This window comes from Polistes fuscatus, unplaced genomic scaffold (assembly GCF_010416935.1).
Source record: "Polistes fuscatus isolate 324 unplaced genomic scaffold, CU_Pfus_HIC Scaffold14, whole genome shotgun sequence".
Taxonomy (NCBI): domain Eukaryota; kingdom Metazoa; phylum Arthropoda; class Insecta; order Hymenoptera; family Vespidae; genus Polistes; species Polistes fuscatus.
The window spans coordinates 1641733-1930090 of NW_025113042.1; the positions used below are offsets into that span (position 1 = coordinate 1641733).

The 288358-nt window shown below is 31.0% G+C and overlaps 19 protein-coding genes and 6 long non-coding RNA genes across 82 annotated transcripts in view; 11 read left to right on the forward strand and 14 right to left on the reverse strand.

The window, feature by feature from the left end:
• Positions 1-95809: 95809 nt before the first annotated feature.
• On the reverse strand, positions 95810-101323 carry LOC122514342. The gene is made up of 2 exons (XR_006303028.1): positions 101268-101323; positions 95810-96191 (listed from the first exon to the last, which is right to left on the reverse strand). It is a non-coding gene; the product is annotated as an uncharacterized LOC122514342 (long non-coding RNA).
• LOC122514338 (signal recognition particle receptor subunit beta) lies at positions 98641-100509 on the forward strand. The gene is made up of 4 exons (XM_043631074.1): positions 98641-98975; positions 99505-99671; positions 99784-99923; positions 100010-100509. The coding sequence occupies exons 1-4, from the start codon at positions 98885-98887 to the stop codon at positions 100344-100346; spliced, it is 735 nt and encodes a 244-aa protein (XP_043487009.1). The 5' UTR covers positions 98641-98884; the 3' UTR covers positions 100347-100509.
• On the forward strand, positions 101079-103489 carry LOC122514339 (pyridoxine/pyridoxamine 5'-phosphate oxidase-like). 3 transcript variants are annotated; one of them, XM_043631078.1, is made up of 6 exons: positions 101079-101369; positions 101992-102106; positions 102285-102384; positions 102465-102518; positions 102603-102802; positions 102888-103489. In XM_043631078.1, the coding sequence occupies exons 1-6, from the start codon at positions 101324-101326 to the stop codon at positions 103051-103053; spliced, it is 681 nt and encodes a 226-aa protein (XP_043487013.1). In that variant the 5' UTR covers positions 101079-101323; the 3' UTR covers positions 103054-103489. The 3 variants fall into 3 exon arrangements, with proteins under 3 accessions (XP_043487013.1, XP_043487010.1, XP_043487012.1); XM_043631075.1 differs by lacking the exon at positions 101079-101369 and adding an exon at positions 101422-101771 and having other exon boundaries at positions 101950-102106; XM_043631077.1 differs by lacking the exon at positions 101079-101369 and adding an exon at positions 101422-101771.
• Positions 103150-104488, reverse strand: LOC122514337 (histidine protein methyltransferase 1 homolog). Its single transcript, XM_043631073.1, has 6 exons — positions 104454-104488; positions 104062-104307; positions 103813-103973; positions 103483-103724; positions 103310-103425; positions 103150-103198 (listed from the first exon to the last, which is right to left on the reverse strand). Exons 1-6 carry the CDS (start codon positions 104485-104487, stop codon positions 103152-103154), a joined length of 846 nt encoding a protein of 281 aa, XP_043487008.1. The 5' UTR covers position 104488; the 3' UTR covers positions 103150-103151.
• A 340-nt stretch (positions 104489-104828) lies between these two features.
• Positions 104829-105463, forward strand: LOC122514341. The gene is made up of 2 exons (XM_043631080.1): positions 104829-105125; positions 105265-105463. Exons 1-2 carry the CDS (start codon positions 104960-104962, stop codon positions 105336-105338), a joined length of 240 nt encoding a protein of 79 aa, XP_043487015.1. The 5' UTR covers positions 104829-104959; the 3' UTR covers positions 105339-105463.
• Positions 105464-106972: 1509 nt separating this feature from the next.
• LOC122514340 (probable ATP-dependent RNA helicase DDX5) lies at positions 106973-108646 on the reverse strand. The gene is made up of 3 exons (XM_043631079.1): positions 108292-108646; positions 107265-107504; positions 106973-107150 (listed from the first exon to the last, which is right to left on the reverse strand). Exons 1-3 carry the CDS (start codon positions 108311-108313, stop codon positions 107059-107061), a joined length of 354 nt encoding a protein of 117 aa, XP_043487014.1. The 5' UTR covers positions 108314-108646; the 3' UTR covers positions 106973-107058.
• Positions 108647-110402: 1756 nt separating this feature from the next.
• Positions 110403-113374, reverse strand: LOC122514335 (ATP-dependent RNA helicase p62-like). Its single transcript, XM_043631072.1, has 6 exons — positions 113267-113374; positions 113041-113139; positions 112627-112668; positions 111086-112141; positions 110664-110842; positions 110403-110580 (listed from the first exon to the last, which is right to left on the reverse strand). Coding segments are annotated over exons 2-6 (1347 nt in total). The 5' UTR covers positions 113043-113139; positions 113267-113374; the 3' UTR covers positions 110403-110512.
• Positions 113375-114135: 761 nt separating this feature from the next.
• On the reverse strand, positions 114136-115512 carry LOC122514306 (mitochondrial thiamine pyrophosphate carrier). The gene is made up of 4 exons (XM_043631038.1): positions 115408-115512; positions 115162-115314; positions 114874-115076; positions 114136-114609 (listed from the first exon to the last, which is right to left on the reverse strand). Exons 1-4 carry the CDS (start codon positions 115510-115512, stop codon positions 114162-114164), a joined length of 909 nt encoding a protein of 302 aa, XP_043486973.1. The 3' UTR covers positions 114136-114161.
• A 19-nt stretch (positions 115513-115531) lies between these two features.
• On the reverse strand, positions 115532-116018 carry LOC122514346. Its single transcript, XR_006303029.1, has 2 exons — positions 115929-116018; positions 115532-115575 (listed from the first exon to the last, which is right to left on the reverse strand). It is a non-coding gene; the product is annotated as an uncharacterized LOC122514346 (long non-coding RNA).
• A 62-nt stretch (positions 116019-116080) lies between these two features.
• Positions 116081-136038, forward strand: LOC122514343 (inositol hexakisphosphate and diphosphoinositol-pentakisphosphate kinase 2). Of its 25 annotated transcripts, none has more exons than XM_043631081.1 (29): positions 116081-116302; positions 116415-116522; positions 121117-121311; positions 121409-121549; positions 121687-121777; positions 121955-122121; positions 122220-122512; positions 122599-122793; positions 122873-122959; positions 123025-123213; positions 123285-123382; positions 123639-123776; positions 124211-124240; positions 124860-125094; positions 125231-125439; positions 125505-125731; positions 125806-125942; positions 126030-126144; positions 126303-126542; positions 126635-126751; positions 126996-127168; positions 127278-127426; positions 128081-128128; positions 130539-132122; positions 132375-132606; positions 133540-133631; positions 133799-133910; positions 133989-134351; positions 134559-136038. In XM_043631081.1, exons 1-29 carry the CDS (start codon positions 116270-116272, stop codon positions 135007-135009), a joined length of 6249 nt encoding a protein of 2082 aa, XP_043487016.1. In that variant the 5' UTR covers positions 116081-116269; the 3' UTR covers positions 135010-136038. The 25 variants fall into 25 exon arrangements, with proteins under 25 accessions (XP_043487016.1, XP_043487021.1, XP_043487029.1 ...); XM_043631086.1 differs by having other exon boundaries at positions 123639-123761; XM_043631082.1 differs by having other exon boundaries at positions 116082-116302; positions 130542-132122.
• Positions 136039-139155: 3117 nt separating this feature from the next.
• On the forward strand, positions 139156-140941 carry LOC122514347 (protein Fer3). The gene is made up of 4 exons (XM_043631109.1): positions 139156-139392; positions 139716-139870; positions 139997-140156; positions 140268-140941. Exons 1-4 carry the CDS (start codon positions 139345-139347, stop codon positions 140418-140420), a joined length of 516 nt encoding a protein of 171 aa, XP_043487044.1. The 5' UTR covers positions 139156-139344; the 3' UTR covers positions 140421-140941.
• A 1135-nt stretch (positions 140942-142076) lies between these two features.
• LOC122514348 (32 kDa beta-galactoside-binding lectin lec-3-like) lies at positions 142077-144926 on the reverse strand. The gene is made up of 7 exons (XM_043631110.1): positions 144725-144926; positions 143961-144046; positions 143529-143739; positions 143254-143451; positions 143085-143173; positions 142778-142972; positions 142077-142579 (listed from the first exon to the last, which is right to left on the reverse strand). The coding sequence occupies exons 1-7, from the start codon at positions 144806-144808 to the stop codon at positions 142423-142425; spliced, it is 1020 nt and encodes a 339-aa protein (XP_043487045.1). The 5' UTR covers positions 144809-144926; the 3' UTR covers positions 142077-142422.
• Positions 144927-146249: 1323 nt separating this feature from the next.
• On the reverse strand, positions 146250-152587 carry LOC122514349 (glycogen phosphorylase). Its single transcript, XM_043631111.1, has 11 exons — positions 152269-152587; positions 149926-150027; positions 149366-149680; positions 149172-149283; positions 148741-149060; positions 148345-148655; positions 148145-148259; positions 147878-148060; positions 147450-147797; positions 147037-147366; positions 146250-146935 (listed from the first exon to the last, which is right to left on the reverse strand). Exons 1-11 carry the CDS (start codon positions 152509-152511, stop codon positions 146780-146782), a joined length of 2535 nt encoding a protein of 844 aa, XP_043487046.1. The 5' UTR covers positions 152512-152587; the 3' UTR covers positions 146250-146779.
• A 2256-nt stretch (positions 152588-154843) lies between these two features.
• Positions 154844-173028, reverse strand: LOC122514350 (reticulon-1-A). 6 transcript variants are annotated; one of them, XM_043631114.1, is made up of 7 exons: positions 166824-167034; positions 165698-166104; positions 160775-160810; positions 155603-155810; positions 155269-155477; positions 155073-155178; positions 154844-154982 (listed from the first exon to the last, which is right to left on the reverse strand). In XM_043631114.1, the coding sequence occupies exons 2-7, from the start codon at positions 165846-165848 to the stop codon at positions 154928-154930; spliced, it is 765 nt and encodes a 254-aa protein (XP_043487049.1). In that variant the 5' UTR covers positions 165849-166104; positions 166824-167034; the 3' UTR covers positions 154844-154927. The 6 variants fall into 6 exon arrangements, with proteins under 6 accessions (XP_043487049.1, XP_043487051.1, XP_043487047.1 ...); XM_043631116.1 differs by having other exon boundaries at positions 166610-167034; XM_043631112.1 differs by lacking the exons at positions 165698-166104; positions 166824-167034 and adding an exon at positions 170606-173027.
• A 2003-nt stretch (positions 173029-175031) lies between these two features.
• On the forward strand, positions 175032-179346 carry LOC122514351 (serine palmitoyltransferase 2). The gene is made up of 11 exons (XM_043631119.1): positions 175032-175224; positions 175410-175617; positions 176599-176775; positions 176865-177019; positions 177089-177234; positions 177334-177552; positions 177620-177783; positions 178183-178344; positions 178431-178693; positions 178794-178923; positions 179000-179346. The coding sequence occupies exons 2-11, from the start codon at positions 175426-175428 to the stop codon at positions 179105-179107; spliced, it is 1716 nt and encodes a 571-aa protein (XP_043487054.1). The 5' UTR covers positions 175032-175224; positions 175410-175425; the 3' UTR covers positions 179108-179346.
• Positions 179347-181314: 1968 nt separating this feature from the next.
• Positions 181315-182341, reverse strand: LOC122514353 (gem-associated protein 6-like). Its single transcript, XM_043631123.1, has 2 exons — positions 181864-182341; positions 181315-181676 (listed from the first exon to the last, which is right to left on the reverse strand). The coding sequence occupies exons 1-2, from the start codon at positions 182028-182030 to the stop codon at positions 181334-181336; spliced, it is 510 nt and encodes a 169-aa protein (XP_043487058.1). The 5' UTR covers positions 182031-182341; the 3' UTR covers positions 181315-181333.
• A 1301-nt stretch (positions 182342-183642) lies between these two features.
• Positions 183643-191180, reverse strand: LOC122514352 (stromal interaction molecule homolog). 3 transcript variants are annotated; one of them, XM_043631121.1, is made up of 12 exons: positions 191116-191180; positions 190474-190751; positions 189575-189714; positions 189349-189468; positions 189139-189251; positions 186146-186261; positions 185881-186062; positions 185673-185816; positions 185424-185591; positions 185082-185346; positions 184917-184991; positions 183643-184379 (listed from the first exon to the last, which is right to left on the reverse strand). In XM_043631121.1, exons 2-12 carry the CDS (start codon positions 190679-190681, stop codon positions 183928-183930), a joined length of 1983 nt encoding a protein of 660 aa, XP_043487056.1. In that variant the 5' UTR covers positions 190682-190751; positions 191116-191180; the 3' UTR covers positions 183643-183927. The 3 variants fall into 3 exon arrangements, with proteins under 3 accessions (XP_043487056.1, XP_043487055.1, XP_043487057.1); XM_043631120.1 differs by having other exon boundaries at positions 191072-191140; XM_043631122.1 differs by lacking the exon at positions 191116-191180 and having other exon boundaries at positions 185893-186062; positions 190474-190844.
• Positions 191181-193086: 1906 nt separating this feature from the next.
• On the reverse strand, positions 193087-198940 carry LOC122514356 (ras-related protein Ral-a). 7 transcript variants are annotated; one of them, XM_043631129.1, is made up of 7 exons: positions 198881-198923; positions 198682-198777; positions 198054-198201; positions 197681-197889; positions 197297-197471; positions 195363-195479; positions 193952-194061 (listed from the first exon to the last, which is right to left on the reverse strand). In XM_043631129.1, the coding sequence occupies exons 3-6, from the start codon at positions 198156-198158 to the stop codon at positions 195363-195365; spliced, it is 606 nt and encodes a 201-aa protein (XP_043487064.1). In that variant the 5' UTR covers positions 198159-198201; positions 198682-198777; positions 198881-198923; the 3' UTR covers positions 193952-194061. The 7 variants fall into 7 exon arrangements, 6 of the variants coding, with proteins under 6 accessions (XP_043487068.1, XP_043487064.1, XP_043487065.1 ...); XM_043631130.1 differs by having other exon boundaries at positions 198869-198883; XM_043631127.1 differs by having other exon boundaries at positions 198682-198938.
• A 609-nt stretch (positions 198941-199549) lies between these two features.
• LOC122514355 (protein O-mannosyl-transferase Tmtc3-like) lies at positions 199550-205112 on the forward strand. 3 transcript variants are annotated; one of them, XM_043631124.1, is made up of 13 exons: positions 199550-200010; positions 200189-200554; positions 201370-201506; positions 201609-201690; positions 201763-202056; positions 202124-202296; positions 202393-202648; positions 202751-202899; positions 202974-203286; positions 203365-203655; positions 203746-203928; positions 204020-204304; positions 204395-205112. In XM_043631124.1, exons 2-13 carry the CDS (start codon positions 200363-200365, stop codon positions 205070-205072), a joined length of 3033 nt encoding a protein of 1010 aa, XP_043487059.1. In that variant the 5' UTR covers positions 199550-200010; positions 200189-200362; the 3' UTR covers positions 205073-205112. The 3 variants fall into 3 exon arrangements, with proteins under 3 accessions (XP_043487059.1, XP_043487060.1, XP_043487061.1); XM_043631125.1 differs by having other exon boundaries at positions 199550-199995; XM_043631126.1 differs by having other exon boundaries at positions 199552-200554; positions 201763-201862; positions 201941-202056.
• Positions 205113-206361: 1249 nt separating this feature from the next.
• LOC122514357 lies at positions 206362-207227 on the forward strand. The gene is made up of 2 exons (XR_006303031.1): positions 206362-206670; positions 206752-207227. It is a non-coding gene; the product is annotated as an uncharacterized LOC122514357 (long non-coding RNA).
• A 267-nt stretch (positions 207228-207494) lies between these two features.
• On the forward strand, positions 207495-208575 carry LOC122514358. The gene is made up of 2 exons (XR_006303032.1): positions 207495-207614; positions 207995-208575. It is a non-coding gene; the product is annotated as an uncharacterized LOC122514358 (long non-coding RNA).
• A 7367-nt stretch (positions 208576-215942) lies between these two features.
• Positions 215943-217841, reverse strand: LOC122514360. The gene is made up of 2 exons (XR_006303034.1): positions 217467-217841; positions 215943-215993 (listed from the first exon to the last, which is right to left on the reverse strand). It is a non-coding gene; the product is annotated as an uncharacterized LOC122514360 (long non-coding RNA).
• Positions 217842-226021: 8180 nt separating this feature from the next.
• On the reverse strand, positions 226022-227496 carry LOC122514359. The gene is made up of 2 exons (XR_006303033.1): positions 226578-227496; positions 226022-226481 (listed from the first exon to the last, which is right to left on the reverse strand). It is a non-coding gene; the product is annotated as an uncharacterized LOC122514359 (long non-coding RNA).
• A 29418-nt stretch (positions 227497-256914) lies between these two features.
• Positions 256915-262961, forward strand: LOC122514086 (U1 small nuclear ribonucleoprotein 70 kDa). Of its 2 annotated transcripts, XM_043630742.1 has the most exons (8): positions 256915-257259; positions 257633-257815; positions 257929-257991; positions 258203-258284; positions 261146-261389; positions 261672-262018; positions 262501-262669; positions 262760-262961. In XM_043630742.1, the coding sequence occupies exons 1-7, from the start codon at positions 257116-257118 to the stop codon at positions 262662-262664; spliced, it is 1227 nt and encodes a 408-aa protein (XP_043486677.1). In that variant the 5' UTR covers positions 256915-257115; the 3' UTR covers positions 262665-262669; positions 262760-262961. The 2 variants fall into 2 exon arrangements, with proteins under 2 accessions (XP_043486677.1, XP_043486676.1); XM_043630741.1 differs by having other exon boundaries at positions 262501-262863.
• Positions 262962-267151: 4190 nt separating this feature from the next.
• The window catches only part of LOC122514084 (potassium voltage-gated channel protein Shaker), a 172705-nt gene continuing 151498 nt past the window's right edge, over positions 267152-288358 (forward strand). For 4 of the 16 annotated variants that reach the window (XR_006302935.1, XM_043630726.1, XM_043630740.1 and 1 more), the window contains exons 1-3: positions 270835-271166; positions 277634-278170; positions 278289-278806. Coding sequence is in view for 15 of the 16 variants with exons in the window: in XM_043630726.1 (XP_043486661.1) it covers positions 278637-278806 (170 nt within the window). In the remaining variant the exon portion in view is untranslated. The other 12 variants (XM_043630723.1, XM_043630720.1, XM_043630724.1 and 9 more) reach the window with 12 other exon arrangements.

Here is a 288358-nt window from a genome sequence, read left to right on the forward strand (position 1 = left end):
AAGCCTTTCGAATTTTCTCATGAACTCGGAAGAAGATCGTAGATCCTCAGGGTATGCATGCAGATATACTTTTACGTTAACGACGAAAACGTCATGATTAACGTACTCTCAATGATTAACTTCAGCCTCGAGCATAGAATCCATAAATGCGTTCACCGAGAATCAGACAGAAAGAGAGAAAGAGAGAGAATAAGAGAGGAAGAGAGGGAAAGAAAAATGAACGGAAAGTACTTAAATTCCTGTATTTTTTTTCCATCTTTATCACCACTCGTCATTTCTAATGTAAGTTAATATCAGGCTCGAAATTATATACCATTAATAATCCATTAAAAAGAAATCTTATCACGAACATCATTGAGATGTGATATTCAAATTTCTCTTGATGGATTAGTTATAACAAAATCAAAAGTCGGAATTAATAAGAAATAAAAAAAAAAGAATTCTAATCCTCTAAAAGAAGAAGAAGAAGAAATATTGACAAAATTATTGGAATCGTTGATATTTCCATCGTGAAACAAAGAATCTTCAAACTTTATCGAGTGGTCAGCCAGAATTCCGAAGTGAAGATCGGGTTGCAGGATTTCAGGCGCTATGCTGTTACAAATCCAATATAATGCAAGTACAAAGAACTCTTAAATGAAAATTCAAGAAGATGAGATACTACGATTCGAATGATATATGGTCCATGGGTATAAAATATTAGTGATATAGGTAAATAAGATTAGAAAATTATGATGGACGATAAATCGTAGAAGAAACTTATGTTAAAAAATTGACAAAGTGATCCATAAAGATTTATGACAACTCTCATTCCGAAGTCGTAGGCGTGAGCAATTTTCCAGTTCATCCAACAATTCCCTCGGACTCCTACACGATTCTCGACGAGTGACTCGTTGCCTCGACGTTTGCCTCGCCTTTGTATTTAACCATAACGGCGTGACCGAGAAATGCACACGTCAACTTTATCTCTCCCCCATTGAACTCTGCAATTAAATTGACCGCTAAAAATAGTCGTTTAGATGTCTCCGCGCTTTCATCTTTATATATAATCAATATTATTAAATATTTTCAACTTACGTATCTCTAAGCACGAATCGCGAAGATTCTCTCAAATTTACGATCATGAATTCCTCTAACTGGAATAAATTAAATGATTTTCTATCAAAATGAATATTATCGTAATAATATATGCGACAACTACGTACGTTTCGATCATATAAAGTTTTCAAGTGAACGTACAAATGAAGAAAATGAAAAATTCCTTCGACACGAGTTATCGAGTAATCGTAATCGATAAAAGTAAGAGGACGCCGGCATGTATTTTATATCATTAACGTGTCTCCAAACAAGTTTTCAAAGTTGGTCGAAGGGTAAATCGAATAGTTGGAAATTAACTAAATGTAAGATCAGAAGGTAGGTAGATAGGTACGTAGATATAGGTAGTTCGAATTCGAACGCTGGTCACGTATCGTGTGGATAAGCGTGCGGCGAACACCTTTTACCTAGCTGCTACTTCTACTTCTACTTCTATATATATAAAATACACCTATATATATTTACTAGTACAAGATCAGAGCCGACAAACGTGGTATAGTGCACACGTCTTATTGCCAAGACCACCACCATGAACTCCGTAGACCTGGTAATTGCATAACTCCGGAGGTCGCGTCAGTAACGAGCGGCTTGTCTCTCGGATCTTCAAGATCGTAAGGCCAAACGAGAATTCTTCGAGTTTTGCACGCTAGTCTCTTTCTACCTTCTTTCGCGTGCCGCTGAATTCGCGTTAAAACTTAAGTCAGTCTGTTTGAGAAGAAGGAATAAGAATTTAAATGAGAAAACTTGGACGAGCAAACAAAAAATATCTACTATTTCTTCCTTACGTGAAAATTCGAATTAATCGAAGAATAAATAACGTGAAAATAAAATAATGTCTTTATTTTTTTATATGCCCTGTAGTAAATATAAATCTTTCAAAGTATCTCTGATTATTTTGTTTTAAATGTTCTCTTACGTTAGTTTTTTAATTCAAACTCTATTCGATAGATATATCGACGGAACGATTTCTATTACGAGGAATTTCTCTCTACGTAGATCGTATCGATCTGGAATATAAATCATTAGATTCTCAATAAATAACACTCGAGATTTCCCTACTGAAGGAAGGTTAACGATAATTATAGAGAACACTCGTTCACTATAGAGAGGACTCGTTTATGCGCGATGCTAAACATGCGAAAGTATAAAAATGAATATAACAATTTTTTCAAACAATTTCCAAAGAATTCTCAATAGCATGCAAATACGATTCTTTAACACTTTTCTGTAAATGTTCTTTCATGAATCCAATTTGCTCTATACACACATAACTTAGAAATATATGTTCAAAAATATATATAATGTACGCGTAAAATAAAAGTAGGGAAAAATAAACAGATAGAAAAAAAAAAAAAAAGAAAAAGAAATAATACATACGATCAGTTACAGTTTAAATGTATGTATGCATATATGTATGTATTGGGTTGGCAAATAAGTGCGGATTTTTTGGTTATAAAAATTATAAATTTTTAATTTATTTTAATAATTTTTGTCTTCTTTATAATTTCTATATTATTATTTATACAAAGAGATAGAGATATATATAGATAGATAGATAAAAAGAAAGAGAGAGAAAGAAAGGACCCCCGGGGTCCTGTAGGTTTTTATTAAAGTAACCACACTTACTTAGTTGCCAACCAACAAATCCGCACTCCCTTAGTTTCCAACCCAATACGTAAGTTAGGTATGCTGATTGTAAGCCTGGGAAAAGGCAAGTAGGATCGTAGGAAGCACTAGAACGATTTGTCACAGTAGGTAGGTACACCTAATCGTCGCACGTCCCGACTACCAATTATCCAACGTTCCCGACTAATTTAAACCGATCGGAGGAGCCATGTAATCGGCGACGAGAATTCGTTCATGTTTCCTTCTTCTTCTTCTTACCATTTCGCTTGTGTTTGTATGCGTCATCATCGTGGTTAACTGTTAATTATTCTATTGCTATGAGATTTATGCGTGTCTTGCTCACGCATACGCTTTTCTCTCACGCTAAATTTTTACATACTTTTACTATTACTACTACTATTACTACTACTACTACTACTACTGTTACCACTGCTACTGCTGCTACTACTACTACTATTATTACTGTTACGATTAAACTACAACTATATACGAGCGTGGGAAACTCCCTCGACTGCGACGTTCACGGTTAGCAATTATCTCTCATGTATTTATCAAGATAGGCTTATGGTGGACCGACCAAGAGAATTTTCGAAAGATTGCAACAAGCTACGAGAGAGGCTGAGAAGATACGAACAACCTGCGAAGAAACGACCATCTCATTTGTATTCCAACCGAGTTTAGAGAGAGAAAGAGGAGAGAAGGGATGTTCTATTTTACGAGCACCCGTATATGATCCAGACAAATTGGACTTTGGCGAATATTATAACGAAAAAGAAAAAAAGAAAACAACTAAAAAACCAAAACCAAGAATCTTATTTGTTTCAAAAAGTTAATAGGCACAAGTTAACTTGACTACAATTAATATGATTATTTATCAAATTTATTCCTAACTTTATAAAATATATATATATATATATACATGTGTATACATATATACTTATTACAATGGAACTCATCTTTCAAGTAGCATAACACACAACTATACCAATATCACATCAACGCGTTCATTTATCAGCCTAACGGTGTAGTAATCATCACAGTGGGAAGTAATTTTAGGGCTTACAAACGAGCCGACTCTTTTCAAAAGAGTCGTCAAACTCAACCTTTAGCCCTTTTACAAGATATTCTTGTGCTATACTCTGAAAAGTAATTAGAATTGCTTCGTTATTAGAGAACCTTCTTACTCGTTCGTACGTTTGTATCGAACATTCTTCGAAGATCGTAACGAGCGAAACTACAAAGGGAAAAGGGCGGTTCACCGGACAAACGAGCCTCAATACATACAACTGAAGATGTGAGGATGAGAAAGAAGAAAAAAAAAGAAGGAGAAGAAGAAGAAAAAAAAAGGAGAAGAAGAGAAATAAGAAAGAAAAATAGCGTCGATAAGCAGGAGCACTTCTGCCAATGAAGTGGCTCTAGCCTAATTGGCCCTTCGTTGGGCTTTCTCATATGGAGCCAACCTTTCTTCATAAATTAACTTTACGCGATGCTTTTAATTAAACTACCGATCGTGATAGCAACATAATTTTTACTTAAAATAGATATACGTGACTCCGAACCTTTAAACTACCTACAATCCCTTTTTAAAAGTATTGATTTATTATACGTACGTGATGTTCAAAGTCTTCTTCGATCTTCGAACAATAAATCCTATGGAAACACCTTAGCAAGAAAGAGAATGATTATCAGAAACTTTTGTATAATATGATCTATAGTTGAAAATCTTTTTACATCCTACGCTAATAGTCGATCGTAAAGATTCGTTTTATGGATCTATCGATTACACGTGTACGCTTACAAGTTTTACAAGTTGGGGATGGTCTTTGTTATATCTGATATTTGCTAATTATCATATAAATAAAAATTTAAAAAATAAATAAATAAATCTCATTAGCTTCTTCTTGATCTTCGATTTATTTTTTCTTGGTAATCGACATTTATCAAAAGATAAAAAAACATAAAGCAAAAAAAGGGAAAATTGTCGAACGCCGGAATGAATCAACATTCGATGTTTGATAACTCCATCGAACGTTGTTGGAGCACGTAAGGTGAGCTTTTACAACGCCGACCAAAAGATATTTCGTACCCGATTACGAACGTGTCAGCTGGCGCTCGCAAAGAACTCAGAGAACTCTTTCTATACCCTATACAGGACGAACTAGCCTATACAATGTCTGTATAAAGTTCCTTTCCTTACCCGTTTGCCAAATTAACTTGCTGGACCACGAAGCTACTTTCGACCACCTAGCAGTATCGAATTCCACGCTACCGGTATACACTTCGGTCATTCGATCTCTCCCGACTCTTTTAACAATCCGACCACCTGTCATCAGCACACGTCTAATCCACTAAAGAAAAAACATTATGTGACGTCTTCTAATTTGCATGCTCCACAAAATCCCATTCCCCTTTATTTCCTTTTATTTTCTTTTAATATTTGTTTCGTTTTTATTAAATTCATTGCATTGTAGCCGCTCTTCCAAGAATTCTATAATGTTTTTTTTCACTTCATCTTCTGTGTCGAGTTTTGGTCTCTTTCCTACTAAAGCTCGTCCCTTCCAATTGATTTTTCAGCATTAATTATTTATTAGAAACGCTAATATTTACAACATACCTTAATTTGGAAATAAGATATAAAAATGAAACTGAATAAATATAATATAAGTATAATAAATAATAGCTTTTTAAACTTATATTTTAAACAACAAAATATTCATTTTTAAATGACTACGTTTATTTTTCACAGAAAGCAAAGCTTTCATATAAAAATTTAAAATTCCATTCCATATATTCCATATGAATATTTTAATGATTTCAGAAGCAAACGATTAATCGGATTCCTGTTTAGAGTATGAACCTACCAAAACATTTTAAAATTCTCAACCCATCCATATAAGACAAGACAACAAGGGTTACAACGAATTCACCGGTAGTTCTTACACGTTCCATGCAACCCTTTTTTCGTGACCATCCATCGCGTTTATTTTCCTTATCGTTTAGAAAATCTCCATAACGCACCAACCTACACCATGATTTGGCAAAAGAGATAAGAATTTTGTAGAGACGAGGATCGAGCTAAGACAAAGAGAAAAGATAAATAAAGAAAAGAAATATCCGACAACCACCGAGACCCTAGCTACTGCAATGCGATAGCAGACAGAGACCAACACGAGGCCCAATTAAGGCCCCCGTTTCTTTTTTTTTTTTCTTCCTCCTCATTCTATCTCTAATTCTTTTTCTTCAAACTTCTATCTATCTGACAAAAAGATATAACAAAGTATTTCGACTGGATCCGGGGCCCAAATTGTCAGAAGATGGACGTGTCGTTTAATCGTTAAAAATATCGTCTCGCAGTGACATAGTTTCAGAAGCATAGAACGTTTTTCTAAGCTACCACTTATCCTGATCTCACATCAAGCATCTTAAAATTCTTCTTGGAATGTAAACGATAAGAGAGCAAAATAGAAAAAAAAGTTTAATTAATCTCCAATCACATTTTTTCTTCTTCGTAAATTAATCGTACATTAAAAACTTTATAATGAAACTAACTTTTTGTACAAATGTAAATTAAATCCGATATCAATTATTTTCTACGCAATTCAAATTATCAATTATTTCTAGAATAAGATGAAATGAGAAGTATAAAAGATAGATAATATTGTTCTAGAATTGATGAAAGTAGTTTTCTCAAAACTATTAGTTGATATTCGAAAGCGTAGGTAGTACTACGTAGAAAGCCCCCATGGCTCCTTTAAATTGAATTTTTGGATAACCCTTACGCGGAACCTTTACGGTTACGGGGAACTATTAGAGAGTAATGAGTTTCACCGGAGGTATCCTATCTCTAACATAGTAGCACGGTAGTGGCTTTTCTTATCTCGTTCGAGATCCGGCGTATAGCCACTCCTTTCTCTAGTATCCTCCAGGCGTCGTTTAATCCCTCATGAGAGAAAAAAAAGAGAACGAAACAGAAAGAGAGAGGGAGAAAAAAAGAGAGAGAAAGATATATATATCTATATAAGATAGAAAGAGAATTCTCTTTCTTTTCTCACAGAAAGAGAAACGATTTAAAAGGATCGTCGTGTCTTGTCTCGTCGTGTTTGATACTCAACTAGCTAAGTTTCTAAGCTTGCTTGCTAAGGGGCCAAACAGATCACGCATTTGAATTTCGATAGAACTCATAGCATACGTTCTTTTGTCGGCAACTTAGTTTAACTCGAAATTTTTCGACTCTCGTATCATCGAGCTTCGATTATCTCGCCTTTGAAAATTATCCTCTAACCAATAATTGGAATAGCTTTTTCGTGTATTTTTTCTTCAAAGGTGGCACTGATTACTAATTTCTATACATTCCTAGCCTCTCTCTTTGCCACGATATTTTCTTCTATCTATTTACACTAAATAGTTCGAAAGAGAGAAAAAATAAAAAAGGAAACAAAATTGTATCGAGATATCGATGGTTTTTGTAATGAGAGATAATTAACACGTTAACCGTCCACGCCGAATTCACATGTTTTATTCAAAACACGCTATACGAAGGTATATTTTTATTTTATTTTAAGAATATAATGATATAAAATATAATAATAAATAATATGATAATACGACTGGGCGTGCCGTGGTCGCACTTAAAAGGCTTCCCCCGGCTGAGTATTAACTGAACTAAAATGTATAAATCTAAATGGAATGGTATTAATGAAATATGAAAGTAAAAATTCGACGAGGAGAGCACATTTGGCAAAGTAGCGATGATCAATGATAAATCGCTGGTAGGCGTACAGGTGGGCAGAAGGCGGTGAAAATTCCCAACTCGAAGGCGGGTGCATCCTACCGGATTAATATTTCGTGCACGCACACGCAAATACAATGACTAGTGCAAAAGGCTCAGGTGAGATGGCGGCGGCGGCGGCCTTCGTGTAAAACGACGTTCCGAATCGTCGATGAAGGGATCCGCGCTAAAAGTAAGATAAAGAGAAAGAGAGAAAGGGAGAAGGAAGTTGAGCAAGCAAAAATAAGCAAAAGGAAAATAAAGAAAGAGATAGCGATATCCAAGGAAGGGAGCAGCACAAGATTGTACCAGTTTTTCGATCGGCTATTGATACCACCGAAGGAAGAGAGCTGCTGCTCCCCGTTTATAGCTATGCATGAGTCTGCGAATTTCTTTCGTGGTCGCACGCCCGCCGTGCCCATAAAATGAATCCGTCCGACATATCCGTCCGACTGTCCTGCGCGATCTGCCATCAGCAAAAAAATCCACCATCGATTATACAAGATCGATCTCTTTCTTCTCCCAACGATATTTAAACTCTCTTCTCTTCAAACTCTTTCGCGTGTTCATTTGCGAAATCCTATACGTTTGTCCATACAGTTATTACTTATATTCTTTCTATGCTAATGGGTTGCGGTTAAATATATTTTTGTGACAATTATTATTATTCTTTTTTTTTTTTTTACAAGAAGTCCTTAGATTATTTCAAATAAATCTTTTTTTATCTAGATAAATTTATAAACCATTGCTTACAAAATAACAAATAAATAAGAAAAACAATCTAAAGAAGATACGATAAAAACCGATAGATTCCTTTTCGTATTAATTAAAAGTAATAGCATAAATTTCATGATAATCTTAATGAACGTAGAGTACGTTTGAGATATTTCCACTGTTGCAAATCAGAAAAAGGTAGGAAGCGAGGAAGGAAGAAAAGTGTCGAGGGCCGATTTCACAAAGGAGAAATTAATGTTTACGCCAGACGAATTCTCCGCGAATGTGTGGTAGAATCGAAGGAGCCAATTATTGGCTGTACGGTGCGAATATAAAAGGCGTCGGGGAGAGAGCGATCAACTTCGTGAATCTTTCTCTCTTTCTCTCTCTCTCTCTCTTTTTCTTTCTTTTCTCTTCGTTCGACGAGAAACGAGAAGAAGAACCTGAAACGAGCACGTTCGACACCTTCGCGGCCTCATTAACGCTGCGAGCGTTAATTATGTTCCGGAGAAACGGCCTAATTGCCGACAATACTATAGTGAGAAGGCTACAGAGAAACAGAGAAGAAGGATTCGAACCAAGGAACCAACATCTCTTCTTCACGATCGATGCACGTTGCTCTTTTCTTCTCTTTTCTTCTCCTCTCCTCTACTTTCCTCTCCTCTCCTCTCCTCTCCTCTTTCCTACTCTGCTTGCTTGGCCTTCCAAAGTGTATAGTAGTAGTAGCCTCTAAACGAGATCATCCAAAGTGTTTACGTGCTAAGCACCCTAATGGACGGGATCCGAAAAACAGGTTGAGTTTATCCTAACGATTCGAAGAAAGCCGAAAAACGTGACCACTTCTAATTCCCTCCTCTTCTCTTATCTTTCTAGGAATTTAATGATTTTCTTAGAAAAATATTCTATACTATTTTGAAATATTTTGTAACATTTCTGATACGAAAAGAAACGATTCGTGTCTTTTATTTCTTTTTTTTTTCTTCTAACTATTTGTTAATAATTTTTATTACTGTATTTAAATAAATTCTTAATTCATGTGTATTCTAACTTATGTGGATTTTTATTTCATATGCATATCAAGATGAATGTGGAAAAAATGTTTATATATAACACGAGATTCTTCGAAAATTTTTAAAAATCATACCGAAGAAAATATTCAACGAGTGGAAAGGAAACTGTGGTAATTTGAGTTAGTCGTAAAGTCCTGAAATCGTTTAAAGTCATTTACAACAGCTTTATGACTCTCCTTTTCTTTCTCTTTCTCTCTTATTCTGGTATTTCAAGAAAAGGGTTTGTAATCTTCGAGTGAACGCGAAAATCCTACCAAGTACAAAACGATTTTTACTACTTCAGGATACCTATACCGAAATTAAACTCTTGCCGTTGAGGAATCATTATGTCTTTCATCTAAAAAACAAAAAAAAGCAGAAAATAAAAGGACAAAAACTAAACGTCAATTCAATCTCTAATAATTATCACCCGAGATTCTTTGATACGAATTTTACGATTCTAAAATGAATCAAAACAAAATGAAACAGGCGTTCGTTCGTATCCGAAAAATAAAAAAGGAAAATTGAAAAATTACTTCATACGCGAGGTATTTTTGCAAACAAAAAAAAAAAAAGTCGTATTTCGAATCACCCCGAAAGAGTATTTCCACCGTGTCGATTGGTATCGTTGACAGATTTAAGTAAAAGCAGCTAACTGTTGTGGTGCCTCTTTAATTGGGGATCGGAGGAGGCTCTGGCTTGAACGATCGATGAAAGTAAAGTGGCTTTCGTCTTAGCTCGCGAATTCTCCAAGCCGAAAGAAACTACGTTCTCCGATGTCTCCTAATGAATTCCTTCGGATTTAAGTTTTAACAGAGACCAAATTTAGCGGTAAATTTTCTTATACGAAATCACGCGGCGCCAGACTTCTCACCTGAAACGATTCGCAAAAACGAAAATACGTGGACGTTTTTATTGCGTAAGAAGATATTCCTCGACAAAAAAAGAAAAAGAAAAAGAAAAGAATCAACCTTTTCATTATTCGACCAATCACGATTATCTTCTATAAAGATTTTTAAAGAAACAAGATTGAATTTATGATTTTTGATAAATATTCAAGATCCATTATTTAATATTTTTATTATTACAATCATCAAATTATATTTTTCTGTTTGAAATAAGAATATTTAAAGTTAAGAATAAGTAATAGATCTTCTTTAAAAGTAATCTCCTACAAAATGTACATAATCGTTAAGAGATAGTACGTATTATAGTATTCAAATAAATTACACACATCCTTTGCATCATAATAAAACTAAGCCTATTACCTCAACAACGTTCTCTAATCTTTCCGAACGAAAAACGTCAAGATGATTGCTCTCTTTCTTTCATAAAGAAAAACGATTTCTATATTCATCGAATAACTTTCAAACACAATGGCATCTAACACTGATAGACATATTAAATTATTTCTTATTAACATAATAATGAACGTTTAACAGAAACCTATCCAAAGATTTCTATAGAAAGCTAACTCATTTCTATTCTTTCTATCTTTTTCTTTCTCTTTTTCTTTCTAAACGGCTCTTAGAGATTTCAAGGCGCGAAATTTTTAAAGCTCGACCGTTCTCGTAAACGTTTTCAAGTCGTCGCAGCTGTTACGTCGATTTAGAAAATTGCACTCGATCGCTACGTGCTGGTAACACGTAACATGGCGTGACTATCGCACGCGACCGGATCCGACACCACAATAGCCTCTTCTTGTAATCATTTTCAAAGAGAGAGAGAGAAAAAAACAAGAAGGGAAAAGGTATAAAACGAGGAAGTAATTTCTACCTGGCAATTCTCTTTTTTTTCTTTTTTTTAACATTTTTTATTACGAACTCTCTTATATCTGACACGTGCCACGCGACTTTCATAACTTACGAACTAATCCGTTTCTTAAGTTTTCTATTTCAAAATTTAATCGCGCGATTAGAAAAATTCCAAAATAATTTATTTATATATAGAATTTGTAAGATCGTTAATGAACATAATTGTAATAAATTATTTCTTATTGTTTATTTGAATGTATCGGTTGATAAATGATTGATCTTGATTTTTGAACAAACTATTTATTGATAAATTTATGTAGTTTTGTTTAATTCTCAAGGCTTAACTATAATAAATTTCTCTGATCGTCGAAGTCCACGCACGTTATTCAGGTTGAATGATCTCGAAATGTCCGTAAGGTACAACTGGGATTCTTTACACCTCGTTGTTTCGCTCAAACTCAACCGTTGCGTAGCCCTAAATCAGCCATGCCGACACTCTCGAAGCCGTAACGGTCGAGTTCTTCCACACTCGGGGGCTCTTATGCGAATTCTCAGTGTACCAAGCTGCCAGCATCATGAAGCACGATCTGGAAACTGCAACGAGCGCGCCAACATTGAACGAGTTCAAAGAGAACAAGAAAATAAATCAAAGAAACTCGAAACTTTCAGGATTTATTTAATTTTTGAAAACTGATCTAGCTATCCTTAAAAAGAAGACCAAACAAAAAAATATGTTGAAAAATGTTTTAAATTAAACAAAAAAAGAAAAGAAAAATTAAGTATATGCTAAATGTAAAAATAAAAATATTTCACGATCACTTCTTCACCCTCTCCTATCATCTCCTCCAACGAAACTGAACTATCATTGGCACATTTACAAACCCAACTAAGGAATGGTGTGAAAATTACAGACATGCCGACCCGTTTCGAAAGAGCTTATCCGCTGGGCACAACTGTGGTTGAAAATGAAAGAAGATTGCAGCTACTAAAATACTTTCGGCTTATGCATATGCTAGTCTTTCCGACGTATATCTCTGGATATACATTTTCTCATACCAGTTGATATATACAGGGTGTCTCATGAAATAATCATTTCTAGATCAAGATAAATCCACGACAAAGACTTCTAATCAAAGTAAAATAATTGACTTCATAAGATAATAATTCTACAGTGATCGTTTATTAAAATTAATAAAGAACAATTTTTTCTTTCTTTCCCAAAATACAGTAATAAAATGAAGATTTTTTATTAACAAATATCTACTGATCTAAAAATTGTATCAAGTACCTTTCATTATTTTTACGTTCATTTTGCAATAGTAGAAAAAGAAAAGGACTAGTTTGAAAAGCATTTTAGTATTGATTGTTCACGCGGATCCTAGAAAAATATATCAGGAATAATGGATTTCGATCAGTGACTTCTCGCAACTCTCTACACACAGACTAATGATCCCCATTCAATCGACTATATTCCAAGAAGAGAAGGGACTCTTTTTTCAGGTCAAAAGAAAAATAGCAGGTTCTCTCTCTCTCTCTCTCTCTATCTCTCTTTCTCTGTTTTGCCTATCTATATCTTTTTCTTTCTTTCTCTTTTGAGTATCATACTTCTCCCTTCTAGGGACTTTCGGACTTTTGATGTCGATCAGCCGTCGATCGTGGCAGGTACCATTGTCCTTGGACGTTAGTAGTACTTCACCTTTCAGACCAGAAGAACCCATACTATTCTTTGTGAGCCAAACAATATGGAAAAATGAGAGGGACTCTCCTGCATCCTCTCGTTATAACCTCCTCCAACTCTAACACACCATCGATTCTTCGTTTCTCTCCTGACTTCGATTCTCAACATTTCTAACGAGCCTGACACGTCCTTTCCAAATCGAAAGTAAAAATATTCATGATAAATAAATTGTGATATCGTCAAAATTAGAAATTTCTAATCATAGAGCATCGATTTTACAGCTGATATTAAAATCTGATAATAAAAAACACACTTGCATCGAAAAATAAGAAATTATTATTCATTTTATAATTACAAACTTAGAAATTATTCTAATCACATCATCTACTTCCTCAAATTTTTGTTCCTTTTTACTTTCAATAAATTTCTAATTATTGATAACTTGGATCTATTTTAAATCAAATTATAATCGAGTTTTCAAAACTTTTACACGTCTAATCGAATACTCTTTCTCGACTAAATTATTATTTTCAATTTTTATTTTTAATATATTTAACGTACCCTATTTATTTATTATTTCCATTTATTATTTTTAACGTTTCGAAAGATCAAACAAACGATACAGATTGATCATCGTTAAAGAAACAAAAAAAAATGAATCTACAGTATAATTGCCCGTTTGGTGTAAGTAAATACATATGTAAAATTTTTTATATGTACGTGTATGCATTCATTGAGCAAGACTCTCGGTCGCACGTTCGAGATCTTTCACGCGTAATTACCGATTGCACGCTATAAACATGCGGCGAGATCTTTCATGAAAGTTTTAATTGGAATCAAAAGTGAAAAAAAGAAATAACTATGCATATCACGAACTTACATGATTGCCTTCGACTTCATTATTGCAAAAAAATAATAAATCTTGTTATTTGAGTAAAAATTTGTATTTAAAGAGAAAGAAGTAGAAAAAAATTAAAAATTTTGTAATCAAAAAGAAAAGTAGAAACAGAAAGATAAAGCAATAATAAATATTATTCTAACAATTAAAAAAAATGATGCATTTGAATAACTTTAATTGGTTAAGTACCGAAAGGAACTTTAAATATTTTTAGTCAATCGTTACCAACTGTGATATCACCTATAAATGGCATTTTAAAAATAAAATAAAATATATATAAAACATGAACAGTTAGCATTAGAAATACTGCGATGGGTCCAGAAAAACTATAAATGAGTTTCTTATCGCGAAACCGAAATTTTATTATACGGCAAACAAGAGTGATTCTGATTCGCGTTTGATTTTAATTTGTTTTACACCTGATTACTGACACTGCAATTAATTCAAAGACTGCTTTGCACGCAGTCAATTGAAACGAAGAAATTTCACACTTAAAAAAGTAGCAGACGCAATACATTTTTTAAATAAATAATTAATACTTGCATTTATATGCTATAATTTTATCCTAATTCTTAACGGAACCCCTAATATTCTACTTTTATCTTTGGTACATACCTACATAAAAAATATTCGAAAATGTATATATTTATTATAGAATTTAAAAAAAATTGTATTTAATTTTAAGTATATAAACATGTGTGTGCCTTCAGAAATGCAATTAAACATATATTGTTAAAAATAGTCATTTAAAGCAATTAAATAGAAGAAATTCTCCAAGGTGTGTTGTGTTAAATCCAACGATGATCACCTGCAACAAGAAGAAAATTAAATTAATCATACAATCAAGTGATACAATGGCCTGACATATAAATCGTCCAATTCTCAGATGCACTAATCAATTGAATTCTCTATTTACTTCTATCAAATCTCTATTAACCGTTCCAATAAAATTAAATTTAAACGCGTGATTTTACATTTACAAAAAAAATATATATATATAAAAAAAAAGGAAAGTACACAAATAATAGGTTACTAAAAAACGGTAATACCTATTAATTATTATGAAATAATTTAAAACTGCTTTATATAGAAAAAAAGAAATTGCAAATTTAATAAAATACGATGATAGTGAAAAATCTTAAATACAAAAGAAGAAAAGAGAAATTACTGTAATATTTACCGAACGTTATTTAAACTTTAAAATTTAATAATAGGAAAATTTTCAAATTTTTGACTCGAATTAACTAAACACATGTGCATCTTTTTGACGATACAGACACGAATTTGGTGTCCCAAGGAGATGGAATGGTCCATCATCTCCAATTACAACTACAAATTACTGACGAGCAAGAAAGTAATATAATAAAATATAAAATATGACTAGAGAGCTATTCTCGAAAAGTTCGAACTTGCTGTTGAACTTTTGAAAATAACTCTATAGTTATTATATAGTTGCCCTCTTCAGCCACAGTTAAGTGGGGGCCTCTTCGGCAATTAGCCTCTTCGGCATTTAGCCTCTTCTTTCTTCATCCCTGAAAACTGCCTTGGACATTTTCTACGCGCAAGCAAGACAAGATCTTTCATACTTTTTTTTGCAAATTAACTCGTATTTTGTTTGATGATTCTAATTCTCAACTATTCAAAAATTAATTTACATTTTCCGTTGGCTATTCAAACTCGTGGACTATCAATGAACTTAGAGTTCATTAACATATACACGAGCATAATTAATCGAAAGTCCAAGCAGATCATTTTAATCGATGACCTAAAAACACGTCGCACTTTTAATTTCAAGTAAGAAAATAGAATTGAAATAAATAATGCAATAAATGTTATGCATTTTGTTGCAATATTTTCATTTCATTCATTGGTTATATTTCTAATTGAGAAAATCGCGACTGTGCGAAGTGTTAGTTATAATGCTTAAAATTAAGTATCAAATTCATCAAAGTATTTGCGAATTTGTTCGACACTATCTCGTTCGAGATAGAATCGAAATAGAAATGAATCTTTCAAATCGTTGCAAATTCCTTTGAATCTCATGATACAGAATAAAAATTACAGAAGAGTTACAAAATAAATTTACAAAGGAAGCATAATGGAATGAATAAAAAAAAAAAATTTTTGTAACAATTCTGTATAAACCAGGAGGCGGAATTTCCACTCCGGAGTGGAAGCAAGCCTAGTGCCCATCCTGGATCCTACCTACTTAAAATTAAAGTTTTCACACTCGCTCAGAGAAATATGCTACCTGCCTGCCAATTACCCGTATTTAAAAAGTGCAAACATACATGCATACCCACCCACTCACTCCACGATTCTCTCACATACCACCAGGGTGCAAAAGCCTAAACTAGAGAGCATGCCCCGGGGCACCTCCGACACCCTAGTTCAAACGCGTGTTTTCTAAACTTATGGGAGTACGTACCAATGCTGTAATCGACTGCCAAGGCTAATGATTATTGCAATGATGACTAAAGCAAAAATACTGGTACATACTAGTATATATCAGCATACTAATATAATACAAGTATCGTCATATTTCCACAAATAAATGTGGGGACTCTACTATTCAAAACGATTTTATTAAGAGAAAAAAAATAAGAAAAATTTAATATATTTAAATAGAAAAATACAACCATGTGTATTTTTCATATCACACCTAAACTCTAGGTGTGCTATACTAAGTAGTATTCTAAGTGATAAATAATGCATTAATTAAAAATTATCACGAAACGATGTACAGTACACACTACCTAACACGCACATACAGGTGTAAAGTACATCGTGCAACCACTAGCACAATGACAGCCGCCAATAGGGGAAAAACTTAAAACTAAACCTATACTAACCGTTTCTCACCCATACGAGTAGCACCTGGGCACACGTATAGATGAGAACGCAGAAAGTATAGGGGGGAGAAACGGGAGATTAGTATATTAGAAGCTGAAAATCCTAATCTAAAAAATATGATTAAAAACACATAAATATATAAGATATAAATACATTTTTATAGAAATTTATCTAAGCGGCTAAGGACTCTACAATTTATTTAATAAATAATGACTTTGAATATCTTTTAATATCTTTCAAAACCTCGGACGACTCCTTTCATTAAGTTGGCTGTTCTAATAAAAGAACTGGGCTTTGAGCCACCACTTAACTGCTAGAATCTATCCGTCGCGAATGGGTTTGTCTTCTTGCTCATTTATTTATAATATCGAAACATCGATATATCAAAATTAATCGCGATTAGATAAACTAAGTACGAAGCAATGCATGTAAGACATTTATTACATGCTTTTCTGGACGAAAACGAGTAAATAAATGCTCGATTTCACCACTACTAACCACGAACAAAACACGTAATATCAAATAAAGTGTATTAATTAATTACGTTATTAATTAAACGAATTTAACCGATGAGACAAGAAAACCTATCCTGAACTAATAAAATATACAATACAACATACATTAAAACATACAATTTTCATGAGTAACTCCTAAAAAGAAATTACTCATGTGCTCGTCAATAATTTTTTTAAATAATTACAACCAGTAACTCGTGCCGATTAGGACCTTTCATCCTCGGCATGATTGAGCACCGGAGGGACTTTAAATTTTTTGACTCACTGCGTAAGAAGTTCTACGATGGCTCCAAAACACTCCTACTTCGCAGAAAGTGTTGTAGTCTGACGAGGGAAGAGTTCCTCGATTTGGTATTGAAGGAGATCCACCGAAGATCCACCAAGGGTCCACCGAAGATCCATCGAAGATCCATCGAAGATCCATCGAAGATCCATCGATGATCCGTCGATGATCCGTCGAAGAATTCATCCCAGATCTTTGATAAGGTAGAAAGTCCGTCGTCATATCTGTAAAATAAAATAGAACAAAATGATAAGTTATATGTAATATGATCAAAAATCGTATCAAACAAAAACGAATAAAATGTTAATAAAAATGAATACTTACAATGCATTCCAATGGGATGAAGCTCAATTGCACCATGGCGATGCACCTCGCGTGAATCTAATAACACGTTAATAACGAAAATAAGAAACTATAGATGAGTTTCTTATCGCGAAACCGAAATTTTATTATACGGCGAACAACACTGATTCTAATTCGCGTATGATTTTAATTTATTATGCGCCCGATCACTGATTCTACAACTGCTTCCAAAGACTGCTTTGCACACAGTCAATGCAAGTAAAAAAATCTTCATTGATGCACTGATTCTAATACGCGAACAGTCTGTGCGACTGTTTAAAGATAAAAATACAACTTTACTCGAACAAAGTCTAATGCAACTACTGCTTTGGTCGCAGTCAATTTAATATAAAAAAATTCTAATACAATCGCGTAACACGAGCGAATTGAAATGAACGAACGAACGTGCTTCTAATCCGTGATTTTAATTATCTATTTAAACGATAAAACACTCCCGAATATTGCTTCGCGCACGATTGCAATCTGAAACAGAAATAAAAAAAATACTATTAATATCATTACTATTACTGAAAACCATTAAAATGTTTGTGGAATTATGAGATACAAAAAAAACTTACTTCGAATCTTCAACGATGAATGCACGATGGGTCTCCTACCCTTAGGATGACGATGACAATGCACTAACACTGATTCTACAACTGCATTACATGCAGTTAATTCAATTAACACTAGATTAATGGACTAACAATAAACCAATTTGATTCATATGAAATTTCTTTGCTACATATGCTACATATATATAAAATTTTAATATTATTTTTTAAAAATATACGTTGATTTTTAATACCATAATGAAATATATGTAAATATTAATTCTCTCTTCTACCCATTTCTTCATGCAAACAATTTTTGTAAGTTTTTAAAAATAGTAAATGAAACAATAATGAAAAAATCTAGTGTTAAACGAATTTCCAAATGAATTTAATTAATAAATTGTAACACTATTCCAACGATGATCTGAAACAAAAATAAAAACAAGATTATATAGACCATTGATATAAAAATATTATTATAATTATTGAGAAAATGTTTTATATAAAAATTGACTTACATTTATTCTTCAGTGATGAATGCACGATGGGTATCCTACCCTTAGGATGACGATGAGCACACGTTTAAACCGAATAAAAGAAACTTACGGAGTTTCTTAACCGAGCAAACGAAACTTTTACATACGGCGTACAACACTGACTTTACTTTCCGATTCTTTTATATTTTATTTTATCGATGCAACACACGAGTACTTCATTGCCTACGCGCTCGATTGCAATGATGTTCTGAAACAGAAAAAGAAAAAGAGCAATTTATATCATCTTCTCAATAAAAACCATTGAAATTATCATAGAAATGTTTGATAGAAAAATATACTTACTTTTAGTCTTCATTGATGACTGCAGGATGGGTATCCTACCCTTAGGATGACGATGAATAAAATAAAATTAAATAAAACTCTGAAAAGCTGAAACATACTAAAAATTATATTACATACAATTAAATATTACAATATTTCCTGAAATCATTCCTGAAGGCATTGCACACTTTCAAAGATATTTTATCATGAAGAATCAATATAAATTCAAGCAATATTAATTGCCTTAATCTCACTACTTGTATAATGTTACATACAAAGTATGTAATATTATTTAAAATATTAATTGAAAAGTTTTTAAGTTATATTATACAACTTAATAAAGAGTAACCTAAAAAATAAAACGTTTTTATACTATTCTATCTAATAAAAAACTTATTAAAGTATTTAATGTTAAAACGTAGAAGTTTTGAACGTTAGATAACGTTAGAAATAAAATCAATAAATAGTTTAATACGCCACGTTCGTTAGATCTTTACTCGTTGAAGGACGGAAGGGGAATGGAGATCTCTGCGTATATCTCGTAGAGGTATCGAATGCTCGGTGCTCGACTGTTTACGTTTCGTTTTCGGCGGTTATTCTTCTGTTTTCACCTCGAGAAATTCCTACAAATATACATACACATTCATAGTTGCTTGTAGATTAATGTTTTGTTTTCTTTCTCTCTCTCTCTCTCTGCCCTCTCATTCATATTCTTTCTATACATTTCTATATGGGTTAAAAAAAGAATAACGCTTACCTCGATGAATATGAAGATAAGAAAGAGTAAACACAATTGTTAGACTGAGTATATGTATTCATGCTGGGCTCTGCTTATGCTCTGTAACCTAAAAAAAGAAAGAAAAGATTACATTAGTACAATATAAAGAAAATCAAATACATGAGTGTATGTGACGAGTGGTTAACCTAACTTATGTATATATGCCTGTATGTGTGTGTGTGTATTTATTTAATATGAAATATTATCTTTGAAGACATAATTATAAAAGATAATTAATTAGAGCATCATTAGAGAAGGTAGTAAGTATCGATACCATGAAAAAAGCTGGAAATTAGAAGAGATATTGTTAAGTAACATTGGTAAGATTTTGCGGCACGTCGAGATATATCGATGTTATATTCTCACAGATATCTATCGAACTTTTTAATATTTCCTTTTGAAAACACTCACGTATGAAAATCTTGTGTGTAACTTTCGTTTGGTATATAATAGAAAGGTGTAAAATACTTTTCAATTACCTGAATTAAAAGGGATGATGCAATACGCTGGAACATATACAGCTGACAGATTTCAAATATGGCGATGCCTACGTCACAGTGACCGCCGCTGTGACGTACAGTCCATGCACGTAGTTGTATACGGGGTAGTCACCCCCAAAAAGATATAGCGTCATCTGATGACGTCACGGCTGCTTGATATTTTTTCCATCTATTATAGAAAAATATCGAATAGTTAAAAATAGGATATAGGAACATAACAATTGTCGAAATATATACTTTATTAATCCAAACAATCGAAATTGATTATTATAAGTCGATACCTATAGAAATGATGCTGTAAAACAAGACATATATATATGCATAATTGCGTAGAAAAATGCATACCAATGTACATGGAATTTTTTTCTACGCAAATATTCTTTATCCTCGACATTATCGTAATCTTTCGATTATATCATTTGGAAGTCATTTATAAGAATAATCGATTAGTATAAAGATAAATTATTTACGTTAGAAAATATTTTTTAATTACCTGAGATTAACGGGACGACGTAGCATCCGTCCGATCTCCAGCACCGACGCCGCGAAAAGAAAGAAGAAAGATCAGCAAAGAGCCCTGATTGGCTGATAATTATTGCAGAGATAAGTGACCAATCAAAAATTCCCAATTACCATATAGAAATATATATCACGCACACAAGCTTGCCTCGTCACACGTACGTAACTCGGCTTTCTTCATGACCACGCTAGTCAAGCTAGATATGATAATTTATTTATTAAATAAATAAAAAATTTATTCTATTTTTCTATTTAAGGTACAAGTATCTTGTTAATATTTAAAAAATAACGAAAAGAATAAAGACAATATACACTATAAACCTTATTACACCGCACAGAAGAACATACATAATTTATTTATTACATAAATTAAATATCAATTTTATTAATTATTATAATTATCTAATTATTATACCAATTAATAATTATTCTTATCTAATTTATTTTTCTATTAGGTGTATACGTTCCTTGTTAATATTTGAAAAAAAACGAATAAAATAAAGACAATATAGACTAAAAACTTTATCACATCGCAACGTTCTGATTTAAACATTCTTTCAATTTTTATGTAATTGTTTAAACTAATATACATTTGTTTTAACGTCCCTGTGCAATGATGACTTTGGATAATAAAATTTGTATCCAGAAGAATATCACATTAAAATTATTTTATATTCCAAGTATGTTAATAAGTATGTAATGTTTAAACCAGTACATATGTGTTTAAACAATCTGAAATATAAGTAGAGTGTATTAGAATATTAAAATAATCGTTAATTAATCGATAGAAATGTCTATTGTTGTCTAAAAGATCGGAATGTATGATCAATGTACCTTCTCCTTCGAAATCGATCGTTGAAATGAGACGTTGTCCTCTATGAAAGTACTTTTATTAAATGTTGTTTATATGATTTTCCGAACGTTACGCATGTGTATAAAGTGAATAATCCATCTAATCGATAAAATTTAAGATTATAACGTTATGATTTTCGTATTTTTATCTATTTCATGTAATTATTTTAATGCTCCTGCGCACTGAGGACTTCGAGGGTAAAATTTAGCTGCAATATAAGAAAAGTGCATTAGTGCATTGAAATAATTGGTAATGTATACGTAATGTGCATATATATGTAAATGAAAAAAGAAAGTACATTTCTCTAAACAATTATACAACAAATATATTTAAAAAATTAATAAACAATATACTAATGGAAAATGTGAATTATTTAAGTTTACCATTATGATAGAAGAAAGCTGAGATATTTGCTCGTTTAAGTACCATAAAAAAATTGCCTGGATTCATTTTAAAATCTTGTAAACTCTTCTTTTATATATGTACTTGATACAAAAAACAGTAAGAAAGCTTAATAGATGCTGTGCTTTTCCAAATCTTCAAATACTTGCAAATCTGAAAATCATAAGATTGTATTAGCAAAGTATGAAAGTATCCTTGTTAATATTTAAAAAATAATGTGTAGAATAAAGATAGTATACACTAAAAACTTTATCACACTGCACAGAAATACACACAAAATTTATTTATTTAATAAATCAAAAATAATTTTATTTTCCTATTAGGTGTAAACGTTCCTTTATAATATTTAAAAAATAAGAAATAAAATAAGGAGGTTATACACTAAAAACCACACAGAAAAACAGAATCGTATAGAAAAGAAACCTCGTTGCAGATATTTTAAAAACAATTGACATACAGCATTATAGCCATCCTTCAAGAATTAAAATAACAAGAGTTTTTCCATATCAATACAGAGTATGGGAATTTATACTTTCATGGTTGGCATGAGAGATGTCAATTGTTTTGTTTCAATTTATTTTAATTCTTTAAGGATGGCTATATTGCTTTATGTCATTTGTTTTAAAGATTTCTATAACGTGGTTTCTTATCTATACGATTATGTTTCTCTGTGCAATGTGATATCAATTGTTTTAAGAAATATCTACAACGTGGTTTCTTTTCTATACAATTGTGTTTTTCTGTGTAGTGTGACAAAGTTTTTAGTGTACATTGTCTTTATTCTATACATTATTCTTTAAATATTGACAAGGAACGTGATAAACGTATGAACAACATTCATAAATTTAATTTTCCTTATATTATACCAATGCTATGTTAATTAATACTTTTTTTTAAGTTTCCAAACATTTGGTAGAATACAGCCTGAATACATATACTCATTGTCAGTCTAATTGTAATTACTTTTCTATCTACCTAATAATTGTGTTTACTTTTTATATTGATATCAGTTGTGGTAAGTTTATCTCTTTTCTTTTATAAAATAAAGAAGAGTAATATAAAAAGTATAAGAAAGGAGAAGAGAGAGAGAGAGAGAGTGAAATCTTATAAACATATCATACATATACATATATAGACTCGTTCAGTTTCTTGATACTTTACTAATACAATCTTATGATTTTCAGATTTGCAAGATGTGAAGATTTGGAAAAGCACAGCATCTATTAAGCTTTCTTACTGTTTTTTGTATCAAGTACATACATAAAAGAAGAGTTTACAAGATTTTAAAATGAATCCAGGCAATTTTTGTATAGTACTTAAACGAGCAAAAACCTCAGCTTTCTTCTATCATAATGGTAAACTTTAATAATTAACATTTTCCATTAGTATATTGTTTATTAATTTTTTAAATATATTTGTTGTATAATTGTTTAGAGAAATGTACTTTCTTTTTTCATTTACATATACGTTATTAAATGTGAGAAAAAGGAAATCAATTCTTACATGTTACTCTATTAGTTAGCATTAATTCAATATGTACAATAAAATATAACTGTAATTTATATATAATAATTACATCTTTATAATGTAGTTTTATATAAACAATTGCATAAAAATTGCATAGACACTAGAATCGATTAATTAATAATTAATATAATGCACTAATGCACTTTTCTTATATTGCAGCTAAATTTTATCCTCGAAGCCATCACTGCGCAGGAGCAATAAAAAAAATACATAAAAATGATAAAAATACGCAAATCATAACGTTATAATCTTAAATTTTATTGATTAGATGGATTATTCCTTTTATACACATACGTAACGTTCGGAAAGTCATATAAACAACATTTAATAAAAGTACTTTCATAGAGGACAACGTCTCATTTCAACGATCGATTTCGAAGGAGAAGATACATTGATCATACATTCCGATCTTTTAGACAACAATAGACATTTCTATCGATTAATTAACAATTATTTTAATATTCTAATACACTCTACTTATATTTCAGATTGTTTAAACATATATGTACTGGTTTAAACATTACATACTTATTAACATACTTGGAATATAAAATAATTTTAATGTGATATTTTTGTGGATACAAATTTTATTATCCAAAGTCATCATTGCATAGGGACGTTAAAACAAATGCATATTAGTTTAAACAATTACATAAAAATTGAAGGAATGTTTAAATCAGAACGTTGCAATGTGATTTAGTTTTTAGTGTATATTGTCTTTATTTTACTCGTTATTTTTTTAATATTAGCAAGGAACGTATACACCTAATAGAAAAATAAATTAGATAACAATAATTATTAATTGGATTAATAATTAGATAATTATAATAATTCATAAAAAATTGATATTTAATTTATGTAATAAATAAATTATGTATGTTTTTCTGTGCGGTGTGATAAGGTTTATAGTGCATATTGATTTTATTCTTTTCGTTATTTTTTAAATATTAACGAGATACGTGTACATTAAATAGAATAATAGCATAAATTTTTATTTATTTAATAAATAAATTATCATATCAAGCTTGACTAGAGTGGTCATGAAGAAAGGCGAGTTATGTATGTGTGTGTGTGAAATACATTTCTATATGGTAATTGGGAATTTCTGATTGGTCACTTTACGTCCAAAATGGAAGACCAAAGATAATTAGCGAATCAGCGCTCTTTTCGTTTTGGGCCGTCGTGGAGATCGCACGGATACTTCGTCGTCCCGTTAATCTCAGGTAATTAAAAAATATTTTCTAACGTAAATAATTTTCCTATGTACTAAAAGATTCTTCTAGCAAATGACTTCCAAATGATATAATCGAAAGATTACGATAATGTCGAGGATAAAAAGTATTTGCGTAGAAAAAAATTCCATGTACATTGGTATGCATTTTTCTACGTAATTATATATATCTTGTTTTACGGCATCATTTCTATAGATATCGATTTATAATGATCAATTTTGATTGTTAGGATTAATAAAGTATATATTTCGACAATTTTTATGTTCCTATATACTATTTTTAACTATTCGATATTTTTCTATAATAGATGGAAAAAATATCAAGCAGCCGTGACGTCATCAGATGACGCTATGTCTTTTTGGGGGTGACTACCCCGTATACAACTACGTGCATGGACTGTACGTCACAGCGGCGGTCACTGTGACGTAGGCATCGCCATATTTGAAATCTGTCAGCTGTATATGTTCCAGCGTATTGCATCATCCCTTTTAATTCAGGTAATTGAAAAGTATTTTACACCTTTCTATTATATACCAAACGAAAGTTACACACAAGATTTTCATACGTGAGTGTTTTCAAAAGGAAATATTAAAAAGTTCGATAGATATCTGTGAGAATATAACATCGATATATCTCGACGTGCCGCAAAATCTTACCAATGTTACTTAACAATATCTCTTCTAATTTCCAGCTTTTTTCATGGTATCGATACTTACTACCTTCTCTAATGATGCTCTAATTAATTATCTTTTATAATTATGTCTTCAAAGATAATATTTCATATTAAATAACACACACACACATACAGGCATATATACATAAGTTAGGTTAACCACTCGTCACATACACTCATGTATTTGATTTTCTTTATATTGTACTAATGTAATCTTTTCTTTCTTTTTTTAGGTTACAGAGCATAAGCAGAGCCCAGCATGAATACATATACTCAGTCTAACAATTGTGTTTACTCTTTTTTATCTTCATATTCATCGAGGTAAGCGTTATTCTTTTTTTAACCCATATAGAAATGTATAGAAAGAATATGAATGAGAGGGCAGAGAGAGAGAGAGAGAAAGAAAACAAAACATTAATCTACAAGCAACTATGAATGTGTATGTATATTTGTAGGAAATACTCGAGGTGAAAACAAAGAAAGACAACCGAAAAGAAAATGTAAACAGTCGAGCACCAAGCATTCGATACCTCTACAAGATATACGCAGAGAGATCTTCATTCCCCTTCCGTCCTTCAGCGAGTAAAGATCTAACGAACGTGACGTATTAAACTATTTATTGATTTTATTTCTAACGTTATCTAACGTTCAAAACTTCTACGTTTTAACATTAAATACTTTAATAAGTTTTTTATTAGATAGAATAGTATAAAAACGTTTTGTTTTTTAGGTTACTCTTTATTAAGTTATATATTATAACTTAACAAATTTTCAGTTAATATTTTCAACAACATTACATACTTTGTATGTAATATTATACAAGTAGTGAGATTAAGGCAATTAATATTGCTTGAATTTATATTGATTCTTTATGATAAAATATCTTTGAAAGTGTGCAATGCCTTCAGGAATGATTTCAGGAAATATTGTAATATTTAATTGTATGTAATATAATTTTTAGTATGTTTCAGCTTTTCAGAGTTTTATTTAATTTTATTTTATTCATCGTCATCCTAAGGGTAGGATACCCATCCTGCAGTCATCAATGAAGACTAAAAGTAAGTATATTTTTCTATCAAACACTTCTATGATAACTTTAATGGATTTTTATTATAACGATGATATTAATTGTTCTTTTTCTTTTTCATTTTCAGAACATCATTGCAATCGAGCGCGTAGGCAATGAGGTACTCGTGTGTTGCATCGATAAAATAAAATATAAAAGAATCGGAAAGTAAAGTCAGTGTTGTACGCCGTATGTAAAAGTTTCGTTTGCTCGGTTAAGAAACTCCGTAAGTTTCTTTTATTCGGTTTAAACGTGTGCTCATCGTCATCCTAAGGGTAGGATACCCATCGTGCATTCATCACTGAAGAATAAATGTAAGTCAATTTTTATATAAAACATTTTCTCAATAATTATAATAATGTTTTTATATCAATGGTCTATATAATCTTGTTTTTATTTTTGTTTCAGATCATCGTTGGAATAGTGTTACAATTTATTAATTAAATTCATTTGGAAATTCGTTTAACACTAGATTTTTTCATTATTGTTTCATTTACTATTTTTTAAAAACTTACAAAAATTGTTTGCATGAAGAAATGGGTAGAAGAGAGAAAATAATATTTACATATATTTCATTATGGTATTAAAAATCAACGTATATTTTTAAAAAATAATATTAAAATTTTATATATATGTAGCATATGTAGCAAAGAAATTTCATATGAATCAAATTGGTTTATTGTTAGTCCATTAATCTAGTGTTAATTGAATTAACTGCATGTAATGCAGTTGTAGAATCAGTGTTAGTGCATTGTCATCGTCATCCTAAGGGTAGGAGACCCATCGTGCATTCATCGTTGAAGATTCGAAGTAAGTTTTTTTTGTATCTCATAATTCCACAAACATTTTAATGGTTTTCAGTAATAGTAATGATATTAATAGTATTTTTTTTTATTTCTGTTTCAGATTGCAATCGTGCGCGAAGCAATATTCGGGAGTGTTTTATCGTTTAAATACATAGATAATTAAAATCACGGATTAGAAGCACGTTCGTTCGTTCATTTCAATTCGCTCGTGTTACGCGATTGTATTAGAATTTTTTTATGTTAAATTGACTGCGACCAAAGCAGTAGTTGCATTAGACTTTGTTCGAGTAAAGTTGTATTTTTATCTTTAAACAGTCGCACAGACTGTTCGCGTATTAGAATCAGTGCATCAATGAAGATTTTTTTACTTGCATTGACTGTGTGCAAAGCAGTCTTTGGAAGCAGTTGTAGAATCAGTGATCGGGCGCATAATAAATTAAAATCATACGCGAATTAGAATCAGTGTTGTTCGCCGTATAATAAAATTTCGGTTTCGCGATAAGAAACTCATCTATAGTTTCTTATTTTCGTTATTAACGTGTTATTAGATTCACGCGAGGTGCATCGCCATGGTGCAATCGAGCTTCATCCCATTGGAATGCATTGTAAGTATTCATTTTTATTAACATTTTATTCGTTTTTGTTTGATATGATTTTGGATCATGTTACATATAACTTATCATTTTGTTCTATTTTATTTTACAGATATGACGACGGACTTTCTACCTTATCAAAGATGTGGGATGAATTCTTCGATGGATCATCGATGGATCTTCGGTGGATCTTCGGTGGATCTTCGATGGATCTTCGATGGATCTTCGATGCATCTTCTCCTATACCATATTGAGGCATTCTTCGATGATGAGACTACAACACTTGCTGTGAAGTAGGAGTGTTTTGGAGCCATCGTAGAACTTCTTACGCAGTGAGTCAAAAAATTTAAAGTCCCTCCGGTGCTCAATCATGCCGAGGATGAAAGGTCCTAATCGGCACGAGTTACTGGTTGTAATTATTTAAAAAAATTATTGACGAGCACATGAGTAATTTCTTTTTAGGAGTTACTCATGAAAATTGTATGTTTTAATGTATGTTGTATTGTATATTTTATTAGTTCAGGATAGGTTTTCTTGTCTCATCGGTTAAATTCGTTTAATTAATAACGTAATTAATTAATACACTTTATTTGATATTACGTGTTTTGTTCGTGGTTAGTAGTGGTGAAATCGAGCATTAATTTACTCGATTTTGTCCAGAAAAGCATGTAATAAATGTCTTACATGCATTGCTTCGTACTTAGTTTATCTAATCGCGATTAATTTTGATATATCGATGTTTCGATATTATAAATAAATGAGCAAGAAGACAAACCCATTCGCGACGGATAGATTCTAGCAATTAAGTGGTGGCTCAAAGCCCAGTTCTTTTATTAGAACAGCCAACTTAATGAAAGGAGTCGTCCGAGGTTTTGAAAGATATTAAAAAATATTCAAAGTCATTATTTATTAAATAAATTAATTGTAGAGTCCTTAGCCGCTTAGATAAATTTCTATAAAAATGTATTTATATCTTATATATTTATGTGTTTTTAATCATATTTTTTAGATTAGGATTTTCAGCTTCTAATCTACTAATCTCCCGTTTCTCCCCCCTATACTTTCTGCGTTCTCATCTATACGTGTGCCCAGGTGCTACTCGTATGGGTGAGAAACGGTTAGTATAGGTTTAGTTTTAAGTTTTTCCCCTATTGGCGGCTGTCATTGTGCTAGTGGTTGCACGATGTACTTTACACCTGTATGTGCGTGTTAGGTAGTGTGTACTGTACATCGTTTCGTGATAATTTTTAATTAATGCATTATTTATCACTTAGAATACTACTTAGTATAGCACACCTAGAGTTTAGGTGTGATATGAAAAATACACATGGTTGTATTTTTCTATTTAAATATATTAAATTTTTCTTATTTTTTTTCCCTTAATAAAATCGTTTTGAATAGTAGAGTCCCCACATTTATTTGTGGAAATATGACAATACTTGTATTATATTAGTATGCTGATATATACTAGTATGTACCAGTATTTTTGCTTTAGTCATCATTGCAATAATCATTAGCCTTGGCAGTCGATTACAGCATTGGTACGTACTCCCATAAGTTTAGAAAACACGCGTTTGAACTAGGGTGTCGGAGGTGCCCCGGGGCATGCTCTCTAGTTTAGGCTTTTGCACCCTGGTGGTATGTGAGAGAATCGTGGAGTGAGTGGGTGGGTATGTATGTATATTTGCTCTTTTTAAATATGGGTAACTGGCAGGCAGGTAGCATATTTCTCTGAGCGAATGTGAAAACTTTAATTTTAAGTAGGTAGGATCCAGGATGGGCACTAGGCTTGCTTCCACTCCGGAGTGGAAATTCCGCCTCCTGGTTTATACAGAATTGTTACAAAAATTTTTTTTTTTATTCATTCCATTATGCTTCCTTTGTAAATTTATTTTGTAACTCTTCTGTAATTTTTATTCTGTATCATGAGATTCAAAGGAATTTGCAACGATTTGAAAGATTCATTTCTATTTCGATTCTATCTCGAACGAGATAGTGTCGAACAAATTCGCAAATACTTTGATGAATTTGATACTTAATTTTAAGCATTATAACTAACACTTCGCACAGTCGCGATTTTCTCAATTAGAAATATAACCAATGAATGAAATGAAAATATTGCAACAAATGCATAACATTTATTGCATTATTTATTTCAATTCTATTTTCTTACTTGAAATTAAAAGTGCGACGTGTTTTTAGGTCATCGATTAAAATGATCTGCTTGGACTTTCGATTAATTATGCTCGTGTATATGTTAATGAACTCTAAGTTCATTGATAGTCCACGAGTTTGAATAGCCAACGGAAAATGTAAATTAATTTTTGAATAGTTGAGAATTAGAATCATCAAACAAAATACGAGTTAATTTGCAAAAAAAGTATGAAAGATCTTGTCTTGCTTGCGCGTAGAAAATGTCCAAGGCAGTTTTCAGGGATGAAGAAAGAAGAGGCTAAATGCCGAAGAGGCTAATTGCCGAAGAGGCCCCCACTTAACTGTGGCTGAAGAGGGCAACTATATAATAACTATAGAGTTATTTTCAAAAGTTCAACAGCAAGTTCGAACTTTTCGAGAACAGCTCTCTAGTCATATTTTATATTTTATTATATTACTTTCTTGCTCGTCAGTAATTTGTAGTTGTAATTGGAGATGATGGACCATTCCATCTCCTTGGGACACCAAATTCGTGTCTGTATCGTCAAAAAGATGCACATGTGTTTAGTTAATTCGAGTCAAAAATTTGAAAATTTTCCTATTATTAAATTTTAAAGTTTAAATAACGTTCGGTAAATATTACGGTAATTTCTCTTTTCTTCTTTTGTATTTAAGATTTTTCACTATCATCGTATTTTATTAAATTTGCAATTTCTTTTTTTCTATATAAAGCAGTTTTAAATTATTTCATATTAATTAATAGATATTACTTTTTTTTAGTAACCTAATATTTGTGTACTTTCCTTTTTTTATATATATATATTTTTTTTGTAAATGTAAAATCACGCGTTTAAATTTAATTTTATTGGAACGGTTAATAGAGATTTGATAGAAGTAAATAGAGAATTCAATTGATTAGTGCATCTGAGAATTGGACGATTTATATGTCAGGCCATTGTATCACTTGATTGTATGATTAATTTAATTTTCTTCTTGTTGCAGGTGATCATCGTTGGATTTAACATAACACACCTTGGAGAATTTCTTCTATTTAATTGCTTTAAATGACTATTTTTAACAATATATGTTTAATTGCATTTCTGAAGGCACACACATGTTTATATACTTAAAATTAAATACAATTTTTTTTAAATTCTATAATAAATATATACATTTTCGAATATTTTTTATGTAGTTATGTACCAAAGATAAAAATAGAATATTAAGGATTCCGTCAAGAATTAGGATACAAATTATAGGATATAAATGCAAGTATTAATTATTTATTTAAAAAATGTATTGCGTCTGCTACTTTTTTAAGTGTGAAATTTCTTCGTTTCAATTGAATGCGTGCAAAGCAGTCTTTGAATTAATTGCAGAGTTAGTAATCAGGCGTAAAACAAATTAAAATCAAACGCGAATCAGAATCACTCTTGTTTGCCGTATAATAAAATTTCTGTTTCGCGATAAGAAAATCATTTATAGTTTCTTTTTACCCATCGCAGTATTTCTAATGCTAACTGTTCATGTTTCATATATGTGTTATTTTATTTTTAAAATGCCATTTATATGTGATATCACAGTTGGTAACGATTGAGTCGATAAATTTACGATTCTTTTTTGTACTCGATCATTCTGGGGATGAAAGGTCCTAATCGGCACGAGCTCTTGTTGCCCCTGTAAGTTACCTTCGTTGAAATTAATGCGTGCGATAATCTGCCTGAAGGAGACTACGCGAAATTCGAGAACTGGTTCCATTCCAGGTGTTTTTAGAATCTATCGCCCTTCGACCGATTTTCTTTTCCATCCTTACATTAACACCATGTTTTCAACAGAAAAAATGTACATGCCATGTACTATCTCTTTCACACTTTATTCTTTAGTTCTATAAAATTCTTTATTAATATTTATCTAATAATTTAAAATGTTTTATTGAAAATTTAAAATTGATTTCGCATACAAATTTTAAAATTATTATCAAAACTTAAACTGAAATAATAATGATGATAAAAAAGCTGAAAATCTTTCAAAATTATCTATTATAAAAATCATTGTAATAAATCAAGCCTTCGTTTAAGACTAAATCATTCTCATCACTTTTAAGAGATAGTACCCTTGGAATGTAACTTTTAGATAACTTTAGAAGATAACTTTAAAAGATAGATGACCTTTCTCATCGAGTAGTAAAGTACTTACAGGATAAAACGTTTCGGTATGTGGTAATAACGATCTCCGAGATAGTACATATCGACACGTATAGAAAATACGATAGCCATATACATGAGAATAATAATAATAAAAAGTAATAAAAAGATAGCCACCGCAACGACGTTTGATACTCTACAAGCGTGGCAGGATTGTTGAGGGGGGCCCAGCCAGAGTAGAGAAGAGGCCCAACGTAATAAGTCGATAATAACAGTAATGGCGGCGATAAGCGGGGGCCTAAACGCCCCTAAACGAGGGCTAATTGTACACCTTTTGGCCCTTCCCATTGGATCAAGAACGCGGCAGCCAAAAATCGAACCCGACTGGTCGTCCCTTCGTCCTCGATCCCCTTTCTCGATCCTTTTTCGATCCTTTTCGATCTACCGATATTCAGTGTCATTAATTTACTCGCCTTCCGCCAAATCGCACCTACCTCCTCGTCTTTCCCAAAGCAACATCAACGTTTGGCTACTCACAAACCTGTTGATAAACCTCAACACCACTGTCCTAAATGGTAGGTTTCCTTCTATATGATAGAAAGAGATAGAATATGTTAGAAAGCAGATGGTTCTCTTCAAAAAGTATTGGCACCTCCCGAACAAAGTGGTAACGTTGCTTAAGAACTTTTAAGTATGAAAAAGACTCGATTAAACCTTCTATCCTTCTCAAAACCTTATTCTCATCGATTTTATGCGACAGGAGGCGGGACTATAGGTCTTTTTACCAAGAATCTTTCTCCTCCTTTGCTATGCATCCTCGAGTAAGTAAGATGAAACCACGTGGTTAAGTAGTATGATTGAATCTTTATTATCCAAGTACATACGTGTATATTACACACAAGCAGGGAAGACAAAATTTCAATATACGGTAAACGCTTTTTATCTAAATAATCAATCAATATAATCATGATTAGGTACCTAAGAAACTGTTGATGAAATCGTTTGAAGATTGAAGAGATCCATCGAGTCAGGTGTCTGAAAAAGGATAATTAAAAAAGTTCCTGGCATTCGAATGTTGTCGATTAGATTAGTATTAGATAAATAGCCAAAAAATACAAAAATGCCTAACATGTTAGAATTAAAAAGAAAAAGAAATTCTGATTCATGTATAATAATATCTAGAAAGAAGAAAGTAATTATATGTAGGGTGATACAATAAGAACTGCAATTTGATGAATTCATTGTTGAAAATTATCCTCAGAGTCGTCATCTGTAACTAGAACCGAGGTAGCCATTTGACCGATATTATTTTCCATGCATAATTCTTGTGTGCGCTAATTACTTTGATACCAAAATGAACATGAAAATTTATATTTAAAAAACTGAATTATTTTCGTTCATTTAAAATTGAAGTATATTAAATTGTTCGTAAAGTAATTTCGTTTTTTGTACAGAGATTTCCTTAGTCATGTTTACCGGTATCCACATCTTTCTCCGAATCTCAAAATCATTTTACATTCTAGCAACAAACATTTCAGACGTGATTTAGAACTTTTTTGTGTTTCGATCCATCAAGTAGTTTTTTGTTTGGTATCGTATTGCAACTAGAAAATCAAAGTCAGTATAATCGCGTCACATTTTGTCTTTTTATTACAGTAAAAGGATATGTTAAATAAACGTCAGTGTTAAACAATGCGAAAAATAAATGAGCAATTGAATTTAACGAATTCGACGATTCACGATCATTTGAAACACTTTGAATTTTAAATATGAAAAAATTGTATTTTATTTACCATCGAAAGAAAAAAACGAAATTACTTTTCGAACAACTTAATATATGCGAGGAATCTTCCCATTCCTCTTTTTAACACCCCTCGTCCTTGTCCTTCGAAAAGCATGCGAAAATATAGACCGGCTAAACGGGTGCCTCGTTATACACCATTACCTGATATTACTCGATGTATTTGGAACTAAACGGCACGTATCGCAAGCGCTTTGGCGTGCTCTGCATACAAGAAACGAGATAACCCGTCTGAAACTTTCCTGTGCCCTTTAATATCGTCTTAGAACCGAGTATTACCTCGATCGCGTGTTCCAAAATCGATTTCATTGAATTTCACAAAAGGTTCTACCTTCCCTCCCTATTGGCCACCTTAAAATGATCCTCTTCGTCGTACCAATCTACCGTTCAAATTACGTTATCAAAGTTTATTTTCTTTTTTTCATTTTCATTTGTTCGACGTCTTAAATACCGTCACTAAATCGATCGTTTATTAATACGTCAATGATGATGGGATCAAAATTAGGATGATTTATGTTTTAGAAATTTTGTAACATTTCTAATTTATATACTAAAGAATTTAATTAGATTATGCAAGTATTTGAAAATTCTTAGTATTGATATGAATAATTTCTAGTATTCCAATTCGCATATTAAATAAGTTAACAAGAATAGATAAATATTTACGGAATATTATTCATTATTAAAATGCATGCAAGGCATAAATAATATTGTTTGATCATCACGAAAAAAAAGAAGTGTAATAATAGTTTAAATTATCGAGAAAGATGAAGAATTTGTGTGTTAAATTGACCATAAAGTAACAATAGGAAGCGTGACTTCGCGATTTATGGTGATTTTCAATGGTTCCTATGTAAACTGAATTTTCTAATACCTTCGAAAAACGGACAATGAAACTTTGACAAGATATAATGAATACGAAAAAGGTTTCTATGGTCTTTGCAGATGGTGAAAACTGAACTAGGCTTTCCTCGAGAATTTTTCTTTGTTGACCGGAACAATATGGGTCAGAACTAAAAGTGCAAAAGGTGTGTGATGCAAGGTATTCTACCCAAATTGGTCCATTGTCTCACACCTGTCTAGGTGACCGTTCATTCGCATAAGGCCTCTCAAAAATGGCAAAAGGAAAAGTTCTTTTTCATAATACAAAATTTAAAAAAAATTATTAAATAAATATCATTTATCCGTAATATTTTGAAATTTATTTTATTCTTCTATACAATTTAATTTTTAATTAATCACACAAAGTAAACTCTTTTTTATTAAATATTACTTTTATCCCGAGACCAGAATTATTTGTTGTAAAACGCAAAAGTAGTTTTGCATTTAAATACTTTACGTAAAAGATTAATTTATTATTATCCTAAATAACCATAATCGTTGAAAAGATTAATTTAAAAATTAAATGACATTATAAAAGGATTAATCTAGAAAAAAAAGAAAAGAAAAAATTGTGAAGGACGAGTGAACGGGATAAAAATAAGAAAAACACTTCTTCGAAGAAAGTCGACCGATCGATGGATCGTTCGATAAATCGATATTGCCTTAAGTGAACGGAGAGAGACTTGGACTTCTACGAGACATATAAAGTAACTTTGATAATGGATTTGTTATAGGCCGTCTCGCACGTATAGAACCGTAAAAATGTTCCAACATAATCGTAGGTATCCGCAAGCCTGATGCGTACTTACAAGAAAACCGGATTAGCTCGATATATAATTTTCGAAGATCGTCAGACGATAAATTGTGACACACCTGATCGATATCGAAATTACTCCTTCTTATCACTTGTTACGCGTCAACTTCACCGTGATCAATGATTCGTTACGCTTTTGTAAACGTACAACTTATTAAATTGTTCTTGTTCGCATAAAATACACATTTACGTTCTCAAACAAATAAATACCATTATAAACATCGCGAAATTTATTTTAGAAAATATACAAAATCCATTCATTTTATAGTATAACTATTGTATGTATATTCTTCTTTATTTTTTATACTAACACGAATAGACAAGGATTTGAACTATTATTTTTTTCATTTATTCATCTATTAAGTTGTCCAATAAGTCCATGCCATTTATTTACTTAAAAAATAACTCTACGAATTTATTTTGAACAACTTGATGTTATTTGAAATATTAATTATTATTATATTGAAGATTATATAAATTACGATTGGTGTAAAAAACAAAAGAAAATATACAGAAAGAAATAAATGTGATATTTAAGGGATAAGATATCAAACGAAATCGAGATAGGACGAAGGACGTGCATGACCGATCGAGCAAACGCACCTGATGGATGACGTTGGAATCAAAGATCATCTCTCCTGTGCTCGCAGAAAGCAAGTCCGTTCTTTGCAAGTCACGGAACGAGCTGCTCTTGACCGTGACGATCTTCTTTCAAAGAAGAGCCACGCGAAACGGACGCAATGTTGAATCGTGACTCAACTTTAGTTTAGATCTATTCTATCGAACTCAACTTACGAATGAACTTCAACTTATTATAAATGTATTCCTTATCTTTTTTCTTTTTTTCTTTTTTTCTTACAACAAATCTAAACAATTATTCTAAAAACCTAAACAAAATTCTTCAACTTATACGAATATATATTGCAATTAAATTATTACCAATTTGTATACATCTAAATAATTATTCCAAACATCTAAACAACCGAGACTAAACATATATTTTTCAATCCGTTCATTTTTATACGAAAAAAAAAAAACTACAAATTCGCGCGAGCAAATCGTTTTAACGATACGAAAGTTAAATAAATATCCGCGAATGTAAGAATAACGCGGTGTCGTTAAGGGGGTTGCGCAAGTCGATTAAATACACGACTTGATACGTTGTAATTACAAGACCGGTGGATTTAAAGGGTCTACTTCGAAAACGGCTGCTAAATTAAACTATAAAGACATTTTTCGTTAATTACACTGATACCTCTGGCGGCAAAGCGCGAAACCCTTTTCGGTAGGACTTTAGGGATCGGTTCAGAAGCATAATTAACAGCCGGGGGAGAGAAAGAGAAGGATAGAGAGTGAACGGGTGAGTCATAAAGAGAGAGGGGAAAAAAATAAAAGCAAAAAAAAACGAGAAAAAGAGAGAGAGAGAGAGGGAAAGCAAGTTGGAAGGACTCATGGTACGCGAACATAATTTTGTAAATAATGATCGGTGATTCGGGGGTATGGGCGCAGCGATAATAATTCAAAAGAGCGGGTATTTACGTTCCCCTTATTCTCGCTACCTCGACCATCCAGGGCGTTAAGTCATCCTTATTCCTCGTTAAGAGCGGCCTCTTTCGTATATCCCTTCTCTCTCTCTCTCTCTTTCTCTCTCTTTTTCTCTCTCTGTCTCTTTCTCTTTATTTTTCCCTTTCTCTTTCTCTATCTCTTTCTATCCTTTTGAAAAGAGTGCTCGGAACGGGTGAAAATTAATATTTTCGGCGAGATGAAACGAACGTGGCCGTTGCTAGGCCACGGGACGATGTCAAAGGACTAATGCGACCGACCGATGAATCCGATCTCTGTAATTAAGCGTTAGGGCCACTAATGACGAAAGACGAAAAGAGAGGGGGGAGGATTTCTTTCCACCTGTGCCTACAAACCTAACTATGCATACTCTCATTGCATCCGTCTTTCTTTCTCTATCTCTTTCTTTCTTTTGTAGACTCGTATTAATTCCAATGACTCGTCTCTCTCTCTTTCCTCTTTCTTTCTTTCTTTCTTTCAACTGCATGAGAATCCGGTAGTTCTACAATTAATATCTAATTATATCTACGATCAAATTGGCACGTTCCTACGAAAGTGAAACGATTATTTCATTTTGCACTTATTTTATTATTGATTGTTACATTTTGAAAAGTTTCGATCATTTATTTTAATGGATTTTTGTCTGATCTTTTAAGAAACGTTTAACTGTCGATTCGAACAACATAAAGAATTAAGAAAAATATTTTTCACGCGATGGTTCAATCTAAATAAAAGAAAAAATCGAACGAACGGTTAAAAGAATCGATTGAAATTAATAACAACGTTACCTTAGATCCCAATCTAAATGGTTTGTTATTTTTAGAAATGTTAAGGAAGTTAAAAAGGAAAAAAGTTGAGATAAATGGTGGAAAAAATAGAAGAAAGTAAGTGTGAGCCTCGATAGGAATTCTCATCGAAATACACGTCGATCATTTGTAGATCGCACAGCTATCGATCAGCCTCTTACGTTGCAGATTCCATCGAAGGTGCCCTCGAGGATCCAGACATTCCTATAGCGCAGGTGTCCGCTAACTATCCTGCAAAATGATAACCTGCACGGAGAGACACGATCGTTCAGGTATTTATGGACTTCAGTTACGTCGAGAGATACTTTACTCGAAGGCCAACACATATTGACACAATGCAAAGCTTCGAGTTATTTTGAAATTCTTCTTTGACGATAGCTACAACCTTTCACGGTTAACTCGTTCAATTTATATTTACAATCATTATCATAAACGTTTCTAAAGAACTAACTTCAGATGATACTCCTAGATATAATACAACTGTTCAATTATTTTATATGATTGTACATACATATATCGTATGTGTATATTCGATTATTTTTAATATCAACGATCAACGAAAGAAACTTTCTCAAATGTTTAAATCCCAAATGACAAAAAGAAAACTGAGCAAAACTTGGTAAACGAAAAAAAAAGAAAAGCTTTTCGAGAAGATCTTAAAATATTTCTAAATTCACAAATGTGCATTTCACGTTTCAATATTTTCAAAGTTCTTAAGAAGAAAAGGAGGACAAGAGAATGAAAAAAAAAAAAGAAATCTAAGGAGACTAGAAATCCCACGTTGTCATGATGACGAAGACGTCAGGATCTATCTTTCAAATGGACGAATTTGTTGCAAGCGGCGTATATATCTTATTGTAAAGTATACATAGTACTATATGGATATAGTGCCTTTAGGTTCATGGCAGCTGTTTTTAATCCCTCCCCCACCAAGTTGTCTCTGTCCGGGCACGCGGTGAAAAGGTGAATGTAGTGGGGGTTAACGTTATCTCAGTCCTATCTGCGATCGGTCGGTGCGATATTTCTAACAGGGCCTCTGGACCTTATAGTACCTTACCCCATAGATCTTCACGATAAGGTTTGTGGCGTCCGCGGGACCCACCAGGGGGCCTCACGGAACCCTCCATTGTGTTTCTTCGTCTTCTTCTTCTTCTTCTTCCTCTTCTGCTTCTGGCCCGCGACCTCTTCCACTCCTACACTTTTTTTTTGTTCTTTTTTTTCTCCTCCTACGAGTCTCAACCACTAACTTTTTTCTACCCCTCTCTTTTTCACTCTTCCGAATTATTACCTACTCCATATATTTTGTTCAGATTTAAATAAGTTATCAACGTAGAGACACTTGGTTAGAAAAAAAAAAAGAGAGAGAAAAAAAGAAAATTATTCTGAAAATAAAACTGAAAGGACGAACTAAATTGGAATGGAGTGTCTGGAAGAAGAAAGGCCTTTGTTACATACTGCAACTTTTCACATAGACAACTAACCAAATTTAACATAAACCTTTCTTCCAAACATTCCATTTACTGTTTGAAATAACGAACTGATAAATTAAAAGATAACACGGGGACAAGTAAAATCGAAAGTTTAAATGGAAGATTGTTCGGATAATATTGAGACACTCTTAAAAACTTAAAAGAACAGCATACAAATAAAGAGGATTGTCCACTTGGAGAGTCTGCGGATCATTCATGGTGTAGACATAACAGTATCCATCGAGATAAAGGAAACATATCTAGAGTGTAGTGCGCTCCAAACGATATCTTGCAATTCTATAGCCGGATATCTCGAGATAGTTATCTGAAGGAAGGAAGCGTGGGTGTCTCAATGACGTGACCGGTCACGTTGACGACCGATCAGATAACATGCTTGGCCAGAGCTTGACAATTTTCGTCGCGACACCTTATTGGCGAAAGTCCTACCACTCTTCGAGATATATGGAATAGATAGATTCTATCTTTTATTTCAATTTTCTTCAATCTTAACGGTAAACATTTATTTGCTTTCTTTTTCAGTTTATATCAATCTACAAACTTTATAGATGTTTTATATTTTTATTTTTTTTATTATTATATCATATTCATTTTAATTTATTAAATATATTTGTTCGTTATTTCGCTCAAATTAATTCGTAAATATTTTACAAACACCCAAAAATATATTTGCAATACGGAAACAGACACAAAATAAATAAATTTTACAGATATATTCAATGTTATAACGTGTATCATTTTAGATACACATAGCACTGTAATAAAATTTACATTTAATCGAATGCAAATTGGCAGGGAACGTGTCAAATAATGCAGTTATAGACTTAAGAAACTAATAAAATAATGATAATATTTGTGGAATTAATATTATTCTATATTTGTTCCTACAAATTTCAATCGACGAGTCAAATTAATTACGTACAAAATTGACACACATTCAATTAATCGTTTAGATAAATGTCTAATCATATTAAACGAAGATTTATCAAGATGATCTAGAATTAACTGGTAAACAAAAAAAAAACTTTCTCTCTTTCTCCTTTAACTATCACGAACAAAAGATTTCCGTGTTATTGGATAAAAATCTAAAAAGATCTTGATTGGTCGATGAAAAACGTTTGGGATCGACTCCGATGATCCTTAAAAGTATTGAATTTCGAAAGAAGCGCGGCCACTTTGAACGATGCCAAACAATTTCTGAAGTTACTCGAGTGTAGCCGCCCTTTCACGGATAACTTGATCTCATTGATGATAAAACTCACCGGCAAAACATTTTCTATCTTTTCCTAGGATCAGATATATTATCTTATGACTTAACGAGCGAATTCTACGCTAAAGGTTAATTGCAATCTCAATCGATTCTCGAATTTACACGACTGGTAGCAATCTCGTGGATCAACTCAAAATTATCAACTATTTTCATGCGGAAGTTTAACTTTTCTGCTAATGTTTTTCTTCTACGTTCGAAACAATTTACGAACTCCTATGATTCCCATCGATTTCCTGTTGAACGAAAGTGAAAGTTAAATTAGTTTTTTTACAATAAAATATCTGACCAACGCGAATTGAAAATAAATTATCTAATTATCTGTAAATTCAATTCTTAAATATAACAGAGACATATAAGAAACCTTTTTATATACGTATATTTTTGTACATTTAAATGTAACCGAGATAACAAAATTTACAATCTTAATAAATAATCAAATTATTTAGATAATTATTTAACCATCCCAAGGAATTTTATAGACATTTTTAATAACAGAATATAATGAATAAATAAAACCCTATCAAGAAGAAAGATCTCTCTAAACTCTAAAGCAATAGAATCCTTTAAATTTATGACTGAAATTTCCCATATTTTTTCTTCGCAGTTAAAACGATCTCGACTCTCTTTCTTTCTTTCTTTCTTTCTCTCTTCCTTTAACATAAGACATTCGAAACGAAAATGAACGTGAAGGAACGATCCGTACTTCCTTCGTCGAGTAATTAAAGTTCGAGATGCCTTTCCTAACGGCACGTACGAATAGCTCGTAAAAAGGGAAGAATCCGCCTTGTGATATACTCGAAAATCCGGGAGCCTGTTCTCGCGTTAAAATAAAACCACAATTCGCCCTGAGTTTTCTACGTTTGGTCAGGAAATTTAAAGCTCGTGTTAAGAGCCTCGAATATGTGTGTCCTCTTTTATAGTCGGTCATAAAGCTCCAAGGGCGGAAGTAATTCTTTTCTAAAAGGGAGACTTTATAGAGCTCAAATTTTTATGTTTGAATATTCCACGAATACGAATACGAATACGAATATCAAAGATGGAAACTCAAACTCAACTACGAAAAATCTGTTTTTGTACAAAAATAAAATCCCTTTTTTAATGGATCTACGTGACAGAAAGATCTAATTTCTGTTTTAAAATAAACTGTGTAACGAAATGAAATTATATTTAATTCTTTAATACTTCTACGATCATATTTTTACTCTACACACGCGTACTATAAAATGGCCTACTATTTTCCATTGCACGTAGTTCGCAAAAGAAAAGCAAAAAAAGGAAACAATAAAGATAGAAGAAGATGAAAATAAGGTGAATGATAAAGGAATAGAAGAATGTTAGATATCAAAGTTTAGGGGTGTGGGGGGGGATAGTCGTGAAAAATAAAGACTAAATATTTTTCCCTTAACGTGGCCGACGACAAGGTATACAATAAGGGCGACAATGGAAGACTTTTAACAGCACCGTACGACAACATCGTACAAGCATAATCCACGGGGTTTCCAACGTTATCTCCTCTCGATCTCGATCCTACTCTTGGATCCTGAAGAGCTCTAGATCCTCTTGCGATACATCCATCCAATGAATCTGCACCAGCTGCATTACTGAGAATTTCAAACGCGACAAGGATTCGTATTCCCTTGGCTAGCACCGAAAGAAATAAATACGATTGAATTTCAAATCAATAATATCATCCTCGATAACATTACTTTTGCGAAATAATTGATCGTTATTAGAAGTTGTCAATGGAAATTAAAGTAATGCGAATCGTTTTTCACAAATTAATTCATTCGTCTGTTCATTCCGAACAAGAAGGAGACCACCAAGTCGGATCTACTCCATCTTATCTTCTTGTTTTTTTCGTTTTATTTTTATTGTTTTTTCATTCCATTAAAAGGAAAAGAAGACCAGGATCAGTAGGTACACGTATACCAATTTATGTCTGTGTGTATGTATGTCTGTGTATACATGAGACACATTACGCGAGATTTAAGATCGCATTTAAACCATCGACACGGTGTTCGAGGACCAAACAATGCGTACCCATTTTAGGGTGGAAGACATAAAGAAAGAGAGAGAGAGAAATGGAGAGAGTAAGGCAGAAAGAATCTCTTGGAAGAACATTTTATCCCAGGGACGTAACGAGCACGACGTATTCGAAGGGGTCCACGAATCGGCAAATTTTTCAAACATTTCGAATTCCGACTCCTCTTCGATACGAGATAAAATTAATGCGAAGGATTTCGAATACGAACCACCTCCAACTCTTTCTTCCTTTCTTTATTTATTCTATTTTTCTTTTCTTCTTTTTTTTTTTTTTCTTGAAACCAAAAAAAATGTCGATTAAATTATCGTGAGAATAATCGAAACAATGGGATCGCGATATATGCAAATTAACGTTTCAATTATTCAACTTCAACTTCTTCGAATATTTCTCGTATTTTCTAAAGAAAAAAGATCTCCTATCTTTTTATTGTTTGGTAGACAAAAGGAAAGAAAATTTGCGAGGAAAAAATTCAATGATATTCTTGTCAACGAGATAAATTTTGAAAAGGCAGGTGGAAAAATCCTGGGCCTGCAACGTTAGAAAATTCTAACGGGAGTCAACCCATAATCTGATTAGTATTCCATCGCTGATAAGTACATTTATTATCGCTCACCATCTCTGTGAATTATTACATTTTTGTTGACAGCTTTATTTGAAGAAAGACTTACGGTTGCCAAAAGTGCGGGTTCTTGAAAAAAAAGAGAAAAAAAGAATAAACAAGAGAAAGGGAAGAAACAGAAATAAAAGAAGGGAAACATCCCTTTTCCTTCTTTAGTTTTGTATTCTTTTTTTAAAAAGCACGAAATAAAAATATTAAAATTAACAACAAAATATTAGTAATTGGAACGAGCATGATTGATTAACAAAATGGACAGATTATTAAAATGAAAGATTTTAAAGATTGGGCAAGGTGCAAAGTTGAAATTTGGATCTCTGATACTCTTGAACCATTTTTTCTTTTTTTTTTTAAGCTTGAAAAGATCGAAAGATCTAATTATTACAATTGACAGTCTACAAGGTAACGCTTTAGCTTCTTCACGATCTTTAACACAAAATGTACGACATTAAAGACACGGATTACGCGGATGAAATGAAGGGTTCTACAATTTGTAAGTGTATGTGTATGTCTGTTAGTGTGTGTGTGTGTGTTTGCCGGTCACCTTTCTCAAATATAATGTATGCTAATCGTCGACAAAAAAAAAAGCCTTAACCTTCGGTATCGGCGTGCAAATTCGCAGGAACGGTGATTTTTCGATGCTCCACTCGCGATGATGATTGTTAGGACTTGATTTCACCCAAGCTGAGGATAATGGGATCGTGATCGAGAAATCGGCCAATGAATTAAGAAATAAAATGAATCCATTCGGTCGAGCATAATCGTTCGACTATAATAACGATTTCTATCGAAATTTTATTATCTTATTTATCGTTGCATATTTTTCCGAACCACCCACCCCCCCACTTCCCGAAAAATTCGAAAGATCTCAAATACTCGAGTAACGAAAAATTTACATTTCAAAATAACCATCGATATATATCATTACAATAAAATATTAAATTTAATTAGACCCCCTTGAAAATGACAAATAATAATTATATCATTTCGAAGCAGAAAAATAATTATTAATTAAAATTTTATTACGTTTTTATAAACGTAAAAAATTCAGATGAGAACGGTTTTGGAGCACAACTAATATCTCAAAGCTACGAAAAGATAAGTGAATGGAGTATAAGAGAATACACGCACGCACGCATACACATACACAGACACATGCATATGATTTTGTAAGATAAAACTGAATGGATCGAGTGAAGGAAATTTACGATGGCGAATGCGGCACCGTTCAAAGTCGACTTTCGTGCATAGCAAAGCCGGTACACACACGTGTAAAGAAGAGGAAAGAGGGTTTAACTCTCGAAATATGAAAATGGATTCTATTAGGTACCTATGCTAAGCTCGAAGCGTTCATTCGTTTCTTCCTTCCTTCCTTCCTTCCTTCCTTCGTCGAGGCTATTAAGCAAATTCAAAATTACGCTTGCAAATTTCCAAATGCAAATCTTTTACACGGCGCAGCCCTGAGCGTCTACGCGCTTTTTCTGCGACTATAAATTTTGCCTTTAATTGGATCGGATTATTGTAATTCTGCTCGCTTATTTATGTGCAGAGAGAGAGAGAGAGAAAGAGAGAGAGAATGAGAGAACAAAAAGATAAAAGAACAAGAAAAAGAGAAACTGTTTCGGGTTTTAGACTCGTCGAACTCGCGTTCTTAACTTTGCTTCTTCTCTCTCTCTCTCTCTCTTTCTTTCTTTCTTTTTAGTAGAAAAAAAGAAAAAGAAAAGTTAGAGAAAGAGAGAGAGAGAGAGAGAGAGAAGCCGCACGAAACTAAAGGCAAGAGAGAATCGGTTATTAAATTATGGTTAAAGTTTCGCTCTCGTTTCTCGGCAAACGGGCAGGTGAAGTTGTTCCCCTTTTGCTTTTCTTTCACGTTTACGCATACACGAATGTGTTCGAGAGTAGGAGCTTTGTTAGTAAAGGCAATTTATGAAAGACGACATAGATTACGTCATTTCGATACTCGCTCTTTAAAAACGGGAGAAGAAGAAAGAAAAAAAAAAGCAAATAAAACCTGTTGAAATTTATAAGATCGGCACGGCTTAATTCTCACCTTCGACAACTTTACGGTGTGCAAAACGGGATCGGAATAAATGCGAATTTCCATGAGACAAGGGACTTGATTAATGACGACTAAAATCGACGATAGTTATCGACACCGAAGAGCGTAATCGATATTCTCATGAATTAGTACGTGTTTTATATTTTAATTTATATCTTACCTCCAAAATTTGTGCATATGTATGTGTGTATATGTATGCGTTACGTGTTCGCGTAAGTGGTAATAAATTAATGATTTCTTGAATCTTTAAACCATTCGATTGAAATATACTCACACCTTGGACAACTTTTAAAAGGATGAACAGAATAAAAAAAAAAAGAAGAAAAAGAAAATGAAAGAAAAATATAATCGATAAATTCACTCCGTCTGTTCCATCTCTTTCTACAAAAATTTATTAAAAATAAATCGTATACTCGAAATCGGCGTGGTTCTCAAACAAGATCAAACAAATAAAATAAATATCTTTTACAAATGATATATTAAATAATAAATCTTTCGAGTCATTCTCTACTTTAAAGAATAGAAAGAAAAAGAATTTATAACGCGAAAAGAAAAAAAAAAAGGATCTTTTAACGACGAGCAACAAATCTCAACGCGTTTATAATACGAGATATTTAACAATGTAGAAACGCGTAAAATACAAAGTATCGTCATCATCGTCATCATTATCATCATCACCCGTGAACACATTCTGCATGACTAAACATCGAAGAAAATATGAAGAACCCTTTATTATTTTTTTTTTGTTCCTTTTTTCTTTTTTACAAGCAATCGATCATTGACGTTAAAGGAAAGGTTTAGTAACGAAACTCTTGCCTACCATTAAAATTATCTCTGTCACTTTTCTCAGGATGACTTGGCGCTAATAAAGTTCGATATAACCGTCATAAAAAAGAAAAAAAAAAAAAGAAAAGAAAAGTAAAAGAAAACTTTAAAACGACATCTAGCCGCGTTTCGACCGTTTATATACAATAAAATTTCGATGCTACCCTTTTCTTTTTTCTTTTTTGTATCTCACTCCTATTTCTATCTCTTTCTCTCTCTCTTTCTCTTACATACTTCCATAACATTCGTTTATTTCCTTCTTTTTGGCGAGTCATTTCGATTCGCAAAGCAGGAAGCATCTGCATGGAGACATAAAGGCGCCACGTAAGTGTGTAAACGTGTGTGTTTATGCGTTTGTTCATACCTGTGTGGCAAGGCTTGTAAAAGAAGGGAACCCTTCTTTTATTCCAGCAGACATTAAAATGCGCGAACGAACGACGACGACAACGACGACGACGATGATCAAGTTGGGACCAAGGATGTTCGATGTTACGTTTGAATCGACCTAATAGCGGGTCCTGAACAGATCCGAAAAGGGTTACTTAGGGAGGATATTAAAATTCATGAAGATGGCCTAAATATTGCTGCGTCATTCCTTATACTCGTCCTCGATTTTTCACGATACCCTACATATTATAATGTATTCTTTCTTCTATTCAATATAAAAGAAAATAAAAAAAAAAAAAAGAAAAATAGAAAATAAAGTAGAGGGATAGGAAAGAATAAAAAATAATTTTATATATGCGTTCATGTGTGTGTGTGTACGTGTATATATATATATACGTAGATCAGATTTCGTAGCATCGGACAAAATTAAAATTCATGACACGAACGTGTCGACGATCAATGCGATTTATCGACATCGAATCTGCTTCGTAAGCGAACTTCGACAGATGGTAAATTCTTGTAAAAGAAAGGAGATCTCTTTCTCTTTCGGACACAAATAATATATATTTTCTATGTTGCAAAAGTTACTCTTTATCGTAAATTGAAAGTGTCACTGTGATACTTTCGCGATTCGACTCAAAAGTATTTTCAAATTCTTCAAACTTTTACAATTAAAATTGAGAGAAATTATTAATAAAAATAAATAAAATCTAATGAAACAAATTCAGTACTGAATACTAACAGGAAAAATAGAAACGTGTTAATAAGAAAAGAAATACACGTTTGTTTGATCAATATTAAACAATAATTATAGAATAAATGATTGAAAAGAAAAATTAAAAAGATGAAAAGATAAAAATAGAATATACTTTGCTTAAAAGATAAGTCGGAAACGGAAAGCAAAAGAGAAGAAACGAGAAGAAGCAAAGCAGTTACATAAGAATGCGTCCGCCGCCGAATGCATTTCCTTCGTCCCTGGTGCATTGAATGTGAACAGGCGTGCGCGCGCGTGCAAGCGTTCGGCCTATCCCGCCGGGCGTTTTACACGGGTCGGTGCATCGATTAACCTGCATTACGAAGAGGGGGGGACTCGTTGCTAGTCATGCAAGCTGCATCGATAAGTCACGAGCACAATGTGTAAGTCAGCAATGCAAAGAAGATCGTAAAGAGAGTTCTCCTCTCTTAAATCTTTCTACCGGGTGTGTGTCTTTCTTCCTACTTAAAATCTCACTCTCTACATTTTTCTCTTTTTCTCTTAAAATTGATCTTTAACGATATTTCATTTATTCGCACGATCTTAATCGAGATTAAATGTTCAATCTTTTTATAATTTTCTATACGGAGTAATTGAAAATTATATTTTTGAATTCATACCAAAGTTGAGATCCTTTTTTTAGAAATGAAATAAATAATAGAAAAATTTCTTATTCTTTTCTCGTGTATTCTTGTTTTATTTTAGTTTTCGTTCTGATTTTTATTTTTCTTATTTACCGATAAGATTCTAAGAAAGGAGATCACGTAATACTCCGAAAGTATTGAAAAAGTTTAGCTTCGAAGGGATAAAGCATTTCCCCCTAGGGACAAGTCGCGAATCCGACAAAGGCACAACCCGAAAAGGTTTCGAGCCTTAATTTATATGCCATTTTGTGGTCGTCCACATTCTCGCAAGAGAGCCCCGAAGGATCTTTCTATGTGGTCTATATATACATATACATATATATATATATATGCATGTATATAGGGAACTGATTTCGATGCAGCTATTTCGTGACTCTGTTTTCTAGGACCTCCGATCCCTTGCCCTTTTTTCGTTGGACCTTCGAAAGTACGCCTCCGATGCTAATAGACCACGATTTCTAGACTATTTTGCTATGTTAAAAGGTTAAAGAAAAAAAGAAGGAGTTAAGGGGGTGGGGGGAGAAGAAAGGGATGACGACACGGAGAGATATGGTCCGTGCCACCCGGGTCGAGGATGAAATACCAGGAAGACTAAGTCAAAAGGGATTTAGAAATATATTCGATCGAGTTTCTTTCTAACTCAATATACATACCCTTTCTATTTTCTAATATATGGATTTTAATAAACGGTTATATATCTTTCGAAATATCGACGATCCAAATGCTAGAGTTTTTGTATCTTCTATAAGAGAACAAATAAATATTGAAATTGCTTTTAAAAGAAATGTTTTAGAAAATAAATTAGAAATGAATCGTGGCACGCAACTATCGGTTCAATTTTAATCTCGTTTTTTATAATTGTTTAGATATATATTGGGATTTAAATTTATTTTACATTTTTCATTGGTAAGATTTGTTTGAAATAAAAACGAATCGAGACAAACTTTCCGTTTAATTTTAATTAATCTCATATTTTTTTTTGTTCTATACAAATTATCTAGAAACTATATTCTAAATTTAAATATATTTCAAATGTCTCATTAATACCGATTGTTTATAATATTGAATTGGAGAAAAATTGATTGCAATTTGTTTTTCAATTATAAATGTATCTTTTAAATTTATTTCGTAAGTTAGATTTATGTAAAACAATTTTTACTTGTCTCATTAGATAACGATTGATTAGAATATTTTTTTTTTAAACGGATTAGATCTTTCTAGGATGTTAAATGATCTCGGTTAAACGAATCGTGAAATCTTCTTCAATATTATGACTTGTCAAAGGTAAAAAATAGAAAGGTGATCGAATTTGCATGAAAGTTCGTTAGGTATAGGTGCTAAAGGTTTAGGGATCCGTCTAATGCATACGATATTGTTATTCAAATGACTTATGTGAATAAGCCACCGAAATGATAGCATGATGGCAGGATGATGGCAATAACCGATTAGAGAATCAGGTCGATGATATATCGTATATTAAATGATGGATCGATATGTTATATGCAGATCGTATTATAGATTAGTAACAGCCTGCTAAATACCTGCCTATTCGTTCAAATTAATGAATATGCTGCTTCGATGCAAGAAAAAAATGAATCTAAAAGGATTATCGATCATGATGATCATCCTCGTGAAATGAAAATTAAAAAAAAAAAACGTGAAATAAATAATAATTAAATATTACAAAGTATTATCTCTAATTGTGTGTACGAAAAAATATAAAACATTTATTCGTATTTCTCTTAATTTTCACTTACATTATTTATGATAATAAATTCATTCCAACGCTACTAGCTTATGCTACAAACTTTCTCGCTCGTTAAGTATAAGAGGATTTAGATTTCATTTTTTTTTTTTTTCTAAGAAGATACCACTAAAATCTTGTGACGCAAACCTATTTTTAAATCTAATATCGTGCTTAACCAAATCCTCTTCCTAAGATTTTCTTATTAAAATATAGACTATCGGATATTATACAAATTTAAAGTAGAAGCATTTTTTTCGTACCATTAAAAGAAAAATAAAAGCACGTTCGAAAACGCGAAGGAGAAAAATGTTTTATTATAAGGGCATACTTGCCTATATGTAAATTACACCGTCGTCTTTTTTTTTTCTTTTTTTTTTTTTTACGGTATCGCAAAAGCGCCGAGCTGACGCATCCGCCATTTATTTTTTTTTTTTTTTTTTTTATTATTATTAAATTTCTCTCTTTCTTTTTTTCTTTTCGTTAAACGTTACCTCGGAGAGTCACCGTAAAAATTCACACGTCATGGCACACGTGTCGCGATAAACCCCTTCTTCCGTCACCTATTTTTCTGCAATCTCATACCAGTTACTTCACCTGCCGTTGCTCCTTTTTACTTTTTTTTTTTTTTCATTTTTCATTTTTTCTTTTAATTTTGTTTTATTTTTTTATTTTGTTTATTTCTGCAATTTTATTCGTTTACTCGTCTTTTTTTTTTTAATTCCTTTATCTTCTCTCTTTTTTCGTAAAGTATATACTTTTTTATATGAAATATATTCAAAGAATCGTTTAATTGAATGACTTCAACTTATCGAAAGATGCATACCTATATATATAATATTACATATTTATATACATTTATCTATGTATATGTGTATGTATATATACATAAGTATATAAAAATTACTTTCGTATATGGATACATTTAAGATCGATTTAACACGCAACGCCCAATCGATTTGACTGGAAAATCGATTCTCGATATGTGTGGTTGCTCAAGCACATATACTCACCTTGATAAATAACAACGACGATCCTATGTATCGTCGATGTAATAACCGTTTAATAATTAATATCCTTACCTGTTATATACCCAACATTTAATTGAAAGAAATTTATCGATCGTTTTCTTCGATTTTCGATTGGCAATCTTATGGACAGGTGTGTCTTACGGTCAGCATTATTTTAGGAGCTTTCTATGTTTCCTTTTCTAAATCAAGCCTAATTTAAGCCTTAATTAAGCTTCTAATTTCGTTAATATTTTTTCTTTATTCTAAACCAAATAATTAAGAAAATTTTATTTTTCTACATAAAAAAAATAAAAATAAAAATATGCATATAACAATTACTTTTTATTTTTTTTTTATAAAGTGTATCTTATAATGAGAACAATTTTAGGAACTATCAATGGCTTTTGTTTTTCTAAATTTAAAACAATTTTTTTTTTTTAAATAAGCCAAATATCTAAAAATATATTTTTCTTACTTTTATGGAAAAGTATTGAAGATAAATATACAATACAATATCGCATTAATTTGTTTGTTTTGCTTTTGTTTTTTTGTTTGTTAAATAACAGATTATATGCTTAATATAATATATATATTTTTCTTTTCTTATTTTTTTTTCTCGTATAAAATCTTAACTATACGTGTGTATATATAGGTGAATTAAAATCGAGTTTAAGATAATACTAGGCTACCGAGACGAGATAACTCATGTAAATTGAAGCTTATTAAGGCCGTTAATGAGGCATCGATGATCCCATCTCATCTTCATAATATCATGTAAAAGTTTGTATTATAAATGGCCGTTCTTGGAATTTTTTCATCATAGAATGTTACATCATCGTGGTAATTTATCGTTCGATCGTCGCTCCAATTATCTTGACCGATAAAACGTCCCGATAAAATTTTTCAACCGAGTCATTAACATCGTGTAACACGTCGTAAATATTCGAACAAAATGTTCGATTCGTAACATAAAATGACCCGGTACGCGCATAACATTAATCGATAAGGAATTTTTAAAACGTAATTAAGCGACAATTCAAATTACTATGCATTTTTGTTTTTAAGTCAATTTATTTTTTTAGAAAAGTAGTACAATTTTTAATAATTTTCAATATAATAATTATTTTTCCGTTAAATATTCCGTCGAAATTTTTTGTTCTCTTCGTCATATTTAAATATCCATGCTCGTGTTTCTTTTTTTCTTCTTTTTCTTTTTTTCTTTTAAATTGACATATCTAAAATAGACTTTGAGAGACAAGTTTCTAACAGGTAAAAATGATAGTTGATTTAATGTATATTATCTATCAAGATTACTATGCTTTTTTATTTAAGAGATCTTAGATATAATTTTTAGAATTGAATGGCCTATACAAAACTCATCTTTCCTGAACAGAAAGAAATAATACAAAAAAAGGATGTCTATAGATCTAGAAAGGTCACCGTGACTGTTGAACTACCTTGGTCCTAAGTCTTTCTAATGGGAGGTACACAAACTACGTAATTGCTCGTGATTACAGGTCCGAAAGGACTACCTTTTTCTTTTTCTTCTCTACAACTCGAAATTATCTTACTACGATAATTTTCAAATTCCCTTTTGCTTCCCTTTCTTATTCCAAAAAAGAACCATAATTACTGCAAGGTGCAAACTCGGAAAATGTCCGTCTTATATTTTCGTGTCTCCTACTTTCGTAAATATCAGGTTACATAACCATAGAAATTTATCAAAAATTCGTTCCATTTGGACCATTTGTCTTCCTTCCATGTGTTTTTTTCCCGATCGAGAGCTATGTAATTTAAAGATAAGACATTTTGTAAAAAGTTATGATATCAGGTAACACGATGTGATTACCAAACTTGATATAGAATTTTCGAATTTTCAAAGACTTCAATCAAAACCGTGACGAACTTTAATAAGAAATTCTGTCTCTTCTATGCATCTCTCTTTCTCTCTCTCTCTCAAAAAAAAAAAAAAAGAAAGAAAGAGAAATATTCAACAGGACGTTGTAGGTAGTAAAAATTAAAATAGGATCTTCCTACGTGAATACAAAAATCTCTGATGATAGCAAAAAGTCGCACAAAAACGATTACGATCTTCGAACGATCCTGCGGCATATCGATGAAGACGACAAAATAAAAATAGAGAAAGAAAGAAAGAAAAAATAAGAAGGAAAGGAAGATAAGAAATCGTTAAAACGTTTCTGCATGTTAATCGTCATCTTCGGTAAAACCTAGGAATAATATTTTTAGTGTCAAAATGAAAGAGAAGATAGAGGGAGCCGTGCATGTATCCGCTGATTAGCTTAAAAATGGGAAATGTGTCGCCACGAGGAAAGGGCATATACACTAACGTCCCTTCGAAGGGCTACGTCTTTTTTTCTCTTTCTCGATGTTTCGTTTAGAGACCCTAATGAAATTCCAAACTCGTAGCAAACACAAACGGCCCATTCATATGCCTGCTATTTCGTGCGTAAATCATTCATGGAAACGAAACAATAGAGTCGTTCATTCGCAAAACGAAAAATGATTCGTCGAATTTCATCCGCGATTTCTATGAAATTAAATTAAAAAAAAAAAAACAAAAAAAAAACAAAAAAAAAACAAAGATTATATTTTTCGATATCGATGGGAACCGGAAAATCGATACACCACCCCTCCCCTCTTGCTTGCGTTGTATCGAACGTCAAAAGATGAAACGCTAATGAAACGTCGGAGGTTAAAACATCTCGGAGGTAACCTGTAATTTGTCTCTTTTAGAAAATTGCACTTAGTTCTTTTTTTTTTCTTTTTTTTTCGATGATTATTAAACCAGATGTTTGAGTTAGGTTTTTTCGGGTTAAAAATTACTCTTTCAATTTAATTTTCTCCGAGATGTTTAACCCCCTTCTCGAAAAAAAAAGAAAAGAAAAAGAAAAAATATAATTACGTCGTCATGTTAAAATATAATTTCATATAATAAATATATCATAAAGACGAACTTTTATTATTCTCGTTCGATCTTCTTTCTTTATCTACTTATCACAGTTCGCTGAATTTTTCTCTGCCACTTTGAATTAACCTAATGCATCGAAAACAATTAGAATCTACCTACGAGTCTCGTATTTCCATTGTTTGACCAAACGTTCTCAGCAGGATTCTGCGATATTATCCTTGGATCGAAAGGAGATGGCCGGTAGTAGGTGCCGTGTTACAATCCTACTAGAAAATATTATATTACAACCTTTGACGATCACCGAACTGATCTAGATATGATTTTACATGAAAAGTCGAAAGAGAAAGATTACAAAAAAGAAATAAGAGAAAACTACTATGACAACGCTTCCTTACATTCTTTCCAATGAATTTTGTATCACGCACGAATGAAATACTAATTTTATACATATAAATCGTTATAAATCAATATTATTATTTATCTTATATGATTTTATATCAAACATCCTAGACAAAAATCAATCGTATACTACCAAAAACGAATTTTCTTATAATTTAGTTGAAAATAAATCGACGCAGAGTGAACATCATCTTAGTATTCGTACGAAATAATATAAATCGTATTTTATAAATACAATTTATTCATATTATTTGACAATAACATTTTATATACCAATCTAAATTAACTAACACTTATTTTTAATTTCTCAATTTAAGATACATTTAACAAGAATAATTTGAGTTAGATCGAAATCGTACACGATTACTTACACTTTAATTACAATCATCGACATCATCGATAACATCGGAGTAATAAAAAGGAAGAATTGAAAGAAAGAAAGTAGTTGATGAAGACAACTGGCGCCTATACGTTGTTCCGGGTCCTTGAAAAGAAATTCGATTGGAAGTCAGGAGGGTTGAGAGATTTCCTGTTCCGTGATTCACGACTTTGACACGTGACGGATGTTTCCTGGCGCCCACGATATATTCAAGTGTACATATATATGTACATAGGAAGACAACACAGTCCTTTTTATTCTTTTGTATTTCTTTCTTTCTTTCTTTATCTCTCTCTCTCTCTCTTATTTTCTCTTTCAGGATATCCAGGAGCCCTATCCGATACTGTCGGGACACGTGTCTTAATTATGACCGTCTGGATATTCGTATTCAGTCGTGCTTGTATCGGTTCGTTCATTAATAAATTGTTTATTGCAGCATGCTGTCTCATCCCCCTTTCAGTTTACCTTCTAAAACATTTATGATCCTATGTTATCCCCTTGGTGTACCGAATCAATGCTTCAGGAAACACTGTCCCGCCACTGTCCATTTTACAAGCTTCTTCGAGATACCTGATTTGACTTGAAAATTCATCGGGTGTGGAACCGAAAATGTAAATTATTTTCTGCCTACGAAAAATATTATCAGTCGATAAGTTTTAATCATTTCCATTGTATTCCGTATATATTATTTTCTTTTCTTTCTTTTTTTCTTGGTTTTTTTTTCTTTCTCTTTTTTCATAGCTTAATTAATATTTTAATCACTCGTTTTGCATAGAAAATTATTCATTTGCTAGATTGTTCTATGCATTTCATTTGTGTGAATAAACGTACCGTATTCATTATTTCTTGTCGTTCGATCCAAAATTTAAATACGTATTTATTCAATTATTCTTTTTTTCTAACTAATAAATTATTCTCATGACACATACACGCGTAAATATACTTTAATAACGATTTCGCAATAACAATGTTTTATTTATTAGTTCGTTTTATTTACAACAACAAGAACAAAAAGTCTAGATAAAAGGTGACTCGAGAATACCAGGGAAAAAATATTCCATCGTCTCACTCTTACGATGATCTCATCGCAAACTTTCCGTAAACTTTCCGAAAACTTTCCGAAAACTTTCCGAACCGTATAAACAAAATCATCATAACGTGAATCTAATTAAAATAAAATATTATTCTCACGAATTATTCGAAAATCAAACGAAAATTGTTGCATCTTGGTGACTTCTTCTTGCAGTTAAAACGCATACACGCACGAACTTCTGACAAAATTTCACGAGAATCGGCAATTCGTTTTTTTCTCTCTTATTCTCTGTCTCTCTTTTTTTATTTATGCTGTTTCTTTTTAATTCATTCCACCAGTTTGACCAGATCTTAAATCGTACGAAGCCATTTACCCTCACTTTACCCACTGTAAATCCCTCGGTTGGCTTCAAAGAGCAACACGCAGAAAAAATACCGAAAAAAAGAAAGAAAGAAAGTATGAGAGAGAGAGAGAGAGAGAGAGAGAGAAACGAAAGAGTAAGAAAGAAAGACAGAAGATATGGCGAGAAAGCGAGCACGGCCAAAGCGTTGGAAGTGGTAAAAAGGTGGGGGATGTAAAAGGGCCCCGAGTGGGTTGGGGTGGTATGGGGGGGTTCGGTGGGTTGAGAAAGGAGCGCCCGCGGGTGCGGGTGTCATTGTTGATATACAACGCGGTAAGTACGCGATAAGTAGACCCCATAAATTCAACCAATCAGACGAGCCGCCTCGCGCCAAGCCTCGATTCTTTTTCTCTCTCTCTTTCTTTCTTTCTTTCTTTCTTTCTTTCATTCTTTCTTTCTTACTCTTATTCTTTCTCTTTCCAACACGTGGCAGCTGCGTTACTTATGTGCAGGCAGCCTCATACGAGTCGTTCCACGTTACTCGCGCGTGCGAGTATTATCTTCAGTATGTAAATGTGTATAGGTGTGTATGTATATGCATGTGAGAGAGAGAGAGAAATTGTTTATATGGGAGACACGTACTTTGACATAAAATTATTATTAAAGATTGATAGTTTGAGAACAATTTTCTATCATTAGATTTTATTTTGATTTTTTATTTAATCAAATGTAGATTTTATTTAGATATATATATGTATATTCTATCGTCGTATATTAGAAATGAAGATATCGAATATAATTTATGTTAATGTTTCTTCGAACAACATAAATTTTTATGTTTAATTAATTTTGTAAATTTTTATGTTAGGTTTAGGTTTGTTATGTTAGGTTTTATTTTAGTTCGTGATGATTGTGACTTGACTATAATATAATGTTGAATATAATTCAAGAGTTAATCCTCTATATGTATGTGTGTGTGTGTTTGTGTGTGTATATTTATTCACGCGTTAGTAATCTTGAATACGCGTGATGCTGCTGCACTGCAATATCTCTTCTCATTAATTGCAATTAAGTAAATTCCCGCAAGATCGGCTTGATCCGTAATACCAACATTCTTCCTCGCGCATTTTCAACAAAATATTTTGTTGTCTTCTTTTGTCGGGAGTAATGCATTCGTGTGATGATATGCTGCACGTTCGTGTTAAATTTGTTTGTCGAATTAAACCTTGTTTGAAATCGTAACATTTCTTATAACGTATAATAATTAATATTTTTTTCTAACGATGAATTTTGTTCTATTTAAAAATTGAAACATCTCAATCGACACAATTAAATATTAAATTATTATTACGACAATATTTATGAATATAATTTGAAATCTAAAATAATCCATATTTTTATATCGTAATCGATTCGTGACAAGGAAAATCGTAGATGGCAAGGCAAACGTTAAAAGAAAATATAAGCAAAAAAAAATATTGACATTCCTTGGAAAATGAAGATACGGGTTTTAAACGATGATGTATTTGCCTACGAGGATACGATCTAAGGATTTGCATTTCCCGTTGGGCTGTTTGCATTTTGCCAGGTGTTCGCCAAGGATCATTTTGCTTTGTCATTTTAGTAGGAGAGAAAGAGACAAAGAGAGAGAAAAGGGAAATAACATAGAAACCCCCTCCCCCACCCCTAAGATTTATCTCTCACGACTATCTACCAACAGATTATCTTCTTTCACAGTTAGCCTAAGTTTTATCGGAATTACCTGTCCATGATATCGCACCTAGATTATCATTTCCTTCTTCCTCTCTTCCTCATTCGTATCTTTCTTGACGGTCTTGAGAACAAAAAATTATTTATTTAGTCCAAGAATCATTCTATTCTCTCGGTCAACAAACTTATAACAATTTCAGCTTCTTACCCTTCTAAAATTAAATCGGTTTTAAGCTTTCAGCATGAGTAGGAAGGAATGAATCAACGTCGACGAAATTATCTTAATTGTTTGCTTCGAGCTAAAACTGGAAGAAAGAATAATCATCCTTTCATTTTTCTTCCTGTAAAAGAGAACGGTTAGAAGGTAGAAGAGAAGCGCGAGATAAAATTTCAAATTATTTACAAATTTATTACAACTGTCAATAACGGTCAAATAATATATATTTATCTAAATCAATTATTACGAGATATTTAACATTCTCGTATATTTAACGAACAATATTCGAGATAAACGTAACTTTCGCGTAAAAAAAAACAACACACACATACAAACACACATGAACACACGTTCAACGTATCCTAAAATTTAGCCATCTTAACAAAATTGTAACAGTCCTAAATGTAACAATAAATAACATCAAAATTCGAAAGGATTTTTAAACAAAAAAGCCAATATAATTAGAAATTATATAAGAAATAGAAATGGAAAGATAACTATTCTACGTAACGGAATAATACGTTTCCTAGGTGTGTGTATCGAGTATCCCGATGATCTAACCTGTTGCCGCTAGCGTAGAAGTCGTGCGTGCCGATAATCTACGGGCCATTAGCTAACATAAGAGATGAAATAGAAGAGAAGTAGGAAGATAAAAGAGAGAGAAAGAGAGAAAGAACGCACGCAATACACGTTCTCGATATCGTATGTCCGCAATGGGTGGGGGGAGGCAGGGAGGATGGGGGAGGGGGTTCGTTCAAAGTAGGGACGCAACCGGGACACACGAGACACTTCCTCGTGCTGTCCGTACCACACCATAGTCATCACCACCATCACCACCACCATAACCGCTTCTTTTCTTCGCCTTTCCATCGGTCTCTTCTTTCTACTGCTACCCCCCTCAAAGTAAGAGAGAAAGAAGGAGACGGAAAGATATGAAAAGTACAAGAAAAAAAAAAGAAAAAATCTAGGCGCGTATAACAGCTGTGACGCTTCACGTCACGTGGCGCACGTGCAAGCGCAAGTGAAACCAGAAAGATGAAGAAAAGAAAAAAAAAAGGAATGCACACGTTCGTTTCTAGACCATGCTTCTTCCACTTCTTCTTATTCTTCTTCTTCTTCTACTTCTACTTCTACTTCTTCCGTAACCATCCTAACTCTTAAGAGGGGAGTAACTCGAAACTCGTAACGATAACTCGACCGGTTTTCCTCGCTAGAATAACAGTCGACTTTGTACGTGCACCTTATGTTCCGAGTCTCCGGCAACTAGAGAACCTTTTACACACACATACACACATGTGTACACGTATACACGCATATATACGGAAGGATGAAATTATTTCTAGAAAAGCTATTTAAAGATAATCTTTATTTCCTTGTTTTTTTTCTTTTTTTTTTTTTTACCAAAATTCAAATCTTTCGTTCGAATTTCTTCTAAAAAAATATGTGTTTGAAACATTTATTTATATTATTTTGTTTGAAATAATAATCGTTAATCTTTCGGATAATTTTTGATACGATATCAATAAATTTGTTCGTATCACCGTGTGTATAAAGTTAGATAGATCGCCCAAAGTCAAAGATAATTTGGTAGATGGAAAAAAGTATTTTGAAATTTCTCTCGATCGATCGACCTAAATCATACCCCTATTTCGCTAGCCAACACCCTCTCATAATCATTGAAGAATTCGTGAGATCTCGGAACGGTATCATCATCATCATCACCATCATCATTATCATCATCATCATCATCATCATCATCATCTTCGTCATCATCTTCATCTTCATCGGATTTATCTGGAAGCAACTAGGTAATATCTCAGAATGCGCAACTAGATAGTTTCTATCGTCGTCGCGTGTCGGTTTCGTCAAATAATTTCGTTTCGAAAAGGCCCCGAAGGCCAACGGTGGGGCTACGTAAATTTTCGATACCAACAACTACCACCTCCCCCTCACCCCACCCCTCCTATCTTCTCTAACAGTTTAAGAACAACTCTCCCGCGTCAGAAAACAAAAAAATAAAAATTAAAAATACGAAAAACGCGAAAACAAAAATAGGAAAAAAATAAGATAGAAAAGAAGAAACAAAAAGGAAGGAGGAAAAGGATGATATTATAAATGAACGCACTTAGGAGGTATAGTTAAAACGAAAAAAATCAAAAAATGAAAAACAAAAAGGAACAGCCCTTTGGCTGTTAGCCAAAAGCATTTCGCGATCTCGATTTTAGCGGAGCAGGCAGGTTAGCAAGAAAACAAGCGAAGATGGAACAAACTACTCCATGCTCTTTTACCTTGAGAAAAAGATAGTCGGAGAGAAAGGGAAAAAGATAAAGAAAGAGAGTCCCTTACACCTGCGTAGGGCGCTGAGCGCTGACAATTACCTTGCGATCGATGCGTGGCCTCCGGGGTGTATCTCTCCCGTCGAAAACAGCCACGAAAACGAGCTTAGCCGAGACTTGAAGGGCCCTATTGTCGACTTAAGAAAGAAAGGGAAAGCTACAAAGAAAGAGAGAGAGAGATAGAGAGAAAGAGTTGCTTCTCTCTCTCCCTCTCTCTCTCTCTCTCTCTCGGATGCCACGTATATATGGCAAATTGCGGGTAATTGCCGGTCATTTGTTTGCAAGACCGCATTCTCCTCGACCTCCACCCCCTCTTTTTCTTCCTTCCTTCTTTCCTTATTTTCTTCTCTTTCTTTCTTTCTTTTATAAGATGTTCTCTTTCTCTTTCTCTTTCTCTCTCTCTCTTTTTTTTGTCTTTTCATTTCTTCCTTTTTGCGAACTAAATCTCGCACACGGAGAAAAGTGCTCTCCATACGCCCACGAAATTGCACGTCACGTCATTCTCTATACTACACCCTTCTTATAACTTTTAACAGAGAGGAATTTTTGAATGTACTTTAAAAAATTCTCCTTTTAGTATATATAGTACAGTCGATATACGAGAATAGTTTGTTCTTTTTCTAACCAATGGAATTTTTATCGAAAATATATTATCGTTCTTTTTTCCACATTCTTTCGAATTTGTATAATCAATTTTTTCGGTTCCTCGGTGTTAAATAAATTTACTGTTACGGATTATCTCTTCTTGTTACTTAACCAAAAATGTATACTCATCTCTCATAATATAAGTATTTCTTGGAAAAAAAAACAATCGTATAACATTATGGGAATAAAGAATGGAAGGGAATAGAAAGAAAATATCTCCAAATTTCAGACGATTTTCTCGTACCATGTAAAAAAGAGAAAAGAAAGTAGAAGAAAAAACCGGAAGTTAAGAAAAAAGAGAAAAAGGGAAAAAAGGGAGGAAAAGGAAAAGGCAAAAGTATGTTAATCTTTTTAAGGATAGTATTTACTCGGACAAAGCAAATTTCGGCCGGTAAGATGTAGCACAAAACGCGGTTTGGATTTACAAAGCTGGACACGCGTGATCCCGAAGAGAAACGAAAGTTGAATTTCAGTTTGGCAGGTATCGAGCTGGCACGAAAATGCCCACGCAATGTGCATCCATCAAGGAGACCCAAACGGCAAAAGGACTTTGTCGAGTAATGGGGGACTGTAGAAAAACTCTGAAGGCGGGAGAAAGGAAGACGGAACCTCGTAGAAAGATAAAAAGGAAAAAAGAAAAAGAGTGATCGAGTGAGTGAGTGAGTGAGTGAGTGAACCACAAAGAGTAAAGGAGAGAAAGAGAGAGAATGAAACCAAAGAGAAAGAGATGGACGAGCGGTGGAACCATTCTTAAGGGTCTCATAAAACCAGCAAAGTGCCACACCGCCACCCACGTGCCTTCTCGAGAAGCGAGAAAATACGTTCAAGTAAAGGTGCAACAAAATAAGAAGGTCTGCACCTGGCGCATATCCTACCTGCCACTATCCTTTCTTCTTCTTTTCCTCCTCCTTCGATTCTTTCATTTCTAACGGTAATTTCATATCCATACGACGATTTAAAACAACTTACTAATAACGATATTGAAATGATATTACGCGCGAATATAATCACGATGATAAATAGTTTATCAACAGGTTGAGTGCTACGTTGATCTGTAGGGACTGACAGTCTCTAGGAACTTTTCGATGGTCGACATTGGTTCGTGAAACTGGCATTGTCATAGGTTTTATTTTGTAATTTTACTAAACTTTATTAAAACATTTGAAGTTAACGAAGACGTTTCGTAATAAATGTTCTTTCAAATTTTAATATACGTTTTGTTTAAATATCATAATAAGAATCTGTGGTTTAAACAAAATAAAGAAAAGAAAACAAATTAGATAGAAATAATGTTAATTTTTTTTACTTACATTTTACAATTAAAATAGAAATAACGAATAGTGATTGAGTATCATTTATTTGGTATAAAAATTAAAAAAAAATTTTATACTTTTCAGTATAAATGTATATGTAATGTATTTGTAGGAGTTACCGTTTGACAAAAAGAAAAAATAGATCATAGGTTTTCCTTCAACACAAGAGTTTTGAGAAATTAGCAGAAAAGCAAGGAAGTGCCCAACCATTGTGTGAAAAGAAAAAATAGGTGACACTTTCATGGCTACCAAGAAAATATCTTTTCATGAATCGGTTCAGAATTCAACAACGGAACTATCCTTAGCGATATTCATTGAGAAGGTTTCTTTTGAATGAAGTCCGACTATGCAGTCTCACGGAGTATCATCTACTACCATTGTGCTAGGTCAAGAAAAGATACCTATTTGCGAAGTACTAAATAAAGAAAGACCAGTTATAAGTAAGTTAGCTTTTAGACGATTAGACACGCGCAGCAGATGTTTCTGCAGTAGACTGTATTCCTTTCTTTCTTTTCTTTATATAAAACTATCGATCCACACACTTATACTTTCGTAATGAACATTTCATATTTTTCACTTTTAATTATTTTTTATAATTATTTTTTAACTCTTCACACATTCCATTCTGATTCTTCGTAAAATTATAAAATTACAAAATATTAATTTTGTATATTGAATACCATGGGGATCATTGGTAACCCCATAAGAAGATAAACCCGTTACACGTGATTAAGTATTGTAGTTTAATTTAAATATTAATAATAAATAACATTTTTCATTAAATTTAAATAACATATTTCAATATAATATTTAACGTTTTACAGAAGCCATATATATAAAATTAAAGTAGCGTTCTGACGTGCCAACAACAGGTCGATGTGCAATACAAAAATTATATTATTACTATGAAATATTGTGTAGTATTTTATTTCTTTTTATTTTTACATTTATTTTATATTTGTAACAATCCACAAGCACTTTTCCCATTTAAACAATATTCGTTCACGATCAAATTATTTAAAATAATAAGATCTAATCTCTACACAAAATAATGTACTATCCAAAGAGATATTGTTTATAAATTTTGCCGTCATATATATTAAAAATAAATAATTCAGTGTTTATACAATTACTTTTTCTTTTTCCAAAAAGAAAAATAAAAAGAAGAAGAAGAAGAAGATCAATAAAATTCTCAGGAAAGAAAGATTCGTTTCTCCGGTGACAGGATAATGGTTACCAATAGAAACAGCAATAAGGTTCCCTCGTTTTCTTGAGAACCCGCAAAATACGCGGAGAAAAGTTATATCGAACAATTACTTAGTATATAATAGGGGAATAGAAAGTCTAGCACAATAGTTGAAACGTACAAGCAGTATAATCATAGTCAAGTATCACCGATTTCTTCACCGTCTGTCACTTCTCGCAAACAAGAACGTACGAGACACGCAGGCAGGCAGACACACACAAAATATATCAACGCACAGATGGATCATCGATACACAAATAACTTCAATAGGAAACTTTATGATCAATGAACTGGAAAACCGTAGGCACATCACATCACATATCCGAATGAAATGACTTTCGTTTACAAGATCTTGTATTAACTTTACGGCTATAAACGGTTCTCAATTTGATCGAAAAACGTAAAAGGAAAAGAAGTACTACCGTATTTCTGAATAAGAAAATCACATAAAGAAATTCGAAAAAGTAGAAAGTCTTTTGGAGTATATAACGTATGATATTGAATATCTAACAATGGGAGGAGGGGAAGAAAAGGGACAGGAACGCCTTTTAAAGTCGATCGTAGTTCGAGTGCACCCGACTCATTGAGTTTTCCAAAAATACGGTGGCAATATGTCCCTCTTAAAATTGTTGTTTATTAGACGTGTCACCGAACTGTGGAGTTGAGGGGAAACGGGGGAATAAAAATTGTAGTCTATTATAAAAAGATTTTGTCCAAATCGTTTTCTACGCGCATACCGAGAAAAAGAAGAAGAAGAAGAAGAAGAAAAAGAAAAACATAGGAAAAATTCAAATGATTATAGTACAGGCAAAAAGATCAAATAAATGGATAGATTGTTTTAGATAGAAATAGTCTTTGTAAAAGACCGGCCTAGTGAATAAGACAAAGCCCTTAAGAAACCTTTGGTATTCTGCGAAAAGAGAAAAGGGTTTAAAGAATCTTCCTTCTCTCGTAGGATTCGAGTCCCCCTAGGTTTAAATGTTTGGCATATTTGTCACATTCGAGTAATTCCATGATGTTTGTGTGTGCACCTGCTTCTAAGCCACTAAAACTAAGAAGGGACACCACCATGAGAGAGCAGAGAATTCACCCGTGACTATAAGGGAATGTCAGGTTAGCTCTTGGAACTCATGTCTCTCTTATTTTGATTCGTTTATTTTGTCAGACTCCTTCTATCTCTTTGAATCTAATCGGACAAGTTTGAAAAACTCATCGAATCCTTCTTTTTCTTTCTTTCTTTCTTTCTTTCTTGGTGGTATTTTTCGACTAGAAAAAGTAATATCACGTTTTATCATTCCTTTTTTTCGTACGATATTTGTGTAAAATAAAAAGAAACAACCGAGAGAAATATCTTTAGATGTAATCGCATCGCTACAACTATTTGGAATGTTCACATGAAATATTTAATAAATCAAAATAATCTTATATTTAATATAAAAGTTATATCAAATTGAATTATTTCTTTTATAACCGTGACGTGTTCTACAGTAATTTATTAAATTATTTTATGCACAACTTTTAAATTTGAAATATGACGAAAACAATTATTGTAAATCAAATTGTTTCATTTTATTTATACAACGCATCCTTAACCGGTCCCTGAAGGATACTTTTCTTTGTCGAGAGACGAAAAAACTTTGATATCCCAGAGGAAATATTTTGGTAACTAAAATAGTGATCACAAAGTTCAGGAGTCACCCGTTATATAGTATTGTATTATAGGACCTAAATCCTTGCCAACAACCGAAGCAAATTATTCGGAATTCTTAGTGTGTGAGATGCCCGTGAAGATATACGCTCCGTTTGCGAGAGAGAAACCCTGGTCCAGTCCTGGTGCATTCAAGTCAAAGCCGATAAATGCATTTGCAGTCGCATTGTGCGATAACATAGTGCGCATACGTGATGTGGTAGACTGGTTAAAAAGGAGCTCGTGATTCAAGATGGAAAGAGGCCCCTAGTGAAATCTACATATATATGTATACAGAATGCGCCAATAGAATATCCATTACCAAAACAGCGAATATATAAATCTCTAGAAACTCTAAAAGAAAAAAGGAAAAAAAGAAAAAAAGAAAAAAAACAAAATATACCAAATATTTGTCATAGTTATTTCATACGTTTTACTTTTTCTTTGCTTAAACATTGTTCTAAATTTCACTTGCACCCCTTTGCCTTCTTAAGAGAAAAAACAATTTGTATAAATTGGTTGGAAAAAAATGTTGACACCAGGTGGCGACACGTTATGGGAATTGTACCATTTTAACACATACAAATTTTAGCTTTGTCTAGTTAACAATTATGCACTTATCTCAAATTAAAAATAAAAGCTCTAGAAACTCTAAAAGAAAAAAAGAAAAAAGAAAAATATACCAAATATTTGTCATAGTTATTTTATACGTTTTAATTTTTCTTTGCTTAAACATTGTTCCAAACTTAACTTGCACCCCTTTGCCTTCTTAAGAGAAAAACAATTTTTATAAATTGGTTGGAAAGAAATGTTGACACCAGGTGGCGACACGTTATGGAAATTGTACCATTTTAACACATACAAATTTTAGCTTTGTCTAGTTAACAATTCTGCACTTATCTCAAATTACAAATTAAATCTCTAGAAACTCTAAAAGAAAAAAAAGGAAGAAAAGAAAAAAGAGAAATATACCAAATATTTGTCATAGTTATTTCATATGTTTTACTTTTTCTTTGCTTAAACATTGTTCCAAACTTCACTTACACCCCTTTGCCTTCTTAAGAGAAGAACAATTTGTATAAATTGGTTGGAAACAAATGTTGACACCAGGTGGTGACACGTTATGGAAATTGTACCATTTTAACACATACAAATTTTAGCTATGTTTAGTTAACAATTATGCACTTATCTCAAATTTACAAAATCTTGCTTGTACATCTTTTCTTTTCAATCAATCACAATATAAATATTATTTGTATATGTGTTTGTATGTTTTTATATTCCATTTTTCTTTTCTTCTTTTTATATTCTAAAAGATATCAAATTATTTGGAAGAAAAAGAGTATCTTTCAAATTTTTAATACAAACGATCCTTTCGTTGAACGTATCATGATACATTTATATATATATACATATAGATAGCAATGTATCTCGATCGAAGATTCGAAAAAGGAATAAGATTCTTCGAAAGATTCATTCTCTTCGCAATCAAAATTGTGCCGATCACCGTGCCTCGAATTTCACGACAAGTTAAGGTAAATAAAAAAAGGAAAAGAAAAAGAAAGAAAGAACAGGGGCGGATGGTGGATGATGATAGGACTAGGGAGGAAGGTGGGGAATAGAGGGGGGAAGGGTATTTTAGTGGAAGAACGAAAGTGAGATTCGTTCGTTCGTTGGTTCGTTCGTTCGTTCAGTAACGAGGGATTGATCTCTCGGGTTTCTTAATGACTTGTACAAATGAAGTTTTGAGTAAAAAGGAAGACGGTGCTGAGAGAGTTTGAGAGCAACAAATGGTTAACCACTTATCACGGACACACTGGTAGATGGTAAGAGAGAAGAAATCGATGGTGGGTGCCGAAACCCACCACGAAATTCAACATCCTTTTCCAGCTACTCCATTTCACGGTATAACGGAGTCCATCCCCGTACTGTTAAATAAAAGCATCCAACTGGCTAACGAGATAGCTTTGTTTATTTTTCCCATTTAAACGATCTCCACCTCTCTCTTCCCCCCCTACCCCTACCCTGTTCCCTCCCCATAAGAATATATTTTATTTGCATGCCTCTACAATTTCGAACGTGAGGATGCATGATTTTCTCGTAAGGTAACACCAAATGTATTATTATCGAAGGGAGGGGAGGGGGAACAAGGCGGGAATTGGATATTACTTATTTTTTCTTTTTTACTTTTTTTCTTTAATTATATTTCTAATATAAATTTGTATTATAAATCATACGAAATCGCGTATCGAAGAATTAACGATACGAAATTTGGATATGTGTGTTAGTTATAAAATAAAACGTAGATATTGATTATATTATTTATCAAAAGTATTTGAATATTTTTCCTATCAAAAAAAGACAAACAATATTTTGTTTTATGTTTCAAAAATTTTTCTCTCGACGAACACATGAATTAAGTTTATTTAAAATATAAATTATAAATCTTTAAATGTACGTATTGAATTTTTTTCATTTCTATTTTCTCGTTTATTGTTTATAAGAAACATCTCTCGTGAAAGAAGAAGAAGAAGAAGAAGAAGAAGAAGTAGAAGTAAATTTCTCTTATCTTGAAAAGTAAATCCTTTTATTTCTTTTTTCTTTTCTTTTTTTACTTTTTTTTTATTTCGATACGTAGAACGACGCGTGCCTTTAAAGAAAAGAGAACATCTTCATAGAGAAAGAGTATCCTCCTGTCGTCACATCTCTCTCTCGAGATTATTCCAGAGAATGGAAGAAAAACGTCGGTGGACGACGGTTTGAATCGTCGTTCTCTCTTTCCATCGCGTTAATCCAATACAAGTTTTTGTCGAGTGCCAGCACCGAAAAGTTCCACATCCAACGATTTCGATCGCTCGTTGTAAATCGATCGAATTGGGGATCATTTTGTATCTCTCTCTCTCTCTCTCTCTCTCTCTCCCTCTTTCTCTTTCTTTCTTTCTGGATCTTTTCGATCTTCTCAATCTTCACGATCTCTTTAGTCTTGAATGCCGCGAGCAAGTCACAGCTGGACGCAAAAAGTGTATCCGAATCCTGTATCTTCCTCCTCCCCCCCCCTCCTCCTCTTCTTCCTCAACTCTTTTCTTCCCCCCTTGTGCTTGCTTGATTTAACTTAACTCGAATTGCGATCGGTGGCTCGAGTTTCTCGGTTAAGTTTTCGTTTCAATTCGGTTAGATTCGATTAGGAAAAACGAAGGTAGGTGAATACGAGGAGAATACGAGAGAATACATGCTTGGAATATAAAATATATATATGTATGTGTATGTGTGTTTCGATCTGCTCGAAGAGAGGCACAATCTTGAGCTGGTTTCGGTATCACGGAATTCGGATGGACAACAACATCATTCGGGCAGGTGGTCAGTTACCGAAATCGAATCTAAGAACAAATTTTGCCTCATACATAAAGCATTCCTTTTATATATACCCTTTACCTTTACCTTCGATTTATGATACCCTCGGTTGTTTCAAGAAAGAAAAACAAAAACAAAGAAATATATATTTATTTATATTTATGTATAAGGTGGGAGTGGGTGGGGGGAGGGAGGAAGAGAGGGGTATATAAAAAATCCGTTCATATTCTATTCTATTACGACGATAGTTTTTATCCAACGATTTGTTATTCCATCTTCCATATGTTATCTTTCTGTCTATCGTGAAATATTATCTACCTAATTTTTCTCCCTCCCTCCTCCCCATAGGACTTTTTCGTTCTATTTCAATTTATTATTATTACCATTGGGTGAGACAAAAATTCGTGCGAGTTTTTTCTTTTCTTTTTATATTAAATATTTCCAAAGTAAATTTTACTAAAACGATCCATCGTGCAATTTCTAAGTAAAGTTTCAACGCGAACTTTTTAATATTATTATTATTATTATTAATATTATTATGATCGATAGAAAATACGATATTAATTCTCCTTATTATTTTCTATTTTATTTGTAATTTCATTTGACGTCTCTCTTTTTTAAAGACGTAGATAAATGCTATGTATTAGGTATATAAATTCGAAGCGCATCTGTTGTGGCCAAGGGAAACAAAAAAAAAAGAAGAAAGGGTTGGATCTAGAAGCATAAACGAGCAATTCGTATACAAATGTGATACTTAAGTGGCGACACTTCATAACAAGGCAATTTGAAAACGAGTTCGAAACGTAGGTCTCCTCTCTTCCCTCTTTTATTTTATACTTCGCAAGTGGGTATCACTGTCTAGGGGAGAATGAGATCTACTTTTTTTGTTTGTTCCAACGTGGCAAGTGTAACAAAGGGTGGGTTCTTTTCATTCTTTTTCTTTTTCTTTTTCTCTCTTTAACACTCCGATCGTCGTGGACTCTGATTTTCGATCGAGCATTTCATGAAAAATTTTCTTCTCTTCGATGAATAAAAAATGTAGAAGAATACTTTTGAACAAATACTTTTTTTTTGAAAGAAAAGAAGAACGAAAAAGAGATGAAAAAATGATAGGTGGAGGGGAGGTATGGGAGGGGGAACTTCTCGACACGTGCATCCCTCGAAGAAATATTATCTACCCCACTCGAAGAACGAGTTCCGTTGCGGTAATTTCACGTCTGATAAATGAACCGCGTATTCAAATAAATTTCAACCCCAATTGAATCAACCGTTTCTTCCAACGTTTGTTCTTTTCCTTGTAAGCATAACGGACGTTACCAACTATAGAATAAATTTGTATTTATTCAACGTACATATATACAGATATTTTTCTTAATAATAATAAATTATATACAATAGGTAATAATTATTTATAAAATTAATCCTTAATTTTTTTCATTTCTAAAGCATATAAAAAAAAATTAAAAGTTTTATAAAATTTGGTTAAATCAAATTACCATTGCTTGATACTTTTCTACAATCATAGTTAAAGCTTTTAGTTGGACAATTTAAAAACTAAATCAACCGAAAATATTCCTAAACAATAATAATCAAATATTATTTTTAATCTTGCATAATATTAATTTATTGATATATATTTGATAATAAAAATGAAATAATTAAAACGATTACAAAACACCATAAGTATGTTGTATAAATTATTAAAATAATTTTCATTCGTATGAAAGCATAGAAAAAGAAAAAGAAAAAAAAGAAAGAAAATAAAATAAAATCAAATCAAAGCGTGGCTCTCTAATAGAAAATATATGAATATGAATATTAAATCTGATTAATTGAAATAAAAAAAACAAAAGAAAAAGAAGAAAAAAAGACGAAAACAAAAATATCGAATAAAAGTTTACGTCGACTTTATCATACGACTAGCACAACAAACCTTAACTTGGAGTCATGGAAAAACATTGAAAAATGGCGGTCGACTGGTCGGCGTCATTAAGCTTCATTTACAATCCACACCTCATTATAATACAGCTGCAGGAAGGATCACGATCCTACATCGGCACGAAGGATACCCATCGAGATTAGTCAAGAAAAAGTTGCTAACGACTGTCGGCGTCGACGACATCTTGAAAAAAAAAAGAAAAATAAATAAATAAAAAAAAAGAAGAAGAAAAAAAACTACTACAACTTTGCAGGAACACGAACGAACGAACGAACGAACGAAAGGAAAGAAGGAACAAACTTAAAGGATACGCCAAGGATTATTCTTTACCGACAACGGCCCTTCTTCTTCGCAATCGCTCATGATTTCGCCGCTTTTTGCTCATCAATGCAAGCCACGTACCGCCCTTTCTTCTTCTTCTTCTTCCTTTTTTTTTTAAACCTCCCCTTGCCTTTCCTTTTTTTTATCTCTCTCTCTTCAACACACGTCGGTAAGTCAAGCGAAACCGTTCATCTCGCTCGCGAATTAATTAACATCATGTTTCGTGCGCACGAAAAATCTACCGTGTCGCGTCATACATTTTTATTTAAAATTTTCTTTGTTTTTTTTTTTTTTATTCAACAAGGAAGGATCTTACTTTATTCAATTGAAAAGATATATTCAAATTCGACGATCCATACTTTGAAATATAATTTTCGTATATATCGTTTACGTTAATCGTTAACTGCACTTTCCATCTTTTTCCATGAACAAATTACAAAACTTATTCTCTTTTTTTGTTTTTCAAATTTATTATCCATTATTCCATAAAAAAAAACATCATCAATAATATAAAAGTATCAACAAAAAAACATACTTATCTAAAAACCTGATTTCCCCCACCTTCTTTATTAAAAATCTCTTCTGTCTAACGATAAATCGAATTAATAAATAATTGTTAGTCGGTAACTTTTTTGGCTGAACACGAACGAACGATAAGAGAAAATATTAATATATGCGTAGATATTTCGTTGCGAAGAAAAATATTATCATCGTCCTGTCCCCTCCTTCCTTTCCTCCCTCCCCCCACTCGCAAGTGAAAATGAAGTAGCTGTAACAAGTTCAGGTGGTCAGACGTGTTATTCCAAGAAGAGTGATATACACATACGAAGAAAAATTCTATTCATAAGAATCTTTCTCTGTCGTTCACTCTTTCTCTTTCTCTTTCTCTTCTTGAAGAAGAGAAACATGTGTCCTTATTCACACGTTGTTCATGCAACGATCGACTGAACTCGACCCTCATCCCTATCACGGATCCGTTTCGATCCGTTTCATTCGTAATCTTGATTTCTTATTCATCCTGTCCTGTTGTCGTTGGTTCACTCACGCCGGTTATAAGACCCCCCGTTGCCTCGTATAAACCCGTTTAATTGAGATCGTCCTTACAACATCGTGACGTCAAATCTTGAGAGAAAAATAAGAAGAGAGAGAGAGAGAGAAGTATTAAGAGTGAAAGCTAAAGAATGAATGCTTAAGTTGATCCAATATCTAAAATTCTACCTTCTTATATATACTTTCATATCATTTCATTTTCATTTTTCAACTATTTCTAACACAGTGATATCTATTCCTTTTTCTTTACTTTATTTTCTCTTAATAAATAAATATTATTATAATTTTTATAAATATGGATAAGATATATTATATTACATACAGGTTTATATAATTGAATAGATTTAATAGGCATACAATTAATTAATGAATTATATTAGGAATTAAAATTTGATTTGTTCTAACACAATGATCCTCTTCTTTGATACTAAATTTACTGATATCTCACGTATACCTATTTTTTCTGTGAATGATCAAATGATCGATTAAAAAAATTTATATTATATATATATATATTTTTTATTTTTATATATATTTATTTATATTTTTTTATATTATTATTTTATATATATATATATGTCCTAATATAGTAACAAAATATTTTTCTCTTATTTACAAATGAATAATATACATTTTATACGTTCTTACCGCATTTATTGTTTACTAATTGCAGAACGTATCGATCATTTGACTTCACGTGATAGGTTTATCGTTAAATTTCAGTATAAATCACTTTTGAAATGTGTATTGTTACAATGTAAAATGATTGTCAGGTTTAAAGTAATAGATATACCAATAAACGCGATTAATGGAATTTCTGTGTAATAAACATAATTACTTTACGAACAATCAAATAATTTAATAATTAACAGTAAAATAATTAACTAATATCAAACAAATACGATATAGTTCGATATCGATATCGATCTTTCCGATTATAAGAAAAAGAACGAGAAAAATACACGCACATCGAAATTAAAAGCGTTCAAACGAATTGGGGTGCATGGTCACGCGATCTTCTCGAAGTTAAATCGATCTGTCCCATTCATAAACTCAACAACTCAGGATAATACAGTTATCCCGAAGGAATTTTTCACCGAGTAATCGTTCGATCTTCCCTTATAATATCTACCAACAAATATCTATCTTATTTTGTTCTTTTTAATCGTGAACACGCGTGATAGTAATCGCGTAATCCCGTGATTCGAGAGTCTAACGAAACGTCTGCGAAATTGAAGATGTCAGTTACGTCTAGACGCTGTCTCGTCAAATTCTACCTCGACTGACATTTTATCCAATTGACCAATGGCCAATAATAACTGTCGTCGTTGTCGTTCTGACTATGACGGAAACGTATATTTAACGAGACAACAAACGTTTATAAGAAGGGCGACACTAATTCATACGACGACATATGTGTTCCTTGCATCATATTTACTAACTTTCTTTTAGTAGTCTCATTTATTTATTATTATATTCATATTTGTATCTATTTATTATTTCTTTTTCTTTTTTTATTTTTTCTTATACCTTTTTCTATATTTATTTCGCGAAGGAAATATATTTAATCATTTTTAAATATTTTTTTCTTTTCGTATCTTCGTAGATATGATTTCATTGAAATTTTCGACAGCACAATAATAATTCAGATTTGTTCGTTCATTGATAAAAGAATAATATTCAATGTGACGGATACATAATAAAAATACATTTAAATGTCTATAATAATGATAATAATAATTATTATTATTAATATACTTTTTTCTATATTTATTTCGCGAAGAAATATATTTAATCATTTTTAAATATTTTTTTCTTTTCGTATCTTCGTATATATGATTTCATTGGAATTTTCGACAACACAATAATAATTCAGAGATTTGTTCGTTCATTGATAAAAGAATAATATTCAACGTGACGGATACATAATAAAAATACATTAAAATGTCTATAATAATGATAATAATAATTATTATTATTAATATACAAGTCGTGGTCGTCGTGGTCGTCGTCGTCGTCGTCGTCGATTTGTTCACGTTTCTTTATCGAAAATAAATGATCTCTTTGGGTAGATTCATTTTAATGAATACTCGAGTATATACATAAGATCGTTAAGTATCTCGCTCGTTATAAGATAAATCGTATAGAATAGTATACTTTTCCTTTTCCTTTTCAATGCCTTATTCGCAAACAGTGTAATTTATGTCGGCCGAGGATCACAAGGCACACACAAAAGTGTGCATCGAAGTACCCAGAGGCGTTTGTGCATTATGCTTGCTTTTTGTCAGTGCACACAGCTCGTATATTTAACGCGACGAGACCGAAAAGGAAGATGTAACTTTGTGCCGCTTGGTTGGCAATAATTTCTCTTTCCTTTCCTTTCCTTTCTTTTATATTTTTTATTTTAATTTATTTTTTTCTTTCATTTTTTCATATCCTTTCTTTACAGATAAAGAATTCCGTGTCTCGTTTAGGGTCAATAAAGTCACTAAAATTCCATGATCGAAATTAAATTGCATCGCCACAAACGTGTCATCCCGTTTACCGTCCAAATCTGCATTATTATACTGGACCGTTACGGTTTATGGGTACGTCATCCAATTTTATACGAAATCTCGTACACATGCATACACGTGACTATCTATATCCTCAAACTATAATGTGTATGTATGACATATATTCGATAAGGAAAGAACACGAACGACATAGACACGTCAGGTATTACAAGAAGACAGATCAAACTTTCTTTCAACGTTATCGATCGACTCGATCACGAAAATCGAAATCGAATACTCTTCGATCGTTTTTGATAAGAGATTACTCACACACACACACACACATATACACGTGCGCAAAATTATAAATAAGAAGAAAAAAAGGGGACAAATGAAATCGATACAAAAGAATGCGAACAAAATTTCCCTCCCCCCTTCGCCCACCCCCACCCCTATGATCGAATTATTTATTCCATTTGTTCTCGCATGAATTTTTCTTTGTTTCTTCTCGAAGGAGAAGATAAATTTGTAGGGAATATAAAAGATCGATAAGATCTATCGATACGATCATTCTTTCACGCGCCCTTCCGAAGAACACGTTGGGGAATACGAATTGAGAATACTGTTTTTTCTCTTTCGAAGGAATGAACGAAGACGGCGCACACACCGTAAATACGATGTCGAATTATCATCTTTCGTACCTACCCGGATTCGTCAAACAAAAACGTACCACATTTATCTTGATACGAGTGAAAGAAAGAAAGAAGCAACGGACGACTTTTGAAAAGGCGAATTACTTTCTCGTCGGTTGATCCCTTTAAAAGAAATTTTGATGTTAAATATTTAAGACATAATAAATATATAATAATCATACTCAATATCTCTTAAGATGCGTAAAGATTTGTGTTTTTCAATGGAATATTAATTAAGAAATTGATTAAGATGTATTAATATTTTTGTTTAAATTCATTTGTATGTGGAATGATATAAATATACACTGCCATTATTTGTGTTTCACATAAATATATTAAAAATATATTTATATATATATTTATAATTATTTATTAATTTTTTGAAGTTTTTATGAAGAAAAGAGAATGAAGAGAGAGAGAGAGAGAGAGAGATAGGAGAAAGGGAAGAAGAAAGGTAAAAAAGGATAAAGAAAAAAAGGGACAAAGAGTCGCGAGACACCACCCGGCTTGAATTACAGGGTTCTAAAGACGTAGACACCTGTCGTGATTTACGCTCGCGAAATTATGGTTACGCGGTATCGGTAACGATACAGGCCCGAACGTTCGCACGCGCCCATTATCTCTCTCTCTGGCACGGTCCAACATTTCGAGTCTTTTGGATATACGATCGGGGTAAACTCATGTGCGACGCCTTCAGCACGGGGAACTGGATTTCGAGCACGAGAATAATACACGACCGGGTTGTTCCAGACGAATCTCAAATGAACGACGAGTTGTCCACTCTTTTCGTGCGTGTCGTGAAAATTTTACACGGTTTGTATAAAAAGAGAGAACGAACAAAAATGAAAAGAATATTTTGTTGTTTAAATGAAGACAAGTAGAGTAGAACAAAAACGGTCGCGTTAAATTTGAACAAGTTCTATGGTGGCTCTATTTCGTTATTTTTCACATTCATTCGTTCGTTTTATTAAATATTTATTAATATTCGTTCATACATTAATACTGTTAATCGTTCATTCATTCATTTATTCTATTATACATTCAACATTTGTACTATTATTCGTTTGTTACTTTATTTGACTAATCGTTCATACATTTGTCATACATTTGTTCATACATTATTATTCTTCATTATTATTTTTTTCAATTCATTCTCTAGACAAGTAAAATATCTAATTTAATTTTGTTTTTCCCTATTTTCTTCGTTTTTCAATATTTTCAATATTTCTATAAAGACACATGCATGGGGTACGTCGTAATATATCTCGACAAAATGTTAATTATTCGATTTGAAATAATATAACGAGCAATTTGAGAAGACACATGAGAAATCGATGGTTGCAAAAACGTGGGCGAAAGTAAAATAAATAAAAAATAAGGGCAGGCAAAATGAAGAAGAAATAAACAAAACTTTAGACGTAGATGGCAAAAGATAAAGAAGAAGAAGAAACGGAAAAAGGTAAAGAAGAAGAAGAACAACAACAACAAAAATGGAAGTCTAGTGGAAGGAAATACACGAAACTTTCGACGAAGATGGTAAGAAAGAAGAATAAGAAGAAGAAGAGGAGGAGGAGGAGGAGGAGGAGGAAAGTAGAGGATGGGGTCCAGAGTAATCTACGTTTCCATCTCGTGGCGCGCGCGTGTCCGTCGAGATTCTCATCCCGTGCCGACGAGGTGCATCCGTGAGACGAGGCCACCTGCCGGTTAAAGTCACCTCCTTCCTTTCCCTCCCCCCTCCGCACCTCTTCTCCTCAAACCTCTAGTTCCACCTCTTCTCCCAGCTCTTCTTCCACCTCTTCTTTTTCTTCTTTTTCTTCTTCTTCTTCGTTGCTTCAGCAAAGACCCGGAACGGGCCCTTTGGGAGAACTCAACCCCCTTTCCAGGCAAACCTACGTACTCCTAAGGTATACCCTTTGCGTTTTCCTTGCACATATACGTGATCCTCTTTCTCTCTCTTTATTTCTATTTCTCTTTCTCTTAAAAGATCCTTCATGTTGATTACACCGAACGGTCTCTCTGTACTCTTCCTAAACCGGAAGCTAGCTACATGGAATTTATATACCTGATATATACTTAGAACTCTTTAACCTATCCTTATTTTCTATCGCATATTACGTTTTTTTATTTTATTTTATATCTCTGTTTTTATCTTATCTTTATCTTATCTCAGTAATCATATACATTATATTTCATTTATTTTTTTTTAATTTCGATCATTTGATTTATTTTATTATAATATATTATATATTAGTTTTTTCGTAAACTTTAAATGACCTATGTTTATATAACTTTTTTCTTTTTTCTTATTTTCGTGCATAGAATATACCCCTCCTATATATATATATTGTTTATATTATATACTCTGTAATAATATATACATTATTTGATTTATTTTATTATATATTTAATTTGTTCGTAAACTTTAAATGACCTATGTTTATATAACTTTTTTCTTGTTCTTATTTTCGTGCATAAAATATGCTGACGTTTCGTTAAGTCGAAAAAACCTCAAACACAACCTGCATATAGTATATATGATATACATAATATTAAAAGATAAAATAATTATCTCTAGAAAGATATATCTCAATTGAAAGATAATTAAGTCGATGTTCTTGGTGATCTAAAAGACAGGTAGTCGTACGGATTACTCGTTTGAGATACTTATAGAAGTTCTTTGAATGATCTTATGAGAACCATGGGTTGCCCTGAAATATTATGGGATAGATCATCTCTCTCTCTCCCTCTCTCTCTCTCTTTCTTTCTATCTTTTTCTTTCTTTCTCAGGGTGTACGCCAACCGTCGTTATTTCTCCTCGACCTTTGAACTCAAACGCGATCCTTTCTGCACCAAGTAAAGTACATAATTTACGAATCACGCGTTCTCCACCTCCATGACCAGGAGGGATTTACTGCCTCCGTTGCACCGGAGGTCACCCACCACGGGGGGTTGGTTCACTTTTGCTCAAATAAGACTTGGCCCGGTCTTGGTTTTTACGATACCTCCACGTCCTACGCTTCACGAATTCCCATTGCTCGTAACTACATTTATTATATTATTTTTTGAGATAACTATGGAAGTCAAGGAAAGATATTGCATGCAACGTTGAATCCATGGGTAATATATTTTTAAATTAAATCTTTTTTTATCATAGATTATTTTAATAACAATAGACTGTGCACAAACGAAATTTGCGTTGAATTAGAAATTAAATAAATATTTGCAAATATATTTTTTAATATGTTTAATTATGATAACGATGATGTTGTATGATTGATAAAAGTATTTAAATGAATACTGTAAATTCAAGTCCGTTCACTTGACCGTCAGATTTGTTTTGCAATAAATATTATTATCACTACTATATTATTTTTTTAATGAAATAATTGAATTGAGATATTTTATCTATATAATATATTTATCAAAATAAATATATAATAATAAATCAACACGAACTTCCTCTGAAAAGCCCCACATATTCAAATTTAGAAATTTCCAATAAAAATTTTAATTACGGAAAATTTGAAATCACGAGTCAAAATAATTCTAATCAACGATGAAACAAACATTCATATGAATGTTATAATACAAATTTTAATAACGATTATGATTTATTTCAAATACCCAATATTCTATCACAGTGAATCATCATTCAAATGCATCTCAATGTAACTCGCATCAAACATCTTTTCCTATCGAATAACAAAACTCTGACAACGGTATTAAAGTAAAAGGGGATGAAAAAGAAAGGAAGTAAGGAAAAATAAAGAAAGGTATGTGTGTGTTTGTGTGAGTAAGAGAAAGTATAGGGATATAAAAGACATGTCGTTTATCGCTGTCAGTAACAGAAAGCAACAGAAAGAGGTGAAGGTGGAGGAGGTGGACGAGGTGGATGATAATGGGGAAGGGGAAAAGGGGGAGGAAAAGAGTGAAAAGGGGGGAAAAGGGAGGGTATTTCGCTGCTTCTCGTGGCGGGAATATGAATCAGTTGATTCTCCTGGTTTTCTTCGTGACACACGAAACTCATAGCTTATGGTGTATATACATCGTAAACGCATAGCGACATTACTTCCCGTCGCGTGGGTCTCACTCTCTCTCTCTCTCTCTCTCTCTCTCTTACTTTTTTTCCTTCTTTTTTCTTTTCTCTTTTTTTTTCTCAGGAGAAGAACCAAACGCATCATCGGTACATTCACACGTTGTCGTTCTTCTCGACGCGGCACGAATGAATGAAATCGTGTAAATATTTATAAACCGTCTCGGAGACGCATACACTTGTATAAAAGAAGGGGAAAGTGTGTTTGTGAGAGAAAGAGAGAGAGAGAGGGATAAGCAACAAACTGAGAATAAGCAACGGATACACTCGTCAATTGCTCCTATTGTCATATCAGTTTACGATTAAATTACAATCATGTCAACCATTCAATCCCATACCTGACACGTATTTTATTTATTCCCTATGAAAAATAATCAACTTCTTAATCGTCATTCTCTTCGTCGTTTGTTTTTTATTTAGAAAAATATCTCAATAAATTTGATTATATCGATAAAATAGGATCGAGTGATGGTGGTGGGAGTCTGGTTGGTCATTGGGAACACTACGAAATTCTATGAATTTTTCACGGGGTGAATCTTATTTTATTCAATCATTTAGATCGGTTTTATTATTTTATGGTATAGAAAATGTATGATTAAGTTTAATAGGAAGATAATTTAGGGTCAAGGGAGAGAGACGAATCGTTAGAAAAGTATGTTCACGAATCAAGTTGAAGGGTACTTTGTTATATGAACGGATATGAACGAGCACTTTCGGTTTAACATTTTCTTTCTTTCCTTTCTTCCTTCCTCAAATCGACTGTATCCGCACGAGTTCTCGATAAAACTTCTACTCGGATATTTCTTTCTCTCTCTTTTTCTTTCTCATTCGAATTTCATCCTTGTCTCGTGCCCTGTATTAACGTTCAACGTGAAATCCCGATTACATGGGAGCGAGAAACGCGCAAGAAACTTTAGCAATTTTCGATGATATTAAATCGAAAACTTGTATCCCCAATGCGATACTTATCGATCCGCATTATAGAAGAAAAAAAAAAAGAAAAAACAGAAAAACCATGTCGAAATAAACGTAGGACAAATTTTCTACGAAAGGTTGATTATTACGAAGTATCAATTCATTTTCTGTAATCGAGTGATTTTCGTCAATTTTTCAGGACTCGGAATTTAAAAAAAGGTACGGGAAATATGCAAAAATTTGGGTTCCACTTCAATTTGGTTCCCTTATTCGAAAAGGGCAGACCCTTCTGTTTCTTTCTTTCTCTCTGTTACATTGCTGAGTGAGACTGATTGGCATATGCAAATTCGTTAATGACGGATCGAGCAAAGTGCCGTTGAGACGCGTAACGTCATGCTGCGTCGAGCTCACATCCAAGTGATTTTGATAAATTTGAACGTTAGAAAGTTGCGTGGCCGGTTGTATAAGAAGAAGGCAAACGACTCATCTATCAATATTATACGAGAGCCGTGGGAAGTAACCTAACCTAAGGTAGCATCCTTTTATTTTTTTTATGATCATTTTCTTTTCATCATTTTATCCCATTCGAATCGGCGGTTTGAATTTTCGCATCAACGTTTTAATGGACAACGATAACTAATGCTATTGGAAAAACGAAAACATAAAATGACTCCGAGATTATTTGTGTCGGAAAATATTTCTTCGAATATAAGTTCAATTTTTATATTATTATTAAATAAACAAGGTAAACTAATACAATCGTATATACTAAATAAATTTCATAGAAAAATAAAACATACTTGGATGGGTGGTCTATTATATGCGAATAGAAAGTTAGATTTGATACGACACTGTTTTGAAATGTTTGAAAAAAAGGTTTTACCACTTATTATTCCAATAATTCGATATAATATTAAACAGACGAATAATTTATTATTTGAAACTATAACAAATAATGGTAAATCAGTAAATCGTTGGGAAACATTTATTTCTATCTATTATTAAATTCTCACACGTTCATAAATAAAATATGTATCATCGAGCACGTTTAAAAACACATACATACATAAATACGGTATAAATTTATTCCAATATATAAAAAAGATGTGCAGCAGATAATGAAAAGAAAAAAAATTCAATTCTCGCGTGTTCATAAATAAAATATCTGTAATAAAATACATTTAAACGCGCATACGTGGTAATAACGTATACATTTCTTCGAACGTAAATAAAAAGATTCGCAGACAATCGGTGAAGATTGGTAGTTGATAAATACAAAATGATTATAAGAAAAATGACAGGAAGGTAAAAGAAACGAAAAGGAATTTAACTTGGCACGCGGAAGAGAGGAGAGCACGTTTCGATGTGCCACGTGGATCACCGATTCGTTTCTCCCTTTTATATCAGCGACCGCACAAGAATTCCACTCTGGTTTCACGCGCTGAGAGAGAGAAAAAAAACTGGGGGAAGGGTAGAAGATAAAAAAAAACAGAGAGAGAGAGATGGAAGGAATCGATCGTTGTTGAACCCAAGTATAGCTTAGGGTGTACTGTGTAGCATACTGGTGACATTGATTTACATTTGAATGGGAATCTACCTGGTCCACGATTCGTGAACGTCTCTTGAATTCTAGTATGAAACCAAAGGTCTAGTTATACATGTATGTGCGTGTGTGTGTATGCATGTAAGGAAGAATAGTCAGAGAGTTAGAGTTAGAAACGAAATCGTAGTGAAGTAATAGACGTCTGATTGCGGTTAGCATGAGTTTTGACTCGTCAGTAGAAATATTTATCTTCATCCCTCGAGGCATAGGTTCACAGCATGCGTCAAGTTAAAACGTCGATATGTGCTTATCCACAAGAAGATTTTTCATTTCTTTTCTCTATTTCTTCTATCTATTTCTAAACGTGACTGCGTATATGAATATATATATATAGATATTTATCTTGATCGAAATCACAATTGATACGTATTCATGATATATAAACACCCTGTAGTGTGCTGGTTCGTTGGGTTTGAATCAATACTTAAATTATTATTATTATTATTATATTATTGATTAGAGTTTTGATTAATGGGATTGATTGAATCCTTGAGGTGTCTTTTTGACGACTAGGAAATTATAATAGCTTCCGTGTTTTTTCTTTACTGGTTGATTAATTAATTGCTTATCGTTCAAACGTCTTACGTAATTCTCGTTCATTCGTATCACGATTATTATGTATGATGAATACTGTTATGTTAATTTGCTAATTGTTTTTATATCGTATGCGTCACTTATACAAAAAGAAGAATGTATATGTTTTTCTATAAACGTCGTACAGTTATAAATGCGTCATGTTGTAAACGAATAATTATCTGTTTTCTTTTTTTTTTTTTTTCAATATGATGCAAATATCTGACGTTAATAATTAACAAGTTTATTTTCATATATAATTATATCGTATCGTTTTATCCATTTGTTATAATACTTAATACTACGTTAGATAGTTTGATCTTATAAATATACCTAACAATATTAATAACAATAAAAAAAACAATTCCTTAACTCTTCTGTTATGAAACAATGTATGGAAAAAAATTGTAACGTAAAAAAGAAAAAAAACTAATCCTATCCATAACAAGTTGTTGTATTGGTATCATCAGTATGAAAACGATGAAGGATAAAATGTAAGAGGGAAGAAACGTGACTATATCCTCGGTTTTCATTCTTCTTTCGTACATACTTATCTCTTCCTTGCAAATCTCTTATATCTTCTCTCTCACTTTCTCTTTCTATCTTTCTCGTATATAAACCAAAGATTCGTACACAGTCAAGAAGTCTCCAATACACGATACCTCCTGGTATATTCAAGCTTATATACTTTACACACTGAACCGAATGATTTCTTTTTTCTTTTCCTTTCTTTTTTCTTTTTTTATCTTCCAACCTGGAACAGCAACAGCACCCAACAACTGCACCCAACAGCAGCAGCAGCAGCAGGAGCAGAGAAGCACGAGTGGTGCATTCGATTCCAAGTAGGCATGATGCACAAGGAACCATGTTACACGGTAAATAGCAGCACAAACTCACAGTAACCGTGTCCGGGTCAATGTGTATACTATCTCACTCATGATCAGTTAGAAAATACACTTATACTAATACAATTGTATATGCATCGCGTCGCGTTCTCTTCGAAAAGATATTTTTGTTCTTTTCTTTTTTTTCTTTTTTGTTCTGTTTTTCGTATCAATTCTTGGTGAAAGAAAAAGAAAGAGAAAAGAAACGAATATATAAGCGAGATCATGGTTGTGTGTAGGTGCAACCAATCGCCACGTGTAATCTAATCACGAACTAGAAAGTGTGCTCTCCTATCTACCTTCTGTTCCATATTACCCTTACAACAACCTCTTCCTTTTATTAATCATACGACCGTGCATACAAATTAGGTTGATACGTGTAACGCTTATGTATTGTTACTTAAGAAATTTCGTGTATTTATTTATAAATAAAATTAACGTTTAGTTATATAGATTGATCATTAAGGTATTAAATGAATGAGAAAAAAGAAATATAAGAGTAATTAGTTTTTTCTTTTATAATCAATCGTTTTACTTCGTATTCTCTGACTTATGCTGAATACTTTTATCCGTTGCATACAATTGTACAGTTTCAAATGTATCTTCTATTGAATTTGATTTCTTACACGCGGATATAATGTTCCTCGCGATTCCAATGAACAATTTCTTTTTATTTTAACTTATATTACATTATTTTATTTATTTATTTATTTATTTATGAAGAAAATAAAATCCTTTGATAAGTTACACTTTTATCGATCATATTGAAAACGATCAAATTATTATTATTATTTATGAAAATTCAAATTTAGAAATATTCAATCGTACATTTGTTTCACCCACCCCTCCCCCTATATTATCCTCCCCTTTTCTCCGATTCTTTTCTTTTTCTTAAAACGAAGGGCCTTGTCAGGTATAACAAATTGTTACTTCGGTAGCCACGGTTACGTGATTAATTGTAGAGCATCCTGAAACGTAGGAATGGGGGAGGATTTTTTCCAGGAATTATTTGCATGTCAAGACGGATTGATGGAAATCCGTAGGACAACGACGAAAACAACGAAGAAGAAGAGGTTGCACGAACAGTGAGTGGTTGGTGGTGGTTCTGTTGATGGTTCTGGTGATGTTCTTGCCGATGTTGATGCTGATGCTGATCCTGACGATGTTGGTTTGTTCAGTTTTGCCGCAGATCTTGAATAAAAGCGTGTGTACCTTTTCTTTACCGTCCTCAAAAGAAATTCCAATCCCGAACGGTGAAATTTAACTTTCAAATGTACCACCGATCGAAACTACTCCACCTCTTCTTCTTCCTCCTTCTTTCTTCCTATTCTTCCTTCCTCTTCCTTCGTTTATTTCAAAGAACGCATAATTTCTCACGTGAAATGTGAATTTCATTCGATGGTCTCAAGACGATAAGAAAAATCGACCTGGGGTGGGTGGGGCCTGGAGGCATCTATATTTTTTCTTGACAATTGTCTTTTTTCATAAATTTCTAATCGTTTCTTTTATTTTAATATTTTGTAATAATCGAAAAAGGGAAGAATTTTAAGTTACAAATTGTTTAATTTTTTTTTTTAAGTTCGAATAGACGAATAATATTATTATTAATTTTGTATTACATTTTAAACCTTTTAATGCTGAATACTTTTAACTGAAATGTTTTGTAGGAACGGAATAGTTTATTGCAACTGATTCCGTTGATTAATATTATTAACCAGATTTAATAATAGATTTATATTTAATAATTAAAGTTATTCTTTTTTTTTCTTATATAATTTTCATGTTACGAAACTCATAAAAATAATTAATACGCAAATTAACATTACATTACTTTACATTAATATTGACGAACGCGTATATGCGTCAATCAAAGGGTTAAATATCATTTATTTACAAATACTTATTTAGAAAAAAGGAAAAACATAATTCTGACTTTTTATATACTTTATACTTACCATCAAAGGAGGATTTAATTAAATTTCCCATAAAAAATATTGATAATATTTTATAATAATATTCGTGCAGATGAAAAATGTATCGATCGAAATGATATACAAATATATTTAATATATTAAATATCGAATATATTTATCTGTAAAAGATTGAAATTGAAATGAGATCTCAATGGAGATATTATTTGATGAAAACTCGATCAAAACGTTTAGAAAGAATTTTACTTGGCAATCGTTTAAACGGTATTGGCGTACACTTCGGATGATTTGGGGTCCCATAAAGAACCAAAGGAAAGACAATGCAAAGACACAACTCACAAGAAGACAAAAGCCCCCAACTGTTGGTCAGCCAGGAAGATGATATCACATGGTTTACGATCGTTTCGTGGATGCTTTATGCTTCACTTCGCATCCGCGGACTTCTTCGACGTGCCTGCGTTTTCTTTTACCATCTTCTGAGTCCTTCTCTTACCAGGATTCAGAAGAGGAATGATATAGGAACGCGAAAGAAAGATGTCCACCTCAACCATAAATTATCTCTCGAATATATTTTTTTTTAATTCTTTTTTTTTCATATTTTTTTGCAATTTTAAACTTTAATATTTTATACTCGATTGTCTCGTAAAAACAACAATGAATATTGATTACTATCAAATATATTTAAATTATATTTGTATGCGTGCGTACGTGTGTGTACGTGTGTGATTGTGCATGTGTGATCGAAAACTTTTGAATCACGATGAAAATCATACGTCAAAGATAATAGGACAAGGATCAGAACATTCCTTCGAACCTTTTTTTACCTACTACTAATCGAACGAACCAATTTAGAATCAATCAAGTAGAAATATGATTCGTTTATTTATAATGAATGACTTGAAAATATCTATCGACACAAACGATACGATATAAATTAATAATTCATTTTGTATTAGATATATATTTAATTGATAATATATCTATTTTAATTAGCTAATCAAAAAAAAAAAAAAATAATAGAAAAATTCAAGATTACATTTAATAATTACTTCGATTATTATTTCAATCGAAAAATTAATATAAACATATATACGTACACACACATACACACACACGCATATACTTATTAATCATTTAAATATTAAGGAATAAAATATAAAAATCAATCTTTAGAATAAAAAATAGAATAGAAGAATAGAAAAAATAATAGAAAAATTCAAGATTACATTTAATAATTATTTCGATTATCATTTCAATCGCAACTAATTCCGCTCCGTGTAAAAATTTATTATTCGTAATTAAATAATAATTTTAATATCAAATCTTACAATCTAATCAAATCTCATTTGATTTACAGGTTCACGCAATCATTATCTTAGATAACAAAATAAATCATTATCTTAGAAATTAGATAAGAATATCTGTAATTAGAATTATATTATCTTATATTTTTCTATAATTTCACAAAGATCCATACCATAATCTCTTATTTTTTTTTATGGTTTTAGAAAGAAGTTCACCACATAGTTCCATAAAAATCATACTAATCAATGATAGTATATACAATTGCATAGATACGTGCAAATATATTTTTTTGTTTTCTTTAATTTTAGAAATGCATCTCAATATCCAAATTTTCTGTTTTATTGTTTTTTTTAATTTTTTTATTAGGGATACATAAAACGTCGATAAGTTTAGTGTTAAACTCGAAACTTTTGAAGACACCCACGTATACTGGTATAATAATTATTAATTTGAATGAAAGATGAAAGAAAGGATTGTGCAGATCCCATCATCGTATTCTCTCTCTCTCTCTCTTTCTTTCTTTCTGTCTCTTTCTCTTGTTAGAGATAAATGATAGAAACAATGAAAGAGTCAGGATGAATTCCATCACGAATCTTATTCCCACCACTTGTAAAGTCTTGGCGGCTTTACAATAGGACAGCAACAGCCTCGAAAGGACGATCGACATCTTAGCTGGTTTGATCGTGAACGTGTATGACGATCACGTAGCTCATTTCCTACACGAAACGTCATCGTGGAATTTCATTATGGAATAGACGATTAAAGGCTTGAAAGCCGGCGAGAAACTTTTTACCAATCGACTGATGAATAGCAACTGACGATCATCCACTGACTCATGAATCGAGATAAATAAAATCGATCCTTTTTTTTTTCTTTTTTCTTTTTTCTTCTTCTTCTTCTTCTTCTACTACTACTTCTTCTTTCACCTATCCTCGAAGAAACATTTCGAAGGTTACTCTTTAAACGATAAGTTTAGTTTGAAGTAATTATGTCAGACTATGAAGTTGTTGATAATAATTTTCATTGATAAATTGATTCGTGTTGATTGGTTAAAAATTAGATTGGCAATTCAATGCATTGAATTTGATGAATCGTTAGGAAACGTAGAAAAATGAGTATTCTGTTCTATGCTTGATATGTTAAAGGAATTAGTATTATTATACATTTCATAATTCTATTAAAAATCAATTTATATGTTTTTAACAAAAATTATTTAAGTTTTTCTAAACATATATACATTGAATTTAAATTATTAGGAAGCAGAATAATGAGTATCCTGTTCTATGCCTGATATGTTAAAGGAATTAGTATTATTATACATTTCATAATTTTATTAAGAATCAATTTATATGTTTTTAACAAAAATTATTTAACTTTTTCTAAACATATATATATATATGGCAATAAAATCGTAAATAAGTCAAATTAACGCGTACCAGCATAGAAATAGTGATAATTATCTGAAAGAATTAAAGACCAAAGACACGAGAGTGTCTGGTTTGAAAGTTTCTAAATAACTGTCGCGTTAGAAATAAAAAATAAAAAGGAAATATTAAAAAGCATAGAAAATAAAGGATAGGAAAGGCGTAGGCTTTAACCCTAATTGCCATCTCGACATCTGCTTCCATCGTTTCTCTGTTCATTAATTTGAAAGTTTTCACATACACATTCGTACATAGATAAATAGATACGCATGTATAGAAATATTATAGTAGATCCTATAAATTGTCTTCTGTAATAATCTTCTCGTTGCATGACACGAACAAGAGAACAAAAGAAACTTTTCGTAATACTTTAATATCACTTTTTGATGGATAATAAACATTTCCGTGTTGTTCAAGATGAAAGAAAGAAAAAAATAATAGGAAAAATAAAATACAATAAAATAAAATAAAATAAAATAAAAGAAAATAAATGAAAGAGAAATAAAGCAACCATCTCTTGGAAGAATCCACTTAACGAAGGATGATCATCGAGATCAGGTTCACCCTTTTTTTTTATTCTTTCTTTTTTTCTTCGAGTACCTTAAGAGAGAAGAAGAAGAAGAAGTATGAGAGTAACATAAGTGGGTGGAAGGGGGAGTGAGATAGACAACTCTGAAAGATCTGACAACAATAGATCCTCATCGTCGTATCTCGCGATTCGATATGTGTTTGACGGAGGTGAATAACGTCTAGCTTTCTTTAACCACATTTCTTTTTGAACGAAACCTTCTACTTCTTCTTCTTCTTCTTCTTCTTTTTCTTCTTCTTTTTCGTCTGTTGCTTCTCAAGAGCTATCGATAAAATATCACCTGCTATTTGTTGGGAAACCTTACAAAACCAAACAAGCTTATTCTTTGATGATTGTATCCATACACACACACACACACGCACACAAAATTGAAGGAAAAATAAAATGTTTATATATATACTTTTAATTTAGAAATATAATTGATATATTATAGTTTTTAATCATTTGTGTGGATTGATTATTTTATAGGATAATAATAACGTTATTATATTAATATAATGATAGTATTATATTATTAAGTTGTTCGAAAAATAATTACTGTGGTTTTTATTTTTATTTTCTTTCAATGAAAAATATTTAAAAAACAATTTGCACGATTAATTTATACAATAAATAATATAAGGTAATATAAAATATAATATATAATATAATATTATTGAATTTTTATATTAGACATATTATATTAATGTAAGTTTGTGTAATTGAAAATGAAAATAATGTTTATACAATAACCAGTAATATATATATATATATATATATATTATAATAATATTGTAATGAGTAATACACTGTTCAATCTAATTATAATATTCAATAATAGTAATATTATAAATAATATTTGTACATATGTTTTTTTAATACCATTTAAATATCAAGCAATAATTTAATATCATAATACAATGAACAATATAATAATAATTATTATTATAGTAATATTTAAATATCATATTCAATTTTTATTATATTTTTATATTATTTTTTATATTATTATTTTAATATACCATAGAAAAATATTAAAGTATAAATTAATGATTACAATTTAGAAATAACTCATATAAATTATAACAAAATTTACAATTGAAACCAATCGAAACTAACATTTCTATAGAATTCGAAATAACGTTAGAAAATAAATAAATTGATTAAACGAGTACCTTAATGTTCTTGTATGCCTAGAAAGCAAATACACACGTGAAATAAACGGTCTCGACTATTCGATACGACGATATCTAACGCCTACGTAACTTACATCTCTATATATATACTTATTTAAACTTATATACGATTTCTATTGCAACATAAGATAGTTCAATCCAAATGAACTTATATATAAAGTCAACATCGAATCTATTCGATGAATCAGATATCGAAGATAACACTCGTATATAAGATTATCTAAAAGAAACGTTTCGGATTGACTGTGGGTTTCTTTTTTTCTTTTTTTTCAAACCATAAACGATATTAGAGAAAACCATAAATGGTTCAAGAGAAAACCATTTTATTCGTCAAGGATAAAATACAGAAGCTACTTATCACCGTGTTTGTCTCTTCTTGTATTTTCAATTTCTCTTTCTCTCTCTCTCTCTCTCTCTCACTCACTCAATATCTCTTTCTCTTTCTCTTTCTCTATCTTTTTATTTTTTTATTTCTATTTTTTGTTCTTCCTATTTCTATCTCCTTCTCTTTCCACTCACAATCTCCGTTTAGTAATCCACCCACGCAACATCGACCTTTAATTCGAATCGTTTCTCCCTGCTAACATGTTACGATCTCTCGAGTAGCGATAAATTTCTTATGATGGTAGAAAAGGAAGAAGAAGAAGGAAGAATAAGAAGGAGGAAAAAGAGAAAAGGAAGAAAAATATATCGAAAGATTTGTTTCATACGCTTCACTCTGACGATAACGATCGAGTTACGCTAACGTTGATGACGAAGACAAGCCTAAAGTGATCATGCTGAAATAACATTTATTTTCGATTTATATACTCGGTATCTTCGTGACACTATGATGACTATAATTCAACAATTAATTTGTGACCATATTCTTAATTATATATCTTTTCAAATTATATTTTTAATAATAAAATTGTGTACCATTTCACTAGAGATATTTTTTTTGGGTATATTTTGTAATTAAAAAAAAGTTAGATAATGTAAAATTTAATATATAAATATATTGTAGTATAAAGATGATATAAAGAAGAAAATTAATATTATAGTATCTTAATAATAATAATAATCAATGATTGGTATCTTCGGACACCATGATGACTATAATTCAAGAATTAATTTGACCATATTCTTAATTATATATTTTTTCAAATTATATTTTTAATAATAAAATTGTTTACCATTTCACTTGAGAATATCGAATATTTTTTTGGTATATCTTGTAATTAAAAAAAAAGTTAAATAATGTAAAATTTAATATATAAATATATTGTAATACAAAAATGATATAAGGGAGGGGGGGAGGGGGGTATTACGAATAAAATGAATGCATAACTGGTCACACATCGTAACTCAAGACGATCTGATTTGTTAATTATTATAAAAGTAAACAAAAAAAAAGCGTAACGAATGACTTGTAAAAAAGAAACTATTAATACGAAATAAAAGTGGTCTGTTTCCAATTTTCTTAAATATAAATCATAGCGTGCCGTAAATTTCTAAGTTTCGTTAGCTCGCGACGTTCACGTAATTACGTGAGACTCCCGATGAAAAAGTAATAAAGCGTAGAACCAGGGAAGAAGAAACTTAAAAAGAGTGAGAAAGGAAGAAAGAGAAAGAGAGAGTGAGAGAGAGAGAATGAGAGCCTTGAAACGTCGCCGAAAGAGCATAAATCCTCGTTTACAATGTCGGGACACACGTGTTCGCACGAGTGAAGTTTGCCGCGTGGATGAATGAAACTCTTTGACGAGAAACTTTACTTTTTCTTTCTTTCTCTCTCTTTCTCTCTTTCTCTTTCTCTTTCTCTCTCGTTTTCTTGACAGACAAAACAGGAACGTAAGAACTTCCCGTTCTGGATTATCGTCATCGTGATGCTGCTGGTGTCATCCTTGTCATCTTCGTTGGTGTTCTTTCTTACAGAAACAGAGATTATTCCAACATTAAAACCAGTAACAAGATGACATAGTAGTAGTAGTAGTAAAGACTTTGATTAAAATACTATTTTAAAATGAGAAACCCCCGACATCTTTTACCTCGACATCTTTTTTCTTTTTTTTATCATACAACAAACAACTATTTTATTCTTATCAGCATCAGTTTATCAGTTTGTTTGATTATACATCAATATATTTCATCTTTCTCGTTAAATATATAATTTATTTGAATTTTTTCTATATACGTTAAACTCACACACACACACACACACACACACACACACGTGAGTTTTTAATTAATTATTAAATCATTTATATATTCTAAAGAGAATAGTATTTTAATATTTAAAAAAAAAGAAAATATACAGTTATTAAGAAATCATTTAAAAATCGATAAGCTTTGATTATAGTTTAAATCCTTGAAATTCGAAGGTGGGGAGTAACGTCAACAAGATCGGTTAAATCGATTAACTTTTGACAGACAAAACACACAGTTTGTTTAGTATTAATTTAGAATTCGACCGATAAACAACTAATCATAAGCTGTCAATTTTCTTCTATATAAATACACTTTTAAATTCATAATTTTAGTTAACTAACCATTATTCAAATTATTAACACTTGTTACATTCTTAACATAATTTATTAACAGTTTAATTTAATATTTGAAAATTAACACTACAATTTATGTAATATTTAATTAATTATAATTAACACCAAATACTCTTTATTACCAATTTATTCAGTTAAACACCAAATATTAAAACCCAAAACCCACACTAATGTAAGAATTTATACAAGCTTATGATATATCAATACTTTTCAAACTTATGGTAGGAAAACTTACATTAATAAACTTAAATTAGCACTTTTATTCTCGATACGATTTGTCTGTACCAGTAGTTTATTCAGTTTATTCAGTTAAACACCAGATATTAAAACCCAAAACCCACACTAATGTAAGAATTTATACAAGCTTATGATATATCAATACTTTTCAAACTTATAGTAGGGAAACTTACATTGATAAACTTAAATGAGCACTTTTATTCTCGATACGATTTGTCTGTACCAGTCATTTATTCAGTTTATTCAGTTAAACACCAAATATTAAAACCCACAACCCACACTAATGCAAGAATTTGTATAAGCTTATAATATATCAATACTTTTCAAACTTATGGTAGGGAAACTTACATTGATAAACTTAAATTAGCACTGTTATTCTCGATACGATTTATCTGTACCAGTCGTTTATTCAGTTTATTCAGTTAAACACCAAATATGAAAACCCAAAACCCACACTAATGTAAGAATTTATACAAGCTTATGATATATCAATACTTTTCAAACTTATGGTGAGGAAACTTACATTGATAAACTTAAATTAGCACTTTTATTCTCGATACGATTTGTCCAGTCGTAGCAGTCGTTGAAGTCACTGAAAAACACTCATCGAGTGAAAGGTAGTGAACAGGTTTTAATGAGTTAGAAGCAATGATGGTACGTACGTACGGGGGCAGAAAGCATCTTTTATTCATTTCACAAGAGATAAGCGAAACATCGGCCGCCGCTTTTACGCTTAGGATTACTTTAAGAAGACTATCATATATACGACAGACCCCCACGTGTGTTTACACGTGTGTATACACGTGTGTATATGTATACATACGTGTATTAAGACTGCCCACGTGCCTGCTTGCTTGCTTGCTTGCTTGCCTTCCTTCCTTCCTTGCTTTGCCTTGCTTGCTTGCTTGCTTGCCTGCCAACCATATTGCATTTCCGGTTCGTCAAATGTTATAAAGTTGGCTGCTCTTCTCGTGTAAATCTCAAACTCGCCGACTATCGCGATTTCCTGTCTGTGATCTGTTATTCCCTTCTATTAATTCTCTTTTTCTTTTTCTATCTCTTTCTTTCTCTCTTTCTGTCTGTCCCTCTTTTTATCTTTTTTTTCTTTCTGCTAACATTTTAATAAACTTTCCAACTTACGAAAATTGGCAGGAAAAGATTGTGTCTCAAAAGAATTCCTGCACAAATTGGATCATAATTTTTCTGGATGAAATTAGGGTGAAATAAAAGTTCGTGTTTACGTTTATTGTGTTATAAATTATTTGATAAACTGCATAATTTGATTGTTCTTTTTATAGAAATTTAATTTTGGAAATGTTAATTTAAAAAATGCACGAACTTTTGTTGGTTCACCCTAATAACAGGTATACTCGAAACATCGGCCTAATTTCACTTTTATTTTCATTGAATTTATTAATTTCATTGAATTATTATAAATAACTATAACAATTTATAGATTTGTGTTGTAATATTATGATAATTAATAATATTCGAATAAATTTCAACTCACAATAGGAGTTTCCTGTACAAATTGGATCATAATTTCGAAGGATAACGATAATTCAGAAATATCATCAACTTATTCCATTTGTAATCATGATTCGATTTGATCTAATTCGACTAATATTTATTATATATTTATCTTTAAACAATTAACGACTAGATAATTGTTTACTTTACGTTTTATTAAATCATTGAATATAAAATGCCTGATTTTCAATTAAAAGTATTCGGAATAATCGTCGATTAGTTTTCTTTCTTACGTTAATAATTCATTATAGTTAATTTATAATAAAGAATTTGTTAAAAAATAGAAATAATAATCGATACAAAACGATAGCTTTCTTTAAAAAAAAAAAGAAAAAAGAAAAAAGAAAAAATCATCATGAGAAGCAGATGGAATAAGGTCTTAGAATTTTTCTTATATTTTTTTTTTGTTGATAGAAAACGTGTATTCTTCGAACAATAGCCATACCAATTTTCGGACGTTTCGGGAGGAATCGTCACAAACGTGTACCCTTCTCATCCACCTTCTTCTCCCGTTCTTTTACCCCCTTCTCCACCCCTGTCTCTGGGGGTAAAAAAAAGAAGAAGTGGAAGGGAGGAGAAGAAGAAGAAGAATAAAAAATCGGTCGACTCAATCTGACGGATGGGGTAAGTCCAATGCGGACAAAGGCTTCATTGTGTCTTCCATTTTACAAGGTTTCTCAAGAAGACTCTCATCCTTTGTGCGAAAATTGGGGGTTTATACGTGGCACGGAAATCGCGGAGGCGGAAAGGGATAGCGAAACGGGTTTCTATCTTCTCCTCCTCCTCCTCCTCCTCCATAAGAATATAAAAAACTGATCTTTCCATGATTCTGATCTTCGAGAGAAGCAAACGCCATTCCTCCGTTATGTACTTTCTTTTTTATATTACAAACAAAAATCTACGCTTTTCTAAATTTTCTTTTATCCCTTTGCCCACTTGTAGTATAATATTTGTCGGTGTTGAAAAATTTTTTATACTTTTTCTTTTTCTTTTCTTTTTTTTTTATATAAAAATAACAATTTACGTTATATAAATTGAAACGCAAAATTGACGAATCTCTTTTGTTCTGCTTTTTATACTTGTTTATATATACACATTCGTTTATATTATTATTCGAATTATTTGGAAACAACGAGAGAGACGATTGTTGATAATTATTACAAAATTATCAAAAGATATAATTATATTTAAGGAATGGAAGAAAAAGACATAAGAGAAATTCTTGGAAAGGGATAATCGATCAATATTTGGATCGATTGACATCGGATAATTCGTCAATATTTTCAAATAGCCGGTTAACCCCAAATGAAATCAAATCAGCTTGCGTCATACGATTCCACGGGTTTTTGAGTTAAATTGAAATGGGGCGTGGGCGGGGGAGGAGTAGGAGGAGGGGAGGGGTTGGGATTGGGGCGGTATGAGAACGTTTTTCGAATCCTTTCCTTTGTAAATTTAACAATGGCTGTCGCCTTTACTTTATCACCCTCGTTACCACCCCCGTGACATTTCTTGGCCGATGAAGTTCTCTCTTCATCGCATTGAAGAGTAGTCGGTAGGTAACGTAAGAATTTCCAAAAATTGGGGGATATCCAAGCCAACAACACAGAAGGAAGGATCGGAGTTCTTTTTAAGGGTTCACTGCTTTTCAAGATCCCAACCCCTCCCGCTAGACGGACTTTCGTAGGTTCCCTTACGAACCAACGTCCGTGGATAAGAATATCTTGGCAAATAAAAAAAAAAAATACATATATATATATATATATATATATGTATATAAAAACATATCTTTCTCACGCTAGATGGAAACCAACGTTGAACTAGTTTCCCAGATATTTTTTGTCCTTCCGAGAAACGAAAAAAAAACCCTTAAAACTTTCTTACTACGAATTTTAATCGAACGAAATTTATGAATTTTTTCGTAAGTAATTTTCATTATATCGTGCGATGATTATAATATTGTAATTTATATTTTCTAAAGTTTCTATCGAGATTAACATGTGTAAAATATATTAATTTTATATTCAAATATATATTTACAAACGTTTATTTTCATTGTTTAAAATTAACGAGAAATTTCAAACCGCGTGTTGTTCCTTTTAAATTTAAATTCAATTCGTTTGTTTTCTTTTTTTTTTCTTTTATTATTTAAACCTATCGGTTATAAGTTGAAGATGAATTACGATTTGTTTCTTCATCCTTGATCGAATTAGGTCGATTTAATTCATTCCGAATGCTTATAACCGTCACCCTTGCGATTTAAAGACCGACTTTAGAAACATAAATATAACAAAAGGAAAGATATGGAACACTCGAAAAGTAAAGATCCTTTGGTACTTAGTCAAACACCATAAACTACCCTCTCTGCGACGAATTTGTAAGATTTTATTAAGGCCGCCATCATCAATGTCAGCTGAAAAAAAAAAAAAGATTAATGCTTTTCATCTATCGTGTGATACTTTGTAGCAAGAATCAAATATTTTTAATAGCTTTTCGACCATTTTGTTCTCTCTCGAATAAGAAAGAAAGAAAAAGAGAGCAGCAGCAGCAGCCGGTTTTATATTTCTAACGGTCGTATTCATTCCTTTATAAGATTTATGTACCATGAAAAAAAGAGTACAAAAATATGATATAAATATATATATATATATAAAGAGAAAGAATAATAAAAAAAAGAAACTTTTACGACGGTGTTATGATACAAAGTTGCTTCTTTCATAGTTCGAGCACGAATTCGCGAGATCAAAGGGATGCTGAAAAGTATCAAAGCGTGGAAGAACGTAAATATAGGATTGGTAGATATCCAAGTTGGTTTAATTGTCAGCCATTACTTTATCGTACTTAAATATTTCATCTTAAATATTCATTATGTCAGATTTGAATATAAATCTTGTACACATATATATATGTACAAGATAATATATATAATAATATAATAATATATAATATATATAATAATATATATAATAAATATATATAATAAATATATAATATATATAATATATATAATAATATATAATAAATATATAATTAATATATAATATATATAATAATATATATATATATGAGAAACGATTAACAACGTTAATTTAACGAAAACTCAGACAACTTTTTCGAGACAGAAGATTTGTTTATAATCGAAGAAACAAACAGTATTGTCCCGAGTGTATGCATTTCCTTTTTCGCAATTTAATTGCAGATTCTTCGCTTGGAGAAGAACGTTAACAGAAAGATGGTGTATCGGTAGGGCGGTCCTTTTTTGCGTTGCGATCCTACGCTTTCTTACTCCAGTTGTTCGTCCTTTGTAAGAAGTTAACTCGACTCGAAAAGGAAAGAATATTTATCTTTGTCTCTCTTTTACTCTCTTTCTCTCTCTTTCTCGCATACTCTTTCTACATTGAGATTCTCTTTTTCTCGCTGCACTTTATCACACCCCTTTTCTTTTTGTTTCCTTTTTTTTTTCTTTTTTTCGTATATATTTTTTATACCGATCGAGCGTGCGCGACTACTTTCCTTTTCTTCTTCTTCTTCTTCTTCTTCCTCTTTCTCTTCCTCTTTTGCCATGAGCTCGATGTCTTTTACGGTAGTGTAGTAGCAACAGCAACAACCTCAGATCTCGAGTGTCCTGATTTTTTATGTACCCCTTTTTACCACCATATATCTCTTTCTCTTCCTTTCTTTCTTTCTTTCTTTCTCTTCAGTTCTTTCATTCGTTCGTTCGTTCGTTCGTTCGTTCGTTCGTTGGTTCGTTCGTTGGTTCATTGGTTCGTTGGTTGGTAGCAGGACAAAGCTCGAAAAAATATATGGACAGGCCCTTGGAAACTACCTTACGTTAATGGTCCATTGTCGGGAATAGTGATCATAAAGAGAGAAGAACCGTTTCGTCCGCGACTACTCAAATGATTCGAATATCGAAAATATTCAAAAATAATATTTCCGAATAATATCATATATTTATATATTTCAATTATAAATTTCGTAAATATTGTATATTTTGTAATAAATGTATTCGCGTTCCGCGCGTTCACGTTCTGTGTTATTTATTGAATAATTGAATAATTGAATATAATTTCGACATCCTTGATAGATTAATCCTTTATACCAAAGAGGATCAAACTTTGAATGATCTAGCCCAATGTATTACCGTAAAAGCGTTCTTATGCTTTTACTTCAAAGTCTCAAGGGACGACGTCGAATAAGCAAGGAGAACTTGCTGAAGTGTCTTGACCATAACAGCAACTGACTGACAAGTAGTTATACCGCAAGAAATTCTTCCCAAGAGATTCGAATCTTGATCTAAAGAGAAAAAAAGAAAGAGAAAGAGAGAGAGATGGGTGGAGGGGGGAGAGGGAGGAGAGAAAAAGGATGAAGCAATAAATTTGCCACGACGACCCAATAGCCGTGAAACTCGCTCGTATAAAACTCTTTGACCGTCGTTTCTTCTTTTCCTTTTTCTTACTTATTACTTTTCTCCGCGTGTTCGAGAATGAAATATAACAAGCGATCGCTATATATTTTACAAAAGAATTATGAACGAACGTGAAAAATGATTGATGAAAAAAAAGAAGGAAAACAAAATAATTCTCGATTATCGTAATAGGATCGTACTTTTATTTCATGGCGTTCTTTTTCTTTTTTCTTTTTTTTTTTTATTCGTTTATTATTATTACAATTAATTAATTTTTTTGTTATTTTTTTTTACTCGTTTTTGGTTTCTCTTACATCTTTTTTGTTTAAAGTAAACAGATTTACTTTGTGAAACATAAGTATAACAATGAATTAGTTTTAAGAATAATTATTCAGAATGAATTTTCGTCGATTTTTAATTGTAGCGCGTAAAATTGTTAAGAGAAAGATTTAAAAATTTTAATTTTCCCCTGGCGGACAAATGCGTAAGCTATTGATTGAATTACCACGTAACTCACGTGGTAATTAGTTACCGACCGTGTTATTGGAAATCTGTAATATCGACATAAGCGTCGATAAAAATGATTATAGAACAATATGGCAGTTTATAACAGAAGAGGAGACAGGTGATAAGTGATATCGTTGTCACACGTGTGTTTCTATACGAATTATTGAGATAAAAGTAAAATTATTTTAACAATGGATGAAGATACGAATCCTCCAAATGAAAAATTTGAATTACCGATAAAAATTATTCTTACATTTGTTGTGGCATTAATAATAACTTTAGGTAATTAAACAAATAAAATTTATAGGTTAGCTCACGCATATGTCTCTTTACATAAAATTTCATTTTTTTTTATTTCGTTTTCTATATATGATAAAATTTATGATCGTGTATTTCGATTCATTAGTTTTATATAAAAATGTTACCAAAAGTGATTTAATATTATACGTATCGTCATATCCAACTTTATTGCGTGAATAGATAAAAACACATGTCCATTTAAATATTTCAATTTTATTTTGTCAATCTCTCATCAAATCATATCAATACTCGTTAATACTCACTTTTGGTAACAGAAAATTCTATTTAGTGTATATTGTATTTAGCTTCTTTGTATAAAAATTATACGAATGTAACATAAACACTATTAGTAGGATACAATTTAATAAACACATGATATAAACCATTCTAATATGAGTCGCGTAATAAAAAAATAGAAACATTTTGATTCGATTGTATGTTTAACTACGTTGGTATTTCTTTCTTTTTGTCGTATTTGTTAAAACTGGGATAATTTTGTTTTTGTCAACAGTAGTGATTGCTAAATGGCGTAAAAAAAAGTTTATCGGTCAGACTATATTATTGACTGGACTTAGCGATGCTGGAAAAACTTTGATACATTCGCGTTTAGTTCATTCCAAATTTGTTGAAACTTATACATCTGTTAAAGAAAATATAGGAGAGATGGTAATCAATAATGTAAGTCTGCGAATAATATTAATAACATATTTAACAATTTATAAAATAACAATCTATCGAAAAGCAGTTTCAAACTTAAGGTATTAATAACTTTAATAAATTATACGTTCAGAAAACTTTAAGGATTGTTGCTCTACCCGGAGATGAGCGGTTACGTTATGAATTCTTTGACAAATATAAATTAGCTGCGAAAGCAATTATTTTTGTCATTGATTCTGTTACGTTTCAGAAAAATATTCGAGATGTAGCGGAGTAAGTATTAAAAGTACTAATGTACTAACTTGTATTTGAATATTTCTAATATTTCATAAAACAATCTATAAATTATATTTTTTTAGATATTTATACAACTTATTATCAGATATAGATGAGGTCAGAAGATTACCAATATTAATTTTGTGCAATAAACAGGATCAAACTATGGCTAAGGGTCATTCCGTAATCAAATCATTATTGGAAAAAGAAATGAATCTTTTAAAACTGACTAAACCTAATCAATTAGAAACTATGGATGCGTCATTTAAAAACACCCTTCTTGGAAAACATAGCAAAGACTTTCAATTCCATCAACTCAATTCAAAAGTTAAATTTGCCGAATCGAGTGCCTTTGTCAAAGATCCTGAAACACCGCCTCAAATGACAGCATTACAAGAATGGCTAGAAAGTGTTGCGTGAATCTTTCTCTCTCTCTCACTCTCTCACTGTCTTTCTCTTTCTCTTCCTCTTTCTCCCTCTTGTCTCTAATTTTTTAATATATAAATTATTTGTTTGTAACTGCTTTTTCCTCATTTTTTTTTCACTTGTTATACATATCCAAACATTATACACACAAAACCGATTCTATTTTTTATGAACACATCATCCCTACTTTATTATAATAACTCATCATAGAAATAAATACAAATGTTTATTATCGTAATAAACAAATATATTTATATATTTATATATTTATATATTTGTTTATTATTATTATTATATTTATATATACATAAATAGTTTATATACTTTTTATCAAGTAAAGTAAATAAAACAAAAAAAGCTGTAACAACATGAAAAGAATGTTGTATGAAAACTAAGCAAGAGCACTGTTGGAAAAACTAAAATAATATGAAAAAGAATATTACTCGAAAAATAAATAAGCGTTGTTGATAAACTTTAAATAAGAAAATACTACAATAACGACTTCCAATAAGTACCATTCAAATATTTTCTGAACTTATTATTAAGTATCATCAATCTATTTAGACAAATTTATTATATCATATCGAATGATTATAAAAAAATTGTTAAAATCTTTAAAAATTATATTAAATTAATGGAAGTTCCTTTGAAATTCATAAATATTCATTTTGTTCTACATCACTGCATTTATTCATTCATATTTTAAATATTTAAACCTACATTTTACGTATGATATAAAATAATGATAAAAACTATCTAATTATTATAAAACACTAATAAACAAGGACAGAGTACTATAAAACTTTCTTACAATTAATTAAATACAAATATAAGTGTGTTTGACGAACGTAATATGAAAATTTTCTATTTCTAAAATATTTCAAACTATCGATAAATAAAAAAAAAATTACTCACAAGTAGAAAGGGTTCAATAGGTTATCGTTCCTCAAGACTGTAGCTTGATAAATAACATGAAGGAAAGACTAAAAAGAATTCTGTTATCTTTTAGGAAAATGAGTAAGAATAATTATGTTAACCCTGGCACCGGTTATCTCATAATACGGTACTGTATTTACCTCTGATAACGGTTTGAGAGGAAAACCGATAAAATAACCTTGAATAAAATACAAATTTAATTTCAAATCTAGTGATTAAAGTATATTTGTAATAAGATAAAAGATGACAAAAACAGTGATAATCAAATATGAGGAACATTTAAATAAGAGAGATGCATTAAAATAAAACATTTTATTAAAGGTTGTATTATCTAAAAATTTCCACGACCGTTTATCGATTGAAACATTAAATAACTAGCAACGTTTTACCAACGTGTAATCAGTCGTGTTATTGTTCTAACGTTGAAAGGAATCATGTCGGATAAACCCCAAGATTTGACTCTAAATTATATTGATATAGGAGGTACATTTCTAATATATATATATATTTATTATTTTTAATCACACTATAACTTCTAATGAAAATAGATTTTTAATTAAATTATATAATAACTCTGCCAGATTTCTTTGAATAATTTTACACAGTGTAACGATAATAGTTATTTTTTATTTAATAGTTATTTTTAATTATAATTTTGTAGGTATGCGAATAAAATATAAAAATAGAAATGAAACTTTCACAGAAGATCAATTGGTAAGCACAGATCCGATTGAACAATTCAGAGCATGGTTTACAGAAGCCTGTAATACACATTATATATCCGAACCAAATGCTGCATTTCTTGGAACAGCAACTAAGTAATTTTATTTCTTAGATATATTATGCATCTAAGGTTTTTCTGATCAAATAGTGTCAACATATTCTACGCATGAAAATAACAAAAATTGTATACAAATATAGGTCATTTGAAAAGCCTTAGATACCGTGTATATAAAACTTTAACAATAGAAAGCGTATAATAAAATATTATTTCAGAGACGGCTTTCCATCTGTAAGAGCAGTACTATTAAAAGATTATAATGCGGATGGTTTTAAATTTTATACTAATTATCATAGCAGAAAGGGTAGAGAAATAGTAAGCTTACATGCTTGAATTTGATTATTTTCTATCATTTTAGAATGGAGAATAAAAATTAAATTGAATTTGATTTTTAGGAAGAAAATCCTAATGTTGCAATGACCCTCTACTGGGAACCGTTACACCGAGCTGTACAATATATTATTTATTCATTTATATATAAATCATAATCTTTTAATTTTTAATACTATTGATTTATTTATCGAATATTACAGATACGAATAGAGGGAATAGCTGAAAAAACTTCAGCTGAAGATTCAGATAGATATTTTCAAAGTCGACCATATCCTAGTCAAATAGGATCGATAGCAAGTCATCAAAGTACTGTCATTGCTACCAGGCACACTCTTATCATAAGAGAAAAGGAGTTACTTGCTACGAATACTAAAGAAACAGTTAAAAGACCAGACTATTGGTAATACTATTTTGAATCTCTTCTGATTAATTTTCTTATATGTGTAGTCATCATGTATAAAATCAATTTATTAATTTTTTTGTAGGGGTGGTTACTTAATTAGACCAAAGTCAATAGAATTTTGGCAAGGACAAAGTGATCGCTTGCATGATAGAATTGTTTTCAGAAAGCCAAAACCTAACGAAAAAATTAATAATATTTTCGTTCACCAAGGAAAAAATGGTTGGGTGTATGAAAGATTATCGCCTTAATAATTAGAATTTAGTATTGCAATTAATTATATATTTGTCTTCCAGTGCTTTTTTAAATTTCAATTAGATTATATATACATATTCTTTTTATTTTTCTTTTATTTTTTTGTAAGCCAAGAAAGCTTTAATATTTCCCTTTGTAGGCCTAAAATATATAGACAATTATAAAATTATATTATTATATTACTTGTAGAGAGAGAGATAAAAAATTGTTATGAATGTTAAAAAAAATATATTTTCAGCAATTGTTATCAACCTTGTGAATTTTTCCATACGACTTCAGCATTGAACATTTGATCTTCCTTTACAATAGTTTCAAATTGACGCATCCCACCTCCCACGCCAAAATAATACGTCTTCGCAGCTACGAATCTAAAATAATCATTTATTTAATATTTATGATAATCCTGAAATATATATTGCTCTTACCCGATGCCATTAGGTTTCAATCTCTTCTTAAAAACTTCATATAATTTTCTATGATTTTCAGGATTGTAAATAGTTTCACTGGTAAAAATAAAATCATACTTTTGATCCTCATTTTTATCGAAAAGCATTACGAATGATGCCCAATCTCCGCAATAAAATTCACACTTATCTAATATCTTCCATTTGTTTTCAGAATTTAATAGAACATTTGATATAGTAACTGACTTGATTACTTCTACATTCTGTACAAAATATTCTTTGCATTATATAAATTATCTTAAGTATTCTAGATAATAAAAAATAGAAAAATAATAGTAAAAATATACAAACATAATCTTGAAAATGAACGAGGGAACCTTTCAAGAGTGCTACTAATCCAATTATTCCAGTACCACAACCTAAATCCAGCACCAACTTATTTTCAAATGCTATATTCTCTTTAATTAAATATTCAATCAGATCGTAAGTGCATTCCCATATCTTCAAACCACCTTGATAGTTAGAAATAAGTTTTTACAATAAATATTATAGAAAATTTCTTTTTTTTAATTATAACTAAATTATAATTAAATAATATACCTTCATATTTAGCAGGTATAAGATCAGAATGCTGTGATTCTGCTTCAATAATATTTAATGAATTATTTTTTACTAAGTTGCACAGTACTTTGTCAGAACGGATTAATTTTAATTTTATTTCATCAAAGATTTTCGTTTCTAAATATTCTTCGGGTTCATAATTTCGATCGTAATCAAACGATGTTAATTCAATCTTAGATGCATTCATCCAATCAAGAGTAGATTTTTCTTTATCAATATTATCTTCTATAAAATATATGTTAAACACATTTAAATTATGGCGCCAATAAAAATGGCGACGATAGTTAAGGTGGTATAACCTCAAACATGATATCAAATTTATTTATTTTTTAATAAATATTATAAAATATTTAATAGATGAATATGTTTACCATGATTTTTTTCGGAGAATCCAAATTTAAACATTTTATCCTTTTTATTAGAATTTGTTCATAAATCTAGACAAAAATTTTAATTTAAATAGATATATAAATGTAGAACACACTTATATATTATAAAATTTAATTTCAAGTCATTCTCAACATTTTCTTATCACCATTTTAACAAATTAAAATAAAATAAATTTAATGTAGTAATACAACTTAATGTAATATTATTTAATATTAATTGCATCGATAGTTTTATTGATCTTTTTATATCGTAGTAAAATTAAATCCACAAAATACGTCCAATTACAGACGAAATGTACATTTAAATCGTTCATGAAAACGATACTTTCAATAGATCGAAAGTTATCGAATATAACCTATTCTATCGAAACACTCTTCTGACGTATGCTCTCATCTGTGACAATTTAGGCTAACTTAAAGTGTCAAATTCATAAGTTTGAATCATTTGTTGGAAATTAATATACATATTATTACTATTATTATACAAAATGTCAAGCACAGTTAACAGTATTATAACTAACAGAGATCGAGATTGTTTGGCTTGCAGAATTATTAGTGGTGGTGGTTTGATTGGAGCAGGCCTTTATGTTTCTTATAATAGTAAGAAATTACAAAAAACTAAAGGAAAAGCAGTGATGTATACTTTAGCAAGTGGTATATTGCATTAATTACAACACTAATATTTTCTCTTTTTACCAATTTTGTTCAATACATTTATATTTTACAGTATTATAAATATTGTACATTTTTTAAGGTTATTTTATTATTAGACTATTATTTATCTTACTTTCAGGGCTGGTATTATTGGGAACCACTAGGATACTAAATCTACCGCCGTTTCGAAATCAATTTACTAATCATAATTAAACAATATTTAAATATAATTAAAACAACATAAGAACAAAATGTTTTAACACATACAGGATTATAATATGCTATAAGTACTACACGTAGAAAAACTTTCTCAAAATATTACTTTCTTTCCTATTATAGTATATTGTACTATGTAAATTTTTATATTACATTCAATTAGAATTAATGAAAAAAAAAAATTGTAATAGATTCAAGAAACAAAAAACCTAATTAATTTACAATTAGGGTCGAATAATAAAATTAAATAAAAAAGGCATTTAAGTATTTTCCTTCGACTTGTTAATGGTTTTTATTATTGCTGTAAACATAGGAATAATACATCAATGTGCATTAGTCTTATAAAGGTGCAATCATTTAATTTGAAAAGAAAAAATTAAACACATTTATAAAAACATCAATTTCCTTTTTTAATGTCATGGGAGAATATATTGTTGTATAGTAGAAGGATTATTTTGTATAGTTTTTTAATTTTTTTGTAAGTATTTTATCACTTTGCGAATAATTTGCCTTCGAACAATTAATTCGATATTTTGTTTAACATTATTTGTATAAAACTTTTCCAATGGAACGGGGAAATGTATTTTTTTGTTGTTGTTAAATTTCTTTTTTCTTGTAGTCCTACACGATACTACAATGAAATTTTTTTTTTCATCATGACTTCTTTCTCTCTAATTTATTCACACAACACACGATTGAAAAAAGAACTTTGCTTATGATCAGAGTTGTGTTTTATCTGATCATATCAAAGAATTGGAATGAATACTGACAAGTTTACTAAATTATTTATACCCCTATTATACCACTCAATCATACAACTGAGACGAGTCTAAATAATTCTCAACAAAGGTACGAAGTGAGAAAAAATGCTGAAACTATTATTGCAAAAGCATGGATTTAACCATTTGTATCCTTAAATGTTTAATAATATTAAAAAGAAAAAAGATGGTATCAGGCACATTTATCATTATTAAGCATATTTCTTTTTTATTTTTCTATTCTTTTTTTATAAATTCTTTCGAATGAAGGTCCAAAATAAGATGTTTTATAAAAATGAAGACTTTTTCCTTAAGGAAGTGTCAAAAAAAAAAATATGTTTGCTAATAATATCTAATTACAATGGGAGTTATTTTCATTATAGTTCTTAGTTCGTTCATCCCGAGCCTGATACTATCTTTAGTACTAAGGAGAACTTTCTCCTTTCACTTTCTTTTAAAATAAAAATTCTTTAAACATATATATCTAATTTTCCTCCGTACACACATTTCAACATGTAAAAAGTCTACATGGAAAAAAAAATGTTACTGAAAAAATACGACGACGATTATTAACGATACATTATCTTAAAAAACTCAAATATTACTTTTTTTTAAGCTTTTCTCTTATTCTCTTTTTTGTACCCCTAATTTTTTTAAATAATAATTCACAGTATAGATACACTACTTTCTGTACGTATGAATAGAATAAATTATTAAAAAAAAAAAAAAAAAAAAAAAAAAAAAAATTTAATAGATCATAAATATTTATGACAAAACGGAGGAAGACAACTTGGCCAGATGAAAAAAAAAATTAATAATAATGTTCCGCAAACCCTTTGATGTTGTGTTAACAGATAAGTTATACGAAGCTTCTTTTTTCTAATGAAATTAAAATTAGGTTTTAATTGTATGTAAAACTATAGTTCAGTACCGCGTATGAAAATAGATATCGTGTCCAATCAACTGTTATAATTATTTCTCGCACTGTCGAAACGTTTGTGTGCTCCGGAGAATGTGTTTTCCCTTCCACGTGCTTGATATCCCCAACGATCTAAAATTATTTATATTTCCTTAGTTCATTGTTGTTATTATAATTATTTTTTTGTATATGTGTAATATTTAATTGATAATATTTTCAATAAATTTTGCTGGTAGGACAACTTACTGCGGTTGTAGCCACCACCACCAGTTCTCGTAGCCAATTCGGATAATTTGGGGTTGATGATTTGATTAGCCTCTTGAAGAACATTTATCAGGTCTTTAGCTTGCCTGCTATTTTGTGGTGTGAAGAATGCGTAGCTTGTTCCTGTGCTTTGTGAACGTCCTGTTCGTCCAATTCTGTGTATATAGTCTTCAGACGATGATGGGTAATCGAAGTTGATCACATATTTTACATCGTCAACATCTAAAGAAAAATTATTGTTGTAAAAGAGGTACAGACGATTTTTAGATACGCATATTATTTGTTCTTTTTTTAATCATACGAATCTAAACGAGTATTTATTTCTTTTTGTCTCTAGCTTTTCGTATAATAGAAAAGTATATGTATAAAACAGAAATGTGAAAGCGTAGAGAATTTAGCCAGCATCACTAGGACTCTGATATTTTTATCTTTCTATCTTGCATTACAATTAATAATATTATTTGTTCCTCAAATTACATAAAAATATTTATGTATATACATATTATTATTGTATATATGCAGCTAAACCTATAATCATCATTCATACATTCATTAAAATGGAATATTAAATAAATGAAAAATAGAATGTAGAATATTATCTTTTTCTCTCTGTAATAATAGATAGATCGAAATAAAAGTTATAGTTTCATTTATTCTAAATCAATAATTCCACGCAACAGAGTGAAGACAAGTTCTTATAATAATTGAAAATTAATATATATTCACATATCCAAATATTTTTATAGATAAATATAAAAAGTAGAAGCTTAAAAGAGAGTTGATAGAGAGCGAGAAAGATAAAAAATATATAGTAAAGAGAAATAGAAAAAAAAAAAAAAATAAAAAAAAAAGAAAGACTAATAATACAATACAAATATAATAACGTTGTCTCCGGAATTATTGTTTTATAAATTATGAAAGGATACAAATTATGAGCTTAGCTTATAAATTACGCATTTAATGCGTATTTTATAATCCTTAAGTCTGCTGCATTATAATAAATACAAACCCGTTACTGCTGAACATTGCATTCCGTATGACTGCAAATAAAGTGCCACCAGGGGGTGTGTGGTCTTGAATGCAAGTTCAGATCACGGACTGTTGTGTCGTGAGCTTCACAGTAGCGATAGTAGCAAAATCAATAGATTGTTGTCTCTGACACCGGCTGGGCATTGGCTATGAAGTGTGATGGTGTACCAAAATGGAAACCAGCGTTTTATCTCACAACCAACCAGCACGATAACGCCCGCGCACCACTAAATACTTCCGTGGTACACAGGCTGTACACAGAGGCACATTAAGTACAAGTATTTTTTTTTATGCAAATTGCGCACGTACTATGAGTGAGCCATGTTATTATTTTTTTCTCTTTACGGTTTTTCATCGCACACTCACGTATTTTGTGCACCATGTGCCTCTGAAACAAAAGACAACCAGACTGATTAACATAAATTAAAAGATGCCCACACTTATATCTCTAAAAAAACCATTTCTCATTTTTTTCATATCATTATCATTCTTTTTATATTTTTTAGTTTATTTGTTGTCGTATTAAAACTGTTTTCTCAATTCTTCGACACAAGCCCATCATCATATCCTCTTCGTCTTAGCTCACAGAACTAACACAATGGGAATAGATTGCATTAGCAAATTATTCAACAGCTATGCTGGTGGAAGCACACATTTTTTATCATTACTGTTTAAATGCAAATTAGAAAATAATAAAATTAATCAATATTTAGAAAACTTTGAAAACAATTAATCGTCAGATAGCATTACAATAAACTTTAAATAACTAATAAACTCTAAAAATAAATTACAACATTGCAAAAGTAATAAATAAATAAATAAATAAATAAATAAAAAAATAAAATTCTTTTTTAAAGATGCTTTACACGTACAATGTTTCCCAAAGAACAGTTTTATACTAATTTTGATGTTCTTTTTATCGAACTCGTATAAATGAATATTTTGAATTCTTACGATAAAATTGCAATCTACTAATTCCCATACATCTCCATAATTGAAATGTAGACATATAACAATTGGTATAATTGCACCTATAAAATTGATTAAAAAAATTATTATAAATTTGTACATATTAAATTAAACATAAATTCCATGTACAAATACTGAAATGAAAAACAATAAAGCTGTATGTACGTGTTAATTTGGGAATATATAAATAATACATAGCAAGTTTCACTTATAAGATGTTAAAGAATTATGTTAACTTAAATATTTAAAAATTTTACCGGTTTATAAAAAATCTATATAAAATTATATTGCATAAAAGGTTCGAAACTCACTATGTACACAAGGTCGGCCATCTAAAATGTAACAAATTAATATCTTCAAAATTATTAAAAGTTAGTGCGACACTAGCCTCTTTTCTTCTCAAAATAATTTTGTGAAAAAAAATAATTTTAAGACATATTCGTCAAGTGACACTAGAATAAATAATTTTGAAGAAACCAGTTAATTACGTTTGAAATGCACTGTCTTGTATATGTGTAGAATTAAAAGCATTCATCACATTGCATCTATTGATAAAAAATAAAGATATATATATATATAAGCTAAAATTATTGTTTAAAAAAATACCAGCTAACTAATGCCTTCTATTTTATGGTCTTTAAAAAGCTTATGTAAGGTTTGAGAATATATCATATAGTTGTACTTCACACAAAGCGTATCTCACTTCTGAAAATACTACAGTTTAATAGCAGGATCTATATTTCCTATCTTATAAATATGTATAAAAAAAGAAAAAAAAATTACTTTAAACGTTAACTAGAACTTGAAACTGCGATCAAACATTCTATCAAAAATTTGATAATTTACCTATATGTTACTGGCTATTTTGTTTTTGAAAATATGATCCTACTGTTGATAAGCAGCATTCTCAGATTTATGCAAAATATGATTACATTGTCTTTGAATGAAAGTACTATGAATATAACCTACAAATATATAATAATTGTTATTCAATAATGATCATTATTTCACGTTATCCATTGAACAGTGAGGCATCACTTCATATAACCAGTCTGTGCTACATCGCCATCTCTCCCTCTATATATCCTTTAATATCCACGGAATTTATACTAACATATTTTATTTGCATGACTTAGAATTGTAATTGTTATGAAGATTTTCTTTTGTTTTTTTTTTTTGGTAAATTGCAAGATATTTTTTAGAATAAAAAATAATAAAATAGAAGAAATGTATTACTTACCCAATCCACGTGCAGCAACATCCGTTGCTACAAGAATAGAACCTTTCTTATTCCTGAATTCTGTTAAATTATAATAAATTAAAATTTTAAACATTGTTACAGGAAAAGATGAAAATAAATGAAAACGTTTAAGGGAATTATACCTTTTAAAACATAATCTCTTTCTTGTTGCGACTTATCACCATGCATGCACACTGCAGGCCAACCGTACCTCCTAATATTCCTAGTGATATTTTCAACTTTCTTTTTAGTTTCTACAAAGATGATAGTCTTTCCGCCGTCATCATTAACATTGCCAATTTCTTGTAATAGAGTTCCCAATCTGAAATTTAATTAAACATTTGAATATAACTAATATTATTTTTTATCTATTAAATATATATATATGAATAAATTAACATTCATAAAAATTAAATCTGTTTATATCAGTTCTTCTTAGAGGTAAAAATAAAGGTATAAATGCAATCAAAGTATTTCATTTACCAATTTCATCATCTAACAGATATTTCTAATATTTAACTTTTTGTATGATTAAAACAACTTCAGGAAATTACAAACTACTTACTTCGATTCTTTTTCATGTTCTTGACAAACATCGACTATTTGTAAGATGTTGTGATTAGCCGCCAAAGTCAAAGATCCAATATTTAATTGAGTATAGTCTGTTAGATATTCTTCAGCTAAATTTCTTACTTCTTTCGGCCAAGTAGCTGACCACATGAGAACTTGTCTATCTGGTCTAATTTGTTCTATGATCTTTCTAATTTGCGGCTCGAAACCCATATCTAACATACGATCGGCTTCGTCCAATACCAGATATGTACACCTGCGTAAATTAGTCGTACCACGTTCTAAGAAATCAATAAGACGCCCAGGTGTTGCTATACAAATCTCAACTCCACGTTCGAGATCACGTGCTTGGCTGCCTTTTGGTGCACCGCCAAAAATGCAAGTATTCCTTACATAAGACAATGATCCAAAATCATTAACAACGCTTTGTATTTGTTGAGCAAGTTCTCGAGTCGGAGCTAAGACGAGAGCAATAGGACCATCTCCCCTATTCAAAGGCTGCTGACTATTAATGTGTACAATAGCAGGTAATATGTATCCTAAAGTTTTTCCAGATCCAGTTTGAGCAATTCCAACCATATTAAGTCCAGACATAGCAATTGGCCAGCCTTGAGCTTGTATGGCGGTTGGTTCTGTAAAACCTTGCTTTCTAATAGCCTGCATAACGTATTCTGGAAAGTTTCCTTCTTCAAAAAATTGAATTGGATTAGGTATTTTCTCTCCCTTAAGAGTAATTTTGTTTTCTTCTCTAAACGAATCGACTTCACGTGGATGACGCGATTGTACATTCGGGTGTGGTACATAGAAATCTTTTTTAAATGGTTTCAAATTTTCATAATCCCAATTAGGTTTTCTCAAATTTGTACCAGCTACATTGGCATTACGTTGACCGCGACCAGCAAGACCACCTCCACTATTTCCACCAGTACCTCCATTACGACTTCCAAATCTATTGTTTGTATTACCACTGCCATACCCATTTCTTTGGCTTACTCCTCCGCGATGGCTGACGCCATTGCTACGATAACCACCAGACATAGATCCGTAAGTCCTGGAAAAATAAAGTAAACTTATTTTAATTGAATAAAAACAAATAAATAAAGAATGTATTACTAAAGAAAAACCGAAGTTTACTAGTAAAATATACGATTGTAGTGAACATTGAGAAACGGTTCCAGACTTCAGTGTGTGGACTCCGAAGGCATTAGTTCACATTTTGCTTTTCCTCTTACAAGCATTCATGCTCCATCGAAATACAAAATGGAGGCATGCCAAAATAAGAGGATTACTAATTAATTCCGTTTTGTATATCATATATATTTTTATAAGTAAATCTTATATTGCACAATTCTATCCACGTAGGAATTCAGAAAATGATAATTGTTCGGTTAATGTTTATAAAAAAAAAAAGGAGGGGAAAAATTACTTTAAAAATCAAATAAAATTTCTTATTACAAAATTCTTCTAGCTATTAATTTTAATTAGTCAATTGTAATATTTGTTCGAAAATAAAATAAGGATTAGTAGAATACTAACCCAATTCTTATTATTCCAAGAATAGTACTCCTGGTTCGTATCCTTAAACGAAGACATTTATAACAAAATATTAAAATTAAATCCAATCATAGTTGAGAAAGTAAATTGATAGTTATTTGGAAAGTAATAATGTCTTCCAGAAATTTCAATTTTTTATTTCTTTTTTCATCATATAGGCGAGAACAAAATGGATACTTCCATTATGGACGGTTCGATAATTTCGCGCATTGCGAATCTTGCCGATGTGCGCATGATGGAAAGTTCCAGAAATTTACACAATCATATTAAAAATTTCCTATGAATCACTGCGTATAATCTATTAAACCTCACGTTTCATAGTTAATAAAAACGGTAAAAATTCTGAAATACCTACTAAAATAGTGATATCAAATTAAACTGAATTTCTTTACTCACATGTTGAACAGTTGTAACTGCTTTAGTCCCAGAAGAGAGTGTATATGGTGTGTAGTCGTTAAAACTTTTTTTTTCTTTAATTGAAAGCAGCAAGGATTTCTGTAAAATAAATAATTCAGTTAAAACTTCGCGGAAATATTGTTTAGAGAGAATACTGAAGGATCGAGAATAGAAATAGATGATGAAATAAAAAAAAAATTAACAGTAACTAGAAAACTAAACCTACCCGCGCTGCTACCAGGGACAGAAAGAACGACCCAGGCAGATGCCGGATATGAGTCACCTAAGATTCTACTTCCTAAAATTAGTAGTGGGGGTAAAATTCTGCGCACAACTTCCAAATTCATCTTTTGCGCATACTTTCCATGTATCGATCTCTTTCACCTTTTATATATTTCCAGAAAGTTCGTGAACATTATAATTTATAAATCCATAATTACATTTAAGTGATATTAAATATTAAAAAAAATATTTATCATATCTGAGAATTTACTAATTTATATATAATTTGTATAATAACTGTTTTACGGTATGCAATAATTGTACAGATTTTCTACCAATCAAAAAGACTTGCATGGTCGATCTTTCTGATTGGTCTATACATTACAAATACTACTTAGCGCGCGCGCGCACACGCGTGCGTGTGTGTGTACATATATATATGATATGCATATGTATACACCGTGAATCAGTATAATTGTACATTAATTATTCAATATGATTAAAAAATAACAACACAGAGCATGATTAATATAAAAAAAATTTAATGCTTCTGTAATGTGTCCACTTATCGTGCGTGTTTATAATAAACACATTGTCGAAACTATGTACATCTTTGAATCATTTTCAAATTGCACTCATGTTATATTAAAATCTATCCAGTATTATATATGCCAAATTATTTTACATACTTTAGTTTAATATACATATTTAATTCATTAAATTTTAAAAATGTTAGTATCCAAATACTTTCATATATGTATATTAATATTTGTTTATTATTTTATTTATATCCAGTATCACATAAAAAAATGATAAATTAAATGTTACTTACTAATCATTCTTAAAATATAGTTTTCTTGTTCTCTAGTTGTCTATAATTATCTTTCAAATGAATATTATCAAATATTTTTTAAGAATAATAAAGCTTGTTCGTAAAAAGTAAAATGTAGAGCTGTTGTTAATGCAGCTTTTAATTGACTCGGTAATAACCCTTTAAACAAACCTTTCGCACCCTCATCTTTTATTGTAACTCTGAAACAATCTATCAGACCTTTGCATTCAAAAAATTTACCAAATCCTTTCCTACCATTTTTAAAACCTTGAATTTGCAGTCTTTTTCGAGCTAAATCCATTGGATATACAATTGTTTTAGCCATCAAACCAGCCATAGCACCCGATATTAAAGAATTGTAAAAGCTTATATTGGTTTCTTTAAAATATTTTTTATAAATATCTATTAGAAAATTATAAAATAAAAAATGTAAACCACTATGTGGAGCAATTTGTATCAATGTCGGTGATAATCCGGCAAAAAAGATCTTCGGTGATTCTTGGCGTAAAATTATACTGTAAATAAAATACAAAGAGATATTTTAAATTAGAACAAATAGATTACGTATTAAATTTGTTTTAACTCTTTGCACTATAATAATATGTGAAAGTCATGATACATTTTATGACTCAAACATGAGAAACATGAATTCTACTCATGGCGAATTTTACAGGCCAAACATAAAAAGTACAAAATATAGCATCAACTTTGGCACGCAGCTCTGTACGTCATAGTGCAAAAGGTTAATTGCAGTAAAAAATTTCTTTTATTAAACTCACCTACACAAGTGTATTATGCCTTTATATACCTTATCATTAGAAGACTGAGCTATTAATCTCGTTCTAATTGTATCAAAAGGAAAAGATATAATAGTAGCTATACTTCCAGCACTTGCACCAACCATAAAATTTGTCAAATACTTCCACTCATTTAAGGTTGAATGTCTATTAGAAAACGTCATAAGTACGTTGTAAGAATAAAACTGTAATAAGATCAAATTTTTTAAAAGTTTTATTTTATTATAATTTTCTGTATCATATTTTTTTATATTTAAGATTATATTTTACCTGTCCTGCCCCATAACTTATGGATAATAATTGAGCAGGTACATGTCCTTTCCATAATGCAAGTATTCTTTCTTCTTTTAATATTAACCAAAATGCTTGGAAAATAGATTGATATTTACTTATATGGTATGGTTTTATGGGTTCCACTTGTAACTATAAACAAATATAAAACACATATGAGTTTGTGAATAAAAAGACATATATAAATACTTGAATAATATCATAATATTATAAACTTGATATTACCTGAAATCTTATTTTCACAACATCCAAAGGTTGGCAAATAAATCGGGTAAGAAATCCGCTGATAGCTCCTGCAATTGCATGATCTGAATTACTTTCTTTACTCATTGTTCTTATTAAGTGTTTATTGTATAAATATCATGATTCTTCATCTATACTTTCTCAGTTTTACTAAAAATTGAAAAATAATTTACCCTTATTTTTCTATTTCAGAGAATAATACAGGTTTCGTACTTCAAATTCAACTTTTTACAAATCAAATTCTGCCTCTTTATTATGAATTCTAACAATTTTGATTTTTTAACACAATAAATTTACATTTAATTTGATTATTTTTACAAAAGCATAAGAAAAAAGTTTTATAGAAAAATTTTATTTGCAGAAGGATAAATTTCCTTTGAAAATGCAAAAGGAGAGCCACTTAACAATCCTCTAAATTCACTCCAAGTTGAATTGGGAGTGCAAAACCTATTGTTAAATATCTCTAGATTACAATATACATATATATATATATATATACATACATTGTTGTAATTCTAAGTGATGACATAAATGACAAAAATAAGAATATCTTCTCTATGTATTAAAGTATTTTTTCAATTCATTTATGTTCTAATGTAAGATATAAAATTCTATGATTATAACTAGACACTCGGTATAACATAACCTAATTGGGGAATCCATTCACCACATTGATTGGCTATTCCATTCTTATACCGGCGGTCCTACTACGAACGAAATAGAGATTGTTAAATATTAGATAAATAAATCTAATGTGTTCGTCGATGTTTAACGTACTTATTTAATAATTAAATTAACTGAGAAAAGTAATCCAGTCTTATTTATCAATGAAACTTTATTTGACATGTCTTATACTGAATTGGAACATGGTTATCAGGCAAGTAAATTGTGATAATATTGACAAAAAAAATATGTTAATGAAATCTATGCATTTTTTAACATAAAATAAAACATTGATATAATAGTTTTTTAAATAATTTTCTTTCTAGGGTCTTCGGAGTGCAAGCCGACCTATATTTTATGTAGGCGATATCAATTCTGTACAATCCAATCTTATCGGTCCTGTTGCATCTTCTATTTATCGATCATCAAAAAGAGTAAGCAGTAATTATAATCAAGTAATAATATATTAGTAAATACTATAGAAGTATCTTGCTACACCTTTTGATTATACAGTTATATTTTAATCGTTATATTATATTAGTTAAATTTTGTTTCCTGATTGTGGCACATGCAACAAATAAATTTTTGTTCTTGTCTGCACTTTATTTTTCTTTAATTTTGTATACCACAGCATTTTCAGTTCATTAATATTATATTTGTCATTGTGTGTCAAGGTTTAATGTAAGTATTTAATACATGAATGCAAGATAATAAAAAATATATATCAATAAGTTTTTTAAATTGATATTTAAATAATTGAAAATATTTATTTATCTATTTGGTATGTTGTCGGTATACATATATTAAAAAGAGCAAACTTATATAACACTAATTTGTGAGATAATATACATGAAAATATATTCATACTTACAAAGAGTACAAATATCAGATAATTTAACAACGTCATTAGCAAACTTATATGTAACACTTTTCTTATAAAAAATTATATGAAAATATATTTTTTTTAAATATTACCTAAATCTTTTTATTATTTATTGTTATAGAGTAACTTTCACTACATAAAGAACAGTGTTCACTTAGGGAGTTTCCAATTATCTAAAAATAGAGTACCCACTACTCACTTTATATTTTTGGTTATTTTATGCGAAGCATGTTTGTACGTGGTTATAACTTTTAATTCAAGTCTTTTATAGTTTGTTTCTTTTTTTATGGTGCTACATACAAAAGTATTTATTAAAATAATTTATACTGTGTATTTTTTATAATGTTATTATTATCAAGTTATCATAATTTGGTTTTTTACTACTTAACAGCTGATTTACATTGCAAATACCATATATTTATCAAGTAATAGATATTTAAAATTCAACAAATAATAATATCAATATTTTTTGAGCAATATCATCTAATTTTTCATTTTCGTTAGGTATTTTCCTATTAAGTTTCCAATTAATTTGTTATCTATGCACGCATTAACTTTAATGTTAAGCATTGTAATAGAAAAACAGATTTTTAAATTTCTACACAAATTGGAATTACATATTTGTTTACAGTAAATCGTGTATGATCTATAATATGTATGAATAACTGTATATATTCAACTTTATTCTTACAATGGAAAGTATAAATCCTTCAATGTCTATTACTTCAACATCTGAAATATTTCCCGAAGTATATATTGTCGATAATGAAGCAGAACCATATTGGCTAATAATGATGGTAGAGTTCATTTTCTATCAATAATAATGTAAATTTGCATTATATTTTTATAACACGTATTTGTTCTTATAATAGTTAAATGCTTGACGTATACTAATATATGTTGAATAATTATATATAAAAACAAAATGTAACGTATTATCTAATTTGTTGATTTGCTTGTAGAATTGTATGTTATTAGTTTGAAAAAATTAAGATTATATATATACATATATATATAAAATTAACTTTATCTATCGAAATACAGTAAAGCATACATATACATAAATCATAATTCGTGTGAGTTTATTTTATGTTGTTGATAAAAAAAGCATACTCGACACAACGTGTTAATACACAGTTTTTGAGAGTGGCATGTTAAAATCTATATTTCATTACATTTATTCTGTTATCAGTGTGTATTATGTACTTATGAATTGCTAATCAAGGTTTATGATATTTGTATAGTTAGCAAAGATACATAAAGTATTTATTATATCTACTTAAGATTAATTCCATATGAATAGTATTACTAAAGTTTTTTTATTACGAAACATTTTAATCTATGAAAATGATATCATTTCTATATTAACGGATAGATATATCTCTAACTAAAAAATATTTTATCTTATTAATTATGAAAGAAGTATTGATAAGGCTTATAAGTAAATTAAATATAATATGACTACAATCTTCATTAGTTTATAATAATTATAAGCTTTACAAATGATATTAAATGAAATCTATGAGTTTAGCTATGCAGAGATTTGATGAGCACAATATTTCAATGGTATGTGTCGTTTAATGAATAAAATTAAATAAAATTTCCAGAACTTTTTGATAATATATATTATAGATGCAATGTAATATATATTCATGATCATAAATAATAGATAAATGTAATTTATTGCAAGATTTATGTTTTTAGTATAATTGATATTCATTATTATTATTAAGACTTATTTTTCCTTAAAAATTGTGCTTTCTTTTTTATTTATTTGATAATAGGAGACATAAGATATATTATCTTTTATCTCATTGAGGAGTGTTATTGGTACTATTATTATTATTATCATTATTATACTTTTTCTAGTATCTGTGTGCCATATGTATTCAATTGTATAATTTCAAATTGTGTTTGCAATCATCATTCTATATAGTAATTCATTCTGTTATATTTTGTACACCATTACCGTCTAAAGATAAACAGAAGTATAGTAATAGTAAAAATGATAGCTGAATCATAGATTAGTTTCTACGTTGATAGCTTCTCGCGTACGATCTAACATTTACTTCTCGCCAGTCGCAATAATATCGAAGCAAGCGTAAGAATGTTCTAATTTTTTGCGCGGCTATATTTAAAAATAATGATGCACGTGTTAATTAAATCTAATTTATAGAATGCCTTTCCAATACTATTTTTAAAGTAACATTACAATAAAGTAAGATTTAATCTCTATCAAGATAACATTAATTTAATAGATAAAATATGTAAGTAATATACCTTGACACGATTTTAAATGTCACATTCAATATTCAGAATAGCTATATAATTATTGATCAAACTAAGTTTAAATATAAATGTTTCTAATGAAATATTTATAAAAATAAAATTTAAATATGTGATTGTGAAGATTAATGAAATATAATTATTTGAAGAAAACAAGATTATAATAATAATATATATATATAAAGATATTAAAAAGAGTAATAAAAAAACTTTATTTAATTCTCAGAAGAATGAAGTCATAAGATAATGGTATGTTTTAACTATACATATTGTGAGTGAGTAAATAACCAATTCAACTAATTTTTATTATTTATTTTAAATATGTTCAAATGAAAGAACTTTTTCGAGATACTATTATAAAAAAAAATATTTGCTTATGATTCTCTCGATAATTGTTGTATAGTTTTCTTTTTATTTCTGGCTAAAAAACAAAATATTCTAATACAAAATGATTTTGATCTACCTATGCGTATTGAATTTATTCTAACTTCTTTTAAGCGCGTTAAAGATAAATAAGAAACTTTTTAAATGATATCATCAAATAGTATCTAACATTTTAAGAAATAAAATTCTTATTTGTGGAAAAAAAAGAATCATATTTTAAAATCATCTGTGAATCCGAGAGTAAACTTTATGGAATAAAGAACGATGGAGTGGACATGGCTAAAGGATTGGTGGCGTTTAAAAAAGTGGCGTTATTACGAACATGGAAGAAATCCAGAATCAGTATCAGGCATTCGAGATGTTGCTGATTTGGATACTTGCTGTTACTGCGATGAGTGTTTTGTAGGTTGCAAAGGTTTAATAATGAGATTCTGCTTATTTCAATCACATATCAATGCATTGTACTTAACATTAAAATTTATACGCTCATATAAACCAGAACATTTAAACAAAACTTTGTTATAATATTATTAATATATAGGGTGCTTGAGATTTTTTTAGCCAAACAGTATCAGTGTATTCTATGTACGAAAATAAGAAAACAACTTTAAACTTCAGAGACATCCTATATATAATATATTATATTCTTTTACCGCAATAGTATTCTTATTTATATTTATATGATTATTTTTAAAATAGAATATATATATCTATACATACCTTAAAATAAATATATAAATTATATTCGATAAGGTCCATATAGTTCATAGTATCATTTGGTTTTGTTCAGCATCCTCGAATGTTCTTCTGTTTTCCTTAATTTTGTCTTGTTCCTTAATATGTTTTGCATATAATCTATCACCGCTTATATGATTTAATTGGATGAATATTTTAACACATACTAAAATATAAATCGTTAGGTCATATTAATGTCGCATGTTTTAATCATTTGCACGTACACATAAATGTTTGAAAGGAAAGCAAATAGTGTTCTGTGACAGACATATGTTTTCCTTTTTATGTAGGCAATAACACATGTGATCAACCTGTAAATTTCTTATGTAATTAAGTGGAAAAGAGTAATCAAAATAAATAATAGAATGAATAATAATAATCCACGATATGATGAAACTAGCCTCGATCAAAATACTGGTGACGAACCCAGCTTTTTGACCTGTCTAAAGGCGTACTGGGTGAGCACTGTTTAAGACAATCTTTTATAGAAAATATATTTCAATAGCATTGGCAAGCTTATCGTAGTACATTTAATAATATATTAATAATTATAATAACGTATAGATATTTCATGTTTCTTGGTATATTTACATAGTAGAACTACTCTCTGTTTATAAAGCTATGCTGAAATGTTATTAAATAATGTTGCTTGCTTTGCACACCACATGCACATACATATATACATACATATATATAAATATTTCTTTTCTATATATTAAATATTAATTTCTATGTTATAGGCCGAACTGTCGGAAGGAAACGATGATGCATGCATGGGAGGCACTGAACTCGAAGGAGAAGGGAAACAAGTTTTGGTTGGCATATGTGCAATGGCCAAAAAATCTCAGAGTAAACCGATGAAAGAAATTTTAACACGACTTGAAGAATTTGAATATATTAAAATTATTGTATTTCCAGAAGAAGTTATTTTAAAGGTAATATTTTTAAATTTACATATTTGTTTTTTCTTTAGAGATACATGTCTTTATAAATATAAGTGAAATCATAAAATACGTGTTTCTTGTTTCACAGGAATCTGTAGAAGATTGGCCTATAGTCGATTGTTTAATAAGTTTTCATAGTAAAGGTTTTCCTCTCGATAAAGCTATTAATTATGCTGATCTTCGAAATCCTTTTATAATTAATAATCTTCCAATGCAATATGACATTCAAGTAAGTGAATTTATATTTTCATAGAAAATTTCCTATTTTCAAATAAAATCCTACTAGAAAATTTAATGTAAAAAATAAAATTATTTGTTATATACAAAACACATAATAATTATTTAAATAGAATTTGTATTATTTAGGATCGCAGAAGAGTTTATGCTATTTTAGAAAGTGAAGGTATAGAAATTCCACGGTATGCTGTATTGGACAGAGATTCGGCTGATCCGAAACGTGAGTAACACATTTGTTAATTTTAATATTTGATTTTAACATACTTTAAATTTATAGCTTGTTTTAATTTGTTATCATTGTTATTTTATTCTAATTTTTGTACTACTATCTATTATTCATATTATTTGTATTGTATCTAAATATAAATATACAGTTTTTGACATGCAAAAAACAAAGAACCCATTCCAGATCACGAGTTAGTTGAATCCGAGGATCATGTTGAAGTTAATGGTGTTATTTTTAACAAACCATTTGTGGAGAAGCCGGTATCTGCCGAAGATCATAATATATATATTTATTATCCAACATCTGCTGGTGGAGGAAGTCAAAGATTATTTAGAAAAGTACGTATACATATAGAGAAGATTTTAATACAATTTTTTACATATATAAACTATATTAATAGTTAATAAATAATAAATATTTTGTATCTAACATATAGATAGGTAGCCGTAGTAGCGTGTATTCTCCAGAATCTCGAGTTCGGAAAACAGGCTCTTATATTTATGAAGATTTTATGCCCACTGACGGTACAGATGTGAAAGTATATACTGTAGGACCTGATTATGCACACGCAGAAGCTAGAAAAAGTCCAGCTTTAGATGGTAAAGTTGAAAGAGATTCGGAAGGCAAAGAAATTCGCTATCCTGTTATATTGAGCAATGCTGAGAAATTAATAAGTAGAAAAGTTTGCTTGGCCTTTAAACAAACAGTTTGTGGTTTTGACTTGTTGAGGTATGTATACGAATAAATATATTACTTTATATCATATAATTTGACGATATTTTGTTTGTATTGATAACGATTTTTAATATTTACAGAGCAAATGGTCAATCATTTGTTTGCGATGTTAATGGGTTTAGTTTTGTGAAAAATTCTAATAAATATTATGATGATTGTGCAAAAATCTTGGGAAATATGATATTAAGAGAATTAGCACCAACTTTACATATTCCATGGAGTGTACCATTTCAGTTAGATGATCCACCCATAGTACCAACTACATTTGGCAAAATGTACGTTTTCTTTTTATTTTTTATTAAATTTATGCGTAATAAATACATGAATTAGTATAATAAATATTTTATGGTTTAGGATGGAATTGCGTTGCGTTGTGGCAGTCATTAGGCATGGCGATAGAACACCAAAACAAAAAATGAAAGTGGAAGTTCGTCATCCCAAGTAAGAATACGATAACTTTATCATAAACATTGTATTATTTATAACTAACTAAATGAATTCGACAGATTTTTCGAAATATTTGCAAAATACGATGGTTACAAACATGGTCACGTCAAATTGAAACGTCCGAAGCAATTACAAGAAATATTGGATACAGCGCGTAGTTTATTAGCAGAAATACAGCATCGTGCAGCAGGTCCTGAATTAGAAGAGAAGCAAGGAAAATTAGAACAATTGAAAAGCGTATTAGAAATGTAAGGAGTATGAATAATTTTGTTTGATTAAAAAGAATTAAGATTATTATTTATAATACTATGTTATTTAGGTATGGTCATTTTTCTGGAATAAATCGTAAGGTACAAATGAAGTATCAACCACGTGGGAGACCGAGGGGAAGTTCTTCCGACGATGGTAACAACCACAGTATGCTTCTTTTATTCATTATATCACATTAATTAAATTGATACACATTTGTATTTGTCTTCTATACTGAACCAGTAATTATGAAAATGGACTAAGTAATTTTTAAATTTTAAGAATATGACGTGAAACAAAATATGATATATAAACATTAAAACAATGTTGTGCATCGTTGTTCTGATAGTTTCCCATTCGTGGATATCGGTTTATTTATATAATTTAAATATTATTTTATATAAATTGTTTATTTTTCTATTAGATCGACTGGGAGAACCATCCCTTGTTCTCATACTCAAATGGGGTGGTGAATTAACACCAGCTGGACGTATTCAAGCAGAAGAACTGGGAAGAATATTTCGCTGCATGTACCCTGGTGGTCAAGGTAGACACCTTAGTGGTTCGTATCTTATATTCATTTGCTTTTCATATTGCTTATTTTTTAAGTTGATCTATATACGAATATATATATATATATATAATGCCGAAAATATTATTTATCAATTTTATTATTATTTTCCTGTGCACTTTTAGCAATACATGCTCGTATAAATATGGAATTACTGGATTGAAGTGAATATATAAGTTTGTTGTGTGTACATAGTTATACTATTTAAATTTTTTACATGGACAGTAGTTATACATCTATACATTTTTTTAAATATTTATCATTAAAAAAAAAAGCAAATTCATGAAGGATCGTTAAATATATATGTAACATACTACATATTAATCATTCTATAATACTAATGTGTTAATTTGTATTATTATGAGAAATAATATTTTTCTATGATACAGATATTGATTCATAGATAATTTGGAATGTTATTTCAGAGGAAGACTCAGAGATGTTACCAAATCACGGTAACTTTTTATACTGTATCCATGCTTGTCTGTAGTTGTGTGTAGATTAAAATATATTGTTGTGTGCTTAGAGAAAGCTTACAACTAAATCAATGCCACCAATTAAATATTTTTATAAAGTATATATGTACATATTTTTCATTTTAATATTATCAAATACTATTGGAACGTGAGATAAATATTATTATTATTAAGTGGCATTGTTTTCAGCATTACGTGTTTTCATAATGGAAGTACATCACTATGCTAGATGCTTTCATTTCATAACATCAAACATTTGTTTTTATTTACACGTGGTCATCTGAATTATGTGTACCATTTTTATCTAATCAATTATTTCACAATAGTATTTTAAATTGTCATAAATAAAAAATTGATATTAGAGTTAGTTACATACAATTTTAAAAAAAAGTCAACAATAAAAATAATCCATGTATGATTTAACTACATAACTCATGTGTTTATCAAACTATAGTGTGTTTCAGTAATTAAATAAAAAATATGATCGTTATCTATGAATATAATTATAAGGAAAAAAAAGATAAATAAAAAAGAATATGTATATACACAATAATTGTGTTAAATAGAAGATCGTTAACAAATGAATTATTTTACATAGGTGAATATGCTGGAGCTCAAGGACTTGGTTTACTTCGTCTTCATTCTACATTCCGTCACGATCTAAAAATATATGCCAGCGACGAAGGAAGAGTTCAGATGACTGCAGCTGCTTTTGCTAAAGGATTACTTGCTTTGGAGGGCGAACTTACACCAATTTTGGTTCAAATGGTTAAAAGCGCAAACACAAATGGGCTACTTGATAACGATTGTGATAGTAGCAAATATCAAAATATGTAAGTTAATATTCTTCCTTTTAAAATTTCCATAAATTTTATTAACTTTTAGGAGCCACATAAAATGTAGAAACGGGCATGAATATTAATATTTATGTCACTTGTATATATATATCATTACAAATATATCTTTCAGGGTTAAAACTCGTTTACACGAATTGTTGCAACAAGACAGAGAATTTACGCGCGAAGATCGTGAACAAATCAATCCAGGAAATGCATTAAGTATCAATGCAGCTTTGGATTTTGTTAAAAATCCTGTTAAATGTTGTCAGCACGTTCATGCATTGATTCAAAAACTTATGGATATTGTTCGCATAAAGAAGGATGATCCAAAAACAAAAGGTATGCATACTTTTATTCTTTAACATATTCCTTATTTAGATAATAATGTTTATTTTTTTGTTTAGATGCAATACTTTATCATGGAGAAACGTGGGAATTAATGGGACGTCGTTGGGGAAAAATAGAAAAAGACTTCTGTACGAAAAATAAAAGATTTGATATATCAAAAATTCCAGATATTTACGATTGTATAAAATACGACTTACAGCATAACAATCATACCTTACAATTTGATCATGCCGAGGAATTGTATATTTATGCGAAATATCTTGCTGATATTGTTATACCTCAGGTAATTACTCCAAAATCGACATACTATTTAATTACTTTTATAAACATAAACATATCGAATCATTTTGTTAACAGGAATATGGTTTAACTGTACAAGAAAAGCTTACAATAGGTCAAGGTATTTGTACGCCTCTTTTAAAAAAAATAAGAGCCGATTTACAAAGAAATATTGAAGAGACTGGAGAAGAAACGGTTAACAGATTAAATCCAAGGTATAAAAGAATATATAAATAATTTTGATTTAAATTATTATTGAACTTTAATTACATTTTCTATACTAATTTTTATTACGTTTACAGATATTCCCATGGTGTTTCAAGTCCTGGTCGACACGTACGTACGAGACTATATTTTACAAGCGAAAGTCACGTACATTCTTTGCTTACCGTCTTGCGTTATGGTGGCTTGCTTGATGTAAGTGATACGTACGCATGCTTAAATAATAAGTTTGTGTATTTGTATATTTCATTGTTATATTACAACAATTATAAGTTATTATAATTATAATTTTTAGAAAGTATAATATTAATTAAACAAGAAAATTTCTTCTTTCTTTTTTTTTCGTATAACAGGTAGTAACAGATGAACAATGGAGAAGAGCCATGGAGTATGTCAGTATGGTTTCTGAATTAAATTATATGTCACAAATTGTAGTTATGTTATACGAAGATCCAACAAAAGATCCTAGTTCGGAGGAACGATTCCACGTTGAACTACATTTTAGTCCTGGTGTTAACTGTTGCGTACAAAAAAATTTACCACCCGGACCAGGATTTAGACCACATTCCCGCAACGAGAGTAGCCATAACATGGTAAATTATGATATATATAAATATATAATTTTTTTTTGTATCGATAAGATGTGTCGATTTAATTTCCGTATCTATTTGGTTTCAATATGAAGGGAGAAAATGGTGGCTCTGGGCAGGATAGTGTTTCACAATGCAGCACGCGTATTGAAGAGGAAGATACTGAATTAAGCATACTAGAGGATGAAATAATAAATCCAACAGTACAAACTGTATGTTATTCAATTGATATAAATCATAAGACGTACAATCTCCATATAACATTCAATTATCATAAAAATGAATTTATTTAATCCTTTCATTACTAGCAATCGATATAAGAGCGAAATTATATGAAATGATATTCGCGTTAAAACATGCTTTAACGAAAGGATTAAATTTTCTATTTATGTTTTATTTTTCAAGACCAATATCCAACAGTAGATAAGTAATCGTAAAATTTGTTATTATTTTAAGGAAACATCTCCACCTTCGGGACAGGATATTGTAGATGGACAATTAGATAGTCCTACAACTAGTAGAGGTATCGATATGATGGATTTGGATCCTAATATGATGGATGAGCCATATGATAGCGGATTTTTACAAAGTTCCGCACCTATTCCAATTAGGCATGTAATGCGTATCAAGTTGGTTCTTTTTCTTTTCTTTTTTTTATATAAATAATTATTATAAATAATTATTCTCTTGAATATTCATCGTTATTAATAATTAATATAATGATTGATTTCATTAAAGTGCAAGAACAGTCGCCGGCCATGAAGCCGCAAGACTTGGTAGCCAATTAGCAGCTAGTCAAAGACAAAGACGTGAAAGAGAAGCAAGTGCTATGGTGGAACCGCGTGCTCGTAGCTATGATCATCAACACCAAGAAAAGGCTGAAAAGGGTAAGCTTTTTAAATATAATGCATGGAATTTAATTACACTTATAACATTGGATTGTCTCACGACAAATTTTTTAATCAGTTTTCTGCTCCCATTGAATAATCAATTTTTTAATCGATATCTCAATAATAGTGCGATGCTCCCTTAAATGGTAATAGAAAAATTTCTAACAAATTGTGGTGAACTATATAATTACTGCATGAATATTAATTGTTACACACCCTTTCATTTTTCTTGCACATCACCAAATTTTTGTGTGTACTCATGTTGTCTATATTTAAAATCAACTAAATATAATGAAAAAAAAAAACAATTATTATTCAAGTATTAATAAAGCTAACAATTTAAAAAATTTATATTCTATATAATCAATAATTCATTTTTACAATAATAATTGTAAATCGTAGAAATTAATTATAGGTCAGATACACACGTACTATAGGGAGAGATGATTTATTTCTATTCTTAATAATTTAAATTAAATATTTGAAAAGGAGAAGTACAAAAGGTTTCTTTAGGTGAATTTATATACAAAATAGGTATATTTTTAATACTTTTTTTGAATGAATTCTTTTTTAACATTTTTTTGATTATAGAAATTTTTGTTGACATTGATCATACAATGTCTAGTATTTTTTCTATGTCTTATTTTGTAGCTGCGGACAAGCTGCAGTATCAGAGCTTGGACGCGGTCAACAAAGAAGGTATGTCATTTCACCTTCCTGTCGTAATATTCGTAACATGATTTCGTGAATCATTGTGTATAGTATTAGTATAGTCATCACTACAAAATTCAATTACCAACAATTTCATTTTCCACCAATATATGTTGTATATAAGGATGGATCATTAAATATAAAATACTATAATATTTAATTAGCATTTACATTTGTATTTGCAAATTAAATATTAAAGTATTTTACATCTTCAATGGTTCATCCTAATGTATTATATTGTTTTTTGTGGATCGTGTTATTTTTGTTTGTAATTGTTCAGATCATGTGCCATACAGACAATACATTTAAGAATAGAAAATAATCTTCTGTTATAAATTATTCATTCAATGGCAGAGATATTTATCTTAAATAGAAAATTATTAAAAACAAAAATGTAGGCTTGCATAGGTTTGTATATAGGTGGGTTTTGGAAACGATAGATTTATTTACAAAATATCTTATGCAGTAGTCTTAACAAAAAAAGAAAAAAGAAGAAAAAAATTGAATCAAATTCAACATCTCGTAGAAGGATTTTCATTTATTAACATTCCATATACAGGGTGTTCTGTAATTTGTGGTTACAGGTCAGGGGGTGATTTTACATGAAAAATTAAGTTGAAAATGTAAAATAAAATTTGATTCATATAAGGCTTTGTTTTCTAATTTATTTTTCTTGGAAAGCAAAGCCTTATATGAACATATATTATTCTACATTTTCGATTTAATTTTTCATGTAGAATCATTCCCTGCTCGTTTGTATCACCAGTTACAGAACATTTTGTATATTGGTTCATTTTTCACATATAAAATAAGCACACAATTAAAAAACTTAACATATTATTTTTAAGTTTAATATAACATATATATAATTATTATTATTTATTTATTATATATATATATGTATATTTAGAGTGAGAAAGATTTATATTTATTATGTATTATATACATAAGACTTTGATTTTCAGTATGAGAACTTCTACGTTATTAATTTGAGTACAACTATAACTTTTAATGTGTGGTATTGTGCTGTTCTCTTATGAATTTGATGAAAATAAGTAGGAGGCAGTTCGAAATAACTCTTTGCTCAGCGATAGTTGTGCGCGTGGAAGCCAATTAACTTCATTTAGGCAACTACTTGAACCACACATATATGCATATATTTGTTTTGTGGTTCATGTAGTTGTCTTTCCAATTCCTTTTTTCCTAATTTCATATATGATTCCTAAATTAATTTCTAACTTTTCTAGCACATTATAATAATATTTATTTAGAGTGCTTTATAATTACATAATATACAGCTTTGTTATATCAAACGAATAGACATCATCAGTACATAGCATGATTTAATTTCACGAACATATTATTTATTTAAAAAAAAAAAAAAAACTACTTGCTCTTAATAAGAAGAGATTGTTATAATTATTAGTATCTTTTTTATATATAGATATAGATATCTTTTCCTAATTTCTATTAAATTTTTTATGCATATTTGTAATTAGTGTTTGTGTTAATACTTTCGTTTTGTATGAATCATATGATTTTTGATGTTGTATCTCCTATTAATATCCCCCTCTTTCAAACATAACTGCACTAACGTTTTATTTATTAACAATTGTGTTTTTATAATTGTTTCTATATATGTATCATATGTTTATATAGATATATTTTCTCTTTTTTGTTTTCGTAAATTAAAATATTTATATAGTTTGTCAATCCTCTTTGTCACGCGGAGATCACGTTATTTATTAAATATTAATATTTAAAAAACAAAAACTTCTCTCTTTTATAATAAATTAAATGATGTATTAGATATTTGAAATCAATGATAACAATTGATGTATCTGGTTGGCTTGCTGGTTGCATGGTTAATCGTATTTCTGGTGTGTACAAATAATAACATGCACACATACTACACTTACTATATTTCTTTTACTTTAATTTTGGCAGTGAATCTTTAATTAAAAGAAAAAAAAACGAACAGAGATAAAATTACTAATATTTACACCTGTTTACGCTTTAAAAAAAATAAATTGAAAATTATAAAAAATATTATGAAATTTTAATATCTTAATCTCTATCGATTATTAATTAAAATTTAATATATAAAGACTGCTGCCAACAGTAAATGCTTATCTATCTTTCTTCTTTGGTGCTGGGTTTTTAATCGTCTATTTCTTTCTTTTTTCCTTCCTTTGTACCTTGTCCTAATGCAACATCATCATCTCTAATCTTGATAATAATTTAATGAACTCATATTAATATTATTTCATTTTAAATCATGCAAAAATATCTATATTAATTAAATAAAAACTGTACAAAAACAACGAAAAAAAAAAAATAAAATAAAATACAAAACAACAAAATCTCAAAAATGAAAACGGGAAAAAAAAATATAAAGCAGAACATTCAAATCACTCTAAAAATACTTTGAATGTGCCTGTGTACCTGGGACAGCCTATAGCTTTACCGCACTCAATTAGCTCACCAGAATTACCTATTCCTTTAGTTAAAACTTCCATACCAATATCGACACCTTTGATAACTGTACACGATATTCCTTTAGCTTCACCGACCAATTATAATCCTAAAAAGATCACAAGTGCACAATCTTCAACGAAAGATTTATTATTATCAGACTTTGATAGATACAATCCGTCTCTTGTGACTCAGGAACAATATAATAAGAAGGAAACGTATGGAGGTTTCTATTCAGATCTAATTCTACCTAATATTAAAGTGGACGGTGAGTCTAACGATTTTGATCCCATGTCAGAATCTCTGTCAATGGTTAATTCTTCTTCTTTATCACTGTCTTCTCATAATAATTTGTGCTCAGTAGGAAAAACAATTTCGACTGTCAATTTTGCAACAAATCCAGTTGACGATACTAACATTATTAAACGGTCACGATCTTTATCGCCTTGCCCTACGAGATGTCTTTGCTATAATTGTAACGTTTCCGAATTGATTTTACAAAGTCGTGATCTTCCGCCATTGGAACGTTCCAATTTTCGGACATATTTTGTGCGATCACTTTCGCACAAATTCTTTAATTGTTCCTGTTACACGTTGGCTAACATATGGCAAAATTTATCACCTAATGTTTCACAATGTTCTTCTTGTTACGACACCGTCTCGTCTACCGATAGTCTCGTACAAAGTTGTAGCCAATTTTTAAATCCTTCGTGTTCTTTAGTCCATCTCCCATCTCAGCCTAATAATAAAATATATAAAAAGCATTACTTAATGCCCGTATCACCAGAAAAACGTACGTTTGGTTTTCAATCCCCTACTGGATCACCATCCAAGTGTAATTGTGTATTTTCACAAAGAAACTATCTGAGAAGAGATAGCCATGGTATCATGGATTTATCTATTTTCCATGATATGAAAAGAACAACAGAGGAATCTATGACTCATATATTGAGAAGATCAAACTCATGTCCAAATATAATAACAGGATCTAGTTTAGAGTTTGTAGAATCTCATAATGATCCTCATAGTTACCTTGGAAATAATAGTTCTTCCATATCCCATTGTCCTCAGAATCGCAGGCGATATTCTTGTTCTGATACGAAAAAACAAAACGAATCACAGCATTTGACAGACAATGGTATTCTGCATGGTCATGATCACAGTAACAATAGTCACTACCATGAATCCTCTCATTGCAAATCGAATAACCACGAGCCAAAGTGTCCACGTGCACCATTTTCCCAACTCCAGCCTCAACGATCCTTCTCATCCCCAGACACACGACCTTCGATCATTCAACCTGACCCTACCTGCACAGCAAGGCGCCACCGTCACAGTATCTCCGGACAGATGAGTTATTTCAAGCTGCTGGGATATAACGTTAGCAAGAAGTTGACCGGCTCTGCAAATAGTCTCTTCAGTACTGCAGTGATTAGTGGATCATCCAGTGCACCGAATCTTAAAGATATGATTCCGCCACATGCTATGATTCCACCACACGTTGCTGGTAATTACATTTATGTATATTTCATTATTTGGAAAACAATTTTAGTTAATGGTATCTTAATGTGTATCTTTTAGAATTTATATTATATTTTTCCTACAGAATATATTAGGATAAGTATTTATCAATTTTATTTCCAAATTTCAAATGCCTTCAAATATTATTTATCATTTTATAACTAATACTTTTTTCGTTTCAAATTAATTGTCACTATATAATAAAATATACAATAAAATATTTTCTTTCTTTTAATAGCAATAGAAGGCTTCGGCGGCGTTCCTCCTATAAGACCATTGGAAACACTCCATAATGCATTATCTTTGCGTCAACTGGATTCTTTCCTTGAAATGATGACGGGTGCACCATTGTTTCGAACCCCTGCTTCTTCACCACCAAAATATCCATCGCCAGGGGGCTTAGTCAATCCAAGTCTTAATGTAGGAGGCATTAGTCGCGAGTACCACTCTTCTGATTTGGAAGCCGTCAGGTACTGCAAGAAATTAAATAAAGCTCTTTTGTGAGTATTGACAAGGGCTCAACAGTTGTATAGGTCTATTAGAATTATACACTGTGCAAACAGTAAGACTCCAAACTCAACCGTTTCCAAGAGAACGAAAGGAACTGTAAAAAAAGAATTTTAGCTTAACACAGGATCAAAATTTTTCAGCCCTCTTCATGGTAGGCACAAAACTTTTCAGCCCTCCTCGTGATAGGTTCAAAACTTTTCAACTCATGCTCGGTGTTAGCTCAAAACTTTTCAGCCCACCATTGCATGTTAGGCTTAATACTTTTCAACCTACCCTCCTACAATGACAAATTTATTAAATAGAAAGATAGAGAATTGCTGTTTTAAATGAATTATAAGTAGATTTCACAATGAATACAAGCATACAATTCAATCAAATGTTATATACTCTTATTTATGATTATTTCTATATAAAATAAAAGAAAAAATATTTTTCTCTTGCAAATTAAGATTTGTAACAGGATCATATGTTTACTTCATTTCCTTGAAAACGATTGAGTATCGAAGTTTTACTGCTTGCACAATGTATTGTTTTAATGAAACTGTGCATGAGCTGCAACTGTGTAGAGTTTTAAAAAAAATCGATGTTGACGAGATTGTACGGGGAGCCCTTGTAAGTTATTTTTATTATTTATATTTAACAATAAGTTATATCTTATATATTTATGTATTATTTAATTGCCAATTATTTTAATTTCATTTATCATTCACTTATTCAATCATGATAACAATGTATTTCTTATATTTTAAAATTATACGCACATTTTATCTCACTTTTTATTGTTTTAATAAATTACGTTTTAATATATATTATATATTCATTTTGTTTAACACCTTTTTTTTTTTACTTTTTTTAAATTGTACATATATTAGCAATGAATAATTTTTTTGCAGGTATATCACACCAACTCCGATTCAATACAAATCTTGTAGCGATGGAGATACGTGTGATATAAGAAATCAACCATCACCCACAAGTCCAAATAGTAAGTAAACATTTTTATTTCGTTATTAACGACCCGTATATGGGCCCGGTATGAACTACCATATGAGAGTCGTGTACTATGCAACCCAAATGATATTTACTCCAAAGTATGCCGTAACGAAAAAATTACTTTTAAAAATTGATGATTATTTTTAATGTTACATTTAGGTACAGGATGGAGCAGCGAACCACAATCGTTTCTTTCTTCCGAACCATCATCTCCTGCACCAACATCAACAGGAGAATGTAGTATGTCTATCAGTTTAATTAGTAACGATGGGTAAGTACATACAATTACATTTAAAGTATCAGACGTAATTTTATATATACACATAGGATTTATTATAAATATATTTAGAGCACCATCGTTCAGTGGAGCACCAAAGTTTCCCACAACTCCAGGTCTTGATCTTGATTTTAATGATTTTTGTATGAATATCGATCAAGAAAATCACGAAGGTCGTGGTAGCGTATCATACACGGATTATTATAGCAACGAGGACGGTCAAATTCGTAAAAATTCATCTTATTCGAGTCCTGCGCAAAAAACAGTAGTCTCGTCGGATGATCTTCCCATTGATCCGGTTGACGATGACGAAGAACACACGTTAACGTTGCGTCAAACCGAAGCACAGAAAAAGCAGGATGTTAAATTATTATTTGAACAAGCCGAAAATCCTAATGCGACTAAATCAACTGTTGGTTATAAAAAAATAGGAAGGTAAATATTAATGTAATCATTTTAATTCATGTAACATTAGATGTTGTGTGCAAGTGAAGTTGTAATTTAATGCAAGTGATTTATACGTTTGAATGTACCCTGACTCTCAGAGAATGCACAGACAAGAAAAAAAAGAAATTATTTGCATCTGTAAAAATTTAATTGTTACTGTTGAATTTGTTCTTTTTTCTTTTTTTAAATTTGTAGATTTCGTGTAGAGAGTATGGAAATATCGGACGACGATGTTAGAATCAAAGAGACTGGCAGTGTATGCTCATCTTCGGATAAGAATAAATCATTAACGTTGCCGAAAGTAGAAACTGCAAACGTAGAAAGAGGTCCAACTCACAGAAGTAAAGAGACCAGGCACAAAAGGAAGAATTTTTTACGATCTCAAAGCGTATCGACGCCAAAAACGATCGTTGTTAAATCAGAAACCAATTTCAGTTTTAAATCCGTCAAATCAAAAGAAAGTTCCTTCTCAACGATGACGGATAAAGATTTAGAGCAATGGAAATTGAGCACGAGCAAGCAGGAAGATTCTTCTACCTCATGTACAGAAACTGAAAAAGAACCGATATTAACTGTGGCAAGCAGTTTAACAGATAGCCCTAGCGTAACAATTGGATTTGATATACAAGATGAACAAAACGAATAGTTCTTCTTTCCGATTGATCTTTATTCTTATATCATTTCTTATTAATAACAACAAAGAAAGTTTTCTAGATAAAATAAAATGATTATATTTTATTGCTAGATTCTATATTTTTTAAAATTATTATATACGTGTCTTTTAGTAGGTTTTAATAATTTTTAGAAAATGTTATCACAAAACGAACGGATACTGTTTTTTTATGAACAATTATTTTCGATTTTAAAATAATGAATTTTTAAATAAACCATGCAAAATATAAAAGTAATGAAATATCACCTAATTGCACCAATAAATAACGTAGGAAAAATGATCGTATATAAATAATCGTATAGATATATATATCTAATAATCACTTGCGATGAAAAACTCTTAATTTAAATTTAAAAAACAATTCCACAAGTATGTGATAATGTTAGACTCTAGTTTAAATATCGTGCGTGTTATATTTTATGTTGCATTATATCGATATTCATTAGAATGGTCGGTAATTGATTAATGCGAAAAAATATTCAAATACAGAATCTCAAATATTTATAAACTTTAAATATATACAAATTATATTAATTCATGATTATTTTCTCATATGCGTATTTACAAATATTTTTGTAGAGAGTGTAAAAATCCTTGTGCGCGCAAATGTTTGTAGTAGTAATAATATTTTTTCCGATATCTTGTTACTTATCTTTTTTTTGTGGTAACAAGATATAGATTTCCATATTAAGTGAGATAAATGTAAAACAATAGCAAGAGAGAGAGAGAGAGAGAAAGAGAGAGAGAGAGCGAGAGAGAAAGAGAGAGAGATATATATGTGAAAAAAATATTTTTGTTATGAATGTTTTATTGCTATAATGTAAAGTACAAGGATTAGATAGTATAAAATATATATGTACTTAAATATATATTTAAAATTATGAAAATACGGAGATAGTAAACACAGTGCAGTAATTAAGATGTACAAGAAATATCTGTGATTAGATAGTATGGAATTGATTTGTTCTTACAGTGTATAAATATTAAACGCGATTGTATAAATTTTTACTATTTTATTTTTCTCGATATATACATGTTATATACATCTATATAATATGTAATAGTTAAATTATATGTAACGGCGCTAACAACTGAATTTCTTTTTAAATAATGACACAAAAATTATTTTTGATTATTATCTCCAATTAAAATTGTATTTCTTTTTTAATATTTATACTCGTATTATTTTAAAAGAGCTTATAAAATTATTTACAAATAATGAAATTTATTTTAAACACTGAGTAAAATAGAAACGATTGATATATAAAACATACATAAATTGATGATAATCTTGAACAATTAATCAAATTTAATAGACATTAGGTAAGAAGACAGATAGTAAAACAACTTTAATTGCATAGTGTGAGATTGAGATGAGATTTTGTATAGATGTACAATGAATAATAAAATATGCTGAAAAATATTATAAAAATATGCATGTACTTACCTAAATGAAATAAAATATCAACGAGAAGAAAAAATAAATAAATAAATCGTCCTTTATCATCTTCAAACAATTTTCCTAAATTGAATAGAACTATAATAAAATCTAAATCGGGATCTAGTAAGTAAAAGTAGAACGAAAATTCGGCATTGATATCTCGTCCTATTTAACGAGATGCTGTGACAAATCTATGTAATAAGCGTCGAAACGGCAAAACCCCCGTGACAAAATCGCATAATTTCGTACAGAGGCGTGACCCCTTTTTGCGGGGTTACCCTCCATTGTTATAGTTGCAAGAAAATCAGATCAAAAGAACACGTGCACTGCGGGGAATCCTTGTACGATTGTCCTTGCACCTCGTTTACATCATCCCTTATGTTTGTCCTGATTTATCCGAATTTTTTCATTGTTGGGGTGTTGCCTAGTAATAATCTCCTAATATCCAGTTACGTTCTAAATACTTCATTCCAATTGTTTCTACTTTTTTTTAGATATAAAACAATATTTCAACCAAATATCTTTAATATATTGTCCTATCTAAATCATTTTTTATAAATTTTGTTTGACAAATAATACGAGTGATAATTTGTTAAAGTTTAATGCACGTATTGAATGATTAATTTAAATTCTAAAAAATTGTTTACACACAATATTTCAAATATTTCTAATTATAATATTAATTATAATTTGTTCGTGATTTGTATTATAAAAGTATAATGTATTTCTATTTAAATTGTGTACAACTTTTAGAAAAATAAAAAGAAAGAAAGAGAAAGAGAGTATGTTTAAAGTTTAGGTAAAGCGATTTGAAATTGTTGAAAGAATGTTGAGCTTTGATATTTAAGCAAATCATTTTGCCATCGTTTGTTCTAGAAAAGCACATCGGTATTCGGATCGAGGCTTTTCGGCGCCGACGCTTCTAGCATTGATCCAAAGCGTCAGCTTGCAGTTATGGATATAGTGCATATTACCAGGGCCGACGTTGAAGATGTTTCGAACCCTGTTCAAACATATTATTATTAATCTTTTCATTTAATTCTTAATAACAATTATTTTCTTATCTAATGAAATTACACTAATATTAAATCTTAAATCTTAAATCTTATTTTTGAATTTTAAATCAAAAATCAAAAATCAAATCAAAAGCATTATGTTATTAATTAAAATAGTACATTAAAAGGCAACTTTAAAAGTTCGTTCAATATAATACAGTAAGTTATTTAAAAGAACCGCACAAAAATTGTTAATTATATGCACCCCCCTACAAGAAAAGCAAGCACTTTCCAAGCTAACGCGATTCGACGCGGCAAAATGGTTCGCCATGTTTATACATATTGCAAAAGGGACGAGAACTCACGTCAAGTGAGTCCGCTAATATCTATTTAATTAATTCCTACGGATATTCCCCCTTTTGTGACTTCGAAGAGATCGACGGTGACTCGATCGTTATTCGACAACAATATGTTCCATTGCCCTCTCTTTACCATCAAACATCCCCTTCGAAAAATGACGAAGGTTGCACGTGCTTGACGTGCCCTTCAAGAAGTTCATCCGTTTGTTAAATCGTCCTGTTATCGCTTTATCCGCGTAAACGAAACTGACGACTGTCAATTTAACGATTAAAACGAATTAGAATTAATTCTAACATTGTCATTTATTTATTTTGTTGTTTTTGTTGTTGATATTATATAAATTATATTAATTATTTATTTCTATTATAAAATAAATTAAATAAAATACATTTACTTGTATTTAGAATGATAGACATTTTCAAATAAATCATGTGATGTCGTCTACATTGCTAAATTAGATCTGTTGTGTATTATAATAATAAGATCTATAAAATTGGGTTTAAAATATTATACATATTATCTTTTTATTTAGGAAATTTATATTTCTATATTATGAGGAACTTAATAGACATATTAATTATATTACTGACACAATGAGTATATTATATAGAGTATTTAATATCACACACACACACACACACACACAAATCTATTTACTTAGATCTATTATCTGGTAGGAAAGATTTTAAAGGGACGCACGTGGCCATGCATGGTGTCAATAAAAGGATTACACTCGTTCACTTGGAAAACTTCAACATTAATCACTTTATAGTAAATCCTATTATAATTTTATATACAAAGTGTCTGAGGTTTTTCTCGATCAAACGATATCAGCGTATTCTATGCTCGAAAATAAAACAAAAACGTTATATAAATGTAAGTTATTTACAATTTTTCTATAGAATAGTAAATCAAATTAAATAATACAATTATTAATTAATTATCATACATAAATACAACAAATCTTTGACAAATTATTGTCCATCTTTGCAACAATATCTGAAACGATCGATATTTCCTCCGATATCATCGTTTCTTCCAGACCGAAAATTTTTCGATTTTATTGTCCCAAAGGAGGGGGAAGAAAATGAATAATAATAACAACCGACACGCCTATTATCCTGCTACTAGCCAATAGCAAACGTCTAACTCGAATTCAAAGGAATATCGTCCTCTAATACTAAAATTTATCTATTGCGCAAGCGTCAGTTTTGAACCAATAAACGTACATCCCGCTCATAGTTAAACCACGCCCATTGCTATGGTTTCAAAGGACATAGAATTAAGTCCTGGACAAGGATGTTATTTCACAGTTTTCGGATATAACGTGACAGGCACTCGTGAACTTGGTGACGGACCACCAAACGAAGCTTCCATTTACGAAGCTAAACGTCTAATATTATTGGCAATCTAACATTTTGATCGCACCTTTTTTTTTTCCCACCCCCATTACTTTTCTAACGCGTAATTATCAATCACACGATTTATTTTTGGGATAAGAGCTAGTGGGATATGAGCTACACCGAACCGTTGTGGGAGATAAATGGAAATCAAGCACAAGTGAGTGAAATATCTATAAATTGTGCTCGTTTTTTTTTTTCTTTATATTCCTAAGGATTGTTCCTTGTCTCATTTATAATTGTTCTTCTTTCTTATATAAACAAAAATTGCATTTCAAATATATGTACATTTAATATTCTATTTTATCTATCGGTTATACTAACATTATTATTCATCCAATAAATGGATAAAGGAGAAGTAATTTTTAATACAATAATGTCGGGATTTTTTTTTTATTTTCCTCGTTAACAAAGTGTAATCAAAATCGAGAAGAAGGAAAAAGGGAAATCATGGGAATCTTCTTTTCTGTATAAACACCATAGGTAATCACACAGGAAATGTCACAGTACGTTGGTAGCGAACTTGGAAGTTATCCGATGTGGGACAGTTCCGTTTTGTATCAGCCACCACCGGCTACTCATTCTCACGTCAATGAACACGGTTTGTACAGGCAACCCTGTGCTTTGTTACATCAAAGGTATTTATCATTTATTTGATTTTATTAATTCGTAGGAATATTCAATTTACATTGCTTCTTTTTTTCTCCTTTTATCATATTACATTCTTTGAGAAAATCATTGCAAATTATCAATACATCATTTAGTCGTTATACACAAAATGGCCGCTCACCGAATCTTCCCTCGTCGACTACGAAAAAACCAAGACGTAGAGTCGCAACAGTTTCTCAAAGAAGAGCCGCTAATATTCGTGAAAGGCGTAGAATGTTCAACTTAAACGAAGCTTTCGACAAATTACGGAGAAAGGTAATTTCACAATTCTTTCCTATATTTTGGGAATTTTTTTACTTAAACAACAAAATGTCATTCATGTAATTCATTGAAAAGAAAAACAAATAAAATACAAAAAAAACGCAGGTGCCGACGTTCGCTTACGAAAAACGTTTATCAAGAATCGAAACACTTCGTTTGGCTATCACTTACATAGCTTTCATGGGAGAATTATTAGGAATCGAACCCACCAGTCCAAAACCGGAATACATACCACGTGAATATTATTTGCCTAATTAAAAATCGTCTAATCGCGAAGAAAGAAACATGTCTTCCAACGATCTCATTAGATTCTTTCCTTGCATGAAGTTTATATAAAACAAATTGTTATTCATTTTTGTATGTGTATCATTGATTGAATAATTTTATTGAATTTTTCGATCGATAAACCCGACTTATAAATCTTTCGATATTTAATTTAAAATATTTTCCTTGACGAAAATCATATCGATGCCAACTATTACAAATTTATATCGAACGAAATCTATCTACTATTCTACTACAATAATAATAATAATAATAATAATTATAATTATAATAATAATATATTAATATTGTACAGGAATTTAAAAAAAAAAAATGAAGAACAAAGTAATTTTCTCAATTCTCTGCAGTGTATAGCATAATTATTATGCGATACTGATCAAGAAGCGGGTACAAACATAGTGTTAATGAAATTAAATGTTATGTCTGGTCTTTCGTTTTAAAATGACGAAAGGAAAAGAGATAGATAAAAAAAAAAAGAAAGAAAGAAAGAGAAAGAGAGAGATTTAATTAAGATGTTAATTTTATATAAATATTTGTGTGTAAAATATTTATAAAAATATTATACATGTACATTTATATTGTCTTCTCTCATTAACTTTTTTCTAATTTATTTATTTAATATTTATCTGCGTGAAATATGTAAAGTAAACGAGTAAATAGTTAATTTCTTCTTTTTTTTTTTAAATAGAGATTAGTATCTAATATAGGACAATAGAAAAATAAATTTAAAAATATAATTTACATCGAAGTATTATAAACTCGAGAACTATGTCTTCCATATTTCAGGTAAATGTGATATATAATGTAATGTATTATATTATTATTAAATTAATAACAATGTGAGAGATATAAAACATCGAAACAAGTGAAACGCTCACGGGAATTTTTCAAATTCTAAAAACAAATGTGACGTACAACTTATTTCATGCTATCCTATTATAAATTATAGTGTGTTATAATAATATGTAAGAAATAATTATAAAATAAATTTGATTGTGTCACAATGAAAGTGAATACATATAGAGACGAATGTGTGAGAAAGACAACGGTGTTTTTATGTTAGTTATTTCGAATTATTGTGCAATAATAAATCAAAAACTCTTTCTTATAACCAGATACAGTATTTTGTTTTTCTTTCTTCCTTTTAAAAGAAATAAAAAAAGAAAATTTATAGGTTTTTATATTATATAAACGTTCACATATATCCTGAAATTTCAAACGTAATCGAATAAAAATATTTTATTGCAAGATATTCAATTAGTTTATTGTATTGTATAAATCACAAAAGTATATATAGATATATCGTAGATTATAATTACAAGTGGCAATAGCGTCACGTATACACTAATGTTAAGCAAGTGTGTGCGATTCATAAGTGAAAAAGTTCCAAATGTTTTAAACTCTTATAATCTAATCGAATTCTAAGTAAATTTTACAAAAAGTATAGAAAAATGTTGAACTACATATTGTTTCTTTTGGTATAAGATATGATTAATAATTGTAAATTGATAAAAAACGCATTTTCGATAATTTGCTTATGTGTTAGTCGCTCGAAGAATAATTTTTCTTACAATTAAATGTCAGTGGTCACGTTACAAATAAATAACAAAAGTACTTCTCCTTTTTTTACAATCTTATTAATCAAATTTATGGAATTACAGAAACTACGCGTGAATTAATTACAAGAAATCAAAAATTGAATAATAAGAAGAAGAAGACTTTTTGTAACTTGATCAACGAGTTTAATAAAATCAATTCAAAGTAATTATCTTATTGTCTAAGAATTGCACGTGTAAGTACGTTTCTCACGTTTATCAAAAAAACCTTGAACAATATCCTTACATTATTAATGTTAACATTCAAAAAGTTTCATATAAGAAATCGAGATTAATATTTCTCTCTCAGGTTTAATTTTCTTTTTTAAATAATACTTATGGTATATCCAAGTATCGTTTTGATCAAATTATTCGTTATTTCATTTATTTTTGAAATGATCGATAGCCAGATGATGAAGAACAATATCGCCTGATATTCGTAGAGTATCGATAATGGATGGTTTTAATCTGTGCTTAAATTCGGTTACCATTTTGTTACCCAGCCATATTGAAAAGCCTTCATGCTCGCAGCGTATACTAACAAGAAAAATTAATTAATAACATTAAAAAGATTTTTGTTATCAAAATACGAAATAGGCGAAAAATATTTAAATACTTTGTAGACTAATTTTTCTTTTTAGAATTATAAAATTACAAGTATAATTTTAAGCTTGAAAAAGAATAATTATAGGGCCACCCTGTTGTTTTATAAAAGAAAACAAAGATTATATTTACGTTAGTAAAAAGTCACGGCCTGGCATCCAAGTTAAATGACCTTCGTGTCTTTCCTCGTTTCTCCAACTACCATCGACCCAACAATTCATGACAACGAAAGGCTCTTTACTACCGTAAAGAAAACGTGGATTTATATGCAAGGCGATTATTGGATGAGGATAAATAGTTTCTCCTTTTTGTAAGTTTATATAAAATCTGTAAGGAAGAAAATAACAAAGGTAGAGATATGTTAAAGTAATGAATAAATTTTGGATTCAGAAATTAATAATAATAATAATATTAATATTAATATAATAATCGAACTTACGAGTGAGGAAGTAATTTTAATCTTCCTCTAATAAATAAATTGGTACCGAGTTTGAATTCACAACCAATTCTTACATTGATCGGAACTTCCTAAATTTAATAGATTTTTTTTACATTAATTATTTTAATTTATTTTTATTTTATATAAAAGATATGGTTATAGTCCTTACAAGAAATTCTACAAGAGGGGAGTCTTCTGTCAAAACAAGTGAAGGTGAAGATTTAGAAAACTTTGGGTCGGGATAAACCTGAAGATTTATTTGATTGAATCTTATATCTTCAAGATGTCCATCGCATTGAAGATAGCTAATATCGCTAAGTGGAAACCTATATGTAAAGGCACAAAAATGTTCTCCATTGATTGCTATCTGTAAACAAAATTAAACATATAATAATTCTTGTCATAAAAAATATTAATATAAAATCCTATTAAACATTGAATAACCTGAAATGCATCTTCCGTGCAAAATATCGTCAAATGGATATAAGAGTTTCGACGAAATATATAATTGCATGGTCCAACTGGAGAACAAGTTTCCTCAAGTTCCCACGTACCTTTCATTTTTGTATTTCTTACCACATAGCCTCTGTCTATTCTTGGATTGAAATGCAACGCTATGTTACCGCTCGTTTTGCAATTTAAATTTATTGCAAATCTGTCAGATAAAAAAGAAATTGTATTATTTTTTTTAAAAACCTTTTGTTACCTTAATGACCCATTTAAGGATCATCCATCGAAAGACGCCGTACGAAGGATTAACCGACCTATATGGGGGTCCTACCATGCGACGATATTTTATGTACGAACAAATTTGCCATAAACGAAAGGGTTAAAATATATATGTCTAATATCTAATCATATTTCTATTGATAATACCTTATCGCATGAACGGGAATGTATCCTGTTATAATAATAGCAGATGTTGGTTTTAATGGTTGCAATATGAGAGGCTTTGCTTGTTCCTAAAAAATATAAAATATAAAACATATCGAATATGAATTATTTATATATTAATATTTATCTGTTTATTTTCTTACATAAAAAGCTGTCAAAGTAGGAATAACAATTCTAGGCATCTGCTTGCAATATTATTTTACATTATACACACTTTCTTATGCCTCCGATACGTTCCATTTTTAACTTTCATTTAATTCAATCACATTATTTCCTTTGATCTCACACGAGAAGAATTTAATAAATTATTCTTCTTCTTTTCGACGTTCTAACTTTCTTTTTTTCATTATAATAAAATCATTTAATTATGTCTAAGCTTAAATTCTATTAAAAGTCTAGACGGATTATAACCCACGCGTATCCTCTTTTGAAATGAGATCATCGATATATCGTTGTTCGATTAATCGTGTTAATTCATTTATCGATATTAATAAAACTGATTTACCGACAGGAACGTAGAGAATAACGAACAGTCGACATCTAGCGAGCAAAATTGTAATCACCTTTCCGTATTTCAAAGGCAGAAGAAAATTTGTTTGTATAGATATACATCGGTATATATTCAACACATAAATAATAGAAAGATAGTATTATCTCGTTGGGTTAGTAGTGAATCAGACTATACTTGCTATCAGTCGAATGTTTATTTTACATACACACACATATTTAAATGATGAATAACTTACGATTGGTATGCTCTTCTCATCGAAAAAGAAGAAATCCTTGAAAGCATCTTCTTTGGTGTGTTTGAAAATACAATCGATAGACATTTTCTTGTAATCTTTTCTACGTTTATCACAGAATTAATACAATACGTCGAATAATGCAATGGTGTGTGATGAATTTAATACGCTAAAGGTATTTTTATAAAAATGTTTTCCTCATACGAGTTTCTCAAATAAAATATCTTGCGAGAAAAAGAGAAAGTAATAGATAATTTTAAAAAGATTATTAGTTTTTCATTCGCGATAATATCTTTGTATCTATTTCGAAAGCCGGTAAAATTGATTCCGTGCTAGTATCAATGTGTTAGTGACATGTCTTTAAAACCTGACGTTTCGAATTTCTCGTGATGATTCGTGCGAATCGGACTGATTCATTGCATAATTCCAATATGAAACATCACCGAACTACCGTGTTAGCTCGAATACGTGTCTATGTATACTACTTGACGATCTCAAGTTATAAATAGATATATTATCCGAAAAGCAAGCTTATGACTCTTAACAAGATACCTTGTGTATCTCTTGTTATCTTATTAAAAGTTGCTTTTCAATTGACGTGCAAATAAAAAGAATCTAATGCATCTGCTCCCGTCTATATATTTTTTCTCTAATCATCTTATCTCAGATATTTATTTGAATTATCTTCTTTACTGTTTTCCATATAAATCTGCGATGCGATTGGTTGCACCGGACGATCGATTTTTACCGCGTAATTTGAAACGAATTCAGAACGAGTGTTTTTTTTTGTCGTGTATTGTTAGTTTTAGTATTTTTATTTCAAATCACAATTATAGAGGAGAATACAATATAATTTTTTTCTTATAATAAATAAAATAAAATCTAATATATATATATATATATATATATTTATGTAGATATATTAATTATTCTATAACAGAATTTGTATTTTTATTTAATCGGCACCGGTTTTCTATTTTATTTTATAAAATATATACACATGGCTTCATAATTAAGAATATATATATAGCACTTAAAATATTAATAAAGATTAATTAATGGTCTGCAACAAAATATTATAAATTTTAAGATATGTTACGCGTACAATGAAAATACTTTTTCTCTTTTTCTGCTATCCATTATTTAAATATTATAACATTTTACATTATTTCACAATTACTTTTTTGACAATAATATATATATTAATTAATAATTTTTATTATTTTTAGAATTTTTTTTTATTATTGAAACGTTTCCATTTAACATTCTTGTTTTTTTTTTTTTTCATTTCATGACTAGGAACATTTTAAATTCACAACGAAGAACATGAAATTACAAATATATCTATATATTATTACACAACATGAGATATATCAATTTGGCACAATGTAAGAGATTACATTGTACCAATACGATTAAAAGTACACAACAAAACTATAACATTAAAATTATTTTCTCTCAATATTAAAGCAAAAACACGCGTACAATTAATTTCTGTTTTCCTGAAAATAATTAATTAACGATGAGATTACGTGAAAATCATTTCTTAGTCAACCTTTATTTGAGTATTTCAGACAGCAGGCAGTAGTGCAGTAAAAATAAATTTAGTTATAGAAAAATATATATTTTTATCTGTTATGATATATATGTGTATGTAGTTTTTTCGTTTAAATTTATTTGATAAACAAGTTATTGACTTTTTTTCAATAGATTTTCACCAGATTCGAATATAGATTTTTATCTAATAATAATGATATTTCATAATTATAGAAATTTGACAGTCTTGTAGTTATCCATAATGCAAAGAATTTATATTATCGTAATTAGACTTGAATGTGTGTGCGTTTTTATGTTAAGTATTAATTATTGTACATTGTTATTTTTATTTTTCCAAAATCGTGCCATTTTTTCCTCGATAATTTGGAGGGAAAATTTACTTTTTATTGTCTATCATGAAAGATATTATTCTATTGACTTTGTCATATCGTAGAAGATAAAATACAGAAGAAATTATAGAACCCTTATATATAAATTATTGATAATTATATCAAACGAATTTTAGATATCACGTGGTTCATGAGGATCAGGTAATTTCTGCCAGTTCGGTTCGACACCCCAAATTTCACGTGCGTATTCAGCAATCGTTCGATCAGAAGAGAATTTACCTGAGGATGCTATATTGTGTATCGCCATCTCTACCCATTTGTTTTCATCCTAAAATAAAAATAATGTTAATCCTATGTCCCATAACAGATTATTGAAAAACTTTAATAATTAGTTTTATCGAAAATATTCAAATGATTCATTTCAATTACCTGATACACTTCGCTGACGTGTTCCTGCATACGAATATAGCTTTCGTAATCTGCTAAAAGGTAAAATCTATCCCATTTAAGCAAAACATCGGCGATATCTCGAAATTCGTCTGGATTATTAGGACTAAAGAAACCTCCTTGAATTTGATCGATACATTGTTTTGCTTCGGGTAATTTGTTGTAATAAGAATAAGCATCGTAGCCTCTTCTTTTCAAGGCTTCAACTTCTTCCACAGTCATGCCAAATATGAATATATTTTCATTTCCCATTTCTTCTGCCATTTCTACGTTTGCACCATCCAAAGTACCAATTGTAAGAGCACCGTTCAACTAAAATATTAAATATCTCTTTGTATTTTTTTATTTTTGTTTCATTTAGTAAATTGAATATATATTGATAAGTTTATTATTACCATAAACTTCATATTTCCAGTTCCCGAAGCTTCAGTACCAGCGGTAGAAATCTGTTCGCTCAAATCCGCGGCTGGAATAATTTTTTCGGCTAAAGTCACTCTATAATTTTCTAAGTAAATCAATTTCAATTTATTTCCTACGATGGGATCGTTATTGATAACATTTCCAACGCTGCAGATTAGTTTAATTATCTTTTTAGCTAAATGATAACCCGGTGCCGCCTTTCCACCGATCATAACAGTTCGAGGAACGAACGGTGCCGATGGGTCTCTTTTTATACGATTGTACAACGTAATAACGTGAAGACAATTTAATAATTGTCGTTTGTATTCGTGGATACGTTTCACCTACAATTTCATCACGTTTTATTAATAAATTCAAGGATTAAATAATATAATGTATAATAAAAATTGTCATTGTTTTCTACCTGAATATCAAAAATTGATGCAGGATTTATTTTGACACCATAATCTTTTTCTAACATTTGTGCCAAGCGTAATTTATTTTCTTGTTTAACTTTAACTATTGCTCGTTGGAAGATCGGATCCTTGGCATATTGTTTGAGTTGTTTCAATTGTTCCAAATGTACAACCCAATTGCTACCTATTTTCTATTAATTTCGAAATAGAAATAAATATTATAGCACATTTTTATTTGATAATAATGAAAAGAAAGAAAAATGAGCAATACATACTTCTTCAATAATATCAGATAAATTAGGATTGCAAAGAAGTAACCACCTTCTAGGCGTAATACCATTGGTTTTATTTTGGAATTTTTCTGGATTCAATTCATAGAAATCTTTAAATCTGTTTGCAAAATAAATCATTATAAGCAATCAATTATTTCTCAAATAATGTTTTAAATGAAATAAATCCATTCTCAAGTACTTACACTGTATCTTTCAAAATTTCTGAATGTATCCATGCAACACCATTGATGGCATGACTACCGACAATAGATAAATGGGCCATGTTCACCCGTTTTTCACCTTCCTCCTCAATCAATGACATACGACGAAGACGATCCATATCACCGGGAAATTTGGCAGCGACTCGTTCAAGGTGTAGATGATTAATATGATAAATGATTTGCAAGTGTCGTGGAAGAATGCTTTCTAACAAGCTAGTCGGCCATCTTTCAAGTGCTTCTGGTAAAACTGTGTGATTTGTATATGCACATGTTCGCGTTGTTATATCCCAAGCCTTAAAATAAGAAATTTCATACAAAATAAATAATATTAATTATTTCTAATACAATATCTTGTCCAATGAATAATAAATGATTTACCTGATCCCATGAAAGGCCTTCAACGTCGATAAGAATTCTCATAAGTTCAGGAATAGCTAACGAAGGATGAGTATCGTTCAATTGAATTGCTACTTTATCAGGGAAAGCATCCAAATCGGTTCTGTAATGTTCCTTAGATCCAAACTTGCTAGCTTTGTAACGACGAATAATATCTTGAAGTGTAGCAGCTACCATGAAATATTCTTGTTTCAATCTTAATTCTTTTCCCTCGAAGAAATTATCATTTGGATACAAAACTCGACTTATATTTTCTGCCAAGTTACGATCGATGACTGCTTGAATGTAATCACCATCGTTGACTGAAAAAAATAAAACAAACAAACATAATAGTAATTAATAATAAAAACTACATGAGAGACATAATTTTTCAAGTGAAAATAATAAAAAAACATTTTAATAGAATTACTTACAGAATTTTAAATTGAATTCAATCGGTGATTTAGCAGACCATAATCTCAACGTGTTAACAACGTTATTCTTATATCCAGGAATTGGATTATCATAAGGCATAGCAAACACGACCTATAAATAAATATAAATATAAATTACAATAAAAATATTAATTATATATACAATATCGTGTGAAATAATTAATGATACGTACTTGTGTGTTCACCCATTTCTTTCCTTCAGGAGTGTCAATAACGTGACCATAGAAATTAACAGGAAGCATAAATTCAGGTCTTGCTTTTTCCCAAGGGTTACCATACCTCAACCAATCGTCCGGTTCTTCAACTTGTTCTCCGTTCTTAATCTTTTGCGCGAAAATACCATACTCGTATCGTATTCCATAACCGTAAGCAGCTAAACCTAAAGTAGCCATACTATCTAAGAAACAGGCGGCTAATCTTCCTAAACCACCATTTCCAAGACCAGCATCCTCCTCTAATTCTTCTAATTCTTCTATATCCAAACCCATCTATAAAATATTATTAATAAAAATATTATAAATAAAAAAATATCTCTCACAAAAGATAACACGAATTCTAATAGATCAATTTTAAATAAATAAATAAATAACCAAAGAAAAAATGTCTGCGTCTAAAATAATTAATATTAAAAAAAAATGTTGTATATTAGTTCAAATAAATTTATAAATAAAAGAAAAAAAAAGAATTGCATATATATATTTGTTTGTTCAGACAAAATTGTTGTTTTACTCGCCTGATACATAGCTTCGTCGCACGCACCCTGAATTCCCAGATTGATCATCGTATTTTGCAATGCCCTTCCCATGTAATACTCGAGAGAAAGATAATATACTCTCTAAAATCAAAAATAATATTTCAGATCAATAATTCGTTATCGCCACTCAAAGATCTTTTTCTCGACTTATATAATAAATTACGATCATTACTTTAAGTAATACATAGTTTAACGATAAATAACGTTTAATAATATATATCAACTAAAAATGAATTTTAAAGTCAGTTTAAGTGACCTATAGTGACCAATAATTAGTTACTTTATAAAACAAGAACATTCGATATGATAGATCACGCATGTGTCTCCTGACTTGCTCAAGGTCATGTCAAAGTCATCTATCGAATGAACACACCCGATACTCCTATTTTATATTATTAAAATAATATCGAATATTTGTTAGAAACCTAATTGGTTTTTTTTTTCTTATTATTAATTGATTAATTTTTGAGCATATGATTGAAAAACAATTTTCTATTTTTTACATAGGAATTATAAAACAAAATGTTTTACACGTGATAGGACTAAAATACAAAGGCTATAACATAGGATAAAAATAAATTGATCTTTCGCCATGAGGTCACTAACCGATTTGAAAATATAATACAAAAATACCCTTATCGTAAATACATGTTTTCTCTGTCCTGAAAAAAAAAAAATAATAAAAATGTAATTATCTGTAACCTTTTTATTTAAAAAAATACACAATAAAATGCCATTGAAAATAATATAATTTTGAATTCTTCCTCTGGTAAAACTCATTCGTTTTGCGAATTATTATTTTCGTACTCGGTTTTATTCTTCATCGTTTATTTTTTGTTTGTTTTTTTTTTCTTTTCTTTTAACGAGTTAAATAACACATTAAACGATATCTTAAATTAGATATTTTCGAAAAGCACGTTTATTACTCTATGTAATAAATTCGATATTACGTTAGACAATTTGTCTGGATTACTAAAGCGAGGAAAAGTACCGAAGGAGAATCACGTGAATTCTTAGAATCTATAGATCCAATTTGTTTTGGGATTAAATCCAAAAGTTTATGAAAATATAGTTAAGACTTTCTGGCATTGTATTGAAAATGATCGTTTTGCAATGTGCAAAGTGCAAGCACACATCTGATAGAATTTGCAAAAAATACAAACAGAAATGAAAGAAAAGAATTTTATTCTTTTTCCTTTTTTTAAAATAATACAAAATAAAAAAGATAGAAAAATAATAAGAAAATTTGCAAATATGATAAAACGAAGATATATTAAAATAGGAATTCAAATGTTAGCAACGAGTTAAGAACGAGTTCAAAAGAGTCTAATTGAACATGAAGAATTTAATATGATAAACTTTCAATGCTAGAGTGATGTAATCTCTTTTCATGTTCACAGGGACACTGCATGCCCAAAAATAAATGTTGCACTGTCTTTTTCGTCCATCACTTTCATATCATCAAGAGAATAAATAAATACGTATTATAATAATCGTTTAAACTAATAAGTAACGAAATTACTATTATAGTGTTAGGACATATTTTTCTTTCTCTAATGGTGCATCAAATTCTTTTATTTCTTTTTCTTAATGTAAATAACATCTATGCATATTATAAGAAATTGTTGATTGCGTTAACAAACAGATTTTGTTGTGAATAAATCATTCAAATAATTTTCATCGAAGATGCCTATATCAAATTGGCATTACTATATTTGTTTCTTGACCTACATTTTCAATACCGCCTATCATACATCACCGGGTCAACAAGGATAAAAAATCTGATTGCGAAGAGAATTCTTTAATACATTTATACTATTTGTTAAGCGTATGATCTTAATGAAGTAGTTACTTCATTGAAACCATTGTCACTTACTCTTAAACTAAATTTCATTATAATACTAATATTAATAATAAGAAATTGAATATCGGTGTAGAAAAAATGATTAAAGCGATACTATATGTAAGAAAATATTTTATATTCAACACACCGAAACATAATATATTTTCTCTATGAATCATTTTTTTATATGAAACTGTAAACACACAAACAATATTTTAAAGATGATTTATTAGTTAATTATATTCATTTCTTTTTATTTGATATTATAATAGACTCTAAGAGATGATTAAAAGATTGCACGAGTTAAAAGCATATACTTATATAATTAATTCCAAAACTTGAAGTTAATCTTGCCAATCTTGTTGATCCAGTTATAGGAGGAGTTGGGAAGGAAAAAAAAAGAAGGTCAAATAAAGTAAAGGAAGAGCTAAACATAATTAATAAAGTAAGGATAAGAATGCATAAAAGTATTGTCTTACCTTAGGATCTTTTTCATAATAATATTGTTGTGTTCGAATCCATCTAGATACAAGATTATCTTTGACACTGTGTGCTAAAGCAAAGAAATAATCTCGACTTGTAGCAACGTTACGATCCTTGACTAAAGTGTAATGAAGATGCCGGTTAAACGTCTTCTTAAAATTCGCGACATTTTCTACATCAACGATACCACGTACGGAAATTTGTTTTCTCTTCTCGTGATCCTGATCGACGAGCGACATGATGATTTATTTAATTACAATGCGTAAGTTTTTTAATCTATAATAATTGTGAGGAAGTTTAAAAAGAATTAAACACTACACACTTGATGTCAGAGAAAGAATGAGAGAAAGAGGGAAAGAGAGAGAGAGAGAGAGAGAGAGAGAAAGTGAATGACTGACAATGAGTGAGAGAAAGAGAGATAGTATGAGATACTCGTGACGACGCACACAAGCACTCGCTTTGGCTCGCCGAAAGCGAATAGAACATAATGCCAACAAATAGAGACACATATTCACCTTCTATAAGGTCGCGCATGCGCGTTTACTCTTCGCTTCTGCGCAAGCGCAAAAGATGTCACTTTTTAAATCTTCCCGCTATTACACGACGATCGAATACTATTAGGTTGTTTAAGAATTAATTTGGAAAATAAAAGATTTGTTCATATTTAAAATCCAAAATGTGGATGATCGTGAATGACTTTGAATTTGGTAATTTAAATTTTTACAAAAATAATTTGGAGACTCAGTCATTCATCTAAAATATCCTCTCCGTAAAAGAGACATAATTTTAATATAATTATTGGAATCTTAAATTAGTACGTGTCTATATAGACTACGTGAAAAAATAAAAAAGGAACTTAATTTTATAATATAAAATATATAATAATCAGTAAATTAAAGAAATATTGGATATGGATATGTTTGAAAAATACGGAAATTAGAGACGGTCAAGGCTCAATGATATATCTTATTCAATGTAATTTTATTTATAAATTAATCGTATGGATGCAGATGCAATAATGAGAACTTCAAGAAGCGATACGCGTATTACATTTTACATTGTCAACATTTTGCTGTCAATTTTAATACAAACGTGTGGTCTTGACCTAGATAGGTACCATGATAGAATATAAAGTGACACTTTTTCATTTTTAGCAGTCTAACGTGTTCCGCCTCCTGTTTTCGTGCAACAATTTTACAATTAAATTCTTGTCTTCTTTTTCTTTTATAATTAACGTATATAATATACAATGTATTTCACATTGTATATATATGTACCTGGTTTATATTTATATATAAATATATATATATGTATATATATTTTTATATTTATATATATATACATATATACATATACGCACACAGATATCAGGGAAACCTATCTAGTTTCACAACAGTCATCATAGTTAGGTCTGCATCGATCAAGCATAACAAAAAAAAAAGAGTAGATTTGATTTTAAATAAACAACATTTTACTTTCCCATTTAAGTCATCTAATGGTATCAATTAAAAAATAATAAGAATAATTTTATATAACTTTTTGTCTATTTAATTAAATAATAAATTTTCTGTTATTATCATAATATTACATTTATAAATCAATACACTTTTCACATCAACCTCCTTTTACGAAAGTTTTAATATCACTGAATTGGATAGGTTTACCCTGTTATATATACATATATTAAAAATTTAATTATAATTAATAATTGTAATTATGATAATATTATGTAAATGTCAACGTTGTTAGACATAATATACACTGTATAATTTGCATTATAATTTCTCTCTCGATTTTCAAACGCGCTAACAAACAACATAAGACACTGCGGAAAAACTGGGGGAACTGTTACACATTATATTGTTGTCCTTTGAAATCATTTTTATAAAAGAAAAGGATAAACTTATTTTATTAAAATAAAACTTAAGACTACCATATGTTGTACAACAGTACCCCTTGCTCTTGACATTTAATCACACAAACACATATATAGCGCATTCGATAGCCATATATCGATGATTTCATCGTCAAAAACAAGTGGACGTAATAAAGTGAAGGATAGCGATAATCATGAAACACGTTAGTTAGAAGATTACGACGAAACAGATTTCTAAAAAGTATCCTCGCATAAGAGATTGCATTATTTATTACAGCTAGTTAAAATATGCCACCATTGTATCATAGTTAATGAATGATTGATTAATTGCTAAGCATTATATACCTTTTTTCTGTCTTTCATAATAAAGATACTTGTGAACAAAATGTCAATGAGTGCATGGGACCGTTGAATCTTTCGAATTCGATTATCTTTTATATTTCTCCGTCGCTTTTCTTACAAAGAGCAGTCTCTTTCTCTTTCTTTTTTTTTTTTGTTTTTAATGCATCATAAGACAGAAGATTCAACATATGTGACATTCTTGTTCACAGTTTCGCTTTCCTACATTTTTTTCAAGCAATCGCAAATTACATCCAACCGGTCAAGCTTCTTTTATATTTTCTTTTCATTTCGCGTTCATATATTGTTCTATCCACACGCGGCGCTCTTATATTTTCTTCATTTATTTCACTTTCTGCGTTTCTTATGCCTTTTATAATTATAATCCTCTCTGTTCTTATCAAACGTTCTTCTAAAACATCTCAACATGTACGCGATTCTTAATCTTCCTTCGTTGGCTCGGGTTTCTTAACTAAAGGGATAGCAGCCTTTATCCTATTAACAAAAAATTATATCGCAATAATTAATAAATATATTTTATAGCACGCGTGTATAAAAATGAAAATAAAATGTCTAATCACATACTTGGCTGTAAACTCATCAACCTTTCCCTTAACCAAAGCCAGATTCTCATCAATTTGTGTTTTATTCGTTTCGTACACTTTTGGTAGCGTGAAAAGTGCAACAACACCTGAAATAATACAATCATAAAAATGTAACCAAATTTTATTGCTTCCGAAAAAGAATGTTTTTATAATTTTTTTTTTTTCTATATACTGACCTATGATTATTAAAGTCATTCCATTGAACCATGAGCCAATGTAAGTGAAGCACCAAAGCAAAACTCCAAATTTGAGCGAATCAACGATATCTTCTACCAGGAAGAGTCTACGCAATTCGCTTATGGTTGCGTTCACATGAGCAACAGCGATATCCGCGAGTTCGTGTACTTTCTCAGTAGGTAATGTAAGATCTAGGTCAAGAACATATCTAAAAAAAACAAAAGAAATATAATTAATTTGTTAACATACTTTTGTACTGGATTATTTGCTGTACTCTGTAGAAAAGCTTATTTTTTGTTTTATAGTTAAACTTAATAAGAAAAGTAAACTTACTTAAATGGATGTCCATCTGAAGTTTTTTGAATAGCCTGAAGTACACTTTTGTAAATACGGAAGGCTACCGTGGCGATAAGAATGAGTAATGATAAATAAGCAAGTACGCTGATCAAACTGAAGTAGGCCAGCGACAAAAGCAGCCCTAAAGTCGCTCCAAAAACAGCTCCTGATTTTTTTGGATCGCGCCAGTAGATCAGAGTGGCCACTGTAATAAGAATTACGTTAAAATATCTTTATAATTATTCTATATTTATGTTTTAGAAAAACACATATATAGGACATACATCAATTTTATTCATTTATACGAATCACACATCGCTACTTTTGTAAAATAAAACTTTTTTTCTTTACAGACACATAATATAACATTGATAATTAACAATATGAAATATTTCCAATAGTTCGTTCACATCAACATATAATTAACATTAATTATAATTAAACATACAAATTCGTTACATATTCAGAGAAGTTTATAAAATAAAAAAATAACAAAAAATTGTGTAATATTACTATATTCGTATTATTAATAATCGTGTACTGGAAAAAATACTGTTCTAATATTAGAAATAATACTAGAAACAATAAAAATAATTCACATAAAAGACGGATACTTGTGTTATCACGAAGAAATGCTTTCCTCGACACAAAAGCGTCAAACGAGTTTCATAGCTGCTGCATTGAACAAACGGTTCCCCTGTTGAAGAGGATGAGTCGTACTGTTATTCTGTTACAGTCTAATAACCCTTAGCCATCTCCCCCTTTATTCTTTCATTTCTTTTTTTTTTTTTTTAATAGCTGTACCTCTTTTAATCTCTTGCATTATTTTTTTTTTGTTATTGTTCCTCAATTACGGTAATTATGTGATAATCATTATAATGAAACAATCTGGTAATGTAAGTACACTAGCAAGTATATATTTTCTAAATTTTATATTTATAAACTAACGATTAAAAAAGAACGTTTAATTAAAAAGAACATAATAAAAAATTTCACGAAAATATATATGTAGTATTTTGTTTAACTCATATGAATCTTATAAATATTCCTTGTTAATTAGTTGCCATGTGGACTCCATGAAATCGAACAGATTCATTCTTATTTAAATGTTCAATAAATTAATATAGAATATATTATAATTTTGTTTACATATATGAATTAAACGCGGTTTATTTCGAATGAATATATAAATACTAACAATTTACTGTTATAATTAATAAAATGATAGGATTTATAAAGTCGCGTGGTTAATTCGACCATATGTTGAAATTTGATACATCGATTAGCGTAATGTAAAAGAGTAGAAATTTTTTATATCATACGCGTATCTTTCATCTCGTTTTTTTTTCTTTTTTTTCTTTTTTTTTTTTTTAACTAAACAAATAACTCACCGGCATTCTCATCCGGCAAAACTTTCACCGTAGCTTTCTGTACGTTTCTTCTTGTCATTATCGTATCAACGTATATAACTTCCACGCGAGAAATGTTTAAGACGTCGTAAAATGCTACACGTACGTAAGTTGTGTAGAATATGCAAGCGCACGCGCGATTATAGATCCGTGTGTATCACACACCGGGCCGCCGCGTGGTTAAAACGATATCAACGCCATCACCGATTTCCTCGGTATCCGCACGAACTACAAAACGCGACACGCCGTTTATTCCAAGAATAAGGAACTTTCCAATCGTATATTTTAATATATCATCCAAAAAAAGTCTTTTATTCGTTTCTAATAACACACATTTATAGTCATCGAATAATTCATTCTTATCTCATGTTCTTATGTTATTATATTATATAGTTATTATTATTAACTATTGTTTTAATCTTTCGATTAGGTCGGCCATTTTGAATTTTTCATTTTAAATAATAAACATCTCTTTTGATAGAATTTAAATTGAAATTATTATCTGTTCGTATATTTATAAATAAATACAAAATTGTATTTAAATTATTATAAAAGTATTTTTTCTTATTATTATTTAATTAATAAATATATATTATATATATTATTATTAAAAATTTTTAATCAATTCTGTTGCATCACGTCCTCATTTGAAAATAAACATATTTTAACTAAATATCTAAAATAATCTCTACAAATTTTCCATATTATTTTGGTATAAGAAAGAATGATAACCAATTAAGTAAAATTCTAATAATAAATACAATTAGAACGTAGCAATCGGCTGGCGAGTGATCTAGACGAAGCAGCAGGCATATCTCTCAACCCGAAGCAGGCATAAAGATTTTCGCAATTTCATTTGGCGGTGATTTTGGCGGTGATTCAGTTTTCAGCCACAGTCTTAATAAATCTGTAGCTCGCGGACTAGCGACAAGCCAGAGATTTTCTTTCAACCTTTGCCAAAACTATAATACACATATATACATACACAAAGGATTTACATTTACATGCGTCGTTGGACTGCTCAGGATTAAATCAAAAATTTTCAACCATTCTTCTAACGTGTTTAACATTAACCAAATGTAATCCATGATTAGAAAAAGATAGAAACAAAGAGAGAGAGAGAGAGAGAGGGGGAAAGAAAGAGAGAGAAAGAGAAAAAGAGTGCTGTTGAACCCCTCTTATAAATGCGTAGCAACTACTTAAGAAATATTTATAGCGAGCGGTGAACGATCGGAAACTATGTCATTATCACGTGCGCGAAATATTATTTCTTATAATTTTCCCGATACTTCAAATTTTAACCATGTAACAGCTAGAATTATCTTGCCATTAAAAAAAGAAAAAACAATGCTTGGGTAAAAAGTATCTCCATGATATTTCAAATAAATTATATTATTTCAAAACTTTGTTTTTAAGTTGTAGAATATGGCAAAAGAGGGGGTCATTCTAAAAAGTCTCAAAATAAAGTAATTAATTTAAAAAATCACGTATAGAAACTTTACCATATATGTGATACTTGCAAAAAAAAAAAAAAATTAAAAGAAACTTTCCTGTTCCTTTAATGGATCTACAGTTTGGATTTTTGCAAGTGCTTCTTTATGAATAACGATTAACGATTTCTACTCGATGTTAGAATATTAATGATATATCCTTTTATTTCCGGTATACGTTAGCGAAATACAGTTATCTTTCGTTAAAGAATATTTCTGAAAAAAAAATATGATTCATCGTTTTTTACTGGACTTGAATTTAAAAATATAATATCCAAATAAAATATTATAATATATGTATATTATATTTATATGTGTATGTGTTTATTATGTTGTTTTTGTTATTTGGCTAAGGGATGAATTCATTCAAAGTTGACATTTTATCATCTTGAGTGCAACCAACCTATATTACGGTATGTCATGAATAATGTAAAGAGTATGTGTACTTTCTGTGTATTTCTCTCTCTCTCTCTCTCTCTCTTTCTCCCCCTCTCTCTTTTTCTAACTTTATATATATATATATATATAGAACAAGTGTATATATATATAAATTCTGGTAGGGTAAATTTCATATGTATATATATATATATACACACTCCAACGCGAAATCAAAACGTGTGCGTTAAACACGTGAACGAATTTAATTTATGGAACGTTCTAAGAAAAAGAATATTTATGTAATAGGTTCTACACCTAAATTCCTAAGGATTATTTTGAGAATTTTTAATTAGAAGAATCTTCATTTATCAAAACGTTGTCCTCTCTTCTATATTCTTTTTATTATTTATTTTAATTAAATATAACTGCTATTTTGGATATATTTAAATTATTTCGAAATTGTTTATCTACTTTTTAAATTCCATAAAAATGAGATACTTTTGATTGATTTGTAAAACAGGTTAAAATTACTATATGCACAAACGTAGAAAATGATTTTAAACTTGAATATTAATCATTAGAAGATCATATCAATCAAAATCCGAATACGTATATAAGTCAATAAAAATAATGAATAAAACATGATATACACACTTATTTTCTCTCACTCTCACTCTCTCTCACTCTCACTCTCTTTCAGTATAAAAATTACTCACGTGTTTTTTTCGTAATGGCCATATTTTCAATGATACCGAATAATCCAGGTAAATTCAGATTAACGATAATTCAATTATTATATTCCTATTCCTATTATTATTAATATTATTATTATTATTATTAATTATCCTTATTTTCACCGTATTGTATGTAAGCACCAATTACGAAAGACCTGGTCGAGGTAGGTAAGTAACTACGGACACAATTTGGAAATAGATCGAGACGTTGTGTTAGATTGAACAAGGGATAAGAAAGGGGAGATGAAAAAGAAGAAGAAAAAGAAGAAGAAGGGACGAGTAGGAAGGGCAGAAAGAAATAACCTAACCCAGGACAAGCAGGTAGACAGACAGACAGACACAGGGACACAAACACACAGAATACACAGACAGAACGAATATGTATTTCTGTGTATATGTGTATGAGACAGAAAAAGAGAGAGAGAGAGATGGAAGACAATGGAGACAACACGCACGAGGTCGTAATAAAAGCGTATCGATCCTTGGATTAGGTGGGCGAACGGTATTACGCGAAGAAACACAACTCTCCGGGCTTGACGACACCGGGCCAAGGAAACTAGTCGACTCGAAGAAGAAAATCTTACCGAAAGATAGACAGAAGGGAGAGAGAAAGAAAAAGAGAAAGAAAGAAAGAGGGAGAGAGAGAGACAGACAGACAGACAGAGAGAGAGAGAGAGACAGAGACAAGCCTTCGAAAATCTGGCTTAGGGCCAACGAACCTGGCCACACGTTATATTTAGTTTTATCCGAGAGTTCGAGAGGAGTCTGCTCAATAACTACGTAAGAGGGCGCATATACACGTCTTCATATATATATATATATATATGTGTGTGATGTATATAACCCGAGTATAATATATATGTAACATTGTAGTAAATCATCTAATATGTGTAAAAGTATTTTTCTTTTTATATATTCTTTTCTTATATATTCTATTCTTATATATTTTTTTTTTTTTTTTCCTAATTGTAAGCTAGAAAAATAATTGATTATCACGCGATCGGATATAGATATATATATTTGTTTGTTTGTTTGTAAATACATGTAAAAAAAGGGGATATATATATGTATATACCTCTACTCTACTTTTCAAGACAGATACATACATACATACATACATAGATTTTCAAATACCTTCTCACATTCTTGCTTTCTTACCTCTCGGATTCAGTCTTTCGGGGTTAAACCATGCGTCTGGAAAAAAGACAATTAGAAATATGTTAACAATTTTATTTTTCCAACACCATTTAGAAATCAAATGTTATTCGATATGATGTTGATCGGGGTTTGTTGTTCTCTTTTTGATATACCTTTTGTTGTACTTGTTATATTGTGTGACTGATTTAATGGAAGAAGAAGAATAAGAAGAAGAAGAAGAAGAAGAAGAAGCATGGCAATGAGATAATGATTTGTTATTCGTGATTGAGAGTATGCGCAAAAGTGTGATTTTTTATGTGATTTTCTAAATTTATGATTTTTATTTGAAATTTTTCTAACGTCGTTATTTTATTTGTTAAATTACAAACCGAGCTTGTATTTTTAATTATCTGCGAACAGAATTAGAATAAATTGTCTCGGGAAGGGGAAAAAAGAAAAAAAAGAAAAGAAAGGAATTTTTAAAATCACCCAAAGCCTTTTGATCTACCTTGTAAATGCAGATAATGATTTTAATCGTAATTATAGGTCTTCCATTAGAATTGTTAATTGTTAAGAATCCATTGCATTGTTCATTGTACGTGCACGTTTCATTTTATTACACGAATAATCTTATTCTAATATAAAGACTGTTATTCAAATCTCATTCGCAAAACCAATAAGAAAAATATGTGTGTGGAAAAAAAGGAAACAAATAATTTATCTTACGATGTTATATTCCGATATATTCGTTCATAGCGATACAATCAATAACATGCCAATGATTATGCATTTAAATATTGTTGTTTCTATTATGAAAATGTACACGTCAACTTGACAACGACTAATCGACGTTTTATTTCATTTCTAATTTCGATTATACCTTTGAATAATTGGAGTACAAAGTGCGGTTAACGTTTCACGAGAAATCTTTTTTTTTCTTTTTCTTTTTTTTAGTAAAAGCTTTTGCAATTTTGAAAGAAAAAAAGCATCGAAATCAATCAGAGTAATAGAAATATATTTATCATGCTATTATATTATACTTTTTAGTAGACAGTATATGTGTTAAATATTACGTTGAATAAAATTACCATCGTTGTTTCCAATCGGTGAGAATTTATCGTTTAATAAAAACTATAACTATATCATCGATTTATCATTATTAATAATAAAATTATAATACTCAGAATATATATATCAAATGGTTTTTTTGTTTCAAATAATATTCCAAATAATATAATATTGCCATTAATAATAAATAATATTATTATAATACCTGAAAATATATTTTAAAAATTTATCTTTCAAATAAAAATATTCAATTTAAATATATTCATTCCATTTATCAATGATAATAATTTTACGTAAAATCTAATCGATAAATCAGAATAATTATTATTCAAACAATTCTTTATCCATATCTAAAAATACTTTTTCATATTAAAAAAAGAAACGATTGTGTAAAATCATTGCAAACTATTTATACTGTCAACGCGAAAGAAAAAAATAAGAAAAACAATTCTTACGATTCATCAAATAATACATTGTAGGTATATATATACAAAAAAATAACCTGTTATTTTCTTTTACATAAATATTAAAATAAACGACGACTTATTTATTTTCAAGTTTAAAATTTATCGCTCACGTAAGTGAAACGCATACGTGAGAATTTCCAATAACGTAGACCGTAGAAACTTGGAGAACAAACGTTCATTAAATACTCATTCTATCTATCCTCGGACGATTATGATGATAGATGATATTCGTCTTGAAAGCTAAAAATGAGGCTTATAAATTTCAGAGATTAACTCTCATTATTACGTCTAGGAAGGTTTTAAATGTTGAAGGTTCTTCTTTTAGAAAGAAAGAGAGAAAGAAAAACAAAAGAAATTAAAAAAATTAGACGCAGACTATATAATTATATAGAATTTTATCTTTGATGTCATCTAAAAGACGTTAACGTAATAAACGTGTAATTGCAAATAACAAAAAAGAAGAAAATAATATACATAAACGTGTAGATATTTTTATATTCGTGAATCGTCAAACGTAGATAAAACTATTTGATTACTTTTCCAATCAGATGATACTAATTGTTCCTTAATATCTATCATAAGTATTATTATTCAAAGATTATTTTAAATTATACATACAAATATATTCTTCTGTAAGATTTTCGATATTCGGAAATAAATTTCGAATCAAACGAATTGCATTATCAACAAATTTCGAAACGTATCGGAATTTTCGTTTTGAAATCGTTAATGTATCTACCTTGGCGAATAATACGCAAAACACAGAATAAAAACAAAAAAGAACAGACAAACAATGTAAATTTTCCTTCAGTTGTAACATACATTCGCTTGAAATGCTCACGTTGACTGACGAGTAATAGTTAAATTTAGATATTTCGGTTCTTAAGAAAATTGGTGGATATCAAATGAATACTAAATATTAACTACGCACAAATTTTGAAAAGAATAATAAATAAATAAAAATAATACGAATTTGGAATAATCTTACCTTTTATTCGTTTAAAAATAGAAACATCATTTATTCTTAAACCTATTATTCAAATCAACTGTATATCGTAAAACAGAAGTTATTAGTAATAAAAAGAAAAAATTATTAAAGCAGAGGAACAACAAATAAATAAAAGAAAATTAAAATAAAGGATTATATAGGAGAACAACAGGAAAATCTTCAATGACTCATTCTAGATGAAGATATCGATAAAACTACTTAATAGAGCTTACTTAGCGATATCGTGACATAACCACACGCACACACGCGCACACATACATTCAACCATCCATTCGCGCACACATATCAAGAAAGATATGAGTATTTCTGCACATAAACAGGTTATTGTAGCAAAGATACGAAACTACCACTAGCTACTTCGTACCAAAGTACAAATGCAATTTTTGCCTTTGTCATCGAGATACTACAGCATCAGAAAAGAGGGATAGGAATCGTCTGGTGGCGGTGGAAGGGTAGGGGGGAGGATGGGGGGTTATTACATAATTCAATTTCAATCTACCGCAAAGATTAAATACACTCGGGAGAAACGCAAAGTATCGTATTTCAATTTTACACTTATCGTCTTTCCTTTCTTCGATCACTTGAATTATTTTTTTTTCTGTGTTCAAAGGGTATAATAAAAAGAAATTAATTAAAAAAAGAATATTAGAGATTAAAAATTAATGATGGAAATTACTTTTCTTATCTTTGAAGAATTATCATCGTCAGGTATAAATTCAAACGTGATATTATGTAGATATTTATTTATCTCTTATCGAATATACGAAAGATTAGTATTTTCATTACTCTTTTTTCTTTTTCTTTTTCTTTTCTTTTTTTCAACTCCAAATGATAAAAAACAAGAAGTCCATAATATTAAAAGATAATTTTTAAATATGCGTAGATATATTAATACGTATTCACATAAAGATAATGTAGACAGTAAGTAGTCAATAGAACAACGATCCTTGAACCTTGCTACGACTATGCGGCGCCATTTTGAAAACAGCGTAAAAATCTCTAACATAAGACGTTAAATTATTCCCACGCATGTAATATATATATATAAATATAATTTTTCTTTCTAAATATACACCTGATACAAAATACGTAATATACTTATTGTTAAATAAAAAAGGAAATTATCGATGCTCGCTTGAGAAAAAGAGGTTAGACTTATTGATTCAGAAGGAAAAGAAAAAAAAGGAGGAAAGACAAAAATAAGGAAGAAAAAAAAAAGAAAATTATGAAAAAGATATGGAAGAAATCGATAGGAAACTTTTGCTCGCATAATTTTAATCCGAGAATTAATATAATGATCGATAACCTAGTTTTGATTCCGGACACTTCTCTCAACTACGAGAGTCAAGAGCCATACTGCGCAGGGCGGCCTGCTGCAGCATAGAACTACGTGAATAAACTTCTCATTAAATGAGGAACAATTTTATCGAAATAGTAGGAGATTAAAAAAGTTTTAAACAAATCTATGAATACAATATTATTAAAAATAAAATCAAACTAAAATAGAGAAATATAAAAAAGAATATACATGCGAGTTAGTGGAAATGTGTTTATTATGTGTACGTGTAGGAGGGTATTTGACTAAACGGGAAAGAGGTTTTCTAAAAGAAAGTCTTATTGATTTTCATGGTGTGAAAGAGAGTCACGAATAGATGTCAGGTCGATAAGATTATGGGTGGTAAGCGAAACTAATTATCGTAAGCAAGAGAAAAACAACAAAAGAAAAAGAAAAAAAAAGGAAGAAAAAGAAGAAAATACTGTAAATAACACATTAGAAAAAGTATTTACACTTGAGATGTAGTATGAATTAACTTTGTGTTATTCCTTTTCCTCGATCCACGTATATAGATGTGTGTGCGTGTGTGTATGTGTACACGTATATGTATACATAAATACTAAAGTATTATTGTATGTGTAAGTATGGACGAGTCAAAGTACGCGTGAGGAACAGGAACGACCAGAATCGCAGCAGCTGAATCGACCGACCCTCTTCTTCTATCTCCATCGTGTATTAGAGCCTTTCGTGCTCTTTAAAAATGGCGTGGATCGCATATGATTTGTCTTATTTTTGCAGGATGCGTAATAAAAAGAAAATAATATATAATAATAAAACACAAAAATATATGACAAAATAAATAAAATAGATATCAGAAAAATAAGATAAATATCAGGAGATAAAATTCCAACGTTAGACGTAACGCTGCACTTTGTCCTGTTTGAAAAAAAAAATGGAATATAAAGAAAATGGATGACCATGTTAACGATTATGACGATGACGATGACGATGACTATGATGAACAACTGGAAAGATATTAAATAAAATAAAAGAATAAAGAATAAAAAAAGAATGTATGAAGCGAGAATAGTAAAAGAAACATGATTGATACGAAAAAATCTTACTAGGATTAAGAATATTCCAGAAACAGGGAACGCCAGTAGCATTAACGTTGGTAACAACTGCGTTGGTGGTGGTATCGTTGTTGCTCTTCCGCGCGGAATTTTCTTTTTCCGGAATTGGGCACGACGCCGGTGCTACAGTCTCCGAATCCATGTTTATAATATTTGAAATATATTATATACGTTTGTTCTTTTTATCGAGTAGAAGGTATCGACGTTGGCTATTAGGGCGCGTGCACACACAAGGAAAAAAGTCTAAAGCGATTTATTAACACACCGTTTTCAAAGACGACGATTGAACACGACTACTTGCGCGTCGAAGAATTAGAGTCTTACTGTTATTGATAATAATTGTAGTAGTAGTAGTAGTAGTAACAGTTTAATAATAGTTGTTCAAAACACCGCGGGGTCTAGAAAAAAAAAAGTAACACGAGAACGTATAAATCACTGTTGGTATCTTTACGTTTTCCTTAACCCTTAAACTCGTCCGAGGTGAAAGTCGAAAAGATTAAAAAGAGGATTACGAGCGAAAGAATAAACGAGATAACTTAGTGTTTCGAAAGGAAAATTAAAAAGTAAGAAAGAAAGAAAGAAAAACAGAGAAAAAGAGAGAGAGAGAGAGTAACAATCAAATATATATCTATATCTATATATGATATTTATGTATATATAATAAGTATCAGATGAGAAAAAAGAATGAGAGGACGCAAGTGTCGCTCCGCACTGCGAACAATTCGGCTCGTTTCTACGTTTCTTCCTTCCTTTCTTCCTTGTCACTGTATATCTTTCTCTCTCTCTCTCTCTCTTTCTCGTTATATTTCACGGCGCCGATGCCTTTTTCTTTCTTCTCGTAAAGAACTAAACACCCCTGCCGAATCGGTCGGCACAGTCGTCGACGAGAACTGCTGGGCGTACCTGATACGCAATTTCTCTACGTTAGATGCGCAGAAAAAAAAAGATGAAGGACGCGCCGTCGCTCAACAACGAGTCCTTTTTTTTTCCACGCAATTTATCTCACGAAAGATACGGCCCTGACACTCTCCCAAAGAGGACCCCTCACCAAATTTGTTTGTTTGTTTCTATCTTTCTTTCTTTCTTTTTTTTTATTTATTCCTTTCTTCCTTCCTACCGTTCTCCCTTATCCTCTCCCCTCTACCAACTCCTCTTTGTTAAATCCTTTTTACACGAGGCTTTAAATGCCTTTTGAATGAAATTCCGCTCGGTGAATTTGATACGTCGAAAATGAAACTTGGGAGTCGCGCGCGTCGTTCGAGAACTGAAGGCTGTTATCGACCCGCGCTTAGCTCCGACCCCTCCCTGCATCCATCCCCCTTCTCTTCCTGCGGAACTCCCTACTCTATTGTACTCTACTCTACTCTACTCTACTATACCCTTTTTCTCTCTCTCTCTCTCTTCCTTTCCTATCCTATCCTACTCTTCTATCCTTCCATGTTACCATCGCCACAAACCTCATCACCCTTTCCCTTATATTTTCCGTTCCTTTCCACCTTTATACTACACTTGCCTCTCACCGCGCATCGATATATTAACTTCGACTACAGCGCTTTGATTACCTCCGGTGACGATATCTCAAACTATATATAGGATCTACTTTAGTACCGCCAATTTTCGAATTTAATTTCAATTTGAGATATTGAATACTTTTAATTTATACTTTCTTACGAATGTTTGTTTATTCGCGGTTATGTTTAATAGTAAAAGAAGAAAATTCGCGACACACGTAGTTTTATACTTATTCGATCGTCCATCGATTGTTTCGAATGTAACCTAAGACGCATGCGCTAATTTCAAAAGCGGAGGGAGCTTTATGAATAAATGAGTGAGCAGGGAAGAAGGAAGGGTCAGAAACAAGATACTTTACTGGTCGAGGGATTAGAACGACTATTTGCAGGAGACATATAGGCGCCCACGTAAACCGAAGACAAACCCTCAGACTGTAATAGACTGTAAAACCTTATGCCTTCTTCGTGGGGAATATATATAACACGCACTAAACTAGGTTCAATGAATTTAGTATGATCTTACTTGCGTTACTTTATAAAAAAGAAGTCTAGACCTTTTATCCGACAATACGCGTAGTTGTGAGAAACTAATAATTTATAATATCTACTATCAATTTTTGATAAAGAAAAATTGATTATTATTTTTATTATTGTTTTCTTATTTCTTTCTATAATTTTTTTTCTTTTTTTTTTAATTCCTTGGATATTATTATATCACAAAAGGAAATCGATATGGCAGCCCTCCAAGAATTTTCACTGTCACGATTTTTTTTCTAAGGCTACGAATATTTGAAATCCGATCGTATATACTACAGTAAATTAGAAATCTGAGAAGACCAGCTAAGAAATTCTCTCCCGAGGTCACCACTCCAGCTTCCAGACTGAATCATGACTGAACCCAGAAAATGACGTTACTTTTAGAAGGATGGCCGAGACCTCTGTCAACGTTGACCGACATTAAATGCCTGACATTAACAGACTAGAGACATAAAGAATCCTTGAAATTCCTTGGCAAGAATCTAACACGCAAGTACAATTTACTTACTTACAATTAATGTTAAATTACGCGTTTGCTTCAAGTTACTATGAACAAGAAAATTCCTACTTTCTCTCATTAGATTACATCTGATATACAGAAACCTACCATACCGACTGTAGATTCGCTACACGGTCGGTAAAAAGAATATCAATATTATCAACTAGAGTGTACCCTGTTGGTAAGATCGAACTAACATTTTAAATCAAATTTATATTGTAAATTATACGAGATAATTACTATAAATATTATAATAAAAACAATATAAGAATAATTAGATCTAATTTCTCTCGGAAATCTAGTACTAATGATTTATAAACAATTGAATAAATAGAAATTGTTTACTTGGGAAAGTAATTTGCTTTGCAAAAAGGTGCAAAATAAGAAACGTGCAATTTGCGAACAAGTGTTAAAAGAAAAGAACTATGTAAAAAGATTACAAGAAAAGAATAGAATGTCTGATCTTTCAACAGTTTGCACAATTATCATCACCGCTTGAACTTTCTATTTAGTTTCTTTATCCTACGTAAAGATAGGCCATACGTCATACCGATAATATAATTGATCGATTTAATTTTATAGCCTGACGGATATTTTTTTTACTAAATAGAATTACGTCATTATGTCAGAATATAATACGAAACAGTGTGCACAAAGGTGTGTCACATATATGTATTGAGTACTGCAGTAAGAGAGAAAGAGAGAAAGAAAGAGAGAGGAGAGAGAGAAAGAGAGTTCGGATCAATAAACTGTAGTAATCAATACTTACTAAGACGATTTAAGTTACACCAAAGGCTATCATTATGCGCTCTCTCATATTATCCCTTCAATAATAATTATTATTATTAGAAGAAATAACATGTGAGACATATAGGTGAACGTAAATAGATGTAATCTTAAGTGCCTTAACCGCACGCGCAAATCCGCAAAGAAAAACTATCGTTTCAATATCAATTAATCAAACCTAATGTTTACATTTTATCTTTCTACCGATTCGACCATAATTGATCATAAAAAAACAGTTCTTTCACACGAACCTAGAAACTCTTTTATAAAATATAAAAAAGAAAATGAATCTATAATGATGTCTTGTGAAGAATAATTAATTATTAACAACACTAGAGGTTTTTGCTTCTGATGATCCAAATCTATAATTTGTTTTAAACGTGTTATTATTAATAAAGAAAGAAAAGAAAAGAAAAAGGAAGAACGTAGAAAGAAATCTCTATCAGTTAATTATTTCTCAATCTTATTCATCCTCGAAGTCTAATCGCGAGAATATAATTAAATTATGACGAGACCAAACTATAGGAATAGCCCGGTCAATGAGCATATGGAGCGATTAGCATGTATCCACGTAACGGTAATAATTATTCATATCATCGGACTATAGGAGGGAAGAATTCTGCATATTTACTTAACCGTGTGTGTGTATATACGGTATGAAAAATAATTATTTTGCATATATATATATATATATATATGTATCCCATTATTATGACTAAGACTTTTGAAAATACTTTTTGTATGAAGTAAGTCAGCTAATAATTGTTATGCAAAGGAAGGAAGTGTTAAAACGTTAAACGAACATCTTAATACTGAAATTGAATGGTTTACTCTTTTTCTTTCAACAACAGCTAATCGTTTATTTTTAGATATTTGTCACATGACTATACCTTCTTCCATTTTCCTCACCCTCCCCATACTTAATATCCTTTCGTTACAAAGAACGTGAAAGAAATAACATAGTTGTTCCTCCTCCTACTCCTCCTTCTTTACTCTTCGTCAGCCAAGACTGGTCGGAAACAACTCTCTATAAGTGTATAGATGCTTCGGCGCATTTCGTTCGCTTATGAATCAACCTTTAAGTTTATTTTAATCTCTTGAAAAGTGACTCATCATAAACCATGACAAAATATTTCGCAATACGTTTGGGGGGATTTAACCTAATATAAGAATTTAGTTGATAGAAAAAGTTGTTATCTACCCTTGTCAATGAAAATGTCAAACATTATCAGTCAAGTACCACTCATATGTTAAATTGAAAATGATAATAATTATTCAAATGAATTTTATCGTGTCTTACTTTTATTTCTTATCCGTTTTAATTCTTTTTCTTTTTTAATCCTTTCTTTTGTTAATTTTTATCCGATAACGAGAGACGCTATTAAAATGTTTTAATCAGTTCGAGATTAAAAAAACGTTCTCAGTAGATCAGCTTTATGTATGGCACGTGTCACGAAAAGAAATCTTTTTTATTCGGTGATGATGCAATGCAGCGAGTAAATATATCGATTTTAAACGGTATGATGCGATGGTACAGTTATGCAAAAATGTATATGTCTAACTTACCGAGTCCCATGTCCCTGAAGATTTCCTTTGGCGCTATTTCAATGTCCTGAATCCTGTCTTCGGGTTTATCAACATTATACCTTGCATCTTTCTGTCCATCACCCTGGGTAGACAATTTGGATATACTAGAAGCAGTTTTGGATTCGGATTTTGTAGTGGAATTAAGTGTTTTATCGTCCTTTTGATCAGTCCTCTTGGTCGTTGTAATTTTTGTAGTTGTGATTTGCTTTGGTTCCGTTTTCATCGTGACCGTATCTTTGACAATGTCGTTGACGTTATCCGAGATCGTCGAAACGGTCTCATTTGTATCTTTAAAGGTCCAATCATTTGACAAAGATTCCTTCCCCGAGTTAATGTCATCGGCAAGAGAACTTCGCTGATGAGATTGTCTCGAAGAATCTCTTTCTAAGTTCTCTTCCGAAGAATCGCGATTACTACTCGAAACAATATCGGTACTTTCTTTGTTTGATTTGATTACAGGTGCGGATGGGATAGTCGATGAATGGACAGAATCGGAATCGAGTGTTTCGAAGGAACTTAAATTTTCTTTTTCCGGCATATCTTTCTTGGTAAGATTAGAGCTCTGATCGTCATTCATTTTCGTTTGATCTGACACAGCAGCAGAAGTAGCAGTAGTAGAAGATATTAACGCGTCTTTGTTGATATCGGTTGTAGAAGTCACGGGTATGTTGTTGTCAGAGAAATCAAGGAGTAGGTTATTATCAATGCTTGTTGGTAAAGTATGGGGTGGCGGTGCCGATGCGGTACGTTCAATTTCCACGAAAGCGACAGTGGCAGCCTTGGGGTTGAACCCTTCCGCGGAAGTTGTCCTACCTACCGGCCGTTGAAACGGATCCGCCATGGAGTCGTATTTCTCGATATCAGCGGAAGGTGGCGGGGTGGCGGGTAAAGCCTTTTCCTCCTCCTCCAGCTCCTCCCTCTTCCCCAGCTCCTCCTCTTTTTGCACCTCCCGTTCCTCCTGTTCGTTTAGGAAGGTACGTTTAGGTAATGTACAACTTGGTAACTGTTCATGCTCCGTTTGAACTTTGGGATCCATAGAGTCTGCTGCTGCCTGAAGATCTTTTTGCACACGTGGCTGCTCCAAAACTGATGATTGTTGTCCCTCGGACTTAGCTTTTTCTTCTTCCACCGATCCCCCACCTTCTTTTTTCGCACCTTTCTCCTTCTCTTCCTTCTCCTTCTCCTTCTCTTTCTCCTCCTCCTTCTTTTCCTCTCCCTTCACCTTTTTCGAACCACCATCAGCATTTTCATCATCATTATCCTTCTTTTTGTTGCTCAACTCCCCGAGCAAATTCTCAGGCTCGACCCGTTCGAAATCGTCGGTGGAATCGTGCTCGCGTTTAATCGTCCCAACGATATCCTCGATTTTCGAATCGGTATCCTTCTTGGGTTCTTCCATAACTGTCGTTATTTGACTCTCCTCTGACGTTATCGACATCTTCTTCTTCTTCTTCTTCTACTTCTCCTCCTCCTCTTCTTCTTCTACTTCTTCTTCTTCTCTCTTATTCTATCTCCTTTCTAATTATTCTCTACTTTCGATACCTTAGTAAAGTTATATATTAATATATGTATGTGTATGCAGTTGTTAGCCAGGTCCTGTCGTATCCTGTCCCGTGTACGATGCGTCAAAAACGTACAGCAGACAGCAGCAAACTTGTATTCCCCGTTCTTCTTCTTCTTCTTCGATTTTAATTTTCAGGAGCGTAGCAACGTAGACTCGTCTTTATATGTGTCCTTTGATTAATTAAAAATTAATTTCAATCCTCGATGTATTCGTAACGAGAAGATAATCACGAATGCGTATCCTCGGTTCCTTCTTGCTCCTTCTCACCGACGTCGCGCCGACGATAAACGCCGACGGCGCTGCTGCCGACGACCGTTTTTATTCTCCCTATCCTTTTCCCGAGAAAGACACACGTGCGAATCGCTTATCCTTCAATCTAATATATGTATATATCTCTGTATATAAGTTATGTTTCTATAGTTATCTTTCTTTCTTTCTTTCTCTGATTTATGTTTATGTACACGAAGTTACTTCTTCAACAGCTTTCTTCTATCTCTATCTCTATCTCTCTCTCTCTCTCTTTTTATCTTTCTCTATCTCTTTCTCTCTCTCTCTCTCTTTATCCAATAACCGTTCTCTTCCGGTTAACTATCCGCGAATTCCTAACCTTTTATTACAATCACGTATGTATGTATATATGTAAGTACTTAACGTGCGTGTATCTGAGAATTCACCGGCTTAGAACGAGAAAACAGTTTTGGTAGAATGAAATGGCTCACACACCGGATATATTTTTATCGGCTTTTTACACGCGCTCTTTCCTTGCACTAGAAAACGTCAAAGTGACAGCCGGAGAACCAGAATACGTCAAGTGCACAGTGGTAGGGATAACGCTGGAGAGAGACGGAGAGAGAAGATGAGTGGGAGAAAACTGTGCGTAAATGCAAGGGATGGAACGAGTGAGAAAGAGAGAGAGGGGGAAATCTATAATAAGAACCACCAAAAGTTGACGTTTGCATCAACGAATTGTAAACATTCTCAAATTTCTTTTCATTTTCCTAATTCATCGAGTTTCTATTCTCTATCGTGTTCCTTTTTTTCCTTTCTTTTTTGAGAAAGGGTTCTTCAGCCTTTTTTTCGTATATTGTGTTTATTATTCGTGTTAGGTTTACATTTCGCAATCGGTCCAGCGCGCCCCCTGCCTTTACCCTTTCTTGCTACGTTACTGATGTGCCGGCTCGTTCGACCAATCGCGAGCGTTCTTACAAAGCGACTCGAACGTCGAGTTAATGCGCGCGTAATACGAATACGTTTACGCATTGGTATCGTTATGACAATTAAATTTTAATATTTAAACATGTATTTTTATATTTTTACTTGTATATACGTACATAAAATGTTCTTTAAATAATAATACAATTGTAAAGATTATTTATACATAAACAAATAAAGAATACAATTGTTTTATATAAATGTTTATTTCTAGGAAAATGAATTTATGGTAATGTTGAAATTAATGTAATTAACTATTTTGTTATTAATGAACGTTGTTATAAAATAATAATTTTATTTATAAATTTATATTTTGAATATCTGAAAAAAGATATTTCTTATAAGGAAAAGAATGTAATTTTTCTTATTTAACAGCAAATCCGGTGTAATTCTGAAAATAGAAATCGAGCAAGGTTTTATAACGACATTCATATATATATAGATATATACAGGTAAGAAAAGTGCATCTGTACTCATCAGTACATTTTGTCGACGAATCGTTCTAAGAATTTGATTACTTAGAAAACTGATATCGATAAAAAATAACAGAACATTATACGATAATACTTTAATTTTATTTCGTTAGATAAAATTTGTAACTAATATTAAATAATATCAAAATAAAATAAATGTATATACTTAAAGTAACGTAAAATACATTAAAACGATTGCAATATAGAAATAAATAAATAAATAATTTTATACGTGGTGAGATGAAAATTATTGTTATAAACAAAGTTGAGAACCTCTGAGATGTGAGAAGACTAAACCAGGGCTTCTCAAATTGCAAGTTTGCAACTCAATATGGGGTTGCAGAAATTTGAGCGAAAATAAAAATTTCCTACATCTACAATGACCCAAAAATTAATTCAAAAACAGTTTGGCAACACTACGCGTATAATATGACTGTAAATTTAGAAAAGTAAAAGAGAACATGGTATCAAGTCTATACCCAGAGTCGCGAAAATGTTTGATCAGTGAAAGAGAGTTGTTAAGTAGAAAAAAGTAGATAAACGAAGGATAAAGAAAGGGGTGCCAAAATATCCAAATTCGTTCCTGATATTGAAGAAAATGGGTGCGGATAGGACTGACTAAACTCGCACACACACAGAGACATATTCGCCAAGATACTAAAGTAAAGTTCTGTTATCATTGACATATTAACACAATATACCTACGTCTAATTTCATAACTATTTCGTTTTCAATGATTACATAAACTTTGAACTATTATAATTCATTAAAATTAAATATTTCATCCTATAATTTAAAAATCACAGATTAAGCAAACGCTTTTTTAAATGTATAACATTAACACATAAATAATTAAATAGATAAATAAAATAAAAATAAAACTAGAGGGGGGTCGGTCATGTTTGTTTGTAAATTATTAAAAGGATATAATCATTGAGCCATATTGTTGTATCGTGTCGTAGACTTTTGAATATTTAGAGTTAATTAAAAATGTGCTCGATTGCGCGCAAACAGGGGATATAAGTTGGAGAAAGAGAGAAGAAAGTAAGGCAAAAGAAAGAGATAAAGAAAGAAAGAAAGAGAGAGAGAGAGAGAGAGAAGACAAGAGAGACAAGAGGGAAAGAAAGAAAGAGAGAAAGATAAAGAAAAAGCGCCGGGCGCATTGCGCAAGCGCGCAAAGCGGAAAACACGTTTGTTGCCTTGGTTGCTGAGAAGCACATAGCGGGCTTTGATACGCGCGACGTTAACCGGTCAGTCTCGTAGAGACTCTGTTCTTCTTTAACTGTATAAAGTACGCGACGCAGTTTAACACTTATTTTCCTTAATAAGAAATCATTTATTTTCTAAAGGTAATTCAATTATTTTCGTCTTAGGATCCCACGTGTTGACTTTTTTCGGTCTTGTATCTTCTTTGTGTGTTATAACTCTTCCTCTTTCCTTTTATTGACTATTTCTTACTGTTTGTACATTGCCATTTTCTCAATTTCTTGTGATACGTGTATCACACATTCTATTTATGTACTTTTTTGATTAGAAATTGAGGAAGAAGAATGGCAACAACAAGGAAGACGAGATCTTATATACCCGCAGCAGACTTTGATCCAATTGTGAGAACGACGTGGGATGAGAATAAGGATGATAGTAGTGATCAGATGAAGAACAGTTTAACCTCGTACGATGATTCGTTGATAAATGGCAAAACTAACGGCTATACTGTATTGCGGAGCAACGGTCATGCACGGGTAAGTGTAGTGGTGCATCTATGTCACATGTCAGATTATGCGACACTACTATTTTATCATTGTTCTTTCTATCACGATTGAATGATTTTTTTGTATGTTTACCATATCTAATCACTGATTCATTTTGTTAAGAATTTTTTATTTATTTTTTTTTTGTATCTTTTTTTAAATGCCTTTTTCTGTTATTTTTTTCACAATCGACTTATCTCATCGACCTTATTTTTCATATCACTGTACTACATCATCATTCAAAATTCTTACACAATTATATGGTTACATAAAATATAATATATTTAATTGCTACCTGTTTTAACGAAGAATTTTAATAATGATAATTGTTATTCTTTTTTTTTTCTTTTTCTTCTTCTTCTTTTTTATTATTTTCTGTACAATCAAGCAAGCAATTTCTTTCATCGACCTTATTTTTCACGTCATTGTACGCATTCATAACATCTTCTAGTTAATCTCAGTTGTAAAATAATATTTGATAATTAATTCAAATGTTCGATTGGTATAATATTTTAAAAATGAAGTTTTTTTTTATAATAATTACGGAATTTATATAATTGATTGCATACTAATATTACATTATTGATATATGAACACGTGTATATTTTTAATGTTGTTATCACATATTATCACATTTTATTTTCTTCCATATTCTATAAAACTTTCATTAGAAGAAGATAAGAAGTAATTATCATTCTTTGGAACTAATATCGATACTTTTTTTTAAATTTTTTAAATTAATATCTGATATATTTATAGCAAATATTTTATTCTAACAAATCTAATGTTACGAGATGTATTTACCATTAACTTCTATAGTAATCTGTATTTGTAGATATTTACTAAAATGTTATATGAATTTAGTTATTTTATCAGTTTATAGATAATACAAAACTAATTTTTTTACTTTGATAAGAAGCTTCAAAAAAATGATAATACATATAAAAATGAAAATTTCTATGTATGTTTCAGTGTTCCAAGAATCATAAAAATGATATAGAAAAAAGTTCACTCTCGAAAGAATCCTTTGAGAAGGTTGCACTTTTAACTACAATAATAACACACATTGGCTTTTACATTCTTATGATTTTAGGTGTTGTAAATCAATTTTTCTTTACACCAAAAGTAGCTCAGGAAAAAAATCGACAGGTAAGAGATGATACGATAGATCAATTAATATAAAAAATAATAAGATTTAATATATATATATATATATGTATATATATTATTAATTTCAGGGTTACGCACCGCTGTATAATCATTTTGAAAAATTTTATCTTCTATACGTCTACAGAAGAGTAAGGGATTGTTGGAATAGACCGATAAGTTCTGTACCTGGTGCAATGGTCATGTTGAAAGATCGTGTCACTCATGATTATGGTTGGACCTTTCAGTAAGAGACTACGAAGAAATCTGTTCAATTATTAATTATTAATATTAATGAGATATAACGTATCAACAGGTTCACTGGATCTAACAGATATTGTATAAATTTGGGATCTTACAATTATTTAGGCTTTGCAGAATCAAGTGGAGAATGTATAGAACAAAGTATTGAGGTTCTCAAAAAATTAGGTTGTGCGAGTTGCAGTACTCGTCTTGAAATAGGTAAAAATATATATTTTTTAATGTTATGTAGAAATGAAAACATACAATTAATTAGTAAATTTAAATTAAATTTCAATTAAAAGATTCTTTGTCTGTTAGGAAACGCGCCTATCCATGAAGAATTAGAAAAATTAACTGCTAAATTTTTGGGAGTCGAAGATGCCATAGTATTTGGGATGGGATTTGCTACAAACGCATTAAATTTACCATGCCTTATTAGTAAAGACTGTTTGGTGGTAAGCGATGAGAAAAATCATGCATCGCTTATACTTGGATTACGATTGTCAGGAGCAACGGCACGTGTTTTTAAACATAATAGTAAGTGGATATCATTTTACAAATAATAATGAAACGGTAAAATACACGTATGTCTACCTTATTGCAGATGTAAAACATTTGGAAGATATTTTAAAGAAAGCAATAGTTTACGGTCAACCCAAAAGCGGTAAACCATGGAAGAAAATAATTATAGTAGTTGAGGGCATTTATTCGATGGAAGGATCAATAGTACACCTTCCTGAAATTTTAGAACTGAAAAAAAAGTACAAAGTTGGTATAATTGCTGAATACAGAATTTTTTCAAAAGTTTAAAATCTCGGAAAGTCTAATAATATTAACGATTAGCCATAATGATATTATATTTCGTTATGTTGTAATCATTAACCACTCGGGTACGAGCGTCGACTATAGTCACACATTGTGCTAAACATAGGTTGTGAGCAAAATTTCGTAGCTAGTAAGCGCCGTACCGAAGTGATTAAATATACGTAAAGAATCAAATTTTCTAAAATTATTCAATAATTGCTCGTTATTATTATATTCGTATCTTTTTATGCAAAAAAGTAAGATAATAAAAATTAAATTTAAAATTAATGATGAATAAGATAAAAAAAGATTACAATCGCAAAAATATTTATCAATAATTCATTATTATTGTGAAATTTGTAGGCTTATCTTTATGTGGACGAGGCTCATAGTATCGGGGCGATAGGAAAACATGGTCGAGGAGTTTGTGATTATTATGGTATAGATCCTCGTCAGATTGATATGCTAATGGGAACATTTACGAAAAGTTTTGGATCTGCTGGGGGATATATAGCCGGAACAAAAGTATGATTTAATAATAAATGATTTTCTTTTTCTGCTCTCTATATTCTATTTATCACATTTATAATAAGATTATATTTTGTTTATAGACTTTAATAAATTATTTACGGGTACATAGTCATGCTCATACTTATGCTACTGCCATGTCGCCTCCAATAGCGCAACAAATTATCTCATCTATGAGAATCATCTCGGGTGAGGATGGAACTGATGCCGGAAAAAATCGTCTCAAACAATTGGCAAGGAATGTCAGATATTTTAGACGTAGGTTAAATCAAATCGGAGTTATTATTTATGGAAATGAAGATTCACCGATAGCACCGATGCTAGTTTTTTTATTTTCTAAAGTTTGGTACGTTTTAATAATTTTTATGTCACATTTAAAAAAAAAAAGAAAAAAAAAAGAAAAAAGAAGATCAAAATTCAAATGAAAAATATTTATGATATACCAGGACGGTAGTACGTGGTTTTACAAAATATAATATAGCAACGGTCGGCGTTGGATTTCCTGCCACACCTCTAATGGAAGCTAGAATACGTTTTTGTCTTTCTGCTTCGCATACAAAGGAACACTTAGATTATGTAAGTAATAATCATCGATGATATAGATCTTTTTCTTTTTTTTTTATATTAACGTGATATTTCGTATATTTTACAGGTATTATTACACGTTGAAAAACTAGCTAATAAATTAGGATTAAAGTATTCGCGCAAACCTCGTGATCCAAATCCTATAGAGTATTATTCTGATAATGAAATGGAATGACCTACCTCATAGCTTAGTAAATCTTTAATTAGTTCGTTTTCTTTTTCTGTCTTTTTTTCTAAGATTTTAAGATATCTCTAAAAGCTTTAAAGCAGTCACAATATATCTTTACATAAGATTCGTATGATAATAACCAGTGAAAATATAAGTATTAAATAATTTAGATTGCTATATACAATTAAAATGCATCAGTTTTGAAAAACATTATTTTTAGTTCAAAGCTATGCAATCAATCTAAATAATTAAGAAATCTAAAATCGAGTTAAGAGAGCTTACGAAACCATGTATTCCACAAGTGAAGTCTCTAATCTTAGCATTCGATCATTTTTTGTCTAACACGAAATTAGATTTTTTAAGCACCATCGCAATCCTTTTCAGCATACATATATATATACTAATTCTTACAAATGATAATGTTACTTACACAGCAATTAAAAATTGAACAAGCAACGTATATCAGTGATGCGAGTCTTAAGAAACATTAAAAAAAAAAATCAAGATAATATTTCGTAAAATTTAATATTTACGATAGTAGTAAATATATATACATATATATATATCAACACAATATTGTACGATAAAAAAATAATATAGTTATTTATATTATTTTGTTATCTAACGTGTAATATATATAAAATGAGAATAACTTGCTATTCTATCTAAAAAGAAAAGAAAAGTGCAACTTATCGTACACTTATAAAAAAGAAGAATTATCAATAGTCATTGTGATAAAAGTATACTTATCACTTTTCTTTCAACAGTTATTGTATTATATTCTTATCATTTCAAATGATAAAAAACAAAAGTTAATTATTTATTTCTAACTATACAAAACTTTATCAAATTTAAAGTTATGATACTTTTCAATGATGATGTATTTTCCAGTTAATTTAATTTCAAATAATTGATGTACAAGATTTTATATTTTATTTAATGTAGTAGGGCTTTTCAAACTTTTCCATTTGATGACCCACTCTACTCAAGCAAAGATTTGTGCGATATAGATTCTATACTATTTATACCTAGATATAGATTCTATACTATCTTCTTTTTTAATATCGTAAACTCAGACATATTATACATGTGATATCAAACTGGTTTTAAATTAATTTTCAGTCGTTACGTATTCAACAATTTTTTACTTTTGCTCAATTGCTGCAACCCCGTACGGGGTCGTTAACTACACTTTAAAAAGCCCTGTTATATATGTGTAGTTAATGATTTTAAAAAAAAATGCACAAAAATTTTCAATTTAATTTACGAAATAGATTGAAAAATATTATTTACAAACTACAAAATTATATTTAATAACGATTTATACTTCTAATAGAATTTTCTTAATCATTTTCTTTTTTAATGTGTATTATATTTACAGAAGATATCAAATTTTGTATAAATGTCATTAAGAACTTTTTTTTGTATACTTGAATATTTTATAATACGGCTTGATATAAAACTTCTTATACATTAGATTTTAAATCTTTGTATCTAAAACATTAGTATTTTAATACATCAATTTTTTGACAAGTGAAATTGATAAAGGAATATTTGATTCGAAATTTATTAGATTAAAAAGAAGAAAAATTAGAATGATTCATATCAATAATATATTGTTTTTTCCAAAGAATATATTCATTAACTGGAACCTCAAAAAAGACTATGTAATTCATTTATTATCTTTACTGATATTTGTTAGTGGATTATAGTGGGTGATCGGTCAATGAATATAATTTGTTCAAAGACAATTTGTTTGGCAGCAAAATACAGTTCTACAAATCTTACATGCATTGTTTCTTCTTTTTGCATTTGTTCTACAAGATGTTCGTTATCCGAGCACAAGTTTGTTATCCGATTTGTTCATTGCCCAAACTATTCATTAACCAATCATCCTCTGTATATGTTCTATTATACAGGAATCTTGAATATTGTGATTTTGTAGTGTACCTTTTATTATTATAATATTGCCATAATGACATAGATTATTTTGATTCTTCTAATTTATTATACAAATCTATATATATATATATATATAAATAAGCCAATATCATTTTTAAAGATTACCTGCAGATATATAAATATGTTTTTCTTTGTTTTCCTTTTTTATATATATAAACTGCAAATTTATTTTTCTAAATAAATGAAGTATATCAAAGCTAACAAATAAAAATTTTAATATTGTTATACATTTATAGAAAATTCACCATATACACACACGCAAATAATATTTTATTCCTTAATACTGCGAAGAATATCTTGTATTCTATTTAATACAATAACATTAGTGGATACGCAATGCTCTGCATCATATGGTGGTTTTATGGAAACACTGTCTTCGATATATAAAATATCATCAGTATCTATAACTGGAAATCTAGATTTTAATAAATATTCTTTAACGATATTTTTTCTTTTCTTAATATCCGGCAACGACAACCGATTGGTTGGCAATTGGAATAACTCGGGTAAAGATGTTTCCGCTTGTGTAGTTATTTCAATATTCTTTATCGCATGTCCAAATACTATTTCTAAATTATGATGATTGTCTTCTTTAGTTTGTAAAAGTACTACGCTACAAAAGAATGTTTATAATGAAAAGATTTAATTGGTTACTATTTAGTACAATTAAAAATGTATTATGATTAAACAGTAGCAGAAACAACAACCACTACTACTACTGCTACTATTGCTACATAAAGTTTCATTAAAAAAGTAAATATAAACACGCTGAAAAGTGAAAAATATATTAATCGTTTTACCTTTCTGAAACTGGATCTACAGTATATACAATACCAGTATATAGGCTATTGTCAGCAGTAATTTTGACTTCTCTTCCTACATAACTTTTAAATAGTAAAGGATTATTTTTGTATATATTATGAGAAAATTTGGTTAAATCTGTTTCTGTGGAATACGCGTCAACCATGATTGTAATTACAATAGCTAACCTCTCTTCTACACTGTTTAACTTATAATTTCTGTTAAATTAACCCTTTTCATTCACTTTTAATTAAAATATGAATTATTACTTAGAAATTATTATATTTTTATACTAAATATTTAATAATTAATTTATCGAACAACTACATGTATATATACCTCAAAATAAAACTTACGTCGATTTTAATTAGGATGCGAAAAATTCAAAAAATTGAATAGATGGCGACTGATGCAGTCGACGCTGCTGTCACCTACATTGACATTTATAAAAGCGCGAAATTCAAACGACAGAGATGATGCTAATATTTTTTTAAAAGTACTGATTACTGCAATTGCATTATTAAGTAAATGAATTTGTTAATTATGTAAAAATGATGAATTGTATAATGAATAATTTATCTCCTATAGAATGTTATTCGATTTTAGTAATTATTTTCATTCTGTTTACTCTACATATTATTGATATTCTATTATATTTCCATTTGTTATATATTGATCATCATATGAAAGTGGGTTTGACCTAATAAGTAATCTTTATAGATTTTGATTGCTATTACTAATAATTTATTTTAAAACGGGGAAATATAACACGAAGTTAAGAGTAAACAGGGTAACACATAACATTAAATACATTATAGCTGTTAAACGGAATTAGAATGTTACACCTCAAATATTTTCATCTAAGTAATGTTTTCAAGTTAAAATCAAATTATCTCATGGAAGAGAAATTTCGTTTAATATTCATATCTGAACAAAAATACTCGTTCATGTTTTTTTTCCTTAATTTTAAACACCTGTATTCTAACTGATACTTAATCATTTCTAAAATTATTGTATAAAAAGTACTTGTACATGAGATAGAGAAAGAGAGAGTGAGAAAGAAAGAGAGAAAGAATACAATAGATCACGTTAGGAACAATAGTATCATTGTAAAAAGAAATACCCTATTTATAATTATTTAAATATCTTGTATTATTATTATTATTATTATTACTAATACTATAACTATTATTTTCATCATCTCATAAACATTTTATAATTAAAATTTACTGGAAAAAAACTTCTTTTTCAAAAACTATACATACATTGTCATTCTGAATCATAATATCTTTTTATGTAAAAATCTATTTTGATCAGATATTAAATACTTTGTATGTGAAATAATGGTATAGGTACAAAAAACGTTTAGTAAATGGGGTAAAAGGAATACCAAACGTTTTAAGTAATAATACTGGATATTTAAATAATAACGCAATATAGGGTGATCGTATAGTAATGTTACGTGTATTCTGACCACTTGAAATGGATTCATTTTTTATGGAAAGAAATAAATCCATACTTATGGATTATCCGAATTACTTAATAATGTGACAAAATGAGATTAACAAATGCCTAGTAGACAATAATAGGCCAAGGAGATAATCGCACCTTACACATCTTGGCTGCACTCCATCTCTGCTAATCACAACTATGCACACTTTCGAATGGAATAATCAAGCAGATAAAAAGGGCTGCCAATCGGGCTGCTTCGCTTTTTGGTCTATTGGAAAAATTCAATTGGCAATGCATTGATAGAAACATTGTTAAGTTGACAGTAGTATGTTCGACTCTCCGTAAATATATTTATCATATTTTTGTTTGTTTTCAATTATGATATACAGACCATATCACGTACGCTTATTTAAAAAAAAAAGGCCCCGCTCACTGAAGGAGTTCGAACATCATGGACACCCTGCCGGTAAGGCCACTACATACACCGCACGCGAAACTATACCTAAGATAGGCACATACACTATATATTACCTAATTATAATTTGTAAGTGCATGTCTGGGATATGTCTTGAATGAATTTTTAACATATTTGATTCTGGGACTATTGAACATCACGTAATTTTAGTTTTATTCTTCCTGAATGCTGGAAAATGAAGTTTCCTGCGTCGGCGTTTTACTTCTTCATTGTCAGCGGTTGAATTGGAATCTGTCGATAGCGTTTCATCGTCCATCGACATCACAGTGGGTAGTTCTTTGAGTGGCCTTTTCGCTAAGAGAGCACGATAGCCTGATTTTTCAGACATATCTAATGAGTTTTCCGAATATGAAGTCTTTGATAGGAATGATGAAGTTGTTTTATCGTCAACTATGGCCATGTTGGTTTCTTGACTATATGATCGAGTCATACCGGTCTTCTCTTTAATCGATGGTACCATAGTACTGTCTTCATTGCTGTCACCAACCGTAAAATGAACGACTTCGGGCGGAGTATCCTTACCTGTTTCACCGCTAGACGAGTCAGGTGGTATAGATGATTCCTTCCAGTTCATGTTCTCCAACATACCTGTGAATAATAATGCCATATGGCATAACTCATTAAAATCTAATTAATAAAAATAATACAATGTCAAAACAAAAGGAAACTGTAAATAATGCAAGTTCTTTAATATCGTCAATTTTAGTAATCTATTTTATAGTAAAGAGGTATTATATATATCAACAATCCATTTAATTTATCCATACAGTAATTGTATTTTATAAAAATAGTGTATATATATATTATATACATTTTATGTTTATATAAATATATATTTATATTTATATATATGTATATATATTTATATTTATATTTATATTTATATATATATATCTATACATTAATAAATCAAATGTATAGTACAAGAATTAAACAGATAATGTGATAAATGGTAGGAGAGTAAACATTTAGATAACTTGAATAACTTCAATACTAACAGTATTTATATTCTCCAAAATGATTAAAATATGATTTCTACAATACGCAATATATATACGTAAGTATCTGCATGTTGCATCAAAATTAATCAGTCTAAGTTTTCATGCATCTCCGAGTCTATCTTACCTGCAGCACCAGGGGTTGATGTTGTATATATTGAACTTGTCTCGTCATCTAAATCATCTTGACTACTGAGTCGACCTATAAATAATAAGTAATAATTAATATAAAATAAGAATAACAATTTTTAGATAAAAAATATGCGTATAACATATGTTGTCCATTAAATACCTCTTAATCCAAAACCTCGACCATTGGATGCTCCTCTGTACAACATATTTTCTAAATAATTCAAACCATTGTTATTAACTATGTTGAAGCCACACAAAAGTTCAATTTGTTTCCAACGATGAACACGTTCTTGCAATTCAACAGTAACTTCGTTTAATGCTGTCCTTGCTTCAACTATACTTTTATCAACTTCGTCTATGGACTTCCCATGAGTGGAAACAAATGCTCCAACTAAACTCGATCGTTTTTTTCGTAATTTTTCGCACTAATATTATACAATAAATATAATATATATTATCTATGTATAATTGACTTGAGGAAGACATTTAATAAACGACTTACTGCTTCCCGCGCTTGTTGCAATTGTTTCTCCGCCGATATTTTTTTCTTCATATATGCTTTATTTTCAATTTCGTGAGTCAATTGTAGCCAATGTTGAAGCCCAGCAGGTGGTGACCAACATCTATCTTCAAGTTCACCTTCTGCTCTTTGCAATTCTAATTTCAACATCTGCAAATTGACATTACGATATAAAATAATTGAAAATATAATATTAACATATCATAGATTAAAATTTATTATTATATTAACTTCTATTTCTGCTTTTAATTGCGATACTTCAACATCCGAATACGAAGTATGTAATCCTAGACTTCCATCTTGTAAACGTTTTTCTAAATTCATTTTTTCAGTAGCTGCAGATTCCTGTTCCATTTTTGCTCGTTCTAATTCTTTCTACAAATGTTACGATAATATTAGAAAAATAATTGTTAGAATATAAATATATTATTGTAATTACATTAAAGTTTACTTGTAAATTTTCCAATGCAAGTTCCGCTTTATGTAAACTTTCCATATCTTTCATCATTCTGTGCAAGTGTTTCTGTGAACTTTTTTTTTGTTGATATACATACCAACATCCAATTAGTGCTCCAAATAATAATATAACCAGTATTAAATCTTTGATGCCATGTCCGGTATCTGTTGACGTCATTATCGGGAAGAAATAAAATATAATTAATATTTATTTTAATATATATCTAACTATTTAATAATAATATTACCTTTGGGAGGACCAAAAAGTACAACATCCATTGCTTTAACAGCAATTTTTTGCTTGTGTATGGGATCTTTAATTCCCAAAAAATTACTAAGGTAGTGCCCATTGTTGACGGCCAATCTAATGATATCAAAAAAGGAAATATATATAATGTCTACAATAATATCAATGATACACATGCAATTATATTAATTTCATTGTTGTTATGAGATTACAAAATATGTAAGTAAAATCAATGACATACTAAAATGAATTATTATTAGTAATGTGATATATAATGAAACAATAAAGCGTATACTAATTTATCTATCTTTTTAAGGAAAACATAAATATTATGTATATATAGTCTTATAAATTTCATTAACTTCTACGGATATAAAATAAAAGGCTAAATCTAACGATAACATATATTTCTACAAATTAAAAGTACAGGAGAATAGATAAAAATATCAAATAACTTCCTGATGAAAATATAATAAATTATATTTTGAACTTAAAAATAATTCTAAAATTGTGTAAGACTTTGAAATCTGTAATAAATGGAATCATGCGTAATACTTAAAATAAAATCTAATACTACAAAAAAAGATTATCTTTTATAAATCATAGGTTCTACCACCTAATTAAAGACACGAAACAAGATAAGAATATTTAAATATATATATCTCTACTTCCTACACACTGATACTATTCTTACCATTGTCCTTTATTCGATATAATTATCAAATCTATTTAACTTATGCAACAAATATTTGTCAACTAACGATTACGAATATTTGTTGCTTTATTATCCATTTGAGTCTCAAAGATATTTAGAAAAATCGTGTCAACAAATGCCATGCAAGGCAACAATGTATCAATTTCACATTGCGTTTCAATTATGTGGCATTTTTTGACAAGAAATTTGAACAGCACAATCACGCTGATTGGGACTCAAACGGTTATTCTTTAGATACTTGTTATTACATTAATTGAAGAAGTTCGCATATCTTTCCTTCCAATACCCTTTGTCGTCCCTCTCTCGATGGAACAGTGGCAAATCGCTATCTTATAATATCAATTAAATGATGATACTGTTACATATATTTATCATTCGGTTGTATATATATATATATTCATCATTTTTGGTACATCAAATTTCTTGATTTTTAAATGAGTATATTTAATTTAGAAACTCTTATTTTACAAAAATATTTCTTTTAATATTTGCCTAATAATTTCTAATACGGTGCAGAGAGAGTACAACTTCATTTTATTGATCCTACGATATTTTCTTTTTCTACTACAAAATATTCCTCATTTTCTTATGCATGTATATATCTGTATGCATAGTATACTTAAATATAAACTTTATCATATTATCCTAATTTGATATACAAGAAAAATATTTTAAAAAACATCGTTTGCACGATATATCTCTTCAGATATATTTTGTCGTTTTCATTGAATTATAGATTCGTCGCTATAATTAACTTCGTTACATACCCCGATTACAAATGGCACAACCCATAGAGGAAGTCACTGTATTTTCCCATTTTCTCAATTTTCTTCATATTGTGATGCAGAGAACACCCGATCATATAAATTTGCCTCTTTGCCAGATCCATTAGTATTCCGTGGTACAGCCATGTATCCTTTTAGATATTATAAGCAAGACTGAGAGTGTGTCTCAGGAATGCGTCTAAAAACATCAAAAGACTGTGTCTAGGAAATATGTTGTGTTAAAAGAACATCGGCAAAAGAAGTATCGATGAATTGTTTTGAGAGACTTCCTTTCTTTACTATAATAATTAAGAAAGGAACTATTTCATTGAAAATACATGTACCATTTTTTATAAATAACATTCATTTAAACACAAAGGAGTGCGAGTGCAAATAAATTGTTTCTTGCTTTCTATATCCTTTACTCACCTCTCCTACTTTTTCTGTTATACGGCTAAGTTTTGCTTCGTAACTATAGTACTAATCATGAATCCAATGCTATAAGCACATGATATTATTACTGATAAAATTAATAAAAGATATTTAAAAAAGACAAAAAAGAAAGAACGTGTCACAAAGAATGCAATGATGTTGTTTTTACTCTTTTTCTCTTTCAATTATTTAGAGTATTTATATTAAATAACAGTAATTTATTTTGTAAATTTAACTACCAGTCGCTCTGTATGATTTATAGTTTTTTTACCTATACATAAACAATGCTTTTTAAAAATTGCAGATTACTCAAAGTTTAACCGAATATTTTGCATATATTATGTAACAGTATCACATATACAAGTTTTTAAAGGAAAGATTGAAAATAGAAAAATTATTTCTTTTTTTTTTTTTCATTCATTATAGCCATATATTCCAAAGAAGAGCAGCTTATTTATCCGCTACTATTCTATGGCTAAGTAGATGGAAGAAAAGGTACGACAAACGCCAGTTGAACGTTTCTGGTTAAAAATTTGTTTAAATCCTAAAAAAAGGGAAAGTATAATATGAAACTATAATGCATTATCTTACACATCTATGATCAAATAATAAATATTGTTATGAATATTATTTCGATTGATATCTTTGTAATATTCATTGATTTAAATTTTTTGTATAAATCTAATACATATAAATATTTATAAATTAGATTTCAAAGTCTTCAAATGTATCTTTCAAATAGGAATTACTTAATACATTATTTCTTAATATAATTGCAATCTTTAATCGTATTAAATAACGAAACGAAATATATAAGGCTAATTAAAAGGAAGAAAAGCCATGAGTTAAAATAATAATTAAAATATGATTGATTATAATAGAATGATATAAAAAATATGAAGAAACTACCGTGATATTAAAACATTCGCTTCATGCCTAAGTTTTGATAACTCTGTCCAACGAAGAGAACATTTGGAAAGATGAGAATAATCAATCTTATTAACAAAATGATAAGCAGTAAAGTTTATTATGAAATATAGAATTTGTAAACATGTTTAATGCTTTTGTACGTAATTATACTACCTTGGCAGTGTAGCACCAGTCACACGATGTTGTATAAATGTTGGTACATACTGAGGAAGCTCAACAATTGTGGTCAACCATTCTATTGTTTGTTCTGTGGTCCAATTATAAACCTAATTACAAAGTTTTTATTATAAACGTTATTATTACAAATATAATATAAATATTTGTCACAGAAAAATATAAAACAAATTAATTAGCGTGTTGTACCTCCGATTTTACCCATAACTCCCAAAGTTCATGTACACTGATATGCATATCATCATTACGATGAAAAGCTCTCTGTCTTCTTTCATAACCAGCTTCGTATTGTAATTCTTCTCTTAAAAACTGTTAGTTGGAAATAAAAACATATTTACAAACATACTTTATAATTATGTATATTATTAAAAATTATGTATACAAAATATGTATAAATAGAATAATGTTATCTTACATCATTTGATTCTGAAAGATCTATGTTTCCATTAGCATCGTCGTCTAACTGACTATGTAATAATTTAATTGCTTCTAAACCCTGTCGATCTTGAGTACTCATTCTCAAACAAGTAAGATCATCATTGCAAGTATCAGTATCTGTAAGAAATGAAAAATAATCCTGTTATTTATTTGCTAATTTTAAAAAGATGAAATTTAAAGAAGCATGTAACATTAGCAGTTGGATAAGAAAATGAATGTATTCACAGCACAAAAATGCTAGTTAATATTATGTAGCCGCTAAGTCAATTACGATGTGACAAGGTCATCAAGATATTATGATTCTACGTACTTAATGATGTGCATCAATGACATAAATAGTAAATAATAGTAAAACAAAAAATAAGAAATATTCAATTATTCTTATGAATATTGCACTTATGAATATTTTTCAATATATATATAGATTTCTTAACAAATTAATCTCAATATAAATAAAAAATATAATAAAAAATTTAAAGTACAATAGAATAAAATCTGATAGACATATATGCATCATATTATTATTCTTAGAGTTGTTTCTCTCGAATTTCTCAGTTTTGCAGACGATTTAGCTGTTACTGAATCATTAAGTACATATATTTAAACATGAATAATTGGGAGAATGCCTAATCTAAAATACAACTAACATATATGCACACATATATTCTCTCATTACGTATGTAAAAAATTCCATGTTTTATAGATCATATAATTTACATAAATTTGAAAATAAATGTCTTACAGGATACTAACTAATAATTTAAACATGTAGTGGTATGTATCAAGGAGAATGTCTAACATTGGTATTGGTGTAAGAGGAAATGTTAAAAAGTAAATGACAATGTTTGATAGTAAAACAAGTAAGAAGAAACTTACTCGACTCGTGAAGTACCAATTGTGCCAAACCATCGTTAAGAGTTGTGGTAAAGGTTGGTGTTTTTGAGTGGGAGCTACTGGAAGCCCCAGTTTGAATGTGCGTACTTGAATCTAAAGCTCCGCCACTTGCCGATACAATATCACACCACCAATACAATAATTGAACACTAATCAGTACAATAACATCAGCGTCCACGACTCCTCGCATTTTAGGTTAACTTCGCTTAATATTATTATGAAATATCTCTATCTCACACCAACAAGCTTTATCTATCTACCTTTTGTATATAAATATCAAAACTTTATTAATCTCCCGTCTACCGTCTAATTCCGACGCGCTGTTGTCGTGAATGTGCTCAAAATTACAATTATCACAACCGGGATGTTGGCATCGTTCGTAACAGATGATGATGATGATGATGATGATGATGATGATTTATATGAATATGATGATGGTGATGGTGAATAGTGATGGTTTGTTGAATACGTTGCCACAAGTGTAATCGATTATACGTTATTAAACTAACTTCATCACAAGTGTGTAATAAATACCAATAGATATTTGTATATATTTAAAAATCATTTCTCAATTAAGTACCCGTATATATAATATTAATATTAGATTAATAATTAAGTATATACTGCTTGCGTGTCCCTGAATAAAATACTCTTTCTCAAGGCTATTGCACATACGTTCCTTCACTCATCACCACTACTATACCAAGATACAATTTTGAACTTGCGGATTGGTAGCACATATGGCTACTTCAGTTAATCCCAACACTTGCTACTTTAGTAATTGCCAGTATTGTAATACCGATTGTTCCTTATGAAATGTAAAGATATATTTTAAGTTAGTTTCAGTTTGAATACAAACAATTATGGTTCAAATGACAAGACCCAGCTCTGACTAAACGTTTATCTAAATTAATTGATAAATAACGATCATTTTTTTTGTTTTATATTCTCTACATTTACACTCAATTAAATTAACCATTTTAGATAAGTATAATGTGATTTTAATACTAGAAAACTATTCACATTAAAAAATACTTTTAATAAGTTGCAGTGTTTAACAGCGCCCTCTTTTCAATAATTGTTACCACGAAAGAAGATGCGCGCGAAATAAAGTGCATCATTAATTTACTATGTATATTATATTTACATCACGAGAACGATGTAATATATTACTCATCTCAATGAAATACTTATATAGATATATATATTTTATATTTTTTTTGTCTACTTCTATTATTATAATTTATTTATAAGTCGTATGCGCCAGCATTTTATTTGAACGCGTTTGATCATGTTTTGAAACTACTACACTAGTCAGTAATGCAATATAATAAAAACAAATATTACTATAGTTTGAAATAGACTTTTTTTTAAAGTACACATTTAAAATTAAAAATTTTTTTAAATAATTATATTACATGAGCGTTTTAGGTATAAAAAGGAAAAATTAATTAATTAAGTGAGTATGTACATTTTGTAATTTGAATATATATTTAATCTAATAAAGTTATAAATATTAAAAAAACATTATCTTATATATGAATTAATAACTCGTTCGCATACTTTCTCGAGTTACTCTATAGCAAAGGTCATTTGGTGCAATAAAGTAAGTCATATTAATTGAATGCTCATCTGCCTTTTGATTTCCTTTATGGTATCTTAAGTAATGCGCATTAGTCTTATATATCCTGTGCTTACCATTTAAATATTATTTATATTTGTATATATAAAGCACATTACTTATTATATTATAAGAATATTAATTAATATTATATATTAATTGTTTAGATGAATTCAGTTCTTTTACATAAATATTTATATTTATATATATATATATATATATATGTATATGTATAATTAACACGTTCATCACCACATGTAAATCGAATATGTTTTATCTGGGGCCCAAGATTTATGCTGCAGCATAGCTCATCTACCACATCAGCAATGATTCGTAAAACGAATCATTCATTTATACTCATATCGTTTGTTTTTCCAGCCAAACTAGAATTGACTTAGAAGCAATCTCTTTAATTCTTTGCAGTTTTATCTTATTTTAGAACGTCATTTTGTATATTATATAGAACGTCAACAATCTGTTTGGTTCAATTCATCTTGTTTTAATATTTCTTTTTTAACAATATTATTTTACTTATAATTGTACTTATATTTGTTAATTACTTAAGAAAACTTATTTAAACTGGATGAAGAAGTGTCACTCGAATTTTGAGTAACAGGGCCCCTACTAAAGCATAGTTGCCACCCAAATTTGGGTTTCGTGGCGATGAACGTGTTAAATAAGATAATTACATCAAACGATCAGTCGATAAATAATTATCAATTAAAAATTTTATTGGTCATAAATAATAAGCATAAAGTTAACTTCAATTTTAACACTTATGAGATAAAACACACTTGATCGTAATAATAATAAATCACCCAGCAAAAAGAAATTTTTCTTAACTTATGAGTAATGTTGTAATTAATTGTGCCAAAAATTTTGTGATCATTCGTTGTATGAATTACGTTACATAGCAACCCCCTTAATATAAGGAACACCACCATTCATAATACGTGTGCACTTCCTTGCTTTTATTTTCACTTAAGACCAAAATTTGGACCTTTTATCTCAAAATGAGAGCGATATTTTTATTATCTTACGATGACATAATATATAAATGCAATGAAGCTGTTTTATATCATAACAAAAAAACGTGTTGCAATGAAGTAATGATAATAATAGCATTATAATTGTATACGTAATTATACATTACAGGAAACGAAATCTTCTGTATTTCATAGATATCAAATTTCTCTTTTATAATAGCAATAATAATACATTTAAAAAATAAACAGAAAAAAGAAAGAAGTAATTAATTTAATTCTTAATATTCTTAGAATAAGAAGATGTAAAATTTTGCTAAGCATTAATTGTGTTAATATGTTACGAGATATGCTTGCAATTATAAAAAATGTTTATTCGCAAATGTGTACATACTGTCGAATATTACTTTTACTTCCTCATTTATCTTTTTTTCTCACGCCCCATAGAAAACTACTCATTAGTGTCTTCTAGCCGAACAAATTCTACGATCTATTTAATTGTATTGCAAACTTCTCAAGATAGGAACTATGTCTCTCGATAAGGACAAGTTGTTGTAACACTCTTCAGTATTAGAGTATATAATTATAAGCCTATCTACGTTTTGCTAAAGCTTCAATACACATTCAGTAGTTTCTTAACGTTTTAATAGGTGATAAAGATTATAATAAAAATTATAAATTGTCACATTAACTATGTAAAGTGTCACAAAATGTGTATAAATACAGTTCTTTTATGCATGTTTCAGAAATTGGGCGTTAGATGTCTTCTTACATATAAGCTACATACTTTTCATTTCTTTTCTTTTCTTTTCTTTTCGTTTCGTTTTTTTGTTTTCTTTTGTTTAATTTATTATTATTTTGTTAGAGCAAGATGCAGCATTTTGTCTTTTTCTTACGTTCATCTCCGTCCACTTGATTTTCTTGCGCTTTACGAGCAGCTATTGCCCGCATTAAATCAAAAAATACCTGTAATAAACGAAAATAATATTCATATTTCATTAGATCATTCTTCGTAGATTACATATATATTAATACTGAAAAATCGAAATTATTAGAATTTTAGCGGAAAATATTAGAATATATATGTACATATATTATATATTATTATATTTTGGTAACTTTGTATATTCTTATATCTCTTATTATTTTTATACGATAGAATTATTTTCAATTCTATTATTGTTCTATAAAAAAAAAAATAGGAATTTTTTCTTGCTCGCTAAATAAAATTATTCGTAATTAAAATTTGATGAAAAATATCTATCAAGGAAATATTGAATTATCAACAGTTTCTTAATCATCGGCGAAAAATTGTTTATTTAAATAAATAAAGATATAATACATGGATTTGTTTCATGCAATAAAAAATGTGACAGAAATTGGAAAGCATAAAAGCCATAATCAATTCAACAGAGGGTATTAAAATATCGAACAACTAGTAAAACAATGTCAATTCGCAGAAAAATATATATTGTGAAATTAAAATATAAATTTTTGAATCGACTAAATTGCTTGAAATAAAAAATAAAAAATAAATATATATGTATATATAATTATAGTTAGAGTAAAAACTTAATGTATGTTCTACATTATATTGCAAGTATACTTAAATATTTTTTCAAGCACATCAAATCTATGCCTCGTGAAACAAAACATAGAACTACAGGGTTAGTGCAATAGCATGTCATCGCGTTTTATGTCAATTTATATTATAATAAAACTTATAAAAGCAAAGTGCACACATTCTACTTGATCTAATAATTAAAGGCCTTGCATGACATCAACGTGATTATATTTTTTTATATCATATTTTCCATATATCATTTGAAAAGAAATGGCGGCATAATATATTATTCAAAAATTACACACGTCTAACAAAAAAATTCTTTTTTTTTTATCTTTCTTTTACATTATTCTCTGCCATACAGATACATCATGAGAAATTATCTAATTTATCATTTTATTTTTACTTATATATGTAATCAAGTTTTTAACAGTTATTTTTTTTTTTTGAGGGATAATTAATTTACAAACATAACATATAAGAAAAAACCAAAGTTAATATTAACGTACATAATAATAATAACATATTTAAAATATCATTTTTAATTATCATCCTTGATGTATCTCTTTTCCTTCCGAGATAAATCGTGCATGAGGGCACGTTTATAAATATCTTTTATATAAATTATCTATAATTTTGTTCATTCTGATTAGAATTTTTTTTCAAACTTAAAAAGAAAGCGCTGTGAAAAGAAATAGCAAACCTATAGAATAATGCACTTCTTTTTCTTCCGCTTGGCACGATCCTTTTCACGACCATTACTCGCCGACTTGTCTTCGATCTTGCGTGACCTTATTTCACGCATCAAGTCGAAAAACACCTGCAAATATGCAATGATGCTGTCTCAAAGCTTTAACGTTAATTCGATTATTATGTTTGAACTATAGGAGATATATGATAGAAATTACTTTAGTGCGTATAAGTATGATATATTAAAGATTCTATTAAAAATACTACTATGTTTTGTTTTATCACAAATAAGCACTTACACAAACAAATAATAATAATAAATACATTCACAATACGTTCACAAATATACGTGATAATAGAAATATCAAATTTCAAGCAGTGTGCTTACATGCTTTTAATAATATATAAGATTGAAAAAAAAATAAATTAAATTAAATTAAATAGACCATATATAATAATGTATTTTTCATAATATTGTATTAGTATGTATTTTTAATTGTATTAATCGTAAATATTGAAGGTGTCAGGCTTATCATATCTTTGCTATTTTTCTATTAAACGCGATGATTCGACGAGCATATATATCACCTAATCTAATAATGGGAAACGATGAATCATGGGCTACATGCCATTCCTCTGATGATATAAAGATAGCAATGACAAGTGTTATCAAAGATGAAATATTTGTATGTCATTGTACGTTACATGAAATAATCTATATATATATATATGTCTTGGTTATTAATTGGAAGTAGTTTAGTAAGAGAGTGCTATATAGTTAAATGTAATTTGTTCTTTGCATATCTTATACAAAAAGTAAAATAAAAAAATAAAGTGTAGAAGCAATAAAAAAAAAGATTAATAAGGTAAATTAACGATGCGATGCATTTTTAACTTGTTATTTCACTTAACCAACATCTTTAGTTATTAACAGACATTTTCCAGCGATTAGCTCAGGAATTTACTCCGGATTCTTTAGGAAGATTAAGATTCTATTATAATTCTGGATTTAGTCGGCATATGTTGCATACTACAAAAACACACCATACATACAATAGTAAATATATGCTACTAGGAAAAATATTAGTTGTCCGTAATATATGATTTTACCGCTGTGACGTACGTTATTGTATAGTAAGAATGTAGCAAATACCAATGGTATACAATATAATAAAATATGATATATGAAATGAGACATAAAGTATATCTATCACAAATATATATTATAATTTGTACAAATTAATTTAAATTCTGCGAATGAAATTTTTGTTTCCATGAATTATTAAATTAAACTACGAGCATTAAATGGAATTAATGTATAATATGATTAACACCATAGTATAGCAAACAAAACAACATTCCATTAACACTTTACAGTGTTGTCCATCATCAATGCACACGCCCTTTAACCTGTTTTACTACTGTACTTTAATATTATTTTTCTCTTGGATACATCACGAAGATTCATGAGTAGCGTTCTTTTGTATTTCGTATTAGCAGCAAAAGTAAAGTTTCTAAAGTAATAGCAAACTTATTAATATATTCCCTTCCAATTTCCTTATGATTAATTAGGTCATAAACTTATTTTATGGTCAATTAAATGTTTCTGGAAATTGAAGGCACAAAAACAAAAGAATTATGTTCTCAAATATCCAAGAAATGTATTAAATACAAAAAAAAAGAAAGTTTACAGAGGGCAGTAGAGCGAGCAGAATTAATGAACAGCACTATAATTTATGCATTAAAAGTTATACAATTATTCTATCAAAAATAAAATCTATAATCATTGTAATTTATCTCTGATTATTAAAATATTCAGACATCATAAATAATAGTTTCTGTTTTTTTTCTTTTTTTTATTATCATCATATCGCAGTTGAATTTTAAACTGCATTTTCCTCGTATCCTTAATTATTAATTAGAAATATAAGGATCATAAATTCTTACCTTATCAACATTTTCCTTCGTTTTTGCACTTGTTTCTACATAAGGTACGCCCCACTGTTGTGATCGGTCTTGTGCCTCTGCTAAACTGACTTTCCTTTTCTCTTGCAGGTCACTTTTATTTCCCACTAATAAAAATGGAATGTTCTCGTCATTTTTTACTCTGAGAATCTGTTCTCTATGAAACAAGAAAAGTTTATCTATCAAATTTTATACCAGCTAATACTAAACATTTAATCGTTATTCATAAAATTTGATAGCATTCTTATAAACATATTATCATTGAAATATAAACAGGGACGTAACAAACGTACATAAATATCTTTAGATTCGTATCATTTATGCTGAGACGTAGGAAAAACCTTAATTAAATTATTCATTTTCTACCTAAACTCCTGTGTAGCTTGAAAACTGTCATCTTCTGTTATAGAAAATACACAGAGAAATCCTTCTCCGCTGCGAAAATAATTATCTCGAATAGCTGCATAATCTTCTTGTCCTGCGGTATCTAAGATATCTATTTGTACTTCTTCTCCATCTAATACAACCTTTTTTCTATAGGAATCTGCCTTTGTAGGTTCATAATCTTCAACAAACTAATTTCAATATTTAATATCGTTGTCAATTACTACCAACAACCAATTACTACCAAATCAATTTGTTTATATTTGAGGAAAGCGATATTTATAAATCTAGGTTTAAGCGTATCTCTACAAAATAGTTTACAGAGTATTAAATTAATATAAATTTGTTGGTATACCTCGTCATACATAAATTGTAAAGTTAGAGCAGATTTTCCAACGCCTCCGCTTCCAACCATAATAACTTTATGCATAGCTTGAGTAGCTCCAGGCTTTTTTGACATCGTTGATGATTTAATCTTTAATTATTTATAAATTAAAGTGTATCTAAAAAAAGAACATTGATATTTAATCGACGTATATTATTGAGGAATAAATAATCTTAAAGCTAATCTTATTAGTAATTAAAAATTCAAACATATTCTACTTACATTCAATAACTTATCTAAATATTTCTTAATAATATCATATTATGATATATAACCAATTAAATATAATTGTAAATCAATGAATCTAAATGTAACCATGGATGATTCACGTTTGAATAAATCGAAATTTACGCTACAAGCCAAAAGTGAAACGCCAGCAACGAAAGGCGGTGCCACACTACTCTCTATGATCGTAGGTTGAAAGGAACAGGAAGTATGTTTTTATATACGCTTATTCTTTCTTTCTTTCTCTTTCTATATTTTTCACTTTTTTTTCCTTTCATTTTCTTTTTTTATTTCCTATCAAATACCGGTTGAGTAACCTAACTTTTGAACATTACATTTATTATTAAAATATTTAATAAAAAAAACTAATTACCTTTAGATCAATTGGACCTTAAGAATATCAACTTATTATCTGATTTAACTTGTCAGTCGATAATTTACTAGCTTATGTGATACGTTACACTGTTAACTGTCAGAGAAAAATCTTGCATTATCGTCCACGAAGTAGTCACATAACTGTATATTCACTGACTGAATGCAACAGTTATTGTTTTACATACATATATACATACGTAATAAGTTCTCACAGTGAAAAAAAGTTATCTTAAATCTAGATTATCATTATTAACGATTCCTTCTGATTGAACATTCAATTTTTTTCGGTAAACATTATACTATTATAAACGACATCGTAAACAATAATATTGTTTTGAAAGAAAATGATCAAATACTTAGGGAAATATCCGTCAGAATTCGTAGCGGACGCGTATTTTATTTCGATTATGCATACGACGTGTTACCATAATAGATGGCACTTTAAACAATCGACGCTAGTGCCATCTATACTGAACGCGTCAACTACGAAATAGGCGGGACATTGATATCGATTCAAATTGATATTGGAAATCTCAATTACTAGTAATACTTTCGAAAGAAATAACAATTAATATTACATTTAAATTAAATTCTAAAAGATAGTACACATTAACATAAAACATTCTTTTAAATTACGAAAGAATTAAAAAACGAATCAATATCGATAATCGGTCGATAATGAAAACTCGATTTAGTGCAAACTTCGTGCGATTTGAAAGGGTTAAATGATTTTTTCGTTGAATACAAAAAATAATTAAGGAATGTAATATATAAGAGTAAATGAATTAGTACAATTTATCGATGCTTATAGAAAACGTTTGAATGAAAAAAAATATCTATTAAATATAATCGTAATGTATGATAGAAAATGAACGCTTGCGCGCAACTTGTTTCGTGATATTTGGAGCGACCTCGCGTGTCGCCTCTGGGTTCTTCAATTGTTGTTCCGTGACGCGAGGACGGTTCGATCGTACCGAACCTTTCTGCGATTGATTTTTGCTCGTTCGTTTCAATAGCTTTTTGTATCGTACAAAAATAGGGAAAGAAAAGTCGTCGATTAATAATAATAATAATAATAACAATAATAATAATAATTAGAAAAAAAAATAGAAAAGGAGTTGACAAGTAACGGGTAAAGAACGGAGAACGAGAACAAGAAGAAAAAGAACAAGAGAACGGGAAGTTTTTCTCAACAATTGACACAATAATGTTCGCGTTAATATTTCTTTATTTCGATCTGCGTGAGATATGGCGGTGTTTAAATATATCAAATAACTTGGAAGAGTATTAGCGATATGAAAGCTACGATTTTGTACGAATGGCGTTGGTAGATATGACATTTAGCCGGGTTTTCTCCGGTTTAACATACAAATCATCTTTTGAATCTCCTCTCATAAATATATATATACATATATAATGCATACATACACATACACGATCATACACATACATACACACATACATTGATATATATTCATACATATGTGTGTATATATATATTTAAGGAGACATAATAAGAAGAGGTGAACATCGTATAGAAACTAGAAGAAGAAAAATAAAATAATAATAATAATAATAATAACAATAATAATAATAATAATAATACTAATACTAAACTAAAGTATTATTCCTTGATTAATTCGCATGAAACCGGACGGCTGATTAATGTGTTAGTTGTGATGGGAGTGCCTGCGCGGGGAGCACTTGCGGCAATCATAGCCTTTACTGCGTTTGCCGTTTATCTAAATAGTCTAAGTTGCGATTTCGTCTTTGACGATATTTCGGCGATCAAGGATAATCGAGATTTAAGGCCGCATACACCCCTGAAGAATGTATTTTACAACGATTTCTGGGGAACCCCCATGCACAAGGTGAGATACCACCAGTGAAAGATCATTCAATGGACGCGCACCTGCCCCCCCTCGGCGTCTCTCTCTCTCTCTCTCTCACTCTCTCTTTTCTGTGTGTGTGTGCGTGCGTGTGTTCTCTGTATTGATCCGCAAGCGTCCGTTCATTTCATTGCAATCCAAATGTGTAATTTGGAAAGCAACTTTTCTGAATGATTTTCTTAATTCCTTTTATTTTAGATTATTTTTTCATACCACACAAAATATGTCACGTATGAAATTTAAAAATCATAACTATGACCCATGTTCCATATGAATTATAACATTTTTATGTTTATTGTTGTATAAACTATGTATTCGTTTAATTTCTTTTTTAGGAAGTATTCAAAACAAGAAAGAATTCAAAACAATGGTTATTGTTTTGTTTATGAATATACAGGGTGTCTTGTAATTGGTGCATGCGTTTGATTCAGTTTTAGCTTGACAAATTTTACTATTTTACTTTTGAATATTCCTGAGAGCATTTTTGTGCTTCTTTTAATATGTTTACAAATATTGTCAGTACGATGATATTTCTTGTATCGGTTCTACTTTTATGCTTATTGAACAAGACTTTTAATTTGTAGGGTTGCAAGCTATATCAAGTGCACATATACTCGAGATATTTTCAAATTGATTTTTCTTAAAAACAAAACTTTGTATGAACATATTTTATTTTAAATTTTGACTAAGTTTTTCATGTAGAATTATTCTCTGCTGGCTTGTATCATCGGTTACAGGATACCCTATATATCATGAATATATATTTTTGATTTATTTAATAGTATATTTATTTTTAGGAACAATCACACAAGTCATACAGACCACTTTGCGTTCTCACATTCCGGTGGAATTACCTGATTCACCAGCTTGATCCTATGGGATATCACTTGCTTAATGTCATTCTACATGTTGGAGTGTGTCTATTATACTTCAGGTTTGTTTATAATTTTATTCGATATACTTTAAGGATATATTGTGTATTTAAAAATTATTTATTGCAATATTGTTTTAATATGACATTAATTTTCATTCGCAGAATCTGTTTGATGTTTTTATCCGACTTGGGAAGTCTTGTATCTTCCTTACTGTTCGCTGTACATCCAATACATACAGAAGCTGTAAGTTATATGTCAAATATTAGATATTTTATTCAAATGATAAAGATTTAATCTACTTATTGTTTTCATCAGGTTACAGGAGTGGTTGGAAGAGCTGAAACTCTGTCTTCACTATTTTATCTGGCAGCTTTAATCACATATACTAAGTGTTGCAAAAGTAAAAAATCTACAGGTAAACAAAATATGTTTAATACGAGACAGGGTAATTATATGTGTAGAATATTATACTTCAACGATTTGATTTTTGCAGGATGGAAATCACTGATATTATCTATGTTTTTTGTATTTACTGCTATGTTATGTAAAGAACAAGGAATAACAGCCACAGCTGTGTGTGTCTTATATGAAATTTTTGTTGTACAAAAGGTAAAGTAGAATACATTTGTAGTTACTTTGCTGAAATGGATGGATTCATTAATTACTTTATTATCAGGTTAAGGCATCGGATATTTGTTTAGCAATAAAATATGCATTCGATGGTAAAAAACTATCGCCAACATGGTCCAGCGAAGGTACAAAGCGTTTAACAGCTCTCACTGCTGTTACATTTAGCTTATTGATTTTACGGTTACACGTAATGGGTTCTAAATTACCTGTTTTTACCAGGTAAGCTCAAGTATCTACATCAATTAATGTATTATTGATAAACACGATATTGATCATTATTTCAATATTGCAAAATATGTTCTATAAATTTTGTAGATTTGACAATCCAGCATCGGTTGCCACAACACCTACAAGGCAACTTACGTACAATTATCTCGCAGCAGTTAATTTAAGATTACTTTTTCTTCCAAGTGATTTATGTTGTGATTGGACAATGGGAACGATACCATTGGTAGAAAGCTTTACGGATATTCGTAATCTCGCAACTATAGCCACGCATGGTACCATCTTAGGATTATTGGCGACAGCCACTTTAACGCGAAATAGACAGACATCTGTTATTCTTATAATGGTAACAATTAGAATCATGAAAAATAATAAACATTTTGGTTATAAGCACACACACACACACACACATTTCACGCTAGTTTATTTGATAATTCTATATTTTCAGAGTTTAGCAATGATGATTTTACCATTTTTACCTGCGTCAAATCTTTTCTTCCCTGTTGGATTTGTCATTGCTGAAAGAGTTTTGTATGCTCCTTCGATGGGTTTTTGTATGCTCATTGGATACGGATGGAGTATTTTATCTATGAGAAAGTAATATTCTCTCTTTATAAAAATTCATTAAATTTGTTATAAATAATTTTTAATATCTATATGTCGTTTTTTAGATTTAAAAAACTGACATTATTTCTATTAATAACACTTTTGGCCGCTCATTCAACAAAAACATTTATGAGGAATTACGATTGGTTGGATGAATATTCTATATTCATGTCTGGTTTAAAAGTTAATGATCGGAATGCTAAGTTATTTAATAATGTGGGTCATGCATTGGAAGATCAAGGTCGATTTACAGAAGCTCTTAATTTCTTTAATATGGCTGTACAAGTTCAAGGTGACGATATCGGTGCTCATATTAATGTCGGTCGCACATATAAGCATCTTAAAATGTTTAAGGAAGCAGAAGATGCTTACTTGAAGGTAATAATCCATTTGCATTATATCATTTCTCTTATATTTTGAAATGATTTATTAATTATTTTTAAATGTATTCCTTAGGCAAAATCATTATTACCGAAAGCAAAGCCAGGTGAATCTTATCAAGCACGTATAGCACCTAATCATTTAAATGTCTTTGTCAATCTGGCTAATTTGATAGCCAAAAATGCTACGAGATTAGAAGAGGCTGATTTATTATATCGTCAAGCTATCAGCATGCGTGCTGATTATACTCAAGCCTATATTAATCGTGGCGATGTTTTAATTAAACTTAATCGTACAAAAGAAGCTCAGGAGGTCTATGAACGAGCATTATTTTACGACAGTAATAACCCGGATATTTACTATAACGTAAATACTATCAACTTTTCACAATATGGACCAGATATATTTTATTCTATGTATACTTATAGTTTTATCATGATTTATTTTCATTTTTAGCTTGGAGTTGTCTTCTTGGAGCAAGGAAAAGCGTCGCAAGCTTTAGCCTATCTCGACAAAGCTCTCGAATTTGATCCAGAGCATGAGCAAGCATTATTACATTCAGCAATATTACTTCATGAATTAGGACGTGCTGAATTACGCAAAGTAGCACGAGAAAGACTTTTAAAATTACTGAGAAAAGTAAGTTCGTAATAAAAATATTATTATTTATTATTTCAGAAACTTTTATAAAGAGATACAAAATATTATATCGTATCGAATTTTTATTTAGGATTCGAACAATGAGCGTGTTCATTTTAATCTTGGAATGTTAGCCATGGACGATCACGACAGTGGCAGTGCCGAACGTTGGTTTCGAAATGCTGTAGCTTTGAAAGAAGATTTTCGATCGGCTCTTTTCAATTTGGCTTTATTATTAGCAGACGAGCAACGTCCACTCGAAGCAGTACCGTTTTTAAACCAATTAGTTAGGTTCCATCCGGATCACGTTAAAGGCCTAATTTTATTAGGAGATATTTATATCAATAACATCAAAGACTTGGATGCTGCTGAAAATGTAATAAAACAATTCATTTTATCTATAATACATTTATTATTGAATCGATCATTATTAACAGCATATCATTATAAATATGCTTTTTTTTAGTGTTATCATAGAATATTAAAAATGGATCCAACGAATATTCAAGGATTACATAATTTGTGTGTAGTAATGGTAGAACGTGGTAAATTGGGATTAGCGGCACAATGTTTGGAACGTGCCGCAAGATTGGCTCCTCATCAAGAATATGTGCACAGACATCTTGCTATTGTAAAAGCTCGCATTAATCGTTTGCCACGCGAGCAACGGGATACTGAAATATTCGACGATTCATTCTGGACTAGTAACGGTCAAGACAGAAGTTACAATAATGATTTATCAAACAACCAGTTCTTGGGAAAAACAGATACTATTTTTGCCAATCATGCAATAGTTCACAATCATATAGGAAATAAACCAAGCAATACTGATCCTTTGAAAAATCATATTGTAAATCTCGATGATCCGACTAAATCTGTTCAAGTATTGAATGGCATTTCGGAAAACGCAAGGAATAAAGATAGTAAACAACAACAACAAAAGGTAGTAGAATCAACTAATATTATAGAACCTACTACAAACGAGGTGTTCAATCAGATCATAAGCAGAGACGTCACGGAATTGGATATTGCTCCGAAACTTGAAATAATGAATGCTAATCAATTCAACCTGAATGCATCATTGCTCTCTGGCACCAAGCATACAGGTACCTTACAACAAACGGAAAACAGTACGCTGTCATAGTATAAATGTTAACCCGCCGACTATACAGATATAATACACATGGAGAAGGATTATGATGGTATAGCCATATAGAGCTAACATGTGAATATAAAATAAATACAGAGTATTGTTTTATATGCTGTATAAATAGGATGTTTTATAAAATATATTTAAAAAAAAAGGTGACGTTTACTTATTTCATCACATTTTCTTTTTTATATTCACTTTCTTGGTAGTATTCTATAATATATTTATTGTAGTACATTTATCCTACAAAATAATTATAATTAGAATTTTAAGAATGCTATTAGAATACAACCAAGAAATAAAAATAAGGATAGAATCAATATAATTCAGATACGATGCACCTTAATCCTTATCCTCCTTCCAGCTGACATTTTTCTAAACAGTGCTAATATTGGCAATGTACTCGAATTAAGAATAAAACAAGATGAATCAGTAGGAACTATATGAGTCATGTACGTCGGTATATTCAAACGAATAAGTTTCTAAGGTATATATATATCCTCATTTAAAATACTTGTTATTAATAAACTTGTCTAGATGATCAATATGTGTGTATTAAGTATTACGCATGTTCGTTAATTTCATTTAGATTATTCTCCAAGGAAGATATTCGTTGGACGTTATATATCGAATAATAAAATTTGGTTTGCTTAGTCTAACGCATGATGGCCCTCCTTCTGCGCAATATCGATTGCTTCTGATGCTACCACCGCCTTACGAGGGTGAAACTAGGTCGAAAGCAAGCTATATAGCAGTGAAACATTTTGTTCCTCTTTCGTCTCCTAAATCCCACGATATCCACACACCATTCTATATCTTAAACTCATTCCCTTCTTTACCTTCTTTTCTTTTAGCCCCTTACCCCTTACCACTTACCTCTACACTTATACTTATACCTACACCTACAATTACAAGCCCCCTACCTCTTTTTACCTACCACCATCCTTATTACGAGAATGGTAAAGGCTACACGTTGGCCAAGCCGGATCGACCCCTTCTCTCACTCACTCCTCTTCTTTAGGGGTGGTTCGGTCTGCGCTTGTGTTGAGCCTCGTTTTGAGCTTCGGTGCAAGGGGGGAATCCTTGACATAAATAATCAGTAGTAGAGCACTACGGCGCTGTCCCTGTTACCATGGTGACGATATCGATCGACTCGAGTTCTACGAGTCGAACTGGGCTATACCTTTTCTTCCGCGAGAGCTTTCCTTTTTCGTCCTTTCTTTCTTACTTACTTACTTACTTACTTACTTACTTACTTACTTACATACTTTACTTACTTACTTACTTCCCTTTCTTTTTCTTTCTTCTTTTTCTCTCTCTCTCTCTTTCTATTACTTTCTTAACTCCACCCTTCATCTCTATTTTATTTTCTTCTCTTTCATTGGCCTAATTTTTTTGTTTTTCAACCACTTTTATATATCTCACATTTTCATTTTCACGCTCGATCAAAATTTCAGATAAACTTTTATATTATACTTTATAGTAATGTAATAAAATAAAATAAAAATGTTTGCTATAAAGCGAAGTATAAAGTACAAATGCATAGAAAGAAAATGAAAGATAAAAAATAAAATTGCCTCTAGTTCATTAACGTAAGTATGTATGCAGCAACTCGTAGATAAATACAAAACATAATATATGTAATAAGTTAATGGGATTCTTTTGTTTCTCAGAGCCTACAAGGTCGACGAGTTACGTGTTGAACATCCAAGGGCAGAATGGAGGAAGAAAAGCTTTCCGATAGGTCTGTCTGTAATGGTGTGGTGGCATAACGACGATTAGAAGAATGCTAGCGAGATAAAGTCGAATAAGATATTCTTTACTTTTTTTTTTCTTTTTGTTCTTTTTAATTAACTATCAACAAAGAGTAGGATGTATCTATCATGTGTATAATATTGAACACACATATAATTCAACAATTCTATTATCTATGTGCTTATATGTGTGTGTGTAATATTATTCTATCTATTTTTAAATTGGTCATTCTCTCAGAGACACGTTTATATTAACTAATAATTTGTTTATTAAATTAATATTAAAAACGTAGTTATATTTTTAATGATACAAAATATCTGTAAAAATATTATTAAATGTAGAAGATTTTGTAAAAAAGGCGTGGAAAAAATCGGTTGGGACAAGAAACCTATGCGAATTCGCAAGCTTGCCGTTCGTGACGACGCACGCAGCTCGCGTACGCGTTTCAAGGCTGACACCGCCCCCTCTCAATATATATATATATATATATATCTCTATCTCTCTTTCTCTTTTTCTCTTTCTGGTGCGTGTCTCGGTTCTCTTGGGTCCCCTTCCGACATGGGTATCGTCTATATGCCCCGATCTTCCTCCTCTCTTGCCTCTTCCTCCCCTCTGCCCCCACGACACATCCTATCCTATCGCATGACTCTGCACCGTTACGCAACAAACCGTACAGAAACGCTAGCTTTCGGTGCGCAAGCAAAAGGGGTGGGGATGAACGCTGGAGTACGCAAGTTAAGAACGAATACGCACGCATCGGAATTACGACAGACAGAGAGTAGTATGTATTTTAATTACTATACAAACTATTAATTTCGACATTCTATTCTTACCTATTTGCAATGAGATCTTTTTTCTTTTTTTTAAGCTATTCTTTTGTTTCGTTCGTCGAGCCTACTCTTCTTATGCGTTTAAAAATAATCGTATTGAATTAATATAATTAAGCATTGATAATATAATTTATTTTCTCAATTTGATCTAAGATAGAACCTTGATTCTAATAATGGCAAATTCTTCATTTGCGCGAGTTTAATCATTTTTTCCAGGAAATGTTTCTTTATCCTATTCGCTATTACTACTGCGTATGTCATTAAGCAAATGAAGTATAGTGTCAGAGTTGTGATTCAACATTTATATAGAAAATTTGTTTTGTTATTTCAGTAATGATGAGCTCATAGTGCAATGGGTTAAGCTTTTAACAAGAAAATGAAGAAAAGATACGTTCGCACGCGTGTATGTACGAATATGCAAAACTTCAAAGTTATACTGTTGGTTAGAGAGAGATTTTATTTTGTCGTCAATTTGTTCGAAGACATTTCAACCTTTATCCGATGGTTATTAATATCGTTGATTAAGAAAAAAAAAAGCAAGAAATAATGAACTTGTGATACTTTTTTTCCCGTTTATTCGAACGTTGAAAAAATAAAACGTGGAACGTTGAAAAATCGTTTTAACCGGGATTAAAGAGTTGCTTATTCGTGCATGCGCAACTATGCTCGCACTAAAGCCGCACGCGTTACCGCGTGATCGCGCCCACACACGTAAACGTATGCGTTGCTGCAAAACGACGTCCTTTTTTTTGTACACCGATATGTATGAGAACGTATATGTAGATATATATATATATATGTACGTACATAAGAATATATGTATATATAATGAACGTAAAGACTCTCCGGGTTACATGGGCAACGGTTTTACGTGTGGCGCCATCTTAGATAAAACTAGAACTCAAATGTTCAGTCAATAGGCCATAATTTTATTTCCGTTTCAGACCTTTTTTTCTTCTACCAGATTTATTTTCCTATAATGAAGATATTTAAATCGAACCTTCTTTAATTACATTTATTCAATTCCAATCGAAATCGTTGAAAAATCTGTTTAATTTTGTTTTATTAAAACGAAATGCATAATGTGTCCCTTGACATTGACTTCCTTCGGCGTCCATCTTTTTCTCTCTCTCTCTCACTCTTTCATAACGTAACGTTACACTCGTGATGTAACGGTAACATATACGATTAAATGTCCTTACACGAGTGTACCGTTTTAAGACAGGATATGGATACTTATACTCGTGGAAACCAAAATGGCTGTCTATGTTCCCAATTGTAATTTGTCTTTTCTCTTTTTTATTTTATCTCGAGTGACGAATAGGATGAATGCAATAGTCGACATTTAAAAAAGAAGAAAAAAGAAAAAAAAAGTAACATACGATTAAAACGTCCTTCCACGAACACCATTTTAAGAGTAATTACGAACAAATGAATTCATTAGCTAAAACCAAAATGGCCGACGATCTTCCCGACGTTAGAATTTTTCTCGCTAGATTCAATTTTCTTTACTTATTATTTTTTCTTCATAACGCAATGAGATAACGAAAAAGAAAAAAAAAGAAAGAAAGAAAAAAGAAAAAAAAAGAGCGAAATATAATCCACGTAAAAGTTAGATAAAAAGCAACGTGCGAAATTTCCTATTAAAATGACCGGTCTGATGTTGAGATCGTGCAGACAATGCTCGGACGTGGAATTGCAATTTCGCGTGCATAGAATCGCGAGGGAGTCATCCGGCCTAGTTCATAATACCATGACTTGGTGGTTATAGCCACTAAATGTAGGACAGCCGTTATGTATGCGTATATACGTATATGAATACGCGTGTATGTAGGGTTGTGTGTATGTGCTACGAAACATCCCGATTATGATGCAGCAGACGCGTTACTATGAAAGTATTCACGTGTTCCTAGCGCCTGCGCTGCGTATGCCAGAAGTAAAATGGCACACATAGAAACGCACATACATTTATATATTACTCATATACGCATATATACGTATATACATATTACACACAAGTATATAGAGAGAACTTTGCAAGCTCGGCTTTTGTTCGAAACATAACGTTGCGTTGACACGATCGCATTGTTCGCCGACAAAGCTAGCTAGACGTCTCGTTAATTCATGCGAATATCGTTTTCATCATTGGTCTTTTCGATGATACATACTTCCCCTCAGTTCCTTGTTTCTAACATCGGTTGAATGTTCTAAGTATGTCGCAACTATCGAGTTATTTAACTTAACAAAAGCCGAATGAATACGAAAATAAAGATTGGAAGTCTATTATGATGTTGATTGTTTTTGAAATTCTTCCAGACGTCATACAAAGATGTAAATATGTGCCGATAATTAGATACGACAGTGGTGTATAAGTCCAAAAATTGAAGAGATTAAATTTATGATTTATTTGATATAGTATATAAATAATTTTAATATCAAATATAAATCATAAAATCAATTATTTTCTATTTTTTGATTTACATAGTCCACTATTATAATCACCGGTAGATATAATGTTACTTAAAATCGTATATATTAGTATTACTGTAAAAAACAGTAATAGAGTAAGTGTTTAATATTCGAACTATATTAATAGATATATCTTTTTAAAACAAATATACTTTGTATTATTCTTACTTTAATGGGTATTAAGTTGATTTTGTGATACTACAAAAAAATGTAAAGGAATTTTACAGACCACCGCCAACTCTGATATATTATAACATAATCGATCATTATTCATTATTTTCAATAAATATTTTCGTGTATAATAAATCCTTACATATATCAGAGCGAGTTTTAGAAATATTTGTATTCAACTAATAGTCAATTTAAATTTAAGCTTTGAAATTCTTCTAAACGGGAATGAATGTTGGTATTATCAAGATAACCAATATGTAATGTTATGTGTTACGATATCGTTGAAAATATATTTACGTCATTGTAACGATAAATAGGATAGAAAGTCTAGTCGATTAGGTGTTCATGCATCGGTGTTCTGTAAAATGTCCAATAAATCTCAAGATAGGGGGATGCATAGAGAGTAGTAAAAGGGTGTGATAGAAACCGTATGGCTCTTGGCTTGCATTCTCTATTGGTTTTCTCTCTATGTTAAACTCTCCCTCTCTCTCTCTTTCTATCTCTTTCTCTCGTCTAACGGATCTCTCTCACGGGACAAGAAGTTCGATTTCGACATAACGAATGCAGGTTCTACCACTTTGTGACGATCAATAAGAACCAGCTCGTATCGAGGTGAAAGTATTCATATATTGTAAGTCATATATATATATATATATATGTATACTATATCTAAACGTTCACTTTATATTATATTATATCAGAGAGACAGCTGTATTTTTCGAATGAATCGAGATGTCAAGCGCCGATAATAATACTTCTCAACCTACTGCCTACTACATATCAATATGCTAAATGTTCAACGACGCTTAGCTTTATTTCGTTTGGGAATAGTAAGCTTGAAAACGAGTTTTATACTCTGACTCCATATAAGATGGTGTATGCTTATTTAACGAATTTGCATACACGTAAGAAGTTACGCTTCGTTCTATCTCGGACTCTCTCGGATTCGACAACGCTCATCACGTTTCCTGTTGTTTTTCACAACTCTACCATTGTTTCATAATATCCGTTGGTCGATCAGGATTCGATTCTATCGTAATCGATGCTGTGTATATCACAACGTCGAATTTAATCGTCTTAATAAAAATAATATTGAAATATACATAAATCAAATTTATAAAAGTAACAAACAAACAAAAAACAGATCCTTTCACTCTCGTTTTTTTTCTTTTTTCTTATTGTAATGACATACGCGTATCATTAGTGATGATCTAAACGGTAAAAGACTCTGGATCTTCCATTTGAGAACGATACGTTCGTGCAAAGTGCAAACGGGCCAAGAACACAGAATGAAATAAAGAAAGAGAGAGAGAGAGAGAGAGAGAATGACGGCGATGAAAAGTTCCGATTACAGAGCGCGTGTGCTGTGACACAGATACGTATCCTCCCCGCCCACTCCTCCCAACAGTAACTGCCTTCGTAGTGGTAGCTCTCTGCAAACTGGGCCACTGCACCTACGAAAGCCCAGCTTCGTAAGTTTTGCTTTCGGTTTGGGTCTTCGTTTATACATATACTTACTTACTTACTTACTTATTTATTTACATATATATATATATATGTGTGCATAAAAGAGAGGAAAAAAGAGAGGGAGAATTTTATTGAGATGAAAAAAATTCGCAATGTATCCTTAAAAAGTGTCGCAAAGCTTCAACGTTTATTCGTTAAAATTGTCTTTATTTTCAGTTCCCAAGTGAAGAAGAATCGATCGATTATTTTCGAGTAGAAACGTGTCACCAACGTTCGAGATATTTATTAATATTGTTTTTTTTTTTTCCATTTATTTATCGAGTCCTTTTCTTCCGATCTCTCCGTTTTTTTCTATTTTTTTTTTTTTAAAGAAACGCGATGTAATTAACATAATTAACACGATAATATATATAAGAAAAACACGCGAAAAGGAATATCTCGCAATTTGAATTGTTCCAATTTTTCTTGATTACTATTGCGTGCGATAGAAAATTTGCTGGGTTTTTTTACTTTGCTTCAAACATCAGGTTTTCTGTTTCCAAAACGAATTTTCGATTATTGTTTCAGTAACATCGTAAAATGGTATCACTGGTAAGTATGTTAAGATATTACGTCGTAAAGTTTCTGGTGTAGTACGGATGATACGTTCCAGACGCGTTTGCTTTATGAATTCAGTCAGAGGATTACAAATTTAGCCAATGAAAAATTAGTAAACCCTTGGAAGCTCTTTCAAATATTCTTAGTAAAATCAATCGTAAATGAGAGTCTAAATATGTACTGTCATAGAATTATTTTCATAGACACCCTTAACCCTAAACCACCTCACCCAACACCCAACTCAACTCAACTCAACTCAACTCAACTTCACCCCTTCTCTCTTTCCTCTCTTCCCGAAAGAATCTCAATTTCGTCGGTGTATTAAATTCGCTACGATTTGTGTCCTGTTACAAACGAAATTCCCCAGAGGCATGTTTCGGTGATAAATTTACAATGCACCGCTCGACGCCAGCTGCGCTTCCGTAATAAGTTTGGCCAACAGAGAGACAGAAAGAAAAAGAAAGAAAAAGAAAGAGAGAGAGAGAGAGAGATAAATAAATAAAGAAAAAAAAAAGATAAAGAAGAAGAAGAAGTGAGAAGATATGATGATTAAATATATCAACAAAATATGAATAATTGTATGCATCAATCGTATTGTTTCCATCTCCTATATTTAATCGATTCAATAATAATCACACACGTATTTACTCATTAATATAAATTTACATAACTATAGAGAGCATAGCTCTGACGTAATAGAAAGAAACAATTTGAAAAATTATAATTGGAGATCCTTTCTAAGAAGAATAAGAAAGAATAAAAAAAAAACAAAAAGGAAAATAACAGAATAAAATAGAATAGAGTAGAATAGAATAGAACAGAATAGAACAGAAAAGAAAAGAGTAGAAAAGAAAAGAAAAGAATGGAAAAATAGGAAGGGAAAAAAAGACAAGAGATCATGATGACGAAGGGTTAAAAACGAGTCGATCTACGGGTCAAATTTGAACGTCCCTTGTACCGGATCCGGTCTCTCTCTCTCTCTCTCTTTCTTCATATTGACGTCCCTGTGGTAATAACTCGCTCTCTCACGGGCGCTTACGTAAGAAAGACGTACCTACCTACCTACCTACCAACCCACCTACTGTGTAAGTAAGTATGTGTACGTAAGTACGCGTATGTGTGTGGCTATTCAAGGGATCAAGGCAAACCGGTAGGCAGGCGAGCAGTCAAGCAAGCAAGCAAGCAAGCAAGCAAGCAAGCAAGCAAGCAAGCAAGCAAGCAAGCAAGCAAGCGAGCAAGCAAGCAAGCAAGCAAGCAAGGAAAGCACCAGGCAGGAAAGCAGGCAGGCAAGCGAGCAGGTAAGCGGTCGAGAAACGAACGGACAGATAGGTAAGTAGGTAGGTGGGCACATGTTGTGCGCATGCCCTTAGCCAAACCTGCCAAATGGATAGGCAATGCAACAGCGGAAATACCATCCTCCGCTCCTCCTCCTCCTCCTCCTCCTTCTACTTCTCCTCCTCCTCTTCCTTCTCTTCCTCCATCTTCTTTTACTACTACTACTTCTTCTTCTTCTTCTTCTTCTACCCTCTCCTCATCATCTTCTTCCTCCTTCTCCTCCTCCTCTTTTACCCTAACTCCTGCCTCTTCCTTCTACGCAGCATCACCCCGGCCCCTTCTCAAAGCGCCATGCTTCTCACGGCTCGTGGCAACATTCGTCTCTCTCGACCAGCTTCTTAGTATACTTATACTTCTCACAAATAACCCGCCAATATAGTGCGAATATGTCATAGATATTATAATCGAACAATCATATTTTTTCTATCACTCGTATTATATTCTCTTGGTATACTTTATTTTATTATTAGGGATGTGTTGTTTATCTTTTGAACTATGATATTTGAATCAATTAATAGGTCGAATTTGATTCATTATTGAGAATGATTGATATAGTTTATTTTGTTGATATCATTTGTTAGATTGTTTTAGGTTTGGAAGTATTGTTTCATTAGGGAATTTATCGAGTTTTGTTCGTTCAAAGGGTTAAGTATAATTATGGCGATGAATTAATATTTATTTGTTTAAACACGTGTATATCGATTCGAGTAAAATTAATTGGAAGAGTAGGATGTAAGTTAATTAATATATATTTCGTAAAGAAATTATTTTTATTTATTAATTGTAGTTGGTAATATCTTTCCGTTTCTTTTTCTTATTTTTCTCCCCCCATCGAATGAAAACTTGATCGATGAATTTTTCCTACCAATTGAAAATATATATTTTTCATTTTGTAATTATTTATGACTGTTACGTACGCGAGATTTTCCTTGACTTCGAAGAATCATGCCAGGAGGATTAATAATCGTTCGTAAAACCAAAGAGTAAGAGGAGGATGATTTCATCGGGGCGAGGTGAGGTGTGTTTGTAAGGGTACGAAGAGAAATGTGCGTGTGAAATAACGATCAGAGGCGTCACCGAGTTAATAGATTAGTTGGAAACACGCTCGTTTCTGCGTCATATATGTCATGTACATTTAGCTTTATCAAAAGGGCGCTCAAGAAATTGAACGTTATAATATATCTACTTAAATAGGGTTGGATATAAATGCTTACTGTACAAATAATTTTTCCCCAATTTACTAAACAAAATTCGTCGATAAATTAAAACGTTGTCTCGAACGTGAATACACATTTCTACAAATAATTAAATCCACAACTTTTATAATCGCAACGATATTACCCACTTAGGTATAATATTTCAAATATTTTTCGGACAAATGTTGAACCTTATTAACAAATAATATAAGAATTAAAAGAAAAGTTGTGGCCAACAATTTTTGATCGTACGATTAAATCTAAAAGTTCATTAAAAATTTCTCGTGTCTATACTATTCATAAATATAACTACCAACAGAGAGATAATTATCTCAAAATTCTCTTCACGACGTTAATATATTATCGAGAAATAAAACGCTTTTTATTTTTCTTTCCTTTTCTAACATTGACCCAATGAAAAATTGAAGAAATAAGAAAAATTAGTTTAGGAGAACGGGAAGAAGTCAGGTCGATATTTTTGGAAGGAATGGAAGAAAACGAGAGAAGAAGGTTGTAGGGTGCGGCGTTGTCTCCTCTAGGGACCCTAGAAGAATGGCGGATTGTAGGAAGGGAAGAAGATTTCCGGGAAGAAGGGAGATATATACATATATATGCGACAGGAGAAAGAGAAAGATAAAGACTACGGGAATTTGTATGCGTGTGTATTGGCGCGGGCGCGCCCGCGCGCGTCCTTCCTAAAAGAGGAGCGTTCTTCGTCCTTGAAGCGCCCTTGACGCGTCGTCAACATCGTCGGGTTCGCTTCGCACGGCCTCCACTCGGATCCACCGCGAACTAATCGCCTACAGAAAGCTTCGTTTGGTTTGCCTGCGACGCGTCGTAGGGCGTGGTCTAAGCGCACACCCGCTGACCTCCTGCCACGGCAGCCATCTTTGTTAGAAGTGCCACGTCTCGGAATGGTGCGAGGGTGAAAGTTAGGGTGGCTTTTTCGCCAAAGAAACGGATTATCAATCCGCATCTTAAACCCCATCCTTTCTTCCCTCCCCTTTCTTCTGCTTACACTTACATCTTTTTAACTTCCTTTTCTTTTTATTTTTTTCTTTTCTTTCACTTTTCTCCTCTCTTGAACGACTCTACCTAATTTTATACAATATATACTATAATCTTTTTTTTTAAGATTACAAATATACGTTACTATTTTAAATTTAGGGGAAACGATTAAAGAAAGTTGGAAATATTAACATTGGGCCTTTTTCAAGAATTTTTTAATCATGGATCGTAAGTATGTAAGTGTGCTGATTTTTCAAAGCCATTCTCGGGGTCCACGTGACTTGGATTCTCTTGAATCTGATATCTCTGAGAATTTTTTTTTATCGTATCTATCTTTATTCTTATACATGAATCGTTGTATGTGTTAATTTCCTCCTTTTTTTTTCTTTTTTTATTGCTGATTACTTACATAGTTATTATCTCGTCAAATGTACGACTTTAAATTCGTTCGTAAAAGAAATATAAAGAAAGAAAGAAAGAAAGAAAAGAAAGAAAGGAAAGAAATATAGAGAATAAAAAGCAGAATAGTTTGCGGCGTCGACGACGTAGCAACGTTGTCGTTCGGCTTTGCGGGTTTAATGCAGCGCGATAGCTTGGCGATGCGATGCGATGCGGTGCGGAAAAGCGTCAATCTACTGATAAAAAGTAGTTAAAATAGAAGAAAAGAAAAAAGAAAAGGAAAAAGGCGAAGAAAAATGAAAAAGAAAGAACACCCAAAGGGTAGAATATCGCAGGAGTACGAAGAAACGAACGAACGAACGAACGATTTCGCATTTAAGACAAACGGTTTATAGGGTTTGAGAAAACAAATAAAAAAGATAAAAAAGAGAAAATAAGAGGTAGTCGAATTTAAACGTTATGAAACGTGGCAGGCAGCAGCAAAAAAAAAGTGGTGCCGCTGGTGCTATTGCTGTTGTTGCTGATGTGGAGTTTCTCAGCTAGTTCGAAGCCGAAGGCTGTGCTTAATAATTGATATCGTCGCGGTTACGCAACTTGGGTCTGTTCTACGCGTAGTACGAACGTGTTCCTCGTGTTGCTGATGTATTTTACGCGTACATAAATACCAACACACATATACGTTAAGCGATAAACCACGACACAACGATGACGACGACGACGACGACGGCACGAACGCCTTGGTTGGCCTTTACATCGCGATGTTTCTTATTCCTCTTTTACTTCTTCTACATTCTCACTAACACTATGATATCATTCTCAACTATACAAAGCGAGAGAAACGTTCCACCCTCCGAACGGAATATTCCGTTCAGTCATCGTTCTTCTTCTAGCCTGCCAATGGAAATTCATGAAATCAAAAAAAAATACGAACAAAAAAAAGAAAACGCACGTTTCAAACGCGAATTAGAATAATAATAATAATAATAATAATAATAAGAAGAAGAAAAAGAACATGACGGAGAACGAAATGAAAAATCGAAATAACGACGAAAAATCGTATCGGTGTATAATAAAAAAAAAAGAAAAAAGAAAAAAAAAGAATAGAGAACATAAAAAAAAGAAAAATAGAAAGAAAAATAGAAAAAATATTACTCCTCTTACGTTAGTCGAAAAGAGTTTCTCGCGGAAAGATGGTTCCCCTACTCTCTCTTTCTCTTACAAAAGCGCGCGCTACGTAGCGCATAGTCGCAGAGCGTGCGCTTTTGTTCTCTTTTCCTTCTTCAAGGCCTGGTTACCCGCTTCGCCCCACTACGCGGATTGACCGCGGCATGCTTATATCATGCTCTCTACCCTTTTTCCATCCTCGCCACTCTCCTCTCCTATCCGTAATCTCGTCTTTTTCGCTTACACTACTATCTTTCCTTATACACACGCGTGAAGTTTGCTTCGATGGGGTACGACGCGCAATCGCGCCAACAAACACACACACACGCACGCACATACAATCATATGCATGTATATATGCATACCACTACATACACACACACATACACATAAACGTATCCTTCCCCTTACCCCCATCCCCCCACCACCATCCCTTCACCCCTTCTTCTTCTCTATCTATACATCTTTCTCTTTCTAACGATCGTGTGCGCATCTCATTCCCCTCGACCCATCCTCTTCCTCTTTTCGCATAGTTCTCGCAGGGCCTCCCCCTGCACCCTTCACCTCTCACGAATCATCCGCAGACTTTACCACTCCTCCTCCTCCTCCCCAACCACCTCCTCCTCCTCTTCCTCCTTCTTCTTCTTTTCCTCCACTTCATCGTCATCCTCCACCAACTCGGCCCAACGAAACGACCGTTTCGCAATGATGTCATCCACGGCATTGGCGTCGACGCCTAGAATCTCACCCCAAAGAAAAATTGACCATACTATTCTATCCGCTCCTCTTCTTTCCTCTCCTCTCCTTTCTCTCTCTTCCTATTTTATTCTTTCACCATTACGCAGGTGAAACCTTTAACCTTGAACCAACTAACTTATCTTCTTTTCGTTTGATAAATGTGAGAGAAAGAATAGAAATATCTAAAGGGAGGTAATAGTACTCGTTGTTTAATTTGAAATATTTGTAGATTTTGAAAAGGGCATTTATTTTGTTATTAACAACGTGAACAAAAATCAAATCTTTATATAAGTTCATAAATATCTTAATGGTAAAAAGTTAGATTTCTTTTTATTGTGCATAGAAAGAGAGAATGATGATTAAAGTATGTAGATATGTTCGCGTTTCTACTGAAATATCATATCGAATAAGGCGGAAGTATGTGATGACCTTGCAACGTGCAAAACCGGACGAGGAGTCAAAGATTAATAAACGTTTATAACGTTGGTATAATGTGAATGGTAGTGTAAGGTCGGTTTTATGAATCTTGACAAGGAAAAGAACTAAATTTCAAAGATGATGACATTTATAAAAACGAGTAGAAAAATTGATTTATTTTTCAACAATATTTTTTTCCTTATACATACAATTTCATCACAAACATATTCGTTATACTTGTATTATTTTGTATTTTTCTTCTTCTCCTCTCTCTTTCTTTCTTTCTTTCTATCTCTAGCTCGTTCGCTCATCTTTTTGAAGGTTCTTCATTCATTTCATTTTTTTTTTTGGTTTCTTTTTTTAATCTCAAGTACGAGTGGAAGAACGTGGGCAGAACGAAGTACGGTTTCGAGGTCAGCGTGTAAAATTAGACATGCCGGATAGGACGAAATCTACTACCACATATACGCGATAGAGAAAGCGTAGAAAGAGAGAGAGAGAGAAGACGCAATCCGAAACGAACGAAGGCGGAAACATTTGGAGTTGTTACGCGAAAGATGGCCGCAAAGCGAAGCCTTCTATAAAATGGCGCTAGGCCACCCGCGTGCGCGCGCGCTCCCTGGCTGGCTCGCCATTTTCACCAAACTATTCATTCGCCAATATCACATACATTTTATAATATACTTATTATTTATATCGTATATCTTAAAACAAATCTATGATAATTATAAATATAGATATAATTTTTTGCTTTTATACAATAAAACGCTTCTTCTATGATAAAATCATTCAAAGTAGAAGAAGAATTATTAAACTGAATACAAATTAAGCTCGTTAAAAAATGAACTATGGGAATCGGAATTAATATGATTCGAGAACCTATTATACGTATTAATCATATAATCGATCAATTCTATCGCCTTTTAATATGATTCTTCTTTCTTCTTTTTTTTTTTATTCTGTACACACCAGTTTTTAACGTCGATTCCTATTTTTACATTGTTACTTTTTAATATTACATATCTCATATCGTATACATTTCTGGTTTTTTTTCTTTTTTTTCTTCGGAATAATATTGTCAGTGATGTGTTTTGATAATATAAAAAATATACATATATATATAAATATGTATAAGCATCGTAGATTTATATCTTATTATGAGACTTATTTTTTGTAAGTAAGCAAGTTCTTGCTCTAACATAAGAGTCGATGGCTATCACTGTTCCTGTAACTGTGCAAGAAAGTAGTACAAGGCAAGCTAGTCCCACTTCCCTTTTCTACTCGCATACATTCTCTCTCTCTCTGACTCTATCTCTATTTCTCACGTAGGAATACACACACATATATACATACATACATACATGCACAACTCCTATCTTTTTCCCCGCCCAGTTAGATTATTTTTCTTTACCACGAATCGTAGTAACTTTCCAAACTTACCTCCATGTTATTCCTCCCTGTTAAGTTTCTCATCTTTCTCCGACACTTTATATATCTCGATTAACAATATGATATATTCGCCTATAAGTTGATCGTTATCAATTTCTTCTATCTTTTACCAACTCTTATATAAAAGTTAATTTTTGTCGAATCGTTATCAAACGAAGAAACCTCTTTGCAATCTATTAAAGAGATAATAAACTACCGTAATTATCTCGAAATTCGAATAAAATTACGCGTAGATCATGTTTGCGCTTCTTCTTCCTCCTCCTCGTTGTGTTTCTCGCAATTGATCGTTTCAATTGCAATTACCTCGAAGAAATGAATTCTCGGAACGTGCGGTGGGGTATTTCCCGCTGGTTGTTGACCATTTTAACTAACGAAGTAATTATTGCGCAAGATAGATGCGAATAAAGCGAGGACGTCGTGATCTATCGTTCTAGGACAAAATTAATTAACGACGATGCAAACGTTACACGATCAGGGGTAAGGGGGGGGACAAATTTTGTCTACGAATAAAAAAAAAAAAAGAAGGAAAAAATATAGATAGAAAAAACACGATTTTTTCCAAAAGTACATTATAATACATTCATTGAGTACGAGTGAGAGTATAAAAAAAGGGGGATGGTAGGGTGGTGAGGGGTTTTGCTAAAGAAAAATAAAAATTGGACGTACATACATATAAATTCTGAGGCGTAGAAGAAAACTCGGTAATGGTAAATACATACAATGAGGCCACCACACCATGGTATTTGCCAAGTTACGAAAGTAAGCGGCTTTAGAAAGTATAAAATGGTCGAAGTGAACGGCGGCTTAGTTGGGGATCTTGCAACGTAGTCGATTATAATACCAGCAAAAGCGGTCCGTTCGTTCTTGCTCGGGTTGTTGTAGAGAGCTGTTGCTGTGCCGTTGCTTTAGCCACACAGGAATCTTTCGTACGGCAGGTGTAGAAGCCATTGCTAACGGACACCGAACATTTCCAATCGTTGGACTTTGATTTATCACGTTGTTGTTGGGTGTAGTAGTATGTAACGATAGCTCACGAATAAGCAATAAAAAATACATATACATATATATACAATTTTTCATATCACACGTTTTCAAATGATGGTTTCGGTAGGAGGAGAGTCATTAAAAAAAAAGAAAAAAAACAAAAGCATGATTAGGTGAAATCTAATCGACGAAACGCCGATCGTTAGGCACGTATCGAATATCAATGACGAAGCATGACGATCCCAAGAACTCTTTTTTTTTTTCTTTTTCTTTTTTTATTTCTTTTCTTTTTCTTTCTGGTCATTTGGTAATCATCAGGAAACTATTTAAAAGAGTCCATGATCTTATTAAAAAGATAAAGAGTATATATATATACGTATATCGAAGAACGTTCGGTACTCGCGCAGTGTCTTCCATGATCCCAGAGCCACTAAACAAAGCACGTTACAGCTGGGGGAACACGGCTCTCACTGCTGAGCCCGAAAACACCTACAACAACTATTATTGTCCGTAATCATAGCGAACAAAAAACGGGCACGTTTCCAATTTTTAAATGCGCCTTTTCTTTTTCTTTTCTTTTTTTTCCTTTCCTTACGTTGGCTCCGAAGAGAGTTGTTTCTTGGGAGAGATAAACAAAGAGAAAGAGAGAGAGAGAGAAAGAAAGAGATAGAGTGACATTATTTTTAAAGTGATAAATGGACAGATAGGTGAAAAGATAGACAAACAGACAGATAGATAGATAGGTAGATATAGAAACAAACAAAAATAGATAGATAAATAATTAGTAAGAAAGAAAAAAAGAAAGAAAGAGAAAGAGAGAGAGAGAGAGAGAGCTAATTCGCGAGGCCGATAGGAGAGAGAAAAAGACTGACTGTCGTTACGCAGAGCCAAGCCAGTTTCTCACCCCCACTGACCCAGCGACCGAGAGCCAGCAACACTGGGAACACCCCCTGCGTGTATGTGTGTGTGTCCTTACACGGACGATGAAGAAGAAGAAGAAGAAGTTGTCCGTTATATCTCGCGGCATCGATGTAGGTGGAACAGAGAAAAGTTTCTTATTTTCTATGATTTCTTCTTCCTTTTCTTTGAAATATTTGTTAAGCACACCCCTCAAGTCGCACCATTGTTTTATCTTCAAAGTTGCGTTCAATTATGATGTAGAGACTTGATATATGTTGGAGAGAAAGAGAGTCGTGGATCGATATTCACGATGACGACGATGACGACCATCGCAACAAACGTTAGATCACACACTGGCCCAGCGAGAGAGACTAGCCACGGTTCGATCACGTGATGATGGGTTGCGTCACATTTTCCCCTTTTGCCACTCGCCGAGAACGAACCAACGAGCGACAAGACCGCCATCTTTACCCACTAAGAGACCAGAAGACACGGACACAGAGTTACCACGACGACGATGATGACGATGACGATTAACGTTGACGATTGTGTGTGATTGTCCATGGTTTCCCTTTCTTTATTTCTTTTTTAACGCATTTGATTTTTTTTTCCCCATTACTTCTTCTTCTCCTCTTCCCTTGTATTTTTCTTGTCTCTCTTTCTCCTTTCCTTTTCCTTTTCCTTTCACTTGCTCTTTCTCCATATTCTTTTTCTTCTTTTACTTCTAGGTTTCTTTTTCCGTTCACACAAAGGGCCTCGGAACCCCTCGCGTACAAACCCACTCGCAACTGTCTCTTCTCCCTTTTCGATTGGTACCTTTTTCTTTTTAACTATTATTATTATTATTGTTATTGTTGTTATTTTTGTGAAAATTGTTATTATTATTATTATTATTAATAATATTATAAGTATTATTATTATTATAGTATTACGTTTGTATCTTCTTCGCACGGCTGGAACTTTTAACTTGAAGAATATAAAACCTCGTACTCACTCTTTTTGCACACGTACGATCGTATTTTAATCTCTTCTCTCCTTTCGCATTGATTTAAAAAAAAAAAAAAAAAAAAAAAACCAGAAAAAACAGGAAGGGAAAGTATTATTATTAAAAAAGAAAAAAATAAACAGTTAAATAAAATCAAACAATTCGATCGGCAAGAACGAAAAGCGTGCGAAAGCGGAAGAAGAACCGGTGACCCACTTTCTGATATCTTTCCCGATGACGAGAAATCCCGGACGCGTTACAGTACGGGACTGTCCCAGAATGCGGAAGTTAATCCGCATTCTTTTTTTCTCTTTGTCTTTTTCTTTAACAAGAATATAAAACACGAAATGGGTAGTAGATTAATCGCGAATAATTTGTGAGCGTTTGAACGATCGAGAGAAGGTGAGTTGCGAAGTTGTTGCGAGTTTCCGGTCACGTCGTCGTTCTCCTCGTCGTCGTCGTCGTTGTTGGTGGTGGTGGTGAGTTGGTGAGTGCACAATAAAATAAACGTTTGGAAGAATTATTTAAATTGAAGGAATGAAAAAGAGAAAGAGAGAATTAAATGAAAAAAGAACGTTTCTAAAAAAAAAAAAAGAAAAAGGGGTGAAAGCAAAGAATATTGTCGACGAACTGAATTGGACACACCATGATGGCCGTCGACGTTATCGGACGTCGAATGAACAAACGAGCGAACGAGCGAACGAACGAACGAACGAACAAGTAAGCAAGCAAACGTACAAACGAATGAAGAAGAGGATTGAACGTAAAAGGAAACAGAGTTAGGGGATTGGAAGAAAAAGGAAAGAAGGAAGAAAGGAAGGTAGGTAGGTAGGTAGGTAGGAAGGTAGGAAGGTAGGAAGGAAGGAAGGAAGGTAGGATAGAAGTGAAATAAGGGAATGATGAAAGGATAAGATGAAACTAGGGAAGAGGGCCAGAGAGAGAGATAGAGAGTGTTGCGGAACGCGAGCGAGCGAGCGAACAAGCGACCGACCCCGAGGGCGAGCGACGACGAACGAGGATGCGCTCGAGCGCGAAGCCCGTGCCGTTCTCTCAGCTTTATCCCCACCATTGTTGAGTGGTGCTCGCGGTATCCGGTGAGAGAAACGACGAGATATGCATCGCGCACTCGCACGGACCCGCGGTCGAGTTTCGTTGGTCGAGGGCCGTTGCTACTCGGCTCGTGATTGGTCGAGGTAAGCGCGCGCGACGAGCACGCGCGCTTCCATCGTGTGTCGCCTTAGGTGGGGGTGACGAATAAGAGGTGGAGGTGGCGGCGGTGGTGGGGGTGTGTCGGACCGAAGCTTGCGGAAAGAGAAGGGGCATGAGCCCAGGAAGAGAGTGACAGAGACAGAGGAGGTGGGACTAACTCTAACACAGTAGGGTGGGGCAGCAACGCGCTAAAGAGAAACAAGAAGCCCGTCGTGCCGAACTTGCGGCGATAAGGTCGAACGAGAACTGGCCGCACCGCGTGCGGAAACCCGCTACTTATGCTCTCATGGTGGGGAAGGAAGCGCGTAAAACGACGACGCGACAAGCCAACAACGTCGCTTCGAACGCGCCAATCCAAAGACTAAAAAACCTTTCTTTCTTCTAGTTAGTTACCCCAACAACGGTCACGAGTTTTGATTTTCCTTTTTTCCTCTCTCTCTTTCCTCTCTTCTTTTCTTTTTTCCTCTTCTTCTATCGCGCAATTATCGAACGAAAGGGAAAACAGCAACTAATGGCGATTGACAAATTTCGGACGACGGCCTCCAGACTCGTTTTCAACGTCGTCCGAGCACCTTCTAGATATAACTCGCAAGTAAATCTCCAAATAAGAGAGAGAGAGAGAGAGAGAGAGAATACGGGAAAGAAAGAGAGTGAGAGTTTTATCAAACGGAGCGGAGCGATCGTCTCGAGCGCGATCGTCAGACTGCCGTTGGTTCACGCCAACCGAATGCTACTCGAATGTTTGACCCATTTTTCTATCGATCCTGCCGTTTCTGCATCTAGGACACTGCGCGCGATGCCTCCTGCCGTTGAAATCTCTTTCGAATCCTCCCTTCCACCCCCTACTGACCCCACCAAAGCTCATCCTTTTCCACCTCCTTCTTCTCCACCTCATCAATTCCTATATTCCTGTGCTCTATTTTCTATTCCAGCCAACCCCACGCTCGTCCTGGTTTTTCTTTAGATTCTCAAACTCCCCTCCTATGCCTTTCCTAACAATTATTTCTTCCCCTTATCTTTACATATGTCTTTGATGACGCGAATCTTGTTCGGCTCCTATCGAGAATCTACTGATTGCGAGAAGTAAAAATCGTTTATCTATTTTCTTCATACTTTTTTGTTCTATACTCTTCTAATGTAACTTACATAACGCAATAAATAGACTCGATCTGATAGACAGAACAAGAGATAACGAAGGAAAGCGAATATCAATCCGAAGAAGATTCAAAGAGAACGGAAAATACTTTTCCTTGGTTTCTTCCTGGTTCACAGGAATGCAAAGGTTCGAGGAATCACCGAAAACGATAGTACATTGTACTGGTAGGAAGATTAAACGCCAACGTTTCCTATGGGTTTAGCTATGTAGAACTTAATGAAGAAGAAGTAGAAGAGTACGAGGAGAAGGAGGAGGAGGAGGAGGAGGAAGATGAAGCGGAGGAAGAGAAAGAGGCGGTGGTGATGATGGGGGCGGAGGCGGGAGAGGTGAATCGCAATGAAATATTGGGACACCACCAGCTCGTCATCGTCGCTGTTGCCGTTGCCGTCGTCGTCGTCGTCGTCGTCGTCGTCATCGTCGTCGTTGTCGTTGTCGTTGTCGTCGTCGTCGTCGTCGTCGTCCTATTTCCGCGCTCGGGAAAGTTCGTGCCGGCACCGATTGTGCGCGAAGCTACGGGAATATAAGTAGGTCGTTCCGAGCTGCACGTGTCGTCCTTGACTCACATAACGAGGCGCGCAGGCGCTCACCGGTGCCGCATTGCCGGTCGCTAGGACTCTTTCTTTGTTCCTCCTCCCTCCCACCCTCCCTCCCTCTATGGGTTGCTAACACTTCAAGCTTATGTAGTATATTTCTCTCTCTTTCTTTCCTTCTTTCTTCTCTAAAAAATCTTCTATTTAATTGTAAATATGTATGTTCCTAAGCGCATTTCTAAGTATCACGAATATTCTATACGCGAGTTTTCTTGCCTTTCATAAATTTCTAACAGAGTCCATGTTGGATCTTCCAACTTCTAAACGGTAATTTGGACTCGGTTCTAAATCGATCGAGTTCTCTCTCTCTCTTTCTCTATAGATTAAAGAAAATATATATTTGTCTTCTGTAGTCAATAAAATCTCTTTCATTTGTGACTATCTATACTTCTATATCATGCTGGATATTAAATATCAAAGCAACCTCTGACGGTTACCTACCTATTCGGACGTTAATTTATGCGGCGTACTACTATTTTCGAAATCACGTCGATGGCCTATTCGAAGTGCCAGATGCTTTTAAAAACGAGTAGGCGAGAGGTGAGACTTTGTTAGGCGTGTGGTTGCGTCGTCTATGATATGGACTGAAGAGAAGGAAAAGAAAGGTTATCGTTAATGCCACTCTCTTTCTTCACATGCATACTTACATATACACATATACATTATAAATATGTATATACGTGCGGTAAGTATTCCTCCATCTTCCTTCTCCTCTCTTCTCTTCTCTTCTCTTCTCTTCTCTTTTCTTCTCTTCTCTTCTCTTATGTTAGCAGCGGGATTTCAAACATGTAAACGCGCGTAGCGACGAAGGTTCGATCGCGTGACGTAATTACGCGCTGTCGCAACGCGTGCGCAAGAAAGAGACGCGTGGATCCGGTTGCTTAGGGGAAAAAGCAATGTGTATCGACGGAAACCTAGGGTAGCGTGTTAGATTTTCTTTTTGTCTTCTTACACTGTTCTCTTGTTGTTATTATTGTTACACGATGATCATGAACACACGCACGCACGAGAAACACTGATTCGTCAATTATATTGTTCGAGTTTGTATACTTTGTTTGGCTTTGTCCGATGAAAATTAGCGAACAAAACTATATTCATTTATTAATGATATAGATAGTCGTATATTCATTTTCGATTAGGATCCATGTAATTTTATAGTTACGATTGGAATTACAGATCAATTGGGATTATAATAATTGTTATTTGATCCATCTTCGGTGTTGTTGTTGTTGTTCTTCTTCTTCTTCTTTCTCTTCCTCTCATTCTATTTGTTTGTTATGCGGAAGAAACGAGAGAAAAACCTCGTGGAAATCGGCAGAGTCTGGCTCCCGGCTTTGGCACCGAGGTATTGATCGCCACGGAAACTCCAAAGGGGAGAGGGCATCACCACACTGCTGAGCTGCTATCCGAACCCCAATTGGATCGACCTACCTCCTGCTTGCTTGCTTGCTTGCTTGCTTGCTTGCTAGCTAGCTGCTGCTGCTGCTGCTGCTGCTCGCTGTTACTACCGTTGGCAGCAGAATATGTGCGCGCGCGTGCACGCTATCACTACGGCCTATTTCTCGAATTCGCCAGGAAACCGCCACCGCCTTCATTTTCTTCACCACACCTTTCGTCCCTTATCCATCGATCGAGGAAAAATAACTCACGAGAAATGAAAAAGGAATTATCGAAATTATTGTATCGTATCGTTGTTTCGTTATAAATGATCATTTTGTTATATCTCTGTATATTTTGTTATTGAATTGTCGAAAAACAACCATTGTTTTACGGCTTATTTTTTTTCGTAACCGCATCAATACTTGTGAAATTATAATTAAAAATATATAAAAGTAATTTATACCTAGATGCGAACATTTTTCATTTCGACATCTTTCTCATTTCATTTAGAAATAATTTTTTCATCGTGTGTCAACAATAATAATTCTCTATTTCTTTTTCCGTTATCATCGTAAAGAAACAAAGAAAAAGAAACAAAAAACATTTCTATCGTTAATGATAAAGGTCAATATGTTATATAATAACGTTCATTATTATCGAGAGTATCGAGAGAGAAATACTTTGAAAATAGAAATACACGCATGCAGTGTGTGTCGTGAACCTTGAACGTTCCTCCGCCGTTGTGCATTTTTGTTTCGCGACGGTTGATAATCGTTTCCGCAATTCTGACCCACGATTACGAGGAGTATCGTAACTACGACAATGATTAAACGTTACGACGTGTGTTTCCTTTTCAAAAATCTTTCAAGCGATTATTTCTCTTCCTTTTTTTCATCTCCTTCTTCTTCTTCTTCTTCTTCTTTTTCTCACTTTGAAAAGAAAAAAAAGATGAAAATCCGTAATGAGAATTCTATTCGATTCGTAGGTAGCTACTCTTGCCGAGTAAGCTAATTTCAAACACACCGTTTCTCAAATAAACGTGCATTCTTATCTACGTAGTACGTGCTTACGTAAGCACTTACGTATCCACGTATACACATATACATATATGTAACTATCTATGTAAGTTACATACGTGGACGGTTTTGCTTGGTTTCACCCTTTTATTACGATTATTTTCTCGTTCGCGCCATGTTTAGTTTTTTCATTGCACAAAGGCGTTATCGTAAATATGATTTCTTCAAAATAATCCGATATACATACATACATATATATATATATTTTGTATTATTTATATATATATACATGTATGTATCGTCTCTTTGAATTATATTTTTGTATAAAAATTAATGAATTCTATGAGAGAAAATTAAAATAACCCAAATCAATCGTTTCATTAATGCGAATCATTCAAATCACCAAATATATTCACTTAACAATCAAATTAATATAAATATTGTTTATTCAAATTGTATTATGAATGATTTAATAAAATACTAACCAACAAAATATTCTTACTTTTCTTATACAAATATAATAAATCCAATGAATACATTTTCCAACAGACGAATCAATGATGGCTAACAATAAGTCAGATATTTCGCAAGCAACTAAAATTACAACCTATGTAATATTACTTGAAGATTCTCCTATCCAGTTGGAACCATTCACATTAGAAACTTTTAGTTATGTAATTCATCATTCTGTCATTACTCGAAAAGACATTCTGGCGCGTGCCGGTCTCTATCGTCGATGACATTTTCAAAATTCATAGCACCTGTACAAGATTCTCTCGTTCTTCGTCCTACTCTGTTTTATAAACGTACAAGATCTAAGTATAGAGCTGACGCGCAAAAACGGATAAGTCGACTCATCGCACTACGTGTACGTACATACATACACAGACACACACAGACAGACACACACACATACATAAATACATACATCAACGTATTTCTTACATTCATGATTGCTGTTGTCGTCGTAATATAAGTTCGTTGAAGTTGTGCTGTTAAATTATCGTAATGGAATGCGGATTTGATTTGAAAAATGAAGAAGAAAAGAGAAAAAAAAAAGAAGAACAAAAAAATAACACCTCGAACAAAATGTTTTTTCTCGTTCGAAGAAGAATTATTAAGGAGAAGGAATATTCCTATTACAAATGATTTGTACGTAGGAATATGAATAGGAATAAATGCGGTCCATGTGCGACGTATAGTTGTGCATTTATTACAACATATAATATAAAAATAAAAAAAAAGAAACAACAACAAGCGTGTATATCTAGCCAACCATGTCCGACTAATTACACATCAAAAAGTTTTCCTTTAAACATTATCAGTAATACATGACGACAGTTAATGACTAAACCAAGACTCATACATATGTAAAAGTGGTAACAACTCGTTAATTCATTCGACAGTTCGATCCGTTTATCGCATCATTTGTAAATACAAATCGTGCGTATTTTTCTTTAGATTAATTTAGCAAACAAACAAAATCAAACTGAGAGTAAAAAGATGGATCGAGAAAAAGTGAGAGAAACTGGGGAGACAATTAGTGTAATTTCCACAAAATCCAATAATTAAATACTCAACTATCTGTTTTCTTATGTACGAACAACCAACCCATCTCGACAATTCGAGCAACTATCGACCCTACCAAAATTCTGTGCTTAGCGTTCTCTCATCCCGCGCCCGTTCCCTTATTTTCCCTTATTCGTTCTCTCCATCAGTGGAACTATTTCTTTCTCCCTTTCTCTCTAACAAAAGCACCCCTTTTCCTAGCCAACGTATATGTATTTCCATCTCTCTCTTTCTAGTTTCTCCCTACTCTGACTATCCTTGTTTTTTCTTCTTCTTCTTCCTCCCCTCAAAGCTTCCTCCCTGTTTTCATCTCCTTTATTTCGATAGTCTTCTCTCTTTCTATCCGACTATTCATCCATCTCTTTCTATCTCACTATATTTCTATATTGCTATCCTTCTCTTTCTATATATTTAATATCAGTCTGTCTCTTTTTCTCTATGGGTGATCGACGGGGCCTGGGCAAAGCGTAGTGGGGGGCCACGTGCTTCCAGTACCCAGTCACGCGAGAGTGGGACACGTGGTATTGTACGTCCGTCCGGATGCATAGGCGTAGAACCGAGGGCTATATTTTTTCTTTTCACTTTTCTTCCTTTTTTTTTTTTTTTTTTTTTTTTATTTTCAGAGTTGGCTTCTTTTTCTTTTTTTTTTCTTGTATTCGGGGGGCTTGCTTTCTCTTTTTCTACATTGTTTTTCCTTCATCGTTTTATTATATCAAAATTTTTTCTAAATACACGAAGAGTGTTTACTTTTATCACTCGAAAAATTTAAACGTCATTGATCGTGATGTTTTCTCACGCATGATCTATTCAAATTAAAAAATATTCTTTTCAATTGTGTTTAAATATTTTGACAAATATATCCCGATTAAAAATGATTTATCCAACGAAAAATGGTGTTTCGAGGTTTTTATATAAAAGAAAGAAAGAAAGAATTGATTTTTATTTAAAGGATTTTTCAAACCAAGAGATTATTATATGTCAAGTTGATTCAATATACATACATGTATGTATGTACATATGTGTGTGTGAGATGAACAAACGAAGGAGCGGCACATTTAGAATGGAAAACGCGTTTCGATCGATCCCATGGTATTTCCCATAGGTAATGAGTCTCTACTATTAGACGAGAAATTCATAAGTTACATATACATACGCGTATGTATGTATACTTGAACACGAGATCGATATACTTCTCTCTCTCTCTCTCTCTCTCTTTCTTTATTACTCGGTCTATTTTTTTCATTTTTATTCGGGCAAGCTAATCTTCGTTGAACTTTATTAAAGTCCACTTATGCGAGAAAACGAATATGTTCATCATCTTCTCCTTCTCCTTCTTCTACTTTTTTTTATTTTATTCTTATTTTTGCGAGTTTGCAGCTTGGATGACCTTCGACCCCGTTTTTGCTTTGTGACAAACGAGTTTCAAATAAAAAAAAAAAAAAAAAAAAAAAGAGAAAAAATATATATGTCACCTTTTATCTTATCTTCGTTAGGAGAGAGAGAGAGAGAGAGATAGAGCACGTGGACCTAAAACTACGTTTTATACGGGGTGGCCCACATAATATATTTACAAGGTTGTGTTATCGTTTAACTTACATATGTAAACGTATAACATGATTCACAGGTATTTTGTGTTTTTTTTTGTCTAATTTATTATTGATCAAATTTAACTTGAAGATTATCTTCTACTATCGGAGTGGGGAAAAACAAAATTGCTGATAAAAGATAAGAGAGTAACACACCTAATTTTGTGTGTGCGTGTGTGTTTAAATTCAATACGTCGTCGAATCGTTTTTATTTTGCTAATAAACACGCACCCCCCACCCCCACTACCCCATGAAATTATATCCTCACAGATTTATTTGTTTATTATAAAATAATTAATAAGATAAGACGAGATCGTCCGAATTAATTCGTGACACTTGTCCGATCGTTAAAATAAAATAATCGCAAATATTTTTGAACGATTGATTCGTAATATACACTTGAATGTATGTGTTGGTACGCGTATTATTTGGACTTTTTCGTATATGTGTGTTTGTACTTTTATTTTTTTGCAGTTGAAACATTTCGCTTTATTGCGTTTACGTTTCAACGTTACTTTCCTTCTTTCTTTCTTGCTTTGAAAAATACATTTATTACGATGACATTTCTTTCATTGAAATTTTAATCTTTATAAACATAAGTTGTTAACATAATATTGTTCGATCACGCGCTTAGAAATAAAAAAATTATTAATAACAATATTCATAGGACACGTTACGTATTTCCAACATACAAATTGTCGAATAAAATATTGATATAAACAAATTCTTTTGCAAAATCATATTTCTATACTATACTCTGATATAAGTATTGAAATATAATGAAGTGCATTGAAGTATAATGATATTAATAAAAAAAAATCACGCTAGGAAATAATAAAATTATTGATACGTGTTTCCAGTATACAAATATTCGAAATAAAATAATTTTCCTACAACAAAAATCATATTTCCATATTCCACTTGATATCAATATTAATGTATAATGAAGTGCATTGAAGTATAATGATATAAATAAAAAAAAAATCACGCTAGGAAATAATAAAATTATTGATACGTGTTTCCAGTATACAAATATTCGAAATAAAATAATTTTCCTACAACAAAAATCATATTTCCATATTCCACTTGATATCAATATTAATGTATAATGAAGTGTATTGAAGTATAACGAAGCATACGAAATAATTCATAATACATACACTTGTTCAATTTTCTTATCTATCATTTTCTAATCTAAACTTACAATTTTGCGAATGAAATATATAACATATAAATAAGATAAATCTTGTCTCTGATTGGTAATATTATTGGTAAGTGAGAAAAGGAAAGTTTATACGATTGGAAGAGGGTAGAATCAAATAAAATCCGGTAGAAAACAGAAGAGGGAGCATCGACCTTCAGGCACGTGTCCGATGCCACGTGCTGTATTCTACGGAATTCTCTAGTTCTATGCATTCAATTTATCCTATTCTTTTTGTTCTTAACCGTCTCTCATTCTCTTTATATCTATTATTATCTTTCTATATCTCTTATCAATAGTATTTCCATTATCGTCAATGTCAGCTATCATCGTTGAAAAGTGATAGAAACAAAGAGAGAGAGAGAGAAAGAAATAGACGAATAAAACAGATCATAGTTCTACTATTCTTTTTACTATCAATATACTTGACACCAAACTAAATAAGTAAATTAATATTTTACTTATAATCAAATCCGATAAAATATTTCTAACAAATACGTCAAATCAATGAAAAATATTTCTTAATCAGAAATTAGTTATATAATATAATAATTGATGAATGTGTGTGTGTGTGTGTGTGTGTGTGTGTATTAAGAAATAAATAGTTCTATTAAATTTATTTGGTAAATCAACAATTATTTAGGAATTATTGTAAATAAATGCAAGGTCTAATAATCGATTGAATTAAAAATTCAATTTGAATTGATGTTAAAATAATGTATAATTTACTCTTTTACATTTGTAAATAATATTTTTGGTAAGTAGATATTTTAGAATTGAAAAAAGAGAGAGAGAGAGAGAGAGAGAGAGAGATAGGAATAAAATAGATCATCGTTTTACTATTCTTTTTCCTATCAATATACTTGACACCAAACTAAATAAGTAAATTAATATGTTACTTATAATCAAATCCGATAAAATATTTCTAACAAATACGTCAAATCAATGAAAAATATTTCTTAATCAGAAATTAGTTATATAATATAATAATTGATGAATGTGTGTGTGTGTGTGTATATTAAGAAACAAATAGTTCTATTAAATTTATTTGGTAAATCAACAATTATTTAGGAATTATTGTAAATAAATGCAAGGTCTAATCATTGATTGAATTAAAAATTCAATTTGAATTGATGTTCAAATAATGTATAATTTACTCTTTTACATTTGTAAATAATATTTTTGGTAAGTAGGTATTTTAGAATTGAAAAAAGAGAGAGAGAGAGAGAGAGAGAGATAGGAATAAAATAGATCATCGTTCTATTATGCTTTTTCCTATTAATATACTTGACACCAAGCCAAATAAATAAATTAATATGTTACCTAAAATAAAACTCGAGATAAGATTCCTATTCTGTGTTGATCTAATTGTTTTAACTAATACATCCAAACAATGAAAAATAATTGTTAATTATAAATGAACTTTAAATAACTGCTTTAAAACAAAACATATATTTTAATATAGAATAAGATTTCCAATTGGATATAGTGAACAAAATATTTTCATTTATTTAGAAATGAATATTGTATATTTTTATACGTTTTCACCGTAATTTTTTTTTTAAATTACAGAACCAAGCGTGGTAAGTTTGGTGTTAAGAAAAATAAACATTTGTATTAAATTTTTAACAAAAATCACAGATATTATTTAGGAACTATAGCAAACCAGCAATTCAAGGTCGAATCATTGATTGAACGCATTTCAAATCGTTTGAATAAGATTTCAAGTGGTAGATTTATTGTTAAAAAATAAAACATTAGAATTAAATTTTTAACACAAAAATCAGATATTATTTAATAACTATAGCAAACCAGCAATTCAAGGTCGAATCATTGATTGAATACGCATTTCAAATCGTTTGAATAAGATTTCAAGGTGTAGATTTATTATTAAAAAATGAAATATTAGACAAAAATCAGATATTATTTAATAACTATAGCAAAGCAGCAATTCAAGGTCGAATCATTGATTGAATACGCATTTGTGATAGTTCGAATGTTCCAGTTGATGTTAAAATAATGGATAATTTACTTTTTGATATTTTAATAACAATACTTTTGATAAATAGGTATTTTCTAATAGAAAGATAAGAAAGAAAGAGAGAGAAAATGAGAGAAAAAGGGAGACGGAAGATACATGGAAAAAGCGCGAGCGTAAAAGCGTCGAGCTTTTATTGATCGGGTCTTGTCGGGAGTATGCTGTCGGATGGTTGCTATTAGAGTCTATCGATTTCTAAGTGGTGACGTAAGCTCCGCTATTGGGAATGTGACTCGATCTTGGCAAAGAAATAAATAAAGGGCGTCCCCTTGCCTCCCCCCTGCCCCCCTGCCACCCCTAATCGCTCTACGTTATCTTTGTCCCTTCTATTTTTTAATCGTATTTTTTTCTATTACCTTTTTTTACCACCAATATTTGCATTATCAATTACATGAAAAAGTATTTTTTAATAATCATTTCATGTATTTTTTTATTTGTTTAACATTATTACTTTTGAATGAATGTTTTTTAATCGTTTTATTGGATAAAACAATTAAATAAATAATAAAAATAATAAAAATAATATTATATAATATAATTATATATAAAATATAATTATAATTAAAAATAATAAATAATAATATAATAAAAATTCAATAAAACAAGTGACACGATCTTGGCAAAGAAATAAATAAAGGGCGTCCCCCTGCCCCCCTCCTCCTACCCCCTGTACGTTATCTTTGTCTCTTCTATTTTTTAATCGTATTTTTTTCTATTACCTTTTTTTACCACCAATATTTGCATTATCAATTACATGAAAAAGTATTTTTTAATAATCATTCCATGTATTTTTTTATTTGTTTAACATTATTACTTTTGAATGAATGATTTTAATTGTTTTATTCAATAACGAAGATCCCCCTAGTATGCTAGTAACGAAAAATATGAAACTTTGATTATATATTTGTGCGTTTGTATATGTATATGTGTGTATACACGGTGTATGTCTTGTAACACGACAACTTGAAATAAATGATTAGTTAACCGGACAAATGTTATTTGTGACACATGATTGTAAAAATTATTTCCTATATGAACAAATGTTACTTACAAAAATGACTGTTAACTTGGTCAATTGATGTAAACGAGGTCAAGTTAATACACTCGCGTTGACTCATATCATAAAACCAAGAGATATGTACTTTAATAATCATTTCAATAATTATTAAATTATATATCTTACAATTTGAATTAGGTTAAAACACTTTTATCAAGAATTTGGCATTAATAAAAATTGAACATGACCTTTTTCATATTTCGAAAAATCAATTACGGTATTGCATTATATTCTTCTCGTTGGCAACTATCTTATTTTTATTATAAAGTAACCATTTTTTTTTTATAGTAAATAATTCTAGTATTATTTTTGAAATCCGTCACGTTATCAGGATCACACCCTGTATATACAATAATACCATTAGATGGGACCGAAATATTGATCAAACAAAGCTGTCGCGTGTTTACGAGTTGCATCACGAGCTTACGTTTTATCGCACGTAATTAATGTATCTACTTTCTTTATTATTATCTTTTGACATCTCTTCGAGCATGGATGCAAAAGAGAAACTTTCGCGTGTATATGTGTGTATTTGTGTATGTGTGTGTGTAAAATGGATTTATGTATGTACCATATCATTTACGTTGCTGACCTCAGTATGTACCGTTTCGTGATTTGTCTTATTCAAAAGAAAATATATATGTGTAGAGAAAAAAAAAAATACGTAAAGAAGAACACACACACACACACACACACGTACTAATGTAAGAATATTATATTCTACGACTATAGACATTAAAATTGTTTATTCGATCAATCGTTTACTTTATTCTGACATTCGAATCGATCTTTCGTATAAATATTTCCATCTTCATCGTTTGATTCTCTGTTTTAAAAAAGGGATTCGTTAAAGATAAAATAAACTAGTTGTCAAATCATTTTGTGAGTAATTGTCAAAAAGGGAATGGAAATAACAGTAAATAATATTTTATTACAGACTATATCTAAATGATTTGCGACAAGTGAAAGGAGATAAATATCCTTAAAGAAATCCATTTACGTGAAATTCTACAACATTTTTATCACGAATTTTGTTTATTAAATTAATTATAATTTTAACTTAAGTTCGTATTTGAATTGTTGGAAAGAAAAAAATTGGTTAGAAGTAACATTTCAATAAACAATGTCTCTAATTCGTAATTTATTCAAAAATTATATCAAATTTAAAGAAAACGCGTGTTACTTGTAAACCTTGTTCTTATCAGGTCACTTTCGAATGATCATTATCGTTGTTATAGATCGAATTTATGTTCTCTGCAAATATAAGATTGATTTAAAAAAAAAAAAATAAATAAACACAAGAAAAGAGAAAATATTCGAATTCGAATTTCAGATTTAGGTCTCCGGTAAATGTAACGTTTATTAAACTAATCATAATTTTAACTTACGTTCGTATTTGAATTGTTGAAAAGAAAAAATATGTTAGAAGTAGATTTTGATCAAAATTTCAATAAACAAAGTCACCAATTCGTAATTTATTTCAAAAATTATATCAAATTTAAAGAAAACGCGTGTTACTTGTAAACCTTGTCTTATCAGGTCACTTCGTATGATCATATCGTTGTTATAGATCGAATTTATGTTCTCTGCATAAATATAAGATTGATTTAAAAAAAAAAAATAAATAAACAAAAGAAAAGAGAAAATATTCGAATTCGAATTTCAGATTTAGGTCTCCGGTAAATGTAACGTTTATTAAACTAATCATGATTTTAACTTACGTTCGTATTTGAATTGTTGAAAAGAAAAAAATATGTTAGAAGTAAGATTTTGATCAAAATTTCAATAAACAAAGTCACCAATTCGTAATTTATTCAAAAATTATATCAAATTTAAAGAAAACGCGTGTTACTTGTAAACCTTGTTCTTATCAGGTCACTTTCGAATGATCATTATCGTTGTTATAGATCGAATTTATATTCTCTGCATAAATATAAGATTGATTTAAAAAAAAAAAAATAAATAAACAAAAAAAAGAGAAAATATTCGAATTCGAATTTCAGATTTAGGTCTCCGGTAAATGTAACGTTTATTAAACTAATCATAATTTAACTTACGTTCGTATTTGAATTGTTGAAAAGAAAAAAATAGTTAGAAGTAAGATTTTTCAAAATTTCAATAAACAAAGTCACCAATTCGTAATTTATTCAAAATTATATCAAATTTAAAGAAAACATGCGTTACTTGTAAACCTTGTTCTTATCAGGTCACTTTCGAATGATCATTATCGTTGTTATAGATCGAATTTATATTCTCTGCATAAATATAAGATTGATTTAAAAAAAAAAAAATAAATAAACAAAAGAAAGAGAAAATATTCGAATTCGAATTTCAGATTTAGGTCTCCGGTAAATGTAACGTTTATTAAACTAATCATGATTTAACTTACGTTCGTATTTGAATTGTTGAAAAGAAAAAAATATGTTAGAAGTAAGATTTTGATCAAAATTTCAATAAACAAAGTCACCAATTCGTAATTATTCAAAAATTATATCAAATTTAAAGAAAACGCGTGTTACTTGTAAACCTTGTTCTTATCAGGTCACTTTCGAATGATCATTATCGTTGTTATAGATCGAATTTATATTCTCTGCATAAATATAAGATTGATTTAAAAAAAATAAATAAATAAACAAAAGAAAAGAAAATATTCGAATTCGAATTTCAGATTTAGGTCTCTGGTAAATGTAACGTTTATTAAACTAATCATAATTTTAACTTACGTTCGTATTTGAATTGTTGAAAAGAAAAAAATATGTTAGAAGTAAGATTTTGATCAAAATTTCAATAAACAAAGTCACCAATTCGTAATTTATTCAAAAATTATATCAAATTTAAACAAAACATGCGTTACTTGTAAACCTTGTTCACTTTCGAATGATCATTATCGTTGTTATAGATCGAATTTATATTCTCTGCATAAATATAAGATTGATTTAAAAAAAAAAAAATAAATAAACAAAAGAAAAGAGAAAATATTCGAATTCGAATTTCAGATTTAGGTCTCCGGTAAATGTAACGTTTATTAAACTAATCATGATTTTAACTTACGTTCGTATTTGAATTGTTGAAAAGAAAAAAATATGTTAGAAGTAAGATTTTGATCAAAATTTCAATAAACAAAGTCACCAATTCGTAGTTTATTCAAAAATTATATCAAATTTAAAGAAAACGCGTGTTACTTGTAAACCTTGTTCTTATCAGATCACTTTCGAATGATCATTATCGTTGTTATAGATCGAATTTATATTCTCTGCATAAATATAAGATTGATTTAAGAAAAAAAAAATAAATAAACAAAAGAAAAGAGAAAATATTCGAATTCGAATTTCAGATTTAGGTCTCCGGTAAATGTAATGTTTATTAAACTAATCATAATTTTAACTTACGTTCGTATTTGAATTGTTGAAAAGAAAAAAATATGTTAGAAGTAAGATTTTGATCAAAATTTCAATAAACAAAGTCACCAATTCGTAATTTATTCAAAAATTATATCAAATTTAAAGAAAACGCGTGTTACTTGTAAACCTTGTTCTTATCAGGTCACTTTCGAATGATCATTATCGTTGTTATAGATCGAATTTATATTCTCTGCATAAATATAAGATTGATTTAAAAAAAAAAAATAAATAAACAAAAGAAAAGAGAAAATATTCGAATTCGAATTTCAGATTTAGGTCTCCGGTAAATGTAACGTTTATTAAACTAATCATGATTTTAACTTACGTTCGTATTTGAATTGTTGAAAAGAAAAAAATATGTTAGAAGTAAGATTTTGATCAAAATTTCAATAAACAAAGTCACCAATTCGTAATTTATTCAAAAATTATCAAATTTAAAGAAAACGCGTGTTACTTGTAAACCTTGTTCTTATCAGATCACTTTCGAATGATCATTATCGTTGTTATAGATCGAATTTATATCTCTGCATAAATATAAGATTGATTAAAAAAAAAAAAATAAAAAACAAAAGAAAAGAGAAAATATTCGAATTCGAATTTCAGATTTAGGTCTCCGGTAATGTAACGTTTATTAAACTAATCATGATTTTAACTTACGTTCGTATTTGAATTGTTGAAAAGAAAAAATATGTTAGAAGTAAGATTTTGATCAAAATTTCAATAAACAAAGTCACCAATTCGTAGTTTATTCAAAAATTATATCAAATTTAAAGAAAACGCGTGTTACTTGTAAACCTTGTTCTTATCAGGTCACTTTCGAATGATCATTATCGTAGTTATAGATCGAATTTATATGCTCTGCATAAATATAAGATTGATTTAAAAAAACAAAAAAAAAAATAAAAGAAAGTGAAAATATTCGAATTCGAATTTCAGATTTAGGTCTCCGGTAAATGTAATATCCCGTTAGATTGGAAACCACAGGCAGAGTGTTTAATGAAAGGGGGCGGTGCGTAGATCATCGATCAAAAGATGCAAACTGGGAGACGCGTGTTATGACTGATGGTCATAGGAAGGAAGATAGGGCCGAGGTTAGAGCTTGCGATGTTGTATTCAACGACTGGCTCAATACCAAGCTTCGACCTATTTGGCAATGTTCCTGTGATCGGTTGGTTGGTTGGTCAGTCTCTCTACATATACACATATAAATATTTGTTGTATATATATGTGTATCTCGATTTAATTGACCGCTGAGATATATACGAACAAATCATTATTTTGCCTATTACCAAATTTCAAATCACGAGGGACAAATTGTATTTTTTTCTTCTACGTCTCTCTGTTGTGTTATTTATAATAAAAGAAAAATAAATGATCTCTCTAATTGATATGAATTTGTTTTCATAAAAGAAATTAAACGTTCGTCGAGCATTTAAACGTAATAAATCGTGCCGATTATTATCACAATTGATCAAAATTTTTATATATATATATATATATACATATATATAACAATTTATTTTTATGATTTGTTTAATAATATAAATCATTGGAAAAAAAATAAAATTATATTTTATTATTTTTCTTTTCTTTTTTATTTAATTCATTGGCATAATTATCTTCATATTATAATAATGTTTGTTGGCCAAATGGTGTCAGCGTATTCTATGTGCACGGAAATAAGAAACATATGGTAATATGTATATATATATATATAAGTCATTTAAAACTTTATTCAAAATTTATGACACAAATTGTAAATCACCTAATTTCTTGTTCAAAAGTGCCGACCACCTACGCGAATGCAACCCTGACACCGCTTTAAAACGAAATGATTCTCTGTTTCGCGAATTCGTGAATGCACATTCGAATATGCTGAGAAATGTTTGACTCTTCTGCCAAAAAATTCGCGTTGACACTTTTTAACAACAGCCAGAGTATTTCCGTTGTACAAATTATACACGTAACGAATGAAATATTTTCGATATTTCGATCTGTAATATTCTGTAGGGAAATTTAAATGAAACTAATTTTGATTGAGATTAGCTAAATGATTTGGACTAAAAATAAATATCATAGATAAGCATAAAAAAAAAACGAAAAGAAAAGTGAATAAAATTGATTAGAAATTGAAAGACCATCTTTACTGCTTAATAATAAATCTAATTGTTTATAATTTAAATTACAATATTTCTAATCAAACCTTAAATAATTTACTATACAATATAAAACATGGTTTTTCTTATTTTCGTGCATAAAAAACACTGACAATATCGTTCGGTTGGAAAAACCATAGACACTCTGTATATACACATACATAAATTAATTTAAAAAAAAGAAAAAGAAACCACAAGAGACTTACGAATCATAATATAACAAGACAATAATTGTCTATCACAGCAATGAATTATTAACCTGTTTCGAGATACGCGAAAAAATAATCAAACAAAACACAATACCTATACCCCACACGATAATAAAACAACTTCAAAAATATAAAAAAAAAAAAACAAGAAATCCAATATAAGAAAAGCAGACGAATGAAAATTCTGGGCTTGGGGATGGAAACGAATGAATCATCGTTCAGCCACCAAGAGATGAACAAGAGCAGCATGTTTAATCAGGGAAGGGGGTGTTGAGAGGGTAGGTAGGGTTTATGTTCGTTTTATAGAAGACGGTGTATGGTGCACACAGCGCATAGTGGCAATTTATTCAAGCAGACAAGTCGGTGTTCCAGAATCGTTCTAAATTTTTATTCCGACGGTCGGGGTTGGTGGGTGAGTGGGAGGGTGGTTGGGTGGTTTGGTGAGGTCAGCAGTACTGCGCTCTACACTCACTTCTATCTATCCTTCTCTCGCTCTCTCTCTCTTTCTCTCTTTACGTTTGTGTGTGTGTGACAGCTCGATACGAGCTCCGACCTATTTGGCAACGTTCCCGAGATCAGTCATCGAGCTATCTCCGCATGCGCTTTGCCTATATGAAAATTCCTTCCTCTCTTTTATATTTTTCTTTTTTTTTTTTTTCCTTTTTTTTCCTTTTCTTTTTCTTCATCTTTTCTACCATAATCCGCATCTCCTTTCACATCTTTCCTACGTTTTCTTTTTTATCTACTTTTTCCTTCCACCCAACCCCCACCCCCACCCCCACTCCTTATTCTTCTTCCTTTGTCCTTTTTATTTAGCTTATCGCAAAGCGTTTTTTTTTTCCATCCAAAAACCATTTTCCTTTCTCCTTCTTTTCTATCAGGTTAAACAATTTCCGTTTAATTTGTCGAGAAGGAAAAAGAACAGAAAATAAATTATTATACTTTATCTTAAACGACAAGATTATATATTTTGTTTATACATGTAATAAAGTCATTTATATATATATAATTTATGTTTAAATATTATAATAAAATGTGTATAAGTTATTTAAGTATGTTTTTATATATCTTAATATGTATTGCATTATTATTCTAAGTTTCGTGCTAAGGTTAAGGAAGAGATGTATGCCACACCTTTCTTGGCAAACGTTATACAGACATTCACATAGAGAGAGAGAGAGAGAGAGAGAGAGAAAGAATGTTAGGATTTTCCAAGCGTTAATACTCGCATGTTGAATTTTCTTCGAATTTTCTCACGGTAACCGTTAACGTTAGTTTTTACGATTAACACGATAAATAGGTTCAATTAATTAAGCAAGAAAGAACTAAGAAAAAAAAAGAAAAAAAAAGAGAGAAAAACAAGAGCAATTTCTTTCGTTACAAATCCACGATATAAATCATATAAATCTAGTTTTGTACGAGAGAAGAAATGAACGAATAAGCGGAACGTCGATTGGTCGAAGATGAAAAGAAAGAAGTAATAACTTACCCCCCTCCCAAAAAAGAAAAAAAAGAAAAAACAAAAAGAGAAAAAAATAAGAGGAAGAAAAAGAAGAAGAAGAATAAGAATAATAATAAGAAGAAGAAAGATAAGAGGAAAAGTAGAGAAGAAGGAAGGAGACAAAGTTCTTGCGGCATTCCTTTTGAGAGCAACCGAAACTAGATCACGCGAAGCTTTTGGTAAATGTGTCAACCGCCCGTGGGGGTGTGGGATCAATACTTGCGCCCTGGTTTCACCCCCCTCACTCCACCCCTCCTCTCCTCTACTCTCCCTTCTCGCACTTACCCTCGATCCACGGGTCGAGTCGACCAAACGCTATACCACCCTCCTACCAACCCTCCAACCAACCCTCCAACCAACCCTCCTACCAACCTTCCTACCAACCCTCCTACCAACCTACCTAACGCTATATATCTACCATCTACCTTCACTCCCTCTCTCTCTCTCTCTCTCCCTCTTTATCCTCCCTCTTAGCTCTTCACCCCTATTCTCGCGTATTGTAGAACGAGCTCTACAACGTTTGCCCTTACATTTCCCATTCTCATATTATTTTCTAACGTTGCTCGTCATTATCATTAAACTTGGAATACCGGAGTTTTAATTTGACGACCCGAATATCTTGGGTCTTGTTTTTTTTTTTTTCGAAAGGGGTTACCCCAAATATTCTCACATCTCTCCCTTGTTTTTATATTTATTCATATTTATTTTGTCTTATCTTCGTATTATTTCCTAACGTTGCTCGTCATTATCATTAAACTTGGAATACCGGAGTTTTAATTTGACGACCCGAATCTTGGGTCTTGTTTTTTTACCCCAAATATTCATCTCTCTCTCTTGTTTTTATATTTATTCAATTTTGTTGTCATTCAAATATTTATTCATATTTATTTTCGTATTATTTTCTAACGTTGCTAGTCGTTATCGTTAATTTGGAATACCGGAGTTTTAATTTGACGACCCGAATCTTGGGTCTTGTTTTTTTACCCCAAATATTCATCTCTCTCCCTTGTTTTTATATTTATTCAATTTTGTTGTCATTCAAATATTTATTCATATTTATTTTCATATTATTTCCCAACGTTGCTCGTCGTTATCATTAAACTTGGAATACCGGAGTTTTAATTTGTCGACCCGAATCATGGATCACTTTTTCTTCTTCTTTTTTTTTCGAAAGGGGTTACCCGAAATATTCTCTCATCTCCCTCTTGTTTTTATATATTTATTTAATTTTTTTTTTACTCTTCTCAAAACGTTTGTCTTATTTTCATATTATTTTCTAAGGTTGCTAGTCGTTATCGTTAATTTGGAATACCGGAGTTTTAATTTGATGACCTAAATCTTGGATCTTTTTTTGGAGGTTTGCCTGAATTATTAAATCTGCCTCGTTCTAATGCATATCTTAAAAATGGTTGCTCTGACGTTTCCTATTGTGATATTTTTTAACGTTGGGTCGTCTTTTCATTAACTCGGAATACCGAGTTTTAATTTTGTAATCTGAATCCTTGTTTTTTATGTTTTTTTTTTTTTTTTTTTTAAGAGAAGTTTCCTGAAATAATTCATCTCCTTTGTTTTACATTTATTCATTTTTTTTCTTCACACGTAACGTTTGTTCTAAAATTTCTCTCTCATTCTCATATTATTTTCTAACATTATTTTTCATTATCGTTAACTTGATATAAATAATAAGTTTTCATTTATTGGCATGTGAATTTCTTTTTATATTATCCCTAATTCTTTTCAATTGCCCTACATTTTGATTCGTTCATTAATTTGAATTTTATAATTGATTGTTTTGAAATAATTATTTCTCTTTTCTAGTGTACACTGACCCAGTTATTTGATTTCGAAATGATCTTCTCGTAATCATCATTTCTAAACGAACGTTTAAAATTGAATTTGTGTGTTATTTAAAGAAATATCAGACAAATGATTATTTAATTAAAGAATTTATTTAAATTTATATTAAAAATATATAATAATTTAATTAAAAAATGTATTTAATTCTTATTTAAAAAAATTTCAGAAAACAAAAATTTAATCTAACGATACCTTTGAAAAATTTACACATACCTACCCCGATAATGTTAATCCGATCAATACAACCCAGACAGTGTTTGGCCTTATGGATGAAAGGTAAATTCAGATATAAAAATAATTCGATCGTTATGAATATATAAGCGAAATAAAAATAAATCTTTATAAAATTGGATGCATATTTAACGAACAATTTTTACGATCAATTTCTAGCTTTTCTTTTTGCGTGTACCCTTTGTTAACCTAATATTGGATTTTATTAGGCTCTTCTACATCAAGGATGAACCAACCAGGATGATATCTAATTCTTTCTCTTTTCCTCTCTTTATGAAGAGTGCAAAGTAAAAGAGAGAGGGAGAGAGAGAGAGAGAAAGATTTTAAAGGAGAAAAGAGAATCGAGGTCGGGTTTACCCTAAGCGAGTCCACGAGCATGCTTTACGAGGCAGTTTATATGAACTCTGATTTTTGTATTCTGCTCTCTTCCTCTCTCTGTCTCTCTTTCTCATGTCAGTATGAAATTCCGTGCTTCGTGAGCGCAGTTAATCACGTTACCACGCGCCTCGGTTTCCCTCTTTTATCGAAATGAAACGCTTGATTCTGTTGAAAAATAAAAAAAAAGAAAAAACGTTTTGCGAATTATACCTTTTTAGTAGCTAGATTTTTTAACGAATGAAAACGTTAATGCTCTCTCTCTCTCTTTCTTCATTCTTTTTTTCTTTTGTTTATTTTATTTTATTTTATTTTTATTAACGTTTTAGGTCCAACAGTAATACGTTGAATTAAATAACAAGCTCGGAATATTTTTGTTGTAGCTTGAATATATTATATTATTATTATTATACACGTATTATAATACTTTGAAATAGAAAATGATTAGTTCTGACCATGTTTAGGGAACATCAAGAATACATCTAATTACAGTCAGGTTTTCAGTACACGATACACATACATTGTTCGATAGCGGCTGTGTATTGTTAACTAATCACCAAGCGGAACGAGTTCCAGGTCAGTGTGTCAATCCTTTCATCGATTCGGTTGGACTATTGAAAATTTCGTTTAGTTCGGTCGGTAGCATTTGATTACATGTATTACGTAGTCGTCATATACAGATGACCTATGCCAGTATGTTTCATCGTATTCGTGATGATCCTCCCACCTACTACACATATACCATTGTACAATTTATTCCAGATTCCCCTCATACGGGGTGATACAGATATTTATTCATGTTGCTAACATATTCAACATTTTTGTATGTACGTTTGCGAGTTATAGAATTGAAATCGTATCAACGGTATAGATAACAGATTGTTTGCGTTAGATCAAATTACATAAATTTCTTCATTCTCTCTGTGGATCATTCTGCAATCTGGTTAACCTAGATAGATGAACGTTATGCAAAAAAGTAACATACCCGTACGACGATTCCGCATTTTTTCCTCGAACAATGGATAATTGAGATTATGAAGTATAAAACGAATTAAATTTGATTGATTTTCTCATTGGCTTACGTAGACGAGAAGAAAAATAATCGAAAAGCAGTAAAGGATACTTGCGAATAAGATCGAAAGTCATGCGTTCGAATCGGTCATTGACTTTTTCAGGATTCTTCCGCTCTCACGGTAAAAGTTGACGAACCAGAGAATAACTCGGGTTGTAGAAGTGTTGATGTTATTGGTATGGTAATGGTGCTGGTGCTGGTGCTGGTGATGATGATGGTGGTGGTGGTAGCACCGTTGACATTAACAAGTTAAGGAACCCAATGTGTAAACTCAAAGTACCACGCGGTACCGAGTACATAAGAGACACGAAAAATAGGTAGGACCGGTATATAATACACCAAGTCCTGCATGATCGATTCTCCACTTGCGTAATTCTAGCCATTACCCAGAGACACCAACTCGTGTACACCTGAACCGAATCGATACTTGAATCATTCGACCGTACAAGATTACTCCTTTCGGTGATCTCAAGCCGATAATTATAGTTTACTGCACAGGATACTTGTTTTTCTTACTTTTTCTTTGATTTCTTTTTATATCGTTCAAGTATTCCTTGATTGGTCGTTTTAAAAATAACAAACAAATCAAAAATCAAACTCAAGGTTAAAAATCACGTATTTCTAATATTGATAACTAATGATCTAATTAAATACAATCAAATATAAAAGATTCAATTAAACGCGTATGTATTTCTGGTCAGAGCAATTATGATTATTACAGATGCATACAGTTAATTAATATCTATCTTTAATACATTACAATTAAATCATAATTAATGTAATAAATAATACTCGGCGAAGTAGTATAATAATTTATTGTAGAAAACAAATGATCGTTTATATTAATTTTCTTCTTGATTTTATTCGAATCGAATGTACCTTTTTCTGGGAAAATGGAAAGAAAAGAGATATTAAAAATACATTTTTTCGCGTGTAGGTACCCGAACAACATTTCAGAATGAAAAAGAAAATAAAGAAAGAGAGAGAGAGAGAAAAGAAAGAAAAAGAATTTTTATTCTAATAGCTCGTTGAGATATAAAAGTTACGTTGGCCTGTGTCGCAACGATAAATAATATCTATAGGCGTACCATTCGAAAGACCATTCCTACTCGAGATAAGTGCTCCGTACGTATTCGAAAGTACGTCAGCCGGTGTAGAGAAAAACCGTGAACTATGTGCCATGCGGAGCGCAACGTGTTACACACTACTACACCGTGTGCTCGGTTTCTTTGTTGAAACGTTTTCATGCTTACGGACACCTGCATTCGAGCACGTTCGAATCACGTCTTTCGAAACGATCGTTTCAGTGTCGAGATTTCCATAATTAGAAAATACTCTAGAGACTTTTGATAACAGAGAATGATACATATGTACCCACACACGTATACACACATATATATATATATATCCACCTACGTTTCAAGGATTTTTTACGAGAATCTTACGAGAAGACAAGCTACGATGATTTGCAAATAACAAATTGCAATACATTTGTCTGCATGACGTTGATCATTCGATTCCAAGCTTTTTCCTATATTTTTTATCGCTAATTCATTGTTCATTCGTAGAATGATATAACATGCAAAACAATTATGACTTAACTTATATCCTACATACCTTGATTAGACAATAAATTATATAAAATACTAGATATATATATAAATAATATTTTTTATTGATAATACTGACATTACTTATTAGCTTAGCTAAATAGCATATACGATGATATAGAACATGTATATTAGAGACACTAGAGGAAATCTAGTGATCTCCCCCTTTTGATCCGGACTACGGGCATGAACGAATAAAAGGGACGGTGAATCAATCTAGGAACGTCGGTTTGGTGAAACCGAATTGTGCCGAGTTGAATCGAGTTGAGCCGAAATCGTGCGCGTACTATGTTTCGTAAGGGTTTGCTGTTCTACCGATCGTAACGAGAAGGAGAAATAGACAGAGATAGAGATTGAATGAGAAGGAAAGAGAAAGAAGGAGAAATAAAAATACAGAAGGAGAGAGAGAGAGAGAAGGAGAGGGGGGACTTTCGTAGACGTAGTGAGCAACGAATAGACAAAAGGGGATTAGAGGCGAACAGGGTCGATGACCCTTGCACGTGGAGTGCTCGGAAGTAGGCCACGTCGTGACATCATGCAAAAGCAAGATGGCCGCCGGGAAACGGGCACATTCTCACAAATATGTTCTCTGTCGCGAGCAGAGGCCTCCTCGTCGTAGGCCTGACAGGGCCGCAGGCATTTTTCTCTTCTAAAATGCCCATTGCCAACTGTAGTCGTCGCTTCATACGCGGACCCTTTTTCTCAGGGACGACGAATGAAAAGGTTACGAACCCTTTAGGGCTACTCTATTAATCCCCATCAATAAAAATCAAAATTCAAGAGTTAACGTTAAGAACGATATTTCACCGATCGATTTTATATTTCGTAATATTATTTATCGAATAAAATATCAATAATTTGTATTTCATTTCACACATAGTAGGACAATTATAATAATATCAATGATCATAAGAAAAGTGACCAATGGGAACGTGGCATTTCCCATGGATCTACCGTTACCATTGGTCGGAAAGTTGCCATTGGTCGAAACGTTATAAGAAGTTAAATGAATCCGTATCTTTCTTTTCTGTCATACGTTGACAAAGTGCGGAATAATAATGAAAAAAAAAATAACAAACGAAAAGAAAAAGAAAAGGAAGAAGAAGAAGAAGAAGAAAAAAAGGAAAAAAGAAGAAAAGAAAGAAGGAATTTGGGAAAAATATGCGAACGTGGTCGACGTTCATCCACGAGGAGTCAGCCACGCGCGCATTTTAGCACATGTGTGTTGAGTGATAGAAAGAGAGAGACAGAGAGAGGGTTAAAGGGGTGTGGGAGAGGGGGGCTTTAGAGAGTAGGGGTCGACAACGCAATCCGCATACGCGGTTCTTTATTCGGAACGCGTAAGCGTTCGTGCCGCGGGTATGCATGCGATGCATCGTCGAATACTGGCCAGCAAGAATATATGTAGTACTTACATGTAGAAACTGCTGCATTATTCTGCTGGTTGCAGCAAGATGGTATATCACCGGTGCTACGCCAGTGTCCGCATCCTAATTGCTTCGTATATACGTAAGCAACGCGTGCGTGTTATTTCCCCTCTCCCCCTTCCCCACCTCTCCTCTTTACTCCTCTCTCCTCTTTTCTCTTAAACGATACCGTCACCACGAATTATCTTTTCCCCCATAAATTCCATGTAGGACCATGTGTAACCGTTGTATTACCCATCATCGATCCCTAATCTTTGCACATAACAAACCCGCTTTATCAGTAATTAACCCTTCATTTGAAAATAAATATAATAATAATAATAATAATAATATATTTTTTATTTAATAATAATATTAATATATATATATTAAACTTATCTTTTAACTGGTTATTGTTAATTTAATTTAAGTTCTTTCATTTTGTTTGTTCTTTTTTTCTTTTTTCTTCTTATTTTCTTAAAATAAAAATTTGATTATTTGTGGATACTATTAATGTTCAGATTTACTTTGTATAATTTTTAGTAGAAAATATTATATACGAATGTTCTATTCATGATTGAATTTATTACTGATAGCTTTGTTGTTTTGTATAGAGTAAAATTATGTTGGAATTTGTAGCACGCGTGTACAATGTATAAGATATTCGTATTTTTTAATTAATATTTCTGTGATATAGCCTTCAATATAACCGTAATACATAACTTCGTGTATTATGATAAAGTTAGATTATAATATGAGAATGATAATATTCATATTATATAATTTTCCTCGAGAGACACTAGAAATAATTGGGTTACATAGAACGAGTTAACGATTAACTCTTGTGTAACTCGTTGTATCCATCCTCATCGGCATAACTATTTGCGATTAACCTCTTTTTTTTTTATTCTTCTTCTTCTTTTATTTATTTCTATCTTTCTTTAACGCTAATAAAACAACTAGGCTTCTCTACGAATGCGAAATATACGTTCAGAATTTTTGTCTAATGTAATATTTCCCTCTCTCTCTCTCTCTCTCTCTTGTATTTTCTTTCTTCGCGAAGATTAAATGCTGACGACAAATAACGAATGCGCATGCGCAACTCTTATCGCACGACCGATTAATTTTATTTTTTGAAAAGATTCCTACTAAGTCAGGAAACAACATTAGCTTATATTCTTAATTTTTTTTTTTTACTTCTTTTTTTCTTTTATTTTTTGTTTTTTTTTTCTTAATTTTTGCTCTCCGTTATTTCTTGTTAATTTTAATTTTAACCGACATCCACGTGTCTTGGCTATCGAAAAATTGTATGAAGTTATAATGCAAGATACGCGATAAAAAGTCATGAACGTATACACATATTTGATAAACATAACACCGGCAATTATATTCAGACATGTTTCTCATGAATAATTCGTCGAGATGATCGTCGTTTCTAAACGAGTTTATGCATTTCAAAGATTTATTGCTATTACTTGGAAGGAAAAAGAACAAGAAAAAAGAAAAAGAAAAAAAGAAAAAAAAGAACAAAACAAAATATAAATAAGGAAAATTATACAAAAAGAAGAAGAAAAAAATATATATAAAAAGAACAAGGATACTTAATATTCTGCGTTCTCGATTTATATCTGTGCGTGCGTATATTCAAGTATTAGCATATTTAAACGATATCGATTGAAGCAATTATAGTTTTTAGATCAATTTCTATCAACTCTATCAATTACTATTCTCGACAGATTAATTATTATATTATTTCTACGATATAATCTTTTGTTATTATTTTATCTAAAAATACTCCTTATAAATTGGAATTTTATATATTTTTTAATACATATAAAATATTAATTAACCGTCTTATTAATTATTTATTTGGAAAAAGACAAAATCCGTAAAGAGACTCGTTGATCAATTTAAATACCATTCGTACGATTATTTTTCTTTTATAAAAAAAAAACAAAAGAAAAAAATAAAAAAATAACAAGAATAACTCGTTTGAATATATTGGCCTTGTGTTACTTATTATTTATTTATGAAAAAAGAAGACAAAAAAAAATAGAAAAGATATAAACTCGTTGATCAATTTAACGCAATTCAGAAAATTATTTTCTCCTTAGAAAAAAATTAGAAAAAATGAGAATGATTCGAAGATATTATCGTATTATCCATGACCGGTAAAAAATATTTTCATAACAATATATCGAATCGAACGGTTTGGTGGTCTCGTTCGTCGTAAGATATCAGCTGCCGTAGTTACAGTGGTTCGTTTGTTCGAAATATTTTTTGATGACTCCGAAAGTGAATAAGGGGGTTATGGGGGGTATAGAGGGGGACTTATTCGCGAGTATGTAAACTGAATCGTTTCACGTTGCTTGTTAGACGATACCTATATAACTTTATCACTTTACATATAAAACGTAGTACTACGTACACATATATATGTCCATATATACACGCGTGTTTGTGTGCGCGCGCGTGTATGTGTATAAACTTTTATTTAGATGGTGCGTAAAAGAAAAAAAAAAAAGAAAAAATAAATCGATTGATAGATAACTTATCAAAATTAGATTATGAATTACAAGATAAATTTTCTTCTTTTCGAATAGAGAAAAACTATTTGATTTTTGTTTGTAGAAGATATTAAAATGTTTTGAAAATGAAATTGTGGAAATCGTTTCTGCAGTTAGTTGAAATTCTGTTTTTTTTTTATTTTTTTTATTGTTGTAAGATAAAATTGCATAAAAATTATGCAATCCGTTATGGAGAAATATCTCAGAATATTCGAAACATATGCAACATACGAAAATTTGTCGTTTATTATTTCGTTATTACTTCGGAAAAGTCATAGAAATAAAAATCAATAAAAGAAATTTGAACAACTTTCGTAGATGACAATGTTTAACGATTGATTTTGAAGAGAATCGTAGGTAAAACTTATACTCTGTGCTGTTAAACTATAATATACATTTTCTTCGAATTATTAATAATTATTTAAGGTGTATCGAACATTCGAAAACCTTGTTCGTTAAATGAAAGTTATTTTGATCCGAAAAAAAATAATTGTTTCCATATTAGATTCAAATTTTGTCAATCCACCAACATAATAAAATACATATAATATAATAAATAATCAATATTAATATAAATTTGTATATAATATATATACAAACGTAAAAAAAACTTATGTTAGTTGATTAATTATTTTTAAATTACGTAGTATTTTCCTCTTCTTTTTTTCTTTGTTAAATTAAATCTGTAAAGATCAGACCGAGGAAAACGAAACATAATGAATACAATAAAAATTCATTTATATTAGAGTTTCTGTGATAAAATCAGATAAAATTGTAAGTTACTGAAGTAGGAAATGGAAAATGGCACATTGTAATATTCGTTTTTACGTAATCAAGGTCTTTTTTTGTATGATAGTTATGCTTGCTTTACGTTGTTGTTGCGACATAGTAATAAAAAAAGAAAAGTATAAGAAAAATAAAAAATAAAAAAATATCATGTTAAAAACGATTATTATAGACGTTTTAATTATATATTTACTTAAATATTACGTAAGTGTATTTATAGGAGTATAATAATCTGTTGTATGTATGTGTGTGTGTGTGTGTGTGTATGCGTATCTTTGAGAACGTTGAATACGTATAAGAAGAAACCACAAATTTCTAAGATCTTTGTTAACTATGCGGAATGAATAGTGTCTTTACCACATGTGTGTACAAAATTTCTAAGAATTTTCATACCTCTCTTCCTTCAATCTCTCTCTCTCTCTCTCTCACTCCCTCTCTTAATGTACTCTTACGTAAAAGAGTTAGAAACGATCTTGCTAGCTAGCTAGCTAGCTAGCTAGCTATCGTTCGTTCGTTCATATAATTTTCTTAAATACACGTACGTATATATTACAGACGTATGTAATTGTAGAAAATAATTTGATAGATATAAATGACACGGTGTCATTTCATTCGTATTACCTTGAATACGTTACTACGACAATTAGTTTTACTAATTTATTAGAAAAAAACAAACCAATATCAGCCATTTTGTTTTTTCTTTTCGTATTTTAAAAACACTTTTTCGATCATTTCAATGCAACCGAGTTATTTTGTTTTTTACGTATTTCAACAAAATATTTTCTACCATTTTGATACTCTTCGTTATTCTTTAATGTGATTTTTGTATCATTTATGTCGTTTAATTTGCAAGAGTTTCAAATAATTTTTGAGAAATTTAAAATTATCATTGATAAGAATAAGTAGAAATCTTTAAGCTTACCATTTCGTTCCGTTTCATCGTTCAGAAGCTAATAACTCGTTCAACTTTTTTTAAAAATTGTATTAGATGATCGATATACTCTTGATTAATTGAATTTTTACGAGATTATTGCACAATGAAAAGTCATTTTTAAATATCGTCCGTCAAGAATTCAGTTTAAACATGAAATTAATGATTACGAGACATGACGCGCTCTCTAGCGGAATGTTCGATAATCATTTAATATCGATCCACTTATTTCGATATATTATTTGAAATATTATTCATACAATTAGCGATAGAAACGAACATAGTTTTAAACATAATCATATTTACTTATATTTGCATCTAAATTTATTTATGAAAGTATTTTTTATTGTCTCTGATTTTGACATTAACTGTTAAAAAGATAGGTCGATAATGCAGTAAATTACATTTCCTTAGAATTCATCTGTTTTATCTAACCAGTTTCATTTTAGTTACCACCGAGACCACCAGTGGGCGATAGTATGTACTTAAGGCGATATAAGAATACAGTATTCTTTGATAGTATATATATGTATATATATATATATATATATAACTATATATATATTTGTAATAGAATTTTAAATAACTATATGTAATTTTTAATGTATAAACATGTGTGTGTATGACTTCAGAAATGCATTTATACATATATTTTAAAAAGTAGTCATTTAAAGCGTTCAAATAGAAAAAATTGTATGTAATGTAAGTAGAGTGCATTAGAATATTAAAATAATCGTTAATTAATCAATGGAAGTGTCTATTGTTAGTTAAATGCTCGGAGTATACGTTCTATGTACCGTCCTCTTCGAAATTCGCCGTTGAAATGAGACGTTGTCCTCTATGAAAGTACTTTTATTAAATGTTGTTTATAAGACCTTCCAAACGATGCGCATGTGTATAAAGGGTGTCATACATCTAATACATAATCTTTAAGATTAAAACACTATGATTTTAGCATTTTTTATTATTTTTATGTAATTATTTAACCGTTCATGTGTAATGATGAATTCGAGGGTAAAATAATAGAATCAGACCGTTATAATCTTAAATTTTCTTAATTAGGTGCATTGAATAATTTTATTTTTTTTAAACACATGCGCAACGTTCGGAAAGTCATATAAACAATATTTATTAAAAGTATTTACAAAGAAGACAAAGGCCCATTTCAACGGTAGATTTCGAAGAGGACAGTGCATAGATCATATATACCGAGCTTTTTAACAACAATAAACATTTTTATCGATTAATTAACAATTATTTTAATTTTTTAATACACTCTCTTTATATTTCAGATTATTTAGACACATATATGTACTAGTATAGGCATTACATACTTATTAACATATTTTTGAATATTAATCAATTTTAATTTAATATTCTTTTCGATTATAATTTCCCCCTCCGAAGGCATCGCATTCATTGCATTTTTACAGTCCTAGAATAATATTTTTTTTACAGGTTTCTTTTTTAAATCATAGCTGCAATGGATAGATAGTAGGCTCTTTTTTTCTAAATAATCGTTAATAAAATATTACTTTATACGTCATTGATAATGTTGCTTACGAATTGGTAATATATTTTTTTAAATTTTACATATCTATTATATCCAACTTTAAAATATTAAATATCTATTATTCTACTTTGATTATTAATTAATTTTGATCCTTTGTTTCATTAGATACAAATTTTACTCTCGAAGTTATCGCTGAGCAAGAGCGGTTAAATAATTACATAAAAATGTTAAAAATGCTAACATAAGAGCGTTATAATCTTAAATTTTATTTATTAAATGCATTATTCACTTTGTGCACATGTGCAACGTTAGAAAATTCATATAAACAAAATTTAATAAAAGTAATTTGATAGAGGACAATGTTTCATTCCAACGGTGGATTTCGAAGAAATGTCGTTTTTCTGAATAGTTCGCGTCAATACTTTTTATACTTATAGCAAGCAAATCTTAATGATTTTTATATTAAATTAAAGTACACTCTTTTTTCTACGCGTAGAATACTTTTTCGAGTTATAAATTTAACATGTAAAGTTCAGAAAATGTCAGAGAATGCAATGCTGTACATTGTGCATCTTTGCAATTTCTATGAAAAGTTTGGGTAAATATTTTTTATACTCAGAGTGAATAGATTTTAATGACTCTTATATTAAATTAAAGTACATTCTTTTGTCTACGCGTAGAGTACCTTATCGAGTTATAAATCGATTTGCAAACGTTCATAAAATAGCAAAGAAAAGTTGGTGGATCACGTATTATTCACATTACCTGGCGGAGGAGCCAACCCCCCCCCCCGACAATGCTAACAATGTAAAGCTTATAAATAATAATAGACACTTCCATTGATTAATTAACAATTATTTTAATATTCTAATGCACTCTACTTACATTACAGGAAAATTTTAACCTCGAAATCATCACTGTACAGGAGTGTTGAAATAATGACATAAAAGTGAAAATATTCGTCAAACACAGGAAACATAAATTTTTTCGACATACATTTTTGTTTAAATGACTAATTTTTAAAAATATATGTATAAATGCATTTCTGAAGGCACACACATGTTTATACACTAAAAATTAAATATAATTATTTAAAATTCTATTACAATAAAACTATACTATATATACTGTCAAAGAATATTTCATATACTATCATATACTATCAAAGAATACTTTATTCTTATATCGCCTTAAGTACATACTATTGCCCTCTGGTGGTCTCGGTAGTAACAAAAATGAAACTAGGTGGATAAGAAAGGAGAACTTGTTACCTTTTATGTACTTCTGTATTCTTTGATTTCCTATTCGTACAACGTTTCTTGCAATATTATATTTAAGTAAATTAGTTAAAATTGTATGTGTCAAAGAAATATATCGAATACAATTTTTAATAAAGGATATTATAAAAATATATTCAAATTTCGATACTGGTAAACAACCAATCAGATTCAACCTAGACGAATATAATTGGTGAATCATAGAAATCAATAATAAGGTAGTGCCATCTAGCGGTAGGAATAGTAAACATATGTCGGTAAACGTGTACCGTATTGTAAAAGTTCTTTTCGATAAATGTTTCTTTCTATTGTGGCTTGTAGATAGTCTTGTCGGTTATGTGGTTATGGCATACCGGTTGTAACTTCGACGCCATTTTAAGGAGTGTAGTGACTAAAGATGCAGTTGTTCCTGTGTTCTTTTTAATTAATCTAAGCGAGATAATTAAAATTGGTTGCATTATTGTGTAATATTAAACAAAATGACGCAATTTTTACCACCTAATTTACTTGCATTATTTGCTCCGCGCGAACCTATACCTTATTTGCCACCGGCCAGCAAGCTCCCACACGAAAAGAAGAATGGAGGATATATTGGCGTTGGGACATTTCTTAAATATTTTGAGGTAAATTTTATTTTCTTACATTCATTAATGACGTTAATATTTTTGACGTATGTTTTTTTCCTTTTTTTTTCGTATCAAACGGATATTGTTTTTAATTAGGCCTTTTAAACCTCAAATAATTGGATACATTTCTTAAAACTTTCTTGTGTATGGTTTTCAAGTGCGATTTGAAATGAATGCATATGTGTGAGAGTGATCTTTTTTCTTGTTTTCATTTTTAATGCGTTATGTAAGAGCGATTGGATGCATTTCAAATTTTATTAACCATAGAGAATGTATATTATGTATTTAGTAGTGACACAATACGTCAGTAAATTCTTTCTTCTTGCAAATATTATTTTTTTAATTTATCCATTTTATAAATTTATAAAAGGATCCCAAGGATACTCCACCACCTGTACGCGTGGAAACTCGAGAAGAAAGATTGGAGCGTAGAAGAAGAGAACGCGCTGAACAAGTTGCTTATAAATTAGAACAAGAAATTGCTGTTTGGGATCCTGCTGGTATACCCAATGTGACTGCAGATCCTTTTAAAACCTTATTTGTAGCAAGAATAGTACGTATTTATTTCAATAGTCTTAGCATCGAATATGATTGGATATAACATTTTTTGAGTTAAGCGTGTTAGATATTTTATGATATATTCTTAACGTAAGCATATTGTTTTAGAATTATGATACATCGGAATCCAAGCTTAGGAGGGAGTTCGAAGTCTATGGACCGGTAAAAAAGGTATAATCAAATATATATAAGATAACACGTTGACTGCCATACTGATTAGTTTTAAAGTTCCTCAAACCCATAAAAGGATAAGTAATATAACAACATATATTGTTTTATATCTTATCTTGGAACCATGATATCTACAGTAAAATTTGCATGGCAGTTGACATTTTGTAAATTTAATTGAAATTATTTTCTCTATATTGTTAATTATTTTTAGATTGTGGTAATTCATAATACAATAAATGGCAAACCTAGAGGATATGCCTTCATTGAGTATGAGCACGAAAGAGACATGCACTGTAAGTAACAGCCCAGAAATATAATTTTCTTAAAAGCCTCCGTGAGTCCATAGTATGGAATCTCACATTTCTTAGTATCACTTCCAGCTAGATATAGTGGGGCAGGGCTATAGTTAGGCTACCCATTTTCATTGGTACTTAACCTGAAGGTTGTGGGGGGGTCCCACGATACATCCATGCAGGAATACCATTTTCTAAATACATAAAAATATGGTAAACGATTGAAATGAAAAAGAGATTATTGGCTGTCTTGATTAATGCAGTTTTTATCTTGTTCTTGGTACAGCGTGGTGGCCGCTGCCGGCAACTAGTGCCGTTCACTATTCCATGCAAAATCCCTGAACCTGCCTGATATGATAGGTTTGTATGTGTGGTAAGATCCAACATACAACAAAGTTTGTTAGCATCTATGCTTACCCTACATTTCTCTTCAGCGGTTTGTTTAATTAAAATCTCAATTTGATTCAATTTTTATCTAATCGGATGAGAGCTCAATGTTGCCCACACTCTTAAAGTGTTCGCAGAAAGCAGGTGTCTATCTTGTTTGTTTGACAGATTTATTTATGGTTTATGGTTTTATTTTGAAGAGTACGCGTAAAGTTAGCATTCTACATTGAAATTGATTGGTGGGCTTCTAGGGAAAAGGTTCAGGGACACGGGCGGTGAACAGTCACGTTATTGTTATTATTATATTATTACACATACATACATACATGTTTCGGTCTTCGTCGACTAGACATTTTCTTGTTACATTCGTATGAAATTCTAACGCGTTTTCAAACTCAAATATACTAAAATTTTAGGAGTCATTCAAATTAGTCCAATATCGTCATTAGGCAACGCGTTAATAATATTCAATGAAATTAATTACCATTATGCATATAATCATAGGTGTGTCATTACTTGAAAGTAAAAACGTTAATGGTTTTATTCAAATGTTCGATATTAAGCAAGGGTAGAGCATTCATTATAGAGATCCTCTCCGAGAAAAGCAGTTTGAAATTTTTCATAGGTTTAGTAGAATATTCATAATGCAGATTAGTGGACTATTATTATTGTTATTATTATTATTATTATTATTATTATTATTATCATTATTATTATTCTTATTATTATTATAATTATCGTTATTATTATTATTATTATAATTATTATTATTGTTATTAGGGTGCTATTTTTTATTCTTTCTACTAAAAAAAAAAAATATTTGATCTTAGTCAAAATTCTTATCGATCAAAATGATAAAAAGTTCACGAAAGATATGAATTATTATTTTTTAGTATATATATATTTTGTATGTGCTTAAGTCCTGAAACATATCAATTTCGATTTAGAATACTAATTTATCTTGCGATATATATATATCATCATTCTTTGCTCTGTAAACACGATATCTAAAAGTCTGCATAATATGATTTAGCATGCAGATAATCTTTCCCTTGCTTTCAATTTCGGAATTCTTATTATGAAAGTGGAATTGATCTATCTTTTCCGCGTTTCACGTAATCATTAAAAGTTAACAATATCTACTATTAGAGTTCAGTATAACATTTTACGTAACAAAGTTATAAAGTTATTGAGTATATATGAATTGCGCACGGTTTGGTTGTAAGTAAAAAAAAAAAAAAAAAAGAAAAAAAAAATAAAAAAAAAATATAAAAGCGCACCAGGTAAATGCAAAGTAAAACTTCTTTGGAGATTGAACGAACATACGAAGACTGGGCACCTTCCCAATGAATAGCGTACGCGCTGGCCTACTCTCGCGAGTCTCTTACAAGTTCGATTCACTGATTAAAAGTACTTCTAAGCTTTGTGTTAACTTCCGTACGTAAGTAGCCGCGGTAGGTATTTTTTGTATTTGCTATACTTTTTGGAATTAAAACATTGTAGTATTTAAGGTACTTCAAAGTCTGCATACCTCATCGCTGATTACTGTGCCCCAACGTAGTAACGTACAATTGTAATTTTATACAGTAAGATAAGATCGTAGTACCTTAATTTATCATATCTTATTAATTGCAATAAATGTAACAAGTAACAACAGTTTATTAATGCACACTAACTTTCTGTACTGTTTCGTCTTTTTCGTAAAAGAAGTATAAGGCGTAGTACAAGGAGTTTGTGCTTTAAAAAAAAATAGAAAGGAATATTGGAATATTTGATTAAAGGTATATACTTTCTAATTTTACTTTATAGAATAGTGGACGTTACAAATAAGAAGCACATAATCAGGGATAAAGCATGCAGATACCTTATTATTCGTATCATGCATAAAAATAGGATATTTTATACTACTCACTGGTTTGGATGACTTCGTTGTAAGGAAATTACAAACACAATGCATATGTAGATACTTTAACCAATTATCCAGGTTGCCGCATAGCAATTCTAACTCGCATCGTTACCCAAAATGGTCGAGTAAAATAGTGTGAGAGAGTGAAAAAAAAAAAAATAAAGAAAAAAAAAAATAAGAAACAAACAAATTATCTACATTAGAGAATCGAGTCACTAATTGCTTCTCTGTCATATTCTTTATTTCTTTAGCCCATCCATTAATGTAGTTTTTGAACTATAGAAAAGATTTGATTAATTTCTTCAATTGAATTAAAAAGAAACGTAAAAGAAAAGAAAAAAAAAAAGAAAAAATAAAGTAAACATTCTATCATATATTAAAAGGTGCATTCGATTGTGCAAAAAGAAAAAAAATAATAAATATATATAACATTAAAAAATTTCCTTAATAAAATCCTTTACCTTCTTTCGAAGTGGTTCTCAGATATTAAAAGAGAACTCATAATAGCATAAACGCGTAGTAGTTAAGTGATCCTGATTAGATTGTAATTTTGTAATGATACTTTTAGCTGCGTATAAGCATGCCGATGGTAAGAAAATAGATGGTCGCAGAGTGTTGGTTGACGTGGAGCGTGCAAGAACAGTAAAAGGGTGGCTCCCTCGACGACTTGGTGGTGGTCTAGGTGGTACTCGCAGAGGTGGACCCGATGTGAATATTAAACACTCCGGTAGGGAAGATAATGAAAGAGAAAGAGAAAGATATCGTCTCGAGCGAGAGAGGGAAACTTCTGGACGAGGGATGGACAGGGATAGGTAAATAAATTTTTACAATTAAATATAATTAAATTAAATCACATTAGTGTGTAAAAAAGACTGCCATTTATTTAATCAGTATTTACAGTGTGTACCTTCTTATCAGCATACAACCCAAATGTTGTAAATATTGATCATTTGTTTAAAAAATAGACAAATTACGTATATTGAAAGAAATGTTTATAAGCATTGATCATTTATTTGCTAAAATATTGGCCAAATAATGAAAAATGTAAAAAGAATCGTAAATTATATTTTTAATTACTTTTTGTTTGTTTGTAGGGATCGTGATCGTTTAGACAGAGAACGTAGAAGGTCACGCGATCGTAAAAGAAGATCAAGGAGTAGGTCACGCGACCGAAAACGTAGACGTAGTCGAGATCGTTTACCAGATCCTGATATAGAGGAAATCCAAAGGGACGAACGACCACGCGATAGAAGAGATCGTGATCGTGAACGTGATCGTGATCGAGATCGTAAGAGGAGTAACGATCGTGATCGCGATCGCGATAGGGACAGGAAGAGAAATAAGAGAGACAGAGAACGTGAACGCAGGGATAGAAAAGATCGTGGTGATCGACAGGATGAGGATACCAAGGAAATTCGTATTAAAGAAGAACCTTTAGATGGTATACACACACACGCAACTTTATATATTATTTATATATTATATAAAAATAATTTCAATATAAGTGTTATATGAATAAGTATCTTGAAGAAATGCGTATGTTACATTTAACAAAATTAATATCGTTCCATATAAATTCGCTCGTATATACGTATCTTTACGACGACAAAACAACCGGTTCGGTTGTTCATACAGAGATTTTGCGTGGAGAACTCGTTTAATGGTCGCTAGTAACGAAAGGGTTAAAAACAATTCATTGCACACTTGTAGCAATTAAAATGTACCATACATCTTGATTTCGCTTTGAAAAATAATTTAATAATGAGAAAGTAATATTTATTTTATTAACTGCAACACTTACATAATTTGTATATTCGATTTTGTTGAAATGTAATATATAGTCTTTTTCTGGATACCCCCATTGGGGCGTATATTAATGATTTAAAAAATATAAATTGTGTTAATGATGGGAAATATTTTCAGATTATCCCGATTATAGTAACACGTTCTCAACGTCAGGATCATATTTCACCGCAGTCAAGTATGAAGACGATAACGATCAAGAAGTCGAAGAAAAATATAGAATTCCCGAAGGTCGCCCTGATCCACCCCCATACAATAATTACGACTCTGTACAAGATTATTGATCTCAGTAATATGCCTTATGACGTTTTCTCTCAGCCCGCGACGAATCGATGCAACCATCAATAATGTTCATATTGTATTTCCTTATTGTTATTAGCATAAATGCTGTAAATTACCGCATTTGACTTACAACGAGAATTGTATAGCGGAATGGAAAAATTTTAATGAGCAGATTATTCTATTTGGCATATTGCAAGGTAAGCAGCTTTGATCTAAGTTTATAAATTAGCCGCCATCCATCCATCCGTTCCTTGGTAATTTAATTAATTTAGAATATTATACATATTTATACCCATATATAATTTTTCGTCGATTGGTTTTGAACGAAAAAAGGTAAAATTTCCATATAGAAAATTTTTATAAATTCGAATGTGTTATTTAAAAATACGATATTCTAGCAGTTGAAAACAACCTCGCAATATGGAATATATTCACACACACACCCACACATACGCAAACACCCAGAAGTTCGTAAACGTTTTCAATTTTATTGCTACCACGAATAAAAAAAAGGAAAAAAAAAAATACTGTCACTCGCTGTAATTTGTACATACATAATAAGGAGTATATAAAAATGAATTTCTTCATAGTAATTGCTGCTGCATGTATATTTATATATATGTGTACATGTATAAGTATATTCATATATATATGCGTATATATGTATCTTTATATATATATGTATATATATAATATATGTATATATATTTTTGTATATGTATATGAATATATGTATGAGTATATACATATATGTATATATATTCTAATAAAATAAAGGATATAATTCATCTGTTAGATATTTAAAAAAATATCAATGGTAATTCCTAAGGTTTAAAAACGTTAATTTCTTTTTTTTTTCTTCTATTTAGTTCAAATATCTTTTATTTTATATTTCTTATGTTTATTATATATTTAAAATTAAAAGAAAAAAACAAAAAATTATGGAAATAGATCAATTGTTAACAATGTTAAACGTAAAGCATCTTTTGTTAAAGTTTCCATTTAGGCCAAGTAATCTCTGTTGGTCATAGAAATGCATGAGTATCATCGGCCATCGGTGACCTACGTGGCCTGGATGGAAAGCGTTTGATTTGTCAGATAGAAAGAATTATGTAAACGAGATAAGATTTTTTTTGGAATCAGTAGACTGTTTAATTGTATTTTAAATATCATTAGATGTGTGCGAGGAAAAGTAATTAGGAAAATACTGTTTTTTCGTACGATTCAAATTTAGCCCCAACGCCATTTTATTTGTAAGTGTTCGACTAACTACGTTAGTTATTTAACAACAAATTTGAATTTTTCTGCGTACAAGAAAAAACAAAAGAAAAGAAACATTTTGTTATTTAATTGCATTTTTAAAAATAGCAAAAAGAAGACGAACGCGTTATATTGCGTTTACCCTTTAATCGAAATTATAATTTTTTTGGAACGATTGGTAAACTCATTTTTGAATCGAAATAGTCTTTTTATGAGTTCGTAAATTGCACGAATTGGGAGCACAACGATTTTTGAATGTTTTTCCGGTTTGACCGTTTCCTGTATCGCACTTTCGTTTTCGAATAATATTTAACGTGACACAGTAAAGGATACTTTAGATCGGGAAAAATAAAATGCAGTATAATCGTAAGAAAGTGATTCTTTAATTTGGTTAATAAATATAGTAATAACAATAGTAAAGATAATCGTGCGATATTTTTTAATGTCGTCCGTTTGTTTAAAATGTAAAAACAAAAAAGAAATCCTAAAGAACTATGTAAGCGACGAAAACATCGGAAAATTTATAAAAATTATACCATTGTATTTGTAAGAAGTGTGGGGTAAGTATTTTACGTATATGCATTTGAACGAAATATTCTTCTTTTATGTTTTTTTTTTTTTTTTTTCAATAAATATTATTGGTACAATTTTTTTATAGAGATCTCCGTTATAAGCTAATTAGAAATAATCTCAGTTTTACACCAGGTTACATTTTTCTTCTCTCAGCGGTAAGATATAATTTATTAACATATTATCACGTTTACTGAAGACATATATATATACTAGAGAAAAATTAGAGATAAGTTAGGATTAATATAATATTCTATGTTATTTTTGTATGATTTCATTATAATCAATTATGTATTTTATTTTAATATTTTTTCTTTTTTTTTTAAATTTTTTAAATCGAATTTACGCGCGAAATTTGAAAAGGAGTATTCGAATAATTCATTATGAGTATCGCATTTTGGATGTATATGCAGGGGGTTCGTTTCGATGTGTTAACAAGCAGCCTAGCTTGTACTTACGTAATGTTTCATTATTCTTTCGACCGAGTTAAAAAAGCATCGTTTCGTTTTCGTTTTTTTCTTTTCTTGTTCTGTACTCGTTGGCAGTAGCCGCGAACGGAAAGTTAAAGTTGCGGATGTTTTAGTAACGAAGAGCTGCTGTCTGCCTCCGCATTACAATTTTATGCCGCATCGTAGTTTCACGACTTTTTTGTGTTATTTTTTTTTTCTTTTTCGGTCTATTTTATTTTATTTTCCTTATTTTAGTTTTATTTCATTCTATTCTATTTTTATTTTCTCAACGTTTGTACAGTAAATCTCATGAAACCTAAAATATACATTAACAACACATATGTATAGGTGCATACGTACACACATGTTTTTGAATCAACGTGTATATATTTATTTTTTACATCGCGTACTCTATTTCATAGAAAAAACATAGTTTTTCACGGTTTATTAAAAATTCAATTCTCTCTCTCTCTCTCTTTCTGGGAAGAAAATTAAAAGCTCTTTTTTTTTTTTCTATATTTTTATTATATTATTCTACCCCCTCCAAATATACAAATTCAATGAGATGCTTAAAGAATACGGTAAATCACGCAAATGCGATTAATTATAATCAAATCTGCAGGATGTTCAACGAAGTTTCTGTGTTTTGGTAAAAAAAATAAATAAATAAATAAGTAAGGAAAGAAAATAAAAATGACAATTATTTCATACGTCCTGCAGTGCAAATTAAATACGATGTTTTCTTTTTGTATAGAAAAAAAAGGGAGGATCAGAAAGAAAGAGAACGTGTGAATGCATTTAGGATATTTAATATTAAACATCGCGTTTTTGTTACGGTTCAAAAGCGAACGAACAGAAAACTTATATCACTTTGTAATATTCTCGTTGGCTTTATAGTCCTATGTATATACTTTATAAGAAAATTTGCATATAATACATGGCACACGTATTACACATACATATCCATACGTATACACATACATACATACATACATACATATATATACTCGTGTGTTTTTGCATGGGATATATATATTTATTTTTTTTTTTCTTTCTTTTTAAAGAAAATGATCGATTTCTGTACACGTTGTGTAGAATGACTTTTTCAAAAAAATATATACGATCCGATAAAGTTTCACATAAATTGAGGGTTTGCGTTAGAGTAATAAAAGGTGAATCGATCGTTGAGAGTGTAAAAGAGAGAGAGAGAGAGAGAGGGAGAGAGATAGAAAGAGAGAAAGAAAAAAATTTAGAAAAAAGGCTAACGGTCTTCCCTAATAAATTTCTTTTTTTTTTACGTTGGAGCAATCAAACATGCTTATAAAAGCTATATCCGTACCTGTAATGACATAATAGCACGGATTTTATTCCTTATCTCAAAAGGAAGAAGGAACATAAGGGAAATAAAGTAAGAATAAGACACACGTACACGTATATGTATACATACACTTGTAAAAAATAATGATTTAAGTTATCAAAGCAAATAAGCTCGACTTTCTCGACTAGTTCCGAGTCTCTGATCCGCAAGGTGCTCAATTATTAGCGCTGGGGATCGGTTTCGATGTGTGAGGGATAGAGAAAGAGAGAAAAAGAGAGAAAGAGATAGATAGACTTAGCTGGATATCGTGAAATCAACGACGTGGAAGCAGCGTGGAGTTGTATGATAGAGAAAGAGAAAGAAAGAAAAAAGAAAAAGAGAGAGAGAGAGAGGGAGAGAGAGAGAGAATGTGTAAGAAGGAAGAGGGAATAAGGTGGGAGTAAGGCAGAAGGGTGGTTTTAGATAGGGGTAGGGAGAAAGAAAGAAAGAAAGAAAGAAAGAGAGAGAGAGAGAGTGAGGGAGGGAGGATTTAGAGAGAGATGGAATACTCGGTGGTGGATAGGGCGCAGGTGTGTCGAATAGTCCATCTCTCTCTTTCGAACGAGTATATGCGACTATGTGCGCGCGAAACCGAGTACCGTGGTAGAAGAAAGGGTAGCTGAGGGTGAGAGCGGGAGGTATGGGGTAGGTAGTGGGGGTAAGAGGAAGAGGCAAACTGAGGGAACAGTGTGGTGTATACACAGGTAGATGGTAGGTTGTAAGCGAAGGGAAAGAGAGAGATAGAGAGAGAGAGAGTAAGAGAGGTGGTTGCCAGGGGTTGGAGGTGGAGGAATAGAGGAGGAAGAGGATGAGAGAGGAGGATGAGGTTGGTATGGAGGTGGTGGAGGAGGCAAGCTTGGTGCGTCAGAGCCTGCAGTGAGCCCGGCAGTGAGGCGAAACGTTGGGCTCCGCGCGGGAGTCTCGTGGCCGCCCGCTTTTCTTTCAGTCGGGGTGCCTTTTTCCATTACACCCGACCCCCTTCTTCTTCTTCTTCTTCTTTTTCTTCTTCTTCTTCTTCTTCTTCTACTTCTATTTCTTCTACTTTTTCTTCTTCTAATTCTTCTACTTTTGCTACTATCACTACATCTATTACTATCTACTACAACAATTATTACTTCTTCTTATTCTTCTTCTTCTTCTTCTTCTTCTTATTCTTATTTTTCTTCTGCTACTACTACTACTACTACTACTACTACTACTACTACTACTACTACTGCTACTGCTACTATTATTATTAGTACTATTATTACTGTCACTGCTCGATCATAAAAAACAAACAAAAAAATATAATAATAATCGGTGTCAACACACTCATGACAATTATTCTTCTTTACTGCTAAATACTATTACTAACTGCTACTATTACTATTACTATTACTATTACTATTACTACGATCACCCAGGACGACGAAATTATAGTAACAACCGCAACAAAAAACAAGCAGAACCACAAGAACAACAGCAACAACAAATAACAACAACTATCAACTACTACAACAACAACAATAATCGTGACAAGGACTCGTAGGCATCAGCGTCCTCCCCAAGGCACGCACGCACGCATGCACGCATGCACGCATGCACGCACGCACGCACGCACGCATACAAGCACGAATTTCTTCTTCTTAAATCTTTCTCTCTTTTTTTATTCTTGTTATACCTGTTCTTTTTCTACTTTCGCTTTTTTTATTTATTTCAACATGTCCATCGAGATTTAACACGAATGTAAAGAGAGAAAACAAGGAAGAAAGAAAGAAAGAAAGAAAGTGAATGTATGAAATGAGTGAATGATCACTATCGTCGATCATCTATCTACTTTTCTCTCTCTCTCTTTTCTTTTTCTCTTTCTCTCTTTCCTTCTTTCTCTTTCTCTCTTTCTTTCTTTCTTTCTTTCTTTCTAATTTTCTACTTCTCTTTTTCTCTATCAATCTTTCTTTCTATTTCTATTTCTCTCTCTTTCTCTTTCTCTTTCTCTTTTTTTTTGTCTTTCTTTTTCTTTTTCTTTTTCTCTCTCCTCTCCCGTTTTCGTAGTAAAGGTGAAACAAACGTGTGCTTACGGTTAGGCCGCGTTGACCTCGAGGACCGGTCGGAATACGATCGAATCCTCTAAAAGTGTCGAAGCGAGCGTAGACACAAGGGCTTCTCGTCTTCCCTTTTCATTTCATTTCATTTCATTTGATTTATACAAATTTTCTTATTTTTCTTCCTTCTCTCGTATTGATAACCGAGAGGGAAGGAAATCATCGAGTTGGTTTTTCCGAAGAAGAGAAAGAAAAGAAAGAGAGAGAGAGAGAGAGAAAGAAAGAGAGAAAGAAAGAGAGAAAGAAAGGCGTGGAGGAAAAGAAATTAGATAAGTTTTGAATGCTAATAATATAATCGGTGTGATTAGAAATCATTTGGAAAGGAGGAAGGATCGTGTGCAGGTGACGGACCTTTTTTTCGTGAGAGGGGGAGGAGGTGGTGGTGGTGGTGGTGGAGGAGGAGGAGGACGAAGAGGGTAAAGGAGAAGGAGGAGGAGGAGGAGAAGAAGAAGAAGAAGAGGTGGAGAAGGAGAAGAAGGAAGGAGGTGGAGGTGGAGGAGGAGGAGGAGGTGGTGGTTGATGGTGAAAGAGGGGGAATAGAGCTCCAAAGGGGTGAGGTAAAGGTGGGTGGGTGCATTCGGTGGTGCAGACGGCGTGCGGCGTCGTGTGTTGCCTCTCTTACCCCGCGATCTCTCTCACGCACCGCCAATGCGGCTGAGATCGCGCGATCCCATTGGCCGACATCGTGCCGTGGTGTCAGCGATGGGTACGTCCAGGTTCGACGCTCCTGCTTGACCAAGAACGTCCTGCGGAATCCCTCGCGTCGCGTCCTTCCATCCTCGAAACGTTTTTTTAACTACTAACTTTGCGAACGTGGAGCAAAGCAAATTTCTTAAGGAAGAAAAAGTGGATGGATTTTTATGTGTATATGTATATGTATATATATATATATTTTTTTTTTTTTTGGATCCATAAATAATACATAAATACGTTTATGTACGTGTGTATATATATATGTGCATATGCATATCGTAATATTACCAGAGAGAAACGTTGTGTGTGTGTGTGTGCGTGTTCAGTGTCATCCATCTCGTCGTCTCCGTTTTCGCGTCTTCGTTCTTCCTTTCTTCTTTTCCGTGTTCCGTGTTATATTACAAGGTACAGGAATCTAATATTCTTCACGACTTAAATGCATCCTCTCTTCTGCACCACCAACCGTAAGAAGAACTCAGCCCAAGGTCGTTGATACCTTGCAACGATGACTATCGCTACGACCAATACGACGACTAGGACAACTTATCTCATGGTGTACCTTTTCACGAATAAGTTTGCCTGCCACCCCTCCACCCCCTTTTCGTTTCTTTTCTTCCTTTCTTTTTTCTTTTTTGTTAAACATCAAATAACTAGCTAAGGATCTTATTTAGATTTCTTCTTATACTTCTTCCTCTTTTTCTCATTCTCGTTCACTCCAGTTCCTCTTGTCCGAGGTGAACTTAACGTTTGTACGTGATATTAACGTAACATCGTTCCTTCAAATTGAAATTGCTTTTCTTCCATTTCCTTTTCTATTTTTTCATTTGTTTTGTTTAGTTTTGTTTTGTTTTTCGTGAGATAACACGTGGCACACTTTCTTTTCCCCTCCCCCCCACGATTATTTCTATTTTCTCCAAATTATTCTCTCAATCTATTTTTCCTCTATCCTATGTTTGGAACGTATCTCACATCGTTATTTCGTGGATGTAAACCGTTAGAAGGCGACCTGTAGAGTTTGGATCGAGCGTTGCCAAACACGCGGCTTCTCACCCTCTTGATAAGATCATCAGTGGTTGTGGTCACTTCATTAGAAATTTCTAAGATCCTTTAACGTTCAATCTATCAATTTATTTATCTATCAATCTGTCTATCCAACTATTTATCTATCTATCTATCTATCTATCTATCTGTCTATCTACATTGATTTATTAAAATAAAAAATCCGTCTTCTTCATTTCCTCGTTCATCAACGAACGGTCTAATCTTTCGCTCGTTCAAAGGGGGTCGAAGAGGATCACTGAAAAGGGGTGGTTGGTATGAATGCGAGATTAAGTGTGTCAGTGGGACGATAGCCGAGGTTTTAGTGAATGTAAACGCGTTTTCTCTGCGTGCTTGCGCTTGCTTGCTTGCTTGCTTGCTTGCTTGCTTGCTTGCTTGCTTGCCTGCTTGCCTGCGTGTCTTCCTTGTGTTTGTTTTTTCTTTCTTTCTTTCTTTCTTTTCTTCTTTTTTTCTTTTACTTTTTCCAATTAATTTATTTCCAATTATTATCTTCGTTCTGTTATCCTTTTTCGTTTTTTCGTTCTTTCTTTTTCCGATTTTTTTAATTACACGAACGAACAAAAGGAGGAGTTAAATAAATCGAATCCTTTTGCTTCGAGTTATCACATTGAATTGTATCTATGTGAAAAACAAGGAGAAAGATAATAGACTTAGAAGAGGGGGGTGATTGGAAAATCGGAAAATTTGTTTGTTCATCGTTCGTTCGTTCGTTCGTTCGTTTATTCGTACGATAATTTCCACGAAATATTTGTTTCATTTTTTGGTGCTTAGTATCATACGAGAAGGTCGTTATCGTGCCGGTTTTAAAATCTAAAGGATTACGCTCGGAATCCTGGACTCTTGTTGTTGTTGGTTTTTCGTTGCTGGGATAAAGAAGTTAAAAAAGGAAAATAAAGAGGAAGAAATAAGTAAAAATATAGTGCAGTGCGTATATCTACAATTTACCTGTTTTCTCTCTTCTCCTCCCCTTGCCACGTCATGCATGACCGGTGAAAGTTCGCTTCAACGAGTGCATTGATCTACTGAAGTTAAGAGGTAAGAGAGAGAGAGAGAGAGAAAGAGAGTATACGTGTCTGATATATGCGTGCGTGTGTGTGTGTGTGTTTGTGTGTGTGAGGAATGATTGAAATAACAAAGAAATATTAAATCAAACGAATTAGAAACGAAACAATACAACGAATTTTTGTGCATTGATTAATTTAAAATGGAAGAACTTATGTTTTTTGTTCTCAAATTTCATGCCCAAATTAGAAATAAATTAATTCAACGTAAACGAAGATGAAAATAATGTCTCATCGATTAATTTATTTTTTATTTTATTATTAATACTTTAATTATTCAATTAACGCGCGAGGACGTAGTGAAATGTTTTTTATATTATACGACATATGTAAAAATATAAATAAATTAATTCAAGGAAAAAATGAGAGAGAGAAGATGGATCATTGAATGATTAATTAGTATGCAATTATGCAATTGAGAAAAAACGCGTAATAAAATTTGTTCTATAATAGTCGATTATTGTAATTTGTGCGTGTTTTTTCTCGTATCGTTTTATATTTATTATTTTTCCTCTTCTCTTCCTCATGTTTCATCATTTAACGTGTCTGTTTATACCGGGGGGAACGTTTTAGCGAGGAAGTATATGTCATCAAAGTAATTTCATTCTCGTCGATCAGAGTTCTCCGTCTCCTTCTATGTCTATGTCTATGTCTATGTTTCCCTTTTAGTATTTCAATCTTCGTACTTAAGTAAAGGACTAGATTTGAAAATGAGGATTTGCATTTGTAGTTGGTGTATTATATATTATGGGTAAAACTCTCGTGTATTACTGTATTTATCGCGTCGTTAATCATGAGAAACCGTACGTGATAATGTTATAATGTTTGCAGTTTATAATGGAAACCCGCGTTTCATCTTATTAGTTCTCGATTACTTCGCTAAACTTATTTTGTTTTCGTTATGATATAAGTGACAGTGAGTAAGAGTAAGAGTAAAGGGGAAATATTAGAAGAAAAAAATAGAATTGGATAAAAATATACGTCGTTTGGATGTTTAAAATAAAAAGAAAAAGAATATTTTTTAAACTCTTGCTTTTTTTTTTTTGTTTTTTTATTTCTAATTTTCTTTTAATATCTACGATAAAAATCGTGAATTTTCGAGAATTCCCCTTCAGCGTTGACTTTTTTTCCTCGGTGCGTTCCTCCTCGACAAAGGAGATCGATTTACGTCGACCCAGAACTATTTTTAATGCCGTAGTGAAACGGATTAATTTCGTGCGGTTTCTGTTCCGTAGTCGGATTCCTTCTCTCGTCGTCAGGCTCCTTACTTTTCGGGATAAGGTCTTGCACATTTAATGAAACGATTCAGCAAAGAAAGCTTTTCGTTTCAACATGCATTTAGTTCGACCCGGGAGTCTCTTCTTCTTTTAATAAATCTTTGCAGTAAAATGAGAAAGATATATTATTATTATTATTATTATTTTTTTTTTTTCTTTTCTTTTCTTTTGTGTTTTTTTCTTCTTCTTCTTTATATTTTGTGCCTCGATTATTTACCACAGTGGATACGCCCGAGTTAACAAAATAATACAAATTTATTTATTTTCGAATTTATTTGATAATATTTTAATATAGAAATAAATCATAAAATTCATATTTTTCCCTACTTTTTTTTCCTCGACGATTTATTGTTAACTAAATTTTTATAATTATCGACACATTTGTACTCTCAGCAGATTTAAAACGAACAATAACTTTTGTTTAATTTTCTTCTTTACGGATAGATTTTGGTGTTAAAGATACACGTAACCCAGATTTTGTATCGCGTACACACCCACGTATTTGTTCTTAACGAGATTAATCTGTTCTTTTGAATAAATCGTTGCACCAGAAAGAGAGAGAGAGATTCCTCTTTTTTTTATTCATTAGTTATGTATTTTTAAATGTTATATCAAGAAACTTTGTTGTGTACTCGATAAATTAGACAGAAATTTGTATCGTGGATACGTTTAACCTGGATTTATTGGTATACATATAATATAACACCTACGTGTTTGCTCTTAACACTATATATATAAACCTATCTCATGCGTGATCAAATAATCGTATTCTGTAATTTATAATAATACGGTAATATGTATAAAATAATTTATTTCTAAGTAAAAGAAAAAATGTTCTTTGCCACGTTCAAAATTGGCTTAAATTTTTATATTAATTAAATTAATATAATATTATAATTTTTAATACAATTTTATAAAAATAATATATATATACATAATATTTTTATAAATAATATATATATAATATTTATATATAATATTTTATATTAATAATATTAAATTAATTTAATATAATATTTTAATAATTATTATATATAATATTTTATATTAATAATATTAAATTAATTTAATATAATATTTTAATAATTACTATATATAATATTTTATATTAATAATATTAAATTAATTTAATATAATATTTTATATATTAAAATTACGTTGTCGTTGTTTGTTTTTTTTTTTTCATTAAAACGATCATTTGACCGTTTACGATAGCAATAGATATTATACATGAAGGTTGGTTTAGTGTTAACAAGAATACCCGAATATTATAGGGGGATATTAGAGGGATATTATATCGTGTCAATTTATAGTGATTTTCAAGATAAATCGATATCATACACACGTACATACTCGCGCACATACACCAGTCGATAATCGTGGTTCTTTGCGTCGTTTGACACACGAGCATGAGTATTTAGTTTATATATAGAACGTGTGAACCTCGCACTATAAACGGGGATGGATAACTTTACGGTCGATCTAATAATTTAGAAGCTGGTCAATTTGCGAAGGCTACTGGCTGCCATCTACGAAATTCAACTTTCCACTTTGCGATCGGTGTCAACGAGAATGAGTAAGGGTTGTTTTGTACTGTAATAAATAATACAAATAATATTCATTCCATTTTGTTATATTGATTCGTTAAAGAGCTAGTACGATTGTTTATCGCAATTTTGTACCTTTATTTCGAATTTCTTTATAGAAGAAAAATTGTTAATATCGATTTGCCAGGGCTGGGTTAACATATTTCTAATTTTTCAAAGGATTACGGTTTGTTAATAAGTAATAAAAATAATAATAATAATAATAATAATAGTTACTGAAATTGTTTTCTTCATCGTACAAAAAGAAGTCTAACGAAAGTTTTTACATTTTTCTAATTTCTCGAGAGAACGAAAGTTAAAAATCAGGTTGCCTTTTTTTTTTATTTGATTATCTTATTTTATTGAAATATCGTAATGGTTTTTGTTCTTTTTTTATATATGCACGTATTAAATATTTCGTTGGAAATAGAATAGAATTATTTTTCTGACGAGTAGTAACGTGCAGTATCTCCATCGTTTTAAGAATAAACTTTTATATTAAATTATTATTTAAGAAATAATATGGAAGTTATCGATTTATGCAAAAATTGGTTCGTGTTAAAGGGCATTCTGATAACTCGCAGGAGTTCGCAGGGTGAACGTGCTTAATTCAGAAAATAATATTACGTGAAATCTAAATGAATGTTTCGAATTAATTCGAGTTTTTAATCACCTGCCGAGAGTTTATCGATAACAAAATTATTTTTCTTTGATAAAACAAAATCTTTAGTGCGTTACGCTTCTTTATTACTTTATTTTATTTTAATATTTCCATTTTTCAACGATAAAACGAAGTGTGTGTCGGTCATTAATAATAAGAAAAAGATTAAGATCGGCGTGTTAATTTTTTCTTTTTTCTTTTCTCTTTTTTCCTTTTCTTTTTCTTTTTAATTTAGACCAAAGCAAATCGCGCTATTTTTATTATTACGCTGCGTGTAATTGAATAGGGATGAAAAGCCAACAGGTTGTAACAAATTATTCCCCGTACGGTTTCGTTAAAATCTTTATTATACCGTTAACGATTATAGCCGCGTGCAGCAACGGCATCGTGCGTTTTGGATACGATTGCGAAAAAAAAGAGAAAAAAAAAAAAAAAAGAAAAGAAAAGAATTGCATATTTTCTTTTTTCTTTCCCTTTATACCATTTTTCTAACTTTCGCATTATCAGCTGCGATAAAATGCAAACGAGATGATATAAAACCAATAATCGTTTGCAACCACCTCCCCCCTCCCCCATTATGTCTGAAGTAGCCAAACGATAAGGATTCATTAGAAAACTATATAATGATTCGTTGAAATTAAAGAAAAAAGAAGATCAATTTTTCAACACAATAAAAACAACGAATATATTTATGCACGCGTAAGTACTCGATTAATGACATCGAATAAATTAACGATATAAATTTGAATAAAATTATTAAAATTATACTCCCATACATTCACTTTTTCCAAATTTCATTTATATTTATTACCTTTTTTTCTTGTTGTTGTTATTATTATCAATATATAATTTACATAACGAAAATTAATTTTGATTATATCCTATTACAGGATACAATGTAAATTCGTTTTGTAATATTAATATTATTACGATGAAATTCAATATAAATTTCTATGAGATATTTATTCATATAAAAATGAAAAGAAAAAAGGAAAAAGATTAACGATATAAATTTGAATAAAATTATAAAAATAATACTCCCATACACGCACTTTTTCCAAATTTCATTTATATTTATTACCTTTTTTTTCTTGTTGTTATTATTATCATCAATATATAATTTACATAACGAAAGTTAATTTTGATTATATCGTATTACACGATACAATGGAAATTCAATATAAACTTCTATGAGATATTTATTCAAATAAAAACAAAAAGAAAAAGAAGAAAAAAAATCATGTAACATCGTTTAAAGTGTCTTAACAGATGGTATGGATGGTTAAATTTGTTTGTAATATTAATATTATTACGATAAAATTCAATATAAACTTCTATGAGATATTTATTCAAATAAAAACGAAAAGAAAAAAAGAAAAAAAAAGAAAAAAAAATCATGTAACATCGTTTAAAGTGTCTTAACAGATGTTATGGATGGTTAAATGAAGCCACGTAAACACTTTACAAAAAGCTCTTACTTATTTTAGTAAATAAACATAGCACTCTCGGTCTGCAGCGGGATCGATTGAGGTCAGTACGCGTAGAAACTCATGTCAGTAAGGTCGACGACGGTTCGACGATGATCTGATTCTGGATTGCTTCGAAGGAAGCCCAGAAGAAGAGACGACACGATCTTTTGAGTCACGTTTGCCGCGTCCTCGGAGCAGAGAAATCTATCGTCAAAGTAAAAAAAAAAGGGTCGATGTTAAAAAGAAGGGAGTTCGAAGGTCGAGAGGATAGGACGAACAGAAAATACATGTTACGTGTATGTATGTATACGTGTGAATGTATATCTGCATTATTACTTGTGTATGTGTATGTGTGAATGTATAGGTGGACCGGAAAGTAATGTTTCTCAGCATGCCAAAATTTAATCATTTGTCAGTTTATTGTGTATTTAAAAGTAGTGCCGAAGACATTTTAAATTTCAAGTGACTTATTTAGTTTTGAATAATTAAATCTCAAATTTATTTATTTTTGTAATTTTTTGTTTTTTAATGTAAAAAAACGACATTACTTTCCGGTCCTCCTAATATATCTGCATTATTACGTGTGTATGTAATATGTGTGAATGTATATCTGCATTATTACGTGTGTATGTGTATGTGTATGTGTGAATGTATAGGTGGACCGGAAAGTAATGTTTCTCAGCATGCCAATGTTTAATCATTTGTCAGTTTATTGTGTATTTCAAAGTAGTGCCGAAGACATATTAAATTTCAAGTGACTTATTTAGTTGTGACTAATTAAATCTCCAATTTGTTTCTTTTTTTGTAAATTTTTTGTTTTTTAATGTAAAAAACGACATTACTTTCCGGTCCTCCTAATATATCTGCATTATTACGTGTGTATGTAATATGTGTGAATGTATATCTGCATTATTACGTGTGTATGTGTATGTGTACGTGTGAATGTATAGGTGGACCGGAAAGTAATGTTTCTCAGCATGCCAAAATTTAATCATTTGTCAGTTTATTGTGTACTTCAAAGTAGTGCCAAAAACATTTTAAATTTCAAGTGACTTATTTAGTTGTGAATAATTAAATCTCAAATTTGTTTTTCTTTCTTTTTTTGTAAATTTTTTGTTTTTTAATGTATAAAAACGACATTACTTTCCGGTTCCCTAATATATCTGCATTATTACGTGTGTATGTGTATATGTGAATGTATATCTGCATTATGTGTACGTGTGAATGTATATCTGCATTATTACGTGTGTATGTATCTGTATATTTCTGTTTGTGTAAACATTTACGAACGTATGACTAAATGGATGATCTTGTGTTTGCGTATATATGTGTGTGAGAGAGAGAGAGAGGGAGAGAGAGAGAGAGAGAAAGAAGACAACTAAAAGCATAATAAAAAAAAAAAAAAGAAATCATACTACCGAACAGCAACGGGATAATTTCTTTGAAAGAGCACAGAGAAACGCAGGTGACGTAAATCGAGACGGCGGCGTATCGGCGAGAGAAAGCTTCGAGGAAGCTAAAGGAGGAGGAGGAGGAGAAGGAGGAGAAGGAGGGGGAGGAGGAGGTGGTGGCGGAAGAGGAAAAGGAAGAGGAAGACGTAAAGTGGCGTAAAAGAAGGAAGAGAAGAAGAAGGTCGACTTGGGCCGAACTTTTTCATAGAAGAAGAAGGAGCAATAGCAAAAGCAAAAGCAAAAGCAAAAGCAAAAGCAAAAGCAAAAGTAGAAGCAAAAGCAAAAGTAGAAGCAAAAGCAAAAGTAGAAGCGATAGCACCGGCAATAACGGCAGCTTGACGAAGAAAAGGTGGTGGTGGACGAGGGGGTCCAGGAGGGGGAGGGAGAGGAGGTTGATGCGCGGGTGGAGGAGAAGAAGAAGAATAGGAAGGAACTCTTGGTGCGTGTTATTTGTGCAGATATCGTCGAAGATAGAAAAAATGTCAAAGGGAAAAGGGCTGGGAATTCGATAGGAAAAATATATTTATTATTATTGTGCGTGATTCAAATTTCCATATATATATATATATATATATATTTAGGATATATAAAATATATTCAAATATATATATATACTTATTTATAAAAATAAATTTGACCGCGTCGCGCGCAGAGTGTGAAATCGTAAGTTGTTATAGAAAAAGTGTTAAATAATATAATTTTAACGAGAAGGTTATTATATAATTAAAAGGAGTGATTAAAAGGAGTGATTCGTTGGGCCTTTTAAAAGGCTGTGAAGATATCAAGGAGGATTAGATGGTGGAGGTGCTCGAGGGCCTGGCTCTGGAGGCAACGGGGCCGTGCAGGGCACCTCGCACCTATCCAGGGCCGGGCAAGCTAGCGGCCCAAATAAGCGTCGCTTCTATCGTCGACGCTGATATTTTATTGAGACTCGTCTTCCCTCGTTGCTTATTGGAGCCCAAGAAGGGCTCCTTAGTTCGGAGCGAGGCTGGCGAGCGCAATGTGGCAAAGCGGCGGCATTGGCGCCCATGCGGCGAACAATCCGTGGATGAAGTTGATGGGCATCGTCCACAAGGAAAGGAGACATCACGATTCGGGTTCAGTTGCCGCCGCTGCATCCGGGGTTCAGGGATCGGCTACCACTGGGAGCAACGATCGCACCCTCAATCAGTGAGTCTTTCATATTTTATTATTTTAGTTGGATATTTTATTTGGATTATTATTATTATTATAACCGATATATATATATATTAAATCTTTTATTATAATTCCATAGTTCATAGGCTTGCGTTATAGGAAGGAAGGGTGGGGCTTGGGTGGGGTGGGGTTTTTTATGTTTCATTTTTTTTTTTATTTAACAAAATTTTACCGAAACATCACGTAAATGTTGCGTCTAATATCGAGAATTCGAAGATCCTTTCTGTGTGTGCTATTTTTTCTCTACTTTTTTCTTTTTTTTTTTTAAAGAGAATACGTCAGAGACTTGACGTTCGTAGTTGCTTCCTCTTTTTTTTTTTCTTTTTTTCTTTCTTCTTTACTTTCCATCTTTAATTAAAGCAGTGGTGTATATCTTATCGCAATAGGCCTGCGCGCCAGATACAACAACTCGTTCTTTCCGTTCCGAAAGTCCGACGTTGAAATTAACATCACCGATTAAAGCTACGACCAAGGTATAAAATCCTCGTGGTATACCTTGTTGTTATGTAAAATAGTATACACGTGTATATGTGTATACCGTATATATAAATATATATATGTGTTTGTTAGCCGGCCCTTTTACTCACACTTACGAGTCATAGAATTTTTCGGCACTGCTGCTGTTACTGTTGGCTGCTGCTGTTGTTGCTGATGTTGCATCGCGAAACGTGCATAATATTAACGATTCGCGGAAGCAATTTTCCCCCATTTGACTTCCGCGCTAATTATACTTAGGTATACTATTTTTTGTTGTTGTTGTTTAAAGTTTCTTTTATAACTACTCGGTACTCTAAAACTTTAAGGATTATCAAATGACATTGATTGGATAATCTCGAAAATCGGTTCGCGTGACGTTTATTTTCAGATCAGTTTCTTTTCTTTTTTTTTTCTCTCTCCAAATTGCATTAGCGTATTTGATGCATCCATTTTTTGCGTTCTATTGTACGTTAACCAAAAAAAAAAAAAGAAAAAATCAAGAAAAGAATGAAACATCGTGTTACTATTATTAATGCACATATATTGCACGCAGGGGGGAGGTGAGTTGGTTTTGAAAAACAAAATGTGCGGGGCTAAATTCGATCATCGGAGAGAAATACTCTTTAATCATAATTTATCATATAAATATTAACAAAATGATTATTTTTCTCAAATAATATAACCAAGTACCATCAATTGCAAGGAAAACAGTACGAATTAATAAAAACCATGAAATATTTTGTTGACGTTTATTGAGGATAAAAATAAGGGAAGTATTTTATTGTGTTTAATAAACTTGGAGAAAATATTTGTTAATATTGATTAATAATACATATTTGTTATGAAAGTACCGATATATTGATCATGGTGTTTTAAATTGCAAAAATGAGTCGAGTTTAGAGTCCTATTACCGTCCACAGCCCAGTGTATTATGGTTGGGATCTGACAAGACGCTTACAACGAGACCAGCTTGGCTGACAAATCTCACAATCAGCTTTAGTCATGACAATGACCCTCTTCCATTTGGAAAGAAGACCCATTGCCTCGCGTGGCAGGATCGCACTTCCGAAAACGATGGTGCTTCTTCTTGGTGACACTTCGAGCACCCAGGAGCACGTATTTTCATTCGAAAGTACTTTAACTTCGGTCAGAACTTACACGATCCCAGAGGTATCCGTATCTAGTTGTATTTTTTATTTTTTTATTTTTTTATTTTTTTTTTCTGTTATATTATACCATTTTCGCACGCGAAAATTTTTTTTTCTTCTCTTTTTATCAACGTTCCGTTGAAACGTTCAATTTTTACATACAAATAGGTAGGTACATAGGTAATAAATTATTTAAACGTAGTTTTTAGTATTGAAATATGTTTCGTTTCATGTTTGTTCGTTTCTTTTTCTTTTTTTTCTATTTCTTTCTTTCCATATATTTTTGGTTATCTTTTCTAGATAATATACAGATTTGTATCTTTAATTGTAAGAGATAAATATCTTGTGTTCTTTCTTTTTTCTTTTGTAAGGTTGTAATTATTTGATTATATATATTAGAATATATTTGGAATAATTTATTTTGATGAAATTTAATATATGAGTATCTAGTCGATAGGTATATCTAGAACTTCGTTTAATTTTTGTATCGTTAGTTAGTTTTATCGATTTTAGATAATCCAAATTTCGTTCTTATGATTATACAAATTTGCACGTATTATAATATATCGAGTATAGTAGATAGAGTTGAAGTTGTAATAGTTATTCATCAACTGTATGATGATATCAAATATTTTGATTGATTCAAGTCAATATATTAAATGTTATTCGATTTATACAGGATGTTTAAAGTTTTATCAACCAAATGGTGTCAACGTATTCTATGCACGAAACTAAAACAAAAAAGAAACATGTTTGAAAAACAAACTATCATGTAAGAATTGATTAAAAAGTTATTCAATTACAAATGTTCATACTTAAACAGTAACAGGAATTCTTCATAAATTTCAAATCGATTAACACCTTGTATACGAAGAAGAATCATATTTCAATTTTTTAATTAACTCCAATCGATTCTACAATAATTGATTATTATTCGTGTATTATATAAAAACAGGTGTTAAACCAACACAATTATTCACTATCCTATGAGTTTAATTTCAAAAATTCTCGTAACAGCAATTATTTCAAGTTACAAGGCAAACGTATTTGGGAATATACTTTTTGTTTCTTTTTTTTTTGATAAGATAGAAATAATATACCAAAAAACAAAATGTTAGTAAATTTTCTTGCGATTGTCATAACCGATTTTGAGTTTAGAATTTTTCTATCTCTCGGTAGATGTATTTTTAGTTCGAGCAAGCTAGCAAGCAAGCAAGCAAGCAAGCAAGCAAGCTGGGTTATCCGTTTACAGTACGGACTTTGTGCAGTATACCGTGTTAACGGGATAAATTACATGTAATTACAAGGTTCGTTTTATTTCTACCTGACAGATCGGTTTCTACGATTTATTTTGGGGGTCCAATTCAATTGAACAAAATGATTATTTCCATACTTCTTATTTCTTTTCTGAATATATCTATTCAATCTCTTTGATTATGTTATAACAAGTATCACCAGTGTAGTGTAAATCATAAAATCAGTATACTACAAATAATATATTCCAATGATTTATTCTTGACGATGATAAGGAGAACGTGTCGAAATTAAAAAAAACACGTCGACACTTCAATTTTCTAATGAATTATTCATTTGTCATATATATATATATACAGTGTGTTGAGAGAAAATTGTAGTAAAGTAACACATGTGATGTATTTTTCGTTACATACTTAGCGTGTTAAGTAATTGTGAGCGAGCGAAAATTGTGATATTATGTCACGTTATGTTATTAAGGTCTCTCCAGAAGTAGCATGTGTATGTATATATAATACTTATAAAGGGAAAATATATACTCTTATGTATATATATATATATATACTTATACATGGCAAAGTTTCATCGTGAACGTGCATGGTCAGACGACTAACGAAGCACGACCATTAATCGATCGCAACGCCTTTGCTTTTGCACTTTTGAAATTTTCTTCCTCCCTCTCTCTTCTTCTTCCTTGGCAACTTAATAAAAAAAAAAAAAAAAAGAAAACGGAAAAAACACGAATGAGTACACCGAACAAACTATCATGCAATTATTATTTCGAATCAATTCAAATCAAACATTCGCGTTTAACGTTTCAAACACAAATACGCGTATTAAATATCAAAAAAAAATACAATTTTGCACACTTGAAATAATTTGTTTAACATTAGAACAATCGAGGATTGACGTATAATTTATTCCTATCGAAGGAATCGAAATGATTTGTTTTTCCAATTTAATTTTTCTTATTTTGCGAATAAGAATGATTGTAAGGAAATAATTACGCGTATCGAAGTCAGACATATTTTTTTACATTTTTTTTCGTTTCTATTAATTATAAGAGAAATGTCGAACGAGTAATTTTTACTTTCCCCTTGTTAGATCTAGCGTTGAAAAATTAAAAAAAAAAAAGGAGGAAAAAATATGAAAAACATGTCAACGTAATTCGCAAGAGCGTTTAAACGATGATCGGTTTAATTTCTTATCGCGTGAAAATCGATAAAAAAGGGGTTTAATCAGGAACATCGTTTCTCATCGAAGAGAAAGAACAAGCAGAAGAAGAAGAAGAAGAAGAAGAAGAGGAAGAAGAAGTCACCTTCAAAAGAGTAGTTCAGTAAAACAAGGGAAAGGTCTAATCTTTCGGATGGAAGGATAGAAGAGAAGAGGAGGAGGAGGAGGGAAGGGGGTGAAGGATGGAGAAAGAGTGACAAAGACGGTGCCACCGACAAACTAATTATCGTTCACAATGAGCATTGTTTCGAGCTCGTTAACGACTAAGAGTATACTTATTCGCGATTGTTTTGTTGGTTGGTTGGTTGTACGTTGTTGCTGATCTTAGGATATTCGTGTTGGTATCAAAGAATATTATCTATGGATAATATCCCTCCCCCCCACCCACCTCCCACCCCTTTTTTACTCTCACTTTTCCTTTAATATTCTCTCCCCATTCCCTAATATTTTGATCTCTCAATTTTATTTCCGTTCCTTTCTTTCAGTGGTTCAATTGAGGTAACTTTGACATCACTGCCACTTCCACCCCCCTCACTTCCCCCGTATTCGGGTCGTCTCATCCCTTTTCTTTGTCTTTCCAACCCTTTTTCTACCCCCCCCTCCCCTCCACCTCCCCCAACTCACACTTTCCCTTTCTATCTTTGTGTTGTCCCTTTTTGTGTGTGCCCTACATGATAGCCCATTAACAATGAGTTGGTGTTATTGTGTTAGTGGCAGCACTCGCTCCGCCACTTTCGAACCCGTTAGGAACACACTCTTCTCTCAGCAGCATCATCATCCATCCCAACCAGCGAACGAAAGTGCACTCGTTCAACTGGTAGAGAGCGTTTCGTGATTGAAACGACTTGACTCTCTCATTCAAGGGTTTGGATAGATGACGGTGAGTAGAACAAACGACAATTTCTGATACTTTCAAGATCATCTAAGAAGGAGGAAACGAACGTGCAGATTTTTTACTTTCATAAGAACACCTTTTTCTTAGAATTAGAATTCTATGGAATTTCTATAGAATTAATACATTAGATTGTGCCGAATTATTGGATATATATTTTGTTTGAATTCATTTAATTTTTTACTGTGAAACATCTAACTTGAAAAATTTTTTTTTATTCTTTTTATAGAAACTTTATTCAATATAATTTTTATATATATATATTTTAAAAACAGAATATTCATATAATATATATATATTTTAAAAATTTAATTAAAAATATTATAATTTATATATATATATATATTATATGTGTGTATATTCTGTTTTTAAAATATAATTTTTTTCCGTAGATTTTTGTTTAATTATTATATTTAACACAACACGCGTTTACTTCTATTTCCTTAAGATGATATTTGGAACTTGACAATTTAATCGTTTTTCAATATTTCGTAATATTGAAACGTACGTTGATACGTATCCGTTCGTTTGCGGGGAAACATTGATAATTCGTTTAAATTTCGTTAGATTTTTTTTTTGTACGATATGTTGTTATTTCTTTTTTTTCTTTTATTTTTATTTTTATTTTTATTTGTATTTTTATTCTTTCCTTTGTAAAAGTAATTTTTCGAATTATATTCCAGTAAACGTTAATCCTAACTCTTTAATATTTTATCATCTTTTATCGTGACTAAACTAACGAGATAACAGAAATCGGATATCTCTCTTTGATTTAGAAAATTACACGAGATTGCACTTTGATCTCGTGATCTCGTTTTCATGTAGACGTCCACTTCGGAGCTTTTTCTCTCTCTCTCTCTCTCTCTTTTACTCTCTCTTTACGTACGTCTCTAACGAGCCAGAAAAAATTTCAGAGAGATAGAGAATACTAATAAATGTGATATTAGGCGTTAAAGTAGAATTTTTAATCGTTTTAAAAAAATTAGAGAGAATCAAAGAGAGAGAGAGAGAGAATGATAACTGAGTTTTTTATTTACAAAGAGATTAAATAGAATCAGTGTACCATTAACATGTTGAATATTTCAAAACAATTTTGCACAAATAGGTAGAATTATAAATTTATTAGATAAAATGATAGGAGAGAGAATTATCGAAGAAAATAATTTGAATAAAATCGTGTATATGACAATTTATACTACGATTAGAAATAATATATAATTTTAGTTTCAGTCTAAAAAAATGTAGACATTTATTAAAATAAAATAAAATATAGAAAAGAAAAATTTATTATAATAATTATTGGATTGTATGTATAAATGCAAAAATAATTTAGTCATTGGAAATGTTATACGTAAATTATTTGATAATAAAATATTTAAAAGATTCTATAAATTTTGAAAAATGCATAAAATAATATAAAAATATAAATAAAAGAAATTCGTGTTGGATCGATGTGATCGTTGAGGTGAAATTGTTCACACCCTTGGTTTGAACAGTTGACACATGTCGATAGGAAGATTTAAATTTTGGAAATAAAGGTTTGATCGAGCCTCTACCAGTTTCCCGCACTATAAGGGGGGTTAATAAATATCGATATTTCTTCGGTCATGCAGAAAGAGGGAAGGCACAACCTTCTATTATTCGCGATCACTTTTTCGCGTTTCCAGGAGGATTCCTCGATCATTTCCTCAGAGAATATGATCGATTCGATTTTCTTGATAACACTGGATACCTTTTGAACCCTTCGATTTCATACGTCATAGAATTCACGTGTCTATGGATGACCGACTTTGAAGGATCCATTCTTTTCCTACATTCCTATCCATAAATATATATTTGATTTATCTATAAATATTATTTATATATGAGATTACAAATAAAAATTGTATTATTTTTTTTTTTCTTCGACCAATTTTTCAACTATATAATACTCCTTAGTTTTATTGAACGTAATAAATAATTATTATATTTTTATTTTGAAGATTTAAATTGAAAAAGATTTATCAAAAAAAAAAACCATTTAACGAGATTTTCTTGACATGTTTTTTTAAAGATAATCATTATTATTATTATTATTATTATTTAACAAGTTTCTTGTTTGCCAAGTTGCATTTTGATTGATAAGTCAAGGAACGTGTTAAGAAATTTGTATTTAAAATTGATTAGAATTTTTGAATATATATATTTATATTTGAAAATAATTTTTAATCGAGAAGATATATAAAATAATATCAAATGGTATGAATTAAGATTAATAATAGAAAATAAACGATGAATAGTTATATGGATATTTGATTGAATAAAATGATACGAAAAGGGAGTAGAAATTTATGTTCTTTTTTATTTTTTGTATTATAGTAAGTATAATAATTAAAGAAAGGAAAGAGAGTAAAAATGTAGAAAGAAAGTGATACGTAATACAATCAACGAGATTGTAGAAACCAATTCTTTTCTTAATGTCAATGAACATGGCGTTATTCCAGGAGAGGTGAGTTCATTTATCGTCCAGAACTCGGTTCTTTCTTTAAACGACAGCACTCTTTTAATTACTTAATTTTATTCTTTTAATTACACGGATTTGTAAGATTGCACGGTTGGGTACTTGATGGAACGTGAAATTAAATTTGAAGATTTACAAGGGGTAGTCCGGTGAAATTATTGGCCAAGTTAAAAAAAAGCAAAAAAAAAGGGAAATCAAAAAAATATCCGAGACACGTTTATTAATTCATTTATATTTTAATATCAACGTTATATCTTAAATTATAATAAATCGCGTGTGGAAATTAAGAAAAGAAAAAAATTCATTATACAAAATGAATATTTATTTATGTCATCAACGTTTCATTACCAATTCGATACGCATACGTGTAACGTAATTTCATTTTAACGTCTTATACTTCATAGCAAAATTTCCTATCCATTGTAAATCTAAAATATAAAACATCTATTAAAAGATTTGAAAAAAAAAGAAAAAAGAACGATCGATAGATTTAATAAGAGAAGAAAGAAAGAAAAAAAAAACAACCGAATCATTGAACAATACAAGGATTTATCGCAGCGAAACGTGCTTGAAACACAACGAATCGGTTAAACGTAATTTAATAAGGCGAATAATTAAATACGAATTATTTTCGCGATATAATTAAGACAATTTTATTCGTTTCTAAGATAGATACGATCATTATAAAAAATCATTATTATTATTAGTATAACAGACACACGTATAGAAATAATATACGAGTTTTTGTTTGAAGTGAAAAACTTATACGTGTAATCGTATATATCATGTAATACACGTATAAAATTTAAATTATATTCGAGTTATTATTTTCGCGATATAATTAAGACAATTTTATTCGTCTCTAAGATAGATACGATCATTATAAAAAATCATTATTATTATTAGTATAACACACACACGTATAGAAATAATACACGAGTTTGTTTGAAGTGAAAAACTTATACGTGTAATCGTATATATCATATAATACACGTATAAAATTTAAATTATATTCGAGTTATTATTTTCGCGATATAATTAAGACAATTTTGTTCATTTCATAGATAGATACGATCATTATAAAAAATCATTATTATTATTAGTATAACACACACACGTATAGAAATAATACACGAGTTTGTTTGAAGTGAAAAACTTATACGTGTAATCGTATATATCATATAATACACGTATAAAATTTAAATTATATTCGAGTTATTATTTTCGTGATATAATTAAGACAATTTTGTTCGTCTCTGAGATAGATACGATCATTATAAAAAATCATTATTATTATTAGTATAACAGACACACGTATAGAAATAATACACGAGTTTGTTTGAAGTGAAAAACTTATACGTGTAATAGTATATATCATATAATACACGTATAAAATTTAAATTATATTCGAGTTATTATTTTCGCGATATAATTAAGACAATTTTGTTCGTCTCTAAGATAGATACGATCATTATAAAAAATCATTATTATTATTAGTATAACACACACACGTATAGAAATAATACACGAGTTTTTGTTTGAAGTGAAAAACTTATACGTGTAATCGTATATATCATATAATACACGTATAAAAGTTACAGATAGTAGAAACACACACCCACTCATAAACACATACATACACAATTACATACATACAAGTTCACAGATACACAATTGTAGTCTTTCATCTTCAAATAGGCGATGGACAAACGCGATTTTCTAGTTTCTGTCAATTTCCTGTTGCGAATTGGCTGCCGGTTGACTAGCTAGCTGGCTGAGCATTATTCTCTACGTTTCCCTTCTCCCTTTCACCCTTTTATCCCTTTCCTCATCGGGTACTTCTATCTCAATTTCTTCCTCTCTCTCTCTCTCTTTATCTTTCTATCTCTCTTTTTCATTTCGCGTTTACGAGCCACTTCTCTCTCTCTCTTTTCATCTCTCTTAAGTTTTTTTTTGTTTATTTCTTCTTTTTTTATTCCCTTTTTCGTTTTTTATTTTTATTTCCACGTTTCCCCATCACT

Excerpts from the sequence above, each read along its gene's own strand:
- LOC122514338 (XM_043631074.1), top strand. The coding sequence starts at position 98,885 with ATGGATGAAGATACGAATCCTCCAAATGAAAAATTTGAATTACCGATA. Across the intron at positions 98,976-99,504 it reads GGCATTAATAATAACTTTAG|TAGTGATTGCTAAATGGCGT; the intron begins GTAATTAAACAA and ends TTTTGTCAACAG. Across the intron at positions 99,672-99,783 it reads GAGAGATGGTAATCAATAAT|AAAACTTTAAGGATTGTTGC; the intron begins GTAAGTCTGCGA and ends TTATACGTTCAG.
- LOC122514339 (XM_043631075.1), top strand. The coding sequence starts at position 101,723 with ATGTCGGATAAACCCCAAGATTTGACTCTAAATTATATTGATATAGGA. Across the intron at positions 102,107-102,284 it reads TTTCTTGGAACAGCAACTAA|AGACGGCTTTCCATCTGTAA; the intron begins GTAATTTTATTT and ends ATATTATTTCAG. Across the intron at positions 102,803-102,887 it reads GTTAAAAGACCAGACTATTG|GGGTGGTTACTTAATTAGAC; the intron begins GTAATACTATTT and ends ATTTTTTTGTAG.
- LOC122514337 (XM_043631073.1), bottom strand. The coding sequence starts at position 104,487 with ATGTTTAAATTTGGATTCTCCGAAAAAAATCATG. Across the intron at positions 104,308-104,453 it reads ATTCTCCGAAAAAAATCATG|AAGATAATATTGATAAAGAA; the intron begins GTAAACATATTC and ends TATATTTTATAG. Across the intron at positions 103,725-103,812 it reads TCGTTCATTTTCAAGATTAT|AATGTAGAAGTAATCAAGTC; the intron begins GTTTGTATATTT and ends TATTTTGTACAG.
- LOC122514341 (XM_043631080.1), top strand. The coding sequence starts at position 104,960 with ATGTCAAGCACAGTTAACAGTATTATAACTAACAGAGATCGAGATTGT. Across the intron at positions 105,126-105,264 it reads GATGTATACTTTAGCAAGTG|GGCTGGTATTATTGGGAACC; the intron begins GTATATTGCATT and ends TCTTACTTTCAG.
- LOC122514340 (XM_043631079.1), bottom strand. The coding sequence starts at position 108,313 with ATGCAATGTTCAGCAGTAACGG. Across the intron at positions 107,505-108,291 it reads GCAATGTTCAGCAGTAACGG|ATGTTGACGATGTAAAATAT; the intron begins GTTTGTATTTAT and ends ATTTTTCTTTAG. Across the intron at positions 107,151-107,264 it reads TGGTGGTGGCTACAACCGCA|ATCGTTGGGGATATCAAGCA; the intron begins GTAAGTTGTCCT and ends AAATAATTTTAG.
- LOC122514335 (XM_043631072.1), bottom strand. Across the intron at positions 110,843-111,085 it reads GAACATGAAAAAGAATCGAA|ATTGGGAACTCTATTACAAG; the intron begins GTAAGTAGTTTG and ends ATTAAATTTCAG. Across the intron at positions 110,581-110,663 it reads AAGAGATTATGTTTTAAAAG|AATTCAGGAATAAGAAAGGT; the intron begins GTATAATTCCCT and ends ATAATTTAACAG.
- LOC122514306 (XM_043631038.1), bottom strand. The coding sequence starts at position 115,512 with ATGAGTAAAGAAAGTAATTCAGATCATGCAATTGCAGGAGCTATCAGC. Across the intron at positions 115,315-115,407 it reads TTGTGAAAATAAGATTTCAG|TTACAAGTGGAACCCATAAA; the intron begins GTAATATCAAGT and ends ATTTGTTTATAG. Across the intron at positions 115,077-115,161 it reads TAAGTTATGGGGCAGGACAG|TTTTATTCTTACAACGTACT; the intron begins GTAAAATATAAT and ends ATCTTATTACAG.
- LOC122514343 (XM_043631081.1), top strand. The coding sequence starts at position 116,270 with ATGTCTTATACTGAATTGGAACATGGTTATCAG. Across the intron at positions 116,303-116,414 it reads AATTGGAACATGGTTATCAG|GGTCTTCGGAGTGCAAGCCG; the intron begins GCAAGTAAATTG and ends TTTTCTTTCTAG. Across the intron at positions 125,943-126,029 it reads GTTAACAGATTAAATCCAAG|ATATTCCCATGGTGTTTCAA; the intron begins GTATAAAAGAAT and ends TTACGTTTACAG.
- LOC122514347 (XM_043631109.1), top strand. The coding sequence starts at position 139,345 with ATGAGCTACACCGAACCGTTGTGGGAGATAAATGGAAATCAAGCACAA. Across the intron at positions 139,871-139,996 it reads TGTGCTTTGTTACATCAAAG|TCGTTATACACAAAATGGCC; the intron begins GTATTTATCATT and ends TACATCATTTAG. Across the intron at positions 140,157-140,267 it reads TCGACAAATTACGGAGAAAG|GTGCCGACGTTCGCTTACGA; the intron begins GTAATTTCACAA and ends AAAAAAACGCAG.
- LOC122514348 (XM_043631110.1), bottom strand. The coding sequence starts at position 144,808 with ATGTCTATCGATTGTATTTTCAAACACACCAAAGAAGATGCTTTCAAG. Across the intron at positions 143,452-143,528 it reads GCACGGAAGATGCATTTCAG|ATAGCAATCAATGGAGAACA; the intron begins GTTATTCAATGT and ends TTTTGTTTACAG. Across the intron at positions 143,174-143,253 it reads CCCCTCTTGTAGAATTTCTT|GAAGTTCCGATCAATGTAAG; the intron begins GTAAGGACTATA and ends TATTAAATTTAG.
- LOC122514349 (XM_043631111.1), bottom strand. The coding sequence starts at position 152,511 with ATGTCGCTCGTCGATCAGGATCACGAGAAGAGAAAACAAATTTCCGTA. Across the intron at positions 148,260-148,344 it reads GAAATTTTGAAAGATACAGT|ATTTAAAGATTTCTATGAAT; the intron begins GTAAGTACTTGA and ends TTTTGCAAACAG. Across the intron at positions 148,061-148,144 it reads TATCTGATATTATTGAAGAA|AAAATAGGTAGCAATTGGGT; the intron begins GTATGTATTGCT and ends CGAAATTAATAG.
- LOC122514350 (XM_043631112.1), bottom strand. The coding sequence starts at position 172,064 with ATGTCGATAACGTCAGAGGAGAGTCAAATAACGACAGTTATGGAAGAA. Across the intron at positions 160,811-170,605 it reads CTTCAGGGACATGGGACTCG|ACGCATGGTTTAACCCCGAA; the intron begins GTAAGTTAGACA and ends TCTTTTTTCCAG. Across the intron at positions 154,983-155,072 it reads GTTGATGAGTTTACAGCCAA|GATAAAGGCTGCTATCCCTT; the intron begins GTATGTGATTAG and ends TTTTGTTAATAG.
- LOC122514351 (XM_043631119.1), top strand. The coding sequence starts at position 175,426 with ATGGCAACAACAAGGAAGACGAGATCTTATATACCCGCAGCAGACTTT. Across the intron at positions 177,020-177,088 it reads GATTATGGTTGGACCTTTCA|GTTCACTGGATCTAACAGAT; the intron begins GTAAGAGACTAC and ends ACGTATCAACAG. Across the intron at positions 178,694-178,793 it reads TTTTTATTTTCTAAAGTTTG|GACGGTAGTACGTGGTTTTA; the intron begins GTACGTTTTAAT and ends ATGATATACCAG.
- LOC122514353 (XM_043631123.1), bottom strand. The coding sequence starts at position 182,030 with ATGGTTGACGCGTATTCCACAGAAACAGATTTAACCAAATTTTCTCAT. Across the intron at positions 181,677-181,863 it reads GTAGATCCAGTTTCAGAAAG|CGTAGTACTTTTACAAACTA; the intron begins GTAAAACGATTA and ends ATTCTTTTGTAG.
- LOC122514352 (XM_043631121.1), bottom strand. The coding sequence starts at position 190,681 with ATGCGAGGAGTCGTGGACGCTGATGTTATTGTACTGATTAGTGTTCAA. Across the intron at positions 186,262-189,138 it reads ACTGGTGCTACACTGCCAAG|ATTGGCCGTCAACAATGGGC; the intron begins GTAGTATAATTA and ends TGATATCATTAG. Across the intron at positions 185,592-185,672 it reads AATTAAAAGCAGAAATAGAA|ATGTTGAAATTAGAATTGCA; the intron begins GTTAATATAATA and ends GTCAATTTGCAG.
- LOC122514356 (XM_043631127.1), bottom strand. The coding sequence starts at position 198,158 with ATGTCAAAAAAGCCTGGAGCTACTCAAGCTATGCATAAAGTTATTATG. Across the intron at positions 197,472-197,680 it reads CAAGCTACACAGGAGTTTAG|AGAACAGATTCTCAGAGTAA; the intron begins GTAGAAAATGAA and ends CTTGTTTCATAG. Across the intron at positions 195,480-197,296 it reads CGAAGGAAAATGTTGATAAG|GTGTTTTTCGACTTGATGCG; the intron begins GTAAGAATTTAT and ends GCATATTTGCAG.
- LOC122514355 (XM_043631124.1), top strand. The coding sequence starts at position 200,363 with ATGGGAGTGCCTGCGCGGGGAGCACTTGCGGCAATCATAGCCTTTACT. Across the intron at positions 202,057-202,123 it reads AAATTTTTGTTGTACAAAAG|GTTAAGGCATCGGATATTTG; the intron begins GTAAAGTAGAAT and ends CTTTATTATCAG. Across the intron at positions 203,929-204,019 it reads TTTTAAAATTACTGAGAAAA|GATTCGAACAATGAGCGTGT; the intron begins GTAAGTTCGTAA and ends ATTTTTATTTAG.
- LOC122514086 (XM_043630742.1), top strand. The coding sequence starts at position 257,116 with ATGACGCAATTTTTACCACCTAATTTACTTGCATTATTTGCTCCGCGC. Across the intron at positions 257,992-258,202 it reads TCTATGGACCGGTAAAAAAG|ATTGTGGTAATTCATAATAC; the intron begins GTATAATCAAAT and ends AATTATTTTTAG. Across the intron at positions 262,019-262,500 it reads TAAAGAAGAACCTTTAGATG|ATTATCCCGATTATAGTAAC; the intron begins GTATACACACAC and ends AAATATTTTCAG.